This window comes from Phyllobates terribilis, unplaced genomic scaffold (assembly GCF_046119375.1).
Source record: "Phyllobates terribilis strain yellow unplaced genomic scaffold, ASM4611937v1 Scaffold_12__6_contigs__length_324123572, whole genome shotgun sequence".
Lineage (NCBI taxonomy): Eukaryota > Metazoa > Chordata > Amphibia > Anura > Dendrobatidae > Phyllobates > Phyllobates terribilis.
This window is the reverse complement of record NW_027362772.1, coordinates 37,986,255-38,207,119: the sequence shown is the minus strand read 5'-3', so window position 1 is coordinate 38,207,119 and position 220,865 is coordinate 37,986,255. Positions and strand designations below refer to the sequence as shown.

The 220,865-nt window shown below is 45.4% G+C and overlaps 1 protein-coding gene across 1 annotated transcript; it reads left to right on the top strand.

The window, feature by feature from the left end:
• The first annotated feature begins 15,770 nt into the window (after nucleotides 1-15,770).
• On the top strand, nucleotides 15,771-143,588 carry LOC141172003 (sialic acid-binding Ig-like lectin 13). Its single transcript, XM_073655765.1, has 10 exons — nucleotides 15,771-15,910; nucleotides 84,868-85,035; nucleotides 87,391-87,495; nucleotides 88,629-88,991; nucleotides 93,329-93,625; nucleotides 119,336-119,365; nucleotides 121,550-121,804; nucleotides 137,760-137,865; nucleotides 138,373-138,463; nucleotides 142,515-143,588. The coding sequence occupies exons 3-10, from the start codon at nucleotides 87,423-87,425 to the stop codon at nucleotides 142,695-142,697; spliced, it is 1,398 nt and encodes a 465-aa protein (XP_073511866.1). The 5' UTR covers nucleotides 15,771-15,910; nucleotides 84,868-85,035; nucleotides 87,391-87,422; the 3' UTR covers nucleotides 142,698-143,588.
• Nucleotides 143,589-220,865: the final 77,277 nt, after the last annotated feature.

Genomic DNA, 220,865 nt, shown 5'->3' with positions numbered 1-220,865 from the left:
CCGCCTGTCAAGAGACTGTCCCGGTCACTTGCTGTGATCCCTGCCCGTTTACCCAGAGACTGTCCCGGTCACTTGCCGTGACCACCTGCCCGTTTACCCAGAGACTGTCCCTGTCACTTGCTGTGACTACCTGCCCGTCTTCCCTGGGCACCACCCGCTTCCTTACAAGGACCGCCCCCTTGTATAGTTGCTCAGAGGTTCCGCCTCCAAGACCCGTTACAGTTTGCTCGGGCCATGGAACCTGGTGGCACCCAAGCTCCCTCGCTCTCGGACCTATGTCATGAACTGTCCCGTCAGAGGTCCCAACAGGAGTCCATCCTGGGTCACCTGCGCAATGTGAACTCTCGCCTGGACACTCTGACTGCTCCACCAGCAACCACCGCTAGTGTCATGACTCGCAACCCGGCAGCGCCGCTGCCTACCAATGCCATGGTATCCTGCCCCAGACCCCGGCTTTCTGCACCTCCTCGCTTCGGAGGCGACCCCGCTCAAGCTCGGGGCTTCATAAACCAGTGCACCCTGCACTTTGAACTCCTGTCCCACCAGTTTATCTCCGACCGGGCCAAAGTTGCCTTCATCATGTCCCATCTCACGGGGGAGGCACTGGCTTGGCTAAATCCTCTATGGGAGAGAGGTGACCCCCTGGTGTCCGACCTGCCAGCCTTTCTCACGGCTTTCCGGAAAGACTTCGATGAACCCGGACGGAAGACCTCATCCACATCGTCACTGCTACGCCTCCGCCAAGTTAATCTCACTGTGGGCCAATATGCCATACGGTTCTGTACCCTTGCTTCAGAGCTGGCCTGGGATAACGACGCTCTGGTGTCTGTCTTCTGGGTGGGTCTGTCCGACCGTATTAAAGATGAACTCGCCAGTCGGGACATTCCTACCACTCTCGATGACTTAATAACACTTGCCACCCGGATTGACATCCGTTTCCAGGAGCGCGCCAAAGAGGTCACCTGTGAGAGGAGGTTTCCACGTCTACCCCTACTTTCCAGAAACCCGTCACTCCCTCCGTTACTCCCCAGGCACACTCACCTGAGCCTATGCAGGTCGACCATACCAAGATGGTCAAAACCCGTCAAGACTCTCGCCGTGCCGAGGGGAGCTGCTTCTACTGTGGCAGTAAGGAGCACCGGATCCGTTCCTGCCCTGAGAGGTCGGGAAACGCCTGTGTCTAGGGTCGCTCAGGGAGGTCGCCCTAGACAAAAGTAAACCCTCTCCATCCCTGATGCTGTCAGTCTCTATCACCTGCGGAGAGAACCGCTATTTCGAACTGGCTCAACTTGACTCAGGAGCTGCTGGTAATCTCATCTCTCAATCCCTGGTAGAGAAGTTCCGCATTCCCACCAAACCTCTGGCCGTACCTTTATCTGTCGCCGCCGTGGATGGGGGCCTTTTACCACATCCCATTCAACTCATCACAGAATCCATAACTCTGCAGGTGGGAATGCTGCATTCTGAGAGCATCTCCTTTCATGTTCTGCCTGGACTCTCTCACGCACTCTTGCTGGGCCTACCTTGGCTACAGAAACATGCACCCGTGCTTGACTGGCAGACTGGAGAAGTCCTTCGCTAGGGACAGGACTGCCATAAGACTTGTCTAGTTCCCGTTCATCCTGCTCGTCCTTCTCCTACCCCAGTCAATCAACCCAGTATACCGGTTCCCTATTGGTCTTATGCGGATGTCTTCAATAAAAAAGAAGCAGAGATATTACCCCCTCATAGACCATACGACTGTCCAATCGACCTGATACCTGACTCTACTCCTCCCCGTGGGCGTATCTACCCTTTGTCCGCAGCAGAGACCCGGTCCATGTCTGAATATATTGAGGAGAATCTTGCCCGGGGATTTATCCGGAAATCTACCTCCCTGGCGGGAGCAGGCTTCTTCTTCGTCAAAAAGAAGGACGGCTCACTCCGTCCATGTATAGATTATAGAGGCCTTAACCAGATTACAGTGAAGAATAAATACCCCCTCCCGCTCATTCCTGAATTATTTGACCGCCTGAGGGGGGCTAGAATCTTCACCAAACTGGATCTCCGTGGGGCGTATAACCTGGTCCGTATCCGTCAGGGGGATGAGTGGAAGAAGGCATTCAACATCCGGGACGGCCACTATGAGTACCTTGTAATGCCCTTCGGTCTCTGTAACGCTCCTGCCATCTTTCAAGAGTTGGTCAATGACATCTTCCGTGACCTTCTCTACTCCTGCGTGGTGGTGTACCTGGACGACATCTTGGTCTTCTCTCCGGACCTTCCTACTCACCGGAGGGATGTTCGTCAGGTCCTGCTCAGGCTCAGGCAGAACCACCTCTACGCTAAATATGAGAAGTGCATCTTTGAGCAGACCTCTCTTCCATTTCTGGGCTACATAATCTCTCAGACCGGCCTACAAATGGATCCTGAGAAACTGTCTGCCATCCAGAAGTGGCCCCGACCAGAGGGGTTGAAGGCTATTCAGCGGTTCCTGGGCTTCGCCAACTATTACCGCCTCTTCATACCGCACTTCTCTTCCCGGACTGCCCCTATCTCTGCGCTCACCCGTAAGGGTACTAATCCCAGAAGATGGCCGCCCGAAGCTGAGGAGGCCTTTCTTTCCTTAAAACAGGCCTTCTCCTCCGCCCCGGTGCTGCATCGTCCGGACGGTAGCAAACAATTCTTCCTAGAGGTTGACGCTTCCTCCTCCGGAGCCGGGGCTGTACTTACCCAAAAGTCATCTTCCGGAAGAATGGTAACCTGCGGTTTTTTCTCCAAACTCTTCTCCTCTTCTGAGCGCAATTATTCTATTGGAGACCGAGAATTGTTAGCCATTAAGCTGGCACTGGAGGAGTGGCGTTACCTGCTCGAGGGGGCTCTTCACCCGGTAATAATTTACACGGACCACAAGAACTTGGCTTACCTTCAGAGCGCCCAGAGACTTAACCCGCGCCAAGCCCGGTGGTCCTTGTTTTTTGCCCGCTTTGATTTTGTTCTTCATTTTCGCCCGGCAGACAAAAACATCAAAGCTGACGCCTTGTCCCGATCGTTCCTGGTATCTGATCTAGAGGAGGAACCTAAGCACATCATTGATCCCGCCAGAGTAATGCAAGTGGCTCCCGTGAATCTAAATCGTCTCCCTCCCGGTAAGACGTTCGTAACAGTACCTGATCGGAAGAAGGTCCTACACTGGGGTCACTCATCTAAGCTAGCTGGCCATGCCGGTCAGAAAAAGACGCTCCAGCTCATTACCCGGCATTACTGGTGGCCTACCCTGCACAAGGATGTAATAGACTTTGTTTCTGCCTGTGTGTCCTGCGCTCGCAACAAAGTTCCGAGACACCTGCCAGCCGGTCGCCTTCTTCCTCTGCCAGTACCTGCTGCCCTGTGGCAGCATATTGCTATGGACTTTATAACGGATCTTCCTGTCTCTGCCGGTTGTACGGTCATTTGGGTGGTCGCTGATCGCTTTTCCAAGATGGCGCACTTCATTTCCCTGCCGGGTCTCCCGTCTGCACCCGAACTGGCTAAAGACTTTATCCGCCACATCTTCCATCTCCATGGCCTGCCCCTCCATATCGTGTCAGATCGTGGGTTTCAGTTCACCTCACGCTTCTGGAGATCCACATGTAAGTTGCTTGACGTCACTCTGGACTTCTCCTCCGCTTACCATCCACAGTCCAATGGTCAAGTGGAGCGGATCAATCAGAACCTGACCAGTTACCTCCGGCACTTCGTTAATGCCCACCATTCGGACTGGGTGGATCTCCTACCATGGTCCGAGTTCTCTTACAATAATCACGAGAGCGAATCTTCCTCCAAATCCCCGTTTTTTGTAGTCTTCGGTCAGCATCCTCAGATCCCATTTCCCGTCTCCACCTCGGTGGACAATCCGGCTGCGGAATCTCTCGTTAGCGAATTCTCCTCCATTTGGGAGAGAACCCGATCCGCACTCCTTCAGTCGTCCGAGCGAATGAAGAAACACGCTGACAAGAAACGCATGCATCCTCCACAATTCCATCCTGTAGATAAAGTCTGGCTCTCGTCCAAATATGTCCGGCTCAAGATTCCTTCCTACAAGTTAGGGCCTCGGTTCATCGGCCCACTGGAAGTTATCAAACAGATCAACCCGGTGGCCTATAAATTGAAACTTCCGGTCAACCTACGGATCCCTAACTCCTTCCATGTATCTCTCCTCAAACCCGTGGTACTTAACTCTTTTTCCAAGTCTACAGGTACGCCTCCTGCTCCGGTTTCCGCTGAGAACGAGTTTGAGGTAGAGAACATTCTGGCCACTAAAAGGGTAAGAGGAAAGACCTTTTTTCTGGTAGATTGGAAGGGGTTTGGTCCTGAGGAGAGAACGTGGGAGCCCCGGTAGAACATCCATGCCCCTCTCATCCTTGATAAATTTCTCTCTGGCCTAAAAAAGGGGGGCCTAAAGGGGGGGTACTGTAGCGTCGGCGTCCCTGCCTCCTGCTAGGCAGGGACGCTGTTCCCCTCACCTCTCCGCTCCGTGCCCGGCGTCTTCCTCCCGCTCTGCTGGCAGCGCGCTGTTTCCCAGCCACGGCGCTTAGGGCGCGCGCGCGCTCCCCCTCCCTTAAAGGGGCCGTGCGCGCCGTCCTAAAGAGTCCCCAGCCAATGGCCGGAGGACTTCACCATATTTAAGGCACCTCCTCCAAAATGGAGGTGCCCGAGCAATGTTGTAGCACAGTTCATCACTCTGCTTCAGCCCTCAGGTCGTTTCCAGTTACCTGCCAGTTATCTGCCAGTTTCCTGTCTGATACCTGCCTGACTCTTGTCTACCTGCTGCTATTCCTGTGGTCCGACAGTCTGCCTACCAGCCCTGCCAGTCTGTCTATGGATCCGTCTGCCCGCTCACCTGGGAGCGCACATCTGCTACCTGCCTGCTAGCCTACCTGGAGGCTCCGCCGTCACGTGCTGTGAGCACCTGCCTGTCCAGAGACTCTTGCCCGCTCACCTGGGAGCGCTCACCTGCTACCTGTCTGCTAGCCTACCTGGAGGCTCCGCCGTCACGTGCTGTGACCACCTGCCTGTCCAGAGACTCTTGCCCGCTCACCTGGGAGCGCTCACCTGCTACATGCCTGCTAGCCTACCTGGAGGCTCCGCCGTCATGTGCTGTGACCACCTGCCTGTCCAGAGACTCTTGCTCGCTCACCTGGGAGCGTCCACCTGCTACAAGCCTGCTAGCCTACCTGGAGGCTCTGCCGTCACTTGCTGTGACCACCCGCCTGTCAAGAGACTGTCCCGGTCACTTGCTGTGATCCCTGCCCATTTACCCAGAGACTGTCTCGGTCACTTGCCGAGACCACCTGCCCGTTTACCCAGAGACTGTTCCTGTCACTTGCTGTGACTACCTGCCCGTCTTCCCTGGGCGCCACCCACTTCCTTACAAGGACCGCCCCCTTGTATTGTTGCTCAGAGGTTCCGCCTCCCAGACCCGTTACACACACGTTCAGAGAGAATGTTGGCTGCGGGGCACGACAAGATCTCCAAGGCGTGAGTGGCGAGCTCAGGCCATTTTTCCATATTGGAAGTCCAAAATGAGCAAGGGTCCAGTGACACAGTCATAGCTTCGATTTTCACTTGGAGATACTCCTGTATCATCGTCTCTAGGCGTTGACTTTGTGTCAGACTTCTTGTCTCCTGTGGCCTTGCAAAGGATGGTCTAAAAATTGGTGAAGCGATTCCACAAAATTGCTGTTACCAGAGGATACGGTGTTACTATTATGGTTTGAGTGATGAAGACTCGACAGTCCCATGGTTGACAAGTTAGAACTATGAGAAGCACTACGTGCACCACTGGTGTTTTGTGGAAAAGCAGATGTAAGATTCTGTAACAGCCTCTGCTGATACTCCTGCATGTGTGAATCCCTTTCTATGGCAGAAATTATTTCGGCAAATTTACTTTCGTACCGGGGATCTAAGAGTGTGGCAACCCATTAGACGGGATAACTTAGAATTCTGACAATCCGAGGGTCATGTTGCAGGTAGTGCAGCAAGAAGGCACTCATGTGTCTTGCGCATCCAGAAGGACCAAGTCCTTGTTGTGTTGGTGGCAAGGTAAGAATCATGCTTCCTTCCTCTGCCCTCTCCCCCCAACCTCGCACAACAGAAATGTGATCAAGGTCTCCCTCATCTGATGAGTCTTCCATGCCCATCGCCAGTTCGTCCTCCACTTCTTCTTCTCCTGCACCTTCCTCAACAGTTTGGGTGCTACCTTGCGTCCTCGTTAATCCCTCTCCCCCCACCCTCCCATGCTTGCCGCCTTGGTTCCGCCGACCGTCTGGACCTTGGAGATGTTATCCTTTCCGCATACGACTCCTCCTCTACGTCCTCCCCCTCCTCTTGTCCCACCACCTGACTCCGAATTCTGTTTAACGTGTGCTCCAGCATGTACATCACCAGAATAGTCATGCTGATAATGGCATCGTCAGCACTAAACATCTTTGTCGCCATTTCAAAACTGTGAAGAAGGGTGCATAGGTCCCTCATCTGAGACCACTCCTCCAGCGTGATTTTCCCCACCTCTGGACCGTGCTGGCCCAGGCTAGATGTCAGAACGTATTGCACCAGTGCTCGTTGGTGCTGCCACAGTCGCTGCAACATGTGCAGAGTTGAATTCCACCGTGTCGGAACATCGCATTTCAGCCGGTGAACTGGAAGGCCCAACGACTTCTAGAGATGTAAGCCGTTGAGCTGCGGGATGCGAATGGCAGAAGTGAGCACACAGCGACCGTGCCCTCTGCAGAAGGCCATCTAGACCGGGATAGTGGGATAAAAATTTCAGGATAACCAGGTTCAACACGTGAGCCATACAAGGCACGTGTGTGACATTGCCTCTGCGAAGGGCCGCAACCAGGTTTGCAGCATTGTCGCACATGGCCTTCCCTGGCTGCAGGTCTAGTGGAGCCAACCATTCATGAAACTCGGTCTCCAGAGCTGACCACAACTCCTCAGCTGTGTGACTCACATTTCCCAGACATTTCAAAGTAAACACTGCCTGATGCCGTTGAGCCCTGCTGACAGCATAGTAAAGAGTTATGCAGGATTCCTTCTGTGCAATTAGAATGCGGGTGGCATTACCAGACAGGCTTTGGGTGCAGGTGGAGGACTGAGAGGAGGTTGATGAGGCAGAAGCAGTGGAGGAACTTCTAGATAAAGAGGATTGACGCACAACTCGTGGGGACGGCAAGACTTGGACAGCAGCCCCTTGTCCTGCTGTCACCATAGTTACCCAGTGCCCAGTCAGCGACATGTAATGCCCCTGTCCATGCCTACTCGTCCAAGTGTCTGTGGTGAAATGCACCCTGTCACACAGAGTTTTTCAAAGAAGCAATGATGTTGTGTGTGACATGCTGGTGGAGCGCAGGCACACCTTTCTTTGAGAAGTAGTGGCGACTGGGCATCTTGTACTGGGGCACTGCGACGGACATAAGGTTTCAAAAATCTTCTGTGTCTACCAGGCGGAAAGGCAGCATTTCTGTAGCCAACAGCTTTCAGATGGTGAAATTCAACCTCTTAGCCTTGTCATGGCTAGGAGGAAATGGTCTTTTACTTGTCCACATCTGAGGGACCAAGGGCTGGAAGATGCCGGCGGACATGTTAGGTTGCCTTGATCCAAAGGTGGTGCTCTCGATGTCGGAGAGGGCTCAACACCATCTGGTGTTTCCACTTCCAAATGAACTGATGACTTGCCAATCACACTGGCTGTTGCAGGTACAGAGGTGGCAGGTCTGCATCCAAAAACATGTGTGACTGCAGTCCCCCCAGTCACAGAGGTTGAAGAGGCCGTGGATACACAAGATGGGGCAGACGGTGGTTGGCCGCATTGTAGCACAGTGAGCTTCCCACTGCAACTTACGCTTCATGTCCATGTCACGGTTCATGCATGAAGTACTCAAACTATGGATTTTTTGGCCTCTACTTAGCTTTTGGTGACAAATGTTACAGATAACATGAGTTGGGTCATCCTTATCGATCTGAAAAAATGCCCAGGCTATGCAAGACTTAGAGCCCATGCGACCTGAAGAGACACCATGACTTGTGGTCAGAGGCAGGGTTGTGGTTGAGGATGTAGTTGTTGACGTGCTTCCAGTACTCCGTCTCTGTCCAGGAAGGCACGACCCAACCTCGTCGTCACTAGCATCCTCTTCCACCTCCTCTGCTGACCTCATCGACTGGCTGACTGTGGGTTGACAGTAAGTGAGATCTCCAACCTCATCATCATCTCCCTGTGTGTTCTCACACCCGTCATCCTCAGAGCCAAACTGTTCCTGCCCTGACCGAAAAGTCAAGTTGTCTCTCCAATCAGGTATCTGAGTCTCATCATCATCTTCCTGATTGTCTCCACCAACAGGAGTTACAGTTTGGGAACGAGGGTCTACATTATGCTCAGAACCTTCTTCATCTGGGCCTGGATCCGACTCATAAACATTCTGGGCATCAGTGCAGATCATTTCCTCGTCTGGATTCACAGAAGCTCTGGAGCTGACCTCTGATTCCTAGGCTATAGTATGAGTAAACAGCTCTGCAGACTCAACCATCTGTGTTACCCCATACTCAGACGGGCAGCAGTAGACTTGGGAGCTGTGAGGAAGCAAGTGCATTTGGGGTGACACCGCTGAGAACTGGAGTATTTGTGATGTTGAAGTTGAGGTGGAGGAGAGCCCACTTGAAGGAGCACTTGATATCCATTGAAGCACCTGCTGTTTTTGTGCATCATCTTGAATTTGTAGAGATGGGCGTGTCCATAAGAAAGGGATCGTATCACATTGTCCACAAAAAGAAGTAGACATCTTAGTTTGGCTGGAATATGGTCTGCCTTCTGCCAATTTTTACTGTTGCTTTAACACCTACCCCACGGACACAACCTTTTTTTCCCTTTCCAACACGCCTGTTCCCCTTTCCACCAGCAGCAGGCCTTTTGCCACTCATTTTGGTGGTTAACTAATTGGCTACTCTGTAGTTGTTTGCACAAAAATTGATAGATGGAAACCGAGCAGAGCTGAGTGTCCAAACTGTGGTACTAGCCCAAAAGGATTGGCTGGGTTAGATGCAGTAAAACAGTTTTATTAGATACACAGGCGGTGTAGCTTGCTTCACAGGTGGGCTACTCCACTGACTACGAGACACTGCTACTATGTCCAAAAGGATTTCCTAGGCTAGATGCAGTATAAAATTGTTATTTGATACACAGGTGGTGTAGCTTCGTTCAAATTGGCTACTCCAGTGACTAACAGACACTGCTACAGGCACAAATGGATTTACTGGGCTAGATGCAGTAAAAAATTGTTATTTGATACACAGGTGGTGTATCTTGTTTCAGATGGGCTACTCCAATGACTAACAGACTCTGCTACAGGCCCAAAAGGATTTATTGGACTAGATGCAGTAAAAAAATGTTATTTGATACACAGGTGGTGTAGCTTGGTTCAGATGGGCTACTCCAATGACTAACAGACACTGCTACAGGCCTAAAGGGATTTACTGGGCTAGATGCAGTGAAAAATTGTTATTTGATACACAGTGGTGTAGCTTGGTTCAGATGGGCTACTCCAATGACTAACAGACACTGCTACAGGCCCAAATGGATTGGTTTAGTTACATTCAGCCAAATGCTGGGAAAAACACTTGCACAGCACTGGCACAGACCTGCCTGGCAAAAAGTGCTAGGAACTGCTGTAACCTAGCCTTCAAAAGGGCTACAATTACAACTAGTCCCTACTCCCTAAACCTATCTCTCTTTTTAACAGCAAATTCGCTCCCAATTCACACAGATATACTGTATAGCGCCCACCGCAGCAGCGGTGCCGTCTAACACTCAGCTGCAGCAGTGAGAAAATGGTGGCGACGGGGAAAATGGCTGGGTCTTATAGGGCAAGGACATGTGACATACACAGCCAATGACACATGCCCTTGCTTTTGTGTAAAAAAAGCACTTTGCTGCGTGTGTGCGCTGCTGATAGGCTGACAGACTGCACCTCCCCACTGTAAATGCGGGAAAGAAAAAAAAAATGGAGATCTTCATTATTCCTGCAGAGATCCATCCCCTGCCCCTCCCCCCGCCCCGCTGTACAGTCAAACTGCGTATTAACATTGATTTTCAGCATTACTGAGAAAAAATCCAGTTATGATTTTGGTGCACGAACAGTTATCGAACATAACTTCGAACAGCCAAATTTTTTGCAGATCTTTTGGGTTCGTTGAACGGCTCGAACACCGCCTAAAACAGCTCGAATTTGAGATTGGCAAACAGTTAAAGTTGAACACCGCTCATCTCTATTGAAGCTGTTGTAAAGTATACCTGTGGTAAATGTTATTTATTATCTATTTTGTGTGGTATAACTCTCTGATTTAAGGGCATAAAATTAAAAGTTTGAAAATTGTGACATTTTCAAATTTTTTGTCAAATTTTTGATATTTTCATAAATAAACGCAAATCACATAAACCAAAATTTACCACTAACATAAAGTACAATGTGTCATGAAAAAAAACACCTGAGAGTCACTGGGAAGCTTTCTAGAGTTATTGCCTTATAAAGTGATGCTGGTCAGGTTTTAAAAATGAGGCTCGGTCATTAAAAGGAACCTGCCTGATGAATCCAAAGAGAAGCTGAATTCAATGATGTATCATTTAGTTTACTAGGTGCAGGTGTTCTCACATAGAGGTTTTAGGCTGTGTGCCCACGATGCATTTTTTAAGCGTTTCTGCAGCGGCATGGTAGAAGGTCTGCCATGTTCCCCAATGATGTGCTGTGCACATGCTGTGGAAATTTCCGCTGTGGATTATCATTGCGGAAAAATACGCAACATGTCCATTAATTTTGCGTAGCGTAGCGGACGGAGCGAAGCAAGACTCCGGGGGCCATCAGAAGGTAAGCATAGATTTATTTTTTTTATTTTTAAACATTCTTTACCGTCACACTATATAAATTCATGCCATTTGCATGGATTTATATAGTGTGACCAAGTTGTCAAGCACTTTCCAAGTGATGCTAAAATCGCTTGGAAAGCGCTTGTCAACCCGCATGCGGAAATGCATGTGAAGAACGCTTCACATCTGCATGTGTTTGGCAGGAAAAACGCATGTACAATCCTCATGTACAATCCCCATGTACAATCCACATGCTTTTTTTCTGTCTGGGAGATGCAGAAACGCTCAGGAAAAAATCCTGAGCATTTCTGCATCGTGGGCACATAGCCTTAGATTTAGCAACAAAGCAGAGCTACGAAAGCTAAACCCGCGCACACCAGGCTCTGTTTATACATTGGCTATAGACAGTAAGGTGCTCATCTCAGAACGGGGCATTGCAGGACCAGAAGGCTTTCCCTGCTCTGTCCAGTAATGATAAACTCCTGGTGCTAAAAAAATCCATGCAAGCAAATAAAACCACAAAGCTTAATAAGAGAGGCATTGCTGGAATCTGTGTTTTGACCCTTACTGCATGATGTCTTCAGATTACATAGTAAAAACCTATTGGCAGATTTCCTTTAAAGTACAAAGTGTTAGGTGTTAAAGTGTTAGGTGTTAAGTGAGTCACTAGGGCAGAGAATATAGATTTTCTCAGAGTGGGTTGTAACCATATCTATATTAGAGGCGGACTCTAAACATTATTTATAATCAGCCATACTACCTAAATAAAATAGAAGAACCCTTTTAACCCCTTCGCAACCCTGGGATTTTCTGTTTTTGCATTTTAATTTTTTGCTTCCCTTGTTCCCAGAGCCATAGCGTTTTTATTTTTGGTCAATATGGCCATGTGAGGGCTTATTTTTTGCGGGACGAGTTGTACTTTTGAACGACATGACCGGTTTTACCGTATAGTGTACGGGGAAAAAATTCCAAGTGCAGTGAAATTGCAAAAAAAGTGCAATACCACAGATGGTTTTTTAAATTTTTATTACCATGTTCACTTAATGCTAAAACTGATCTGCCATTATAATTCTCCCGGTCATTATGAGTTCGTAGACACCAAACATGTATAGGTTCTTTTTTATTTAAGCGGTGAAAAAAAATTCCAAAGTTTGCTAAAAAAAAAAAATGGTGCCATTTTCCAAGACCAGTAGCGTCTCCATTTTTCGGGATCTGGGGCTGGGTGAGGGCTTATTTTTTGTTTGCCAAGCTGAAGTTTTTATTGATACCATTTTGGGGTAGATCCGATGTTTTGATTCCCCGTTATTTCATTTTATTGCAATGTTGTGGCGACCAAAAAACTTAATTCTGGCGTTTAGAATTTTTTTATCGCTACGTCATTTACCGATTGGATTAATTCTTTTTTTATATTGATAGATTTGGCGATTCTGAATGTGGCGATACCAAATATGTGTATGTGGTTTTTTTTTTTTAGTATTTTATTTTGAATGGGGCGAAAGGGGGGTGATTTAAAGTTTTATATTTTTATATATTTTTTTAAATATTTTTAAAAACATTTTTTTTTCACTTTTTGCATGCTCCTATAGTCTCTATAGAAGACTAGAAGCAGCAACTGTCCGATCGCCTCTATTACATAGAGGTGATGAGCAGATCACCTCTATGTAGCAGAAATGCTCATGTGCTATGAGCGCCGACCACTAGGTGGCGCTCATAGCGATCAGCACATGACAACCACTGGGGTCTGCTGCAGACCCAGAGTTGTCATGCCCATGCATCGATGACCCGCGATCACGTGACGAGGTCACCAATGGGTGGAGTAAGTGATGTGCTTCCGGCGAGGCGACAGAGATTGACAGCGGCATTTAAAATGTTAACAGCCACGGATGGATCGCGATTCCACCTGCGGCTGTTGCAGGCACATGTCAGCTGTAATAATCAGTGTGGGCTCAGCGCAGGAGCCCGCGATGAACAGGGGGTGACAGCCTGGTGCATACTAATGCGCCACAGGCTGTAAAGTAGTTAAAGGTAATTTCACATATTTTAATTTAAAAAATAAAATATATATATATTTTTTATTAATAAAAATAATCTGGCACTGGGGGATATGGTGAAATCAGATGAAAAATGTATTATGCGGTCCAAACTGTGTGTACAATAACAGACCTTTATAAAGCATACACACTGATGATTCTGGGAGATCCTATTCAGGGTAAATTATAAGGCATCCTACAAATGGACCTGTTGGAGAGGATTCACCAGGAGCCGACCACTAAGGCATAGACAAGAGAGCAAAACAGAGCAACTAGATAATGCAATCTCCGTTGCTTTGGTGCAAGGTTCCTGAGACGATACAGCCTATAATCTTAATCAGCCAGATGATTCGATTTGTTAAGCCCAGAGAAATACACTATTGTTTTTATGTTAACTTGTGAATGTATGTGTATTTATGTGGCTGGTCAAGAAGGACAGACCAGTATTTGTAGAACCCTGAATGTTGTCTTCTCTTTGATCCTGAAACAATGATGTTTATTTACAAGAGCCTCTGCTGTACCAACCATGTAAATTGAATAGCTCAAATAATGAGACCTGAGTGAGCCCTGCACTTTAATCTCTGACCTGTGACTGATGACCTTAGCCACATATGTAAATATAAAAAATGTTTTTTCTATCTTTCTGAAAAGAGATTTGAAAATGAGATTGGAGATAGACTTTACAAGGAGAATCAAAGATCAGAGACTCTCTCACACCATCAGCTTGGAAGCATGGCTTTAACTAAAGAGACACAGATTTGGATTCTACATGATTCCAGCCTAAGGGTATATGGCCCTGCCTGGAAAGATACGGATCTGCTCCATTGACCATCAAATAGCCCATGGGTACATTTGGGGAGACCAGGTTGGGATAAAGAAGTCACTTGGCCCCATGGATATGTTTGGGGTTGCCAGGTGGGACCCTCCGTTTGCCTGGAACCCATGGAGACATTCAGAGAAGCCAGATTGGGACCGGCCGGTCATCTGGCCTCATGAAAACTCTTGGAGAGGTCTGGGTGGGACCCTTGGGTCTCCTGGCCTTGTACCTCGATGGACTGCTAGCTTTCTAAGCTTGCCACTACCTTCTCTCTGTGGGATCCAACCAGAAATGGGAGGGGGCACTGGTTGAGGTAGTTGGCCCTGGAAGTCCCAAAGTCACAGCTGTGCTATCCCAGGCAGGCCATTGGAAGATTAAGGACTGTGTAATGTTGTACCATCTTGGGCATTTGCTGGGATTGTTCTATGTGTTTATTATCCACTTTGTGGTACAATAAAGTATTGCCACACTGTTTCACCCTCATCCTGTGTTGTCTGAGAAGTATTACTCCCACGGAAGACCCCAGATTTTCACAGCGCCTTTTGTTTCTTTTTTATCTGGAGATGGGGGGCATTTTAGAGAATCTCTTTATGAACTGAGGTGGAAAGGTGCTGCTGAGAATGACTTCCATTATTGGGCTTCAAGTGACCACTTTAAATTGAACATCAACTGCCCGCAGCTTGAATCGTGAGTGCCATGATGGGTTACTCTTGAGAAGAGATTGTGTGTTTAGGGTACATCCACAGTAAATAACCATTTCTTAGGCATAAGTTTGATAATGCATGTTAGAATAGTGATGTCAGTCTCTCACCCACCTTGAAAATGGGAACTGTGAGCAAGCACAGTGGGATACAGTCGAGGGAGTTCTGACTGATAATGCAGGAACCCAGATTCTACCAAATATGTTTCAAGTTGGGTACCACAAGGCTCTGTCCTGGCCCCAGTGTTGTTCAACATTTTTATAAATGATCTAGATAAGGGAACTGAAGGTAAACTAATCAAATTTGCAGATGATGCAAAGCTAGACGGGATAGCTAACACTAAAGAAGACAGAGAAAGATTCAGAAGACCTAGATAAGCTTAAACAATGGGCAGCGACTAATAAAATAGTATTTAACAGGGAGAAATGCAAGATTCTACATCTTGGCAAGAAAAATGAAAATAACATCTTCAGAATGGGAGGAAAAGAACTAAGCAACAGCACGTGTGAAAAAGACTTGGGTATACTAATAGATCACAGACTGAGCATGAGTCAACAGTGTGATGCAGCAGCAAAAAAAACAAACACAGTTCTGGGATGCATTAAGAGAAGCATAGAGTCTAGATCTTGTGGAGTAATTATCCCCCTCTACTCCTCCTTGGTCAGGCCTCATCTGGAATACTTTGTCCAGTACTGGGCACCACATTTAAAAAAAGACATTGAAAAACTGGAGCAAGTTCAGAGAAGAGCTACAAGGATGGTGAGTGGACTGCAAATTATGTCCTACGAGGAATGGATAATGGATCTTTAATTTAATTAATAGCTGTCTACAAATACCTGAAGGGCTGTCACAGTGTAGAGGGATCATCCTTATTCTCATTTGCACATGGAAACATGAGACACAATGGATGAAAGTGAAAGGAAGAAGATACAGATTAGATATTAGAAACACTTTTTGACAGTGAGGGTGATCAATGAGTGGAACAGGTGGTGAGTTCTTCAAAGGAAGCCTGCAAACAGAGGTTGGACAGACATCTGTCTCTGATGGATGAATCCTGCATTGAGCAGGGGGTTGGACACAATGACCCTGGTTGTTTCTTCCAACTCTATTTTTCTATTATACTATGATTCAAACAAAATAAAACAGGTACGCTATCTGGGACAAACTCAATTTCAAAAGTACTTGAATTGAGAGTAGTTGCACCAAAAGACTGTAAGAAACTGTGACAACATAAGATGAAGTGAGATTTCCTTAATTCCTTGTGGTTATGAGCATTATGTGAATAACAGTTTTTAAAGGAAATTTCGTAAAATCATACAATTTACTTCTGCATTTTAGTTATAACTATCCAGTTCCTCTAAAGATTTAGTAGAGATCAGGCAAGGCTTGGATTTCCAAAAAGAAGGCGGGGAATGACAAACTCAATGGAAATTGAGTATTAAAAAAAAGAAATTATACGAGGATTTTCCACATAAGATCATTCAAGGTAAGAAAGCAATTTCCTCAAAAGCATAAGAAATTGAGGTTCTGTTTATAGGACAAGATCTAATGAGTTACTAAGACTTAATGAGTTACCATTATCAACATTTACAGCCTAAATAATGGTATAGAAGTTTGGTGGGGCATGTGCCTGTGTGTTGGGGGAAAAACCTGTAGGAATCCAGGGTAGTATCTAGAATAATAAGATAAAAGACTTGGGTGGCAAAATTGCTCCCATAGTAGATGGAAGATATTGACAAAGCAAAGTGAATATTTACCTACTCAGATATGATATATTACTAGATTTTAGGATGTATAAAAAAAAGATAAAATCCCGCGATCCCAATGTATTGCTGCCTCTTTATAAATCACTGGTGAGGCCACATCTGGAATACGGGATCCAGTTTTGGGCTCCACATTTTGAAAAGTATATTCAGAAGTTAGAGTCATTTGAAAGGCGGCAAATAGATTATTACAAGGGAAGGAGTCCTCCCATATGAGAGGTTGGAAAAATTGGGCTCGAGAGGAGAGGAGATTTAATTTATATGTATAAATATATGTGTGGTTAGTACAAAGGACTGGCTCAGGACTTATTCCTTCCAAAGACCATACTAAGGACCAGGGGGCACTCATTACGGGGGGGAAGAAAGGCAATTCCGACAGCTAAATAGGAAAGGGTTCTTTACAGTCAGAGCAGTCAGACTGTGGAATGCCGACCACAAGAGGTAGTGATGGCCGACAGTATAACAGCTTTTATACAAGGGCTGGATGATTTTCTCGATACACATAACATTGTGGGTTATAGTTAATTTAGCGATAAAATGTACAATTGGGGGAGGAAGGTTGGACTTGATTCAACCTATGTTACTATGTATTATTTTTCCATGTATCCATCCAATTGTATTATGCTCTGTTAGACTAAAGGCTCAATGGGGTACACAAATCCTGTCTTGCATGATTTACACCACATTATTGGTTATTTAGGCACTATGAAAAGTTTCTTTGACAAAGGGGCACCAGTTTAAGTAAAAGATAGTAAGATTTGTGGGAAAACATTGAGGACAAATGTAGCATTAATATCAACAATTAATATGTGTGGACAAAGTATATTTCCTGTTCATGATACAGTAAGTATCGAATGCCGTGAACCAATAAATGTGACATTTGGCAAAAATGTTTGGCACAAATTAAGCAATGCAATATGTAAGGTAATCTGAAGATGCACCAAATCTATCATCCAGCAAAAAAGTCATTGTGATTAATTTGGCACTCTAATTTATCCTTATTACTCAGTAAATTATTTAGTAAAATGAATGGTGTCTAACAAAACTACATCAGGCAAAAAACAAGCTAAGTCGATGGAAAGATAAAAAAAAGTTACGGCTCTTCGAGGAAAAGATGAAAAAATAATCAAAATAAAATAAAAGGAAATATTAAGGGATCACTACTGTTCAAAAATATATATTATGGCTTTGATTGATATTTTGAAACAGCCGGCAAATGGGGTGTGACCTGTCTTTAGCAAAACAATGTAGAACTTATAGCCCCTAAGCAAGCAATACTTTGTAAGTATTAGTCCTTCCAGACAGGGTTGCCAACATGACTTCTTAATTTTTCTGGACAGCTTATCAAAAAATGACAAAAATTTTTACTGACCCATTGGAAAACTAAAATAAATCATTCTGAGTATAAGTGATACATGTCTACACCCCATCATTCTGATGTGAAGACATCAGCTGCATTCACTGTAAAGTGTAAAATGATGATAATTACAGTCATAATAATCTGTAGAAGTTTCTTCAGCTTCAAAAAAATCTCTTATGCTTTACATTTTTTTTTTGCGGAGAGGGCAAAAAAGTGCCTCGGGAATTTGTCCTTAAATTTCCTCTGCCTTTTCAAGCTCTCTTTGTGCTGTCTCTCCATTGTTGCATTCTGAAGACACAATCAGCCAGGCAGCCACCTTGTCAGTGGAGGTGTCCAGTCTTCCCCCAGAATGGACCTCCTTCTATAAAGTATCCTCATCTCTGTGGTACACAATAAGTACTGACTATGTGCAGGCACAACATTTTTACAAAGAAAACAGAAACATCCAGGGGTTAATTTCTTCAAACATTTCCAGGTGGTATCATAACCACTAGAGTGGAAAAAATTACTATTATCTACGATCGGAGCCAGCATAGATGTCATGTTCTTCTGCATGGACAGTACAAAAGAACTTGTGAAGTTTAATAAAGCTATGGGCACATTATGTTTTTTGCCACAAATTTGTGACTCCGTCTGGGTATTTGGACAGAACCCCAAAGGGAGCCATTTACCACAACGAAGTAGATAGAGTCCATCTTTTTTAGGCATATACAAAAATCATTGTGTACTGAATCAGGCAGAAGCCCAATAGAGCCACAAACATGTGACCCAAATGTGCCTAAAAGGCAAGTACCTCTTAATAGATAAGGAGCCACTTACTCCTGCGTGCACCGAGAACAAAAATGAAATATAAATTCTCCCTTAGTGTTTACATAATGGTACAATTGTAGTCTTTTAGCCCAGGAAAGGCAGCCACCAGGACAAGCGGTGGATACCGCATCCCACGCCGAGTACCCTTATTTCTTCCACATGCCTGAACTTCACTTAACGACCGCTATCACGGTGTCCCAGCCTTCTGCCTCACAAGTGTCTCCTGTACGCAGTCTGAACAACCCGATGAAGGTCTAAATTGACCAAAATGTCTCTATTATTGTTCTAAGCTGCAATTAAAAACTTTTTTGCAATTGACTATACTTGAGTGCTGAGTTTTCATTCTCTGTATATCTTTAGCCCAGGAAAGGCATCATGTTAGGTTTAGGGTCCCAACGGAGTGGGTGAGCCTTGTTGATGGTTGTTGGGCTCACATATATAGGCCAAATTATACGCTAAGTATCTTCATTTTTAGTTATTTTCTACAGCAATAACACAGTTCTCATTTCATATATTCAATGTTTACGTACTTTAATGTTTCAGAGTGCAGCTTTAATTTGCTACTTAATTTTCCTTACATCTCCTATTCATTTAATCCCAGACCCTAGAAAATTCAAAAAAAGAACACAGAATATGCTGATTACTAGAGTTTGGATTTCCGTGTACTGTTTGCCATTGATTTTGATTGTATCTGAGCTATGGAGCAGTAAGTTTGAGCTTTGATCCTGATCATCTTTTAACTTGCCGAGTGACAGTCAATCCTACAAGACTGATCCCTATTGTCTGTACTGTATATTGGCAGAAGTCACTCTACACTAGTGCTACTGAGCATGTGTGACCGTTAATACTGGAGATAAGAGGTGGGCGTTATAAGATAGAATAAAAAACAATTAGAGAGCTCAATAAGAAGTATTTTGTTTAAATCTAGTTGTTTTTTGTAATGATGCAACAAAAAAGGGAAGGGGAAGACGTATGTATAGGCTAAGGATTTCTTCAAAAGTGTGAAGAAAGCACTACTGGTGCAACAGATCCTATTGTATCAGTCATCATTGTGAGAGATGTACTGATAGAACTTGTCCAAGGGTGAAATTTTTCAAAAGCGATCAGACATTAAGATATTTGGTGCTGCTTGCAGGTTCACCACAATGAATTGCTGCGTAAACTGTACTTAACCAGCAGAAATAACATGGAAGGGAGCAAGTATTGAGAGTTTATTATCCTGGCGTGCAAGATTGTGACATTTGCATTAACTCTTCTATATCTAAAATTGCCACTGAAATAGGCAATTCTAAGGTCTAATGGTAATTTATGGTTGCGCAATTGCTACCTCTCTAGCTGAGAAAATTGTTCTTTTCTACTTGTGTTGTTGAATCTATTGAGGGATCCATGGTGAAACAGAACTGGTGTATGACTCCAAGGTTCCCCATTTTTTTTCTCAAAGCTCTGAGGTTGTTTCAACAGCAATACCCACACAAAAGCTAGAAAACTTATGGCTCAGCATCTATATCCAAATATGGAGGAGAAGGACCACTTGATCCCTCTCACAATACTCCTATGGGCCAAAGGCTCTAACTTTAACCTCATATCATGTGACATACATACAGTTTAAATATACAGTACAGACCAAAAGTTTGGACACACCTTCTTATTTAAAGATTTTTCTGTATTTTCATGACTATGAAAATTGTACATTCACACTGGAGACATCAAAACTATGAATTAACACATGTGGAATTATATACTTAACAAAAAAGTGTGAAACAACTGAAAATATGTCTTATATTCTAGGTTCTTCAAAGTAGCCACCTTTTGCTTTGATAACTGCTTTGCACACTCTTGGCATTCTCTTGATGAGCTTCAAGAAGTAGTCACCGGAAATGGTCTTCCAACAATCTTGAAGGAGTTCCAAGAGAAGCTTAGCACTTGTTGGCCCTTTTGCCTTCACTCTGCGGTCCAGCTCACCGCAAACCATCTCGATTGAGTTCACATCTGGTGACTGTGGAGGCCAGGTCATTGTCCTGTTGAAAAATAAATGATGGTCCAACAAAACGCAAAACGGATGGAATAGAATGCCGCTGCAAGATGTTGTGGTAGCCATGCTGCTTCAGTATGCCTTCAATTTTAAATTAATCCCCAACAGTGTCACCAGCAAAGCACCCCCACACCATCACACCTCCTCCTCCATGCTTCACAGTGGGAACCAGGCATGTAGAGTCCATCCGTTCACCTTTTCTGAGTCGCACAAACACATGGTGGTTGGAACCAAAGATCTCAAATTTGGACTCATCAGACCAAAGCACAGATTTCCACTGGTCTAATGTCCATTCCTTGTGTTCTTTAGCCCAAGAAAGTCTCTTCTGCTTGTTGCCTGTCCTTAGCAGTGGTTTCCTAGCAGCTATTTTACCAAGAAGGCCTGCTGCACAAAGTCTCCTCTTAACAGTTGTTGTAGAGATGTGTCTTCTGCTAGAACTTTGTGTGGCATTGACCTGGTCTCTAATCTGAGCTGCTGTTAACCTGCGATTTCTGAGGCTGGTGACTCGGATAAACTTATCCTCAGAAGCAGAGGTGACTCTTGGTCTTCCTTTCCTGGGGCGGTCCTCATGTGAGCCAGTTTCTTTGTAGCGCTTGATGGTTTTTGCAACTGCACTTAGGGACACTTTCAAAGTTTTCCCAATTTTTCGGACTGACTGACCTTCATTTCTCAAAGATGGCCACTCGTTTTTCTTTACTTAACAGCTATTTTGTTGCCACAATACAAATTCTAACAGTCTATTCAGTAGGACTATCAGCTGTGTATCCACCTGACTACTGCACAACACAACTGATGGTCACAACCCGATTTATAATGCAAGAAATCTCACTTATTAAACCTGACAGGGCAAACCTGTGAAGTGAAAACCATGTCCGGTTACTACCTCTTGAAGCTCATCAAGAGAATGCCAAGAGTGTGCAAAGCAGTCATCAAAGCAAAAGGTGGCTACTTTGAAGAACCTAGAATATAAGACATATTTTCAGTTGTTTCACACTTTTTTATTAAGTATTAGTGTTGAGCGAGCATGCTCGACACTGCTCGGTACTCGCCCGGGCATCTCACTACTCTGGATGCTCGGCGAGCACCGAGCATATTTGGGTTACTCTGGTGGGAGCTCACGTCTCCGCCCTGCATGTTTGGCGCTCTTTACAGAGCCAAAGAACATGCAGGGATTGCAGCCAGTCACTGTAATTCCGCAGCCATGTTGGTTGTGGGCATTACAGTGATTGGCTGGCCGCACAGCGTCACCTCGAGTATTTAAAACTGGGCGCTGCCATCTTGGACACAGTCGCTCCAGAACAGACAGTGTAGGAAGAGTGCTGCTGAGCTAGGGAGAGATTTATACTGCAAAATAGGTAGTGTAGGGTCTCTAAAGCCTGCAAAATCAAACAAACAGTCCTTTTGAGGACTAATATCCATCCCAAATATCAGGCAGGCAGGCTGTATAGGAGATGCAGTGGTTTTATCAACAAACACTGCATTACAGTCCTGTGTGCTGAGCTGCTCAAATTGCGAGACTTAGCCTCAGGTCTCAGGGGCAAGGAAAAATCCTTTTTTTTTCATCAAAATCCTCTTTTTTTTTTTTCCCTCAGTCAGACAATACAAATACCTGTGTTCAGACACAAATATATCTGTTTAAAAGAGTCTGGTTTCGTCCAGATAACTATAACTGTGGTTTTCCTCTTCCACGGTTCAAATCTGTGTGTAATCCACCATTTTGACTTTTTTTCATAAAAAAAAAACAGTTTGAGTGTCTCGCTGACTGTTCAGACACAAATGCATCTATTTAAAAGGTTCTGGTGTAGGCCAGAGAACTAAAACTGTGGTTTTACTCTTCCATAGTTCAAATCTGGGTGTAATCCACCCTTTTGCCTTTTTTACATAAAACAAAACAGTTTGAGTGTCTCGCCGACTGTTCAGACACAAATATATTTGTTTAAAAGATTCTGTTGTAGGCCAGAGAACTAGAACTGTAGTTTTCCTCTTCCACGGTTCTAATCTTCCTTTTATTACCCTTTTGCCATTGATAGTGCGATGTAAGCTATTTTACTTCATTTACAATGGGCAAGGCGCATGGCAAGGGACATGGAACTGGACGTTCTGGTGATGGTGCCACAACCAACAGCCACATCTTCTCGCTCCCAGTTATTGACCGAATAACTAGGGAAGCACACAACACCACTATTGTGAACTGATCAGTGTGTACGGGTTATTAATTGGATAGCAGATAATACTTCCAGTCACCTGGGCACCACCACCTCCAGTCTGTCTTCCACACGGTCAAGTGTTAGTAGCCGTGAGTCTTGACTGCATACTCCTTCTCACCCTGATGTTCCTTCCTCACACCATGCCGAGTGTCATCAGACTGATCCCACAGTTGGACACTCTGAAGAGCTGTTCACTGGTCCATTTCCATATTTGTGCCCCTCACCTGCTCCGCTTGAAGTGGTGGAAGATGATATCCCATGTAGCGATGGCCAAATGTTTGAACAGCCATGGACACAGGAAGGCGATGCTGGCAAGTTGTCACAAGAGGTGGACGATGACGAGACACAATTGCCACGAAGTGAGGAGGAGGACAGTGGTTCAGAAGTGGAAAAGGAGGAGGTGGTGGATGATCTAGTAACTGACCCAACGTGGCAGGAGGACACGCAGAGCAAGGCCAGCAGCACACAGGGGGGAGGGAGGCAGAGTACCCCAACAGGCAGGAAGAAGCAGTGTGGTGGCCCAGACAGAAGGTGGGCAACCCTTTCCCGTAACACCAACACGAGGGACGTTGCCAGTACAACCGATAGGTCTTCCAGAGTCTGGAATTTTTTTAAAGACTCCGCTGATAACCCCAAAAAGGTCATTTGTACCACCTGCCAGGCCAGCATCAGCAGGGGTGACAAAACTACCAGCCTGACCACCGCCAGCATGATCAGGCACATGTCAGCAAAGCACCCGACTTTGTGGGGTGAACCCCAGGTCAACGACCAGTGTCAGCGGGTGTCACCACTACTTCTTCTGCTATTGTGCATGTAAGAGAACCCCCTGTTGTGCGTGCAAGGAAATTCCCTGTCCATACTGCATGCAAAGATGCCCCCTCCTCTCAGTCTTCACTTGTTATGGCAGTTTCTCAAGAAACAGCATCAACGTCCACGTCCACGTCCCACCGCAGCGTTCAATTGTCCATATACCAGACCTTTGAACGAAAGTGCAAATTTGCAGCCAATGCCCCACAGTCCACAGTCCTAAATTCGCACATTTCACGACTGCTTGTGTTGGAAATGCTGCCCTTTTAGGCTGGTGGAGGCGGAATCCTTCCGCAACCTTATGGTGGTGGCCGTCACTCGGTACTCGGTCCCCAGCCGACACTATTTTGCCTGGTGTGCCATTCCCGCACTACACAAGCACGTGTCCCAAAAATCTGCCGTGCCCTCAACAACGCAGTTACTGGGAGAGTCGACCTGACAACGGACACATGGACAAGTGCTTGTGGCCAGGGATGGTACATCTCCCTGACGGCACACTGGGTAAACATAGTGGAAGAAGGGATCCAGTCGGACCTTCGGATGGAACACATCCTCGCCACACCGAGGATTGCGGGCCCTATGTCAGTCAGAGTTGCCCCCACTGTGTACAGCTCCTGCGCATCATCCTTCTCCTCATGTTCAGCCTTCATCTCAGATATCACCACATCAGTTACAAACTGTAAGCACTGCAGTACTGCCTCAGCCAAGCTGCAACAGGCTGTGCTGAAACTCATAAGCTTAGGTGATAAACCTCACACTGCTTGTGAGTTGTTGGCAGCTGTGAAAGAGCAGGCAGATCTGTGGCTGAGACCGCTAAACATACATCCAGGCATGGTCGTGTGTGACAATGGCCGTAATCTGTTGGCAGCTCTGAGGCGAGGCGAGATCAAACACGTACCATGCCTGGCTCATGTGCTTAACCTCATGGTTCAGCGGTTTCTTAAATCGTACCCTGAGTTGCCAGATCTGCTCGTCAAAGTACGCCGACTGTCAGCTCATTTTCTGAAGTCGGCTACAGCTTCCGCCGCCCTCGCTGTGTTGCAGCAGCGCTTGCAGCTTGCGGCACGCTGACTGGTGTGTGATGTCCCCACACGTTGGAACTCTACCCTCCACATGTTGCAAAGTATTTGTGAGCAGAAGAGAGCAGTTGTGGAGTACCACCATCAACAAGGCCGTCGGTATTCTGTTCAGACTCCACACATAAGACGTAAGGAGTGGACCTGGATGTCTGACATATGTACCATCCTGACAAACTTTGAGGACTCCACCAAGATGTTGAGTGGACTCATTAGCGTCAGCATCCCACTTGTCTATCTTTTGCAGTGCTCTCTGCAGAGAATTAAAGAGGAGGTATTGCAGCCAGAGTATGACGAGATGGATCAAGAAGCCATTGCGGGCGATTACACACAGCCCAGCCTCATCTCATCCCAAGTTGCATAGGGGGACATTGAGTGAGAGGAGGAGGAGGAGAAGGAGGAAGAACAGGAGCTGGTTTCATGTGCTGTAGACGGTAGTACCTGTACAACTGTCAAACTGTCGGTTCAGCGTGGGTGGCCTGAGGACAGGGTGGAGGAGGAGAGCATGGTCAGTCATCATCTTGGTGAGGACACAGAAGTCTTGCCCGTTACCAGTCTGCAACGCATGGATGACTTTATGTTACGCTGTCTTAACCGTGACCCTTGCGCTGTCAAAACATTGGGTGACAGTCATTACTGGTTGGTGACACTTTTAGACCCCCGCTACAAGGAGAACTTTCACTCTCTTATTCCTCAGGTGGAGAGGTCTTCAAAAATGGGGCAATACCAGAAGGCCCTTGCTGCAGAACTGTTTAAAAAAAAATCCCATCTGAACACGCTAGCGGCAGAGGTCACAGTTCGTTGCCCAACCAAGGCATACAGGCGAGAGAGACGCAACTCCAATCCAGCAGAGGCAGGGCAACACTGTCAATGTTCTGGGACAGTTTTCTGTGACCCGCCCATCTTACAGGCCCTGAGGCGCGGGGTACTGTCACAAGGAGTGGAAAGTTTCTAAAGATGGTACCTTGCCGACCATACCAGCGTCCTCCGTGATTCCTCTGTGCCGTTTAATTATTGGGTATCCAAGCTGGACACTTGGAATGAACTCGCTCTGTATGCCTTGGAGGTCCTGGCCTGCCCTGCCGCTAGCGTGTTATCGGAGCGTGTTTTTAGTGCCGCTGGGGGAATTATAACTGTAAGCGCACTCGCCTGTCAACTGACAATGCTGACAAGCTGACCCTTATCAAAATGAACAAGTACTGGATTGGGGCAGGCTTCTCATCACCACCAAATGACAGCAGAGTAACATAAAGTCAAATCCACTGTGTTATTTCGGGAGGTGCATTCCCATGCACTGCTTCACACCCACACATGGGTATACGCTTCCTCATTTCGGCTGTTTTTTGCTCCTCTCCTTATCCTCAGCCTCCTCCACCACTATACCACCAGCGTGACCGTGGTCCGTGTTGCCAGCATTGCAAGTTCCTCCGTCCTAATTTTTGGCAGCTTTTGCTTGGAAGGCATAGTCAAAGTCTATGGGAGACCCACTCCCCAATAATGGTAATAATGTTTTTAATATGCTGTACTGCATGGCTCTTGTAAGGGGCATTAAAAAAGTCTTGTTAAGCTACTGTGACCTCCACTACTCTTCCAAGGGGCATTAAAACCATCTTGTTAAGCTACTGTGACCTCCACCACTCTTCCAAATGGCATTGATATTGTCTTTTTATTCCACTACGACCTCCACCACTCTTCCAAGGGGCATTAAAACTGTCTTGTTAAGCTACTGTGACCTCCACGTTTCTTCCAAGGGGCTTTAAAACCGTCTTGTTAAACCACTCTGAACTCCACAGCTCTTCCAAGGGGCATTGAAATGTTGTTTTTAATCACCTCTAACCTCCACGACTCTTCCAACGGGCATTGCATTTCCTCCTAATTTTAGTCAGCTTTTGCTTTTCAATGCATAGGCGAACACTAAGGGAGACACACTCCCCAATAAAGGGTAGAAGGTTTTTAGTATGCTGTAATCCACGTCTGTTTCAAGGGGCACTGCAGTTCCTCATAATTTTTGGAAAGCCTTCCATTCACTGCTTAGGCCAACAGTGTACAGGAGACCCAGTTGCTATAAATGGAAAAAATGGTTTAGTTAAGGCCCTCTGACCTCCATGTCACTTCCAAGGGGCATTGGAATGCCTCGAAATTTTTGGTAGGCATTGCACTCACTGTATCCCCTATAACTGTGTAGCTGAACCGCTCATTTTGGTACAGAAACATATCCTACAAGACATGTGTGGTTGACTGGCCTGATATTGATGTGAATGGTCCCTGTTCCTCCTGCTCTTTCTCCTTTGCCACCACCTCATCCATCATTCATCACCTGAAGCTTTGTTTTAATGGGAGTCATAGAACTGGGATAGTAGCAGGAAAACATCCAGCAATCCTCGGAGGAGGTAGGATATGCGCCAAAACGCTGACCACCTCAGGCCTAGCCGCTAGTACATACATGCGCTTGCATTCCAAGGAACAGAAAGCTAAGGAGATGGATGGCCTCATGATCATGAATAATTTACTCATTGTGTAGGAGGCCGACCACTGCTTCTGTCTACCTTCTGAACTTTCTGTTGAAGCCTGATTGACCCAGGACCCGCAATCCTCTATGTCTGGAAGATGTGTTGCATCCCAGTGTCCAACTGTGTCCCGGCTTCCACAATATTAACCCAGTGTGAAGGAGTCAGTGAGATGGACCATCCCTGGCCACATTCACTTGTCCAGTTGTTTGAGGTTAGGCTGTATTTCCCACTAAATGCACTGGGGAGGTCACAGGTAATGTTTTGGTATGCGCGCTTGTGTATAAGGTGCACTGGAACAAATAGGGGCGGCTGGGGACTGTTCATGGACACCCGGCCGCCGCCAGGCGACTGGGGACCGTGTGTGGGCACCCGGCCGCGGGGGGGCTGGGGACCGAGTACGGATACCAGGCCGCCGACGCAGCCATGAGGTGGTGGCTAGATTCTGCCTCCACATGCCTAAAATGCCCAATTTCAAGTGCAAGCAAGCAAGCAGTATGGTATTGCAGCCTCGGGGTGGGTGGGTGGCAGGCTGCATACTTGCTCTTGCATTGCAAGGAATGGGAGAGGTACAATTGAACACTGCCCTGGGACAAGGACTTGCACGGGGATAGTTGCAAGTCTGCATCTTCTGATGTGGCAAGGATCACTTCTGATGGGCACACTTTTAGGCAGTGACCTGGGTGTCAGAGATGCTTCCAGGGGTCTTCCCCATGTTGTTCCCATGTCTTTTCAGCACTATAAATCCAAAGGCGGTAAAGGTAGAGATATACGTCCGCGCCGCTGAAAAATCCTCAAATCAGGAACATATAATAAAATCCTTGTTTATTGGTAAATGCCTATGTAGCACCCCGAGGACTCGGCTGCTACAGGGGTATTGCAGCTCAAACCAGAGGTGTGGTATTCCACTCCCGGGTAAGGATGGAGTGTGGGACTGAGCTCAGTAGGCTGCATGCACTACATACATCCCATTTCCGGGGGACAGAACTACGGTACTCCCACCAGTTAAATGTGCAGGTACGACAGCGTCTGTCCCTGGCTGGAGTGGGAGGGGGGGTGGAACATCCCAGTAGTGTAGGGGCAGATAGGGGGAGTACTCTGGGTAAAGCTAGGAGCCCATTGGGTGCTGGTCACCTGGGCTCACACATAGAGGGAGTATATAAGGTGGGCACCATCTAGAGACAGGGTCTTTTTAGTCAAGTTCAGCCTGAGGAGAAGCAGAGCAGAGGAGCTCAGCCAGGAGGGCTGACTGGGAGCTGTGGCTCCGGCTGGGCCCAGCTCCAGGGCCAAGCATGAAGAAAGAGGAGGAAGAAGGACCCAGGGAGGCAGAGCGAGAGGGAACCCTAAGATCCCAGAATCAGACCAAAAAGGGTGAAGGGTTGGCAGAAAAGGGCACCGGATCCCAAGCTGGCGGAGGCAAAAGTAACCCTTAGCCAGGAACCGGAGGTCGTGGGCAAGCTTTGCCACGACCCTCACCACATCCACCAGGAAGGTACACCAAGAGTAGGGTCAGGAAAGCCAGAGAAGGTTTTGCCATCAGAAGGCCCAAGGGAACCGGACAAATGTGGATCCCTGGTGGGGACGGCCAGCAGAAAGAGAGAGAGAGAGGGGAGCTCAGGACCACGCTCCGGAACTGCCTGGGGGTTAGCCGAGCCCCGCACCTGGTGGACGCAGCACGGCTCGGGTGGTCACTCAAGGCCAGAGTGACTAAAGCAACATCAGTGAGTAAAAACCCTGAAACTGCATCCCACGTCTCTGTGCCTCCTTACCGCACCATCACAACCTCCATCATCTACTCCTGCTGCCCTGAGGCCATACCCCTCCCGTTGGGGGTTATACCGTCCCTGCTGCACCCATACCACCGGCCTCAGCGGACTGTTTTGCAGCGGCGGCCTTGTGACCGCAAATAAACGGGTGGCGTAGTCGACACACATTCTAACATCTACTGCTAATAGACTCGCCGCTTAGTTTGACTCCCTGGGCACGGACCGGGTCACCGCCACGAGACTACTACCCCCATCTGATCCGGCTCCGGGTAAGCCCCCGTGCGCGCGATGCCGCACGACACAGAAGGCCCAGGGGCGCGTCAACTTTGGCGTAGTCGGCAGGATCTCGTGCCCGCAACCACCGGGTACTGCGTGCCTGAAGAAAAGTTTATCTGTACCGTAAAAAGAAGTCTCCCGCCAATTCTGGAGGGTCCCCGCCATCGGACGTCGTCCGGAGTCGTTTCCCGCCGGTTGCCCGCCATCTGCAGTCTTTTCCCGCCATCCACAGAGTTTCCCGCCATTGGGAAGCGGTTCCCGCCATCTGAGACGATTTCCCGCCCTGGCAGAGCGGACGCCATTATGGGCGTGCCAGAGGGTGGCAAGACGCCACCTCCCATCGTGGGCCAGGACCAAGAATGGCGCCAAAAACGAAGACCGCCCCCACCAGCAGAGACTGCAATGATTGAGATGTCCGTCAGCGTGGGGGTCCGCCCCTGGAACTGACAATCACTAAGTTGCCCCAGGACCGCCCTCAAGGTAGGCGGATCAAGAACAAAAGAGAGAGGATGGGTGCAGCCTGGAGGAGTCTGGAGAAGCCGTACCCGGAGATGAAGGGAGAGTCAGGCAGCACCGACCCTGTGGTCAGGAGCCTGTTGCAAGCTACCACCCCACAAGACCTGGTGGAGATCCTGGCACAGCTCCCCCGAGACCGGGAGCATGCACAGACCGCGCTGGAGGGCCTCGCATGGAGGATGGCCCAGGTGCAGCAAGAAACGCTGACTGCGTGGAGCAGGGAGATGGCCCAGCAGGCTGGAACCCGCCAGCGGAGCACGCCACCCGAGACGAGGAGTCTGACCGCCTCTGAGGATGGTGCAGGAGGAATGAAGGCCGGAGACGACGCCGTGGAAGGAGCTGAAGAGACGGAGGCAGGTAAAGGGGACGTCACTACCCCAAGCCTAGAAACCGCGAGCCTGCCCCAGCTCCCCGTCGCAGAGCCCGAAATTTCCCCTACTGTGCCCGTCGCTGCACCGCCACCGCTCCAGACTAGGCCTCAAGCAGGAGCAGCGACCACGCCCCCTGTGACGTCACGCGCCTCGATCCCGAGCGCGGCCAAGCAGGAGACGCCACCGGCCTGGTCGCAGGGCCGAGTACCCCCGGGCTCCGCAGTTCCAACAGCGCCCTCTACCTCCACTAAGTCACTGGCCTGGTCGCAAGGTCAAGTACCCCCGGGCGCCGCCGTCTCAACAGTGCCTTTTCCTTCAGGGTGCCCCCAGCCTGGTCGCAAGGCCTGGTGAACCCGGGCGCCGCTGCCACCACCGCGCCCTCAACCCACAAAGTCCTACCCCTGGGTGAAGACTTGTTCGCCCAACATACTTGCCCGGATGGGCAGCCCTTTGAGTGGCCACCGGAGTACTACCATCCCCGACTCTGGAAGGAAAGGCCCCTGGATGAGCCCCTGATTCCGGCTCCGGCGCCTGTCAAGATCGTCCCGCTCCCGCTGGAGGAGGCCCAATTTGAATGGGACCCCACCGGGGAAAACCTCATCGACTTCACCCAAGAGACCCGGGCGGCCGCAGCCCAGCGAGCAGAGTGCTGCCGGCAACAGCTGGAGGTCTTCGACCGGGAGCGGCGAGAGAGGCGGGTCCGCAAGGAGCGGCTGCAAGTGCAGAGTGCAGAACAGAAGAGCCGGACCCGACGGAACCCCCGTGCAGCCCACGGTCCCCGTGCCACCGGGACTGTAATCAAATTCCAACTGCAGCACGGATGGGGCTTCATCCGGGATCACCGCACCCCCGGCGACGTCTTCGTGACCCGCAGAGATGTCGAGTCCCACCTGCCGGAGGGACACAGAGGACGAGATCTGTACCTGGGTGATGAGGTCACTTTCACCCGGCATCAATGTGCCAAAGGTCCATATGCTCTCCATGTACACCGACTGACCGAGAGAGAGCTACAGTGCGAGGAGGAACAAGAGAACCCGGACGGGTTTGAAGGTCACCCGCGAGAAGGAGCAGGAGGATGCCGTTACTGAAGTACGGTAAAGTGGAACTGTACATAGTTACCCGTAAGGGTACAAGAACTGTTACAAGTACTGCTGCTAAGTAAAGTATAGTCCCCGTTGGGACCAGCAAACTGTTACCCGTGTGTCCCTATCCCTTAACTGGCCGAGGACTGAGAGCGGCCATACCCCTTGTAAATAGTTGCGCTTCCTAAAGCGCCCCCTACTGGTTTTATATAAGAACTGTTTTTCTTCAAGTGACTGTTGCACTTTTACCTGGTCACAAGTGCACAGTGGCCAGAAGAACAAGAACATTTTATAAGAAGAGTTTTATATCAAAAAGTCTTATAATATAAGAAGTTACCCGTAATGTTATGTTGCTGATAATGTTTACAATGTTTTATATATTCGTGTATGTTTTGAAAAAAAATTTTGTATGTTTGCATGTTTTGCTCTTTTACAGCCCGAGGACGTGCTGTGATTTACCAGGGGGGAATGTAGCACCCCGAGGACTCGGCTGCTACAGGGGTATTGCACCTCAAACCAGAGGTGTGGTATTCCACTCCCGGGTAAGGATGGAGTGTGGGACTGAGCTCAGTAGGCTGCATGCACTACATACATCCCATTTCCGGGGGACAGAACTACGGTACTCCCACCAGTTAAATGTGCAGGTACGACAGCGTCTGTCCCTGGCTGGAGTGGGAGGGGGGGTGGAACATCCCAGTAGTGTAGGGGCAGATAGGGGGAGTACTCTGGGTAAAGCTAGGAGCCCATTGGGTGCTGGTCACCTGGGCTCACACATAGAGGGAGTATATAAGGTGGGCACCATCTAGAGACAGGGTCTTTTTAGTCAAGTTCAGCCTGAGGAGAAGCAGAGCAGAGGAGCTCAGCCAGGAGGGCTGACTGGGAGCTGTAGCTCCGGCTGGGCCCAGCTCCAGGGCCAAGCATGAAGAAAGAGGAGGAAGAAGGACCCAGGGAGGCAGAGCCAGAGGGAACCCTAAGATCCCAGAATCAGACCAAAAAGGGTGAAGGGTTGGCAGAAAAGGGCACCGGATCCCAAGCTGGCGGAGGCAAAAGTAACCCTTAGCCAGGAACCGGAGGTCGTGGGCAAGCTTTGCCACGACCCTCACCACATCCACCAGGAAGGTACACCAAGAGTAGGGTCAGGAAAGCCAGAGAAGGTTTTGCCATCAGAAGGCCCAAGGTAACCGGACAAAGGTGGATCCCTGGTGGGGACGGCCAGCAGAAAGAGAGAGAGAGAGGGGAGCTCAGGACCACGCTCCGGAACTGCCTGGGGGTTAGCCGAGCCCCACACCTGGTGGACGCAGCACGGCTCGGGTGGTCACTCAAGGCCAGAGTGACTAAAGCAACATCAGTGAGTAAAAACCCTGAAACTGCATCCCACGTCTCTGTGCCTCCTTACCGCACCATCACAACCTCCATCATCTACTCCTGCTGCCCTGAGGCCATACCCCTCCCGTTGGGGGTTATACCGTCCCTGCTGCACCCATACCACCGGCCTCAGCGGACTGTTTTGCAGCGGCGGCCTTGTGACCGCAAATCAACGGGTGGCGTAGTCGACACACATTCTAACATCTACTGCTAATAGACTCGCCGCTTAGTTTGACTCCCTGGGCACGGACCGGGTCACCGCCACGAGACTACTACCCCCATCTGATCCGGCTCCGGGTAAGCCCCCGTGCGCGCGATGCCGCACGACACAGAAGGCCCAGGGGCGCGTCACCTATGCGTTTCTGGGTGTTCCACACCCCTTCATCAGGGCAACAACAGATATATCTGGAGATATTTGGATATATCTGTTGGTGCCCTGATGAAGGGGTATGGAACACCCAGAAACTTGTAGGCATTTACCAATAAACAAGGATTTTATTATATGTTCCTGATTTGAGGATTTGTCAGCGGCACGGACATAAATCTCTACCTTCACCGCCTTTGGATTTATTCTGGTCCTGTGGGACACCTATTGGAGATCCGCTGCAGCTGCCTTTTATATGTTATGGTAGTTGTGTCCTCACACAACCTAACCAGGTGAGAACCACCTTTTTACTATTATTCCCTATGTCTACTGGTGTAACCCTATTGGGCTTTGCACTCTCTCTCTTTTTGTATTTTTTCAGCACTATATGCATGTGTCACACAGCACATGGCCAGATAAGGTTGTAAAATGTTAAAATTACATTTCCGGTGAATGCATTTGTCACGGTTGAAAGCAATGCAAAAGTGCAAAAACGCATAAAAAATGCTACTTGTGAACATAGCCCAAGGTGTGGAGGAGCATTTTTGTTTTTGGTTATTTATTTTACCTTATACACAAATCTTTACCCTGGAAAGGAAGTTCCTTCACATATTTCACTGGAAAACCGTTTCAGTTTCGTTTTTGAACCTTTTCTTGTGAGCCCGTAAAAGTGGCTTAATACCTCTGACCACATTGTTGACAGCAGGGACCTGGGGGTCAGAAATGCTTCCTGGGGCGATCCACATGCTGTCCCCATGTCATTTGAGCACTGTCACTATCGTTTTTGGCACCTTTTAGGCTTTCTGCAGAATGCCGGGGGTGCCGCCACAAAAATGCTCGGGTCTCCCATAGACTAACATTGGGCTCATTGCTCGGGTCGAGCACCCGAGTATCACGGTGAGCTCGGCCCGAGCTTCGAGCACCCGAGCATTTTAGCGCTCGCTCAACACTATTAATTATATAATTCCACATGTGTTAATTCATAGTTTTGATGCCTTCAGTGTGAATGTACAATTTTCATAGTCATGAAAATACACAAAAATCTTTAAATGAGAAGGTGTATCCAAACTTTTGGTCTGTACTGTATATATATATATATGTATATATATATATATATATATATATATGTATATATATATATATATATATATATGCATACATACATGTCTATGTCTTGTTTTTTGCTTCTTTTGTTTAATACAGATATAAACTGTCAAACACCTGGCTATGAAATACACCTAGAACCATACGTGCAAGTACAGAGAGGTCTATGTGCTCATGTTTCCTGCACATTCACTGTGCCCAGAGATATAAGCCTAAGTAGAAATACCAATGGATTCTGGCACAGATTACTTGGAGAAACAAGTCACCTTGCGGCTGCCCGAGGAGATTCTACATATTACACAAATGGACGTTTCTACCTGATTGGGAATGTGACCAGAGGAGACTGTTCATTGTACATACAAGAACCACTGAGTGCAGATGAGGGTGTGTATTATTTCAGAATCGAGATTCCTCAGACACGTTTCACCTATGGAAACATCCGCCCTTATATGAACGTAACAGGTGAGTCCAACGATAACATAAGTGATGATCATAGATGTTTTCTTCACCCTTTCACCAGTTCTCATCTTTTCAATCCATTTAAAAATTAAAGCTGTAGAAAAAAAATGTCATTTTTATTTTCAATAATTAAATATAAACCTTTATTGGTTTTAACTTGTATTAAAAGAACTAAGGAAAAACAGAAATATTGTTCACAGCTAAAAACACAATCCTGTACATTACAAACGAGCGTCAGTAATGTGGTATGTCCAAGTAGAAACTTCATTATTTGTTGATTTTTTTTCAATACCAAAGAGCTGGGATCTGGCCTATTCCTACACTAAACCTTTACTGTCAGCATAAGGTGAGTTCCCCAAGCTAATGGGGTCAGCCTCGAATGTGATTGGAACCTAATCCAAAAGTAACAGCAGAAAAATTCTGCTCACCCTTGGTGGAAATTTGCAAAAGTTTCAGATGTGGAGAAGTACAGAGTCTCATCTCTGCCAGACGTCAGTTATACTTGTGAAGCAACTGAATCCAGCTTCAATTCGTAAAGTCTAAATTCTTTATTTCATAATTAAAATAGACATGGCACCACTGTGATATGCCTTAGCATAGGCATAATTGGGGATAACGGGTGTGAGGAAGTGGATTCACTTTCTACACAAGTGGGACCTAATCTTTATTCCAGCTCCCTATTTGCAAACACATATGTTCCTCATATGTATTTCACCCCCTTAGTTGGTTCATCGAGGAGAGTTCGTAAAAAGCTTGTGTAAGTATCTCACTTGTGATATACACGGCAGATGATATCCCAACTTCAAAATGTCTCCCATAACTTGGGCACCATGGTTGAATTAATTACAAGAGATTGTTTTGATTTATTTTACTTTCAGGGTGGGCCATTTATATGGATACACCTAAATTAAATGGGAATGGTTGGTGATATCAACTTTCTATTTGTGGCACATTAGTATATGGGAGAAGGAAAACTTTTCCAGATTGGTGGTGACCATGGTGGCCATTTTGAAGTCAGCCATTTTGGATCCAACTTTATTGTTTTCAATGGGAAGAGGGTCATGTGACACATCATACTTATTGAGAATTTCATAAGTAAAACAATGGTGTGCTTGGTTTTAAAGTGCTTGGTTTTAAAGTGTGCTTAATGGTGTGCTTGGTTTTAAAGTAACTTTATTCTTTCATGAGTTTTTTGCAAGTTTATGACCACTTATAAAATGTGTTCAAAGTGCTGCCCATTGTGTTGGATTGTCAATGCAACCCTCTTCTCCCACTCTTGACACACTGATAGCAACACCGCAGAAGAAATGCTAGCACAGGCTTCCAGTATCCGTTGTTTCAGATGCTGCAAATCTAAGTTGCCACTTCACCTGAAGTTGTCCAAAAAAATTGATTTGTATTGAATATATTTGGTACAAATCCAATATGGTATGCTCTGGGGTCTCTTCAAACCCAAATAAAAAAATGAACATTGCCCCCTAATAGAATGAATAAAATGTGAATATGTGCCAGGTGATATCACAGCACTATGCATGAGCCAAAGACAGCAACAGCCACTGTGTGCCCCAAGATGTATGCAAACACTGAACATGTGCAATATAATCTGTATTACTGCCCTATAGACTATATTTGTACACTCCTCAACATTGAAATTGCAACAGCAAAAATGAAAAGTTGTGTAATTATATAAATCAGGATGGATAAACATGGTAATGATATGTAAATTATGAAAAAAATGAAACTTTTTTTTTTTAAATATCACAACTTATTCAGTATGGAGTATGAGCCACATGCAGAAATCCCCACACATTCAGCCTCATGTGTTAACAATACGGTTATTAATGGATGTTGTGGTAGATTGGCTCACTCGTCTGCACATAGAGGTAGACAAAGGAACACTCTCTCTTTAATTCTTCCCCTGGTTTATTAAGAGTACTGGAAAGCCAATGCAATGTCAGCAAAACAAACTCGGCCTTTCCGGCCTAACAGGAATAATAAAACATAATCTATGGCACAGTCCTTGTTGCTACAGGAATCCGCTCAATTCAGGAACAAATAACAAAAGGTTTAGCTTTCCTTCATGTGACAATAGAGCTACAGAGCTTTTACCTCCAGGCCCACCGCACACCAAATGCTCTAGAAAGCTGGGTATTTATCCTGTGAACTCCTCTTTCTCTGCCGATGTTTTATCACCCTAGCACTAAGCATGGCTGATGAACACCTCTCAGCACTTTGTGTGCTAGAGCAGAGGTCCCCAACCTTTTTTGCACCAGGGACCGGCTATAAGGAAGACCAGTTTTCCATGGCCCGGTGGGGGTGGGGGCGGGGCTTTGGTCATATGGGGGTGGGGTTATGGAGGGGTGGAGCTGTATGGGGAGGATGCTGGCGGGACCTCGGTGTACAGCGCTGCTAAGTAGCAGCATTGTACATTGAGCGTCAGTGTATACAGCGCTGCTGCTTAGCAGCGCTACACACTGAACACCGGTACCGGGAGCCGCGTCACTGAAGCCAGTCTGCTGCCCCAGCACGCCCCACATAACATGTTCTGCCGGGGGCGTGTCAGTGAGGAGAGCCTGCCGCCCCACCCCGTCAGGAACACACCATGCTGTGCTATGGAGGGCCGCGTCACTAAGACCCGCCCGATGCCCCACCCCGTCCTGCATAATGTTCTCTGCCAGGAGCTGCGAGCTGTCACGGCTATGGCAGAAAACATTATAAATCCACACAGAGCGAGCTCTGACCAGGCGCAGGGCCGCGGAGCTAGCTGTCAGCGGCGCCGCGGACCGGCTGAAAAACCCCAACGGCCCGGTCCTGGTCCGCGGACCGGCGGTTGGGGACCTCTGTGCTAGAGTATTTTCTATGTTTATATTACTGGAGCTAACAATATCAGTGTTACATATCTCCCCTCCAGTACTTTGCCAGTGACTTTATCTTAAAGTCTAAATAATGTTCTGCCCCTGGATGGACTTGAGCTAATCATCAAGATCCGCTGCTGGCAGCTTCCATTGAAATTGTCGACCATTGAACCAGTACTTGCATTATTTTGGATTTTTCTAGAGCTCAAAGATAAACCTTCAATCTCCTCTACAAGGCTGGTGGATGGGAACAAGGTGACTATGTCTTGCATAAGTCCTGGTAGATGCTGGAATATCACAACACCACATATTTCATGGGAAGAAGCCATGACTGATATAAGACAGAAGAACTATAAGATAACCTATAAAGGTGGCAACAGTACCTACAGTTCCAAAATCACATTCACACCGAGGAAATCACACAACAATTCCCCATTATTCTGTACAATGACTTTCAAGGAAGACTTATCCACGGTGGAGAATCAAACTCTGAATGTCGAATGTAAGTTATAATCATTACATATCTTCATATCATTCATAATGCCAAGGCAAAGGGGATAGTTGTGTGTTTTAAGTGACTACTACATCCACTGTGGCTTCCTTCTTCTGGTCTTAAAATTGTTGCCACTAAAATAATCTGTTCAATTGAGAGAATTCATGGTCCAGTTTACTTAATCATATCATCATCTTAAGATGGATACATTTTTACCTGAGACCTCTTAATATTAGGAAAAAGAATGATATAGCATCTAGAAGATAGCCAGGAATTAGAGATGGGAGAATTGAATTTATTTAGAACTTCCCAAAATTTTTCTATTCCGAAGAATCCAAATTTTGGGCGATTAGCTTTGCCTGGATCCATCAGTAATCTAAAATAATATAGCAGCAAAGCAAATGATACTCATCCAGGCCTTCTTGCTGCCCAGCCACTCTCCACTCTGCTCTCCGCTACAGTCTTCAAGCGTCTTCTCCTTCTATGTACTGGTACAGTTGACCCGCTGTGCTGACTATGCCTCAAAACATCATAACATCACCCCAAGACGTCATTACATATTTTGCCATGAAGTCGCAGGGTGACGTTATAAAATGTTGAAGTAAAGTTAGCATGGAGAAGCCAAAGATACCAGAACATGAATGTAACTGATGACAGAAGAGCATGCAATGAAGAAGAGAGGTATTGTTAGAACCTTGCTCTTAGGTCTTTTTTCCTTTGCTGGTCACATGACCTTGTTGGCCTATTTAATCCTGCTCCGCCCTTCTGGCTTTGCTGGACTTCATTGTATATCTACTTTCTAGCTAGCCTGTGCTCTGTGTCTTGCTCTGTTAGTTTGCTTGGTCTACTGACCTCTATGTTCTATATATTTTGTTTGTTCGTCTGTCTGCTACTATTTCTGTTAGGAGGTGTCCCATATTCCTCCCAGTCCTTAGTACTTGTAGGGATTCCTTCCCCACATCTATAGGTCTCCGTACAGACTAGCTTAGGACTTTAGCAGGTCTGATCGCAGGATCAGGTCCCCTGTTACATCGTAGGGATTAAGCTGAGTTCTATCATAGGGACAGATCTCCTCTCTTTCCTTAGCTCTGGTAGCAGAACATAACAGTAAGTCCAGCCAGCAAATTCTCTAAGGAAAGATTTTTCTGTTCCATCATGGTGTCGGTTCAGGATTTGGTTCATCGCCTGCAGGGACTCTCTCTGGAGGTGGCCGAGCTCCGTCAGCACGTGAGTAACTGTCCTGGAGCACATTTCTTGGAGCCTAAGATATGTTTGCCGGATTTATTTTTTGGTGAACACCGAGAATTTTTTTCATTTAAAAATGCTTGCTTATTGTATTTTCGTTTGAGACTTAAGTCCTCTGGGGATGAATCCCAGCGCGTAGGGTTCATAATGTCACTTTTGCGCAAAGAGCCTCAGGAGTGGGCCTTTTCTTTGCAACCTAGTGATTCATGCTTCAGATCAGTGGATAGTTTTTTTTTCTGCTTTGGGACTATTATATGATGATCCTGACCGTGTCGCATCAGCTGAGACTGAGTTGAGACGTTTAAAACAAGGATCAGGTAATGTAGAAAAATATTGTACTCATTTCCGTCATTGGTCTACTCAAACAGGGTGGAACGATTCTGCTCTGAAAAGTCTATTTCTTGCTGGGCTCAGTGAAAGGGTTAAAGACCTGCTAATTGCTTATCCTACACCTGAAGATTTGCAACAGGCTATGCAATTAGCTATACGGGTGGATAGAAGACTGCGTGCAAGGGTTAATGAGAGCAAATCCTCTGCTATGTCAGTTTCTGGTTATGAGAATGTGTGTACTAACAGTGGTGAACCGATGGAGATTGGATCGGTGGCACCTCGCTCTCAAGAAAAAGATCGTCGATTTTCTGAAGGCTTGTGTTTCTATTGCGGAAAATCTGGTCATTTGATTAAAGGCTGTGAGCTTCGTATGAAGAAAGAAAAAAAAATGGTCAGTCACGCCCGTATTGCCTGTTTAAATTCCAAGGGTATATATTTTTAGCTGCTTCCACGATTGCTCAGAAAAAATTAATGGAATTTCGGGTGTTTGTTGATTGCGGGTCTACTCTGAATGTAATTGATGGGGGATTTGTGGAAAGACTCAATTTAAAACCTGAACCTTTATCTTCCCCCATTGCTGTGGTTTCTGTGGATGGTTCCCCTTTGAAGAATATTACTCTCAAGGTCTCTGAATTTCCTCTCACTATTAATGGTGTTCACCATGAGAAATTGAATTTGGTAGTGTTGAATAACTTGCCTTCTCCAGTAATATTGGGATTGCCCTGGTTAAAATTTCACAATCCTGTACTGGATTGGTCTACCAGTGAAATTAAATCCTGGAGCCATAAATGTTATGACAAGTGTTGTAACGGGCGTATTGCAGCTTTGGATAGGGGAGAATTGCCTGTTCCTATTCAGGATTTTTGGAGAGTTTTTTCTGAGAAGGAATCGCAGGTTTTGCCTCCCCATAGAGACTATGATTGTTCTATTGAATTTGTCCCTGGAGCGACTCTTCCTAAAAGTCGTTTATTTAACCTTACTATTCCTGAGAGGAAGGCTTTGGAGGAATACATACAGACAAGCTTGGCCGCCGGTCACATTAGGCCCTCTAAGTCTCCTGTGGCGGTTGGATTTTTTTTTTGTAAAAAAAAAGGACGGCGGTTTACGTCCTTGTCTGGATTTTCGTGAGATTAACAAAATTACTGTACGCAATCCTTACCCACTGCCATTGATTCCTGATCTGTTTAACCAGTTAATGGGGGCCAAGTGGTTCTCTAAAATTGACCTTAAGGGGGCATACAATCTGTTGCGCATGAAGGAGGGTGATGAATGGAAGACTGCTTTTAACACTCCTGTGGGTCATTTTGAGAATCTGGTTATGCCTTTTGGTCTTACTAATACTCCTGCATTTTTTCAGAATCTGATTAATGACATCCTTAGACCTTTGATCGGTAAAAATGTGGTTGTGTATTTGGATGACATTTTGATTTATTCGCCAGATCTGGAGTCTCATTGGCGGAGCGTGCGTGAGGTATAGTGTTGAGCCACCCCGTAGTGTTCGGGTTCGGTTCGGTTCGTCGAACACCGGGATGTTCGAGGAACTGTTCGTCGAACTGTTCGTCGAACACCTTAGAACACCGTCGAACACCGTTAAAACCAATGGCAGGCAAACAAAAACACATAGAAACACATAGAAAACACCTGCAAAGGTGTCCAAAAGCTGACAAACTGCTCAGAAGACACTCTCTTTAAAAAAAACGGCCGGCAAATTCAGCAGCGGCATACACCGGTACCCGACAATTTAGACAAGAAGGAATAGAGCATCACACATAGATTAGATAGATAGAAACATGTCAGTCACACATATAAGAAGCACAGTGACAGTGTTGGTTACTGCACTTGTCATTTAGTGTAAAGGATTTATTAAAAAAAATATTAGTGTTTTCATGCACCGTCTCTTTAAAAAAGCCGGCCGGCAATTCAGCATCTGTACCCGACAATTTAGAACAGAAAGAATAGAGCTTCACACATAGATTAGATAGATAGAAACATGTCAGTCACATATATAATAAGTACAGTGATAGTGTTGCTTACTGTACTTGTCATTTAGTGTAAAGGATTTATTTAAAAAAATAATAGTGTTTTCATGCACTGTCTCTTTAAAAAAGCCGGCCGGCAATTCAGCAGCGGTACCCGACAATTTAGAACAGAAAGATAGAGCATCACACATAGATTAGATAGATAGAAACATGTCAGTCACATATATATGAAGTACAGTGATAGTGTTGGTTACTGTACTTGTCATTTAGTATTAAAATAAAGGATTTATTATTAAAAAAATTGGCGTGGGGTTCCCCTTAATTTTAGGCTCTAGCGGAGGTTAAGCAGACGGCTGGGGCAGATGTTTGAAGCCTGGGAAGGGGGTAATACCCACGGAGCTTCCCAGGCTACTAATATCAGCCCCCAGCTGAATACATAGCTTTTACTAGCTATTAAAATGGGGGACCCCCCAAAAAAAATGACGTGGGGTCCCCCCTAATTTAATAGCTAGCAAAGGCTAGGCAGACAGCTGGGGGCTGATATTAATAGCCCAGGAAGGGAGCCATGAATATTGGCCCCCTCCCAGGCTAGAAACACCAGCCGTCAGCCGCCCCAGAAATGGCGCATCCATAGGATGCGCCAATTCTGGCACTTAGCCTCGCTCTTCCACGCTGCCCTGGTGCGGTGGCAGGGGGTAATAGGGTTGGGGTTGATGTCAGCTTATAATGCCAGCTGACATCAAGCCCAGGTTAGTAATGGAGAGGCGTCTATAAGACACCCCCATTACTAACCCCATAGTCAAAGTAAAAAAAAACACAAACACCCAGAATAAAGTCCTTTAATTGAAATAAAGACACAATCCTTTATTGTTCTAAATTAAACCATACTTACCGTCACGCCCATTCCAGCTGAAGCCAACGATCTCCTGCAATAAAAGAAAAATAATAAAGCAACCTCATCCTTACCTTTCCATGGTTCCCACGACAGCTTCAGCTCTGCTACATCGAGATGACAGGCTGGACCGCAGCAGAACGCTGCCATCCAGCCTGTCATCCCGCAGACACTGAGAAGCGCAGGCTTGCTTGCGCTGCTCAGCGTCTCTCTGTGACGACATCCAGATGAGCCGAGTTCATGTCCAATGAACTCGGCTCACCTCATGCACGTCACTGACAGCGTGGGAAAATTCTCACGCTGAAGCGCTGATTGCAGGAGAATTTTCCCACGCTGTCAGTGACGTGCAGGAGGTGAGCTGAGTTCATTGGACATGAGCTCACCTCATGCACATCACTGACAGCGTGGGAGAATTCTCCTGCACTCAGCACTTCAGCGTGAGAATTTTCCCACGCTGTCAGTGACGTGCATGAGGTGAGCCGAGTTCATTGGACATGACCTCGGCTCATCTGGATGCCGTCACAGCGAGACAGTGAGGAGTAGTGTTGAGCCACCCCCGTAGTGTTCGGGTTCGGTTCGGTTCGTCGAACACCGGGATGTTCGAGGAACTGTTCGTCGAACTGTTCGTCGAACACCTTAGAACACCGTCGAACACCGTTAAAACCAATGGCAGGCAAACAAAAACACATAGAAACACATAGAAAACACCTGCAAAGGTGTCCAAAAGCTGACAAACTGCTCAGAAGACACTCTCTTTAAAAAAGCCGGCCGGCAAATTCAGCAGCGGCATACACCGGTACCCGACAATTTAGACAAGAAGGAATAGAGCATCACACATAGATTAGATAGATAGAAACATGTCAGTCACACATATAAGAAGCACAGTGACAGTGTTGGTTACTGCACTTGTCATTTAGTGTAAAGGATTTATTAAAAAAAATATTAGTGTTTTCATGCACCGTCTCTTTAAAAAAGCCGGCCGGCAATTCAGCATCTGTACCCGACAATTTAGAACAGAAAGAATAGAGCTTCACACATAGATTAGATAGATAGAAACATGTCAGTCACATATATAATAAGTACAGTGATAGTGTTGCTTACTGTACTTGTCATTTAGTGTAAAGGATTTATTTAAAAAAATAATAGTGTTTTCATGCACTGTCTCTTTAAAAAAGCCGGCCGGCAATTCAGCAGCGGTACCCGACAATTTAGAACAGAAAGATAGAGCATCACACATAGATTAGATAGATAGAAACATGTCAGTCACATATATATGAAGTACAGTGATAGTGTTGGTTACTGTACTTGTCATTTAGTATTAAAATAAAGGATTTATTATTAAAAAAATTGGCGTGGGGTTCCCCTTAATTTTAGGCTCTAGCGGAGGTTAAGCAGACGGCTGGGGCAGATGTTTGAAGCCTGGGAAGGGGGTAATACCCACGGAGCTTCCCAGGCTACTAATATCAGCCCCCAGCTGAATACATAGCCTTTACTAGCTATTAAAATGGGGGACCCCCCAAAAAAAATGACGTGGGGTCCCCCCTAATTTAATAGCTAGCAAAGGCTAGGCAGACAGCTGGGGGCTGATATTAATAGCCCAGGAAGGGAGCCATGAATATTGGCCCCCTCCCAGGCTAGAAACACCAGCCGTCAGCCGCCCCAGAAATGGCGCATCCATAGGATGCGCCAATTCTGGCACTTAGCCTCGCTCTTCCACGCTGCCCTGGTGCGGTGGCAGGGGGTAATAGGGTTGGGGTTGATGTCAGCTTATAATGCCAGCTGACATCAAGCCCAGGTTAGTAATGGAGAGGCGTCTATAAGACACCCCCATTACTAACTCCATAGTCAAAGTTAAAAAAAACACAAACACCCAGAATAAAGTCCTTTAATTGAAATAAAGACACAATCCTTTATTGTTCTAAATTAAACCATACTTACCATCACGCCCATTCCAGCTGAAGCCAACGATCTCCTGCAATAAAAGAAAAATAATAAAGCAACCTCATCCTTACCTTTCCATGGTTCCCACGACAGCTTCAGCTCTGCTACATCGAGATGACAGGCTGGACCGCAGCAGAACGCTGCCATCCAGCCTGTCATCCCGCAGACACTGAGAAGCGCAGGCTTGCTTGCGCTGCTCAGCGTCTCTCTGTGACGACATCCAGATGCGCCGAGTTCATGTCCAATGAACTCGGCTCACCTCATGCACGTCACTGACAGCGTGGGAAAATTCTCACGCTGAAGCGCTGATTGCAGGAGAATTTTCCCACGCTGTCAGTGACGTGCAGGAGGTGAGCTGAGTTCATTGGACATGAGCTCACCTCATGCACATCACTGACAGCGTGGGAGAATTCTCGTGCACTCAGCACTTCAGCGTGAGAATTTTCCCACGCTGTCAGTGACGTGCATGAGGTGAGCCGAGTTCATTGGACATGACCTCGGCTCATCTGGATGCCGTCACAGCGAGACAGTGAGGAGCGCAAGCATGCCTGCGCTTCTCAGTGTCTGCGGGATGACAGACTGGATGGCAGCGTTCTGCTGCGGTCCAGCCAGTCATCTCGATGTAGCAGAGCTGAAGCTGTCGTGGGAACCATGGAAAGGTAAGGATGAGGTTGGTTTATTATTTTTCTTTTATTGCAGGAGATCGTTGGCTTCAGCTGGAATGGGTGTGATGGTAAGTATGGTTTAATTTAGAACAATAAAGAATTGTGTCTTTATTTCAATTAAAGGACTTTATTCTGGGTGTTGTGTTTTTTTTAAATACTTTACTAGAAATTCATGGCGGTCATGTCTAATACTGGCGTGACCCCATGAATTTTGGGCTTGGGGCCAGCTGATAATACCAAGCTGGCCCTAACCCCTTTATTACCCAGTGAGCCACCGCACCAGGGCCCTGGATGAGTTGGGTACAGCGCCAGAAGATGGCGCTTCTATGAACGCGCCATTTTCCGGGGTGGCTGCGGACTGCAATTTGTAGCGGGGGGGGCCCAGAAAGCTTGGGCCTCCCTGCGCTGCAGATTCCAGCCCCCAGCTGCCTAGTTGTACCTGGCTGGACACAAAAATAGGGCGAAGCCCCACGTACTTTTTTTTTAGTTATTTCATGAAATTCATGAAATAATTAAGAAAAAAAGGGCTTCCCTATATTGTTGTGTCCGGCCAGGTACAAATAGGCAGCTGGTGGATGGGGGCAGCCCGTTCCTGCCTGCTGTACCTGGCTGGACACAAATATAGTGCGAAGCCCCACTTCAATTTTTTTAAATTATTTCAGGAAATTCATGAAATAATTTAAAAAAAATTGACGTGGGGCTTCGCACTATATTTGTGTCCAGCCAGGTACAGCAGGCAGGAACGGGCTGCCCCCAACCACCAGCTGCCTATTTGTACCTGGCCGGACACAACAATATAGGGAAGCCCTTTTTTTCTTAATTATTTCATGAAATAATTTAAAGAAAACTGACGTGGGGCTTCGCCCTGTTTTTGTGTCCAGCCAGGTACAACTAGGCAGCTGGGGGCTGGAATCCGCAGCGCAGGGAGGCCCAAGCTTTCTGGGCCACCCCCGCTGCAAATTGCAGTCCGCAGCCACCCCGGAAAATGGCGCGTTCATAGAAGCGCCATCTTCTGGCGCTGTACCCAACTCATCCAGGGCCCTGATGCGGTGGCTCACTGGGTAATAAAGGGGTTAGGGCCAGCTTGGCATTATCAGCTGGCCCTAAGCCCGAAATTCATGGGGTCACGCCAATATTAGACATGACCACCATGAATTTCTAGTAAAGTATTTAAAAAAAACACAACACCCAGAAAAAAGTCCTTTAATTGAAATAAACACACAATTCTTTATTGTTCTAAATTAAACCATACTTACCATCACGCCCATTCCAGCTGAAGCCAACGATCTCCTGAAATAAAAGAAAAATAATAAAGCAACATCATCCTTACCTTTCCATGGTTCCCATGACAGCTTCAGCTCTGCTACATCGAGATGACAGGCTGGACCGCAGCAGAACGCTGCCATCCAGCCTGTCATCCCGCAGACACTGAGAAGCGCAGGCTTGCTTGCGCTCCACAGTGTCTCTCTGTGAGGGCATCCAGATGAGCCGAGTTAATGTCCAATGAACTCGGCTCACCTCATGCACGTCACTGACAGCGTGGGAAAATTCTCCTGCACTCAGCGCTTCAGCGTGGGAGAATTCTCACACTGAAGCGCTGAGTGCAGGAGAATTCTCCCACGCTGTCAGTGACGTGCAGGAGGTGAGCTGAGTTCATTGGACATGAGCTCACCTTATGCACGTCATTGACAGCGTGGGAAAATTCTCCTGCACTCAGCGCTTCAGCGTGGGAGAATTCTCACGCTGAAGCGCTGAGTGCAGGAGAATTCTCCCACGCTGTCAGTGACGTGCAGGAGGTGAGCTAAGTTCATTGGACATGAGCTCACCTTATGCACGTCACTGACAGCGTGGGAGAATTCTCCTGCACTCACCGCTTCAGCGTGAGAATTTTCCCACGCTGTCAGTGACGTGCATGAGGTGAGCCGAGTTCATTGGACATGAACTCGGCTCATCTGGATGTCGTCACAGAGAGACGCTGAGCAGCGCAAGCAAGCCTGCGCTTCTCAGTGTCTGCGGGATGACAGGCTGGATGGCAGCGTTCTGCTGCGGTCCAGCCTGTCATCTAGATGTAGCAGAGCTGAAGCTGTCGTGGGAACCATGGAAAGGTAAGGATGAGGTTGCTTTATTATTTTTCTTTTATTGCAGGAGATCGTTGGCTTCAGCTGGAATGGGCGTGACGGTAAGTATGGTTTAATTTAGAACAATAAAGGATTGTGTCTTTATTTCAATTAAAGGACTTTATTCTGGGTGTTTGTGTTTTTTTTAACTTTGACTATGGGGTTAGTAATGGGGGTGTCTTATAGACGCCTCTCCATTACTAACCTGGGCTTGATGTCAGCTGGCATTATAAGCTGACATCAACCCCAACCCTATTACCCCCTGCCACCGCACCAGGGCAGCGTGGAAGAGCGAGGCTAAGTGCCAGAATTGGTGCATCCTATGAATGCTCCATTTCTGGGGCAGCTGACGGCTGGTGTTTCTAGCCTGGGAGGGGGCCAATATTCATGGCTCCCTTCCTGGGCTATTAATATCAGCCCCCAGCTGTCTGCCTAGCCTTTGCTAGCTATTAAATTAGGGGGGACCCCACGTCATTTTTTTGGGGGGGTCCCCCATTTTAATAGCTAGTAAAGGCTAGGTATTCAGCTGGGGGCTCATATTAGTAGTCTGGGAAGCTCCGTGGGTATTACCCCCTTCCCAGGCTTCAAACATCTGCCCCAGCCGTCTGCTTAACCTCCGCTAGAGCCTAAAATTAAGGGGAACCCCACGCCAATTTTTTTAATAATAAATCCTTTATTTTAATACTAAATGACAAGTACAGTAACCAACACTATCACTGTACTTCATATATATGTGACTGACATGTTTCTATCTATCTAATCTATGTGTGAAGCTCTATTCTGTCTGTTATAAATTGTCGGGTACCGCTGCTGAATTGCCGGCCGGCTTTTTTAAAGAGACAGTGCATGAAAACACTATTATTTTTTTTGATAAATCCTTTACGCTAAATGACAAGTACAGTAAGCAACACTGTCACTGTACTTCTTATATATGTGACTGACATGTTTCTATCTATCTAATCTATGTATGAAGCTCTATTCTGTCTGTTATAAATTGTCGGGTACCGCTGCTGAATTGCCGGCCGGCTTTTTTAAAGAGACGGTGCATGAAAACACTATTATTTTTTTTGATAAATCCTTTACGCTAAATGACAAGTACAGTAAGCAGCACTTTCACTGTACTTCGTATATATGTGGCTGACATGTTTATATCTATCTAATCTATGTGTGAAGCTCTATTCTTTCGGTTCTAAATTGTCGGGTACCGGTGTATGCCGCTGCTGAATTGCCGACTTTTCATGTTTCACTGTTGGCACTGTTCCCATCGATTTGGGCAATCACTGTAATGCCACAACCACCATGGCTGTGGCATTACAGTGAGTGGCAGACAATCCCTGCATGATTGGTGCTCTAAATAGCGCCAGACATGCAGGACACGCTTTTGGTGCACGAACAGTTATCGAACATAACCTCGAACAGCCGAATTTTTTGCAAATCGTTCGGGTTCGTCGAACAACTCGAACACCGCCCAAAACAGCTCGAATTTGAGATTGGCGAACAGTTCTAGTCGAACACCGCTCATCTCTAAGAACAAGTCCCACACACAGCTAGAAGCCCAAATATTTTTTCAGAGGTAGATGCGGATAAAAATTATTTTTAATTTGCAACCTGATGGAGGTCAGTATAGATGGACTAATAGAGAAAGTCCCACACACTGCTAGAAGGCCAAATATTTTTTCAGAGCTTGATGCAGATAAAAATTATATTCAATTTGCAACCTGATGGAGGTCAGTATAGATGGACTAATAGAGAAAGTCCCACACACTGCTAGAAGGCCAAATATTTTTTCAGAGCTAGATGCAGATAAAAATTATATTCAATTTGCAACCTGATGGAGGTCAGTATAGATGGACTAATAGAACAAGTCCCACACACAGCTAGAAGCCCAAATATTTTTTCAGAGGTACTGTAGATGCAGATAAAAATTATTTTTAATTTGCAACCTGATGGAGGTCAGTATAGATGGACTAATAGAGAAAGACCCACACACTGCTAGAAGGCCAAATATTTTTTCAGAGCTAGATGCAGAAAAAAATTATATTCAGTTTGCAACCTGATGGAGGTCTGTATAGATGGATTAATAGAACAAGTCCCACACACAGCTAGAAGCCCAATATTTTTTTAGAGGTAGATGCAGAAAAAAATATATTCAGTTTGCAACCTGATGGAGGTCTGTATAGATGGATTAATAGAACAAGTCCCACACACAGCTAGAAGCCCAATATTTTTTCAGAGGTAGATGCAGAAAAATATATATTCAGTTTGCAACCTGATGGAGGTCAGTATAGATGGACTAATACAACAAGTCCCACACACAGCTAGAAGCCCAATATTTTTTCAGTGGTAGATGCAGAAAAAAATATATTCAGTTTGCAACCTGATGGAGGTCTGTACAGATGGATTAATAGAACAAGTCCCACACACAGCTAGAAGCCCAATATTTTTTCAGAGGTAGATGCAGAAAAAAATATATTCAGTTTGCAACCTGATGGAGGTCAGTATAGATGGACTAATACAACAAGTCCCACACACAGCTAGAAGCCCAATATTTTTTCAGAGCTAGATGCAGAAAAAAATTATATTCAATTTGCAACCTGATGGAGGTCAGTATAGATGGACTAATAGAATGATGCTATGCCCAAAAGATTTTACTTCACTAGGCGCAGTAAAAAAAATTGGTATTCTATACACAGGTGGTATATCTTGCAACACAGATAGGCTACTCCACTGACTAACACACTCTGCAATAGGCCAAAAAGGATTAGCTTTGCTAGATTCAGCCAAATGCTGTGAAAAAAACTTGCACAGCACTGGCACAGACCTGCCTGGCAAAAACTGATAGGAACTGATGTAACCTAGTCCTGAAAAGGACTCCAAATACAATTAGTCTTTACTCCCACAATCTATCTATTTAAGAGCACAGACCTGCCTGATAAAAGTCGTAGGAAATGCTGTAACCTAGTCCTTAAAAGGGCTGCAATCACAACTATTCCCTACTCCCAAGCTATCTGTAGATTTGTGCAAAAATTGGCTTGAAATTAACAAGGTATAGCGCACACAGCAACAGCGGTGCCGTCTAACACGCAGCTGCAGCAGTGAGAAAATGGTGGCGACGGGGAAAATGGCTTGGTCTTATAGGGCAAGGACATGTGACATACACTGCCAATGACACATGCCCTTGCTTGTGTGAAAAAAAGCACTTCGCTCCGTGTGTGCGCTGCTGATAGGCTGACAGATTGCACCTCCCCACTGTAAATGCGGGAAAGAGAAAAAAAAAATGGAGATCTTCATTGTTCCTGCAGAGATCCATCCCCTGCCCCTCCCCCCACCCCGCTGTACACTCAAACTGCGTATTAACATTAATTTTCATCATTACTGAGAAAAAATCCAGTTATGATTTTGGTGCACGAACAGTTATCGAACATAACCTCGAACAGCCGAATTTTTCTCAAATTGTTCGTGTTCGCCGAACGGCTCGAACACCGCCCAAAACAGCTCGAATTTGAGATTGGCGAACAGTTCGAGTAGAACAACGCTCATCTCTATTTACGACATATTTGCTATGTGTAATATTTCTTGATATGTGCTACTTATTTATTTGGTCTTCTTCCCCCACCTTGCTTCCTCTTGACTTCATTTTGTTTTTTTGTTTTTTGTTCCTTCTCTTTCTCTACTTTGTTCCCTTTTTTATTCTTTGGTTACTATAGTGTACATATTGATATACTGAGCTTTATTTGCAAGCATGATGGCATTGTTCCCATAGAGATAAGGTCTTAGCCAGGATTGGCTGACCTTAGCATTTCCGTGCTTTGACCTGACCTCACCACTGCTGTTGTCATGTGACCATTGCTCTGGAGATGCTAGGAAGCTCTGGGCGCTCCCCGCTTTTGTGCACCGGTCCTGTGCATCAGCGGGATTGCGTTTACATGATTGCTTGTCTCGTGACACGTTGAATAGCGGTGACATGACTGGGCACTGCCTGCGCATGCGCTTTGAATCGCAACTTCCTGGATAACTATTTTTTCTTGTAAATATATGAGCTTGGCACTCACAAGGGTTGCAGTGAATTAAAAAATTTGCTTATTTAGGCAATCTTTATAGTTTAACGTTTTCAGTCCTGTAATTGGACCTTCATCAGAACAGTATAGGGTATACAGAAAACAAAAAATAAGTCACATAAAGATAAATTACAAGATATACAATAATATAATATTGTGAATTTATAGGTTGTTGATGCCGTAGTATCAACCTGAATATTACCAAAAAGGATATAAGTGATAACGTTTCTCCTTGCAGAGAGTGACAATTTTAAGCATGTCAAGGTGAGGAGACTTTTAGGACGCAATGCTCCTCTGGGAAATATGCAAATTGTCTCTTCAGAGAGGAACTGGACTAGAAGTCTTGTGCCATCTATAAGAAGTAGCGATCATAAAAGTCAATATCGACTCTCTAAGGAGCCTTGTCACATGACTACCCAGAAAAACCAGATCTCACACTTTGCACTGACAAGGGGCAGTACCCCAAAACACCCTGTCTGCAAATTGAGATTCTGGTTCTGGCTTTTATTCTAAGTCATGTGACAGGGCTCATTAGAGGGTTGATATTGACTTTTAGGATTGCTGCTTCCTATAGGTGGCCGTAGAGTTCTAGTCCTCTTCCTCTCTGAAGAGACAATTTACAAAAAGGATATAGGAAGATTTAGTTAGTGATATGTGATGATATTCTAAATGCTGTTACTAGATGGTGTTCTGTTCCATAAAGAGAGATAATGGTGCTAGTTCGCAGTGAAAGGTTCTCAATTCAGAATACGATAGATAAATATAAGTGATATTTATTGGAAGTGAAAGGAAGACCGGGCATGCTACCTAGGAAATGTGAATATATTGATAAAATATAGAGGAGTGGTTACATGGTGAAACCGAGAAAATGTAGGCTCTGGACAATGAGATGAAGAGAATGGATAAGCATAGCATTTATGTCACACTGGAAAGGTATGTGTAAAACAACATGGAATTGTACAGTAATGAACAAAGCTGTAAGAGAAATTCTATAATGTAATGTATAGGCTGTGGAGCACGCAGGTGAATCTGCATGTGTTCATTAAACAGATTCATAAATCTGCTTTAGAGGTAGCATCAAGTATGCTGCGATCAAAGCGCAGCCAATATCTAACGTGCAACCCTAAGGCCACTGATGTCACGTACGATGAGGCAGTTTTAAAGTCTTTTATTTGGAATAATTTTTTTTGTATCAAAAACTTCAAAGATAAGGGAGGTGTAGGATGGAAGGGCAGCTTGTAGAAACACACACAGGTTAAGTAATATAAGAAAATAAAAGAATAAATTAACCAAATTTACGTATTTATATGTCTGCATGTAGGGAGCTTCTTTTGTAAGAGGATTTAATCATGCAAGCTCCATGTGCTCAAACCGGTCATATATTGTGCAAAGCTGAACGAGAAAAATGACATGTACCATCCATTACCTAATTAAAATGTCAATGCGTAATGTAAAAGGATTGGGCCATTGTACAGTGTGCAAATATTCTTATGTTAACTGCTTAATGACAGCTTGACGTCTTTAGCTCTTGATCTGGTCCATGTGAATCAAAGTGGAGACATTCTTAATATCTCAGGAAATGGTGCAGCCACTAGACAAGTCAGAAACAATGAAACTCAAGGAAAGGCAAAGAATAGGAACTGAGTAAGAGTTGAGCTGCAGTTCTCACTAATGGCCACTACACGGTGAGCAGAGCTGTGCTTTTATGCTCCAGACACTGTTTACCATCCGGCCACTACTGGTTTTTATAATAGCTGATCGCAATAATAGCAGTTCTGATATACTCAAACAGCTCCTTTGTCTTCACCATTGTGACAAAGGAACAGGGCCTACCATGTGGCTTATCAAAACACTGAAGTCATCATTCATTGGCTAATTCATGTCACATGATTGTGCCGGATGTCAGAACCTCACTGATCTGATACTGATGACCTGTCCTAAATAAAGGTCATCAATTTCAAAGTAGTGGACAACACCTTTTGAGTTCTACACAAGCTGTAAGGTACCTGTCTCTAGCAGAGTTTCTCCCCCCATGGTTCTTTTTTTTGTTATAAGGAGACCAAGAATTTAAAGAATCCACACACTTGCCAAATACCAACATTTCAGTTGTTGGCTAGTGAAAAAGGGAAGGTAAGGAATTAGAAGGAAGAAAACAGAATTTTTGTTTCTAAAGCTTCAGAACATCTTGAAGATTAAGCCAGCATTACAGACAGTATTTTACAATGGATTTCTAAATGTTAGATGAACTGTTTCATTAATGTTTTTTAGACTATGACTATCTATTAGTGTTGAGCGAGCATGCTCGACACTGCTCGGTACGCGCCCGAGCATCTCACTACTCTGGATGTTCGGCGTGCACCGAGCATTTCCAGGTTACTCGGGCGGGAGCTCTGGTCTCCACCCTGCACATTTGGCGCTCTTTACAGAGACAATGAATACGCAGGGAATGCCAGCCAGTCACTGTAATGCCGCAGCTATGTTATTTGTGGGCATTGCAGTGATTGGCTGGCCGCACAGCGTCACCTCGAGTATTTAAAACCGGGCGCCGCCATCTTGGACACAGTCGCTCCGGATCAGCCAGTGTAGGGTCAGTGCTGCTGAGCTAGGGAGAGATTTATACTCCGAAATAGTTAGTGTAGGGTCTCTAAAGCCTGCCAAATCAAACAAAACAGTCCTTCTCAGGACTAATATCCATCCCAGATATCAGGCAGGCAGGCTGTATAGGAGACGCAATGGTTATACCAGCAAACACTGCATTACAGTCCTGTGTGCTGCTGTTGGTCAAACTGCTAGCCTTATCACCCCGGTCTCAGGGGCCAGGAAAAAATATTTTTTTTTTCATCTAAATCCTGTATTTTTTTTTTCCTCAATCAGACTGTCCAAATACGCGACTTATTAACCTTTTGGTATTCCCCCACCCCCACAAAAAAAAATTGAGTGTGTCTGTGACTGTTCAGACGCCAATATATCTGATTAAAAGAGTGTGGTGTAGGCCAGAAAAATAGAACTGTGGTTTTGCAGTTCCACGTTTCAAATTTCTGTATTATCCAGCTTTTGGTATTATTTGCCGTAAAAAAAAGAGTAATAGTGTCTCCCTGACTGGTCAGTCACCAATATATCTGTTTAAAAGAGTCTGGTGAATCACAGAAAAATATAACTGTGGCTTTGCAGTTCCACACTTCAAATCTCTGTATTATCCAGCTTTTGGTATTTTTTCCATAAATAAAAACAGTAATAGTGTCTCCCTGATTGTTCAGACACAAATATATCTGTTTGAAAGATTCTGGTGTAGGCCAGAAAAATATAACTGTGGTTTTGCAGTTCCATGGGTCAAATCTCTATATTATCTTGTTTTTGGAATTTTTTGCCATAAAAAAAACCTGTAATAGTGTCTCCCTGACTTGTCAGACACCAATATATCTGTTTAAAAGAGTCTGGTGTAGGCCAGAAAAAAATAACTGTGGTTTTGCAGTTCCACGGGTCAAATCTCTGTGTTATCCTGTTTTTGGCATTTTTTGCCGTATAAAAAAATGTAATAGTGTGTCCCTGACTGGTCAGACACCAATATATCTGTTTAAAAGAGTCTGGTGAAGGCCAGAAAAATATAACTGTGGTTTTGCAGTTCCACGGGTCATACCTCTGTATTGTCCTTTTTTTTGGCATTTTTTGCCATAAAAAAAAACTGTAATAGTGTCTCCCTGAATAGTCAGACTCCAATATATCTGTTTAAAAGATTCTGGTGTAGGCCACAAAAATATAACTGTGGTTTTGCAGTTCCAAGGGTCAAATCTCTGTATTATCCTTTTTTTGGCATTTTTTGCCTTAAAAAAACTATAATAGTGTCTCCCTGACTGGTCAGACACCAATATATCTGTTTAAAAGATTCTGGTGTAGGCCAGAAAAATATAACTGTGGTTTTGCAGTTCCACATTTCAAATCTCTGTATTATAAAGCCTTTAGTATTTTTTCCGTAAAGCAATATTGTAATAGTGTCTCCCTGATTGTCCAGACACAAATATATCTGTTTGAAAGAATCTGGTGTAGGCCTGAAAAATATAATTGTAGTTTTGCAGTTCCACGGGTAAAATCTCTGTATTATCCAGCTTTTGGTATTTTTTGCCATAAAAAAAAACAGTAATAGTGTCTCCCTGATTTTTCAGACACAAATATATCTGTTTGAAAGATTCTGGTGTAGGCCAGAAAAATATAACTGCGGTTTTGCAGTTCCACGGGTCAAATCCCTGTATTATCCAGCTTTTGGTATTTTTTCCGTAAAGAATAACAATAATATTGTCTCCCTGATTGTTCAGACACAAATATATCTGTTTGAAAGATTCTGGTGTAGGCCAGAAAAATATAACTGTGGTTTTGCAGTTCCACGGGTCATATCTCTGCTTTATCCTGTTTTTTGCATTTGTTGCCATAAAAAAAAACTGTAATAGTGTCTCCCTTACTGGTCAGACACCAATATATCTGTTTAAAAGAGTGTGGTGAAGGCCAGAAAAATAAAACTGTGGTTTTGCAGTTCCACAGGTCAAATCTCTGTATTATCCTGTTTTTGGCATTTTTTGCCTTAAAAAAACTGTAATAGTGTCTCCCTGACTTGTCAGACACTAATATATCTGTTTAAAAGAGTCTGGTGTAGGCCAGAAAAATATAACTGTGGTTTTGCAGTTCCACGGGTCAAATCTCTGTGTTATCCTGTCTTTGGCATTTTTTGTCGTATAAAAAAATGTAATAGTGTGTCTGTGACTGGTCCGACACCAATATATCTATTTAAAAGAGTCTGGAGAAGGCCAGAAAAATATAACTGTGGTTTTGCAGTTCCACGGGTCATATCTCTGTATTGTCCTTTTTTTGCCATTTTTTGACATAAAAAAAACTGTAATAGTGTCTCCCTGACTGGTCAGACTCCAATATATCTGTTTAAAAGATTCTGGTGTAGGCCAGAAAAATATAACTGTGGTTTTGCAGTTCCACGGGTCAAATCTCTGTATTATCCTTTTTTTGGCATTTTTGCTGTAAAAAAACTGTAATAGTGTCTCCCTGACTTGTCAGACACTAATAAATCTGTTTAAAAGAGTCTGGTGTAGGCCAGAAAAATATAACTGTGGTTTTGCAGTTCCACGGGTCAAATCTCTGTGTTATCCTGTCTTTGGCATTTTTTGTCGTATAAAAAAATGTAATAGTGTGTCTGTGACTGGTCCGACACCAATATATCTATTTAAAAGAGTCTGGAGAAGGCCAGAAAAATATAACTGTGGTTTTGCAGTTCCACATTTCAAATCTCTGTATTATCTAGCTCTTGGTATTTTTTCCGTAAAGAAAAACAGTAATAGTGTCTCCCTGATTGTTCAGACACAAATATATCTGTTTCAAAGAGTCTGGTGTAGGCCAGAAAAATATAACTGTGGTTTTGCAGTTCCACGGGTCAAATCTCTGTATTATCCTTTTTTTGGCATTTTTGCTATAAAAAAACTGTAATAGTGTCTACCTGACTGGTCAGACACCAATATATCTGTTTAAAAGAGCCAGGTGAAGGCCAGAAAAATATAACTGTGGTTTTGCAGTTCCACGTTTCAAATCTCTGTATTATCCAGCTTTTGGTATTTTTGCCGTAAAAAAACAGTAATAGTGTCTCCCTGACTGGTCAGTCACCAATATATCTGTTTAAAAGAGTCTGGTGAATACCAGAAAAATATAACTGTGGTTTTGCAGTTCCACGCTTCAAATCTCTGTATTATTCAGCTTTTGGTATTTTTTCCATAAAGAAAAACAGTAATAGTGTCTCCCTGATTGTTCATACACAAATATATCTGTTTGAAAGTTTCTGGTGTAGGCCAGAAAAATATAACTATGGTTTTGCAGTTCCACGGGTCAAATCTCTATTATCCAGCTTTTTGTATTTTTTCCGTAAAGAAAAACAGTAATAGTGTCTCCCTGATTGTTCAGACACAAATATATCTGTTTGAAAGATTCTGGTGTAGGCCAGAAAAATATAACTGTGGTTTTGCAGTTTCACGGGTCATATCTCTGTTTTATCCTGTTTTTTTGCATTTGTTGCCATAAAAAAAAACTGTAATAGTGTGTAATAGTGTCTCCCTGACTGGTCAGACACCAATATATCTGTTTAAAAGAGTCTGGCTTGGCCAGAATATTATAACTGTGGTTTTGCAGTTCCATGGGTCAAATCTCTGTATTATCCTGTTTTTGCCATTTTTTGCTGTAAAAAAAACCTGTAATAGTGTCTCCCTAACTGGTCATACACCAATATATCTGTTTAAAAGAGTCTGGTGTAGGCCAGAAAAATATAACTGTGGTTTTGCAGTTCCACGGTTCAAATCTCTGTGTAATACTGTTTTTGGCATTTTTTGCCGTAAAACAAACTGTAATAGTGTGTCCCTGACTGGTCAGACACCAATATATCTGTTTAAAAGAGTCTGATGAAGGCTAGAAAAATATAACTGTGGTTTTGCAGTTCCACGGGTCATATCTCTATATTGTCCTTTTTTGGCATTTTTTTGCCATAAAAAAAAAACCGTAATAGTGTCTCCCTGACTTGTCAGACTCCAATATATCTGTTTAAAAGATTCTGGTGTAGGCCAGAAAAATATAACTGTGGTTTTGCAGTTCCAATGGTCAAATCTCTGTATTATCCTTTTTTTGGCATTTTTTTGCTGTGAAAAAACTGTAATAGTGGCTCCCTGACTACACAGACACCAATATATCTGTTTGAAAGATTCTGGTGTAGGCCAGAAAAATATAATTGTGGTTTCGCAGTTCCATGGGTCAAATCTCTATTATCCATATTTTTGTATTTTTTCCATAAAGAAAAACAGTAATAGTGTCTCCCTGATTGTTCAGACACAAATATATCTGTTTGAAAGATTCTGGTGTAGGCCAGAAAAATATAACTGTGGTTTTGCAGTTTCACGGGTCATATCTCTGTTTTATCCTGTTTTTTGCATTTGTTGCCATAAAAAAAAACTGTAATAGTGTCTCCCTGACTGGTCAGACACCAATATATCTGTTTAAAAGAGTCTAGTTTGGCCAGAATATTATAACTGTGGTTTTGCAGTTCCATGGGTCAAATCTCTGTATTATCCTGTTTTTGGCATTTTTTGCTGTAAAAAAAACATGTAATAGTGTCCCCTGACTGGTCAGACACCAATATATCTGTTTAAAAGAGTCTGATGAAGGCTAGAAAAATATAACTGTGGTTTTGCAGTTCCACGGGGCATATCTCTGTATTGTCCTTTTTTTGGCATTTTTTGCCATAAAAAAAAACTGTAATAGTGTCTCCTTGACTTTTCAGACTCCAATATATCTGTTTAAAAGATTCTGGTGTAGGCCAGAAAAATATAACTGTGGTTTTGCAGTTCCAAGGGTCAAATCTCTGTATTATCCTTTTTTGGGCATTTTTTGCCGTGAAAAAACTGTAATAGTGGCTCCCTGACTACACAGACACCAATATATCTGTTTGAAAGATTCTGGTGTAGGCCAGAAAAATATAACTGTGGTTTCGCAGTTCCACGGGTCAAATCTCTATTATCCATCTTTTTGTATTTTTTCCGTAAAGAAAAAGAGTAATAGTGTCTCCCTGATTGTTCAGACACAAATATATCTGTTTGAAAGAATCTAGTGTAGGCCAGAAAAATATATCTGTGGTTTTGCAGTTCTACGGGTCATATCTCTGTTTTATCCTGTTTTTTGCATTTGTTGCCATAAAAAAAAAACTGTAATAGTGTCTCCCTGACAGGTCAGACACCAATATATCTGTTTAAAAGAGTCTGGTGTGGGCCAGAATAACATAATTGTGGTTTTGCAGTTCCACGGGTCAAATCTCTGTATTATCCTGTTTTTGGCATTTTTTGCCTTAAAAAAACTGTAATAGTGTCTCCCTGACTTGTCAGACACTAATATATCTGTTTAAAAGAGTCTGGTGTAGGCCAGAAAAATATAACTGTGGTTTTGCAGTTCCACGGGTCAAATCTCTGTGTTATCCTGTCTTTGGCATTTTTTGCCGTATAAAAAAATGTAATAGTGTCTCCGTGACTGGTCCGACACCAATATATCTATTTAAAAGAGTCTGGAGAAGGCCAGAAAAATATAACTGTGGTTTTGCAGTTCCACGGGTCATATCTCTGTATTGTCCTTTTTTTGCCATTTTTTGCCATAAAAAAAAACTGTAATAGTGTCTCCCTGACTGGTCAGACTCCAATATATCTGTTTAAAAGATTCTGGTGTAGGCCAGAAAAATATAACTGTGGTTTTGCAGTTCTAAGGGTCAAATCTCTGTATTATCCTTTTTTTTGGCATTTTTTACCGTAAAAAAACCGTAATAGTGTTTCCCTGACTGGTCAGACACCAATATATCTGTTTAAAAGATTCTGGTGTAGGCCAGAAAAATATAACTGTGGTTTTGCAGTTCCACATTTCAAATCCCTGTATTATCCAGCTTTTGGTATTTTTTCCGTAAAGAAAAACAATAATATTGTCTCCCTGATTGTTCAGACACAAATATATCTGTTTGAAAGATTCTGGTGTAGGCCAGAAAAATATAACTGTGGTTTGGCAGTTTCACGGGTCAAATATCTGTATTATCCTGTTTTGGGCATTTTTTGCCGTAAAAAAAAACAGTAATACTGTCTCCCTGACTGGTCAGGCACCAATATATCTGTTTAAAACAGTCTGGTGTAGGCCAGAAAAATATAACTGTGGTTTTGAAGTTCCACTGTTCAAATCTCTGTATTATCAAGCTTTTGGTATTTTTTCCGTAGGGAAAAACTGTAATAGTGTCTCCCTGATTGTTCAGACACAAATATATCTGTTTGAAAGATTCTGGTGTGGGCCAGAAAAATATACCTGTAATTTTGCAGTTCCACTTTTCAACTCTCTGTATTATCCAGCTTTTGGTATTTTTTGCCGTAAAAAAAAACAGTAATAGTGTCTCCCTGACTGGTCAGTCACCAATATATCTGTTTAAAAGAGTCTTGTGAATCCCAGAAAAATATAACTATGGTTTTGTAGTTCCACACTTCAAATCTCTGTGTTATCCAGCTTTTTATATTTTTTCTGTAAGGAAAAACAGTGATAGTGTCTCCCTGATTGTTCATACACAAATATATCTGTTTGAAAGATTCTGGTGTAGGCCAGAAAAATATAATTGTGGGTTTGCAGTTGCACGGGTCATATCTCTGTATTATCCTGTTTTTGGCATTTTTTGACATAAAAAAAACTGTAATAGAGTCTCCCTGACTGGTCAGACACCAATATATCTGATTAAAAGAGTATGGTGTAGGCCAGAAAAATAAAACTGTGGTTTTGCAGTTTCACGGGTCAAATCTCTGTATTATCCTTTTTTTGGCATTTTTTGCCGTAAAAAAAACAGTAATAGTGTCTCCCTGACTGGTCAGACACCAATATATCTGATTAAAAGAGTCTGGTGTAGGCCAGAAAAATATAACTGTGGTTTTGCAGTTCCACATTTCAAATCTCTGTATTATCCAGCTTTTGGTATTTTTTCCGTATAGAAAAACAGTAATAGTGTCTCCCTGATTGTTCAGACACAAATATATCTGTATGAAAGAGTCTGGTGTAGGCCAGAAAAATATTACTGTGGTTTTGCAGTTCCACGTGTCAAATCTCTGTATTATCCTTTTTTTGGCATTTTTTGCTGTAAAAAAACTGTAATAGTGTCTACCTGACTGGTCAGACACCAGTATATCTGTTTAAAAGAGCCAGGTGAAGGCCAGAAAAATATAACTGTGGTTTTGCAGTTCCACGTTTCAAATCTCTGTATTATCCAGCTTTTGGTATTTTTTGCCGTAAAAAAACAGTAATAGTGTCTCCCTGACTGGTCAGTCACCAATATATCTGTTTAAAAGAGTCTGGTAAATACCAGAAAAATATAACTGTGGTGTTGCAGTTCCACGCTTCAAATCTCTGTATTATCCAGCTTTTGGTATTTTTTCCATAAAGAAAAACAGTAATAGTGTCTCCCTGATTGTTCATACACAAATATATCTGTTTGAAAGTTTCTGGTGTAGGCCAGAAAAATATAACTATGGTTTAGCAGTTCCACGGGTCAAATCTCTATTATCCAGCTTTTTGTATTTTTTCCGTAAAGAAAAACAGTAATAGTGTCTCCCTGATTGTTCAGACACAAATATATCTGTTTGAAAGTTTCTGATGTAGGCCAGAAAAATATAACTATGGTTTAGCAGTTCCACGGGTCAAATCTCTATTATCCAGCTTTTTGTATTTTTTCCGTAAAGAAAAACAGTAATAGTGTCTCCCTGATTGTTCAGACACAAATATATCTGTTTGAAAGATTCTGGTGTAGGCCAGAAAAATATAACTGTGGTTTTGCAGTTTCACGGGTCATATCTCTGTTTTATCCTGTTTTTTGCATTTGTTGCCATAAAAAAAAACTTTAATAGTGTCTCCCTGACTGGTCAGACACCAATATATCTGTTTAAAAGAGTCTGGTGTGGCCAGAATATTGTAACTGTGGTTATGCAGTTCCATGGGTCAAATCTCTGTATTATCCTGTTTTTGGCATTTTTTGCCGTAAAAAAAAACCTGTAATAGTGTCTCCTGACTGGTCAGACACCAATATATCTGTTTAAAAGAGACTGGTGTAGGCCAGAAAAATATAACTGTGGTTTTGCAGTTCCACGGGTCAAATCTCTGTATTATCCTGTTTTTGGCATTTTTTGCCATAAAAAAAACTGTAATAGTGTGTCCCTGACTGGTCAGACACCAATATATCTGTTTAAAAGAGTCTGATGAAGGCTAGAAAAATATAACTGTGGTTTTGCAATTCCACGTGTCATATCTCTGTATTGTCCTTTTTTTGGCATTTTTTGCCATAAAAAAAAAACTGTAATAGTGTCTCCCTGACTTGTCAGACTCCAATATATCTGTTTAAAAGATTCTGGTGTAGGCCAGAAAAATATAACTGTGGTTTTGCAGTTCCAAGGGTCAAATCTCTGTATTATCCTTTTTTTGGCATTTTTTTGCCGTGAAAAAACTGTAATAGTGGCTCCCTGACTACACAGACACCAATATATCTGTTTGAAAGATTCTGGTGTAGGCCAGAAAAATATAACGGTGGTTTCGCAGTTCCACGGGTCAAATCTCTATTATCCATCTTTTTGTATTTTTTCCGTAAAGAAAAACAGTAATAGTGTCTCCCTGATTGTTCAGGCACAAATATATCACTTTGAAAGATTCTGGTGTAGGCCAGAAAAATATAACTGTGGTTTTGCAGTTCCACGGGTCATATCTCTGTTTTATCCTGTTTTTTGTATTTGTTGCCGTAAAAAAAAAAACTGTAATAGTGTCTCCCTGACAGGTCAGACACCAATATATCTGTTTAAAAGAGTCTGGTGTGGGCCAGAATAATATAACTGTGGTTTTGCAGTTCCACAGGTCAAATCTCTGTATTATCCTGTTTTTGGCATTTTTTGCCTTAAAAAAACTGTAATAGTGTCTCCCTGACTTGTCAGACACTAATATATCTGTTTAAAAGAGTCTGGTGTAGGCCAGAAAATATAACTGTGGTTTTGCAGTTCCACGGGTCAAATCTCTGTGTTATCCTGTCTTTGGCATTTTTTGCCGTATAAAAAAATGTAATAGTGTCTCCGTGACTGGTCAGACACCAATATATCTGTTTAAAAGAGTCTGGTGAAGCCCAGAAAAATATAACTGTGGTTTTGCAGTTCCATGGGTCATATCTCTGTATTGTCCCTTTTTTGGCATTTTTTACCATAAAAAAAAACTGTAATAGTGTCTCTCCCTGACTGGTCAGACACCAATATATCTGTTTAAAAGATTCTGGTGTAGGCCAGAAAAATATAACTGTGGTTTTGCAGTTCCACGGGTCAAATCTCTGTATTATCCTTTTTTTGGCATTTTTTGCCATAAAAAAAACTGTAATAGTGTCTCCCTGACTGGTGAGACACCAATATATCTGTTTAAAAGAGTCTGGTGTAGGTCTGAAAAAAATATCTGTGGTTTTGTAGTTCCACGTTTCAAATTTCTGTATTATCAAGCTTTTGGTATTTTTTCCGTAAAGAAAAACAGTAATAGTTTCTCCCTGATTGTTCAGACACAAATATGTCTGTTTGAAATATTCTGGTGTAGGCCAGAAAAATATAACTGTGGTTTTGCAGTTCCACGGGTCAAATCTCTGTATTATCCTTTTTTTGTCATTTTTTGCCGTAAAAAAAACTGTAATAGCGTCTACCTGACTGGTCAGACACCAATATATCTGTTTAAAAGAGTCTGGTGTAGGCCTGAAAAATATAACTGTGGTTTTGCAGCTCTACGGTGCAAATCTCTGTATTATCAAGCTTTTGGTATTTTTTCCATAAAGAAAAACTGTAATAGTGTCTCCCTGATTGTTCAGACACAAATATATCTGTTTGAAAGGTTCTGGTGTAGGCCAGAAAAATATAACTGTGGTTTTGCAGTTCCACGGTTAAAATCTCTGTATTATCCTGTTTTTGGCATTTTTAGCCATAAAAAAAACTGTAATAGTGTCTCCCTGACTGGTCAGACACAAATATATCTGTGTAAAATAGTCTGGTGTTGGCCAGAAAAATATAACTGTGGTTTTGCAGTTCCACGGGTCAAATCTCTGTATTATCCAGCTTTTTGTATTTTTTGCCGTAAAAAAAAACAGAAATAGTGTCTCCCTGACTGCTCAGACACCAATATATCTGTTTAAAAGAGTCTGGTGAAGGCCAGAAAAATGTAACTGTGGTTTTGCAGTTCCACTGGTTAAATCTCTGTATAGTCCTTTATTTGGCATTTTTTGCCATAAAAAAAAAAAACTGTAATAGTTTCTCCCTGACTGGTCAGACACCAATATATCTGTTTAAAAGAGTCTGGTGTAGGCCAGAAAAATATAACTGTGGTTTTGCAGTTCTACTGGTCAAATCTCTGTATTATCAAGCTTTTGGTTTTTTTTCCGTAAAGAAAAACAGTAATAGTGTCTCCCTGATTGTTCATACACAAATATATCTGTTTGAAAGATTCTGGTGTAGGCCAGAAAAATATAACTGTGGTTTTGCAGTTCTACGGGTCAAATCTCTGTATAATCCAGCTTTTGGTATTTTTTGCCGTAAAAAAAAACAGAAATAGTGTCTCCCTGACTGGTCATATACCAATATATTTGTTTAAAAGAGTCTGGTGAAGGCCAGAAAAATATAACTGTTGCTTTGCAGTTCTACTGGTCAAATCTCTGTATTATCCAGCTTTTGGTATTTTTTCCGTAAAAAAAAAAACAGTAATAGTGTCTCCCTGATTGTTCAGACACCAATATATCTGTTTGAAAGATTCTGGTGTAGGCCAGAAAAATATAGCTGTGGTTTTGAAGTTCCACGGTACAAATCTTTGTATTTTCCACTTTTTGGCATTTTTTACATAAAAAAAACAGTTTGAGTGTGTCGCTGACTGTTCAGTCCCAAATATACTGTATCTATTAAAAAAGTCTGGTATACGCCAATAAATTAGAACTGTGGTTTTGCAGTTCCACTGTTCAAATCTCTGTATTATCCAGCTTTTGGCCTGTTTTTCGTAAAAAAAAAAAAAAAATAGTGTCTCCCTGTCTGTTCAGTCACAAATATATCTGTTTTAAAGATTCTGGTGTAGGCCAGAGAAAAAGATCTGTGGTTTTCCTCTTCCACTGTTCTAATCTCCTTTTTATTACCCTTTTTCCATTGATAGTGCAAGTGTAAGCTATTTTACTTAATTTACAATTAGCAAGGCGGGTGGCAAGGGACGTGGAACTGGACGTTCTGGTGATGGTGCGTGTAGAGGATGGGGCCGTGGCCAAGGTGAAAATGTGCCACAACCAACAGCCACATCTTATCGCTCCCCCTTCTTGACCGAATTACTAGGGAACCACACTACAACACGAGTATTGCGAACTGATCAGTGTGAACAGGTTATTAATTGGATAGCAGATAATACTTCCAGTTACCTGGGCACCACCACCTCCGGTCTGTCTTCCACACGGTCAAGTTTTAGTAGCCGTGAGTCTCGACCGCATACTCCTCCTCACTCTGATGCTCCTTCCTCCCACCATGCCGAGTGTCGTCAGACAGCAACTGATCCCACACTTGGATACTCTGAAGAGCTGTTCACTGGTCCATTTCCCGATTTCTGCCCCTCGCCTGCTCTACTTGAAGTGGTGGAAGAGGAGATCCTATATAGCGATGCCCAAATATTTGAACAGCCACGACCACAAGAAGTCGACGCTGGCAATTTGTCACAAGAGGTGGACGATGGCGAGACACAATTGCCACGAAGTGAGGGGGAGGATCGTGGTGCGCAAATGGAAGAGGAGGAGGTGGTGGATGATCTAGTCACTGACCCAACGTGGCCGGAGGACATGCAGAGCGAGGCCAGCAGCACACAGGGGGAGGGAGGCAGAGTACCCCAACAGGCAGGAAGAAGCAGTGTGGTGGCCACACACAGAAGGCGGGCAACAGTTCCCCGTAACACCAACACGAGGGACGTTGCCAGTAAAAATTGGAAGGGCTTCCAGAATCTGGAATTTTTTTAAAGACTCTACTGATAACCCCAAAATGGCCATTTGTACCACCTGCCATGCAAGCATCAGCAGGGGTGACAAAACTACCAGCCTGACCACCACAAGTATGATCAGGCAGATGTCAGCAAAGCACCCGACTTTGTGGGGCAAACCCCAGGGTCCACGACCAGTGTCAGCGGGTGTCACCACTGCTTCTTCCGCTGTTGTGCGTGTAACCGAACCCCCTGTTGTACGTGCAAGGCAATCCCCTGTCCATACTGCATGCAAAGATGCCCCCTCCTCTCAGTCTTCACTTGTTAAGGCAGTTTCTCAAGAAACAGCATCAACGTCCACGTCCACGTCCCACCGCAGCGTTCAATTGTCCATATCCCAGACCTTTGAACTAAAGCGCAAATTCGCAGCCAACGCCCCACAGGCCACAGTCCTAAATTCACACATTTCATGACTGCTTGCATTGGAAATGCTGCCTTTTAGGCTGGTGGAGATGGAACCCTTCCGCAACCTTATGGCGGTGGCTGTCCCTCGGTACTCGGTCCCCAGCCGACACTATTTTGCCCGGTGTGCCATCCCATCACTACACAAGCACGTGTCCCAAAACATCTGCCGTGCACTCAACAGCGCAGTTACTGGGAGAGTCCACCTCTCAACGGACACGTGGACAAGTGCTTGTGGCCAGGGATGGTACATCTCCCTGACGGCACACTGGGTAAACATAGTGGAAGCTGGGACCCAGTCGGACCTTGGGACGGAACAAATCCTCCCCACACCGATGATTGCGGGCCCTATGTCAATCAGAGTTGCCCCCACAGTGTACAGCTCCTGCGCATCATCCTCCTCCTCATGTTCAGCCTTCATCTCAGATATCACATCAGTTACAAGCTGGAAGCACTGCAGTACTGCCTCAGCCAAGCGGCAACAGGCGGTGCTGAAACTCATAAGCTTAGGTGAGAAACCTCACACTGCTTGTGAGTTGTGGACAGCTGTGAAAGAGCAGGCATATCTGTGGCTGAGATCGCTGAACCTACATCCAGGCATGGTCGTGTGTGACAATGGCCGTAAACTGGTGGCGGCTCTGAGGCGAGGCGAGATCACACACGTACCATGCCTGGCTCATGTGCTTAACCTTGTGGTTCAGCGTTTTCTTAAGTCGTACCCCGAGTTGCCTGATCTGCTCGTCAAAGTATGTCACCTTTCAGCTCATCTTCGCAAGTCGGCTACAGCTTACGCCGCCCTTGATGAGTTGCAACAGCGTTTGCAGCTACCGGCACACAGACTGGTGTGTGATGTCCCCACACATTGGAACTCTACCCTCCACATGTTGCAAAGGATTTGAGAGCAGAAGAGAGCAGTTGTGGAGTACCAGCTGCAACAAGGCGGTCGATATTCAGGTCAGACTCCACACATAAGACCTCAGGAGTGGACCTGGATGGCAGACATATGTACCATCCTGACAAACTTTGAGGAGTCCACCAAGATGGTGAGTGGCGATGACGCCATCATTGGCATCAGCATCCCACTTGTCTGTCTTTTGCAACGTTCTTTGCAGAGAATTAAAGAGGAGGTATTGCAGCCAGAGTATGATGAGATGGATCAAGAAGACGTAGTGGGCGATTACACAGAGCCCAGCCTCATCTCATCCCAAGGTGCATTGGGGGACAATGAGGGAGAGGAGGAGGAGGAGTAGGAGGAGGAAGAACAGGAGCTGGTATCATGCACTGTAGATGGTAGTACCTGTACAACTGTCATACCGTCGGTTCAGCGTGGGTGGCCAGAGGACAGGGGGGAGGAGGAGGAGGAGAAGGAGGAGAGCATGGTCAGTCGTCATCTTGGTGAGGACACGGTAGTCTAGTCCGTTACCAGTCTGTCACGCATGGCTGGCTTTATGTTACACTGCCTTAACCGTGACCCTCGCATTGTAAAAATGTTGGGTGACAGTCATTACTGGTTGGTGACACTTTTAGACCCCCGCTACAAGGAGAACTTTCACTCTCTTATTCCTGAGGTGGAGAGGTCTACAAAAAGGGGGCAGTACCAGAAGGCCCTTGCTGCAGAACTGCTAAAAAATTCCCATCTGAACACGCTAGCGGCAGAGGTCACAGTTCGTTGCCCAGCCATGGCGTACAGGCGAGAGAGACACAACTCCAATCCAGCAGAGGGAGGGGAACACTGTCAACGTTCTGGGACATCAAAAGATGGTGAGGGAGTACCTTGCCTACCGTACCAGCGTCCTCCTTGGTTCCTCTGTGCCGTTTAATAATTGGGTATCCAAGCTGGACACTTGGAATGAACTCGCTCTGTATGCCTTGGAGGTCCTCTCCTGCCCTGCCGCTAGCGTGTTATCGGAGCTTGTTTTTAGTGCCGCTGTGGGAATTATAAAAGCAAAGCGCACTCGCCTGTCAACTGACAATGCTGACAAGCTGACCCTTATCAAAATGAACAAGGGCTGGATTGGGCCAGACTGCTCATCATCACCAAATGACAGCAGAGTAACATAAAGTTAAATCCACTGTGTTATTTCGAAGGTGTATTCCCATGCACAGCTTCACACCCACACATGGGTATACGGTTCCTCATTTCGGCTGTAATTTGCTCTTCTCCTTATCCTCAGCCTCCACCAGCACTATACCACCAGGGTGAACTTGGTCCGTGTTGCCAGCATTGCAAGTTCCTCCGTCCTAATTTTTGGCAGCTTTTGCTTGTAAGGCATAGGCAAAGACTATGTGAGACCCACTCCCCAATAATGGGAATAATGTTTTTAAGATGCTGTACTGCATGGCTCTTCCAAGGGGCATTTAAACCATCTTGTTAAGCTACTGCAAACTCCACCACTCTTCCAAGGGGCATTAAAACCGTCTTGTTAAGCTACTGCGACCCCCACCACTTTTCCCAGGGGCATTAATACCTTCTTGTTAAGCTACTGCGACCTTCACCACTCTTCCAAGGGGCATTGATTTTGTTTTTATATTACACTGTGACCTCCACGTCTTTTCCAAAGGGCATTTAAACTGTCTTTTTAAGCTACTGTGACCTCCACCACTCTTCCAAGCGGCATTAAAACCGTCTTGTTAAGCTACTGCGACGTCCACGTCTATTCCAAGGGGCATTAAAACCATCTTGTTAAGCTACTGCGACCTCCACCACTTTTCCAAGGGGCATTAAAACCATCATGTTAAGCTACTGCGACCTCCACCACTTTTCCAAGGGGCATTAAAACATTAAAACATTAAAACCGTCTTTTTAAGCTACTGTGACCTCCACCAGTCTTCCAAGGGGCATTAAAACAGTCTTGTTAAGCTACTGCGACCTCCACCACATTTTCAAGAGGCATTGATATTGTCTTTTCATTCCACTGCGACCTCCACATCTCTTCCAAGGGGCATTAAAACCATCTTGTTAAGCTACTGCGACCTCCACCACTTCTCCAAGGGGCATTAAAACTGTCTTGTTAAGCTACTGCGACCTCCACCACTTTTCCAAGGGGCATTAAGACCATCTTGTTAAGCTACTGCGTTCTCCACCACTTTTCCAAGGGGCATTAAAACCTTCTTGTTAAGCTACTGCAACCTCCACCACTTTTCCCAGGGGCATTAAAACCATCTTGTTATGCTACTGTGACCTCCACGTCTCTTCCAATGGGCATTTAACCCGTCTTTTTAAGCTACTGTGACCTCCACCACTCTTCCAAGGGGCATTAAAACCGTCTTGTTAAGCTACTGCGACCTCCACCACATTTTCAAGGGGCATTGATACTGTCTTTTTAAGCTACTGTGACCTCCACCAATCTTCCAAGCGGCATTAAAACCGTCCTGTTAAGCTACTGCGACGTCCACGTCTATTCCAAGGGGCATTAAAACCATCTTGTTAAGCTACTGCGACCTCCACCACTTTTTTAAGGGGCATTAAAACCATCTTGTTAAGCTACTGCGACCTCCACCACTTTTCCAAGGGGCATTAGAACCGTCTTTTTAAGCTACTGTGACCTCCACCAGTCTTCCAAGGGGCATTAAAACCGTCTTGTTAAGCTACTGCGACCTCCACCACATTTTCAAGAGTCATTGATATTGTCTTTTCATTCCACTGCGACCTCCACTTCTCTTCCAAGGGGCATTAAAACCATCTTGTTAAGCTACTTCGACCTCCACCACTTCTCCAAGCGGCATTAAAACTGTCTTGTTAAGCTGCTGCAACCTCCACCACTTTTCCCAGGGGCATTAAAACCGTCTTGTTAAGCTACTGCGACCTCCACCACTCTTCCAAGGGGCATTGATATTGTCTTTTTATTCCACTGTGACCTCCACGTCTCTTCCAAGGGGCATTTAAACCGTCTTTTTAAGCTACTGTGACCTCCACCACTCTTACAAGGGGCATTAAAACCGTCTTGTTAAGCTACTGCGACCTCCACCACATTTTCAAGGGGTATTGATATTGTCTTTTTATTCCACTGCGACCTCCATCGCTCTTCCAAGGGGCATTAAAACCGTCTTTTTAACCTACTGTGACCTCTACCACTCTTCCAAGGGGCATTAAAACCGTCTTGTTAAGCTACTCTGTCCTCCACCACTCTTCCAAGGGGCATTAAAACCGTCTTGTTAAGCTACTGCAACCTCCATCACTTTTCCAAGGGGCATAAAAACCGTCTTGTTAAGCTACTGTGACCTCCACCACTCTTCCAAGGGGCATTAAAACTGTATTTTTAAGCTACTGTGACTTCCATCAGTCTTCCAAGGGGCATTAAAACTGTCTTGTTAAGCTACTGCGACCTCCACCACATTTTCAAGGGGCATTGATATTGTCTTTTTATTCCACTGCGACCTCCACGTCTCTTCCAAGGGACATTAAAACTGTCTTGTTAAGGTACTGCGACCTCCACCACTTCTCCACGTGGCATTAAAACAGTCTTGTTAAGCTACTGCGACCTCCACCACTTTTTCAAGCGGCATTAAAACCGTCTTGTTAAGCTACTGCGACGTCCACGTCTATTCCAAGGGGCATTAAAACCATCTTGATAAGCTACTGCGACCTCCACCACTTTTCCAAGGGGCATTAAAACCATCTTGTTAAGCTACTGCGACCTCCACCACTTTTCCAAGGGGCATTAGAACCGTCTTTTTAAGCTACTGTGACCTCCACCAGTCTTCCAAGGGGCATTAAAACCGTCTTGTTAAGCTACTGCGACCTCCACGACATTTTCAAGAGGCATTGATATTGTCTTTTCATTCCACTGCGACCTCCACATCTCTTCCAAGGGGCATTAAAACCATCTTGTTAAGCTACTTCGACCTCCACCACTTCTCCAAGCGGCATTAAAACTGTCTTGTTAAGCCACTCTGACCTCCACCACTCTTCCAAGGGGCATTAAATCCGTCTTGTTAAGCTACTGCGTCCTCCACCACTTTTCCAAGGGGCATTATAACCTTCTTGTTAAGCTACTGCAACCTCCACCACTTTTCCCAGGGGCATTAAAACCGTCTTGTTAAGCTACTGCGACCTCCACCACTCTTCCAAGGGGCATTGATATTGTCTTTTTATTCCACTGTGACCTCCAAGTCTCTTCCAAGGGGCATTTAAACCGTCTTTTTAAGCTACTGTGACCTCCACCACTCTTCCAAGGTGCATTAAAACCGTCTTGTTAAGCTACTGCGACCTCCACCACATTTTCAAGGGGTATTGATATTGTCTTTTTATTCCACTGCGACCTCCACCGCTCTTCCAAGGGGCATTAAAACCGTCTTTTTAACCTACTGTGACCTCTACCACTCTTCCAAGGGGCATTAAAACCATCTTGTTAAGCTACTCTGACCTCCACCACTCTTCCAAGGGGCATTAAAACCGTCTTGTTAAGCTACTGTGACCTCCACCACTCTTCCAAGGGGCATTAAAACTGTATTTTTATGCTACTGTGACCTCCATCAGTCTTCCAAGGGGCATTAAAACTGTTTTGTTATGCTACTGCGACCTCCACCACATTTTCAAGGGGCATTGATATTGTCTTTTTATTCCACTGCGACCTCCACGTCTCTTCCAAGGGGCATTAAAACTGTCTTGTTAAGCTACTGCGACCTCCACCACTTCTCCACGTGGCATTAAAACAGTCTTGTTAAGCTACTGCGACCTCCACCACTTTTTCAAGGGGCATTAAAACTGTCTTGTTAAGCTACTGCGACCTCCACCACATTTTCAAGGGGCATTGATATTGTATTTTTATTCCACTGCGACCTCCACCGATCTTCCATGGGGCATTAAAACCATCTTTTTAAGCTGCTGTGACTTCCACCACTCCTCCAAGGGGCATTAAAACCATCTTATTAAGCTACTGTGACCTCCACCAATCTTCCAAAGGACGTTAAAACAGTCTTGTTTAGCTACTGCGACCTCCACCACTTTTCCAAGGGGCATTAAAACTGTCTTGTTAAGCTACTGCATCCTCCACCGCTCTACCAAGGGGCATTAAAACCGTCTTTTCAAGCTACTGTGACCTCCACCAATCTTCCAAGGGGCATTAAAATCGTCTTGTTAATCTAATGCGACCTACACCACATTTTCAAGGGGCATTGATATTGTCTTTTTATTCCACTGCAACCTCCACGTCTCTTCCAAGGGGCATTTAAAGAGTCTTTTTAAGTTACTGCGTATTCCACCACTCTTCCAATGGGCATTAAAACCGTCTTGTTAAGCTACTGCGACCTCCACCACATTTTCAAGAGGCATTGATATTGTCTTTTTATTCCACTGCAACCTCCACCGCTCTTCCAAGGGGCATTAAAACCGTCTTTTTAAGCTACTGTGACCTCCACCACTCTTCCAAGGGGCATTAAAACCGTCTTCTTAAGCTACTGTGACCTCCACCACTCTTCCAAGGGGCATTAAAACCATCTTGTTAAGCTATTGCGACCTCCACCACTTTTCCAAGGGGCATTAAAACCGTCTTGTTAAGCTACTGTGACCTCCACCTCTCTTCAAAGGGGCATTAAAACAGTCTTGTTAAGCTATTGCGACCTCCAACACTTTTTCAAGGGGCATTAAAACCGTCTTGTTAAGCCACTGCGACCTCCACCACTTTTCCAAGGGGCATTAAAACCATATTGTTAAGCTATTGCGACCTCCACGTCTCTTCCATGGGGCATTAAAACCATTTTGTTAAGCTACTGCGACCTCCACCACATTTTCAAGGGGCATTGATATTGTCTTTTTATTCCACTGCGGCCTCCACGTCTCTTCCAAGGGGCATTAAAACCATCTTGTTAAGCTACTGCGACCTCCACCACTTCTCCAAGGGGCATTAAAACTGTCTTGTTAAGCTACTTCTACCTCCACCACTTTTTCAAGGGGCATTAATACCGTCTTGTTAAGCTACTGTGACCTCCACCAGTCTTCCAAGTTGCATTAAAACCGTCTTGTTAGGCTACTGCGACCTCCACAACTACTCCAAGGGGCATTAAAATCGTCTTGTTAAGCTATTGCGACCTCCACCACTTTTCCAAGGGGAATTAAAATCGTCTTGTTAAGCTACTGCGACCTCCATGTCTCTTCCAAGGGGCATTAAAATCGTCTTGATAAGCTACTGCGACCTCTACCACTTCTCCAAGGGGCATTAAAACAGTCTTGTTAAGCTACTGTGACCTCCACCTCTCTTCCAAGGGGCATTAAAACATAGTGTTGAGCCACCCCCGTAGTGTTCGGGTTCGGTTCGGTTCGTCGAACACCGGGATGTTCGAGGAACTGTTCGTCGAACTGTTCGTCGAACACCTTAGAACACCGTCGAACACCGTTAAAACCAATGGCAGGCAAACAAAAACACATAGAAACACATAGAAAACACCTGCAAAGGTGTCCATAAGCTGACAAACTGCTCAGAAGACACTCTCTTTAAAAAAGCCGGCCGGCAAATTCAGCAGCGGCATACACCGGTACCCGACAATTTAGACAAGAAGGAATAGAGCATCACACATAGATTAGATAGATAGAAACATGTCAGTCACACATATAAGAAGCACAGTGACAGTGTTGGTTACTGCACTTGTCATTTGGTGTAAAGGATTTATTAAAAAAAATATTAGTGTTTTCATGCACCGTCTCTTTAAAAAAGCCGGCCGGCAATTCAGCAGCGGTACCCGACAATTTAGAACAGAAAGATAGAGCATCACACATAGATTAGATAGATAGAAACATGTCAGTCACATATATATGAAGTACAGTGATAGTGTTGGTTACTGTACTTGTCATTTAGTATTAAAATAAAGGATTTATTATTAAAAAAATTGGCGTGGGGTTCCCCTTAATTTTAGGCTCTAGCGGAGGTTAAGCAGACGGCTGGGGCAGATGTTTGAAGCCTGGGAAGGGGGTAATACCCACGGAGCTTCCCAGGCTACTAATATGAGCCCCCAGCTGAATACATAGCCTTTACTAGCTATTAAAATGGGGGACCCCCCCAAAAAAATGACGTGGGGTCCCCCCTAATTTAATAGCTAGCAAAGGCTAGGCAGACAGCTGGGGGCTGATATTAATAGCCCAGGAAGGGAGCCATGAATATTGGCCCCCTCCCAGGCTAGAAACACCAGCCGTCAGCCGCCCCAGAAATGGCGCATTCATAGGATGCGCCAATTCTGGCACTTAGCCTCGCTCTTTCACGCTGCCCTGGTGCGGTGGCAGTGGGGTAATAGGGTTGGGGTTGATGTCAGCTTATAATGCCAGCTGACATCAAGCCCAGGTTAGTAATGGAGAGGCGTCTATAAGACACCCCCATTACTAACCCCATAGTCAAAGTTAAAAAAAACACAAACACCCAGAATAAAGTCCTTTAATTGAAATAAAGACACAATTCTTTATTGTTCTAAATTAAACCATACTTACCATCACGCCCATTCCAGCTGAAGCCAACGATCTCCTGCAATAAAAGAAAAATAATAAAGCAACCTCATCCTTACCTTTCCATGGTTCCCACGACAGCTTCAGCTCTGCTACATCGAGATAACAGGCTGGACCGCAGCAGAACGCTGCCATCCAGCCTGTCATCCCGCAGACACTGAGAAGCGCAGGCTTGCTTGCGCTGCTCAGCGTCTCTCTGTGACGACATCCAGATGAGCCGAGTTCATGTCCAATGAACTCGGCTCACCTCATGCACGTCACTGACAGCGTGGGAAAATTCTCACGCTGAAGCGCTGATTGCAGGAGAATTTTCCCACGCTGTCAGTGACGTGCAGGAGGTGAGCTGAGTTCATTGGACATGAGCTCACCTTATGCACGTCACTGACAGCGTGGGAAAATTCTCCTGCACTCAGCGCTTCAGCGTGGGAGAATTCTCACGCTGAAGCGCTGAGTGCAGGAGAATTCTCCCACGCTGTCAGTGACGTGCAGGAGGTGAGCTGAGTTCATTGGACATGAGCTCACCTTATGCACGTCACTGACAGCGTGGGAGAATTCTCCTGCACTCACCGCTTCAGCGTGAGAATTTTCCCACGCTGTCAGTGACGTGCATGAGGTGAGCCGAGTTCATTGGACATGAACTCGGCTCATCTGGATGTCGTCACAGAGAGACGCTGAGCAGCGCAAGCAAGCCTGCGCTTCTCAGTGTCTGCGGGATGAGAGGCTGGATGGCAGCGTTCTGCTGCGGTCCAGCCTGTCATCTCGATGTAGCAGAGCTGAAGCTGTCGTGGGAACCATGGAAAGGTAAGGATGAGGTTGCTTTATTCAAGTGCAAGCAAGCTAGCAGTGTGGTATTGCAGCCTGGGGGTGGGTGGGTGTCAGGATGCATACTTGCGCTTGCATTGCAAGGAATGGGGGAGATACAATTGAACACTGCCCTGGGACAAGGACTTGCATGGGGATAGTTGCAAGTCTGCATCTTCTGATGCGGAAAGGATCACTTCTGATGGGCACACTATTAGGCAGCGACCTGGGTGTCAGAGATGCTTCCAGGGGTCTTCCCCATGCTGTTCCAATGTCTTTTCAGCACTGTATGCATGTGTTACACAGCACATGGCCAGATAAGATTGTAAAATGTTAAAACGACATTTCCCGGTGAATGCATTTGTCACGGTTTAAAGCAATACAAAATTGCAAAAACGCATAAAAAATTCTACTTGTGAACATAGCCCAAGGTGTGGAGGAGTATTTTTGTTTTTGGTTACTTATTTTACCTTATACACAAGTCTTTACCCTGGAATGGAAGTTCCTTAACATATTTCACAGGAAAACCGTTTCAGGTTCGTTTTTGAACGTTTTATTGTGAGCCCGTAAATGTGGCTTAATACCTCTGACCATGTTGTTGACAGCAGTGACCAGGGGGTCAGAAATGCTTCCTGGGGCGATGCCCATGCTGTCCCCATGTCTTTTGAGCACTGTCACTATCGTTTTGGGCACTTTATAGGCTTTCTACAGACTGCCGGGGGTGCCGCCGCAAAAATACTCGGGTCTCCCATAGACTAACATTGGGCTCGTTGCTCGGGTCGAGCACCCGAGTATCACAGCGAGCTCGGCCCGAGCTTCGAGCACCCGAGCATTTTAGTGCTCGCTCAACACTAGTATCTATAAATGAGTCACTGGGGTAAAGCTTGTAGACTTCTTCAGAGTGGTCTGTAACTAATTCAACATTAATTAGAGTCAGGACCTGCGCCCCACACAGAGTAAGTTCCTGGGACCCGACGCCGCCTGACAAGATCCGAGGTCTGGATACCCACACCCCAAATGTTAGAGACTACCATCAACGGTCAAGCCAAGAAGAGCTGAGAGATGACTACCACAGGAGAGACACGCCAGCAACAGCGGAGGAATCGAGGAAGTGAACAGGGCCGTCACTTCCAATTTCCACTCACGGTACCGGGGACAGTTGGAATTAGGATTTCAGGTTGGGAGGGGGCCATATGGTGCGTGGGAGGCTAAACGGGAGTTGATAGACTTTATCCGGAAGAGATTTGCGGCCTAGCGGGAATAACCGGTGACCCCCGCTAGGGCCATACCAAGAAAACTCACCTGGTGACTCCCACAACTGGGTGCATCACACTTATGCAGAGAACTTGACCCTTATTCACTGAAACTGTTTCTCATTGTTATTCCAAGTTGTTGTTTATTATCCTTGTTACTAACCCCCTTGCATAATACTTGTTCTACATATAAAGTGGTTTTAGCAATCCCTGACTGTTCCCGCCTTGTGTCTCTGTGCGTTGCATCCCGGCATCTGCTTTACATTTGGCATAGTCAGCAGGATGCAACATTCAGTTACAGAGATGACGGCCAAGTCCAGCAGGGGACATATACCCTTGGGGGCGATGCTCAGCCACCTTCCTAAGTTTACAGGGAGCAGCTTGTCACTGTGGGACTGGGTAGAAAGACTGAGAAGTATGCTACACATGTATGCCCTGGCCCCTCTCGCACAGGCTGAGCAGGCCCTCCTAACCCTTGATGGAGAGGCCCCGCAGACTATGATGTACTGCGCACCTGGGGACCGCGATACCGTGGTAAAAGTTTTAAAAATATTAGAGGATATGCACGGTGACACCACAGACCTGGGACACTTACGTCTGCGGCTGTTTCCGCGGGTCCAAGGGGAAAATGAGACAATAAACCAATATGTTATTGCATTACAGGAACTGACAGCCCATATCGTCAAGAAGGCTCGAGATGATAACCGAGGACTAGGGCAATTAGACAAAGTGTTACGGGACCAACTGATTGCTGGCCTGAAGGACCCCTCCCTGAGATTAATTCTAAAGGAGAGACCACATCTGAGTCCTGATCTTGGCTTCTTGGAGGTCGGGGCCGAAGCAAGGGTCCTGGAGAACGAGGTTCCTGTTCTCAAGGCCGCAGTCCAGAGCTCTGAAGTGACTACTCCTGAATTAACCCACAAAGAGCCCGACTGGGTACAGGAGATACGTCAAGAGATCCGGGATATCCGAGGTGAGCTGCAAGAAACTAAGGGGACCATCTCGGCCCTCTCCTGGACAGACCGCACAGCCCCAAGTGGATGGAGGTCAGAGCAAGAGAAGCGTTCCTACCGTACTCCACCACATCATATACCCAGCCCATCAGAGGAGAAAAGGCCAGAGTGTTGGACCTTTGGAGGTAAAGGACATATCTCCAAAGACTGCCTAAATTGAGAAAGGAGAAGATGGAGCAGCCGTTAAACTAAGGTGCCCCACTGTCGTGGAGCATACCGTGGGGTTCCAAGCCTCAGAGAGTGGAAGGGGGAGCTTTGAGGACATTGTCTCTGAGAGGCTCATTATCTGAGCTGAATTTAATGGGCGACGGATTCATTGTTTAATGGCCTCAGGGTCTCAGGTGACTACTATGCCTGAGGCATATTTCCAAAATCATTTCCCTGAAGTTGCTCGCTCCTGGAAAGAACCCACTATCTGGATGGTGGCTGCTAATCAATTATCAATTCCAGTCGTGGGAGTAGTATGCGGGTGTATAATAATCGAGTTCATGCGACTACTGGCTACACCCCTTACATGTTGCTATTTGGGAGGAATGGACGAAAAATCACCGAACTGGAGCTAGAATCAGAAGACCCCTGCCCGGGCAGCAGCCCAAGTACCTGTATTCGGGAGCACCAACGCCAACTTCACATTGTGAGAAGGTTGGTTGAACAGAAGTTCCGGGAAGTGGAACATTCAAGTCGGCCCCCGACCTCGGGTGGACCACTCCAGTCAGGAGACCATGTGCTAGTGAGAGCCAAGCGACTCGGAAGTAAACTGGATCACCTTTGGGAGGCGATACATTATTGAGTGGTGAAGAAGGTCCACTCAGATAACCCCGGTCTACTAGGTCCAACCCGAAAGGGATGACACTAAGGCATCTAGGGTGTTGCACTGTAACATGCCCCCTCAAGAGGGGCAGTGAATAAATCAGGAGGCGATTTGCAATCCCCAGAGATTGACTCTTCAGGAACTCCAGAATCACTTTTGCAGGAGGAGCTCCGCCGGACTGGGCTGCCTAATGCTGGAATCCCCCCTAACCGGTTTGCCCAAGAGGAGTTTATCTGGTCTCAGATTCAACAGAAAACAGAAGAATATGCTCAACGCTTGTATGAACATGTGCTGCCTGAAAGGAGACGTCAACCCCGCAAGTAGTCCACTCACTCGAGGACTGGTGAGTAGTCATGGGCGAGCACTAAAATGCTCGGGGCCTCATTGCTCGGGTCGAAAAAATTGGAATGCTCAGGTGCTCGACCCGAGCTATGAGCCCAATGTAAGTCTATGGGAAAATCGAGCATTTTTCAAGCAGCTCCCCCGGCGGTCTGCAGAGGCCTAAAAATTTACCAAATCGAAGGGAACAGTGATCAAATGACAAGGGAACAGCATGGGGATGACCCCTGGAAGAATTTCTGACTCCCAGATCACTGCTGTGAACAATGTTATCAGAGGTATTACTCTATTTTTATGGACTCACAATAAAACATACAAAAACGAAACCAAAATGGATTTTCCTGGGAAATATGTTAAGGATCATCCTTTCCAGGGTAATGACTTGTATATAAGGCAAAATAAATAACCAATATCAAAAATACGCCTCCACACCTAGGGCTATGTTCACGCATAGTGTTTTTGATGCATTTTTGCGCTTTTGCATTGCTTTCAACCGTGACAAATGCATACACCGGGAGATGTCATTTTAACATTTTACAACCTTATCTGGCCATGTGGTGTGTGAGACATGATCAGACACATCGTGTTTCATTTATGAAGGAGGGACTCTTAAAGTCACAAAGCCTATTTTTATAGGGCCATCAGGCGGCCTTTACTATTCTTAAAGGGCCAGCAGTCGGCCCTCACTATTCTTAGAGAGCCATCAGACAGCTATGCTTTGTTGTTTCCATTACTAAAGAGTGGATCTCCCATACTGTTATTGATTATGCAGTGAGTGGCAGGGCAGCCAAAAATTTGGATGCAACCAATACCCCTTTATAAATTTTGGATGCACCCCAATACCCCTTTGAAGAGATTTAGAGGAAGGCCTCCTGAAAGCAATGTTCCCATTATTAGGAAGTGGGTCTCCCATACTGTTTGCCTATGCAGTGAATGCAAGAGTTGCCAAAAATTGGGAGGCACTCCAATGCCCCTTGGAAGAGATGTGGAGGTCAGAGGGCCTCCTGAATACAATGTTCCCATTATTAGGAAGTGGGTCTCCCATTGCGTTTGCCTATGCAGTGAATGCAAGAGTTGCCAAAAATATGGAGGCACTCCAATGCCCCTTGGAAGAGATGTGGAGGTTAGAGGACCTCCTGAATACAATGTTCTCATTATTAGGAAGTGGGTCTCCCATTGCGTTTGACTATGCAGTGAATGTAACGGCTTCCAAAAAGTTGGACCTACTCTAATGCTCCTTAGAAAAGACGTAGAGGAGGGCCTCCAGAAAAAAAATATTCCCATTATTAGGAAGAGGGTCTCCCATTGTGGTTTCCTATTCAGTGAATGCAAGGATTGCCAAAAATTTGAAGGCACTCCAATACCCTTTGGAAGAGAAGTGGAGGTCAGAGGACCTCCTGAAAACAATGTTCGCATTATTAGGAAGTGTGTCTCCCATTGTGTTTGCCTATGCAGTGAATTCAATGGCTGCCAAAAATTGGGAGGCACTCCAATACACATTGGAAAGGATGTGGAGGAGGGCCTCATAACAAAATGTTCCCATTAGAATGGAGCGGGTCTCCTATACCGGTAATGCCTATGCACTAAGCGTATTGGCTGACAAAAATGTAATCATGGGGGGTATACATGAACATACTGTATAAAAAAAAAATTTACGGGCATCATAAACACCCTGTAAAAAAATTATGTGGGTGTTACATCACGGACCACGGACACCCTGGTGTAATGGTGGTGGAGGATGAGGATGAGGAGAAGGAGGAGGACAAGAGCAAATTACCAAAATCAGGAAGTGTATACCCATGTGTGGGTGTGAAAAGGTGCATGGGAATACACCTCCCAAAAAAAGACACTGGATTTGAGTTTATGTTATGCTGCTGCACTAAAAACCCGCTCTGTTAAAACGCTAGCGGCAGGGCAACCCAGAACCTCCAAGGCGTAGAGAGCCAGTTCATTCCACGTGTCCTGCTTCGATACCCAATAATTTTAAGGCACAGAGGAATCTAGGAGGACATTGATATGGTCGGCAACGTCTTCCTTCAGCATCTTCCCAAACTTTGCACTCCTTGTGAGAGTACCCCACGCCTCAGAGCCTGTGCGATGGGAGGGGCTGAGAAAACTCTCCCAGAACTTTGACAGTGTTCCCCTGCCTCTGCTGTATTAGAGTTGTGTCTCTCTCGGCTGTACTCCTTGGTTGTCCAACGAACTAAGTCCTCTGCCGCCAGCGTTTTCAGATGGGAATTTTTTTAATAGTACCGCAACAAGAACCTTCTGATACGGCCCCATTTTTGTAGACCTGTCCGCCTCAGGAATACGAAATATAAAGTTCTCCTTGCAGCGTGGGTCTAGAAGTGTCACCAACCAGTAATGACTGTCACACAAAGTTTGGAGAACGCGAGGGTCATGGGAAAGGGAGAGTAACATAAACTCAGCCATGCGTGCCAGACTGCTAACAGGCAAGACTTCCGTGTCCTCACCAAGAGGATGACTGACCATGCTCTCCTCCTTCTCCTCCTCCATCCCCTCCACTCTTTCTTCAGGCCATCCATGCTGAACAGACGGTATGACAGTTGTGCAGGTAGTACCGTTTATAGCGCATGAAACTAGCTCCTCCTCTTCCTTATTGTCATCCAATCCAAGGTGGGATGAGATGAGGCTGGGCTGTGAGTAATCACCCTGTATGGTTAGTTGCTCTATCTCATCGTGCTCAACCTGCAATGCATCCTCTTTAATTGTGAGCAGAGCACATTTCAGAAGACAGAGAAGCAGGATGGTGACGGTAATTATGGCGTCATCGCCGCTCACCATCTTGGTGGAGTCCTCAATGTTTTGGAGGATGGTATATATGTCTGACATCCGTGTCTACTCCTGAGGTCTTATGTTTGGAGTCTGAACTGAATACCGACGGCCTTGTTGATGCTGGTAGACAACAACTGCCCTCTTCTTCTCACAAATCCTTCCCAACATCTGGAGCGTAGAGTTCCAACGCTTGGGGACATCACACACGAGTCGGTGAGCCGGAAGCTGCAAACACTGCTGAAGCACGGCAAGGGCGGCGGAAGCTGTAGCTTACTTTCTAAAATGGGCACACAGGCGGCGTACTTTGACAAGCAGATTCGGCAGCTCCGGGTAGGTTTTGAAAAACCGCTGAACCACGAGGTTAAGTACATGGGCCAGGCATGGTACATGTGTGAGCTCACCTTGCCTCAGAGCCGCTACCAGGTTTCGGCCATTGTCACACACCACCATGCCTTGCTCTAGGTTCAGCGGTGTCCGCCACAGATCTGCCTGCTCTATCAGAGCTGTCCACAACTCTTCAGCATTGTGCGGTTTGTCACCTAAGCATATTAGCTTCAGCACAGCCTGTTGCCGCTTGACTGAGGCAATGTTACAGTGCTTCCAGCTTGTGATTGATGTGGTCATTTCGGAAATGAAGGTTGAGGAGGAGGAGGAGGCTGAGGAGGATGAGGTGCAGGACCTGTAGATTGTAGACTGTGGGGGCAACCCTGATTGATCTTGGGCCTTGGGATGATGTGTTCCGTCCCAAGGTCTGACTGGGTCCCGGCATCCACTATGTTAACCAAGTGTGCCGTCAGAAATATGTACCGTCCCTGCCCACAAGCACTTGTCCACGTGTCCATGGTTAGGTGGACTTACCTGTAACTGCATTGTTGAGGGCATGGCTAATGTTGTGGGACATGATGTGTTTGTGTAATGTGAGGACAGCACACCAGGAGAAATAGTGGTGGCTGGGGACCAAGTACCGAGGGACGGCCATCAGGTTGCGTAATGCTTCCATCTCCATGAGCCTAAAAGGCAACATTTCGAACGCAAGCAGTTGCGAAATGTGGGAATTTAGTAGTGAGGCCTGTGGGGCGTTGGCTGCATATTTGCGCTTTCGTTCCAAGGACTGGGGTATGGACAACTGAACGCTGCGCTGGGACAAGGACGTGCTTGCTGATGGTGCTAGTTGAGCGTGTGCAACGACAGGTGCAGGGCAGGAGGCATCTTTGCATGCACTATGGACAGGGGATTGGTTTGCACGCACAACAGTGAAAGAAGCCGTGGTGTCACCCGCAGACACTGTTTCTGGACCCTTTGATTCGGCCCACAAAGTTGGGTGCTTTGCAACCATGTGCCTGATCAGGCTGGTGGTGGTCTAAACGGGAGTTGATAGACTATCCAGAATAGACTTGCGGCCTAGCGGGAATTACCGGTGACCCCTACTAGGGCCATACATAGAGAACTCATATGGTGACTCCCACATCTGGGTGCATCACATTTATGCAGAGAACTTGACCCTTATTCACTGAAACTGTTTCTCATTGTTATTCCAAGTTGTTATTATCCCTGTTACTAACCCCCTTGCATAATAATTGTTCTACATATAAAGTGGTTTTAGCAATCCCTGACTGTTCCCGCCTTGTGTCTCTGTACGTTGCATTCTGGCACCTGCTCTACAGTGATCTGATCAGCTGGTTCCTCTCTTACCACTAAAGAGGGGACACAGTGACTGAGTTTTGATGGCAAATGCATGGCTCCCATGTTCTCCAAGGGTATGAGTAGTCCAGAAAGAGCCAAATAAGCTTTCTCAGACAAATTGCTTTAAACAGTACAAGCATGGATAGTAAAGTGTTGTTGCCTCTAGAGACTGTCAGCAAACAACTACACTGCTCAAAAAAATAAAGGGAACGCTCAAATAACACATCCTAGATCTGAATGAATGAAATATTCTCATTGAGTACTTTGTTCTGTACAAAGTTGAATGTGCTGACAACAAAATCACACAAATATCATCAATGGAAATCAAATTTATTAACCAATGGAGGCCTGGATTTGGAGTCACCCTCAAAATTAAAGTGGAAAAACACACTACAGGCTGATCCAACTTTGATGTAATGTTCTTAAAACAAGTCAAAATGAGGCTCAGTATTGTGTGTGGCCTCCACGTGCCTGTATGACCTCCCTACAATGCCTGGGCATGCTCCTGATGAGGTTGCGGATGATCTCCTGTGGGATCATCTCCCAGACCTGGACTAAAGCCTCCACCAACTACTGGACAGTCTGTGGTGCAACGTGACGTTGGTGGATGGAGCAAAACATGATGTCCCAGATGTGCTCAATCGGATTCAGGTCTGGGGAACGGGTGGGCCAGTCCATAGCTTCAATGCCTTCATCTTGCAGGAATTGCTGACACACTCCAGCCACATGAGGTCTGGCATTGTCCTGCATTAGGAGGAACCCAGGGCCAACCGCACCAGCATATGGTCTCACAAGGGGTCTGAGGATCTCATCTCGGTACCTAATGGCTATCAGGCTACCTCTGGCGAGCACATGGAGGGCTGTGCGGCCCTCCAAAGAAATGCCACGCCACAACATTACTGACCCACTGCCAAACCGGTCATGCTGAAGGATGTTGCAGGCAACAGATCGCTCTCCACGACGTCTCCAGACTCTGTTATGTCTGTCACATGTGCTCAGTGTGAACCTGCTTTCATCTGTGAAGAGCACAGGGCGCCAGTGGCGACTTTGCCAATCCTGGTGTTCTGTGGCAAATGCCAAGCGTCCTGCATGATGTTGGGCTGTAAGCACAAGCCCCATCTGTGGATGTCGGGCCCTCATACCACTGTCATAGAGTCGATTTCTAACCATTTGTGCAGACACATGCACATTTGTGGCCTGCTGGAGGTTATTTTGCAGGGCTTTGGCAGTGATCCTTCTATTCCACCTCGCACAAAGGCGGAGGTAGCGGTCCTGCTGCTGGATTGCTGCCCTCCTACGGCCCCCTCCATGTCTCCTGGTGTACTGGCCTGTCTCCTGGTAGCGCCTCCAGCCTCTGGACACTATGCTGACAGACCCAGCAAACCTTCTTGCCACAGCTCACATTGATTTGCCATCCTGGATGAGCTGCACTACCTGAGCAACTTCTGTGGGTTGTAGAGTCCGTCTCATGCTACCATGAGTGTAAAAGCACAACCAACATTCAAAAGTGACCAAAACATTAGCCAGAAAGCATTGGTACTGAGATGTGGTCTGTGGTCCCCTCCTGCAGAACCACTCCTTTATTGAGGGTGTCTTGATAATTGCCCATAATTTCCATCTATTGTCTATTCCATTTGCAGAACAGCATGTGAAATTGATTGTCAATCAGTGTTGCTTCTTAAGTGGACAAGTTTCACAGAAGTTTGATTTACTTGGATTTATATTCTCTTGTTTAAGTGTTCCCTTTATTTTTTTGAGCAGTGTACAATATAAGCGGAATAAGATTTGCATCATTCCTTGTGGTCATGAGCATTCGTTGAATAACAGAGTATGAAGGAAGTTTCGTAAATTCATGACATTTACTTCTGCATTTTAGGTACATGAACAGTCCGGTCCCTGAATAGATTCAGTAAAGATCAGGCACAAGCTAGATGTCCACAAGTTCCAAAAAGAAAACTAGGAATGGCTCATTGTATACAATAATGAAAGTGTGACATTAAAAATAGGAAATTTTAAGAAGATGTGCCACATAGGATAATTCAAGGTAAGAAAAAATTTCCTCAATAACATAGGATATCGAGGTACTGCTGATTAGACATGATATAATGAGTTACTAAGACTTAATGAGTTAAAAGTATAGACATTTATGGCTTACATATTGGTAATGGGGGTTTGGTAAGCATGTATCTGGGCGCAGGGTGTTAGTGAAAAGTCTACAAAGATTAAGGAAAGGATGTAGGATAATAAGACAAAGGGCCAAGGTGGCAATGTTGGTCTTTGCCTGGATTAAAAGATGTCATACATAAGTTGTGAATGTTACAAAGTTTTTGACAATGTTTGACCCCACTGGTGCCATGATTGTGTCTCATGTCCCTCATTCCTTGCAGAGGGGTGGTTGCACATATAGTATGTAGTCACTTTTTACATAATGAATGGGAGACATGAAGACAGAAAAATTAAAATATAGCTACCAAGGTATGATGAACTACTGATTATCACTCGAGGAGCTGTGTGATTCCAATAATTCAGAAAATTACTGTATTGAATAATGCGAAGTAGAGATGCACATTAACGGACTCCACTCCATTCATTGTCTATGGGACTGCGAATGGAAGGCTGCTAAGCTCTGTACTTAACTATTTCCATCAGTCCACACACCCACTTGTCCACACACACACTGTATACGCCGCACGTACCACCACACACACACTGTATACGCCGTCCGCACCACACATACACTCTATACGTTGTACGCACCACACACACACACACACACACACTGTATACGCTGTACGCACCACACACACACACGCTATAAGTTGTATGCACCACAAACACACACACACTGTATACGCTGTACGCACCACACACACACACTGTATACGTTGTACGCACCACACACACACACACTGTATACGCTGTACGCACCACACACACACACTCTATAAGTTGTATGCACCACACACACACTGTATACGCTGTACGCACCACACACACACACTCTGTATACGCCGTACGCACCACACACACACTGTATACGCTGTACGCACCACACACACACACACTCTGTATATGCCGTACGTACATTTTGTCCTCATGTGGATACAATGTAAACTAAAGAACCTTTGTCATCAATTTTTCTATGTTAATAAAATGTTACCTTTACTTACTTTGTTTTCATTTTAACACAGGGGGAGGGGTGAGTGCACATGGGAAAGAGGACACACAGGGGGGAGACCGCTCTAAGGAGAGAACACATGAGTAAAGAAGATAGCACAGGGGTGGAGAGAGAGAGCAGTCAAGGGGGAGAGCACATGGGGTACACAGGTCAAAGAAGAGATCACATGAGAGGAGAAGACAGCACAGGGGGGAGAGAGAAAGCGCACAGGGGGGAGAAAGCTCAAACGAGACAGCACATGAGGGGAGAACACATGGGGTACACAGGTCAAAGAAGAGATCACATGAGAGGAGTAGACAGCAGATGGGGGAGAGAGAAAGTGCACAGGGGGAGAGAGACAGAGCACAGGGGTGAGACCTCTCAAACGGGACAGCACATGAGGGGAGAACACAGCACAGGAAGGAGAGAGACAGCAGACAAGGGGGAGAGCACATGGGGTAGACAGGTCAAAGAAGAGATCACATGAGAGGAGAAGACAGCAGATGGGGGAGAGAGAAAGTGCACTGAGGGGAGAGAGACAGAGCACAGGAGGAGACCGCTCAAACGGGACAGCACAAGAGGGGAGAACACAGCACAGGAAGGACTGAGACAGCAGACAAGGGGGAGAGCACATGGGGTAGACAGGTCAAAGAAGAGAGCACAGATGGGACAAGTCAGCACATGGGGGAAAGAGAGAGTGGATAGGTGGGTGAGCACATGGGGGAGAGATTCTCAACGCTGCAAAGCCTGCCCCCATCGTGACATTACCGTCCTTCCGATGAGATAGCATTGGGCCTCCATCTAGTATCTATATAAAACGCATGATATTATTTACGTGACACAATCGTGGTCTACAGGGGCAGGAACGCAGCAGAACAGTCCACCACTCTTACAAAACATTTTTTGACACAAGTTACTGGCTCCATTGAGGCTTTCATCAGGAGATTTGGCAGAACCCCTGATGAAGCCATTCACCATAATTATGTAGACAGTCACTTTTGTGCCTCGTTTGGATTCTGTTTTGACGTTATCCATTTTTTAGGCAGGCACAAAAGCGTGGTAGACCACTTCAGATGGAAGCCCTGACAGAACCACATGGACCTTTCCTAAGAGACTTGAATCTTTTAAGAAATTTGGTGCATCTTATTTCTACGGGCTCTGAGTACAAGACCAAAATATGAAATGTGAACATTGCTGTGTTTTTGTTAGTTTTTCTTAAATACATTATGTATTTTGCTACAGGCCCTATAGAATACAAATAGAGAAAACAGAATATGCTGTGTATAAGAATTTGGATTTTCGTGGACTATTTGCTTTTAATTTTGATTGTATCTCAGCAATGGAACAGTAAGTATGAGCTTTCATCATGATGTCTCTTTTAAGAACCTGTCATTGAACCCCCACCTAATGTATCCAGTGTCAGCAAGAAGCCATTTCTAGTGCATGATTCCTATTGGCTGGCTTGTACATTAGCATGAATCTCTCTACTGCTTGAGTGCTACTGAGCATGTGCGACCACCAAGACACATGATGTGGGTGTTGTGAGAAGGAATAAAAGTAGCTCTGAATTATGCAAAAAAAAAAAAGTTTTGGGCATTAATATCTCATTAAATTGTATTACTTTATAATGTTTGGGTCTAGTGGGTGTCTCCCCAGAAATTAATTACAACAGTGAAAAAATGATGTGTTAAGTTCCTTTGTGAATGTCACGTCTCTAGATCTATAATATAATTCCTGTTTTCCGGTAACCAGTACCTTGATTGCATATTTATGTTTCACCAATCACTTAGTTGACTGCTAGATTTTATGAAGATGATAACACCTACATCTGGGTATGGGAGGAAATATGTACAGGCTAAGGGTTGCTTCATAAGTGTGTGCAAAACATGATTGATGTTGCAAAATAATGCAAATTGCCGGTTGTGTGAGATATACTTATTAAACTTGCCCAAGGATGAAATTTATCACAAGAGTCCAGACGATGAGATATCTGGTGCTGTTCGCAGGGTCACCACAATGGATAGTGGCTTAACCAGTGCTTGACTTGTAGAAGTAACGTGAAAGGGACCATACATGACGTTGACAATGCATTAGCTCACCTACATCTAAAGTAATCACCTACAGTACAGGTGATTTATGGTGGAGCTATGACTGCCAGCCTAGCTGGGAGACTGAGTCTGTCCCATGTTTGTACAACAGGTGTCTGACCACAAGGTTCCTTGTTGTTTTCCTCAAAGATCTGAGATAGTTAGTGTCATAGCAATTACCAACATAAAACTTGGAAAACATTTGGCCAGTAGTAACTAAATTTGTATTGTTAAGCTTATGGATCCCTATATGGGATATACGGGAGAAGGACATTTTGGACTCTCCTGATAACATTTCTGGTGGCTAAAACGATAATAGTTTTAAAATTAACTTCACATCTTCTAATAAAAAAAGTATTTTATTTAACACCATATCTGTTTTTTTTCACACAGATATAAACTGTCAAACACCTGGTTATGAAATACTCACAGATCAATATGTGAGAGTACAGAGAGGTCTATGTGCTCATGTTCCCTGCACATTCACCGTTCCCAGAAATATAAGACTAAGTAGAAATACCAATGGATTCTGGATCAGATCACTTGGACAAGCAAGTCATTATGTGGCTTACCGATCAAATTTTCGACTTTACACAAATGGACGTTTCAACCTGATTGGGGATGTGACCAGAGGAGACTGTTCATTGTACATAGAAGAACCACTGATTACAGATGAGGGTGTGTATGTTTTCAGAATGGAAGACCCTCCAACACTTTTCACCTACACAAACATCCGCCCTTATGTGGACGTAACAGGTGAGTGTAACGATAACATAAGTGATGATCGTAGACGTCCTTTTCACCAGTTCTTTACTTTTCAATCCATTTAGCATATTCTCTAAACACATAGAAAAAAATACATTATTTCCAATTTGTTAATAAAAACCCTTTATTGGTATAAACTTGAATAATATTAAATAATGAAAAACAGAAAATATTGTTTGCATGACCCCATCCATCCTCCCACCAGTTGTCCTGTCCCCTTTGCAAAAAAGCACCTCCAAAGTATTATGTTTGCACCACCATGCTTCACGGTTAGGACAGTGGTCTTCAGGCTGTACTCATTCTTCTTCTTTCTCGAAACACGGTGAGGTGGAGTTGATACCAAAAAGATATATTTTGGTCTCATCTGACCACATGACCTTCTCCCATGCCTCCTCTGGATCATGTAGATGGTCATTGGCGAACTTCAAATAAGCTTGGACATGTGCTCGTGTAAGTAGGGGGACCTTGTGTGCCCTGCAGGATTTTAATCCATAATGGCATAGTGTGTTACTAATGGAAATGTTTGAGTCTGTGGTCCCAGCTCTCTTCAGGTCATTGACCAAGTCCTTCCATGTAGTTCTGGACTGATTCCTGACTTTTCTCAGAATCATCCTTACCCCACGAGACGCGACCTTGCATGGAGCCCCAGACGAGGAAGATTGACAGTCATCTTGTGTTTCTTCCATTTTCTAATAATTGCACCAACAGTTGTCTTTTCACCAATCTGCTTGCCTATTGTCCTGTAGCCCATCCCAGCCCTGTGCAAAGCTACAATTTTGTCCCTGGTGTCCTTAGACAGCTCTTTGGTCGTGGCCATAGTGGAGAGGTTGGAGTGTGATTGATTGAGTGGGTGGATAGGTCTTTTATACAGGTAACGACTTAAAACGGGTGCAATTAAAACAGGTAATGAGCGCAGAGTAGGAAGGCTTCTTAAAGAAAAACACATCTGTGAGAGTCAGAATTATTGCTGGTTGGTAGGTGATCATATATTTATTTCATGCAATAAAATTTAAAAATAATACAATGTGATTCCCTGTTTTTTTATTTTAGATTCTGTCTCTCACAGGTGAAGTGTACCCATGATAAAAATTACATAACTCTCCAAGTGGGAAAACTTGCAAAATCGGCAGCGTATCACATACTTATTTTCCCCACTGTATAAATCAGACACTGCAATTTGTATCGACAGTGAATTTTTTGTTATTTCCATTTTTTATGATTACTTTTTATCTATTTAATATTTATTTGTCATTTTTTTTTCTGAGTGCATGGTGAGTTCAGGAGGCAGGATGAAAGGGTACAACTTACTGTAATAGCATTTCTCTTATAAGACATATTACTATCTTTCCTTTGTTTCCTTTATTCCATTAAACTGAACTTCTTGTGTTTCCCCCCTCTACTAACCTAACTCTACCTAACTTCGAAATTACCTTGGAGGGTTCAATCATAACTCCCAAGCAGCACGCCAGCTGCCTTGGGGTCATATTCGACACTAACCTTTCCTTTACTCCCTATATCCGATCACTCACTCGCTCTTGTCACCTGCACCTTAAAAAAATCTCCAGAATCCGATATTTTCTCACTTTTGAAACTTCTAAAACTCTTACTGTAGCTCTTATTCACTCTCGTCTGGACTACTGCAACTCTCTTCTGATCGGTCTCCCTCTTACCAAAATTTCCCCTCTCCAATCTGTCCTGATTGCGGCAGCCAGGATCGTATTTCTGTCCAGCCGCTTCACCGATGCCTCCACCTTGTGCCAGTCATTACACTGGTTACCCATTCACTACAGGGTCCAATATAAACTCATTGCTCTCACCCACAAAGCTCTCCACAGTTCTGCACCACCTTATATCTCCTCTTTCATCTCAGTCTATCATCCTACACGTGCCCTCCGTTCCACAAATGACCTGAGACTAACATCCCACTTAATCCGAACCTCGCACCTCTGTCTCAAAGACTTCTCTCGTGCTGCGCCAGTTCTCTGGAATGCTCTACCCTAGATGATCCGATTGATGCCTAGCCCCGATGTCTTCAAGCGCGCTTTAAAAACCCATCTCTTTAATCAAGCCTACCACCTCAAATACCCAGTAAACTAACTTTCCCCTGTTCCCTCCTAAATACTATTCAGAATCTGCTCCATACTGTTCATCTGTCTCTACACCCTCCATGCACACGATAACTGCACTCGATAATTGAGTATTGCACTTGAACATACAGGCTGATGACCGGATCATACAGCTTTATATGATAATCCCGACTTATTATAATTACCAGACCTGAAATAACAAGCACTTTCCACCAATTGAGTCCCCCCATTTCCTTGTAGAATGTAAGCTTGCGAGCTGGGACCTCACTCCTGAAAACATATTCATTCAAATACTCATATTTCAGTAATGAAGGAATTGACTGGACATTTAAAATAAATGTTTTTGAAAGAGCTACAGTGGCATGTAAAAGTTTGGGCACCCGTGGTCAAAATTACTGTTATTGTGAACAATTAAGCAAGTTGAATATGAAGTGATCTCTAAAAGGCCTAAAGTTAAAGATGACACATTTCATTTGTGTTTTTTGCAAAAAAAAAAAATCTTTATTTTCATCTTTTACATTTTAAATGTTTCAAAAAGGAAAATGGGTTGATGCAAAAGATTGGGTGCCCTGCATGGTTAGTAACTAGTAGGGCCCCCTTTTGAAAGTATCATAGCTTGTAAACGCTTTTTGCAGCCAGACAAGAGTCTTTCAATTCTTGTTTGAGTGATTTTTATCCATTCTTCCTGGGAAAATTCTTCCACTTCTGTGAGATTCCTGGGTCGTTTTGCATGTTCTGCTATCTTGAGGTCTAACCACAGATTTTCAATGATGTTCAGATCAAGGGACTGTGAGGGCCATTGTAAAACCTTCAGCTTGCACCTTTTGAGGTCGTCTATTGTGAATTGTGACGTGTGTTTAGGATCGTTATATATTTGTAGAAGCCATCCTTTTTTCAACTTCAACTTTTTTACAGATGGTGTTATGTTTGCATCAAGAATTTGTTGAAAATTCATTGAATCCATTCTTCCCTCTACCCGTGAAATGTTCCCCGTGCCATTTGCTGCAACACAATCCCAAAGCATGATTGATCCACCCCCATGCCTAATGGTTGGCAAGATGCTCTTTTGCTGAAATTCTGTGACCTTTTTTCTCCACACATACATTTGATCATTGTGGCCAAAGAGTTCTATTTTAACCTCATCGGTCCAAAGGCCTTGTTTCCAAAATGCATCATGCTTGTTTAGATGTTCTTTTGCATACCTCTAATGTTGAATTTTATGGTGAGCATGCAGAAAAAAATTTCTTCTGATGACTCTTCCTGGGCGCCATATTTGTGTAGGGGTCTCTGAACAGTAGAACAATTTGCCACAACTCTAGCAGTGGTTCTGATTTGCCTCTCTAGCAATCCTACGAGTTGCTCTGAAATTTTTCTTGGTCTTCCTGACCTTATCTTGACCTCCAGTATTCCTGGTAGCTGCCATTTCTTAATTACATTTCAAACTGAGGAAAGAGCAACTAGAAAACGCTCTGCTCTCTTCTTATAGCCTTCTCCTGCTTTGGTGGCCTCCACCATTTTCATTTTTAGAGTGCCAGACAGCTGCTTATTAGAAGCCATGGCTGCAGCTTATTGGCACAAGGTTAGTGGAGGCTGGGTTTTTATAAAGCTGATAAATTTGCATCACCCGGCCTTTTCTAACTGTGATAGTGAACAAGGCATAACCCTAACAGGCTAATTATGGTCTGAAACCTTGGTCAGAGTTATCTGATCACAGAGATCTCCAAGGGTGTCCAAACTTTTAACAGTAATTTTAATGAGGGGAGCCCAAACTTTTACATGCCACTGTATATGGTCATATAAATCGTTTTCTGCATGAAATACTGCTGACAAATTACCTTAAAAGTCAATAACATTTGTCAAAGTAGATTTGAGATGTATTTTATAGTCAATGATACATTAGTTATATGGAGGCACAGAAGAGGTGGAAATTACATGGAAAAAAGAAATATTTTTCATTAATAAGATATATTACGATGTTTATTATACTCAGTTGGACTATTGCTGAGTTTAATGAACTAACAGTCACCATTTCAACCCATGCCCTCCTTCTTCTTGTAACAGTCTTTTTTGATCTGAAGGAGTACACAGCCAAGACACATCATCTTTAAACTTGCAAACATAACATTATCTAAATAATCGATTTCCTATAGTAGAACTACCATTTTAAATTACAAGGAACCAAAAGCAAGAATTGAGAGTTAACTGTCCAACCTGTTCTCACATTAATTTGTATTTTTGCAGAGCTTACAGATAAACCTACAATCTCTTCTACAAGGCTGGTGGATGGGAAGGAAGTGACAATGACTTGCACAAGTCCTGGTAGATGTCGAAATATAACACCACATATTTCATGGGTAGTAGCCATGAATGGTACAAGACAGATGATATATAATATAACCTATGAAGGTGGCACCAGAACCTTCCACAGCAACATCTCATTCACACCGAGGAAATCACACAACAATTCCCCATTATTCTGTAGAGTGACTTTCAAACAAGACTTGTCCACGGCGGAGAAGCAAACTCTTAACGTTGAATGTAAGTCAAACTCATTATAATATTACATTTGAATTGCCCCTAAAAATATGTGTAACACCCTGGGGTCTCCTAGGACTGTAATAAATCCCTTTCAATCTGTTTAACACAAACATCACCTTAGTAATGTTCAAGTGACTACAACATTAATTCCTGTGTGTAAATAGCTGCCATTTGAGAAAACAGCTTGTTTAAGTACAGACTGGACTAATGACATTATATGCTATAATATAAATAAGGTCCAAAAATTATCCAACTTTTTGTATTCAGGCAAATTGTGCTGTTGCTGCCTCTTAGTCAAGGGTAGCATATAAAGTTTCTGTGCAGGGGTCTACCTGCAAAAAAGCATTTGCTCCACCCCAAACCTGGTTGAATCATGTAAAATTTAAATGATAATCCAAAGGAAGAAAACCGAACATATGGTCTAAATAAGATCAGAAAGGCAAATCTTAAAGGATAAAATATATTTATTTAAAAAACTATTTTATACGGTGGCACTAAAGAATAGTGCCTGCACTTACATAAAATTTAGACTATTAAAAGATGATCATACAAAGCATGATTAAATGGTCATGTTCATAAAAACATAATGACAATGCATCTAGGACCACACAGAAAGAGACACACAGAAGAGATCCATATATGAGAAATTGCCTAAAGATGGAAATACAGGATATGTTGGAAAAAGATACCCCAATATGAACTCCTATAGATGGAAAAGGACAATATATATATATATATATACAGTGCAGACCAAAAGTTTTGACACACCTACTCATTTAAAGATTTTTCTGTATTTTCATGACTATGAAATTGTACATTCACACTGAAGGCATCAAAACTATGAATTAACACATGTGGAATTATATACTTAACAAAAAAGTGTGAAACAACTGAAAATATGTCATATTCTAGGTTCAACAAAGTAGCCAACTTTTGCTTTGATGACTGCTTTGCACACTCTGGGCATTCTCTTGATGAGCTTCAAGTGGTTGTCACCGGAAATGGTCTTCCAACAATGTTGAAGGAGTTCCCAGAGATGCTTAGCACTTGTTGCCCCTTTTGCCTTCACTCTGCGGTCCAGCTCACCCCAAACCATCTCGATTGGGTTCAGGTCTGGTGACTGTGGAGGCCAGGTCATCTGGCGTAGCACCCCATCACTCTCCTTCTTGGTCAAATAGCCCTTACACAGCCTGGAGGTGTGTTTGGGGTCATTGTCCTGTTGAAAAACAAATGATGGTCCAACTAAACGCAAACCGGATGGAATAGCATGCCGCTGCTAGATGCTGTGGTAGCCATGCTTGTTCAGTATGCCTTCAATTTTGAATGAATCCCCAACAGTGTCAACAGCAAGGCACCCCCACACCATCACACCTCCTACTCCATGCTTCACTGAGGGAACCAGGCATGTAGAGTCCATCCGTTCCCCTTTTCTGCGTCGCACAAATACACGGTGGTTGGAACCAAATATCTCAAATTTGGACTCATCAGACCAAAGAACAGATTTCCACTGGTCTAATGTCCATTCCTTGTGTTCTTTAGCCCAAACAAGTCTCTTCTGCTTGTTGCCTGTCCTTAGCAGTGGTTTCCTAGCAGCTATTTTACCATGAAGGCCTGCTGCACAAAGTCTCCTCTTAACAGTTGTTGAAGAGCTGTGTCTGTTGTTAGAACTCTGTGTGACATTGACCTGGTCTCTACTCTGAGCTGCTGTTAACTAGTGTTGAGCCACCCCCGTAGTGTTCGAGTTCGGTTCGGTTCGTCGAACACCCGTGTGTTCGCTGAACTGTTCGTCGAACACCTTCGAACATCGTTAAAACCAATGGCAGGCAAACAAAAACACATAGAAACACATAGAAAACACCTTCAAAGGTGTCCAAAAGCTGACAAACTGCTCAGAAGACACAACTAACACATGGAAAAGTGACAAGTACATATAGTCATGCGAAAAGAAAAGAGGTGGAGGAGTAAAAGGAGGGGGAGACACAAATATAGGCATGTCATGCCCTTCTAAAATCCAAAAAGTGAGAAGCCGACACGTTCAGTCCGCTCCTGCCCGTGCCACCTCCGTGTCGCCGGGTTTGTGCCAGAGCCGCGGTGAACCCTGACGGCCAGCCCCCCTCTCCCAATACTGGTGCCTGTCCGCTGGTGGGTCGAGCGAGCCCCCCTGTGGTGGAGGCAGCTCTAAGCTTTTTAATTTAAATTGTCTCTCTAATTTGAATGAATACACTTTAAATCCATTTACAAGGATCTATTGGAGGGCAAGTCTCATGCCAGCAGCAACGTAATTCCAGCTCCAGTAGCGTCCACTAAAGCTGCTGCAGTTAAAAAGCTTTTATAAGGATCGAGCTCGGCTGTCCACCGCAAGGCATCCTACTGCCAGTCCCAGCCCCTATGCCTTGGGGTGCCTCCTGATGCTCTTCACTGAGTATCCCGTGGTCCCGAAGCATTTCCTTTGAAAAAATTAAGTGTCCAAACTACAGGTGGTGTAGCTTGCTTAACAGCCGGGATAATCCGCTGACTAGCAGACACTGCTACTAGGCACAAAGTATTTCCTGGGCTAGATGCAGTTAAAAATTTGTAATTAGATACTCTCGTTGGATGCTGAGAAAGCATTCCATAGAGTCTCCTGGCACGCCATATATGATTCTCTTAAAAAGCTTGGGGTAGGGGTCTAGGGGACCCTTTTATAGCCAAAATCACGGCCCTGTATCACAATACGTCACCTAGGCTGAAGATAAATGGAAATGTAGCACCCTGAGGGCTCGCTTGCTACAGAGGTATTGCACCTCACCCAGAGGTGTGATATCTCACTCTCAGGTAAGGATGGAGTGTGGATCAGGACCCGACACCTGCATGCATTACACCACATTGCCGTGGGGCAGGGCGACCAATATGCCTCTGAGATGGGCACGACAGTCCCTGTCCCTGGCTGGAGTGGGGGGAGGGAACACTGAGGAAGGGGAACCGTGTAGTGCAGGAGCAGGGAGGAAGCAGTTCCTGGGTGCATTGAGAAGGGAGTATAAAAGGTGGGCACCATCTTAGTTCAGTGCAGAGAAGTCTGAGCAGAAGTGGCAGGGAGCAGGGGCTCTGCATGAGCTCTGCTCCGGAGGCGGGCCTAGTAACAGAGGCCCAGGCCTGGAAGAGGGAGAAGGAAGGAAGAGGAGCAGAGAAGGCTCCAGGAACGAGGAATGAAGGGATCCCAGGGGTGCGGACGGGCGAGTCGCCACCGCACGCCCGAATCCACCTGCGTGGAGGGGTCAGGCCAAAGGGGGAGACCGGTCCCCGAAACTAGTGGAGGCAGGAAACGACATTCAGCTAGAAACTGGAGGCTCTAACATTTTATGTGGCGCAGCCCCTCGCTACACCCGCTAGGAAGGCACCACATAGGGTCAGGGAAACTGGCGCCAAGTTTACCAAGAGGAGGCCCGAGGCAGCCGGACAGAAGGGTTGGTAAGAAAGGCCAGACAAAGGACACACAAAGGGGGTCCTGTGAAGCGCTCCAAAGTTATCTGGGAGTTGTCTGAGCCCCTCACCTGGTGAGCACAGTACGAAGTGGGCAGCCGTTACCGGCAGACGTGGTCTGGATAATAAGAACTGTGAGTAAAGGCCCTGGACTGCATCACTGACTCCGTGTCGTTACTGCTGCTGCCCTGCACCATCACCCCCATCCTCCGCATACACTGCCCTGAGGCTATACTCCTCCCGTGGGGAGTTATGCTACGCTCTGCTGCACCCACAACACCAGCCTCAGCGGTCTGCCCTGCAGCGGCGGTTCACTCTGACCGCAATCCACGGGTGGTGTAGTCGGACATTTAAACATCAAAACCACATAAATAGTTCCGCCACTGGTTTGACCACCCTGAGCCACGGAACCGGGTCGCCGCCACGTAGACTACAACCACCAGCATCCACCAAAAAGGGTCCGGCTCCGGGTGTCCCAAGGCCCAGGGGGTGCATCAGAACATTTTCATCACCTTTCACAATAACCAGTGGGACAAGGCAGGGATGTCCTCTGTCCCCTCTCTTATACATCCTAGTGACGGAGCACCTGCTCTCATCAATTCGCCATAACCCCAATATTAGGTGGATTGAGGTGGGAGGCACCGAGTACAAGTGCTCTCTATTTGCTGATGATGTGCTAGTATATATCACTCAATCACATATATCCATCCATGCTGTTATGGCTGAAATAGATCACTTTGTTACATGGTCAAATTTTAAAATCAATGCAGCGAAGTCTGAGGCCCTCGATGTCTCCCTCCCCAAATCCATATAGGATTCCATCCAGTCCAACTTTCCCTTTGCCTGGCCCTCACAGGGTATCAAATACTTAGGAATTCCTATTCATAGAGACCTCTCCCATCTATGTTTTCTTAATTTTGGGCCCTTTATTGAACAACTCCATACAGACCACGGTTGGCAAGTTAGAACTGTAAGATTCACTACGTGAACCACTGGTGTTTTGTGGAAAAGCACATGTACACTGTGTTCCAAATTATTATGCAAAAAGTGTTTAGGAGTGATAAGGGAAGAATTTGTTTGTTTGTCAGTTAAACTCATTGATGGTGATGTGTGTCAGGGCTCTTTATATCACTGTAAGCAATTGCAGACACCTGTGCTAATTAGTTTGGCAGGTGTGTCCAATGAAAGGCAAGACTACTTAAGAAGGCTGTCTCACATTATTAAGCAGCCTACATTTTCTGCCAAAATGGGAAAGAAAAAGGATGTGTCGGCTGCTGAGAAGCAACAAATTGTGGAGTGTTTAGGTCAAGGCATGACTACAATCAACATTGTGCGATGATCAGGATGAAGTGTCTTGGCAATCAAGAAGTATGTAGCTGATTCACAGTACACACATGTGCGTGCTGATAAGGGCAAATTGAGGACTCTTTCCTACAGGCAATTACGTCAGGTTAAAAGAGCAGCGGCAAAAAAGCCTTGTCATAGCAGCAGACAAGTTTTTGAAGCTGCTGGTGCCTCCAACGTCCCCCGAACAACAAGATGCAGGTTCCTTCAGAGGTTTGCAGCTGTGCATACGCCATCCTGTCGACCTCCTCTATCCACTTCACACAAGCAGAAACGGCTCCAGTGGGCTAAACATTACATGAAGACTGATTTCAAAACTGTTTTGTTCACGGATGAGTGCCGTGCAGCGCTCGATGGTCCAGATGGATGGAGTGGAGGATGGCTGGTTGATTGACACCCCACGCAAACACGGCTACAGCGCCAACAAGGAGGAGGTGGAGTAATGTTTTGGGCTGGAATCATGTGGAGAGAGATTGTCGGCCCCTTTAGGATCCCTGAAGGCGCTAAAGATGAACTCCATAATGTATGTGGATTTTCTCAAACAGCACTTCCTGCCATGGTTTAAGAAGAAGAAACGTGTATTTCACAGCAAGATCATTTTTTTGCATGATAATGCACCATCTCATGCTGCACATAAAACATCTGCATCTCTGGCTGATATGGGCATAAAAGGGGACAAACTTATGGTGTGACCCCCTTGCTCCCCTGACCTCTACCCCATTCAGAACCTCTGGAGCATCATCAAAAGGAGTGTCTATGATGGCGGGAGGCAGTTCACATCTAAGCAACACCTCTGGGAGGGTATTCTGTCCTCATGCAAAACAATTGAAGCAGAAACCATCCAAAACCTGACAAATTCAATGGACGAGAGAGTTCAGAAGCTCCTTTCGAACAAGGGGTCCTATGTGAAAATGTAACATCACCTAGAATAAAGTTTTGAGTTGAAAACTGTTTGATTTCAGTTTCTAATAACCTGCTAATGCTTATAATTTCAAAAATGACCATTTTTTTGGTCTTTATTAAAATGAAAAGGTTGATCGAAAAGTTTGGGGGATCTAAGAGTGTGGCAACCCAGTAGTCATGATTACTACGAATTCTGACAATATGAGGGTCATGTTGCAGGTAGTGCAGCAAGAAGGCACTTATGTGTCTTGCGCATCTCGGAGCCCCAAAATTATTTTCCGGGCTAGATGCAGCTAAAAATTATTATTAATTTTAAATCTGGTGAAGCTTAGTATAGATGGCCTAATAGGATCAGTGCTGCACACTGCTACAAAGCCCAAATTATTTTCCAGCCAAGATACAGATAAACATGATTAGTAATTTTAAATCTGGTGGAGCTTATTATAGATGGCCTAATAGAATCAGTGCTGCACACTGCTACAAAGCCCAAATTATTTTCCAGCCAAGATACAGATAAACATGATTAGTAATTTGAAAGCTTAAAACGGTTGGTAGGGTGATTTTAACCAATCTTCAAGCTTTTACTCTCCCCAGGATGACACAGGGGTAGAAAAGTCGTTTCGGATCCATGATTTGTTCATCTTTATGAACGTGAGTCTGTCTACATTATCAGTGGAGAGCCGCGTGCACTTATCTGTCAGCACACCACCAGCAGCGCTGAACACACGTTCAGACAGAACGCTGGCTGCGGGGCATGACAAGATCTCCAAGGCGTAAGTGGCTAGCTCTGGCCATTTATCCAGATTGGAAGCCCAAAAAGAGCAAGGGTCCAGTGACACAGTCATGGCTTCAATGTTTACTTGGAGATACTTCTGTACCATCGTCTCTAGGCGTTGACTATGTGTCAGACTTCTTGTCTCCTGTGGCCTTGCAAAGGATGGGCTAAAAAAGTGGTGAAATGATTCCGCAAAATTGATCTTACCAGCAGATACTGTGGTTCTGTTACGGTTTGAGTGCTGAACACTTGACGGTCCCACGGTTGGCAAGTTGGAACTGTGAGATTCACTACGTGCACCACTGGTGTTTTGTGGAAAAGCACATGTAAGATTCTGCAACAGTCTCTGCTGATACTCCTGCATGCGTGCATCCCTTTCTATGGCAGGAATAATTTCGGCAAATTTACTTTTGTACCGGGGATCTAACAGTGTGGCAACCCAGTAGTCAGGGTTATTTCTAATTCTCACAATTCGAGGGTCATGTTGCAGGTAGTGCAGCAAGAAGGCACTCATGTGTGTTGCGCATCCAGGAGCAGCAAGTCCCTGTTGTGTTGGTGGCGAGGTAACAATCATGCTTCCTTCCTCTGTCCTCTCCCCCCAAACTCGCACAACATAAATGTGATCAAGGTCTCCCTCATCTGATGAGTCTTCCATCAGTTCGTCCTCCACTTCTTCCTGGGCTCCTGCACCTTCCTCACTAGTTTGGCTGCTACCATGCACCCTGGTAAAACCGTCTCCCCCACCCTCACATGCCTGCCGCCTTGGTGCTGCTGACCGTCTGGACCTTGCAGATGTTAGCCCTTCCGCATACAACTCCTCCTCCTCTACTTCCTCCACCTCCTCTTGTGCCACCACCTGACTCCGAATTCTGTTTAACATGTGCTCCAGCATGTAAATCACCGGAATAGTCATGCTGATAATGGCATCGTCAGCACTAAACATCTTCGTCGCCATTTCAAAACTGTGTAGAAAGGTGCATAGGTCCCTGATCTGAGACCACTCCTCCAGCGTGATTTGCCCCACCTCTGGATCTCGTTGGCCCAGGCTATACGTCAGAACGTATTGCACCAGGGCTTGTCGGTGCTGCCACAGTCGCTGCAACATGTGCAGAGTTGAATTCAACCGGGTAGGCACATCGCATTTTAGCCGGTGAAGTGGCAGGCCCAACGACTTCTGTAGAGATGTAAGTCGCTGAGCTGCGGGATGCGAATGGCGGAAGTGAGCACACAGCGACCGTGCCCTCTGCAGAAGGCCATCTAGTCTGGGATAGTGGGCTAAAAATTGCTGGACAACCAGGTTCAACACGTGAGCCATACAAGGCAAGTGTGTGACATTGCCCCGGTGAAGGGCCGCACCCAGGTTTGCAGCATTGTCGCACACAGCCTTCCCTGGTTTCAGGTCCAGTGGAGACAACCATTCATGAAATTGGTTCTCCAGAGCTGACCACAACTCCTCAGCTGTGTGACTCACATTTCCCAGACATTTCAAAGTAAAAACCGCCTGATGACGTTGAGCCCTACTGCCAGCATAGTAAGGAGGTGTGCAGGATCCCTTCTGCACAGTTAGAAAGCTTGTGGCATGACCAGACAGGCTTTGGGTGCAGGTGGAAGACCGAGAGGAGGTTGAGGAGGCAGAAGCAGTGGAGGAACTTTGACATAAAGAGGATTGACGCACAACTCGTGGGGACGGCAAGACTTGGACAGCAGCCCCTTGTCCTGCTGTCACCATAGTTACCCAGTGCCCAGTCAGCGACATGTAACGCCCCTGTCCATGCCTACTCGTCCAAGTGTCTGTGGTGAAATGCACCCTGTCACACACAGTGTTTCTCAAAGAAGCGGTGATGTTGTGTGCGACATGCTGGTGGAGCGCAGGCACACCTTTCTTTGAGAAGTAGTGCCGACTGGGCATCTGGTACTGGGGCACTGCGACGGACATAAGGTCTCGAAAATCCTCTGTGTCCACCAGGCGGAAAGGCAGCATTTCTGTAGCCAAGAGCTTGCAGATGGTGAAATTCAACCTCTTAGCTTTCTCATGGCTAGGAGGAAATGGTCTTTTACTTGTCCGCATCTGAGGGACCGAGGGCTGGCTATTGTGCTTAGACGGGGTTGATAAGGGTGTCCCCGGCAAACTGCCGGTCTGTGAGGAAGATGCAGGCGGACATGTTAGGTTGCCTTGATCCAAAGGTGGTGCTATCGATGTCGGACAGCGCTCAACACCAGCTGGTGTTACCATCTCCAAAGAAAATGATGACCTGCCAATCACGCTGGCTGTTGCGGGTAAAGAGGTGGCAGGTCTGCGCCCCAAAACAGGTGTGACTTCTGTCCCCCCGGTCACAGAGGATGAAGAGGCCGCGGATGCACAAGAGATGGCAGACGGTGGTTGGCCCGGCCGGCTAGGCCGCATTGTAGCACACTGAGCTTCCCACTGCAACTTATGCTTCATGTCCATGTGCCGGTTCATGCATGAAGTACTCAAACTATGTATTTTTTAGCCTCTACTTAGCTTTTGCTGACAAATGTTACCGATAACACGAGTTGGGTCATCTTTATCGATCTGAAAAAATGCCCAGGCTATGCAAGGCTTAGCACCCATGCGACCTGAAGAGCCACCACGACTTGTGGTGAGAGGCAGAGTTGTGTTTGAGGATGCAGTTGTTGATGTGCTTCCAGTACTACGTCTCTGTCCAGGAAGGCGCAACCTGACCTCGTCGTCACTAGCATCTTCCTCCACCTCCTCTGCTGACCTCATCTCTTGGCTGACTGTGGGTTGACAGTAAGTGGGATCTCCAACCTCATCATCATCACCCTGTGCGTTTTCACATCCGTCGTCCTCAGAGCCAACCTGTTCCTGCCCTGACAAAAAACTAAAGTTGTCGCTCCAATCAGGTATTTGAGTCTCATCATCGTCTTCCTCATTGTCTCCACCAACAGGAGTTACAGTTTGGGAATGAGGGTCTACATTATGGTCAGAACCTTCTGCGTCTGGTCCTGGATCCGACTCATAAAGATTCTGGGCATCAGTGCAGATCATTTCCTCGTCTGGATTCACAGAAGCGCTGGAGTCGACCTCTGATTCCCAGGCTATAGTATGAGTAAACAGCTCTGCAGACTCAACCATCTGTTCTACCTCATACTCAGACGGGCAGCTGGAGATTTGGGAGCTGTGAGGAAGCAAGTGCGATTGGGGTGACACCTTTGAGGACTGGAGTATTTGTGATGTTGAAGTTGATGTGGAGGAGAGCCCACTTAAAGGAGCACTTGATATCCGTTGAAGCACCTGCTGTTTTTGTGCCTCATCTGGAATTTGTAGCGATTGGCGTGGCCGTGAGAAAGGGATCTTATCACATTGTCCGCTAAAAGAAGTAGACATTTTAGTTTGGCTGGAAGATGGTCTTTCTTCTGCAGATGTTACTGTTGCTTTAACTCCTACCCCACGGACACAACCTTTTTTCCCCTTCCCAACACACCTATTCCCCTTTCCACCAGCAGCAGGCCTTTTTCCACTCATTTTGGTGGTTAACTAATTCACAACTCTGGAGTTGTTTGCACAAAAAAACAATGGATGGGAACCGAGCAGAGATGAGTGGCCAAACTGTGGTATTAGGCCAAAACTATTGGCTGGGTTAGATGGAGAAAAAAATTATATTCGATTTGCAACCTGATGGAGGTCAGTATAGATGGACTAATAGAACAAGTCCCACACACAGCTAGAAGCCCAAATATTTTTTCAGAGGTAGATGCAGAAAAAAAATATATTCAGTTGGCAACCTGATGGAGGTCAGTATAGATGGACTAATAGAGAAAGTCCCACACACTGCTAGAAGGCCAAATATTTTTTCAGAGCTAGATGCAGACAAAAAATTATTTTGAATTTACAACCTGATGGAGGTCAGTATAGATGGACTAATAGAGAAAGTCCCACACACTGCTAGAAGGCCAAATATTTTTTCAGAGCTAGATGCAGATAAAAATTATTTTTAATTTGCAACCTGATGGAGGTCAGTATAGATGGACTAATAGAGAAAGTCCCACACACTGCTAGAAGGCCAAATATTTTTTCAGAGCTAGATGCAGAAAAAAATTATATTCAGTTTGCAACCTGATGGAGGTCAGTATAGATGGACTAATAGAACAAGTCCCACACACAGCTAGAAGCCCAAATATTTTTTCAGAGGTAGATGCAGATAAAAATTATTTTTAATTTGCAACCTGATGGAGGTCAGTATAGATGGACTAATAGAGAAAGTCCCACACACTGCTAGAAGGCCAAATATTTTTTCAGATCTAGATGCAGATAAAAATTATTTTTAATTTGCAACCTGATGGAGGTCAGTATAGATGGACTAATAGAGAAAGTCCCACACACTGCTAGAAGGCCAAATATTTTTTCAGAGCTAGATGCAGAAAAAAATTATATTCAGTTTGCAACCTGATGGAGGTCAGTATAGATGGACTAATAGAACAAGTCCCACACACTGCTAGAAGCCCAAATATTTTTTCAGAGCTAGATGCAGAAAAAAATTATATTCAATTTGCAACCTGATGGAGGTCAGTATAGATGGACTAATAGAATGATGCTATGCCCATAAGATTTTACTTCACTAGGTGCAGTAAAAAAATTGGTATTCTATACACAGGTGGTATATCTTGCAACACAGATAGGCTACTCCACTGACTAACACACTCTGCAATAGGCCAAAAAGGATTAGCTTTGCTAGATTCAGCCAAATGCTGTGAAAAAAACTTGCACAGCACTGGCACAGACCTGCCTGGCAAAAACTGATAGGAACTGATGTAACCTAGTCCTGAAAAGGACTGCAATTACAATTAGTCTTTACTCCCACAATCTATCTATTTAAGATCACAGACCTGCCTGATAAAAGTCGTAGGAAATGCTGTAACCTAGTCCTTAAAAGGACTGCAATCACAACTTTCCCTACTCCCAAGCTATCTGTAGATTTGTGCGAAAATTGGCTTGAAATTAACAAGGTGTAGCGCACACAGCAACAGCGGTGCCGTCTAACACGCAGCTGCAGCAGTGAGAAAATGGTGGCGACGGGGAAAATGGCTTGGTCTTATAGGGCAAGGACATGTGACATACACTGCCAATGACACATGCCCTTGCTTGTGTGAAAAAAAGCACTTCGCTCCGTGTGTGCGCTGCTGATAGGCTGACAGACTGCACCTCCCCACTGCAAATGCGGGAAAGAGAAAAAAAAATGGAGATCTTCATTATTCCTGCAGAGATCCATCCCCTGCCCCTCCCCCCACCCCGCTGTACACTCAAACTGCGTATTAACATTAATTTTCATCATTACTGAGAAAAAATCCAGTTATGATTTTGGTGCACGAACAGTTATCGAACATAACCTCGAACAGCCGAATTTTTCTCAAATCGTTCGTGTTCGCCGAACGGCTCGAACACCGCCCAAAACAGCTCGAATTTGAGATTGGCGAACAGTTCGAGTAGAACAACGCTCATCTCTACTGTTAACCTGCGATTTCTGAGGCTGGTGACTTGGATAAACTTATCCTCAGAAGCAGAGGTGAGCCAGTTTCTTTGTAGCGCTTGATGGTTTTTGTACTTGGGGACACTTTCAAAGTTTTTCCAATTTTTCAGACTGATCGACCTTCATTTCTTAAAGTAATGATGGCCACTCGTTTTTCTTTACTTAGCTGCTTTTTTCTTGCCATAATACAAATTCTAACAGTCTATTCAGTAGGACTATCAGCTGTGTATCCACCAGACTTCTGCACAACACAACTGATGGTCCCAACCCCATTTATAAGGCAAGAAATCCCACTTATTAAACCTGACAGGGCACACCTGTGAAGTGAAAACCATTTCCGGTGACTACCTCTTGAAGCTCATCAAGAGAATGCCAAGAGTGTGCAAAGCGGTCATCAAAGCAAAAGGTGGCTACTTTGAAGAACCTAGAATATAAGACATATTTTCAGTTGTTTCACACTTTTTTCTTAAGTATATAATTCCACATGTGTTAATTTATAGTTTTGATGTCTTCAGTGTGAATGAACTATTTTCATAGTCATGAAAATACTGAAAAATCTTTAAATGAGAAGGTGTGTCCAAACTTTTGGTCTGTACTGTATATATACAGGGTTGTCCATAAGTAGGTGGACAGAAAGTGCAATAAGGTTATGAAAGGGGAGATTTATCAAAAATGGTGTAAAGTGAAACTGGCTCAGTTGCCCTTAGCAACCAATCAGATTCCACTTTTCATTTCTCACAGACTCTTTGGAAAATGAAAAGTGGAATCTGATTGGTTGCTAAGGGCAACTGAGCCAGTTTCACAGATCTAGTTTTCACAGATAGATCTCCCCCAAATCTGTTTTCTTTTCTGATAATTCAGATAACACATAATGGCAAATAATTTAAATACTGATCAAAGAAAATGGATTTTAACAGAGTATTGGAAATCTCAAAATGCTGAAACCGTTAGAGCAAATTGGGTTGAAACATTTGGTACTCAAGCCCCAAAGAGACAAAATATTTACCGCATTCGTGACAAATTCAATGCCACTGGTTCAATCCTTAATGCTCCAAAAACTGGTCGACCCAAAACAGTCTGTACAGAAGATAATAAACAACTTGTTGCTGAAACATTTGTTCAGAGTCCAAAAAAGTCTACCAGAAGAGCCTCTTTGGAATTGGGAATTTCACAAGCTTCTATCATGCGAATCCTGAAATCTATTGGGTGGAAAGCTTATCGTCCACGTCTAATTCATGGTTTATTGGAGGATGATCCACACAGGCGGCTGCAATTTAGTGAGATTATGCTTAACGAAATTGAACCAGGGGAGGAGTCCTGAGGAGACAATGTGCATATTCTCACTGCATTTTGGGATAAGAGAAGAGTCTCCGCGAGCTCAAAGAATGCTGGATTTTTGCCGTTGGAGCTGAAAGGAAGACATTGGTGAACCAGGGGTGGAGTCCTGAGGAGACAATTTGCATATTCTCACTGCATTTTGGGATAAGTGAAGAGTCTCCATGAGCTCAAAGAACACTGGATTTTGGCCGTTGGAGCTGAAAGGAGGACATCGGTGAACGGTGCGCCAGTTGGTGTTTTTCACTGTTTTCATAACATATCAACAATAAAAACAAGGAAGAGTCCAGGAGCCATTTGGTGAGCTGCATATCCAGCTACATGTTCACAGACTTGCCAGTGGAAAAGCCAAACTTCACATGCCAGAAATGCAAGCTTGTGTCCCTGTTGGAGGAAAAGTTGTGAAATCTAGAAGAGAGGTTAATTACCTTGAAAATCATTAAGGAAGGTGAAGAGTTCTTAGACAGAGCAGAATTATCTCTTCATGATACAGAAAGAGAAGAAATTCGAATTGCACCTGACGAAACAGAGGAATGGAAGCATGTGACCCAGGGAAGCAGGAGGATCAAGAGGCAGTCAGCACCTACAGTATACTGCTCAGGAACCAGTACCAGGCTCTCAGGCAGGAGAACCATGAAGAAATACAGCAAGATAAGACTTTGCCCACAATGAATAACCTTGCAAGCCCTCAGAATCCTCCTTGATGGAGAAAGAAAGTAGTTTTGAAGACAAAACGGAGAGTGGTGGTCATGGGGGATTCCCTGTTGAAAAGAACAGAGGCCGCTATCTGCAGACCAGACATAACCTCAAGAGAAATGTGCTGTCTTCCAGGAGCAAAAACTAAAGATGTGTCTGACAGGATATCAAGACTCTTCAGACCTACAGATCACTACCCATTCCTGCTAATATATGTGGGGACAAATGACACGGCAAGAATGGACCTGGAAACCATCTGCAGTGACTTTGAAGACTTAGGCAAGAAAGTGAAAGAATTGGGAGAGCCAGTGGAAGGCCATGGAACAATGAGGTGGAATAAGATTCTACAGGTGAACAACTGGCTACGTCGATGGTGCCATCAACAAGGATTTGGATTTCTGGATCACGGAATGAATTACCTTTATGATGGACTACTTGCTAGAGATGGGGTGCACCTTACGAATAGTGTTGAGCCACCCCCGTAGTGTTCGAGTTCGGTTCGGTTCGTCGAACACCGGGATGTTCGAGGAACTGTTCGTCGAACTGTTCGTCGAACACCTTAGAACACCGTCGAACACTGTTAAAACCAATGGCAGGCAAACACAAACACATAGAAACACATAGAAAACACCTGCAAAGGTGTCCAAAAGCTGACAAACTGCTCAGAAGACACTCTCTTTAAAAAAGCCGGCCGGCAAATTCAGCAGCGGCATACACCGGTACCCGACAATTTAGACAAGAAGGAATAGAGCATCACACATAGATTAGATAGATAGAAACATGTCAGTCACACATATAAGAAGCACAGTGACAGTGTTGCTTACTGTACTTGTCATTTAGTGTAAAGGATTTATTTAAAAAAATAATAGTGTTTTCATGCACTGTCTCTTTAAAAAAGCCGGCCGGCAATTCAGCAGCGGTACCCGACAATTTAGAACAGAAAGATAGAGCATCACACATAGATTAGATAGATAGAAACATGTCAGTCACATATATATGAAGTACAGTGATAGTGTTGGTTACTGTACTTGTCATTTAGTATTAAAATAAAGGATTTATTATTAAAAAAATTGGCGTGGGGTTCCCCTTAATTTTAGGCTCTAGCGGAGGTTAAGCAGACGGCTGGGGCAGATGTTTGAAGCCTGGGAAGGGGGTAATACCCACGGAGCTTCCCAGGCTACTAATATCAGCCCCCAGCTGAATACATAGCCTTTACTAGCTATTAAAATGGGGGACCCCCCCCAAAAAATGACGTGGGGTCCCCCCTAATTTAATAGCTAGCAAAGGCTAGGCAGACAGCTGGGGGCTGATATTAATAGCCCAGGAAGGGAGCCATGAATATTGGCCCCCTCCCAGGCTAGAAACACCAGCCGTCAGCCGCCCCAGAAATGGCGCATTCATAGGATGCGGCAATTCTGGCACTTAGCCTCGCTCTTCCACGCTGCCCTGGTGCGGTGGCAGGGGGTAATAGGGTTGGGGTTGATGTCAGCTTATAATGCCAGCTGACATCAAGCCCAGGTTAGTAATGGAGAGGCGTCTATAAGACACCCCCATTACTAACCCCATAGTCAAAGTTAAAAAAAACACAAACACCCAGAATAAAGTCCTTTAATTGAAATAAAGACACAATTCTTTATTGTTCTAAATTAAACCATACTTACCATCACACCCATTCCAGCTGAAGCCAACGATCTCCTGCAATAAAAGAAAAATAATAAACCAACCTCATCCTTACCTTTCCATGGTTCCCACGACAGCTTCAGCTCTGCTACATCGAGATGACAGGCTGGACCGCAGCAGAACGCTGCCATCCAGCCTGTCATCCCGCAGACACTGAGAAGCGCAGGCTTGCTTGCGCTGCTCAGCGTCTCTCTGTGACGACATCCAGATGAGCCGAGTTCATGTCCAATGAACTCGGCTCACCTCATGCACGTCACTGACAGCGTGGGAAAATTCTCACGCTGAAGCGCTGAAAGCAGGAGAATTTTCCCACGCTGTCAGTGACGTGCAGGAGGTGAGCTGAGTTCATTGGACATGAGCTCACCTCATGCACATCACTGACAGCGTGGGAGAATTCTCCTGCACTCAGCACTTCAGCGTGAGAATTTTCCCACGCTGTCAGTGACGTGCATGAGGTAAGCCGAGTTCATTGGACATGACCTCGGCTCATCTGGATGCCGTCACAGCGAGACAGTGAGGAGCGCAAGCATGCCTGCGCTTCTCAGTGTCTGCGGGATGACAGACTGGATGGCAGCGTTCTGCTGCGGTCCAGCCAGTCATCTCGATGTAGCAGAGCTGAAGCTGTCGTGGGAACCATGGAAAGGTAAGGATGAGGTTGGTTTATTATTTTTCTTTTATTGCAGGAGATCGTTGGCTTCAGCTGGAATGGGTGTGATGGTAAGTATGGTTTAATTTAGAACAATAAAGAATTGTGTCTTTATTTCAATTAAAGGACTTTATTCTGGGTGTTGTGTTTTATTTAAATACTTTACTAGAAATTCATGGCGGTCATGTCTAATACTGGCGTGACCCCATGAATTTTGGGCTTGGGGCCAGCTGATAATACCAAGCTGGCCCTAACCCCTTTATTACCCAGTGAGCCACCGCACCAGGGCCCTGGATGAGTTGGGTACAGCGCCAGAAGATGGCGCTTCTATGAACGCGCCATTTTCCGGGGTGGCTGCGGACTGCAATTTGTAGCGGGGGGGGGGCCCAGAAAGCTTGGGCCTCCCTGCGCTGCAGATTCCAGCCCCCAGCTGCCTAGTTGTACCTGGCTGGACACAAAAATAGGGCGAAGCCCCACGTCCTTTTTTTTAAATTATTTCATGAAATTCATGAAATAATTAAGAAAAAAAGGCCTTCCCTATATTGTTGTGTCCGGCCAGGTACAAATAGGCAGCTGGTGGTTGGGGGCAGCCCGTTCCTGCCTGCTGTACCTGGCTGGACACAAATATAGTGCGAAGCCCCACTTCAATTTTTTTAAATTATTTCAGGAAATTCATGAAATAATTTAAAAAAAATTGACGTGGGGCTTCGCACTATATTTGTGTCCAGCCAGGTACAGCAGGCAGGAACGGGCTGCCCCCAACCACCAGCTGCCTATTTGTACCTGGCCGGACACAACAATATAGGGAAGCCCTTTTCTTCTTAATTATTTCATGAAATAATTTAAAGAAAATTGACGTGGGGCTTCGCCCTGTTTTTGTGTCCAGCCAGGTACAACTAGGCAGCTGGGGGCTGGAATCCGCAGCGCAGGGAGGCCCAAGCTTTCTGGGCCACCCCCGCTGCAAATTGCAGTCCGCAGCCACCCCGGAAAATGGCGCTTTCATAGAAGCGCCATCTTCTGGCGCTGTACCCAACTCATCCAGGGCCCTGATGCGGTGGCTCACTGGGTAATAAAGGGGTTAGGGCCAGCTTGGCATTATCAGCTGGCCCTAAGCCCGAAATTCATGGGGTCACGCCAATATTAGACATGACCACCATGAATTTCTAGTAAAGTATTTAAAAAAAACACAACACCCAGAAAAAAGTCCTTTAATTGAAATAAACACACAATTCTTTATTGTTCTAAATTAAACCATACTTACCATCACGCCCATTCCAGCTGAAGCCAACGATCTCCTGAAATAAAAGAAAAATAATAAAGCAACATCATCCTTACCTTTCCATGGTTCCCATGACAGCTTCAGCTCTGCTACATCGAGATGACAGGCTGGACCGCAGCAGAACGCTGCCATCCAGCCTGTCATCCCGCAGACACTGAGAAGCGCAGGCTTGCTTGCGCTCCACAGTGTCTCTCTGTGAGGGCATCCAGATGAGCCGAGTTCATGTCCAATGAACTCGGCTCACCTCATGCACGTCACTGACAGCGTGGGAAAATTCTCACACTGAAGCGCTGAGTGCAGGAGAATTCTCCCACGCTGTCAGTGACGTGCAGGAGGTGAGCTGAGTTCATTGGACATGAGCTCACCTTATGCACGTCACTGACAGCGTGGGAAAATTCTCCTGCACTCAGCCCTTCAGCGTGGGAGAATTCTCACGCTGAAGCGCTGAGTGCAGGAGAATTCTCCCACGCTGTCAGTGACGTGCAGGAGGTGAGCTGAGTTCATTGGACATGAGCTCACCTTATGCACGTCACTGACAGCGTGGGAGAATTCTCCTGCACTCAGCGCTTCAGCGTGAGAATTTTCCCACGCTGTCAGTGACGTGCATGAGGTGAGCCGAGTTCATTGGACATGAACTCGGCTCATCTGGATGTCGTCACAGAGAGACGCTGAGCAGCGCAAGCAAGCCTGCGCTTCTCAGTGTCTGCGGGATGAGAGGCTGGATGGCAGCGTTCTGCTGCGGTCCAGCCTGTCATCTCGATGTAGCAGAGCTGAAGCTGTCGTGGGAACCATGGAAAGGTAAGGATGAGGTTGCTTTATTATTTTTCTTTTATTGCAGGAGATCGTTGGCTTCAGCTGGAATGGGCGTGACGGTAAGTATGGTTTAATTTAGAACAATAAAGGATTGTGTCTTTATTTCAATTAAAGGACTTTATTCTGGGTGTTTGTGTTTTTTTTAACTTTCACTATGGGGTTAGTAATGGGGGTGTCTTATAGACGCCTCTCCATTACTAACCTGGGCTTGATGTCAGCTGGCATTATAAGCTGACATCAACCCCAACCCTATTACCCCCTGCCACCGCACCAGGGCAGCGTGGAAGAGCGAGGCTAAGTGCCAGAATTGGCGCATCCTATGAATGCGCCATTTCTGGGGCGGCTGACGGCTGGTGTTTCTAGCCTGGGAGGGGGCCAATATTCATGGCTCCCTTCCTGGGCTATTAATATCAGCCCCCAGCTGTCTGCCTAGCCTTTGCTAGCTATTAAATTAGGGGGGACCCCACGTCATTTTTTTGGGGGGGTCCCCCATTTTAATAGCTAGTAAAGGCTATGTATTCAGCTGGGGGCTGATATTAGTAGCCTGGGAAGCTCCGTGGGTATTACCCCCTTCCCAGGCTTCAAACATCTGCCCCAGCCGTCTGCTTAACCTCCGCTAGAGCCTAAAATTAAGGGGAACCCCACGCCAATTTTTTTAATAATAAATCCTTTATTTTAATACTAAATGACAAGTACAGTAACCAACACTATCACTGTACTTCATATATATGTGACTGACATGTTTCTATCTATCTAATCTATGTGTGAAGCTCTATTCTGTCTGTTATAAATTGTCGGGTACCGCTGCTGAATTGCCGGCCGGCTTTTTTAAAGAGACGGTGCATGAAAACACTATTATTTTTTTTGATAAATCCTTTACGCTAAATGACAAGTACAGTAAGCAGCACTGTCACTGTACTTCATATATATGTGACTGACATGTTTCTATCTATCTAATCTATGTGTGATTCTCTATTCTTTCTATTCTAAATTGTCGGGTACCGCTGCTGAATTGCCGGCCGGCTTTTTTAAAGAGACGGTGCATGAAAACACTATTATTTTTTTTGATAAATCCTTTACGCTAAATGACAAGTGCAGTAAGCAGCACTTTCACTGTACTTCGTATATATGTGGCTGACATGTTTCTATCTATCTAATCTATGTGTGATGCTCTATTCTTTCGGTTCTAAATTGTCGGGTACAGGTGTATACCGCTGCTGAATTGCCGGCTTTTCATGTTTCACTGTTGGCACTGTTCCCATCGATTTGGGCAATCACTGTAATGCCACAACCACCATGGCTGTGGCATTACAGTGAGTGGCAGACAATCCCTGCATGATTGGTGCTCTAAATAGCGCCAGACATGCAGGACACGCTTTTGGTGCACGAACAGTTATCGAACATAACCTCGAACAGCCGAATTTTTTGCAAATCGTTCGGGTTCGTCGAACAACTCGAACACCGCCCAAAACAGCTCGAATTTGAGATTGGCGAACAGTTCTAGTCGAACACCGCTCATCTCTACTTACGAAGACTGGAAAACATGTATTTGGAAGTCGCCTTGCTACACTCATCAGGAGAGCTTTAAACAAGAACAATGTGGGAAGGGAAGCAAAAGGCCAGAAAAAGAAATACAGCTGACAAATACTATTGAGATCTCTGCTACTGGAAGGGGAAAGGAAGAACAAAGACAAAAAAATGTAAATAATAAAAATATGGGAGCAAGAGAAACTAATCACAAACTAAAATGTTTTTATACAAAAGCATGGGCAACAAACAAGGAGAATTGTAACTACTAACGCTGGAAAAGGAATATGATGTCATTGGAATCACTGAAACTTGGTGGGACGATAAACATGATTGGAATACGAGGCTAAAAGGATACAACTTATTTGCAAGAAACAGACTTGATAAACGAAAGGCATATTTTAAGCGACTCAGAAAGAGAATAGGAGGGATCCAATGGCTGGATGTCCTTAAGGACAAAAATGTCCAGGAAGGATGGGAAATTTTTAAAAATGAGATTCTCAAAGCACAATCGTTAACAATCCCGAAAAGTAGGAAGAATGGGAAGCATTTAAGGAAACCAGGATGGATGAACACAGAACTTAAACACATGCTAAAAAGAAAGAAAGAAATGTTTATCAAATGGAAAGAGGGAGGCATATCTAAAGAAGATTATAATGCAATCTGCAGATCCTGTAGGGCACGTATCAGGTTAGCTAAAGCTGAAAATGAATTAAGGCTTGCAAGAGATGACAAAAGCAATAAAAAAGGATTTTGGGAGTATGTCAAAAGTAAAAGAAAAGTCAAAGATGATATAGGATTTTTACAGGATGAAAATGGTGAAATGGTAAGAAAGGATGTTGAGAAGGCCGAACTTTTTAATTCCTATTTTGCATCTGTTTTCTCTCAGAAAGAAAATGTAACATCAACTGATCTTCACTGTCCTATTAAAGGAATAGAAGAATCCAAGTTATCTGTAAACAGAGAGATTGTGAGGTAATATTTAGCTAACATAAATGAGTTCAAGTCTCCAGGTCCAGATGAATTACACCCCAGAGTACTGAAGGAGATCGTAGAAGAAATTTTAGAACCACTCTCCATAATCTTTGAAAATTCTTGGAGAACAGGAGAAGTCCCAGAAGACAGGAGAAGAGCAAATGTTGTTCCTATCTTCAAAAAGGGGAAGAAGGTGGACCCAGGGAACTATAGGCCGGTGAGTCTGACTTCTATACCAGGAAAGATCTTTGAACAAATTATTAAACAACATGTATGTAAGTACCTGGATAAGAATGAAGTGATTAACCAGAGTCAGCATGGGTTTGTAACTAACAAGTCATGTCAGACTAACTTAATTTTCCTTCTATGACAGAACCACTGACTGGGTGGATCAGGGAAATGCTGTAGATATAGTATATCTTGACTTCAGCAAAGCATTTGACAAAGTATCTCACACCATCCTTATTGAAAAAATTACCAAGTATAGAATGGACAAGGCAACTGTTAGGTGGATTCATAACTGGCTTAGTGATCGGACTCAAAGAGTGGTCGTAAATGGCTTCACATCCAGTTGGATGAATGTCTCAAGTGGGGTACCACAGGGCTCTGTCCTGGGACCTGTATTGTTCAACATCTTTATCAATGATTTAGATAAAGGAATTGAGGGTAAACTGATTACATTTGCTGATGACACAAAGCTAGGAGGGATAGCTAATACTAGAGAAGAGAGAGAGAGGATTCAAAAAGACCTAAATAAACTGGAGCAGTGGGCAGCAACTAACACCATGGTTTTTAACAGGGAAAAATGCAAAGTATTACATCTGGGCAATAAAAATGATAAAAGCATTTACAAAATGGGAGGAATAGAGCTAAGCAACAGTACATGTGAAAAAGACTTAGGTATACTAATAGATCATAGACTGAACATGAGTCAACAGTGTGATGCAGCAGCAAAAAATGCAAATCCAATTCTGGGATGTATTAACAGAAGCATACAGTCTAGATCACGTGAAGTCATTATCGGACTTTACTCCTCTTTGGTCAGACCTCATCTGGAATGCTGCTTCCAGTTTTGGGCACCACATTTTAAAAAAGACATCGACAAACTGAAGCAAGTTCAGAGAAGAGCGACCAGAATGGTGACCGGTCTGCAAACCATGTCCTATGAGGAACGGTTACAGGATTTGGGAATGTTTAGCTTGCAAAAAAGAAGACTGAGAGGAAACTTAATAGCTGTCTACAAATATCTCAAGGGCTGTCACATTGTAGAAGGATCATCTTTATCCTGATTTGCACAGGGAAAGACTAGAAGCAATGGGATGAAACTGAATGGGAGGAGACACAGATTAGATATTAGAAAAAACTTTTTGACAGTTAGGGTGATCAATGAGTTGAACAGGCTGCCACGAGAGGTGGTGAGTTCCCCTTCAATGGACGTCTTCAAACAGAGGCTGGACAGATATCTGTCTGAGATGATTTAGTGAATCCTGCTTTGAGCAAGGGGTTGGACCAGATGACCCAGGAGGTCCCCTCCAACTCTACCATTCTATGATTCTATGATTCTATGAAGAAAATCCAGTAATTTCAGGCTATGTGCCCACGTTGCAGAAATAAAGCAGAAACGCGTGCGGGATTCCGCACGCGTTTATCGTGCATTTATTGCGCGTTTTCCACATGCGGAATTGCCTTGCGTTTTTTATTGCATTGCAAAGGCAATTCCGCTGGCGGAAATGCAAAATGAATTGACATGCTGCGGATTTTTGCGCGCATCAAAAACGCTGCAGAAAAATCTGCAGCATGTGCATAGAACTTGCGAATTCCCCTTGGGGACCATGGGGGGCGGATTACCTAGCATTTCACAAGCATTTATGCTGCGGAAATTCCGCAGCATATACGCTTGAAAAACGCTACGTGGGCACATACCCTTAGATAACATTATGTGGAGTAATGAAGCTTCTTTCAAATTATCCGGCCATATTAACAGACATAATTATGTTTACTGGTATAATGAGAACATGCATTTAACATTAGAGCAACAACTAAATGAGTCTGGTGTAAATGTTTGGGGTGGTATTTCAAGTTGATGGAACAGTCACAGGAGATAAGTATCTCGAAATTCTAATGAATCAAGTTGTTCCCCAGTTACTGCAACAGCCTAATTCAAATGAACTTTATATCCAACAAGATGGGACCCCCCCACATTATTTAAGAGTAGTCCGCAAGTATCTTAATGAAACATTTCCTAATAAATGGATTTGCCAAAGAGGCCCACTTGATTGGCCGGCACGTTCACCAGACTTGACCCCAATGGTTTTTTCTTTTGGGAAGTACTCAAAGACAAAGTTTATAGTCAAAAACCAAAAAGTGTCAGTGATTTGAAAAATTACATAAGAGATGCATTTCAAGAAATTAATACCCAAAGAGACTTGTGCAAAAAAGTTTGTTGAAGCGTAAGAGGCGACTTCAAAGCTGTGCAAATTGTAATGGAAAACAGTTTGAGCACCTGCGTTGATAAAATTTAAGGGCTTTTGTATTATTGTTCAGAATAAAATTTAATTGTCAATGTTATGCTTGCGTTAGTATATATAATTTTATATATAAATCAAAATAAATGTTATTATTTTCTGCCCACCTACTTTTGGACCACCCTGTATATATATATATATATATATATATATATATATATATATATATATCTATGCCAGAGAAATAAAGTGAATACATGCATATAAGAATAATAATAATGACAATCTTTATTTTTTTATATAGCGCTAACATATTCCATAGCACTTCACATACATTATCATCACTGTCCCCATTGGGGCTCACAATCTAAATTCCTTATCAGTATGTCTTCGGGGTGTGGGAGGAAACCGGAAAATCCGGGGAAACCCACGCAAACACAATACAAAAGTGTATCCAGTAGTCACAGCAAAGAAGGATGAGCAATGAGGAGCCCAAATCATTTAACATGCCTATACTCAGAATAATGAATTGTTGTCAGTGCATTAAATTAGTCAAAGACGCACAAAGCGCAGAGGGAATCACCAAATCGTAAAGAAGTGTGGAAGAAATGCATGGTAGATAGTAGATATGTTAGATAGATTGCCTAAGCAATGATAAGACTAGTACAAGCAAAGCATTACCTGTGTGGTCCACTAGTTAAGTGCAGCACACACCTTGACGCGCGTTTTGGAACAACGTCCTTCATCAGGGTAGTATATTATAAATTATGAAATGAAAGCGGGGGCTTTGACTTCCATCCATTCGGGTGTCACTGTGTGCCCTTTCAACATTGTATGTTGCTTTCTGTGACTACTACGGTGATTAAATAACAGGAACTAAATACTTATTATCAGGAAATAACTATAAATATATACAGACTCTGCTGCATAATATTATCAGTCACTGGTTATGTTGCTCATACAGATGCTCCAACATATACAGTGTAGAATTCCACCATGTTGTAATGCTGGAAATAAGGCAGCTAGGAATCACACTGCTCTGTGTCTGTAATCCTTGAGCCTGTTCTTTGCCATATAAGAACAGCTGAACTGCCCACATTTTCCTGGTCATGAGAACCACCTTTTTAGAATAGATTTTGACTGCTGAACCCACGTATTAGTCTGTTTTGAAAATGTAGAAAAGAATTCCCACACCTGAGAGTCCCGTGTATAGTTAACACCACTAGTGATGAGTGAGTATGTTTTGTTAACCCTTTCGCCGAGTATGCTCGGGCGAGCACCGAGTAGTTACAGCTGCTCGGTGATGCTCGCTCATTACTACTAGGTATTTAATTCATGTCCTCCATCTCCTCTCCTCCAAGTGCAAACACTGACTGATCTCATCCAACACAACACAGCTAAAAGAAGTTGTTGCGAAATATCTTCAGTAGCACCAAAAATCCTGTGGCTTAACAGACTAGGGGACAAATAATAAAGACATGTCATTGGCAAAATTGAAAGTTCATACTGTAAAAATTAGCTCTTACAACAGCAGAGGAGGAGGAATATGCAGAACATTGACTCAAAATGATTGCGTCACAGTCAGTGGTAACATCGCCCTGCTGTGACCTAGACTAGTGAAATGCCATAAAGTCCATATCGTCCCCCATTTTTTCCCTAATAAAACAAAAGGAAAATTGTCACCTGCATTTGATAGTACTACTTGTCTACTTAACGACTTGTGTCAGGGGCGCTGGTGCTGCTGCTACTTGCAGTTCCCACATTGTTATTACCAGATAACCCGGGAAATGTTGTCAAGACATGAAGAGGAAACACAATGGCAGCTCTCGTAGAGCAACGCTTGCTCGAACAACATGACAAAATGTATGTTGAAGTCTAGGCAACAAACAATGAAGAAGAGACCCATGCCGGAGCAGAGCGGGCGGCTCGGATGTCAGAGGAGAAATGGTGGGAAGCTCTAATGGGGTATGTGAGGGACTAAGATAGTATTATTTTTATTATTGCTTCTTATTCCCTTGCCGGCCCATCCATTTAATATGTTTTGGAGTCGGGAAACTTCAAAGCAAAATAAAAAGCATTTTTTTGTGGCAATCTAGTCCGCTTTGTTTCATGCTAGGTAAATGCTAAAACATATAACAGTGGCGACAGGCTTCAAGAAGCAGTATTCATGTGGTGTGCATGTACAGGCTAATAAAATGTGTGCAAAATCAGTACTGTGTGGGACACACCAACTTTACATTAATCTATTGTAACATGCCGTTAATAAAGTTTACAAACATATTTTTGTTTATTTTTTTTTTTAGATTCTCCATCAATAATTATTTCCACCGAAGGTAAATGGAAGTTGACATATCCTATAAAGTCTAGAATTATCTGTCTAGATAAGTAAGGATATAGAGAGATAGATAATAGATAGATAGATAGATAGAGAGAGAGAGAGAGAGATAGATAGATAGATACATAGATAGATAGATAGATAGATAGATAGATGGATGGATGGATGGATGGATGGATAGATAGATAGATAGATAGATAGATAGATAGATAATAGAAAGATAAATAGATAGATAGATAATAGATAGATAGATAATAGATAGATCGATAATAGATAATAAATAGATAATAGATAAAAGATAATATATACAGTACAGACCAAAAGTTTGGACACACCTTCTCATTTAAAGATTTTTCTGTATTTTCATGACTATGAAAATTGTACATTCAAACTGAAGGCATCAAAACTATGAATTAACACATGTGTAATTATATACTTAACAAAAAAGTGTGAAACAACTGAAAATATGTCTTATATTCTAGGTTCTTCAAAGTAGCCACCTTCTGCTTTGATGACTGCTTTGCACACTCTTGGCATTCTCTTGATGAGCTTCAAGAGATAGTCACCAGAAATGGTCTTCCAACAATCTTGAAGGAGTTCCCAGAGATGCTTTGCACTTGTTGGCCCTTTTGCCTTCACTCTGCGGTCCAGCTCACCCCAAACCATCTCGATTGGGTTCAGGTCTGGTGACTGTGGAGGCCAGGTCATCTGGCGTAGCACCCCATCACTCTCCTTCTTGGACAAATAGCCCTTAAACAGCCTGGAGGTGTGTTTGGGGTCATTGTCCCGTTGAAAAATAAATGATGGTCAAACTAAACGCAAACTGGATGGAACAGCATGCTGCTGCAAGATGCTGTGGTAGCCATGCTGTTTCAGTATGCCTTAAATTTTGAATAAATCCCCAACAGTGTCACCAGCAAAGCACCCCCACACCATCACACCTCCTCCTCCATGCTTCACGGTGGGAACCAGGCATGTAGAGTCCATCCGTTCACCTTTTCTGCATCACACAAAGACACTGTGGTTGGAACCAAAGATCTCAAATTTGGACTCATCAGACCAAAGAACAGATTTCCACTGGTCTAATATCCATTCCTTGTGTTCTTTAGCCCAAACAAGTCTCTTCTGCTTGTTGCCTGTCCTTAGCAGTGGTTTCCTAGCAGCTATTTTACCATGAAGGCCTGCTGCACAAAGTCTCCTCTTATCAGTTGTTGTAGAGATGTGTCTGCTGCTAGAACTCTGTGTGGCATTGACCAGGTCTCTAATCTGAGCTGCTGTTAACCTGCGATTTCTGAGGCAGGTGACTCGGATAAACTTATCCTCAGAAGCAGAGGTTATTCTTGGTCTTCCTTTCCTAGGGTGGTCCTCATGTGAGCCAGTTTCTTTGTAGCGCTTGATGGTTTTTGTAACTGCACTTGGGGACACTTTCAAAGTTTGCCCAATTTTCCGCACTGACTGACCTTCATTTCTTAAAGTAATGATAGCCACTCGTTTTTCTTTGCTTAGCTGCTTTTTTCTTGCCATAATACAAATTCTAAAAGTCTATTCAGTAGGACTATCAGCTGTGTATCCACCTGACTTCTGCACAACACAACTGATGGTCCCAACCCCATTAAGGCAAGAAATCCCACTTATTAAACCTGACAGGGCACACCTGTGAAGTGAAAACCATTTCCGGTGACTACCTCTTGAAGCTTATCAAGAGAATGCCAAGAGTGTGCAGAGCAGTCATCAAAGCAAAAGGTGGCTACTTTGAAGAACCTAGAATATAAGACATATTTTCAGTTGTTTCACACTTTTTTGTTAAGTATATAATTCCACATGTGTTATCTCATAGTTTTGATGCCTTCAGTGTGAATGTACAATTTTCATAGTCATGAAAATACAGAAAAATCATTAAATGAGGTGTGTCCAAACTTTTGGTCGGTACTGTAGATAATAGATAGATAATAGATAACAGATAATAGATAGACAATAGATAATAGCTAGATAATATAAAGATAATAAAAATAGATAGATAATAGATGGACAATAGAAAATAGATTGATAATAGATAGATAATAAATAATAAATAGATAATAGATAGATAATATATAGATAGATAATAGATAGATAATAGATATTAGATAGATAATAGATAAACTTCTTACAATTCATCTTTTCATATGTATCTCTCTCTTAGGTGTTGATACCAATGATACGACTGCTGTGATTGTGGAGGACGGAGATTCTGTAACTCTTCAGTGCATAGTGGACAGTAATCCGAAAGCCTCCATCACTTGGTATAAAGAAGACATGGTGGTTCATCAGAACATAAGTTACCAGACTGTCACCCTTCAACTCATCAACATTACCGAAAGGGATGCCGGGAAATATCAGTGTTCTGCAATTAATGAACATGGGGTCACAAATAGGAGCATTCAAATCATTTATCAATGTAAGTAGAAGAGATCCTTATTGTGTTACAAGTAGTGATGAGCTAGCATGCTCGCTACTGCTCTGTACTGACCCGAGCATCTCACTGCTCGAGATGCTCGGCGATCACCAAGTATTTCTGGGGTTGCTCGGCGGGAGCTCGAGTCTCCTCCCTGCATGTTTGGTGCTCTTTAGAAAGCCAATGAACATGCAGGGATTGTGTGCCACACACTGTAATGCCGCAGCCATGTTGGTTATGGCATTACAGTGATTGGCTGGCAGCACAGCGTCATCAGGTGTATATCAGACCTAGCACCGCCATACTCGTCACAGTCACTCCGGAAACAGGCAGAGTAGGGAGAGGTGCTGGTGAGCTATGGAGAGATTTGCTTGTTTCTTAGTTAGTGTAGGTATACCACAACATATTCTACACATATCCATCTCAACTAAATGTCCTTCTGAGGACTAATCCAGCTGCAGAGATATCAGTGCTAGGCAGGCAGGCAGTGTATGAGGCAGTCCGCAGTGCATATATCAAGAGGGTCCATTTCAGTTCTGTCTGCTGCTGGTGATTTTACATATATTTCTAGACAACGGCCCAGGAATCAGGGGCCAGGAATAATTTTTTTTTCTGGATCTTAATCCTGATTATTTGCTAAAAAGAAATCAAGAGAACACTGTTTTTATGCTCCATTTGCATGCTAGCACTGCAGAATACAGCCAAGTCGTTTCCATATTACAGCACTAAAAATCCAGCTATTTAAAATTGTGGTTTGTCCGTCACACAGATCACATACAACTGCGCTCAAAACTCTGCCATTTCTGGCCTCCATTTAAATTTTTTTGCAGTGTGTTAGCGAAGTTATTGACACCAGTTCACTGTTAAAAATAGTAACCTACAGGCCAGCTATTGGTTTGTCCGTCAAACGGATCACATATCACTGCGGTTAAAGTCCAGCCATTTGTAGTGAACGTGGAAAATATTGTCCTACATTTAAAATGGGCAAGGAGCGTGGCAAGGGACGGGGAAGTGGACGTGATGGTGATGATGGTGCATGCAGAGGGCAAAGCCGAGGCCGTGGGCTAGCTGAAATTATTCCACAACAAACACCCACATCTTCTCACTCCCAATTAATAGGAGACCACAGAACACCACTATTGGAAACAGAGCAGTGTGAAAAGGTTATTGGTTGGATAGCAGATAATGCTTCCAGTCACTTAGCCATCACTACCACCACCACCCTGTCTTCCACATGGTCAAGTCTCAGTAGCCGTGAGTCTGGACCGCATATTCCTCACCCTGACCATCTTTCCTCCCACCATGCCGCGTGCCCGGAGATAAATTATCCCACTCTTGAACACTCTGAAGAGCTGTTCACTTTTCCATTTATATATTCGGGCCTATCGCCCAGTCCACTTAAAGAAGGGAAAGAGGTAATCACATGTAGCAATGCCCAAATATTTGAGCAGCCACGGTCACACGAAGGTGACGGTGGGAAACTGTCACAAGAGGTGGATGATGATGAGACACAATTGCCAGAAAGTCAGGAGGAGGACCAGGGAGCGGAAGTGGAAGACGAGGTGGTGGATGATATAGTAACTGACCGAACCTGGCAGGGTGACATACAGAGCGAGGACAGCAGCACACAGGAGGAGGGAGGCATAGCACCACAACAGGCAGGAAGAAGCAGTGTGGTGGCCGCAGACATAAGGCGAGCAACCATTCCGCGTAACACCAACATGACGGAAGTTGCCAGTACAACTGTTAGGTCTTCCCGAGTCTGGTTGTTTTTTAAAGACTCTGCCGATAACCCCAAAAAGGCCATTTGATCCACCTGCCAGGCCAGTATCAGCAGGAATGGCAAAACTAACAGCCTGAACACCACCAGCATGACCAGGCACATGGCAGCAAAGCACCCGACTTTGTGGGCCGAACCCCAGGGTCCAAGAATAGTGTCTTCAGGTGGCACCACTGCTTCTTCAGCTGTTGTGCAAGCAAATCCCATTTCCATGGTGCATGCGAAGATGCCTCCTGCCCTGCACCTGTCGTTGCACACTCTCAACTAGCACCATCAGCAAGCACGTCCACATCATTGTCCCAGTGCAGCGTCCCTACCCCAGTCCTTGGAACGCAAGCAGAAATACGGAGCCAATGCACCACAGGCCACACTATTAAATTCACATATTTCGGGAGTGCTTGCGCTCGAAATGTTGTCTTTTAGGCTCATGGAGATGGAAGCTTTCAGCAACCTGATGGCAGTGGCCGTCCCTCGGTACTCAGTCCCCAGTCGCCACTATTTCTCCCTATGTGCCGTCCCGGCATTACACAAGCATGTGTCCCACAATAATAGCCATGCCCTCAACAATGCAGTAACTGAGAAACTCCACTCAACCATGGACATGTGGACAAGTGCTTGTGGGCAGGAACAGTACATCTCACTGACGACACACTGGGTTAACATAGTGGAAGCCAGGACCTTCGGACAGAACATGTCCTCCCAATGCCGAGTATTGTGGGCCATTGGAAAATCAGGGTTGTCACCACAGTCTACAGCTCCTGCACCTCATCCTCCTCTTCAACCTCCATCTCTGAAATGACCACATCAGTCACAAGCTGGAAGCACTGTATCACTGCCTCAGCCAAGCGACAACAGGCTGTGCTGAAGCCAATATGCTTAGGTGACAAACCGCACAATGCTGAAGAGATGTAGACAGCTCTGAAAGAGCAGGCAGATCTGTGGCTCACATCGCTGAACCTACAGCCAAGCATGGTCGTGTGTGACAATGGCCGGAACCTGGTGGCAGCTTTGAGGCAAGGCGAGCTCACACACGTACCATGCCTGGCCTATGTGTTTAACCTTGTGGTTCAGCAGTTTCTCAAAAGTTACCCGGAGCTGCCGGATCTGCTTGTCAAAGTAAGTTTCCTGCATGCCCATTTTAGAAAGACACTCACAGCTTCCGCCGCCCATGCCATGTTTCATCAGAGTTTACAGCTGTCGGGTAACCGACTGGTGTGTGATGTCCCCACACGTTGGAACTCTACATTGCAGATGTTGGGAAGGATTTGTGAGGATTAGAGGGCAGTTGTTGACTACCAGCATCAACAAGGCCATTGGTATTCAGTTCAGACTCCACACATAAGATCTCAGGAGTGGACATGGATGTCAGACATATGTACCATCCTCCAAATCTTTGAGGACTCCACCAAGATGGTGAGCGACGATGACGCCATAATTAGCGTCACCATCCCGCTTCTCTGTCTTCTGAAACGTTCTCTGCTCACAATCAAAGAGGATGCATTGCAGGCGGAGCACGATGAGATGGAGTAAGGAACCATACAGAGTGATTAAACACAGCCCAGCCTCATCTCATTCCAATGTGGATTGGGTGACAATGAAAAAGAGGAGGAGGAGGAGGAGGAGGAAGAATAGGAGCTAGTTTCATGCGCTATAGACAGAACTATCTGCACAACTGTCTTACCGTCTGTTCAGAATGGATGGCCTGAGGACAGGGATGAGGAGGAGGGGGAGGAGAGCATGGTCAGTCATCCTCTTGGTGAGGACACGGAAGTCCTTCCTATTAACAGTCAGGCACGCATGGCTGAGTTTATGTAACGCTGCCTTTCCCATGACTCTCGCATTCTCAAAATTTTAGGTGACAGTCATTACTGGTTAGTGACACTTCTAGACCCACACTACAAGGAGAACTTTCTATCTCTTATTTGTGAGGCGGACAGGTCTACTAAAATGGGACAGTACCAGAAGTCCCTTGTTGCGGTACTATTAAAAAAATTCCCATCTGAAAACGCTGGCAGCAGAAGTTACAACCAAGGCGTAAAGGTGAGAGAGATACAAGTCCAATCTAGCAGAGGCAGGGGAACACTGTCAAGGTTTTGGGACAGTTTTCTCAGACCCTCCCATCGCACAGGCCCTGAGGCATGAGGTACTCTCACAAGTAGTGCAAAGTTTGGGAAGATGCTGAAGGAGTAACTTGCCGACCGTACCAATGTCCTCCGTGATTCCTTTGTGCCTTATAATTATTGGGTATCCAAGCTGGACATGTGGCATGAACTTGCTCTCTACGTCTTGGAGGTCCTGGCCTGCCCTGCCGCTAGCGTTTTGTCAGAGCGGGTTTTTAGTGCCGCTGGTGGAATTATAACTGATAAGCGCATGTACCTGTCAACTGAAAATGCTGACAGGCTGACTCTTATAAAAATGAACCAGGGCTGGATTGGGCCAGAATTCTCAACACCACCGAATGATAGCAGCATAACAAACTTAAATCCAGTGTCTTTTTTCAGGAGGTCTATTGCCATGCACCTCTTCAAACCCACACATGGGTATACGCTTCCTGATTTTGGCTATTTGCTCTCGTCCTCCTCCTTCTCCTCATCCTCCATCACCATATCATTCACCACCATATCTACCATATCACCTCCTCTACGTGTCTTGCAAGGGGCATTGGAGTTCCTCCAAATTTTTTTCAACTTTTGCATTGACAGCATAGGCAAACACTATGGAAGACCCACTTCCTAATAATGGGAACATTTTTTCATGAGGCCCTCTTTGTCTCTTCCAAGGGGCATTGGAGTGCCTTCAAATTTTTGGCAGCTTTTGCATTCACTGAATAGGCAAACACTATGGGAGACCCACTTCCTAATAATGGGAACATTTTTTCAGGATGCCCTCCTCTATGTCTCTTCCAAGGGGCATTGGAGTGCCTCCAAATTTTTGGCAGCCGTTGTACTCACTGCATACCCTACAACTGTATAGCAGAACTGCTCCTTTTGTAATGGGAACATGTCATTAACGAAACCCTCCTCTGTGTGTCTTTAAATTGGTATTGGGGTTTTCCCAGATTTAGTCAGCCGTTGGACTCACTGCATAACCTCTAACTGTATAGTAGACCCGCTCCTTTGTAATGGGAAAATGTCATTACTGAAGCCCTCCTCCATTTGTGTTTAAATTGATATTGGGTTTTTTCCCTTATTTAGGCAGCCGTTGCACTCACTGCATACCCTCTAACTGTATAGCAGACCAGCTCCTTTGTAATGGGAACATCTCGTTACTGAGGCCCTCCTCTATTTGTCTTTAATTTGGTATTGGGGTTTTTCCCTAATTTAGGCAGCCGTTGGACTCACTACAAACCCTATAACTGTATAGCAGACCCACTCCTTTGTAATGGGAACATGTCGTTACTGAGGCCCACCTCTGTGTGTCTTTAAATTGGTATTGGGGTTTTTCCCAGATTTAGGCAGCACTTGCAGTCACAGCATCGGCATTACCACTATAGGAGATCCGCTTCATTAGAATGGGAACATTTTTTTACTGAGACCATCCTCTATGTCTCTTTAAAGGGGTATTGGTTTACTTGCGTCCAAATTTTTGGCAGCCCTTGCAGTCACTGCATACACAATAACAATATAGGAGACCCACTCATTAATAATGGGAACAACAATCCACTTGCGGTCACTGCATAGGCAAACACTATGGGAGACCAACTTCCTAATAATGGGAACATTGTTTATAGGAGGCTCTCCGACCTCTATTTGTCTTGCATGGGGCATTGGATTTCCTCCAAATTTTTGGCAGCCGTTTCTTCACTGCATAGGAAAACACTATCGGAGACCCACTTCCTAATAATGGGAACATTGTTTTTAGGAGACCCTCTGACCTCTGTCTCTAGCAGGGGGTATTGGAGTGCCTCCAAAATTTTGGCAGCCCTTGCAGTCACTGCATAGGCAATAACAGTAAAGGAGACCCACTCGATAATGGGAACAACAAAGCATAGCTGGCTGATCGCTCTTGAACAATATCAAGGGCCGACTGCTGGCCCTTTAAGAATAATAAGGGCCGCCTGATGACCCTATAAAATAGGCTTTGTGACTTTCAGAGTCCCTCCATCATAAATTAAACAGGATGTGTCTGATGATGTGTCACACACCACATGGCCAGATAAGGTTGTAAAATGTTAACATTACATTTCCCAGTGAATGCATTTGTCATAAAAAAATAAAGTAAAAAAAAAACAGTAGGATCTTTCTTTAGTATAAAAACCAGAGTCGCCAATGTAACCTCAATGTAATCACATTGCTCAGTTCCTGCACCTCCTCTTCATCCAGTATGGCCTTCCTCTCCGAAATGTCCACATCAGTCACAAGCTGAAAGCACTGCAGCACTGCCTTGGCCAAGCGGCAACAGGCTGTGCTGAAGATAACATGCTTAATGCTGCACTTAGGTGACAAACTGCCCACTGCTGCAGAGTTGTTGAAAGCTGTAAAACAGCAGCTTAATCTGTGGCTCTCACCGCTGAACATACAGCCAGGCTTGGTTATGTGTGACAATGGGTGGAACCTCGTGACGAAGAAATGACAGCCAGAGTAGATACGGTTTCCCTCTATGCCAGTCCTTCCACCGAGCTAAAGAATATGGCTGTGGTGAAATGCAACTCCCATTAAGAATCAGTTTGATACTGAAAAACATTGGGCCTACCAGAGCATTTGATTCTGAGGGCCCACCTTACTCCCCCACTCAAGAGCCCCATATAAGCTGCAAAGTTTTCGCTATCATCATGAACTCTCCTGATGGAGAAGCAAAGGCCCACCCGATGATTCTCTGGTGGAACCGTCAAACCCTGCCGAGAAGCAGCCCTGGCTAAGAAAAGTATGTGGGAAGGTTCCCGGACACTATATGGCTGCTTTTTTACTGTGGATTGGACGCACTTATGAATGTTATTTCTCAAACCACATTGCAGATCAGGCAATTGCCAAACTCTGTCGTCATGAAATTAAAGGTGCAAAGAAAGATGTTTGTGTGTCGAAGCACCACCAAGAAGTGTGAGCTGATGTTCAATGGGCTGCCATTGCTTATGCAAGAAGATGCATTAAAGGACTTGCTGGGAGAAATAACAGCTAGAGTAGATACGGTTTCCCAAGTCCTTTCACCGAGCTAAAGAATATGGCTGTGGTGAAATACAACTCTGAATGACGAGCTGTGAACTGGATCCGTACCATCCCTGGCCACATTCACTTGTCCACGTGTTTGTGGTTAGGCTTTCCTTCCCAGTAAGTGCACTGGGGAGGGCACAGGTAATGTTGCGGGACCCTTGCTTGAGGAAGGTGGAGACGACACCGGGACAAATAGTGGTGGCTGGGGACCGAGTATGGACACCAGGCCACCGCCGGCATGAGGTTGTGAAAAGCTTTCGCCTCCATGAGCCTAAAAGCCACATTTCAAGTGCAAGCAGCTGTCAAAAATTTGGCAGTATAGTATTGCAGCCTGTGGGTGGGTGTCTGGCAGGCTCCATACTTGCGCTTGCATTCCAGGGAATGGAGTAGGGATAATTGAACACTGCAGTGGGACAAGGACATGGACGGTGACTGTTGCAAGTCTGCAACGACAGGTGTATGGCGGGTTGCATCTTCGCATGTGCCAAGGTTCACTTATAATGGGCACACTTTTAGACAGTGACGTGGAAGTCAGAAATGCTTCCAGTGGTCTTCCCCATGCTGTTCCCATGTCTTTTAAGCACTGTATGCATGTGTCTGATGATGTGTCACACACCACATGGCCAGATAAGGTTGTAAAATGTTAAAATGACATTTCCCAGTGAATGCATTTGTCTTGGTTGAAAGCCATGCAAAAGTGCAAAAACCCATCAAAAATTCTATGTGTGAACATAGCCCAAGGTGTGGAGGAGCATTTTTGTTTTTGGTTATTTATTTTGCCTTATATGCAAGTCATTACCCTGAAAAGGATGTTCCTTAACATTTTTGACAGGAAAATCCATTTTGGTTTCGTTTTTGTATTTTTATTGTGAGTCCGTAAGCTTAATACTCTGACAACGTTGTTGACAGCAGTGACCTGGGAATCAGAAATGCTTCCAGGGGTCTTCCCCATGCTGTTCCGATGTCAATTGAGCACTGTTCCCATCGATTTGGGCAATTTTTAGGCCCTCTGCAGACCTCCGGGGGAAGTCGCCTGAAAAATGCTCGAGTTTCCCATAGACTTTCATTGGGCTCATTGCTCGGGTCGACCATCCGAGTATTCCAATTTCCTCGACCCAAGCAACGAGTACCTGAACATTTTAGTGCTCGCTCATCACTAGCGTCTACCAACCCATAATGACCTGGAGAATAATAAAGGTAGGTCAGTTTTAGCATTCAGTGAACATGTTAAAAAAAAAAACAACAACTGGTATTGCACTTGTTTTGCAATTTTACCCCGGTTGGAATTTTTTTTCCAGTTTTCCAGTACATTATATGGTAAAACCAGTGATGTCATTCAAAAGTACATCTCGTCCCGCAAAAAATAAGCTCTCACATGTCCATATTGACTGAAAAATAAAAAGTTCTATCTCTGGGAACAAAGGGAGCAAAAAACAAAAACATAGAAACAAAAAATGCTCCTGTCATGAAGGAGTTAATAATCGCTCACAGCTGTTTGGCTAGATTACAGGGGACCCAAGAAAAAAAGTCTAACTAGAAAAGGTTAAACAGACAGCTGTGGGCTGATATTAATAGCCAGGGAAGGGCCATGGATCCTGGCCCCCTCTGAGGCCGATAACAATTTCTAGTCCCTCTGCACCCGAGCATTTTAGTCCTCGCCATCATTACGAGCAATCTCTTCTTGTTTTATAGATATAGGAACAGCAAAGCTGAGTAATTCATTGACCTTTTCATGTTTTCATTATGTGAAGTGCAATAAACCTCAGTGACGCTTGAAAGTTTGCGAAACATTCAGAATTTTTCAAATTTCTACATAAATTTGTCCGAAAATGCATCAGATTTTTACACAAACACTAAAAAAAGATTGAAGAGAAGAAAGTCAAATAAATGAGTCAAAAATATTAGAGTTTGTTATTTTTTATATTAGGAATGTTGATCCAATATCACATGTCTATGAGTGGCAAAAGTATCTGAACCTTTGCTCCTAGAGTCCCTTGTGGGCTTGTGTAGCAATAATAAGTGTTCCTAGTGATTGTTGATTAATTCTGCACATCGGCTTGGAGGAATTTTAGGCAATTACTTCCTATAATAAAAATCTTCAACACTATGATGTTATTGATTTCTTCCATTAAATTCTTGCTTCATGTCCCAAAATATTTCTATAGAATTAGGGTTGAAACTGTGACTTGGCCATTGCAGAACTTCAACTTTATCCTTCTGTGTGTAACCGTTCTTTTGTAGAATATTCTTTTGAGATTCAGGCATTGGACAGATGTTCTGCCATTTTCTTTTAAAATTTATTGTTCCATCAATGATGGCAGCTGCCTGACCAAGGTGTAGTAAAACAAACGCAAATCAGGATACTGCCAACACCGTGTGTCACAGATGTATGAGGTGCTTATGCTGTAATGCCGTGTTTTTCTTTTTCCAAACCTAATGCATCTCATTTCAACTAAAAAGATATAATTTGGTCTAATTCGTTCTTGAAGCCTAAGGGCTTTTCTAGGTGACCCTTAGAAAACTACAGATGATCAGCAATGATCTTATTGGAGAACAGTATCTTTCCCCTTGAAATCCTGCCTTATGCACAATTGTTTTTCAATGTCCTCCTGATGGTGGTGTAAGGCGGCGTTGTTCTCACCGTGCTGTAACTGAGGCAGTGACCCAAGCAAGTCCCACATAAACAGCTTTTATTTCAGCAACTAATGGGCTAACAGAAAGTCCTCCGGTTCGCAGCCGGGTTAACAGAAAGTCCATACACAATGATTGCCGGGCCGCTCAGAGGCTGACGGGTGCAGAGCCTTCCCAGGCGTGGGTTCAGCTATACACAGCCCTGCCGAGTTTTACTGCTATCCTCGTAGCAGGTCCCAACACTGAACAACACTAATCCTTAGTGCAGAGTTTTTAAAGGACCTGTGGCAAGAGCCACTGGAAAACCCAGGTTGGAGGGAGGAGGCCGCCCCACTGCCTTCCTATAGCCTCCCCAAAGAAATGAAGACCCTGCTGGGTTTTACTAATCTGCCTTATCAGATAGCCTGACCAGGTCAATGCTCACCTTCATTCCTGCATTGCAGCCGCAGCTGTGTCTGTGACTGCAATGCATTCCAATGGATTTAATAGGTCTCTGTACACATTCTGGGGATATATAACGTCCCTCGTGTACGATCCCGGTCACTGCCTCACAGTGGACTCATGAACATTAGCTAACTAGCATGAGAGAGGCCTTTATTTCCTTAGAGGTTTTCTTTGAGTTCCTTTGTGACCTCAAGTACTTTTATTTGCCTAGCTCTCGGAGTGATCTTTATGCGTCAACCACTCTGGTGGAGGATAATACAGTTGTGGAATTTCCTCTATTTGTATGAAACCTATCTGACTAAAATTGACTATATTATGAGTTAAAAAATTTTAGAGAAGATTTTGTAACTTTTTTCAGCCTGATGAGCATGAACAGTTGCATCAATGTAAGTTCTCAGAAATCCACTTTGTTTATACCAAGATTCACTTCCACAAAACATGTATTGTGAAAGTCAGACTTTATGAGATCCACATTCTTTAGATAAAACAGGTCACCCACTAAGATCTTATTGTCATCACATTGATCAAAATCTTCAACCTATAATTTCACCTTCAAATTAAAGAAGCACTCCTCCCATGGAAGTTTTCATCATCATAATATATTGCAGTCATATTATACAGCACTGTGTACTTACAATTGCTCATTTTGCTTTTCTACCCAGTAAATTCTTCTCTTATACCTGCTCTATGTAGAAACAGAAGGTCTCTTATTCCTGCATTAATCATCGATCTCTTCAACTCCTGACCAAGCCGTGACCCTCCCCACCTGCCAGAGACTTTTGCAGTGACTCATGAGTTGTGCAGAGAAAATTGACTTCATGTTTCTCCAAAGATCTTAGAAAGATTCAGATAGTCAGTTTTTATTCACGTGATGTCATAGACCTAATGGGAAAGAGAATAATTAGCTGGGTAGAAAGACAAAATGTGCAATTGTAAGTACACAGTGCTATATAATATGATGTTTGCAATATATTAAGAGGAAAAAAACCTTGATGGGAGGAGTGCTTCTTTAACTGTGACTCAAAGGTTCAGATACTTTTGTCATTCAAACATGTATAAAATCATCTTCCTAATTTAGAAATGACATAATCTAATATTTTAACTAATTTCTTTGATTACGATAAGTGATGAGCGAGCATGCTCGCTACTGCTCTGTACTCACCCGAGCATTTCACTGCTCGAGATGCTCAGTGCTCGCATGTGGCGCCCCTGATTGTTCAGTCACCACAGGGGTACTGCTCCTCAGATTGAGGTGTGGTATCTGCTCTTCCAGGTAAGGATGGATCATCTCTCAGGACCCCACTTCACCACTCAACACTACACCACTCCTGTCCTGTAGGGGGCCTAAATGCACCAGGGTGCTGCCCCGGTCCGGGATAGAGGAGATGGGGGGAACCAAAGATAGGGGGAACCATGTAGTGGGTGAGGGTGGAGGACACACTTTTAGGAAACACTTATTGATTCATATTTAATCTACGGCCATCTTAGGTTCAATGTCTTTGATTCAGGGTCTTCTGTCAGGGTCCAGCAAGAGGCTGTAGCTGGCAGAAGGTTCACGGTCCTCGTACTCTGGCCTTGAGACGAGGAGCGGGTCAGAGTTAACCACTGTCTCTACCCGGTCAAGGTCCTGACCTAAGAAGTCCCTGGAGGGGAGCAGAGGAGATAGGCTCCACAGGCAAAAGGATCCCAGGGGGATACGGACGGAGCGGAGTCGCCACCTGTATTCTTTATTCTGGCCTAGTCAGAGGGATTCCTGCTGCAAGAGGGGTAACCGGCCCCCGATATCTTACTTTATTACTTCACGTCTCAGTCAGAAAAGCCCAGAGGCTTAGTGGATCTCAAGGGGATACGGACGGAGCGGAGTCACCACCTGTATCTCTTAAACTGCGTTTATCCAGTGGGACCCAGCCTTAAAACACGTTTGAACCACACACAGTCAAGAGAAGACTTAGTGGGAGAACTTATCAAGGAGAGGAACACACACCAGAGGGGTCTCGACAGGTGCTCCTGATCTACCTGGGAAGTGCTGGACCCCCTTCCCAGTGGCCGCAGTATGCCGTGTGTAGCAGAAAGAAGCTTTGCGACTGAAAGTTCATCTAAAGTGAGTAAAGACCCGGATGACTTCACACACCGCCTCAGCCTGTTATTTCCTTTTGTGGCACTGCACCCACCATTCCTTCTCACACTGCACTGAGGCCTGCTCCGCCTGTGGGGAGCCGTCCCATCTTAGCTGCCCGTAACACCAGCCTCAGTGGACTGTTGCAGCGCTGGTGTCCATCACCAGAGACCGCAGGTGGCGTAGTCGAAATGCCACTCATCTTTGAAAGCCCATTATTTTTATGTGACAGCACTGTGCACGGAACGGGTCCAGGCCACGACTGCATCCCCCGCTACCCCCTACACTGACCCGGCTCCAAGTACCCCAAAATCCCAGGGTGGGCGAGTGTGTCACACTATATAATATGATGTTTGCAAAATATTAAGAGAAAAAAAACCTTGATGGGAGGAGTGCTTCTTTAACTGTGACTCAAAGGTTCAGATACTTTTGTCATTCACAAACATGTATGAAATCATCTTCCTAATTTAGAAATGACAAAATCTAATATTTTAACTAATTTCTTTGATTACGATTAGTGATGAGCGAGCATGCTTGCTACTGCTCTGTACTCACCCGAGCATTTCACTGCTCAAGATGCTCGGTGCTCGCCGATTATTTCCGGGCTTGCTCGGCGGGAGCTCGGGTCCCCTCCCTGCATGTTTGGCGCTCTCTACATAGCCAATGAACATGCAGAGATTGCCTGCCACTCACTGTAATGCCGCAGCCATGGTGGTTGTGACATTACAGTGATTGGCTGGCCACACAGCATCATCAGGTATATATCAGACCAGGCGCCGCCATGCTCATCACAGTCACTCCGGAATCAGATAGTGTAGGGAGAGCTGCTGCTGAGCTAGGGAGAGACTTGCTTGTTTCTAGTTAGTGAAGGTGTACCAAACTATATTAGAGACACATATCCATGTCAACAATCAGTCGTTCTGAGGACTAATCCATCTGCACAGATATCAGGCAGGCAGTGTATATAGGGAGGCAGGCAGGGTATATAGCAGACTGCAGTGCACATAGCACAAGAGGCTCCATTCCAGTTTTGTCTGCTGCTGCTGCTGTTAGATATTTCTAGACAGGCCCAGGAGGATGAGGAGTAGAGCTTGGTCAGTCGTCCTCTTGATGAGGACACGGAAGTGTTGCCTGTTTGGAGTCTGGCATGCGTGGCTGAGTTTATGTTCCGCTTCCTTTCCCGTGACCCTTGCATTGTCCAAATTTTGGGTGACAGTCATTAGTGGTTGGTGACACTTATAGACCAACGCTACAAGGAGAACTTTCTATCTCCTACTCCCGTAGGGACAGGTCTACTAAAATGGGGCAGTACCAGAAGGCCCTTGTTGTGAAATTATTAAAAAAATTTCCATCTGAAAACGCTGGCGGCTGAGGTCACAGTTTGCAGGTCAACCAAGGAGTGCAGGTGAGAGAGACACAAATCCAATCCAGCAGATGCAGGGGAACACTGTCAAAGTTCTGAGACAGTTTTCTCAGACCCTCCCATCGCACAGGCCCTGAGGCACGGGGTACTTTCCCAAGGAGTGAAAAATTTGCGGAGATGCTGAGGGAGTACCTTGCCAACCGTACCAAAGTCCTTCGTGATTCCTCTGTGCCTTATAATTATTGGGTATCCTAGCTGGACATGTGGCATGAACTTGCTCTCTACGCCCTGGAGGTCCTGGACTGCCCTGCTGCTAGCGTTTTGTCAGAGCAGGTGTTTAATGGAATTATAACTGATAAGCGCATCCACCTGTCAACTGAAAATTCTGACAGGCTGACTCTGATAAATATGAACCAGGGCTGGATTGGGCCAGACTTCTCAACACCACCGAATGATAGTAGCGTAACATAAACTCAAATCCAGTGTCTTTTTTCGGGAGGTCTATTCCCATGCACCTCTTCACACCCACACATGGATATACTCTTCCTGGTTTTATCTATTTGCTCTTGTCCTCCTCCTTCTTCTCATGATCATATCATTCATCACCATATCTACCATATCACATCCTCTACGTCTTTTCCAAGGGGCATTGGTGTCCCTCCAAATTTTTGGTAGCTCTTGCATTCACTGCATAGGCAAATAGTATGGGCGACCCACTTCCTAATAATGGGAACATTTTTTCATGAGGCCCTCCTCTACATCTCTTGCAAGTGGCATTGGAGTGCCTCCAAATTTTTGGCAGCCGTTGTATTCACTGCATACCCTATAACTGTATTGCAGAACTGCTCCTTTTGTAATGGGAACATGTCATTAACGAAACCCTCCTCTGTGTGTCTTTAAATTGGTATTGTTTTTTTTTCCAGATTTTGTCAGCCGTTGGACTCACTGCATAACCTCGAACTGTATAGTAGACCCGCTCCTTTGTAATGGGAACATGTCATTAATGAAGCCCTCCTCCATTTGCGTTTAAATTGATATTGGGTTTTTTCCCTTATTTAGTCAGCCGTTGCACTCACTGCGTACCATCTAACTGTATAGCAGACCAGCTCCTTTGCAATGGGAACATCTCGCTACTGAGGCCCTCTTCTATTTGTCTTTAATTTGGTATTGGGGTTTTTCCCAAATTTAGTCAGCCGTTGGACTCACTGCATACCCTCTAACTGTATAACAGACCCGCTCCTTTGTAATGGAAATGTGTCGTTACTGAGGTCCACCTCTGTGTGTCTTTAAATTGGTATTGGGGTTTTTCCCAGATTTAGGCAGCCATTTGAATCACTGCATACCCTATAACTGTATAGCAGAACTGCTCCTTTGTAATGGGAACATGTCGTTACTGAGGTTCTCCTCTTTGTCTCTTCAAAGGGGTATTGGGGTATTGGGGTGCATCCAAATTTGGGGCAGCCCTGCTACTCACTGCATACACAATAACAGTATAGGAGACCCACTCTGTAATAATGGGAAGTACGAAGCATAGCCGGCTGATGGTTCTCTAAGAATAGTGATGGCCGACTGCTGGCCCTTTAAGAATAGTAACAGCCGCCTGATGGCCTTATAAAAATAGGCTTTGTGACTTTCAGAGTCCCTCTTTCATAAATGAAACAGGATGGGTCTGATCATGCCTCACACACCACATGGCCAGATAAGGTTGTAAAATGGTATAATAAATGACATTTACTGGTGAATGCATTTTTCACCATTGAAAGCAATGCAAAAGTGTAAAAACACATCAAAAATGCTACGTGTGAACATAGCCGAAGGTGTGGAGGAGCATTTTTGTTTTTGGTTATTTATTTTGCCTTATATACAAGTCATTATCATGGAAAGGATGTTCCTTAATATATTTCCCTGGAAAATTCATTTTGGTTTCGTTTTTGTATGTTTTATTGTCAAAAATTTGGCAGTATAGTATTGTAGCCTGTGGGTGCGTGGGTGGGTGGCTGGCTGGATACTTGCGCTTGCATTGCAAGGAATGGAGTATGGATAACTGAACGCTGCGGTGGGACAAGGATGTGGACAGGTGCATGGCGGGAAGCATCTTTGCATCCGCCAAGCATCACTTATGATGGGCATACTTTTAGGTAGTGACCTGGGAGTCAGAGATGCTTCCAGCAGTCTTCCCCATGCAGTTCCCATGTCAATTGAGCAATGTTCCCATTGATTTCCGAAATTTCTATGCCCCCTGCAGACCACTGGGAGGAGCCGCCTGAAAAATGCTCGAGTTTCCCTTAGACTTACATTGGGCTCGTTGCTCGGGTCGAGCACTCGAGTATTCCAATTTGCTCGACCCGAGCAACGGGTACCCGAGCATTTTAGTGCTCGCTCATCAATAAATAAATGTTAAACAATTATTGTCTGTAACAGATAGCTGTTCAAAGGAAAACTTAATATGAAAAACAGTATTTTTTTTTTCTTTTTAGGTACAAAGTCACAAATTGGGTCAGTGATTGTGGGAGCAGTAAGCGGAGTAATTTTGTTTGTGCTGATATTATTAATAGGAGTTTTACTGTATATGTACTTCAGAAAGTAAGTATAATGCCAAAGTTTCCATCCAAACTCAAAATAAAACATGTACATTGGGTTCTGGTTTCTGGTTGAAAGTGTTAAAAAAATCTGTTGGATTAACCTAAAAAAATATAAAAATTAAACTTAGAAGTGCAGCTTTTTCAGCTAAAAAGGAACTCACTGGTGGTCACAGAGGTTCCCTTCACGTCACAGGCAGCAAAAGGGCAACAAAATTTGCTCTTCATTTTGAGGACCACCAGCAATTTTGCTAATTTCCTTTATTACATTACAGTTGCTGAAATCTGTGTCATTTTGTACAAAATCTTGTTGTCTCAGCCCTTACTTTGAGTAGATGTTTTATCTATAAGAAAAGTCTATGAAAAACACCAAACGTTAAGCAATAAAATGACATCAAAAGAACATATTAAGTTAATATGTTTATATTATTCTTAAAAAATAAATGTTAATGTATTTGCTTTCAATGTTATATGTTTATATAATTACCTATATACAGTATTTCACTTCTAGGAAAAGGAAACAAAATGCTGATGAGAACCGGAGAAACACAAGTGCAAATTATACAAACGATATATACAGCGATCCAGAAATGACTAAACCAGTAAGTAACTGAGAAAAACCAAAGTGAGAGAAGGGATGAGCCACATAACTCAAGCTCAGAACAGTATGTGCAACTGGTTCACACTGCGTCTTATATACAGGAGTAAAACTGACAGAATGAAAAGTATTATATACTAGAAAGCTGCTACCTACAGATCCTGAAAGAAAATAGCTGTTATAAATACTGTCCCCTAAATACAAGACTATAACACTATTACTATTTAAAAGAATATACAGTAACAACTATAATAATGCTCCTATGTGCAAGAATATAACTACTATAATACTGTCCCCATGTACAAGAATATAACTACTATAATACTGCCCCTATGTACAGGAATATAACTACTATAATACTGCCCCTATGTACAAGAATAGAACTACTATAATACTGCTATGTACAAGAATATAACTACTATAATACTGCCCCTATGTACAAAATATAACTACTATAATACTGCTCCTATGTACAAGAATATAACTACTATAATACTGCTCCTATGTACAAGAATATAAATACTATAATACTGCCCCTATGTACAAGAATAGAACTACTATAATACTGCTATGTACAAGAATATAACTACTATAATACTGCCCCCTATGTACAAGAATATAACTACTATAATACTGCCACTATGTATAAGAATATAACTACTATAATACTGCCCCTATGTACAAGAATATAAATACTATAATACTGCCCCTATGTACAAGAATATAACTACTATAATACTGCCCCCTATGTACAAGAATATAAATACTATAATACTGCCCCTATGTACAAGAATAGAACTACTATAATACTGCTATGTACAAGAATATAACTACTATAATACTGCCACCTATGTACAAGAATATAACTACTATAATACTGCCACTATGTATAAGAATATAACTACTATAATACTGCCCTCTATGTACAAGAATATAACTACTATAATACTGCACCTATGTACAAGAATATAACTACTATAATACTGCCCCTTATGTACAAGAATATAACTACTATAATACTGCTCCCTATGAACAAGAATATAACTACTATAATACTGCCCCTTATGTACAAGAATATAACTACTATAATACTGCTCCCTATGTACAAGAATATAACTACTATAATACTGCCCTCTATGTACAAGAATATAACTACTATAATACTGCCCCTATGAACAAGAATATAACTACTATAATACTCTCCCTATGTACAAGAATATAACTACTATAATACTGCACCTATGTACAAGAATATAACTACTATAATACTGCCCCTATGAACAAGAATATAACTACTATAATACTGTCCCTATGTACAAGAATATAACTACTATAATACTGCACCTATGTACAAGAATATAACTACTATAATACTGCCCCTATGTACAAGAATATAAATACTATAATACTTCCACTATGTATAAGAATATCACTACTATAATACTGCCCCTATGTACAAGAATATTAATACTATAATACTGCCCCTATGTACAAGAATATAAATACTATAATACTGCCCCTATGTACAAGAATATAACTACTATAATACTGCCCCTATGTACAAGAATATAACTACTATAATACTGTCCCTATGTACAAGAATATAACTGCTATAATTCTGCTCCTATGTACAAGAATATAGCTACTATAATACTGCTACTATGTACAAGAATATAACTACTATAACACTGCCCCTATGTACAAGAATATAACTACTATAATTCTGCCCCTATGTACAAGAACATAACTACTATAATACTGCCCCTATATACAAGTATGTAACTACTATAATACTGCTCCTATGTACAAGAATATAACTACAATAATAATGCCACCTTTGTACAAGAATATAATTACTATAATACTGCTCCCTATGTACAAGAATATAACTACTATAATACTGCTCCTATGTTCAAGAATATAACTACTATAATAACGCTCCTTTGTACAAGAATATAAATACTATAATACTGTCCCTATGTACAAGAATATAATTGCTATAATAATGCCCCCTTTGTACAAGAATATAACTACTATAATACTGCCCCCTATGTGCAAGAATATAGCCACTAAATTCCTGCTTTTATGTTCAAGAATATAACTACTATAATACTGCCTCCTGTGTACAAGAATATAACTAATATAATACTGCCCCCTATGTACAAGAATATAACTACTATAATACTGCTCCTATGTACTAGAATATAAGTACTATAATACTGCTCCTATGTACAAGAATATCATTACTATAATACTTCTACTATGTACAAGAATATAACTACTATAAAAATGCTACTATGTACAAGAATATAGCTGCTATAATACTGCTACTATGTACAAGTATATAACTACTATAATACTGCTACTATGTACAAGAATATAACTACCATAATACTGCTCCTATGTACAAGAATATAACTACTATAATACTGCCTCCTATGTACAAGAATATAACTCCTATAGTAATGCCCCTATTAACAAGAATATAACTACTATAATACAGCCCTTATGTACAAGTATATAACTACTATAATACTGCCCCTATGTACAAGATTATAACTACTATATTACTGCTCCTATGTACAAGAATATAACTACTATAATAATGGCCTGTATGTACAAGAATATAACCACTATAATACTGCCCCTATGTGCAAGAATATAACTACTATAATACTGCTCCTATGTACAAGACTATAACTACTATAATACTGCCCCCTATGCACAAGAATAAAACTATCATAATACTGCCCCCTATGTGCAAGAATATAACTACTATAATACTGCTACTATTGACAAGAATATAGCTGCTATAATACTGCCTCTATCTACAAGAATATAACTACTATAATTCTGCTTCTATGTACAAGAATATAACTACTATAATTCTGCTTCTATGTACAAGAATATAGCTACTATAATACTGCTCCTGTGTACAAGAATATAACTACTATAATACTGCCCCTATGTACAAGAATATAACTACTATAATACTGCTCCCATGTACAAGAATATAACTACTATAATAATGCCTCCTATGTTCAACAATTTAACTACTTAATACTGCCTCCTGTGTACAAGAATATAACTACTATAATACTGCCCCCTATGTACAAGAATATAACTACTATAATACTGCCCCCTATGTACAAGAATATAACTATTATAATACTGCCCCTATGTACAAGAATATAACTACTGTAATACTGCTTCTATGTACAAGAATATAGCTACTATAATACTGGCCCTATGTACAAGATATAACTACTATAATACTGCTTCTATGTACAAGAATATAACTATTATAATACTGCCACTATGTACAAGAATAAAGCTACTATAATACTGATCCTATGTGTAAGAATATAACTACTATAATACTGCCCCCTATGTACAAGAATATAACTACTATAACACTGCTCCTATGTACAAGAATATAACTACTATAATACTGCTCCCATGTACAAGAATATACCCACTTTAATACTGCCCCCTATATACAAGAATATAACTACTATAATAATGCTGCTGTGTACAAGAATATAACTACTATAATACTGCCTCTATGTACAAGAATATAACTACTATAATACTGCTCCCTATGTACAAGAATGTAACTACTATAATACCTCTCCTATGTACAAGAATATAGCTACTATAATACTGCTCCTATGTACAAGAATATATCTACTATAATACTGCCCCCTATGTGCAAGAATATAACTACTATAATACTGCCGCTATGTACATGAATATAACTACTATAATACTGCCCCTAAGTACAAGAATATAACTACTATAATACTGCCCCTAAGTACAAGAATATAACTACTATAATACTTCTCCTATGTACAAGAATATAACTACTATAATACTGCACCTATGTACAAGAATCTAACTACTATAATACTGCTCCTATCTACAAGAATATAACTACTATAATACTGCCTCTATGTACAAGAATATAACTACTATAATACTGCCCCATGTACAAGAATGTAACTACTATATTACTGAGAAAACTATTATTAGTTCAATCTTTTGTCTTCATCTAGGATGTTTTGCCACAAAAAGCTTTACAAAAAGGATTGAGTGAAGTAGATGATTCCATATATGTGAATACGGGTGACGTGCAGTATTCTAGCGTTGTGTTCTCCAAACTGAAACAAAAGGTTATTCAAAGCCAAGAAGATGTTGAGATGGAATACTCTGTAATAAAAAAAGCTCCACGTAAATAAAATAAACAGCCCTATTTTACATGCAGTGTACCCCAAAATGTTTGCTGCCTTGCAATGTATCCAACTTCTGGGATGGACATTTATAATGATATATTTTCGCATTACAAAAGATCTAAAAGACATTATTGTTTAAAAACAAATTAAAAAATAATGAAATATGTAGACACTAACTAGAAAGAAATAAACTGAGTGTTGGAAACTGCTTTCTGGATATATCAAGGCACACTCTGTCTATATATTTATTTGGATCAATATTTATAATTATTTTCTATAAAAAAATATTCTTTGTTTGTAGAGTTACAATATCAATTTTTTTACAAAGTTTAAAAATGGGATTTTTTTTTATAATTCGAATAAATGCATTCCCAAATTGTTAAATAAAGTTTATTATACTGTAAATAGATAATGGTGTATGAGAACTGTTTGTATAAAAATTCTTACAATGTAAAGTCATGTACATGTATATTGTATGCTATGACAGAGGCACTCACTCACTCACCTTGGAGGTCCTGGCCTGCCCTGCCGCTAGTGTGTTATCGGAGCGTGTTTTTAGTGCCGCTGGAGGAATTATAACTGATAAGCGCACTCGCCTGTCAACTGACAATGCTGACAAGCTGACCCTTATAAAAATGAACAAGGGCTAGATTGGGCCAGACTTCTCATCACCACCAAATGACAGCAGAGTAACATAAACTCCAATCCACTGTGTTATTTCGGCAGGTGAATGCCCATGCACCGCTTCACACCCACACATGGGAATACGCTTCCTCATTTCGGCTGTTTTCTGCTCTTCTCCTTATCCTCAGCCTCCACCACCACTATACCACCAGCGTGACCATGGTCCATGTTGCTAGCATTGCAAGTTCCTCCGTCCTAATTTTTGGCAGCTTTGGCTTGGAAGGCATAAGCAAAGACTATGGGAGACCCACACCCCAATAATGGGAATAATGTTTTTAATATGCTGTACTGCATGGCTCTTGTATGCCAGCATAGTAAGTTCCTCTGTCCTAGTTTTTGGCAGCTTTTGCTTGAAAGGCATAGGCAAAGACTATGGGAGACCCACTCCCCAATAATGGAAATAATGTTTTTAATATGCTGTACTGCATGGCTCTTGTAAGGGGCATTGCAAGTTCCTCCGTCCTAATTTTTGGCAGCTTTTCCTTGGAAGGCATAGGCAAAGACTATGGGAGACCCACTCCCCAATAATGGGAATAATGTTTTTAATATGCTGTACTGCATGGCTCTTGTAAGGGCCATTAAAATCGTCTTGTTAAGCTACTGTGACCTCCATGTCTCTTCCATGGGGCATTGATATTTGTCTTTTTATTCCACTGTAACCTCCACCACTCTTCCAAGGGGCATTGATATTTGTCTTTTTATTCCACTGTAACCTCCACCACTCTTCCAAGGGGCATTAAAACTGTCTTGTTAAGCTACTGTGACCTCCACTTCGCTTCCATGGGGCATTGATATTGTCTTTTTATTCCACTGTAACCTCCACCACTCTTCCAAGGAGCATTAAAACTGTCTTGTTAAGCTACTGTAACCTCCACGTCTCTTCCAAGGGGCATTAAAACCATCTTGTTAAACCACTCTGAACTCCACCGCTCTCCCAAGGGGCAATGAAATGTTGTTTTTAATTACCTCTAACTTCCACGACTCTTCCAACGGACATTGCATTTCCTCCTAATTTTAGTCAGGTTTTGCTTTTCAATGCATAGGCGAACACTAAGGGAGACCCACTCCCCAATAATGGGTTAAAGTTTTTTAGTATGCTGTAATCCACGTCTGTTTCAAGGGCCATTGCAGTTCCTCATAATTTTTGGAAAGCCCTCCATTCAATGCTTAGGCCAACAGTGCACAGGAGACCCAGTTGCTATAAATGGAAAAAACTGTTTAGTTAAGGCCCTCTGACCCCCATGTCACTTCCAAGGGGCATTGGAGTGCCTCTAAATTTTTTGCACTCACTGTATGCCCTATAACTGTGTAGCCAAACTGCTCCTTTTGGTACAGAAACATATCCTACAAGACATGTGTGGTTGACTGGCCTGATATTGATGTGACTGGTCACTGTTCCTCCTGCACTTTCTCCTTTGCCACCACCTCATCCATCACTCATCACCTGAAGCTTTGTTTTAACGGGAGTCATAGAACTGGGATAGTAGCAGGAAAACATCCAGCAATCCTTGGAGGAGGTAGGATATGCGCCAAAATGCTGACCAACTTAGGCCTAGCCGCTACTACATACATGCGCTTGCATTCCAAGGAACAGAAAGCTAAGGAGATGAATGGCTTCATGATCACATGATCATGAATAATTTACTCGTTGTGTAAGGGGCCGACCACTGCTGCTGTCTGCCTTCTGAACTTTGTGTTGAAGCCTGATTGACCCAGGACCCGCAATCCTCTATGTCTGGAGGACATGTTGCATCCCAATATCCAACTGTGTCCCGGCTTCCACAATATTAACCCAGTGTGAAGGCGTCAGTGAGATGGACCATGCCTGGCCACATTCACTTGTTCACGTGTTTGTGGTTTGGCTGCCCTTCCCACTAAATGCACTGGGGAGGGCACAGGTATTGTGTTGGTATGCGCGCTTGTGTTTAAGGCACACCGGGACCAATAGGGGTGGCTGGGGACCGTTTGTGGACACCCGGCCGCCCCCAGGCATCTGGGTACCTTGTGTGGGCACCCAGCCGCCGGGCGGCTGGGGACTGAGTATGGATACCTGGCCTCCGATGCAGCCATGACATGGTGGCCGGCATCTGCCTCCACAAGCCTAAAAGGCCTTATTTCAAGTGCAAGCAAGCTAACAGTATGGTTTTATAGCCTGGGGGTGGGTGGGTGGCAGGTTGCACACTTACGCTTGCATTCCAAGAAAACAAAGCAGATGCTAACTTCTATCATCATCATCATGCTCCTCACCTTGGCACTCTCAACTTCCCTGATGGAGAAGCCAGGGCCCACCGGAGGAGTCTGGTTGTCTGGTGGGCTCGTCCAATGCTGCCCTAAAGCAGGCCAGTAGTGATGAGCGAGCACTAAAATGCTCGGGTGCTCGAAGCTCGGGTTGAGCACATTGGAATACTCGGGTGCTCGACCCGAGCATCGAGCCCAGTGTAAGACTATGGGAAACTCGAGCATTTCTGGCGGTCCTCCCCGGCGGCTGCAGAAGGTCAAAGATTACCAAAATCGATGGGAACAGTGCTCAATTAAACGTCAGGCAGGCAGAATATATAGGCAGACAGCCAGGCAGGGTATATAGGAGGGTACATGAAAAACATTGCAGGGTACTTGGAACACACTAGTGCCCTCCGATTTTCATGCACCCATCACTTTAAAAAAGAAGGCCGGCAATTCATCAGCGGCATACACCGGTACCTGACTATTTAGAACAGAAAGAATTGAGCATCACACATAGATTAGATAAATAGAAACATGTCAGTCACATATATAATAAGTACAGTGACAGTGTTGGTTACTGTACTTGTTATTTAGTGTTAAAATAAAGGATTTATTAAAAAAAAAAATTGGTGTGGGGTTCCCCGTAATTTTAGTCTCTAGCGGAGGTTAAGCAGACGGCTGGGGAAGATGTTTAAAGCCTCGGAAGGGGGTAATACCCACGGAGCTTCCCAGGTTACTAATATCAGCCCCTAGCTGAATACCTAGCCTTTACTAGCTATTAAAATGGGGGACCCAAAAAAATTACGTGGGGTCCCCCCTATTTTATTAGCTAGCAAAGGCTAGGCAGACAGCTGGGGGCTGATATTAATAGCCCAGGAAGGGTGCTATGAATATTGGCCCCCTCTTCAGGCTAGAAACACCAGTCCTCAGTAGAGATGAGCGTTGTTCTACTCGAACTGTTCGCCAATCTCAAATTCGAGCTGTTTTGGGCGGTGTTCGAGCCGTTCGGCGAACACGAACGATTTGAGAAAAATTCGGCTGTTCGAGGTTATGTTCGATAACTGTTCGTGCACCAAAATCATAACTGGATATTTTCTCAGTAATGATGAAAATTAATGTTAATACGCAGTTTGAGTGTACAGCGGGGTGGGGGGAGGGGCAGGGGATGGATCTCTGCAGGAATAATGAAGATCTCCATTTTTTTTTCTCTTTACCGCATTTACAGTGGGGAGCTGCAATCTGTCAGCCTATCAGCAGCGCACACACGGAGCGAAGTGCTATTTTTCACACAAGCAATGGCATGTGTCATTGGCAGTGTATGTCACATGTCCTTGCCCTATAAGACCCAGCCATTTTCCCCGTCGCCACCATTTTCTCACTGCTGCAGCTGCGTGTTAGACGGCACCGCTGTTGCTGTGTGCGCTATACCTTGTTAATTTCAAGCCAATTTTCGCACAAATCTACAGATAGCTTGGGAGTAGGGAATAGTTGTGATTGCAGTCCTTTTAAGGACTAGGTTACAGCATTTCCTACGACTTTTATCAGGCAGGTCTGTGCTCTTAAATAGATAGGTTGTGGGAGTAAAGACTAATTGTAATTGGAGTCCTTTTCAGGACTAGGTTACATCAGTTCCTATCAGTTTTTGCCAGGCAGGTCTGTGCCAGTGCTGTGCAAGTTTTTTTCACAGCATTTGGCTGAATCTAGCAAAGCTAATCCTTTTTGGCCTATTGCAGAGTGTGTTAGTCAGTGGAGTAGCCTATCTGTGTTGCAAGATATACCACCTGTGTATAGAATACCAATTTTTTACTGCACCTAGTGAAGTAAAATCTTTTGGGCATAGCATCATTCTATTAGTCCATCTATACTGACCTCCATCAGGTTGCAAATTGAATATAATTTTTTTCTGCATCTAGCTCTGAAAAAATATTTGGCTTCTAGCAGTGTGTGGGACTTTCTCTATTAGTCCATCTATACTGACCTCCATCAGGTTGCAAACTGAATATATTTTTTTCTGCATCTACCTCTGAAAAAATATTGGGCTTGTAGCTGTGTGTGGGACTTGTTCTATTAATCCATATATACAGACCTCCATCAGGTTGCAAACTGAATATAATTTTTTTCTGCATCTAGCTCTGAAAAAATATTGGGCTTCTAGCTGTGTGTGGGACTTGTTGTATTAGTCCATCTATACTGACCTCCATCAGGTTGCAAATTCAAAATAATTTTTTGTCTGCATCTAGCTCTGAAAAAATATTTGGCCTTCTAGCAGTGTGTGGGACTTTCTCTATTAGTCCATCTATACTGACCTCCATCAGGTTGCAAACTGAATATAATTTTTTTCTGCATCTAGCTCTGAAAAAATATTTGGCCTTCTAGCAGTGTGTGGGACTTTCTCTATTAGTCCATCTATACTGACCTCCATCAGGTTGCAAACTGAATATTTTTTTTTCTGCATCTACCTCTGAAAAAATATTTGGGCTTCTAGCTGTGTGTGGGACTTGTTCTATTAATCCATCTATACTGACCTCCATCAGGTTGCAAATTGAATATAATTTTTTTCTGCATCTAACCCAGCCAATAGTTTTGGCCTAATACCACAGTTTGGCCACTCAGCTCTGCTCGGTTCCCATCCATTGTTTTTTTGTGCAAACAACTCCAGAGTTGTGAATTAGTTAACCACCAAAATGAGTGGAAAAAGGCCTGCTGCTGGTGGAAAGGGGAATAGGCATGTTGGGAAGGGGAAAAAAGGTTGTGTCCGTGGGGTAGGTGTTAAAGCAACAGTAACATCTGCAGAAGAAAGACCATCTTCCAGCCAAACTAAAATGTCTACTTCTTTTAGCGGACAATGTGATAAGATCCCTTTCTTACGGCCACGCCAATCGCTGCAAATTCCAGATGAGGCACAAAAACAGCAGGTGCTTCAACGGATATCAAGTGCTCCTTTAAGTGGGCTCTCCTCCACATCAACTTCAACATCACAAATACTCCAGTCCTCAAAGGTGTCACCCCAATCGCACTTGCTTCCTCACAGCTCCCAAATCTCTAGCTGCCCGTCTGAGTATGAGGTAGAACAGATGGTTGAGTCTGCAGAGCTGTTTACTCATACTATAGCCTGGGAATCAGAGGTCGACTCCAGCGCTTCTGTGAATCCAGACGAGGAAATGATCTGCACTGATGCCCAGAATCTTTATGAGTCGGATCCAGGACCAGACGCAGAAGGTTCTGACCATAATGTAGACCCTCATTCCCAAACTGTAACTCCTGTTGGTGGAGACAATGAGGAAGACGATGATGAGACTCAAATACCTAATTGGAGCGACAACTTTAGTTTTTTGTCAGGGCAGGAACAGGTTGGCTCTGAGGACGACGGGTGTGATAACGCACAGGGTGATGATGATGAGGTTGGAGATCCCACTTACTGTCAACCCACAGTCAGCCAAGAGATGAGGTCAGCAGAAGAGGTGGAGGAAGATGCTAGTGACGACGAGGTCAGGTTGCGCCTTCCTGGACAGAGACGTAGTACTGGAAGCACGTCAACAACTGCATCCTCAAACACAACTCTGCCTCTCACCACAAGTCGTGGTGGCTCTTCAGGTCGCATGGGTGCTAAGCCTTGCATAGCCTGGGCATTTTTTCAGATCGATAAAGATGACCCAACTCGTGTTATCTGTAACATTTGTCAGCAAAAGCTAAGTAGAGGCCAAAAAATACATAGTTTGAGTACTTCATGCATGAACCGGCACATGGACATGAAGCATAAGTTGCAGTGGGAAGCTCAGTGTGCTACAATGCGGCCTAGCCGGCCGGGCCAACCACCGTCTGCCATATCTTGTGCATCCGCCACCTCTTCATCCTCTGTGACTGGGGGGACAGCAGTCACACCTGTTTTGGGGCGCAGACCTGCCACCTCTTTACCCGCAACAGCCAGCGTGATTGGCAGGTCATCATTAGTGTTGAGCCACCCCCGTAGTGTTCGACTTCGGTTCGGTTCGTCGAACACCCGTGTTTTCGCCGAACTGTTCGTCGAACTGTTCGTCGAACACCTTCGAACACCGTTAAAACCAATGGCAGGCAAACAAAAACACATAGAAACACATAGAAAACACCTTCAAAGGTGTCCAAAAGCTGACAAACTGCTCAGAAGACATAACTAACACATGGAAAAGTGACAAGTACATATAGTCATGCGAAAATAAAAGAGGTGGAGGAGTAAAAGGAGGGGGAGACACAGATATAGGCATGTCATGCCCTTCTAAAATCCAAAAAGTGAGAAGCCGACACGGCCAGTCCGCTCCTGCCCGTGCCACCTCCGTGTCGCCGGGTTTGTGCCAGAGCCGCGGTGAACCCTGACGGCCAGCCCCCCTCTCCCAATACTGGTGCCTGTCCGCTGGTGGGTCGAGCGAGCCCCCCTGTGGTGGAGGCAGCTCTAAGCTTTTTAATTTAAATTGTCTCTCTAATTTGAATGAATACACTTTAAATCCATTTACAAGGATCTATTGGAGGGCAAGTCTCATGCCAGCAGCCGCGGTAATTCCAGCTCCAGTAGCGTCCACTAAAGCTGCTGCAGTTAAAAAGCTTTTATAAGGATCGAGCTCGGCTGTCCACCGCAAGGCATCCTACTGCCAGTCCCAGCCCCTATGCCTTGGGGTGCCTCCTGATGCTCTTCACTAAGTATCCCATGGTCCCGAAGCATTTCCTTTGAAAAAATTAAGTGTCTAAACTACAGGTGGTGTAGCTTGCATAACAGCCGGGATAATCCGCTGACTAGCAGACACTGCTACTAGGCACAAAGTATTTCCTGGGCTAGATGCAGTTAAAAATTTGTAATTAGATACTCTCGTTGGATGCTGAGAAAGCATTCCATAGAGTCTCCTGGCACGCCATATATGATTCTCTTAAAGAGCTTGGGGTAGGGGTCTAGGGGACCCTTTTATAGCCAAAATCACGGCCCTGTATCGCAATATGTCACCTAGGCTGAAGATAAATGGAACTGTAGCACCCTGAGGGCTCGGTTGCTACAGACGTATTGCACCTCACCCAGAGGTGTGATATCTCACTCTCAGGTAAGGATGGAGTGTGGATCAGGACCCGACACCTGCATGCATTACACCACATTGCCGTGGGGCAGGGCGACCAATATGCCCCTGAGATGGGCACGACAGTCCCTGTCCCTGGCTGGAGTGGGGGGAGGGAACACTGAGGAAGGGGAACCCTGTAGTGCAGGAGCAGGGAGGAAGCAGTTCCTGGGTGCATTGAGAAGGGAGTATAAAAGGTGGGCACCATCTTAGTTCAGTGCAGAGAAGTCTGAGCAGAAGTGGCAGGGAGCAGGGGCTCTGCATGAGCTCTGCTCCGGAGGCGGGCCTAGTAACAGAGGCCCAGGCCTGCAAGAGGGAGAAGGAAGGAAGAGGAGCGGAGAAGGCTCCAGGAACGAGGAATGAAGGGATCCCAGGGGTGCGGACGGGCGAGTCGCCACCGCACGCCCGAATCCACCTGCGTGGAGGGGTCAGGCCAAAGGGGGAGACCGGTCCCCGAACTAGTGGAGGCAGGAAACGACCCTCAGCTAGAAACCGGAGGCTCTGACATTTTATGTGGCGCAGCCCCTTGCTCCACCCGCTAGGAAGGCACCACATAGGGTCAGGGAAACTGGCGCCAAGTTTACCAAGAGGAGGCCCGAGGCAGCCGGATAGAAGTGTTGGTAAGAAAGGCCAGACAAAGGACACACAAAGGGGGTCCTGTGAAGCGCTCCAAAGTTATCTGGGAGTTGTCTGAGCCCCTCACCTGGTGAGCACAGTACGACGTGGGCAGCCGTTACCTGCAGACGTGGTCTGGATAATAAGAACTGTGAGTAAAGGCCCTGAACTGCATCACTGACTCCGTGTCGTTACTGCTGCTGCCCTGCACCATCACCCCCATCCTCCGCATACACTGCCCTGAGGCTATACTCCTCCCGTGGGGAGTTATGCTACGCTCTGCTGCACCCACAACACCAGCCTTAGCGGTCTGCCCTGTAGCGGCGGTTCACTCTGACCGCAATCCACGGGTGGCGTAGTCGGACATTTAAACATCAAAACCACATAAATAGTTCCGCCACTGGTTTGACCGCCCTGAGCCACGGAACCGGATCGCCGCCACGAAGACTACAACCACCAGCATCCACCAAAAAGGGTCCGGCTCCGGGTGTCCCAAGGCCCAGGGGTGCGTCAGAACATTTTCATCACCTTTCACAATCACCAATGGGACAAGGCAGGGATGTCCTCTGTCCCCTCTCTTATACATCCTAGTGACGGAGCACCTGCTCTCATCAATTCGCCATAACCCCAATATTAGGTGGATTGAGGTGGGAGGCACCGAGTACAAGTGCTCTCTATTTGCTGATGATGTCCTAGTATATATCACTCAATCACATATATCCATCCCTGCTGTTATGGCTGAAATAGATCACTTTGTTACATGGTAAAATTTTAAAATCAATGCAGCGAAGTCTGAGGCCCTCGATGTCTCCCTCCCTAAATCCATATAGGATTCCATCCAGTCCAACTTTCCCTTTGCCTGGCCCTCACAGGGTATCAAATACTTAGGAATTCCTATTCATAGAGACCTCTCCCATCTATGTTATCTTAATTTTGGGCCCTTTATTGAACAATTCCATACAGACCACGGTTGACAAGTTAGAACTGTAAGATTCACTACGTGAACCACTGGTGTTTTGTGGAAAAGCACATGTACACCGCGTTCCAAATTATTATGCAAAAAGTGTTTAGGAGTGATAAGGGAAGAATTTGTTTGTTTGTCAGTTAAACTCATTGATGGTGATGTGTGTCAGGGCTCTTTATATCACTGTAAGCAATTGCAGACACCTGTGCTAATTAGTTTGGCAGGTGTGTCCAATGAAAGGCAAGACTACTTAAGAAGGCTCTCTCACATTATTAAGCAGCCTACATTTTCTGCCAAAATGGGAAAGAAAAAGGATGTGTCGGCTGCTGAGAAGCAACAAATTGTGGAGTGTTTAGGTCAAGGCATGACTACAATCAACATTGTGCAATGATCAGGATGAAGTGTCTTGGCAATCAAGAAGTATGTAGCTGATTCACAGTACACACGTGTGTGTGCTGATAAGGGCAAATTGAGGACTCTTTCCTACAGGCAATTACGTCAGGTTGAAAGAGCAGCGGCAAAAAAGCCTTGTCATAGCAGCAGACAAGTTTTTGAAGCTGCTTGTGCCTCCAACGTCCCCCGAACAACAAGATGCAGGGTCCTTCAGAGGTTTGCAGCTGTGCATACGCCATCCTGTCGACCTCCTCTATCCACTTCACACAAGCAGAAACGGCTCCAGTGGGCCAAACATTACATGAAGACTGATTTCAAAACTGTTTTGTTCACGGATGAGTGCCGTGCAGCGCTCGATGGTTCAGATGAATGGAGTGGAGGATGGCTGGTTAATGGACACCCCACGCAAACACGGCTACAGCGCCAACAAGGAGGAGGTGGAGTAATGTTTTGGGCTGGAATCATGGGGAGAGAGATTGTCGGCCCCTTTAGGATCCCTGAAGGCGCTAAAGATGAACTCCATAATGTATGTGGATTTTCTCAAACAGCACTTCCTGCCATGGTTCAAGAAGAAGAACCGTGTATTTCACAGCAAGATCATTTTTCTGCATGATAATGCACCATCTCATGCTGCACATAAAACATCTGCATCTCTGGCTGATATGGGCATAAAAGGGGACAAACTTATGGTGTGACCCCCATGCTCCCCTGACCTCTACCCCATTCAGAACCTTTGGAGCATCATTAAAAGGAGTGTCTATGATGGCAGGAGGCAGTTCACATCTAAGCAACAGCTCTGGGAGGGTATTCTGTCCTCATGCAAAACAATTGAAGCAGAAACCATCCAAAACCTGACAAATTCAATGGACGAGAGAGTTCAGAAGCTCCTTTCGAACAAGGGGTCCTATGTGAAAATGTAACATCACCTAGAATAAAGTTTTGAGTTGAAAACTGTTTGATTTCAGTTTCTAACAACCTGCTAATGCTTATAATTTCAAAAATGACCATTTTTTTGGTCTTTATTAAAATGAAAAGGTTGATCGAAAAGTTTGGGGGATCTAAGAGTGTGGCAACCCAGTAGTCATGATTACTTCGAATTCTGACAATATGAGGGTCATGCTGCAGGTAGTGCAGCAAGAAGGCACTTATGTGTCTTGCGCATCTCGGAGCCCCAAAATTATTTTCCGGGCTAGATGCAGCTAAAAATTATTTTTAATTTTAAATCTGGTGAAGCTTATTATAGATGGCCTAATAGGATCAGTGCTGCACACTGCTACAAAGCCCAAATTATTTTCCAGTCAAGATACAGATAAACATGATTAGTAATTTGAAAGCTTAAAACGGTTGGTAGGGTGATTTTAACCAATCATCAAGCTTTTACTCTCCCCAGGATGACACAGGGGTAGAAAAGTCGTTTCGGATCCATGATTTGTTCATCTTTATGAACGTGAGTCTGTCTACATTATCAGTGGAGAGCCGCGTGCGCTTATCTGTCAGCACACCACCAGCAGCGCTGAACACACGTTCAGACAGAACGCTGGCTGCGGGGCATGACAAGATCTCCAAGGCGTAAGTGGCTAGCTCCGGCCATTTATCCAGATTGGAAGCCCAAAAAGAGCAAGGGTCCAGTGACACAGTCGTGGCTTCAATGTTTACTTGGAGATACTCCTGTACCATCGTCTCTAGGCGTTGACTATGTGTCAGACTTCTTGTCTCCTGTGGCCTTGCAAAGGATGGGCTAAAAAAGTGGTGAAATGATTCCGCAAAATTGATGTTACCAGCAGATACTGTGGTTCTGTTACGGTTTGAGTGCTGAACACTTGACGGTCCCACGGTTGGCAAGTTGGAACTGTGAGATTCACTACGTGCACCACTGGTATTTTGTGGAAAAGCACATGTAAGATTCTGCAACAGTCTCTGCTGATACTCCTGCATGCGTGCATCCCTTTCTATGGCAGGAATAATTTCTGCAAATTTACTTTTGTACCGGGGATCTAACAGTGTGGCAACCCAGTAGTCAGGATTATTTCTAATTCTCACAATTCGAGGGTCATGTTGCAGGTAGTGCAGCAAGAAGGCACTCATGTGTGTTGCGCATCCAGGAGCACCAAGTCCCTGTTGTGTTGGTGGCGAGGTAACAATCATGCTTCCTTCCTCTGTCCTCTCCCCCCAACCTCGCACAACAGAAATGTGATCAAGGTCTCCCTCATCTGATGAGTCTTCCATCAGTTCGTCCTCCACTTCTTCCTGGGCTCCTGCACCTTCCTCACTAGTTTGGCTGCTACCATGCGCCCTGGTAAAATCATCTCCCCCACCCTCACATGCCTGCCGCCTTGGTGCTGCCGACCGTCTGGACCTTGCAGATGTTAGCCCTTCCGCATACAACTCCTCCTCCTCTACTTCCTCCACCTCCTCTTGTGCCACCACCTGACTCCGAATTCTGTTTAACATGTGCTCCAGCATGTAAATCACCGGAATAGTCATGCTGATAATGGCATCGTCAGCACTAAACATCTTCGTCGCCATTTCAAAACTGTGCAGAAGGGTGCATAGGTCCCTGATCTGAGACCACTCCTCCAGCGTGATTTTCCCCACCTCTGAATCTCGTTGGCCCAGGCTATACGTCAGAACGTATTGCACCAGGGCTTGTCGGTGCTGCCACAGTCGCTGCAACATGTGCAGAGTTGAATTCCACCGGGTAGGCACATCGCATTTTAGCCGGTGAAGTGGCAGGCCCAACGATTTCTGTAGAGATGTAAGTCGCTGAGCTGCGGGATGCGAACGGCGGAAGTGAGCACACAGCGACCGTGCCCTCTGCAGAAGGCCATCTAGTCTGGGATAGTGGGCTAAAAATTGCTGGACAACCAGGTTCAACACGTGAGCCATACAAGGCACGTGTGTGACATTGCCCCGGCGAAGGGCCGCACCCAGGTTTGCAGCATTGTCGCACACGGCCTTCCCTGGTTTCAGGTCCAGTGGAGACAACCATTCATGAAATTGGTTCTCCAGAGCTGACCACAACTCCTCAGCTGTGTGACTCACATTTCCCAGACATTTCAATGTAAAAACCGCCTGATGACGTTGAGCCCTACTGCCAGCATAGTAAGGAGGTGTTCAGGATCCCTTCTGCACAGTTAGAAAGCTTGTGGCATGACCAGACAGGCTTTGGGTGCAGGTGGAAGACCGAGAGGAGGTTGAGGAGGCAGAAGCAGTGGAGGAACTTTGACATAAAGAGGATTGACGCACAACTCGTGGGGACGGCAAGACTTGGACAGCAGCCCCTTGTCCTGCTGTCACCATAGTTACCCAGTGCCCAGTCAGCGACATGTAACGCCCCTGTCCATGCCTACTCGTCCAAGTGTCTGTGGTGAAATGCACCCTGTCACACACAGAGTTTCTCAAAGAAGCGGTGATGTTGTGTGCGACATGCTGGTGGAGCGCAGGCACACCTTTCTTTGAGAAGTAGTGCCGACTGGGCATCTGGTACTGGGGCACTGCGACGGACATAAGGTCTCGAAAATCCTCTGTGTCCACCAGGCGGAAAGGCAGCATTTCTGTAGCCAAGAGCTTGCAGATGGTGAAATTCAACCTCTTAGCTTTCTCATGGCTAGGAGGAAATGGTCTTTTACTTGTCCACATCTGAGGGACCGAGGGCTGGCTATTGTACTTAGACGGGGTTGATAAGGGTGTCCCCGGCAAACTGCCGGTCTGTGAGGAAGATGCAGGCGGACATGTTAGGTTGCCTTGATCCAAAGGTGGTGCTATCGATGTCGGACAGCGCTCAAGACCAGCTGGTGTTACCACCTCCAAAGAAAATGATGACCTGCCAATCACGCTGGCTGTTGCGGGTAAAGAGGTGGCAGGTCTGCGCCCCAAAACAGGTGTGACTGCTGTCCCCCCAGTCACAGAGGATGAAGAGGCCGCGGATGCACAAGATATGGCAGACGGTGGTTGGCCCGGCCGGCTAGGCCGCATTGTAGCACACTGAGCTTCCCACTGCAACTTATGCTTCATGTCCATGTGCCGGTTCAGGCATGAAGTACTCAAACTATGTATTTTTTGGCCTCTACTTAGCTTTTGCTGACAAATGTTACAGATAACACGAGTTGGGTCATCTTTATCGATCTGAAAAAATGCCCAGGCTATGCAAGGCTTAGCACCCATGCGACCTGAAGAGCCACCACGACTTGTGGTGAGAGGCAGAGTTGTGTTTGAGGATGCAGTTGTTGACGTGCTTCCAGTACTATGTCTCTGTCCAGGAAGGCGCAACCTGACCTCGTCGTCACTAGCATCTTCCTCCACCTCCTCTGCTGACCTCATCTCTTGGCTGACTGTGGGTTGACAGTAAGTGGGATCTCCGACCTCATCATCATCACCCTGTGCGTTATCACACCCGTCGTCCTCAGAGCCAACCTGTTCCTGCCCTGACAAAAAACTAAAGTTGTCGCTCCAATCAGGTATTTGAGTCTTATCATCGTCTTCCTCATTGTCTCCACCAACAGGAGTTACAGTTTGGGAATGAGGGTCTACATTATGGTCAGAACCTTCTGCGTCTGGTCCTGGATCCGACTCATAAAGATTCTGGGCATCAGTGCAGATCATTTCCTCGTCTGGATTCACAGAAGCGCTGGAGTCGACCTCTGATTCCCAGGCTATAGTATGAGTAAACAGCTCTGCAGACTCAACCATCTGTTCTACCTCATACTCAGACGGGCAGCTGGAGATTTGGGAGCTGTGAGGAAGCAAGTGTGATTTGGGTGACACCTTTGAGGACTGGAGTATTTGTGATGTTGAAGTTGATGTGGAGGAGAGCCCACTTAAAGGAGCACTTGATATCCGTTGAAGCACCTGCTGTTTTTGTGCCTCATCTGGAATTTGTAGCGATTGGCGTGGCCGTAAGAAAGGGATCTTATCACATTGTCCGCTAAAAGAAGTAGACATTTTAGTTTGGCTGGAAGATGGTCTTTCTTCTGCACCTACCCCACGGACACAACCTTTTTTCCCCTTCCCAACACGCCTATTCCCCTTTCCACCAGCAGCAGGCCTTTTTCCACTCATTTTGGTGGTTAACTAATTCACAACTCTGGAGTTGTTTGCACAAAAAAACAATGGATGGTAACCGAGCAGAGCTGAGTGGCCAAACTGTGGTATTAGGCCAAAACTATTGGCTGGGTTAGATGCAGAAAAAAATTATTTTTAATTTGCAACCTGATGGAGGTCAGTATAGATGGACTAATAGACCAAGTCCCACACACCGCTAGAAGCCCAAATATTTTTTCAGAGCTAGATGCAAAAAATTTTTTTATTCAATTTGCAACCTGATGGAGGTCAGTATAGATGGACTAATAGACCAAGTCCCACACACTGCTAGAAGCCCAAATATTTTTTCAGAGCTAGATGCAGAAAAAAATTATTTTTAATTTGCAACCTGATGGAGGTCAGTATAGATGGACTAATAGACCAAGTCCCACACACTGCTAGAAGCCCAAATATTTTTTCAGAGCTAGATGCAGAAAAAAATTATTTTTAATTTGCAACCTGATGGAGGTCAGTATAGATGGACTAATAGACCAAGTCCCACACACCGCTAGAAGCCCAAATATTTTTTCAGAGCTAGATGCAGAAAAAAATTATATTCAATTTGCAACCTGCTGGAGGTCAGTATAGAAGGACTAATAGAACATGTCCCACACACTGCTAGAAGCCCAAATATTTTTTCAGAGCTAAATCAAGAAAAAAATTATTTTTAATTTGCAACCTGATGGAGGTCAGTATAGATGGACTAATAGACCAAGTCCCACACACTGCTAGAAGCCCAAATATTTTTTCAGAGCTAGATGCAGAAAAAAATTATTTTTAATTTGCAACCTGATGGAGGTCAGTATAGATGGACTAATAGACCAAGTCCCACACACCGCTAGAAGCCCAAATATTTTTTCAGAGCTAGATGCAGAAAATTTATTTATTCAATTTGCAACCTGATGGAGGTCAGTATAGATGGACTAATAGACCAAGTCCCACAAACTGCTAGAAGCCCAAATATTTTTTCAGAGCTAGATGCAGAAAAAAATTATTTTTAATTTGCAACCTGATGGAGGTCAGTATAGATGGACTAATAGACCAAGTCCCACACACTGCTAGAAGCCCAAATATTTTTTCAAAGCTAGATGCAGAAAAAAATTATTTTTAATTTGCAACCTGATGGAGGTCAGTATAGATGGACTAATAGACCAAGTCCCACACACCGCTAGAAGCCCAAATATTTTTTCAGAGCTAGATGCAGAAAAAAATTATATTCAATTTGCAACCTGCTGGAGGTCAGTATAGAAGGACTAATAGAACAAGTCCCACACACTGCTAGTAGCCCAAATATTTTTTCAGAGCTAAATGAAGAAAAAAATTATTTTTAATTTGCAACCTGATGGAGGTCAGTATAGATGGACTAATAGACCAAGTCCCACACACTGCTAGAAGCCCAAATATTTTTTCAGAGCTAGATGCAGAAAAAAATTATTTTTAATTTGCAACCTGATGGAGGTCAGTATAGATGGACTAATAGACCAAGTCCCACACACCGCTAGAAGCCCAAATATTTTTTCAGAGCTAGATGCAGAAAATTTTTTTATTCAATTTGCAACCTGATGGAGGTCAGTATAGATGGACTAATAGACCAAGTCCCACACACTGCTAGAAGCCCAAATATTTTTTCAGAGCTAGATGCAGAAAAAAATTATTTTTAATTTGCAACCTGATGGAGGTCAGTATAGATGGACTAATAGACCAAGTCCCACACACTGCTAGAAGCCCAAATATTTTTTCAGAGCTAGATGCAGAAAAAAATTATTTTTAATTTGCAACCTGATGGAGGTCAGTATAGATGGACTAATAGACCAAGTCCCACACACTGCTAGAAGCCCAAATATTTTTTCAGAGCTAGATGCAGAAAAAAATTATTTTTAATTTGCAACCTGATGGAGGTCAGTATAGATGGACTAATAGAACAAGTCCCACACGCTGCTAGAAGCCCAAATATTTTTTCAGAGCTAAATGAAGAAAAAAATTATTTTTAATTTGCAACCTGATGGAGGTCAGTATAGATGGACTAATAGACCAAGTCCCACACACTGCTAGAAGCCCAAATATTTTTTCAGAGCTAGATGCAGAAAAAAATTATTTTTAATTTGCAACCTGATGGAGGTCAGTATAGATGGACTAATAGACCAAGTCCCACACACCGCTAGAAGCCCAAATATTTTTTCAGAGCTAGATGCAGAAAATTTTTTTATTCAATTTGCAACCTGATGGAGGTCAGTATAGATGGACTAATAGACCAAGTCCCACACACTGCTAGAAGCCCAAATATTTTTTCAGAGCTAGATGCAGAAAAAAATTATTTTTAATTTGCAACCTGATGGAGGTCAGTATAGATGGACTAATAGACCAAGTCCCACACACTGCTAGAAGCCCAAATATTTTTTCAGAGCTAGATGCAGAAAAAAATTATTTTTAATTTGCAACCTGATGGAGGTCAGTATAGATGGACTAATAGACCAAGTCCCACACACTGCTAGAAGCCCAAATATTTTTTCAGAGCTAGATGCAGAAAAAAATTATTTTTAATTTGCAACCTGATGGAGGTCAGTATAGATGGACTAATAGAACAAGTCCCACACGCTGCTAGAAGCCCAAATATTTTTTCAGAGATAAATGAAGAAAAAAATTATTTTTAATTTGCAACCTGATGGAGGTCAGTATAGATGGACTAATAGACCAAGTCCCACACACTGCTAGAAGCCCAAATATTTTTTCAGAGCTAGATGCAGAAAAAAATAATTTTTAATTTGCAACCTGATGGAGGTCAGTATAGATGGACTAATAGACCAAGTCCCACACACCGCTAGAAGCCCAAATATTTTTTCAGAGCTAGATGCAGAAAAAAATTATATTCAATTTGCAACCTGCTGGAGGTCAGTATAGAAGGACTAATAGAACAAGTCCCACACACTGCTAGAAGCCCAAATATTTTTTCAGAGCTAAATGAAGAAAAAAATTATTTTTAATTTGCAACCTGATGGAGGTCAGTATAGATGGACTAATAGACCAAGTCCCACACACTGCTAGAAGCCCAAAAATTTTTTCAGAGCTAGATGCAGAAAAAAATTATATTCAGTTTGCAACCTGATGGAGGTCAGTATAGATGGACTAATAGAATGATGCTATGCCCAAAAGATTTTACTTCACTAGGTGCAGTAAAAAAATTGGTATTCTATACACAGGTGGTATATCTTGCAACACAGATAGGCTACTCCACTGACTAACACACTCTGCAATAGGCCAAAAAGGATTAGCTTTGCTAGATTCAGCCAAATGCTGTGAAAAAAACATGCACAGCACTGGCACAGACCTGCCTGGCAAAAACTGATAGGAACTGATGTAACCTAGTCCTGAAAAGGACTCCAATTACAATTAGTCTTTACTCCCACAATCTATCTATTTAAGAGCACAGACCTGCTTGATAAAAGTCGTAGGAAATGCTGTAACCTAGTCCTTAAAAGGACTGCAATCACAACTATTCCCTACTCCCAAGCTATCTGTATATTTGTGCGAAAATTGGCTTGAAATTAACAAGGTATAGCGCACACAGCAACAGCGGTGCCGTCTAACACGCAGCTGCAGCAGTGAGAAAATGGTGGCGACGGGGAAAATGGCTTGGTCTTATAGGGCAAGGACATGTGACATACACTGCCAATCACACATGCCCTTGCTTGTGTGAAAAAAAGCACTTCGCTCCGTGTGTGCGCTGCTGATAGGCTGACAGATTGCACCTCCCCACTGCAAATGCGGGAAAGAGAAAAAAAAATGGAGATCTTCATTGTTCCTGCAGAGATCCATCCCCTGCCCCTCCCCCCGCCCCGCTGTACACTCAAACTGCGTATTAACATTAATTTTCATCATTACTGAGAAAAAATCCAGTTATGATTTTGGTGCACGAACAGTTATCGAACATAACCTCGAACAGCCGAATTTTTCTCAAATTGTTCATGTTCGCCGACCGGCTCGAACACCGCCCAAAACAGCTCGAATTTGAGATTGGCGAACAGTTCGAGTAGAACAACGCTCATCTCTAGTCATCATTTTCTTTGGAGGTGGTAACACCAGCTGGTGTTGAGCGCTGTCCGACATCGATAGCACCACCTTTGGATCAAGGCAACCTAACATGTCCGCCTGCATCATTCTCACAGATCGGCAGTTTGCCGGGGACACCCTTATCAACCCCGTCTAAGCACAATAGCCAGCCCTCGGTCCCTCAGATGTGGACAAGTAAAAGACCATTTCCTCCTAGCCATGAGAAAGCTAAGAGGTTGAATTTCACCATCTGCAAGCTCTTGGCTACAGAAATGCTGCCTTTCCGCCTGGTGGACACAGAGGATTTTCGAGACCTTATGTCCGTCGCAGTGCCCCAGTACCAGATGCCCAGTCGGCACTACTTCTCAAAGAAAGGTGTGCCTGCGCTCCACCAGCATGTCGCACACAACATCACCGCTTCTTTGAGAAACTCTGTGTGTGACAGGGTGCATTTCACCACAGACACTTTGACGAGTATGCATGGACAGGGGCGTTACATGTCGCTGACTGGGCACTGGGTAACTATGGTGACAGCAGGACAAGGGGCTGCTGTCCAAGTCTTGCCGTCCCCACGAGTTGTGCGTCAATCCTCTTTATGTCAAAGTTCCTCCACTGCTTCTGCCTCCTCAACCTCCTCTCAGTCTTCCACCTGCACCCAAAGCCTGTCTGGTCATGCCACAAGCTTTCTAACTGCGCAGAAGGGATCCTGCACACCTCCTTACTATGCTGGCAGTAGGGCTCAACGTCATCAGGCGGTTTTTACTTTGAAATGTCTGGGAAATGTGAGTCACACAGCTGAGGAGTTGTGGTCAGCTCTAGAGAACAAATTTCATGAATGGTTGTCTCCACTGGACCTGAAACCAGGGAAGGCCGTGTGCGACAATGCTGCAAACTTGGTGCGGCCCTTCGCCGGGGCAATGTCACACACGTGCCTTGTATGGCTCACGTGTTGAACCTGGTTGTCCAGCAATTTTTAGCCCACTATCCCAGACTAGATGGCCTTCTGCAGAGGGCACGGTCGCTGTGTGCTCACTTCCGCCGTTCGCATCCCGCAGCTCAGCGACTTACATCTCTACAGAAGTCGTTGGGCCTGCCACTTCACCGGCTAAAATGCGATGTGCCTACCCGGTGGAATTCAACTCTGCACATGTTGCAGCGACTGTGGCAGCACCGACAAGCCCTGGTGCAATACGTTCTGACGTATAGCCTGGGCCAACGAGATCCAGACGTGGGGCAAATCACGCTGGAGGAGTGGTCTCAGATCAGGGACCTATGCACCCTTCTGCACAGTTTTGAAATGGCGACGAAGATGTTTAGTGCTGACTATGCCATTATCAGCATGACTATTCCGGTGATTTACATGCTGGAGCACATGTTAAACAGAATTCGGAGTCAGGTGGTGGCACAAGAGGAGGTAGAGGAAGTAGAGGAGGAGGAGTTGTATGCGGAAGGACTAACATCTGCAAGGTCCAGACGGTCGGCAGCACCAAGGCGGCAGGCATGTGAGGGTGGGGGAGATGGATTTACCAGGGCGCATGGTAGCAGCCAAACTAGTGAGGAAGGTGCAGGAGCCCAGGAAGAAGTGGAGGACGAACTGATGGAAGACTCATCAGATGAGGGAGACCTTGATCACATTTCTGTTGTGCGAGGTTGGGGGGAGAGGACAGAGGAAGGAAGCATGATTGTTACCTCGCCACCAACACAACAGGGACTTGGTGTTCCTGGATGCGCAACACACATGAGTGCCTTCTTGCTGCACTACCTGCAACATGACCCTCGAATTGTGAGAATTAGAAATAATCCTGACTACTGGGTTGCCACACTGTTAGATCCCCGGTACAAAAGTAAATTTGCAGAAATTATTCCTGCCATAGAAAGGGATGCACGCATGCAGGAGTATCAGCAGAGACTGTTGCAGAATCTTACATGTGCTTTTCCACAAAACACCAGTGGTGCACGTAGTGAATCTCACAGTTCCAACTTGCCAACCGTGGGACCGTCAAGTGTTCAGCACTCAAACCATAACAGAACCACAGTATCTGCTGGTAACATCAATTTTGCGCAATCATTTCACCATTTTTTTAGCCCATCCTTTGCAAGGCCACAGGAGACAAGAAGTCTGACACATAGTCAACGCCTAGAGACGATGGTACAGGAGTATCTCCAAGTAAACATTGAAGCCATGACTGTGTCACTGGACCCTTGCTCTTTTTGGGCTTCCAATCTGGATAAATGGCCAGAGCTAGCCACTTACGCCTTGGAGATCTTGTCATGCCCCGCAGCCAGCGTTCTGTCTGAACGTGTGATCAACGCTGCTGGTGGTGTGCTGACAGATAAGCACACGCGGCTCTCCACTGATAATGTAGACAGACTCACGTTCATAAAGATGAGCAAATCATGGATCCAAAACGACTTTTCTACCCCTGTGTCATCCTGGGGAGAGTAAAAGATAGATGATTGGTTAAAATCACCCTACCAACCGTTTTAAGCTTTTAAGTTACTAATCATGTTTATCTGTATCTTGGCTGGAAAATAATTTGGGCTTTGTAGCAGTGTGCAGCACTGATACTATTAGGCCATCTATACTAAGCTCCACCAGATTTAAAATTAATAATGATTTTTAGCTGCATCTAGCCCGGAAAATAATTTTGGGGCTCCGAGATGCGCAAGACACATAAGTGCCTTCTTGCTGCACTACCTGCAACATGACCCTCATATTGTCAGAATTCGAAGTAATCATGACTACTGGGTTGCCACACTCTTAGATCCCCCAAACTTTTCGATCAACCTTTTCATTTTAATAAAGACCAAAAAAATGGTCATTTTTGAAATTATAAGCATTAGCAGGTTATTAGAAACTGAAATCAAACAGTTTTCAACTCAAAACTTTATTCTAGGTGATGTTACATTTTCACATAGGACCCCTTGATCGAAAGGAGCTTCTGAACTCTCTCATCCATTGAATTTGTCAGGTTTTGGATGGTTTCTGCTTCAATTGTTTTGCATGAGGACAGAATACCCTCCCAGAGGTGTTGCTTAGATGTGAACTGCCTCCCGCCATCATAGACACTCCTTTTGATGATGCTCCAGAGGTTCTGAATGGGGTAGAGGTCAGGGGAGCATGGGGGTCACACCATAAGTTTGTCCCCTTTTATGCCCATATCAGCCAGAGATGCAGATGTTTTATGTGCAGCATGAGATGGTGCATTATCATGCAAAAAAATGATCTTGCTGTGAAATACACGGTTCTTCTTCTTGAACCATGGCAGGAAGTGCTGTTTGAGAAAATCCACATACATTATGGAGTTCATCTTTAGCGCCTTCAGGGATCCTAAAGGGGCCGACAATCTCTCTCCCCATGATTCCAGCCCAAAACATTACTCCACCTCCTCCTTGTTGGCGCTGTAGCCGTGTTTGCGTGGGGTGTCCATCAACCAGCCATCCTCCACTCCATCCATCTGGACCATCGAGCGCTGCACGGCACTCATCCGTGAACAAAACATTTTTGAAATCAGTCTTCATGTAATGTTTGGCCTACTGGAGCCGTTTCTGCTTGTGTGAAGTGGATAGAGGAGGTCGACAGGATGGCGTATGCACAGCTGCAAACCTCTGAAGGACCCTGCATCTTGTTGTTCGGGGGACGTTGGAGGCACCAGCAGCTTCAAAAACTTGTCTGCTGCTATGACAAGGCTTTTTTGCCGCTGCTCTTTTAACCTGACGTAATTGCCTGTAGGAAAGAGTCCTCAATTTGCCCTTATCAGCACGCACACGTGTGTACTGTGAATCAGCTACATACTTCTTGATTGCCAAGACACTTCATCCTGATCATCGCACAATGTTGATTGTAGTCATGCCTTGACCTAAACACTCCACAATTTGTTGCTTCTCAGCAGCCGACGCATCCTTTTTCTTTCCCATTTTGGCAGAAAATGTAGGCTGCTTAATAATGTGAGACAGCCTTATTAAGTAGTCTTGCCTTTCATTGGACACACCTGCCAAACTAATTAGCACAGGTGTCTGCAATTGCTTACAGTGATATAAAGAGCCCTGACACACATCACCATCAATGAGTTTAACTGACAAACAAACAAATTCTTCCCTTATCACTCCTAAACACTTTTTTCATAATAATTTGGAACGCAGTGTACATGTGCTTTTCCACAAAACACCAGTGGTTCATGTAGTGAATCTTACAGTTCTAACTTGCCAACCGTGGTCTGTATGGAGTTGTTCAATAAAGGGCCCAAAATTAAGATAACATAGATGGGAGAGGTCTCTATGAATAGGAATTCCTAAGTATTTGATACCCTGTGAGGGCCAGGCAAAGGGAAAGTTGGACTGGATGGAATCCTATATGGATTTGGGGAGGGAGACATCGAGGGCCTCAGACTTCGCTGCATTGATTTTAAAATTTGACCATGTAACAAATAGAGATGAGCGTTGTTCTACTCGAACTGTTCGCCAATCTCAAATTCGAGCTGTTTTGGGCGGTGTTCGAGCCGGTCGGCGAACACGAACAATTTGAGAAAAATTCGGCTGTTCGAGGTTATGTTCGATAACTGTTCGTGCACCAAAATCATAACTGGATTTTTTCTCAGTAATGATGAAAATTAATGTTAATACGCAGTTTGAGTGTACAGCGGGGCGGGGGGAGGGGCAGGGGATGGATCCCTGCAGGTACAATGAAGATCTCCATTTTTTTTTCTCTTTCCCGCATTTGCAGTGGGGAGGTGCAATCTGTCAGCCTATCAGCAGCGCACACACGGAGCGAAGTGCTTTTTTTCACACAAGCAAGGGCATGTGTGATTGGCAGTGTATGTCACATGTCCTTGCCCTATAAGACCAAGCCATTTTCCCCGTCGCCACCATTTTCTCACTGCTGCAGCTGCGTGTTAGACGGCACCGCTGTTGCTGTGTGCGCTATACCTTGTTAATTTCAAGCCAATTTTCGCACAAATCTACAGATAGCTTGGGAGTAGGGAATAGTTGTGATTGCAGTCCTTTTAAGGACTAGGTTACAGCATTTCCTACGACTTTTATCAAGCAGGTCTGTGCTCTTAAATAGATAGATTGTGGGAGTAAAGACTAATTGTAATTGGAGTCCTTTTCAGGACTAGGTTACATCAGTTCCTATCAGTTTTTGCCAGGCAGGTCTGTGCCAGTGCTGTGCAAGTTTTTTTCACAGCATTTGGCTGAATCTAGCAAAGCTAATCCTTTTTGGCCTATTGCAGAGTGTGTTAGTCAGTGGAGTAGCCTATCTGTGTTGCAAGATATACCACCTGTGTATAGAATACCAATTTTTTTACTGCACCTAGTGAAGTAAAATCTTTTGGGCATAGCATCATTCTATTAGTCCATCTATACTGACCTCCATCAGGTTGCAAACTGAATATAATTTTTTTCTGCATCTAGCTCTGAAAAAATATTTGGGCTTCTAGCAGTGTGTGGGACTTGGTCTATTAGTCCATCTATACTGACCTCCATCAGGTTGCAAATTAAAAATAATTTTTTTCTGCATCTAGCTCTGAAAAAATATTTGGGCTTCTAGCAGTGTGTGGGACTTGGTCTATTAGTCCATCTATACTGACCTCCATCAGGTTGCAAATTAAAAATTATTTTTTTCTTCATTTATCTCTGAAAAAATATTTGGGCTTCTAGCAGCGTGTGGGACTTGTTCTATTAGTCCATCTATACTGACCTCCATCAGGTTGCAAATTAAAAATAATTTTTTTCTGCATCTAGCTCTGAAAAAATATTTGGGCTTCTAGCAGTGTGTGGGACTTGGTCTATTAGTCCATCTATACTGACCTCCATCAGGTTGCAAATTAAAAATAATTTTTTTCTGCATCTAGCTCTGAAAAAATATTTGGGCTTCTAGCAGTGTGTGGGACTTGGTCTATTAGTCCATCTATACTGACCTCCATCAGGTTGCAAATTGAATAAAAAAATGTTCTGCATCTAGCTCTGAAAAAATATTTGGGCTTCTAGCGGTGTGTGGGACTTGGTCTATTAGTCCATCTATACTGACCTCCATCAGGTTGCAAATTAAAAATAATTTTTTTCTGCATCTAGCTCTGAAAAAATATTTGGGCTTCTAGCAGTGTGTGGGACTTGGTCTATTAGTCCATCTATACTGACCTCCATCAGGTTGCAAATTGAATAAAAAAAATTTCTGCATCTAGCTCTGAAAAAATATTTGGGCTTCTAGCGGTGTGTGGGACTTGGTCTATTAGTCCATCTATACTGACCTCCATCAGGTTGCAAATTAAAAATAATTTTTTTCTGCATCTAACCCAGCCAATAGTTTTGGCCTAATACCACAGTTTGGCCACTCAGCTCTGCTCGGTTACCATACATTGTTTTTTTGTGCAAACAACTCCAGAGTTGTGAATTAGTTAACCACCAAAATGAGTGGAAAAAGGCCTGCTGCTGGTGGAAAGGGGAATAGGCGTGTTGGGAAGGGGAAAAAAGGTTGTGTCCGTGATGTAGGTGCAGAAGAAAGACCATCTTCCAGCCAAACTAAAATGTCTACTTCTTTTAGCGGACAATGTGATAAGATCCCTTTCTTACGGCCACGCCAATCGCTACAAATTCCAGATGAGGCACAAAAACAGCAGGTGCTTCAACGGATATCAAGTGCTCCTTTAAGTGGGCTCTCCTCCACATCAACTTCAACATCACAAATACTCCAGTCCTCAAAGGTGTCACCCAAATCGCACTTGCTTCCTCACAGCTCCCAAATCTCCAGCTGCCCGTCTGAGTATGAGGTAGAACAGATGGTTGAGTCTGCAGAGCTGTTTACTCATACTATAACCTGGGAATCAGAGGTCGACTCCAGCGCTTCTGTGAATCCAGACGAGGAAATGATCTGCACTGATGCCCAGAATCTTTATGAGTCGGATCCAGGACCAGACGCAGAAGGTTCTGACCATAATGTAGACCCTCATTCCCAAACTGTAACTCCTGTTGGTGGAGACAATGAGGAAGACGATGATAAGACTCAAATACCTGATTGGAGCGACAACTTTAGTTTTTTGTCAGGGCAGGAACAGGTTGGCTCTGAGGACGACGGGTGTGATAACGCACAAGGTGATGATGATGAGGTCGGAGATCCCACTTACTGTCAACCCACAGTCAGCCAAGAGATGAGGTCAGCAGAGGAGGTGGAGGAAGATGCTAGTGACGACGAGGTCAGGTTGCGCCTTCCTGGACAGAGACGTAGTACTGGAAGCACGTCAACAACTGCATCCTCAAACACAACTCTGCCTCTCACCACAAGTCGTGGTGGCTCTTCAGGTCGCATGGGTGCTAAGCCTTGCATAGCCTGGGCATTTTTTCAGATCGATAAAGATGACCCAACTCGTGTTATCTGTAACATTTGTCAGCAAAAGCTAAGTAGAGGCCAAAAAATACATAGTTTGAGTAATTCATGCATGAACCGGCACATGGACATGAAGCATAAGTTGCAGTGGGAAGCTCAGTGTGCTCCAATGCGGCCTAGCCGGCCGGGCCAACCACCGTCTGCCATATCTTGTGCATCCGCGGCCTCTTCATCCTCTGTGACTGGGGGGACAGCAGTCACACCTGTTTTGGGGCGCAGACCTGCCACCTCTTTACCCGCAACAGCCAGCGTGATTGGCAGGTCATCATTTTCTTTGGAGGTGGTAACACCAGCTGGTCTTGAGCGCTGTCCGACATCGATAGCACCACCTTTGGATCAAGGCAACCTAACATGTCCGCCTGCATCTTCCTCACAGACCGGCAGTTTGCCGGGGACACCCTTATCAACCCCGTCTAAGCACAATAGCCAGCCCTCGGTCCCTCAGATGTGGACATGTAAAAGACCATTTCCTCCTAGCCATGAGAAAGCTAAGAGGTTGAATTTCACCATCTGCAAGCTCTTGGCTACAGAAATGCTGCCTTTCCGCCTGGTGGACACAGAGGATTTTCGAGACCTTATGTCCGTCGCAGTGCCCCAGTACCAGATGCCCAGTCGGCACTACTTCTCAAAGAAAGGTGTGCCTGCGCTCCACCAGCATGTCGCACACAACATCACCGCTTCTTTGAGAAACTCTGTGTGTGACAGGGTGCATTTCACCACAGACACTTGGACGAGTAGGCATGGACAGGGGCGTTACATGTCGCTGACTGGGCACTGGGTAACTATGGTGACAGCAGGACAAGGGGCTGCTGTCCAAGTCTTGCCGTCCCCACGAGTTGTGCGTCAATCCTCTTTATGTCAAAGTTCCTCCACTGCTTCTGCCTCCTCAACCTCCTCTCGGTCTTCCACCTGCACCCAAAGCCTGTCTGGTCATGCCACAAGCTTTCTAACTGCGCAGAAGGGATCCTGCACACCTCCTTACTATGCTGGCAGTAGGGCTCAACGTCATCAGGCGGTTTTTACATTGAAATGTCTGGGAAATGTGAGTCACACAGCTGAGGAGTTGTGGTCAGCTCTGGAGAACCAATTTCATGAATGGTTGTCTCCACTGGACCTGAAACCAGGGAAGGCCGTGTGCGACAATGCTGCAAACCTGGGTGCGGCCCTTCGCCGGGGCAATGTCACACACGTGCCTTGTATGGCTCACGTGTTGAACCTGGTTGTCCAGCAATTTTTAGCCCACTATCCCAGACTAGATGGCCTTCTGCAGAGGGCACGGTCGCTGTGTGCTCACTTCCGCCGTTCGCATCCCGCAGCTCAGCGACTTACATCTCTACAGAAGTCGTTGGGCCTGCCACTTCACCGGCTAAAATGCGATGTGCCTACCCGGTGGAATTCAACTCTGCACATGTTGCAGTGACTGTGGCAGCACCGACAAGCCCTGGTGCAATACGTTCTGACGTATAGCCTGGGCCAACGAGATTCAGAGGTGGGGCAAATCACGCTGGAGGAGTGGTCTCAGATCAGGGACCTATGCACCCTTCTGCACAGTTTTGAAATGGCGACGAAGATGTTTAGTGCTGACGATGCCATTATCAGCATGACTATTCCGGTGATTTACATGCTGGAGCACATGTTAAACAGAATTCGGAGTCAGGTGGTGGCACAAGAGGAGGTGGAGGAAGTAGAGGAGGAGGAGTTGTATGCGGAAGGGCTAACATCTGCAAGGTCCAGACGGTCGGCAGCACCAAGGCGGCAGGCATGTGAGGGTGGGGGAGATGATTTTACCAGGGCGCATGGTAGCAGCCAAACTAGTGAGGAAGGTGCAGGAGCCCAGGAAGAAGTGGAGGACGAACTGATGGAAGACTCATCAGATGAGGGAGACCTTGATCACATTTCTGTTGTGCGAGGTTGGGGGGAGAGGACAGAGGAAGGAAGCATGATTGTTACCTCGCCACCAACACAACAGGGACTTGGTGCTCCTGGATGCGCAACACACATGAGTGCCTTCTTGCTGCACTACCTGCAACATGACCCTCGAATTGTGAGAATTAGAAATAATCCTGACTACTGGGTTGCCACACTGTTAGATCCCCGGTACAAAAGTAAATTTGCAGAAATTATTCCTGCCATAGAAAGGGATGCACGCATGCAGGAGTATCAGCAGAGACTGTTGCAGAATCTTACATGTGCTTTTCCACAAAATACCAGTGGTGCACGTAGTGAATCTCACAGTTCCAACTTGCCAACCGTGGGACCGTCAAGTGTTCAGCACTCAAACCGTAACAGAACCACAGTATCTGCTGGTAACATCAATTTTGCGGAATCATTTCACCACTTTTTTAGCCCATCCTTTGCAAGGCCACAGGAGACAAGAAGTCTGACACATAGTCAACGCCTAGAGACGATGGTACAGGAGTATCTCCAAGTAAACATTGAAGCCACGACTGTGTCACTGGACCCTTGCTCTTTTTGGGCTTCCAATCTGGATAAATGGCCGGAGCTAGCCACTTACGCCTTGGAGATCTTGTCATGCCCCGCAGCCAGCGTTCTGTCTGAACGTGTGTTCAGCGCTGCTGGTGGTGTGCTGACAGATAAGCGCACGCGGCTCTCCACTGATAATGTAGACAGACTCACGTTCATAAAGATGAACAAATCATGGATCCGAAACGACTTTTCTACCCCTGTGTCATCCTGGGGAGAGTAAAAGCTTGATGATTGGTTAAAATCACTCTACCAACCGTTTTAAGCTTTCAAATTACTAATCATGTTTATCTGTATCTTGACTGGAAAATAATTTGGGCTTTGTAGCAGTGTGCAGCACTGATCCTATTAGGCCATCTATAATAAGCTTCACCAGATTTAAAATTAAAAATAATTTTTAGCTGCATCTAGCCCGGAAAATAATTTTGGGGCTCCGAGATGCGCAAGACACATAAGTGCCTTCTTGCTGCACTACCTGCAGCATGACCCTTATATTGTCAGAATTCGAAGTAATCATGACTACTGGGTTGCCACACTCTTAGATCCCCCAAACTTTTCGATCAACCTTTTCATTTTAATAAAGACCAAAAAAATGGTCATTTTTGAAATTATAAGCATTAGCAGGTTGTTAGAAACTGAAATCAAACAGTTTTCAACTCAAAACTTTATTCTAGGTGATGTTACATTTTCACATAGGACCCCTTGTTCGAAAGGAGCTTCTGAACTCTCTCGTCCATTGAATTTGTCAGGTTTTGGATGGTTTCTGCTTCAATTGTTTTGCATGAGGACAGAATACCCTCCCAGAGCTGTTGCTTAGATGTGACCTGCCTCCCGCCATCATAGACACTCCTTTTAATGATGCTCCAAAGGTTCTGAATGGGGTAGAGGTCAGGGGAGCATGGGGGTCACACCATAAGTTTGTCCCCTTTTATGCCCATATCAGCCAGAGATGCAGATGTTTTATGTGCAGCATGAGATGGTGCAAAATTATCTTGCTGTGAAATACACGGTTCTTCTTCTTGAACCATGGCAGGAAGTGCTGTTTGAGAAAATCCACATACATTATGGAGTTCATCTTTAGCGCCTTCAGGGATCCTAAAGGGGCCGACAATCTCTCTCCCCATGATTCCAGCCCAAAACATTACTCCACCTCCTCCTTGTTGGCGCTGTAGCCGTGTTTGCGTGGGGTGTCCATCAACCAGCCATCCTCCACTCCATTCATCTGGACCATCGAGCGCTGCACGGCACTCATCCGTGAACAAAACAGTTTTGAAATCAGTCTTCATGTAATGTTTGGCCCACTGGAGCCGTTTCTGCTTGTGTGAAGTGGATAGAGGAGGTCGACAGGATGGCGTATGCACAGCTGCAAACCTCTGAAGGACCCTGCATCTTGTTGTTCGGGGGACGTTGGAGGCACAAGCAGCTTCAAAAACTTGTCTGCTGCTATGACAAGGCTTTTTTGCCGCTGCTCTTTCAACCTGACATAATTGCCTGTAGGAAAGAGTCCTCAATTTGCCCTTATCAGCACGCACACGTGTGTACTGTGAATCAGCTACATACTTCTTGATTGCCAAGACACTTCATCCTGATCATCGCACAATGTTGATTGTAGTCATGCCTTGACCTAAACACTCCACAATTTGTTGCTTCTCAGCAGCCGACACATCCTTTTTCTTTCCCATTTTGGCAGAAAATGTAGGCTGCTTAATAATGTGAGAGAGCCTTCTTAAGTAGTCTTGCCTTTCATTGGACACACCTGCCAAACTAATTAGCACAGGTGTCTGCAATTGCTTACAGTGATATAAAGAGCCCTGACACACATCACCATCAATGAGTTTAACTGACAAACAAACAAATTCTTCCCTTATCACTCCTAAACACTTTTTTCATAATAATTTGGAACGCGGTGTACATGTGCTTTTCCACAAAACACCAGTGGTTCACGTAGTGAATCTTACAGTTCTAACTTGCCAACCGTGGTCTGTATGGAATTGTTCAATAAAGGGCCCAAAATTAAGATAACATAGATGGGAGAGGTCTCTATGAATAGGAATTCCTAAGTATTTGATACCCTGTGAGGGCCAGGCAAAGGGAAAGTTGGACTGGATGGAATCCTATATGGATTTAGGGAGGGAGACATCGAGGGCCTCAGACTTCGCTGCATTGATTTTAAAATTTTACCATGTAACAAAGTGATCTATTTCAGCCATAACAGCAGGGATGGATATATGTGATTGAGTGATATATACTAGGACATCATCAGCAAATAGAGAGTACTTGTACTCGGTGCCTCCCACCTCAATCCACCTAATATTGGGGTTATGGCGAATTGATGAGAGCAGGTGCTCCGTCACTAGGATGTATAAGAGAGGGGACAGAGGACATCCCTGCCTTGTCCCATTGGTGATTGTGAAAGGTGATGAAAATGTTCTGACGCACCCCCTGGGCCTTGGGACACCCGGAGCCGGACCCTTTTTGGTGGATGCTGGTGGTTGTAGTCTTCGTGGCGGCGATCCGGTTCCGTGGCTCAGGGCGGTCAAACCAGTGGCGGAACTATTTATGTGGTTTTGATGTTTAAATGTCCGACTACGCCACCCGTGGATTGCGGTCAGAGTGAACCGCCGCTACAGGGCAGACCGCTAAGGCTGGTGTTGTGGGTGCAGCAGAGCGTAGCATAACTCCCCACGGGAGGAGTATAGCCTCAGGGCAGTGTATGCGGAGGATGGGGGTGATGGTGCAGGGCAGCAGCAGTAACGACACGGAGTCAGTGATGCAGTTCAGGGCCTTTACTCACAGTTCTTATTATCCAGACCACGTCTGCAGGTAACGGCTGCCCACGTCGTACTGTGCTCACCAGGTGAGGGGCTCAGACAACTCCCAGATAACTTTGGAGCGCTTCACAGGACCCCCTTTGTGTGTCCTTTGTCTGGCCTTTCTTACCAACACTTCTGTCCGGCTGCCTCGGGCCTCCTCTTGGTAAACTTGGCGCCAGTTTCCCTGACCCTATGTGGTGCATTCCTAGCGGGTGGAGCAAGGGGCTGCGCCACATAAAATGTCAGAGCCTCCGGTTTCTAGCTGAGGGTTGTTTCCTGCCTCCACTAGTTCGGGGACCGGTCTCCCCCTTTGGCCTGACCCCTCCACGCAGGTGGATTCGGGCGTGCGGTGGCGACTCGCCCGTCCGCACCCCTGGGATCCCTTCATTCCTCGTTCCTGGAGCCTTCTCCGCTCCTCTTCCTTCCTTCTCCCTCTTGTAGGCCTGGGCCTCTGTTACTAGGCCCGCCTCCGGAGCAGAGCTCATGCAGAGCCCCTGCTCCCTGCCACTTCTGCTCAGACTTCTCTGCACTGAACTAAGATGGTGCCCACCTTTTATACTCCCTTCTCAATGCACCCAGGAACTGCTTCCTCCCTGCTCCTGCACTGCAGGGTTCCCCGTCCTCAGTGTTCCCTCCCCCCACTCCAGCCAGGGACAGGGACTGTCGTGCCCATCTCAGGGGCATATTGGTCGCCCTGCCCCACGGCAATGTGGTGTAATGCATGCAGGTGTCGGGTCCTGATCCACACTCCATCCTTATCTGAGAGTGAGATATCACACCTCTGGGTGAGGTGCAATACGTCTGTAGCAACCGAGCCCTCGGTGCTACAGTTCCATTTATCTTCAGCCTAGGTGACGTATTGTGATACAGGGCCGTGATTTTGGCTATAAAAGGGTCCCCTAGACCCCTACCCCAAGCTTTTTAAGAGAATCATATATGGCGTGCCAGGAGACTCTATGGAATGCTTTCTCAGCATCCAACGAGAGTATCTACTTACAAATTTTTAACTGCATCTAGCCCAGGAAATACGTTGTGCCTAGTAGCAGTGTCTGCTAGTCAGCGGATTATCCCAGCTGTTAAGCAAGCTACACCACCTGTAGTTTGGACACTTAATTTTTTCAAAGGAAATGCTTCGGGACCACGGGATACTCAGTGAAGAGCATCAGGAGGCACCCCAAGGCATAGGGGCTGGGACTGGCACTAGGATGCCTTGCGGTGGACAGCCGAGCTCGATCCTTATAAAAGCTTTTTAACTGCAGCAGCTTTAGTGGACGCTACTGGAGCTGGAATTACGCGGCTGCTGGCATGAGACTTGCCCTCCAATAGATCCTTGTAAATGGATTTAAAGTGTATTCATTCAAATTAGAGGGACAATTTAAATTAAAAAGCTTAGAGCTGCCTCCACCACAGGGGGGCTCTCTCGACCCACCAGCGGACAGGCACCAGTATTGGGAGAGGGGGGCTGGCCGTCAGGGTTCACCGCGGCTCTGGCACAAACCCGGCGACACGGAGGTGGCACGGGCAGGAGCGGACTGGCCGTCTCGGCTTCTCACTTTTTGGATTTTAGAAGCGCATGACATGCCTATATCTGTGTCTCCCCCTCCTTTTACTCCTCCACCTCTTTTCTTTTCGCATGACTATATGTACTTGTAACTTTTCCATGTGTTAGTTGTGTCTTCTGAGCAGTTTGTCAGCTTTTGGACACCTTTGAAGGTGTTTTCTATGTGTTTCTATGTGTTTTTGTTTGCCTGCCATTGGTTTTAACGGTGTTCGAAGGTGTTCGACGAACAGTTCGACGAACAGTTCGGCGAACACACGGGTGTTCGACGAACCGAACCGAACTCGAACACTACGGGGGTGGCTCAACACTAGTAACAAAGTGATCTATTTCAGCCATAACAGCATTGATGGATATATGTGATTGAGTGATATATACTAGGACATCATCAGCAAATAGAGAGCACTTGTACTCGGTGCCTCCCACCTCAATCCACCTAATATTGGGGTTATGGCAAATTGATGAGAGCAGGTGCTCCGTCACTAGGATGTATAAGAGAGGGGACAGAGGACATCCCTGCCTTGTCCCATTGGTGATTGTGAAAGGTGATGAAAATGTTCTGACGCACCCCCTGGGCCTTGGGACACCCGGAGCCGGACCCTTTTTGGTGGATGCTGGTGGTTGTAGTCTCCGTGGCGGCGACCTGGTTCCGTGGCTCAGGGCGGTCAAACCAGTGGTGGAACTATTTATGTGGTTTTGATGTTTAAATGTCCGACTACGCCACCCGTGGATTGCGGTCAGAGTGAACCGCCGCTCCAGGGCAGACCGCTGAGGCTGGTGTTGTGGGTGCAGCAGAGCGTAGCATAACTCCCCACGGGAGGAGTATAGCCTCAGGGCAGTGTATGCGGAGGATGGGGGTGATGGTGCAGGGCAGCGGCAGTAAAGACACGGAGTCAGTGATGCAGTCCAGGGCCTTTACTCACAGTTCTTACTATCCAGACCACGTCTGCAGGTAACGGCTGCCCACGTCGTACTGTGCTCACCAGGTGAGGGGCTCAGACAACTCCCAGATAACTTTGGAGCGCTTCACAGGACCCCCTTTGTGTGTCCTTTGTCTGGCCTTTCTTACCAACCCTTCTGTCCGGCTGCCTCGGGCCTCCTCTTGGTAAACTTGGCGCCAGTTTCCCTGACCCTATGTGGTGCCTTCCTAGCGGGTGTAGCGAGGGGCTGCGCCACATAAAATGTCACAGCCTCCTGTTTCTAGCTGAGGGTCGTTTCCTGCCTCCACTAGTTTCGGGGACCGGTCTCCCCCTTTGGCCTGACCCCTCCACGCAGGTGGATTTGGGCGTGCGGTGGCGACTCGCCCGTCCGTACCCCTGGGAGCCCTTCTTTCCTCGTTCCTGGAGCCTTCTCCGCTCCTCTTCCTTCCTTCTCCCTCTTCCAGGCCTGGGCCTCTGTTACTAGGCCCGCTTCCGGAGCATAGCTCATGCAGAGCCCCTGCTCCCTGCCACTTCTGCTCAGACTTCTCTGCACTGAACTAAGATGGTGCCCACCTTTTATACTCCCTTCTCAATGCACCCAGGAACTGCTTCCTCCCTCCTCCTGCACTACAGGGTTCCCCTTCCTCAGTGTTCCCTCCCCCCACTCCAGCCAGGGACAGGGACTGTCGTGCCCATCTCAGGGGCATATTGGTCGCCCTGCCCCACGGCAATGTGGTGTAATGCATGCAGGTGTCGGGTCCTGATCCACACTACATCCTTACCTGAGAGTGAGATATCACACCTCTGGGTGAGGTGCAATACCTCTGTAGCAACCGAGCCCTCAGGGTGCTACAGTTCCATTTATCTTCAGCCTAGGTGACGTATTGCGATACAGGGCCGTGATTTTGGCTATAAAAGGGTCCCCTAGACCCCTACCCCAAGCTTTTTAAGAGAATCATATATGGCGTGCCAGAAGACTCTATGGAATGCTTTCTCAGCATCCAACGAGAGTATCTAATTACAAATTTTTAACTGCATCTAGCCCAGGAAATACTTTGTGCCTAGTAGCAGTGTCTGCTAGTCAGCGGATTATCCCGGCTGTTAAGCAAGCTACACCACCTGTAGTTTTGACACTTAATTTTTTCAAAGGAAATGCTTCGGGACCACGGGATACTCAGTGAAGAGCATCAGGAGGCACCCCAAGGCATAGGGGCTGGGACTGGCAGTAGGATGCCTTGCGGTGGACAGCCGAGCTCGATCCTTATAAAAGCTTTTTAACTGCAGCAGCTTTAGTGGACGCTACTGGAGCTGGAATTACGCGGCTGCTGGCATGAGACTTGCCCTCCAATAGATCCTTGTAAATGGATTTAAAGTGTATTCATTCAAATTAGAGAGACAATTTAAATTAAAAAGCTTAGAGCTGCCTCCACCACAGGGGGGCTCGCTCGACCCACCAGCGGACAGGCACCAGTATTGGGAGAGGGGGGCTGGCCGTCAGGGTTCACCGTGGCTCTGGCACAAACCCGGCGACACGGAGGTGGCACGGGCAGCAGCGGACTGGCCGTCTCGGCTTCTCACTTTTTGGATTTTAGAAGGGCATGACATGCCTATATCTGTGTCTCCCCCTCCTTTTACTCCTCCACCTCTTTTCTTTTCGCATGACTATATGTACTTGTCACTTTTCCATGTGTTAGTTGTGTCTTCTGAGCAGTTTGTCAGCTTTTGGACACCTTTGAAGGTGTTTTCTATGTGTTTCTATGTGTTTTTGTTTGCCTGCCATTGGTTTTAACGGTGTTCGAAGGTGTTCGACGAACAGTTCGACGAACAGTTCGGCGAACACACGGGTGTTCGACGAACCGAACCGAACTCGAACACTACGGGGGTGGCTCAACACTAGTAACAAAGTGATCTATTTCAGCCATAACAGCATTGATGGATATATGTGATTGAGTGATATATACTAGGACATCATCAGCAAATAGAGAGCACTTGTACTCGGTGCCTCCCACCTCAATCCACCTAATATTGGGGTTATGGCAAATTGATGAGAGCAGGTGCTCCGTCACTAGGATGTATAAGAGAGGGGACAGAGGACATCCCTGCCTTGTCCCATTGGTGATTGTGAAAGGTGATGAAAATGTTCTGACGCACCCCCTGGGCCTTGGGACACCCGGAGCCGGACCCTTTTTGGTGGATGCTGGTGGTTGTAGTCTCCGTGGCGGCGACCCGGTTCCGTGGCTCAGGGCGGTCAAACCAGTGGCGGAACTATTTAAGTGGTTTTGATGTTTAAATGTCCGACTACGCCACCCGTGGATTGCGGTCAGAGTGAACCGCCGCTCCAGGGCAGACCGCTGAGGCTGGTGTTGTGGGTGCAGCAGAGCGTAGCATAACTCCCCACGGGAGGAGTATAGCCTCAGGGCAGTGTATGCGGAGGATGGGGGTGATGGTGTAGGGCAGCAGCAGTAACGACACGGAGTCAGTGATGCAGTCCAGGGCCTTTACTCACAGTTCTTACTATCCAGACCACGTCTGCAGGTAACGGCTGCCCACGTCGTACTGTGCTCACCAGGTGAGGGGCTCAGACAACTCCCAGATAACTTTGGAGCGCTTCACAGGACCCCCTTTGTGTGTCCTTTGTCTGGCCTTTCTTACCAACCCTTCTGTCCGGCTGCCTCGGGCCTCCTCTTGGTAAACTTGGCGCCAGTTTCCCTGACCCTATGTGGTGCCTTCCTAGCGGGTGTAGCGAGGGGCTGCGCCACATAAAATGTCACAGCCTCCTGTTTCTAGCTGAGGGTCGTTTCCTGCCTCCACTAGTTTCGGGGACCGGTCTCCCCCTTTGGCCTGACCCCTCCACGCAGGTGGATTTGGGCGTGCGGTGGCGACTCGCCCGTCCGTACCCCTGGGATCCCTTCGTTCCTCGTTCCTGGAGCCTTCTCCGCTCCTCTTCCTTCCTTCTCCCTCTTCCAGGCCTGGGCCTCTGTTACTAGACCCGCTTCCGGAGCATAGCTCATGCAGAGCCCCTGCTCCCTGCCACTTCTGCTCAGACTTCTCTGCACTGAACTAAGATGGTGCCCACCTTTTATACTCCCTTCTCAATGCACCCAGGAACTGCTTCCTCCCTCTTCCTGCACTACAGGGTTCCCCTTCCTCAGTGTTCCCTCCCCCCACTCCAGCCAGGGACAGGGACTGTCGTGCCCATCTCAGGGGCATATTGGTCGCCCTGCCCCACGGCAATGTGGTGTAATGCATGCAGGTGTCGGGTCCTGATCCACACTACATCCTTACCTGAGAGTGAGATATCACACCTCTGGGTGAGGTGCAATACCTCTGTAGCAACCGAGCCCTCAGGGTGCTACAGTTCCATTTATCTTCAGCCTAGGTGACGTATTGCGATACAGGGCCGTGATTTTGGCTATAAAAGGGTCCCCTAGACCCCTACCCCAAGCTTTTTAAGAGAATCATATATGGCGTGCCAGAAGACTCTATGGAATGCTTTCTCAGCATCCAACGAGAGTATCTAATTACAAATTTTTAACTGCATCTAGCCCAGGAAATACTTTGTGCCTAGTAGCAGTGTCTGCTAGTCAGCGGATTATCCCGGCTGTTAAGCAAGCTACACCACCTGTAGTTTTGACACTTAATTTTTTCAAAGGAAATGCTTCGGGACCACGGGATACTCAGTGAAGAGCATCAGGAGGCACCCCAAGGCATAGGGGCTGGGACTGGCAGTAGGATGCCTTGCGGTGGACAGCCGAGCTCGATCCTTATAAAAGCTTTTTAACTGCAGCAGCTTTAGTGGACGCTACTGGAGCTGGAATTACGCGGCTGCTGGCATGAGACTTGCCCTCCAATAGATCCTTGTAAATGGATTTAAAGTGTATTCATTCAAATTAGAGAGACAATTTAAATTAAAAAGCTTAGAGCTGCCTCCACCACAGGGGGGCTCGCTCGACCCACCAGCGGACAGGCACCAGTATTGGGAGAGGGGGGCTGGCCGTCAGGGTTCACCGCGGCTCTGGCACAAACCCGGCGACACGGAGGTGGCACGGGCAGGAGCGGACTGAACATGTCGGCTTCTCACTTTTTGGATTTTAGAAGGGCATGACATGCCTATATCTGTGTCTCCCCCTCCTTTTACTACTCCACCTCTTTTCTTTTTGCATGACTATATGTACTTGTCACTTTTCCATGTGTTAGCTGTGTCTTCAGAGCAGTTTGTCAGCTTTTGGACACCTTTGAAGGTGTTTTCTATGTGTTTCTATGTGTTTTTGTTTGCCTGCCATTGGTTTTAACGGTGTTCGAAGGTGTTCGACGAACAGTTCGACGAGCAGTTCGGCGAACACACGGGTGTTCGACGAACCGAACCGAACTCGAACACTACGGGGGTGGCTCAACACTAGTCCTCAGCCACCCCAGAAATGGCACATCCATAGGATGTGCCCATTCTGGCACTTAGCCTCGCTCTTCCCACTGCCCTGTAGTGGTGGCAGTGGGGTAATAGGGCTGGGGTTGATGTCAGCTTATAATGCCAGCTGACTTCAAGCCCAGGTTAGTAATTGTGAGGCGTCTATAAGACACCCCCACTACTAACCCCATAGTGAAAGTGAAATGTGAAATAAAAACACCAACACCCAGAATAAAATCCTTTAGTTGAAATAAACACACATTCCTTTAATGTTCTAAATTAAACTCTACTTACCGTATCGCCCATTCCAGCTGAAGCCAATGTCTTCTGCAATAAAAGTAAAATAATAAACCAACCTCATCCTTACCTTTTCATGGTTCCCAGGACGGCTCCAGCACTGCTACATTGACATGATAGGCTGGACCGCAGCAGAACGCTGCCATCCAGCTTGCCATGCCACAGAGACACTGAGGAGCACAGGCATGCTTGCGCTCCTCAGTGTCTGGCTGTGACGGCATCCAGTTGAACTCGGCTCACCTCATTCTCGTCACTGGCAGCGTGGGAGAATTCTCCTGCGCATGTGGTGACGTCATTTGCCGGCACCGCATGCGCACCTTTACAGAGCCAATGAACATGCAGGGATTGCCAGCCAGTCACTGTAATGCCGCAGCCATGTTGGTTGCGGGCATTACAGTGATTGGCTGGCTGCACAGCGTCACCTCAAGTATTTAAAACCGGGCGCTGCCATCTTGAACACAGACGCTTCACATCAGACAGTGTAGGGAGAGTGCTGCTGAGCTAGGGAGAGATTTATACTGCAAAACAGGTAGTGTAGAGACTCTAAAGCCTGAAAAATCAAACAAACAGTCCTTCTGAGGATTAATATCCATCCCAGATATCAGGCAGGCAGGCAAGCAGGCTGTATAGAAGACGCAGTGGTTATACCAACAAACACTGCATTACAGTCCTGTGTGCTGATGCTCAAATTGCTATACTTAGCCCCAGGTCTCAGGCGCCAGGAAAAATCATTTTTTTTCATCTAAATCCTCTTCTTTTTTTTTTTTTTACTCAGTCAGACTGTACAAATACCCATCTTATTAACCTTTTGGTATTCCCCCCCCCCCAAAAAAAATTGAGTGTGTCTGTGAGTGTTCAGACACAAATATATCTGCTTAAAAGAGTCTGGTTTCTGCCAGATAAATAGAACTGTGGTTTTGTAGTTCCACAGTTCAAATCTCTGTATTATCCACTTTTTTGCCTTTTTTACATAAGAAAAACTGTTTGAGTGTTTCGCTTACTGTACAGACCAAAATATATCTGTTTAAAATACTCTGGTATACTCCAGGAAATTAGAACTGTGGTTTTCCTCTTCCACGGTTCAAATCTGGGTGTTATCCACCTTTTTGCCTTTTTTACATAAAAAAAAAAAACAGTTTGAGTGTCTCGCTGACTGTTCAGACACCTATATATATTTTTAAAAGATTCTGGTGTAGGCCAGAGAAATAGAACTGTGGTTTTCCTCTTTCACGGTTCAAATCTGGGTGTTATCCACCTTTTTGCCTTGTTTCCATAAAAAAAAAACAGTTTGAGTGTCTCGCTGACTGTTCAGACACAAATATATCTGTTTAAAAGATTCTGGTGTAGGCCAGAGAAATAGAACAGTGGTTTTCCTCTTCCACGGATCAAATCTGGGTGTATTACATCTTTTTTCCTTTTTACATAAAAAAAAACTGTTTGAGTGTCTCGCTGACTGTTCAGACACAAATATATCTGTTTAAAAGATTCTGGTGTAGGCCAGAGAACTAGAACTGTGGTTTTCCTCTTCCACAGTTCAAATCTGGGTGTAATCCACCTTTTTGCCTTTTTTACATAAAAAAAAACAGTTTGAGTGTCTCACTGACTGTTCAGACACAAATATATCTTTTTAAAAGATTCTGGTGTAGGCCAGAAAAATAGAACTGTGGTTTTCCTCTTCCACGGTTCAAATCTTGGTGTAATCCACCTTTTTGCCTTGTTTCTATTAAAAAAAACAGTTTGAGTGTCTCGCTGACTGTTCAGACTCAAATATATCTTTTTAAAAGATTCTGGTGTAGGCCAGAGAAATAGAACTGTGGTTTTCCTCTTCCACGGTTCAAATCTTGGTGTAATCCACCTTTTTGCCTTTTTTACAATAAAAAAAAAACTGTTTGAGTATCTCGCTGACTGTTCAGACACAAATATATCTGTTTAAAAGATTCTGGTGTAGGCCAGAGAACTAAAACTGTGGTTTTCCTCTTCCACGGTTCAAATCTGGGTGTAATCCACCTTTTTGCCTTTTTTACATTAAAAAAAACAGTTTGAGTGTGTCGCTGGCTGTTCAGACACAAATATATCTGTTTAAGAGATTCTGGTGTAGGCCAGAGAACTAGAACTGTGGTTTTCCTCTTCAACGGTTCAAATCTGGGTGTAATACACCTTTTTGCCTTTTTTACATAAAAAAAAAAACAGTTTGAGTGTCTCGCTGACTGTTCAGACACAAATATATCTGTTTAAAAGATTCTGGTGCAGGCCAGAGAACTAGAACTGTGGTTCTCCTATTCCACGGTTCAAATCTGAGTGTTATCCACCTTTTTGCCTTTTTTACATAAAAAGAAAAACAGTTTGAGTGCCTCGGTGACTGTTCAGACACAAATATATCTATTTAAAAAAGTCTGGTATACGCCAGGAAATTAGAACTGTGGTTTTCCTCTTCCACGGTTCAAATCTGGGTGTAATCCACCTTTTTGCCTTTTTTCCATTAAAAAAAAACTATTTGAGTGTCTCGCTGACTGTTCAGACACAAATATATCTGTTTAAAAGATTCTGGTGTAGGCCAGAGAACTAGAACTGTGGTTTTCCTCTTCTACGGTTCAAATCTGGGTGTAATCCACCTTTTTACCTTTTTTACATAAAAAAAAAACAGTTTGAGTGTCTCGCTGACCGTTCAGACACAAATATATCTGTTTAAAAGATTCTGGTGTAGGCCAGAGAAATAGAGCTGTGGTTTTCCTCTTCCACGGTTCTAATTTCCTTTATATTACCCTTTTGCCATTGATAGTGCGAGTGTAAGCTATTTTACTTCATTTACAATGGGCAAGGCGCGTGGCAAGGGACGTGGAACTGGATGTTCTGGTGATGGTGCGTGCAGAGGACGGGGCTGTGGCCAAGGTGAAAATGTGCCACAACCAAGAGCCACATCTTCTCTCTCCCATTTCTTGACCGAATTACTAGGGAAGCACACAACAACACCACTATTGCGAACTGATCAGTGTGAACAGGTTATTAATTGGATAGCAGATAATACTTCCAGTCACCTGGGCACTACCACCTCCGGTCTGTCTTCCACACGGTCAAGTCTTAGTAGCCGTGAGTCTCGACCGCATACTCCTCTCTCTGATGCTCCTTCCTCCCACTATGCCGAGTGTCGTCAGACAGCAACTGATCCCACAGTTGGACACACTGTAGAGCTGTTCACTGGTCCATTTCCATATTTGGGCCCCTCGCATGCTCCGCTTGAAGTGGTGGAAGAGGAGATCCCATGTAGCGATGGCCAAATATTTGAAAAGCCACAGCCACAGGAAGGCGACGCTGGCAATTTGTCACAAGAGGTGGACGAGACACAATTGTGAGGAGGAGGACCGTGGTGCGGAAGTGGAAGAGGAGGAGATGGTGGATGATCTAGTAACTGACCCAATGTGGCAAGAGGACGCGCAGATCGAGGCCAGCAGCACACAAGGGGAGGGAGGGGTGATAAAACTACCAGCCTGACCACCACCAGCATGAACAAACACATGTCAGCAAAGCACCCGACTTTGTGGGGCGAAACCCAGGGTCCACGACCAGTGTCAGCGGGAGTCACCACTGCTTCTTCCGCTGTTGTGCATGTAAGAGAACCCCCTGTTGTGCGTGCAAGGCAGTCCCCTGTCCATACTGCATGCAAAGAAGCCCCCTCCTCTCAGTCTTCACTTGTTATGGCAGTTTCTCAAGAAACAGCATCAATGTCCACGTCCCACCAATTGTCCATATCCCAGACCTTTGAACGAAAGCGCAAATTCGCAGCCAAAACCCCACAGACCACAGTCCTAAATTCGCACATTTCACGACTGCTTGCATTGGAAATGCTGCCTTTTAGGCTGGTGGAGATGGAATCCTTCCGCAACCTTATGGCGGTGGCCGTCCCTCGGAACTCGGTCCCCAGCCGACACTATTTTGCCCTGTGTGCAATCCCCGCACTACACAAGCACGGGTCCCAAAACATCTGCCGTGCCCTCAACAACGCAGTTACTGGGAGAGTCCACCTGACAACGGACACGTGGACAAGTGCTTGTGGCCAGGGATGGTACATCTCCCTGACGGCACTCTGGGTAAACATAATGGAAGCCGGGACCCAGTCAGACCTTGGAACGGAACACATCCTCCCCACACCGAGGATTGCGGGCCCTATGTCAGTCAGAGTTGCCTCCACAGTCTACAGCTCCTGCGCATCATCCTCCTCCTCCTCCCCATGTTCAGCCTCCATCTCAGATATCACCGCATCTGTTACAAGTAGTGTTGAGCCACCCCCGTAGTGTTCGAGTTCGGTTCGGTTCGTCGAACACCCGTGTGTTCGCCGATCTGTTCGTCGAACTGTTCGTCGAACACCTTCGAACACCGTTAAAACCAATGGCAGGCAAACAAAAACACATAGAAACACATAGAAAACACCTTCAAAGGTGTCCAAAAGCTGACAAACTGCTCAGAAGACACAACTAACACATGGAAAAGTGACAAGTACATATAGTCATGAGAAAAGAAAAGAGGTGGAGGAGTAAAAGGAGGGGGAGACACAGATATAGGCATGTCATGCCCTTCTAAAATCCAAAAAGTGAGAAGCCGACACGTTCAGTCCGCTCCTGCCCGTGCCACCTCCGTGTCGCCGGGTTTGTGCCAGAGCCGCGGTGAACCCTGACGGCCAGCCCCCCTCTCCCAATACTGGTGCCTGTCCGCTGGTGGGTCGAGCGAGCCCCCCTGTGGTGGAGGCAGCTCTAAGTTTTTTAATTTAAATTGTCTCTCTAATTTGAATGAATACACTTTAAATAAATTTACAAGGATCTATTGGAGGGCAAGTCTCATGCCAGCAGCCGCGTAATTCCAGCTCCAGTAGCGTCCACTAAAGCTGCTGCAGTTAAAAAGCTTTTATAAGGATCGAGCTCGGCTGTCCACTGCAAGGCATCCTACTGCCAGTCCCAGCCCCTATGCCTTGGGGTGCCTCCTGATGCTCTTCACTGAGTATCCCGTGGTCCCGAAGCATTTCCTTTGAAAAAATTAAGTGTCCAAACTACAGGTGGTGTAGCTTGCTTAACAGCCGGGATAATCCGCTGACTAGCAGACACTGCTACTAGGCACAAAGTATTTCCTGGGCTAGATGCAGTTAAAAATTTGTAAGTAGATACTCTCGTTGGATGCTGAGAAAGCATTCCATAGAGTCTCCTGGCACGCCATATATGATTCTCTTAAAAAGCTTGGGGTAGGGGTCTAGGGGACCCTTTTATAGCCAAAATCACGGCCCTGTATCACAATACGTCACCTAGGCTGAAGATAAATGGAACTGTAGCACCCTGAGGGCTCGGTTGCTACAGACGTATTGCACCTCACCCAGAGGTGTGATATCTCACTCTCAGGTAAGGATGGAGTGTGGATCAGGACCCGACACCTGCATGCATTACACCACATTGCCGTGGGGCAGGGCGATCAATATGCCCCTGAGATGGGCACGACAGTCCCTGTCCCTGGCTGGAGTGGGGGGAGGGAACACTGAGGAAGGGGAACCCTGTAGTGCAGGAGCAGGGAGGAAGCAGTTCCTGGGTGCATTGAGAAGGGAGTATAAAAGGTGGGCACCATCTTAGTTCAGTGCAGAGAAGTCTGAGCAGAAGTGGCAGGGAGCAGGGGCTCTGCATGAGCTCTGCTCCGGAGGCGGGCCTAGTAACAGAGGCCCAGGCCTGCAAGAGGGAGAAGGAAGGAAGAGGAGCGGAGAAGGCTCCAGGAACGAGGAATGAAGGGATCCCAGGGGTGCGGACGGGTGAGTCGCCACCGCACGCCCGAATCCACCTGCGTGGAGGGGTCAGGCCAAAGGGGGAGACCGGTCCCCGAACTAGTGGAGGCAGGAAACGACCCTCAGCTAGAAACCGGAGGCTCTGACATTTTATGTGGCGCAGCCCCTCGCTACACCCGCTAGGAAGGCACCACATAGGGTCAGGGAAACTGGCGCCAAGTTTACCAAGAGGAGCCCCGAAGCAGCCGGACAGAAGTGTTGGTAAGAAAGGCCAGACAAAGCACACACAAAGGGGGTCCTGTGAAGCGCTCCAAAGTTATCTGGGAGTTGTCTGAGCCCCTCACCTGGTGAGCACAGTACGACGTGGGCAGCCGTTACCTGCAGACGTGGTCTGGATAATAAGAACTGTGAGTAAAGGCCCTGAACTGCATCACTGACTCCGTGTCGTTACTGCTGATGCCTTGCACCATCACCCCCATCCTCCGCATACACTGCCCTGAGGCTATACTCCTCCCGTGGGGAGTTATGCTACGCTCTGCTGCACCCACAACACCAGCCTCAGCGGTCTGCCCTGTAGCGGCGGTTCACTCTGACCGCAATCCACGGGTGGCGTAGTCGGACATTTAAACATCAAAACCACATAAATAGTTCCGCCACTGGTTTGACCACCCTGAGCCACGGAACCGGGTCGCCGCCACGAAGACTACAACCACCAGCATCCACCAAAAAGGGTCCGGCTCCGGGTGTCCCAAGGCCCAGGGGGTGCGTCAGAACATTTTCATCACCTTTCACAATCACCAATGGGACAAGGCAGGGATGTCCTCTGTCCCCTCTCTTATACATCCTAGTGACGGAGCACCTGCTCTCATCAATTTGCCATAACCCCAATATTAGGTGGATTGAGGTGGGAGGCACCGAGTACAAGTGCTCTCTATTTGCTGATGATGTCCTAGTATATATCACGCAATCACATATATCCATCCATGCTGTTATGGCTGAAATAGATCACTTTGTTACATGGTCAAATTTTAAAATCAATGCAGCGAAGTCTGAGGCCCTCGATGTCTCCCTCCCCAAATCCATATAGGATTCCATCCAGTCCAACTTTCCCTTTGCCTGGCCCTCACAGGGTATCAAATACTTAGGAATTCCTATTCATAGAGACCTCTCCCATCTATGTTATCTTAATTTTGGGCCCTTTATTGAACAACTCCATACAGACCACGGTTGGCAAGTTAGAACTGTAAGATTCACTACGTGAACCACTGGTGTTTTGTGGAAAAGCACATGTACACTGCGTTCCAAATTATTATGCAAAAAGTGTTTAGGAGTGATAAGGGAAGAATTTGTTTGTTTGTCAGTTAAACTCATTGATGGTGATGTGTGTCAGGGCTCTTTATATCACTGTAAGCAATTGCAGACACCTGTGCTAATTAGTTTGGCAGGTGTGTCCAATGAAAGGCAAGACTACTTAAGAAGGCTGTCTCACATTATTAAGCAGCCTACATTTTCTGCCAAAATGGGAAAGAAAAAGGATGTGTCGGCTGCTGAGAAGCAACAAATTGTGGAGTGTTTAGGTCAAGGCATGACTACAATCAACATTGTGCGATGATCAGGATGAAGTGTCTTGGCAATCAAGAAGTATGTAGCTGATTCACAGTACACACGTGTGCGTGCTGATAAGGGCAAATTGAGGACTCTTTCCTACAGGCAATTACGTCAGGTTGAAAGAGCAGCGGCAAAAAAGCCTTGTCATAGCAGCAGACAAGTTTTTGAAGCTGCTTGTGCCTCCAACGTCCCCCGAACAACAAGATGCAGGGTCCTTCAGAGGTTTGCAGCTGTGCATACGCCATCCTGTCGACCTCCTCTATCCACTTCACACAAGCAGAAACGGCTCCAGTGGGCCAAACATTACATAAAGACTGATTTCAAAAATGTTTTGTTCACGGATGAGTGCCGTGCAGCGCTCGATGATCCAGATGGATGGAGTGGAGGATGCCTGGTTGATGGACACCCCACGCAAACACGGCTACAGCGCCAACAAGGAGGAGGTGGAGTAATGTTTTGGGCTGGAATCATGGGGAGAGAGATTGTCGGCCCCTTTAGGATCCCTGAAGGCGCTAAAGATGAACTCCATAATGTATGTGGATTTTCTCAAACAGCACTTTTCTGCCATGGTTCAAGAAGAAGAACCGTGTATTTCACAGCAAGATCATTTTTCTGCATGATAATGCACCATCTCATGCTGCACATAAAACATCTGCATCTCTGGCTGATATGGACATAAAAGGGGACAAACTTATGGTTTGACCCCCATGCTCCCCTGACCTCTACCCCATTCAGAACCTTTGGAGCATCATTAAAAGGAGTGTCTATGATGGCGGGAGGCAGTTCACATCTAAGCAACAGCTCTGGGAGGGTATTCTGTCCTCATGCAAAACAATTGAAGCAGAAACCATCCAAAACCTGACAAATTCAATGGACGAGAGAGTTCAGAAGCTCCTTTCGAACAAGGAGTCCTATGTGAAAATGTAACATCACCTAGAATAAAGTTTTGAGTTGAAAACTGTTTGATTTCAGTTTCTAACAACCTGCTAATGCTTATAATTTCAAAAATGACCATTTTTTTGGTCTTTATTAAACTGAAAAGGTTGATCGAAAAGTTTGGGGGATCTAAGAGTGTGGCAACCCAGTAGTCATGATTACTTCGAATTCTGACAATATGAGGGTCATGCTGCAGGTAGTGCAGCAAGAAGGCACTTATGTGTCTTGCGCATCTCGGAGCCCCAAAATTATTTTCCGGGCTAGATGCAGCTAAAAATTATTATTAATTTTAAATCTGGTGAAGCTTTAGTATAGATGGCCTAATAGGATCAGTGCTGCACACTGCTACAAAGCCCAAATTATTTTCCAGTCAAGATACAGATAAACATGATTAGTAATTTTAAATCTGGTGGAGCTTATTATAGATGGCCTAATAGAATCAGTGCTGCACACTGCTACAAAGCCCAAATTATTTTCCAGCCAAGATACAGATAAACAAGATTAGTAATTTGAAAGCTTAAAACGGTTGGTAGGGTGATTTTAACCAATCATCAAGCTTTTACTCTCCCCAGGATGACACAGGGGTAGAAAAGTGGTTTCGGATCCATGATTTGTTCATCTTTATGAACGCGAGTCTGTCTACATTATCAGTGGAGAGCTGCGTGCGCTTATCTGTCAGCACACCACCAGCAGCGCTGAACACACGTTCAGACAGAACGCTGGCTGCGGGGCATGACAAGATCTCCAAGGCGTAAGTGGCTAGCTCCGGCCATTTATCCAGATTGGAAGCCCAAAAAGAGCAAGGGTCCAGTGACACAGTCGTGGCTTCAATGTTTACTTGGAGATACTCCTGTACCATCGTCTCTAGGCGTTGACTATGTGTCAGACTTCTTGTCTCCAGTGGCCTTGCAAAGGATGGGCTAAAAAAGTGGTGAAATGATTCCGCAAAATTGATGTTACCAGCAGATACTGTTACGGTTTGAGTGCTGAACACTTGACGGTCCCACGGTTGGCAAGTTGGAACTGTGAGATTCACTACGTGCACCACTGGTATTTTGTGGAAAAGCACATGTAAGATTCTGCAACAGTCTCTGCTGATACTCCTGCATGCGTGCATCCCTTTCTATGGCAGGAATGATTTCTGCAAATTTACTTTTGTACCGGGGATCTAACAGTGTGGCAACCCAGTAGTCAGGATTATTTCTAATTCTCACAATTCGAGGGTCATGTTGCAGGTAGTGCAGCAAGAAGGCACTCATGTGTGTTGCGCATCCAGGAGCACCAAGTCCCTGTTGTGTTGGTGGCGAGGTAACAATCATGCTTCCTTCCTCTGTCCTCTCCCCCCAACCTCGCACAACAGAAATGTGATCAAGGTCTCCATCATCTGATGAGTCTTCCATCAGTTCGTCCTCCACTTCTTCCTGGGCTCCTGCACCTTCCTCACTAGTTTGGCTGCTACCATGCGCCCTGGTAAAACCATCTCCCCCACCCTCACATGCCTGCCGCCTTGGTGCTGCCGACCGTCTGGACCTTGCAGATGTTAGCCCTTCCGCATACAACTCCTCCTCCTCTACTTCCTCCACCTCCTCTTGTGCCACCACCTGACTCCGAATTCTGTTTAACATGTGCTCCAGCATGTAAATCACCGGAATAGTCATGCTGATAATGGCATCGTCAGCACTAAACATCTTCGTCGCCATTTCAAAACTGTGCAGAAGGGTGCATAGGTCCCTGATCTGAGACCACTCCTCCAGCGTGATTTGCCCCACCTCTGAATCTCGTTGGCCCAGGCTATACGTCAGAACGTATTGCACCAGGGCTTGTCGGTGCTGCCACAGTCGCTGCAACATATGCAGAGTTAAATTCCACCGGGTAGGCACATCGCATTTTAGCCGGTGAAGTGGCAGGCCCAACGACTTCTGTAGAGATGTAAGTCGCTGAGCTGCGGGATGCGAACGGCGGAAGTGAGCACACAGCGACCGTGCCCTCTGCAGAAGGCCATCTAGTCTGGGATAGTGGGCTAAAAATTGCTGGACAACCAGGTTCAACACGTGAGCCATACAAGGCACGTGTGTGACATTGCCCCGGCGAAGGGCCGCACCCAGGTTTGCAGCATTGTCGCACACGGCCTTCCCTGGTTTCAGGTCCAGTGGAGACAACCATTCATGAAATTGGTTCTCCAGAGCTGACCACAACTCCTCAGCTGTGTGACTCACATTTCCCAGACATTTCAATGTAAAAACCGCCTGATGACGTTGAGCCCTACTGCCAGCATAGTAAGGAGGTGTGCAGGATCCCTTCTGCGCAGTTAGAAAGATTGTGGCATGACCAGACAGGCTTTGGGTGCAGGTGGAGGACCGAGAGGAGGTTGAGGAGGCAGAAGCAGTGGAGGAACTTTGACATAAAGAGGATTGACGCACAACTCGTGGGGACGGCAAGACTTGGACAGCAGCCCCTTGTCCTGCTGTCACCATAGTTACCCAGTGCCCAGTCAGCGACATGTAACGCCCCTGTCCATGCCTACTCGTCCAAGTGTCTGTGGTGAAATGCACCCTGTCACACACAGAGTTTCTCAAAGAAGCGGTGATGTTGTGTGCGACATGCTGGTGGAGCGCAGGCACACCTTTCTTTGAGAAGTAGTGCCGACTGGGCATCTGGTACTGGGGTACTGCGACGGACATAAGGTCTCGAAAATCCTCTGTGTCCACCAGGCAGAAAGGCAGCATTTCTGTAGCCAAGAGCTTGCAGATGGTGAAATTCAACCTCTTAGCTTTCTCATGGCTAGGAGGAAATGGTCTTTTACTTGTCCACATCTGAGGGACCGAGGGCTGGCTATTGTGCTTAGACGGGGTTGATAAGGGTGTCCCCGGCAAACTGCCGGTCTGTGAGGAAGATGCAGGCGGACATGTTAGGTTGCCTTGATCCAAAGGTGGTGCTATCGATGTCGGACAGCGCTCAACACCAGCTGGTGTTACCACCTCCAAAGAAAATGATGACCTGCCAATCACGCTGGCTGTTGCGGGTAAAGAGGTGGCAGGTCTGCGCCCCAAAACAGGTGTGACTGCTGTCCCCTCAGTCACAGAGGATGAAGAGGCCGCGGATGCACAAGATATGGCAGACGGTGGTTGGCCCGGCCGGCTAGGCCGCATTGTAGCACACTGAGCTTCCCACTGCAACTTATGCTTCATGTCCATGTGCCGGTTCATGCATGAAGTACTCAAACTATGTATTTTTTGGCCTCTACTTAGCTTTTGCTGACAAATGTTACAGATAACACGAGTTGGGTCATCTTTATCGATCTGAAAAAATGCCCAGGCTATGCAAGGCTTAGCACCCATGCGACCTGAAGAGCCACCACGACTTGTGGTGAGAGGCAGAGTTGTGTTTGAGGATGCAGTTGTTGACGTGCTTCCAGTACTACGTCTCTGTCCAGGAAGGCGCAACCTGACCTCGTCGTCACTAGCATCTTCCTCCACCTCCTCTGCTGACCTCATCTCTTGGCTGACTGTGGGTTGACAGTAAGTGGGATCTCCAACCTCATCATCATCACCCTATGCGTTATCACACCCATCGTCCTCAAAGCCAACCTGTTCCTGCCCTGACAAAAAACTAAAGTTGTCGCTCCAATCAGGTATTTGAGTCTTATCATCGTCTTCCTCATTGTCTCCACCAACAGGAGTTACAGTTTGGGAATGAGGGTCTACATTATGGTCAGAACCTTCTGCGTCTGGTCCTGGATCCGACTCATAAAGATTCTGGGCATCAGTGCAGATCATTTCCTCGTCTGGCTTCACAGAAGAGCTGGAGTCGACCTCTGATTCCCAGGCTATAGTATGAGTAAACAGCTCTGCAGACTCAACCATCTGTTCTACCTCATACTCAGACGGGCAGCTGGAGATTTGGGAGCTGTGAGGAAGCAAGTGCGATTGGGGTGACACCTTTGAGGACTGGAGTATTTGTGATGTTGAAGTTGATGTGGAGGAGAGCCCACTTAAAGGAGCACTTGATATCCATTGAAGCACCTGCTGTTTTTGTGCCTCATCTGGAATTTGTAGCGATTGGCGTGGCCGTAAGAAAGGGATCTTATCACACTGTCCGCTAAAAGAAGTAGACATTTTAGTTGGGCTGGAAGATGGTCTTTCTTCTGCAGATGTTACTGTTGCTTTAACACCTACCCCACGGACACAACCTTTTTTCCCCTTCCCAACACGCCTATTCCCCTTTCCACCAGCAGCAGGCCTTTTTCCACTCATTTTGGTGGTTAACTAATTCACAACTCTGGAGTTGTTTGCACAAAAAAACAATGGATGGGAACCGAGCAGAGCTGAGTGGCCAAACTGTGGTATTAGGCCAAAACTATTGGCTGGGTTAGATGCAGAAAAAAATTATATTCAATTTGCAACCTGATGGAGGTCTGTATAGATGGACTAATACAACAAGTCCCACACACAGCTAGAAGCCCAATATTTTTTCAGAGGTAGATGCAGAAAAAAATATATTCAGTTTGCAACCTGATGGAGGTCTGTATAGATGGATTAATAGAACAAGTCCCACACACAGCTAGAAGCCCAATATTTTTTCAGAGGTAGATGCAGAAAAAAATTATATTCAGTTTGCAACCTTATGGAGGTCAGTATAGATGGACTAATAGAACAAGTCCCACACACAGCTAGAAGGCCAAATATTTTTTCAGAGGTAGATGCAGAAAAAAATTATATTCAGTTTGCAACCTTATGGAGGTCAGTATAGATGGACTAATAGAACAAGTCCCACACACAGCTAGAAGGCCAAATATTTTTTCAGAGGTAGATGCAGAAAAAAATTATATTCAGTTTGCAACCTTATGGAGGTCAGTATAGATGGACTAATAGAACAAGTCCCACACACAGCTAGAAGGCCAAATATTTTGTCAGAGGTAGATGCAGAAAAAAATTATATTCAGTTTGCAACCTTATGGAGGTCAGTATAGATGGACTAATACAACAAGTCAAACACACAGCTAGAAGCCCAATATTTTTTCAGAGGTAGATGAAGAAAAAAATATATGCAGTTTGCAACCTGATGGAGGTCTGTATAGATGGATTAATAGAACAAATCCCACACACAGCTAGAAACCCAATATTTTTTCAGTGGTAGATGCAGAAAAAAATATATTCAGTTTGCAACCTGATGGAGGTCTGTATAGATGGATTAATAGAACAAGTCCCAAACACAGCTAGAAGCCCAATATTTTTTCAGAGGTAGATGAAGAAAAAAATATATGCAGTTTGCAACCTTATGGAGGTCAGTATAGATGGACTAATACAACAAGTCCCACACACAGCTAGAAGCCCAATATTTTTTCAGAGGTAGATGCAGAAAAAAATATATTCAGTTTGCAACCTGATGGAGGTCTGTATAGATGGATGAATAGAACAAGTCCCACACACAGCTAGAAGCCCAATATTTTTTCAGAGGTAGATGCAGAAAAAAATATATTCAGTTTGCAACCTGATGGAGGTCTGTATAGATGGATTAATAGAACAAGTCCCAAACACAGCTAGAAGCCCAATATTTTTTCAGAGGTAGATGAAGAAAAAAACATATGCAGTTTGCAACCTGATTTAGGTCAGTATAGATGGACTAGTACAACAAGTCCCACACACAGCTAGAAGCCCAATATTTTTTCAGAGCTAGATGCAGAAAAAAATTATATTCAATTTGCAACCTGATGGAGGTCAGTATAGATGGACTAATAGAACAAGTCCCACACACAGCTAGAAGGCCAAATATTTTTTCAGAGGTAGATGCAGAAAAAAATTATATTCAGTTTGCAACCTTATGGAGGTCAGTATAGATGGACTAATAGAACAAGTCCCACACACAGCTAGAAGGCCAAATATTTTTTCAGAGGTAGATGCAGAAAAAAATTATATTCAGTTTGCAACCTTATGGAGGTCAGTATAGATGTACTAATAGAACAAGTCCCACACACAGCTAGAAGGCCAAATATTTTTTCAGAGGTAGATGCAGAAAAAAATTATATTCAGTTTGCAACCTTATGGAGGTCAGTATAGATGGACTAATAGAACAAGTCCCACACACAGCTAGAAGGCCAAATATTTTTTCAGAGGTAGATGCAGAAAAAAATATATTCAGTTTGCAACCTGATGGAGGTCTATATAGATGGAGTAATAGAACAAGTCCCACACACAGCTAGAAGCCCAATATTTTTTCAGAGGTAGATGAAGAAAAAAATATATGCAGTTTGCAACCTGATGGAGGTCAGTATAGATGGACTAGTACAACAAGTCCCACACACAGCTAGAAGCCCAATATTTTTTCAGAGCTAGATGCAGAAAAAAATTATATTCAATTTGCAACCTGATGGAGGTCAGTATAGATGGACTAATAGAACAAGTCCCACACACAGCTAGAAGGCCAAATATTTTTTCAGAGGTAGATGCAGAAAAAAATTATATTCAGTTTGCAACCTTATGGAGGTCAGTATAGATGGACTAATAGAACAAGTCCCACACACAGCTAGAAGGCCAAATATTTTTTCAGAGGTAGATGCAGAAAAAAATTATATTCACTTTGCAACCTTATGGAGGTCAGTATAGATGGACTAAAAGAACAAGTCCCACACACAGCTAGAAGGCCAAATATTTTTTCAGAGGTAGATGCAGAAAAAAATTATATTAAATTTGCAACCTGATGGAGGTCAGTATAGATTGACTAATAGAATGATGCTATGCCCAAAAGATTTTACTTCACTAGGTGCAGTAAAAAAAATGGTATTCTATACACAGGTGGTATATCTTGCAACACAGATAGGCTACTCCACTGACTAACACACTCTGCAATAGGCCAAAAAGGATTAGCTTTGCTAGATTCAGCCAAATACTGTGAAAAAAACTTGCACAGCACTGGCACAGACCTGCCTGGCAAAAACTGATAGGAACTGATGTAACCTAGTCCTGAAAAGGACTCCAATTACAATTAGTCTTTAATCCCACAATCTATCTATTTAAGAGCACAGACCTGCCTGATAAAAGTCGTAGGAAATGCTGTAACCTAGTCCTTAAAAGGACTGCAATCACAACTATTCCCTACTCCCAAGCTATCTGTAGATTTGTGCGAAAATTGGCTTGAAATTAACAAGGTATAGCGCACACAGCAACAGCGGTGCCGTCTAACACGCAGCTGCAGCAGTGAGAAAATGGTGGCGACGGGGAAAATGGCTTGGTCTTATAGGGCAAGGACATGTGACATACACTGCCAATGACACATGCCCTTGCTTGTGTGAAAAAAAGCACTTCGCTCCGTGTGTGCGCTGCTGATAGGCTGACAGATTGCACCTCCCCACTGCAAATGCGGGAAAGAGAAAAAAAAATGGAGATCTTCATTGTTCCTGCAGAGATCCATCCCCTGCCCCTCCCCCCACCTCGCTGTACACTCAAACTGCATATTAACATTAATTTTCATCATTACTGAGAAAAAATTCAGTTATGATTTTGGTGCACGAACAGTTATTGAACATAACCTCGAACAGCCGAATTTTTCTCAAATTGTTCGTGTTCGCCGAACGGCTCGAACACCGCCCAAAACAGCTCGAATTTGAGATTGGCGAACAGTTCGAGTAGAACAACGCTCATCTCTAGTTACAAGCTGGAAGCACTGCAGTACTGCCTCAGCCAAGCTGCAACAGGCTGTGCTGAAACTCATAAGCTTAGGAGATAAACCTCACACTGCTTGTCAGTTGTGGACAGCTGTGAAAGAGCAGGCAGATCTGTGGCTGAGACCGCTGAACCTACATCCCGGCATGGTCCTGTGTGACTATGGCCGTTACCTGGTGGTGGCTCTGAGGCGAGATCACACATGTACCATGCCTGGCTCATGTGCTTATACTCCTAGTTCAGCAGTTTCTTAAATCGTACCCTGAGTTTCCAGATCTGCTCGTCAAAGTACGCCGCCTGTCAGCTCATTTTCGCAAGTCGGCTACAGCTTCCACCGCCCTTGCTGTGTTGCAGCAGCGTTTGCAGCTTCCAGCACACCGACTGGTGTGTGATGTCCCCACATGTTGGAACTCTACCCTCCACATGTTGCAAAGGATTTGTGAGCAGAAGAGAGCAGTTGTGGAGTACCAGCTGCAACAAGGCCGTCACTATTCAGGTCAGACTCCACACATAAGACCTCAGGAGTGGACCTGGATGTCTGACATCTGTACCATCCTGACAATCTTTGAGGAGTCCACCAAGATGGTCAGTGGCGATGACGCCATCGTTAGCGTCAGCATCCCTCTTGTCTGTCTTTTGTAACGCTCTCTGCAGAGAATTAAAGAGGAGGCATTGCAGCCAAAGTATGATGGATCAATAACCCGTAGTGGGCAATTACACACAGCCCAGCCTCATCTCATCCCAACGTGCATTGGGGGACAATGAGGGAGAGGAGGAGGAGGAGGAAGAAGAACAGGAGCTGGTATCATGCGCTTTAGATGGTAGTACCTGTACAACTGTCATACCATTGGTTCAGCGTGGGTGGCCTGAGGACAGGGGGGAGTAGGAGGAGGAGAAGAGCATGGTCCGTCGTCATCTTGGTGAGGACACGGAAGTCTTGCCTGTTAGCAGTCTGGTACGCATGGCTGAATTTGTGTTACGCTGCCTTAACCGTGACCCTCGCAAAATGTTGGGTGACAGTCATTACTGGTTGGTGACACTTTTAGACCCCCGCTACAAGGAGAACTTTCACTCTCTTATTCCTGAGGTGGAAAGGTCTACAAAAATGGGGCAGTACCAGAAGGCCCTTGCTGCAGAACTGTTAAAAATTTTTCCATCTGAACACGCTAGCGGCAGAGGTCACAGTTCGTTGCCCAACCAAGGTGTACAGGTGATAGAGACACAACTCCAATCCATCAGAGGCACGGAAACACTGTAAACGTTCTGGGACAGTTTTTTGAGACCAGCCCATCTTACAGGCCCTGAGGTGCGGGGTACTCTCACAAGGAGTGGAAAGTTTCAAAAGATGGTGAGGGAGTACCTTGCCGACCGTATAAGCATCCTCCGTGATTCCTCTGTGCCTTTTAATTATTGGGTATCCAAGCTGGACACTTGGAATGATCTCACTCTGTACGCCTTGGAGGTCCTGGCCTGCCCTGCCGCTAGCGTGAAATCGGAGCGTATTTTTACTGCCGCTGGGGGGTATTATAACTGATAAGAGCACTCGCCTGTCAACTGACAATGCTGACCTTAGCAGAATATCATCGTGTAAAGCGCATACCGAGGAGACTACGAGTTAACCTACATCCAACTCTCTTCTTGCAGGACTCTGAATATTGCAATAAATTTGAGAGCATCCTTAATAAATGCTCTATGAACCTTATTGTACTAACTATTGAATTTATACAAAAAGAAATTACTAATCTTCAGGGTAAAATTATCTCTCTTGAGGACCAATTAGCCAATACCTCCTCAACAGAACAGTTTGAAAGTCTTAAAAAAATAACAACAGATATTCTTGTATCATATAAAAAAAAACACTACAAGATCGCAAAATAGCGAAATTCAGGAGGGATCAAGAAGACTATTTATCAGGACAGGTATATAGATGGCGAGCTGGTTACAAAACGCAAAATCCTCGTCTCTATTCCTCTTTAGGGAGCGAGGGCGAATATGTAGCCCCACGCCCAAGGCGTTTTTTTGGGGCTCGTCAACCCCGAAGCGGAAAACGCGACGGGGTCATGGCAGAAATAGGGGGGCACGCTACAGATTCCAGCAAGAATTTAACCCTACCGCCTTCTCTTCCCTCAGAGGTGCAGACAGACAGAATGACACTACGGTCACAGGTAGGCCCGACACCCTCATTTATAACATCTCTTCACAGGCCCTTACCCCAACTGAGACAGGATTACTACAGAAGGGACTGTCCTTTTGTCCAACCCCTTCACCCTCGACTTAGAACTAAGACGTTTTTTTCGCAACCTCAGACTTAAAGTACATTTTTCAACAAATCAGGATAGCCCTGGCCATGCTCCCCTAGAACCTCAGACTGAACGTTTGTCCTTAAATACACTAGGACTCAGGACACCATCTAAATTTAATCCTCCTAAGAATCACCATCCAGTGGAAACGTATATCACACTAGTAAAGAGGGATATTGAAGCACTCAAGACTAAAATTTCCAGTGGTGTCTTTCCCCTTCGCATGAATCTTAATAGGGAAGAGAAACAGGCCTTACAGGCACTGATCACAAATGAACAAATCATTATCAAACCTGCCGATAAAGGGGGTGCGATTGTGGTCATGGACCGCCTATACTATATCACAGAAATTGAGGGGCAACTCAATGATCCTGATGTATACACCAGAGTTTCTACTAATCCCACATCCCGGATTAGCCAACTTATCCAGAATAAGATTGAATCATTACTCCTTTCACAGGCCATAGACCAAAAATTGGCAGACTATTTAATCAACAAACACCCCATCACTCTCGTGTTTTACACGCTACCAAAGATTCACAAAAACTTACAACACCCACCTGGACGACCGATCGTGGCATCAACTGATTCCCTACTTTCACCACTGGCCAAAACTGTAGAAAAACTCCTTACACCACTTTTACCAGTTATCCCTTCATATATCAAAGATTCATCGGACTTCCTATCACAGTTACATTCACTAGGCACAATACCACCTACATCCATCTTGGTCACATTAGATGTAAACAGCCTCTATACATCTATCAATCATAATCTTGGTCTAGAGGCCCTTACCTGGTTCCTAGAAAAACATAGCAGTTATCCTCAGTCACATAAAAAGCTTTGCAGAGACCTGACCGATATCATTCTACACAATAATTTTTTTCTTTTTGGAGATCATTTCTATATACAGAAACGGGGGACAGCCATGGGATCCAATATGGCACCCCCTTATTCCAACATTTTTATGGCATACTTCGAGGAAAAGTTTGTGACTCCAGAAAGTGGTATTCATCCTGGCATCATACGCTGGAAATGATACATAGATGACGTATTACGGGTTCCCCATAATTTTATTCTCTAGCGGAGGTTAAGCAGACGGCTGGGGCAGATGTTTGAAGCCTGGGAAGGGGGTAATACCTGCGGAGCTTCCCAGGCTACTAATATCAGACCCCAGCTGAATACCTAGCCTTTACTAGCTATTAAAATGGGGGACTGTGAGGCAGTGACCCGGATTGTATACGAGGTACATTATATGTCCCCCAGAATGTGTACAGAGACCTATTAAATCCATTGGAGTGCATTACAGTCACAGACACAGCTGCGGCTGCAATGTAGGAATGAAGGTGAGCAATGACCTGGTCAGACTACCTGGCTAAGTCAGATTAAGTAAAACCTGGCAGGGCCTTCATTTCTTGGAGGAGGTCACAAGAGGCAGTGGGGCGGCCACCTTCCTCCAACCCGGGTTTTCCAGTGGCTCTTGCCACAGGCCCTTTAGAATCCCTGCACTAAGGATTAGTGGTGTTCTATGTTGGAACCTGCTAGGAGCATAGCATTAAAGCTCAGCAGGATTGAGGGTGGCTTAACCCATGCCTGGGAAGCCTCTGCACCTGTCAGGCTCTGAGCGGTCCGGGGCCGTTGCCCACGGCAACCGTTGTATAAACACTTGTGCTAACCCGGCTGCGAACCGGAGGACTGTCCTTTTTACCCGTGAGTTGCTGAATAATGCTGTTTATGTTGGACTTGCTTGGGTCACTGCCTCAGTTACTGCATGGTGTGAACACCGCCACCTTATAGCTTGGTGGAGAATGCGGGCATTGTGACTGAGGCATACCCCACCCGCAGCTGCATGACCACAATCCGGCCTGCCACCTTTCAGTTCCACCCCGTGGACAAAATGGACGAACTATTAAACCAGCTGACGCTCGCCCAGCAGCAGCTGCTGCAGTCTCAGCGGCAACAGCAGGAGGAGCAACAGAGCCTCCAGCGGCAACATCAGGAGCGGGAGCGGCAGCGTAATCAGCAGCAACAGCTATTGTACCAGCAGCAGCAAAAAACAAACGAACTGCTGCTGCAACAGATTGCTGCCCTGCGAGAGACACCGACAGCATCAGCCCGGGAATGTTGAGAGGCCCGGGAGAAGGTTCGCTCAGCGTTGAGGAATATGGGACCGGAGGACGACGTGGAAGCCTTCCTGACCATTTATGAGCGCACAGCGGAGCGAGAAAACCTACCGACCGGCCAGGGTGCAGAAGTGGTGGCTCCGTTTCTGGTCGGTGATGCACAAAAGGCCTACTTCGACCTAAGTCGAGAGGACGCCCAGGACTACCAGAGGCTCAAAGGTGAGATCCTTGCCTGGCTGGGGGTCAATACATACGTGAGGGCTCAGCATGTGTTTTTGTGGGCCTATGTGGAGACCCGACTCACCCGGTCTCAGGCTTATGACCTCCTGCAGCTAGTAAAGTGGTGGCTCCAGCCTGAGACTTTGTCTCCAGCCCAGATGGTGGAGAGGGTGGAGGTTGACCGGCTGGTGAGGACTCTACCAGCCCACATTGGGTGGGGCAAGGGGACCCCGGCACACTCGACCAGGTGACCAGCCTGATCGAGCGCTACTCGGCCACTCAGGACCTTATCCGGGACTCTGCCCACTCGCGGCTGTCACGCCGATCCCTGCCAACCCAGGAGTCGGGAAATCGGTTGCATCCCTCTGCTGGGGACAGTCAGCACCGTACCCATTCTGAAGGGGAACCTCGGAGTGAGAGTGGCAGGAGACCGATTCCCTCCAAAACTGTCATAAGACCTAACAGTACCTCCACCCTTAGGTGCTGACTACGGAACCCATGGACTGAGGATAAAGCCGCCGGGTCTCAATGTATGCCAAGACCGTCTGCACAGCGAGCGCCGACTGCCGGGACAGTGAGCTCCAACTATGCCAAGTACTGGTTAATGGGTACCCAACGGAGGCCCTCCTGGACTCAGGGAGCCTCGTGACTCTGGTACATGGGTCGCTGGTGGCAGGAGACAACCTCAGTGGACGGCCAGTCGGGGTTGTGTGTATCCATGGGGACCTCCGAGAGTACCCAACTGCGGAGGTAGTTTTGTCCACGCCATGTGGAGACATAAAACATGTGGTGGGAGTGGTAAAAACTCTACCCTACGGGACTGTGTTGGGAAGAGACTTGCCCCTGTTCTGGACTCTGTGGAAAAACAAAATCCACTCTCCCTCGGTAAAATGTATTACAGACGCTGTACCCGATGAACCTGCCGTAGGGGTTTCCAACCTAGGGACAGAGTGTGACCCCGATAGGTTTCCCTTAGAGGTGCTAGCAGGAGAGGTCGAGGAGACCCCATCAATCCCCGAGCTGGAAGTGTCCCGGGACATGTTTGGGATGGCTCAGCTACAGGAACCCACCCTGACTCAGGCGCGGGAAAGGGTGGTAGAGGTAAACGGCGTAGCCCAACAGCCCAATGCAGATACAGTATTTCCACGCATGGTAGTCAACGGTGAGTTGCTCTATAGGATAGATAAGATCAGGGACGAGGTCGTGGAACAGTTGGTAGTACCTCAGTCGTACCGTCGGGTGGTTCTAGATTTGGCACACACAAACTTGCTGGGTGGACACTTAGGGGAAAAAAAAATGCAAGAACGTATCTTGCAGCGGTTCTTTTGGCCTGGGGTTTATGCGGAGGTCAAAAGGTACGGCAAATCCTGCCCCGAATGTCAGTTGACCTCACCCACTGCAAGTTTCCGTAGCCCATTGGTACCCCTGCCAGTGATAGAGGTACCTTTTGAAAGGATTGCAATGGATTTGGTAGGGACCATTGTAAAATCCACCCGTGGTCACCAACATATACTGGTGGTCGTCGACTATGCCACCCGGTACCCAGAGGCTATACCACTACGCCACACCTCGGCAAAACTGATTGCACGGGAGCTGTTTGCCATGGTCTGTCGCCTTGGACTACCTAAGGAGATCCTGACGGATCAGGGGACCCCTTTTATGTCCAAAGTAACAAGGGAACTGTGCAAATTGCTAAAAATTAAACAATTGCGCACCTCGGTGTACCACCCTCAAACCGACAGGCTAGTAGAACGGTTCAATAAAACCCTCAAGTCCATGTTAAAAAATGTGGTTTCTAAGGACGGAAGGGATTGGGACATGTTGCTACCCTATTTGATGTTTGCCGTCCACGAGGTACCCCAGGCTTTCACAGGGTTCTCTCCCTTTGAGTTATTGTACGGGAGACACCCTAGGGGTCTGTTGGTCGTAGCCAAAGATACATGGGAACAAGAGCCGACTCCACATAGGAGTATAATTCAACACGTGGCTAGTATGCAGGACCGGATTGCGGCAGTCATGCCCATCGTGAAAGAACATCTGTTAGATGCCCAGGCAGCCCAGAGGCACACATATAATAAAAGAGAGAGAGTCAGGTCTTTTAACAAGGGCGATCGGGTGTTAGTACTGGTACCCACAGCCGAGAGTAAGCTCATGGCCAAGTGGCAAGAGCCATATGAGATTCGAGAAAAAGTGGGGGAGGTAAATTACCGGGTGTATCAGCCCGGAAGGAGGAAACCTGAGCAGCCTTACCATGTACACCTGCTAAAGCCTTGGAAAGATCGAGAGGGTTTAGTTACAGACGTCACCCTGGGCATATCACCAGATAGTTCTCTACCTTCAGCCAGGGAAGCGTCCGAGGGTGAGGTCAGGATAAGTGATGCCCTCACTAAACAGCAGCGACGGGAGGCTCGCTCGCTGGTGCAGCACAATACCGACGTGTTCTCAGAACTACCAGGTAGGACTACGGTTATCCAACATGACATTGTCACTGAACCTGGGGTAAGGGTGCGAATAAGACCGTACCGGGTACCCGAAGCCCGGAGGCAAGCCATCACGGCAGAGGTAAAACAAATGCTTCAGTTAGGCGTCATAGAGGAATCACGGAGTGAGTGAGCTAGCCCCATCGTACTGATTCCAAAATCAGATGGATCGTTACGCTTCTGTAACGACTTCCGGAAATTGAATGAAGTGTCAAAGTTTGACCTTTATCCAATGCCCAGGGTGGACGAGCTGATTGAGAGACTGGGGCAGGCCCAGTACTTTACCATGCTCGATCTCACCAAGAGTTACTGGCAGGTACCTCTCACAGATTCGGCAAAGGAAAATACCGCCTTCGTAACTCCGGAGGGTCTATACCACTATGTGGTCTTACCTTTTGGGTTACATGGAGCCCCGGCTTCATTCCAGAGGTTGATGGACATAGTGCTCAAGCCTCATCAGGAGTACGCATCCGCGTATCTAGATGATATTATCATCTTTAGCACCGACTGGCATGCGCACCTATCACAGGTACAAGCGGTGCTGGATTCTCTCAGAGCCTAGGGGTTAATGGCAAACCCCAAAAAATGTGCGATAGGGCTAGAGGAAGCCCGATATTTGGGGTATGTGATAGGCCGAGGAGCTATCAAGCCCCAAATCAATAAAGTTGAGGCCATAAAAAACTGGCCTAAACCGTCAAGACAAAACAGGAGACGGCGTTCCTTGGCATCCTTGGGTATTACCGCCGGTTTATACCTAATTTTGCTGGGCGAACGGCGGCCCTGACCGATCTCTTGAAAGGAAAAAAATCGGTAATGGTTCGGTAGAACCCTCAGGCAGAAGAAGCTTTTCAGTCCATGAAGTTGGCTCTGTGTGGACAGTCGCTCCTCATCAGCCCCAACTTCAAGGAAACCTTCATTGTATAGACAGATGCCTCGGAGGTAGGCCTAGGGGCGGTATTGTCACAAAAAGTGAATGGTGAAGAGCACCCGGTCACCTACTTGAGTAGAAATCTTGTCCCGGCAGAGAAAAGCTATAGCTTGGTAAAGAAGGAGTGTTTGGCTATTAAGTGGGCTTTGGAATCACTACGTTTTTATTTACTCGGGCGTCAGTTCCGCTTGGTGACGGACCACTCACCCTTGGTATGGATGAGGAATGCCAAGGAGAGTAAAGCGCGAGTCACCAGGTGGTTCCTGTCACTGCAAAATTTCAGTTTCTCTGTAGAACATCGCCCTGGGAAGTTGCAAGCAAACGCGGATGCCCAGTCCTGGGCACCGTTTATGGTGGCAAAAGTTCAACCCCACAAGTTTGAACTGAGGGGGTGGATATGTGAGGCAGTGACCGGGATCGTATACGAGGGACGTTATATATCCCCAGAATGTGTACAGAGACCTATTAAATCCATTGGAGTGCATTGCAGTCACAGACACAGCTGCGGCTGCAATGCAGGAATGAAGGTGAGCAATGACCTCGTCAGACTACCTGGCTAAGGCAGATTAAGTAAAGCCTGGCAGGGCCTTCATGTCTTGGAGGAGGTCACAGGAGGCAGTCAGGCGGCCTCCTCCCTCCAACCCGGGTTTTCCAGTGACTCTTGCCACAGGTCATTTAAAATCCCTGCACTAAGGATTAGTGGTGTTCTATGTTGGAACCTGCAAGGAGCATAGCAGGAAAGCTCAGCAGGATTGAGGGTGGCTGAACCCACGCCTGGGAAGCCTCTGCACCTGTCAGGCTCTAAGCGGCCCGGCGTGGCCATTGCCCACGGCAACCGTTGTTTAAAGACTTGTGCTAACCCGGCTGCGAACCGGAGGACTGTCCTGTTTACCCGTGAGTTGCTGAATAAAGCTGTTTATGTTGGACTTGCTTGGGTCACTGCCTCAGTTAATGCACGGTGTGAACACCGCCGCCTTACAGGGACTCAAAAAAAAATGACGTGGTGTCCCCCCTATTTTAATAACTAGCAAAGGCTAGGCAGACAGCTGGGGGCTGATATTAATAGCCCAGGAAGGGTGCCATGAATATTGGCCCCCTCCCAGGCTAGAAACACCAGCCCTCCGCTGCCCCAGAAATGGCAAATCCATAGGACGTGCCAATTCTGGAACTTAGCCTCGTTCTTCCCACTGCCCTGTAGCAGTGGCAGTGGGGTAATAGGGCTGGGGTTGATGTCAGCTTATAATGCCAGCTGACATCAAGCCCAGGTTAGTAATGGAGAGGCGTCTATATGACACCCCCATTACTAACCCCATAGTGAAAGTGAAATGTGAAATAAAAACACCAACACCCAGAATAAAATCCTTTAATTGAAATAAACACACATTCCTTTAATGTTCTAAATTAAACTCTACTTACCATATCGCCCATTCCAGCTGAAGCCAATGTCTTCCGCAATAAAAGTAATATAATAAACCAACCTCATCCTTACCTTTCCATTGTTCCTAGGATGGCTCCAGCACTGCTACATTGACATGATATGCTGGACCGCAGCAGAATGCTGCCATCCAGCTTGCCATGCCACAGACACTGAGAAGCTTCTCAGTGAAGCTTCTCAGTGTCTGGCTGTGATGGTATCCAGATGAGCCGAGTTCATGTCCAATGAACTCAGCTCACCTCATGCACGTCACTGACAGCGTGCAAGAATTCTATTCTACTGCGCATGCGGTTCCGGAAAATGACGTCACCGCATGCGCAGGAGAATTCTCCCACACTGTCAGTGACGTGCATGAGTTGAGCCAAGTTCATCTGGATGCCGTCACAGCCTGACACTGAGGAGCGCAAGCATGCCTGCGCACCTCATTGTCTCTGCGGCATGGCAAGCTGGATGGCACCGTTCTGCTGCGGTCCAGCCTGTCATGTCAATGTAGCAGAGCTGAAGCTGTCCTGGGTACCATGGAAAGGTTTCAATTTCGTTTTTGAACGTTTTATTGTGAGCCCGTAAAAGTGGCTTAATACCTCTGACCACGTTGTTGACAGCAGTGACCTGGGGATCAGAAATGCTTCCTGTGGTGATCCCCATGCTGTCCCCATGTCATTTGCATTTGAGCACTGTCACTATCGTTTTGGGCACTTTTTAGGCTTTCTACAGACTGCCGGGGGTGCCGCCGCAAAAATGCTCGGGTTTCCCATAGACTAACATTGGGCTCGTTGCTCGGGTCGAGCACCTGAGTATCATGGTGAGCTCGGCCCAAGCTTCGAGAACCCGAGCATTTTAGTGCTCGCTCAACACTAATCTTTATCTCTCAACCGGAAGAAAAGGCAGATAGTTTTCTCTCTACAAGAAATGGGGATGGGTGTTTATCTCTTTAGAGGTGTGTGTGTGGGGGGATCTTTATCTCTCTACAGGAAGTGTGAGTAAGTCTTTATCTCTCTAGATGAAGTGTGGGTGGATCTTTATCTCTCTACAGGAAGTGTGGGTGAATCTTTATCTCTCGACAGGAAGTGTGGATGAATCTTTATCTCTCTAGATGAAGTGTGGGTGAATCTTAATCGCTCAACAGGAAGTGGGGGTGGATCTTTATTTCTCTATAGGAAGTGTGGGTGGATCTTTATCTCTCTACAGGAAGTGTGGGTGGATCTTTATCTCTCTACAGGAAGTGTGGGTGGATCTTTATCTCTCTACAAGAAGTGGGGACAGATCTTTATCTCTCAACATGAAGTGAAGGCAGATCTTTATCTCTCTACAAGAAGTGGGAATGGGTGTTTATCTCTCTAGAGGTGTGTGTGTGGTGGGATCTTTATCTATCTACAGGAAGTGTGGGTGGATCTTTATCTCTCTAGGTGAAGTGTGGGTGGATCTTTATCTCTCTTCAGGAATTGTGGGTAAATCTTTATCTCTCAACAGGAAGTGTGGGTGGATCTTTATCTCTCTACTTGAAGTTTGGGTGAATCTTTATATCTCTACAGAAAGGGTGGATGAATCTTTATCTCTCAACAGGAAGTGTGGGTGGATCTTTATATCTCTACAGGAAGTGTGGATGAATCTTTATCTCTCAACAAGAAGTATGGATGGATCTTTATCTCTCATCTCTCTACAGGAAGTGGGGACAGATCTTTATCTCTCAACAGGAAGTAGGGATGGATCTTTATCTCTCAACCGGAAGTGGAGGCAGATCTTTTTCTCTCTACAAGAAGTGGGGATGGGTGTTTATCTCCTTAGAGGTGTGTGTGGGTGGGTCTTTATCTCTCTAAAGGAAGTGTGAGTGGATCTTTATCTCTCTACAGGAAGTGGAGGCAGATCTTTATCTCTCTACAAAAAGTGGGGATGGGTGTTTATTAGTGTTGAGCGAACATGCTCGACACTGCTCGGTACTCGCCTGAGCATCACGCTACTCGGGATGTTCGGCGAGCACCGAGCATTTCCGGGTTACTCGGGCGGGAGCTCGGGTCTCCGCCCTGCATGTTTGGCGCTCTTTACAGAGCCAATGAACATGCAGGGATTGCCAGCCAGTCACTGTAATGCCGCAGCCATGTTGTTTGTGGGCATTACAGTGATTGGCTGGCCGCACAGCGTCACCTCGAGTATTTAAAACCGGGCGCCGCCATCTTGGACACAGTCGCTCCGGATCAGACAGTGTAGGGACAGCGCTGCTGATTTAGGGAGAGATATATCCTGCAAAATAGTTAGTGTAGGGTCTGTAAAGGCTGCCAGATCAAACAAACAGTCCTTCTCAGGACTAATATCCATCCCAGGTATATCAGGCAGGCAGGCAGGCTGTATAGGAAACGCAGTGGTTATACCAGCAAACGCTGCATTACAGTCCTGTGTGCTGCTCCTGTTGCTGAAATTGCTGGACTTAGCTCCAGGTCCCGGGGGCCAGGAAAAATCCTATTTTTTTTATCTAAATCCTCTTTTTTTTTTCCTCCTTCACAATGTACAAATACCTATCTTATTAACCTTTTGGTGTCCCCCCCCCCCAAAAAAAAAAGTGTGCCTCTGATTTTTCAGACACAAATATATCTGTTGAAAATAGTCTGGTGTAGGCCAGAGAAATAGAAGTGTGGTTTTGCAGTTCTATGGGCCATTTGTATCTAAAAAAAACAGTTTAAGTGTGTCGCTCACTGTTCAGCCGCAAATATATATATATTTTAAAAAGCCTGGTATACACCAGTAAATTATTACTGTGGTTTTGATGTTCCACGGTAAAACATCTCTATTATCCTGTTTTTGGCATTTTTTGCTGTATAAAAATAATAATAGTGTCTCCCTGATTTTTCAGACACAAATATATCTGTTGAAAATAGTCTGGTGTAGGCCAGAGAGACAGAAGTGTTCTTTTGCTGTTCCACGGTAAAAAATCTCTATTATCCTGCTTTTTGCATTTTTTGCTGTAAAAAAATAAATAAATAGTGTCTCCCTGATTTTTCAGACACAAATATATCTGTTGAAAATAGTCTGGTGTAGGCCCGAGAAATACAATTGTGGTTTTGCAGTTCCACGGTACAAACCTCTGTATTATCCACTTTTGGGCCATTTGTATTTAAAAAAAACAGTTTGCGTGTTTCGCTCACTGTTCAGCCGCAAATATATATATATTTTAAAAAGCCTGGTATACACCAGTAAATTATTACTGTGGTTTTGATGTTCCACGGTAAAACATCTCTATTATCCTGTTTTTGGCATTTTTTGCTGTATAAAAATAATAATAGTGTCTCCCTGATTTTTCAGACACAAATATATCTGTTGAAAATAGTCTGGTGTAGGCCAGAGAGACAGACGTGTGCTTTTGCTGTTCTACGGTAAAAAATCTCTATTATCCTGCTTTTTGCATTTTTTGCTGTAAAAAAAAAAATAGTGTCTCCCTGATTTTTCAGACACAAATATATCTGTTGAAAATAGTCTGGTGTAGGCCCGAGAAATACAAGTGTGGTTTTGCAGTTCCACGGTACAAACCTCTGTATTATCCACTTTTGGGCCATTTGTATCTAAAAAAAACAGTTTGAGTGTGTCGCTCACTGTTCAGCAGCAAATATATATATATTTTAAAAATCCTGGTATACACCAGTAAATTATTACTGTGGTTTTGATGTTCCACGGTAAAACATCTCTATTATCCTGTTTTTGGCATTTTTTGCTGTATAAAAATAATAATAGTGTCTCCCTGATTTTTCAGACACAAATATATCTGTTGAAAATAGTCTGGTGTAGGCCAGAGAGACAGAAGTGTGCTTTTCCTGTTCCACGGTAAAAAATCTCTATTATCCTGCTTTTTGTATTTTTTGCTGTAAAAAAAAATAAAAAATAGTGTCTCCCTGATTTTTCAGACACAAATATATCTGTTGAAAATAGTCTGGTGTAGGCCCAAGAAATACAAGTGTGGTTTTGCAGTTCCACGGTACAAACCTCTGTATTATCCACTTTTGGGCCATTTGTATCTAAAAAAAACAGTTTGAGTGTGTCGCTCACTGTTCAGCCGCAAATATATATATATTTTAAAAAGCCTGGTATACACCAGTAAATTATTACTGTGGTTTTGATGTTCCACGGTAAAACATTTCTATTATCCTGTTTTTGGCATTTTTTGCTGTATAAAAATAATAATAGTGTCTCCCTGATTTTTCAGACACAAATATATCTGTTGAAAATAGTCTGGTGTAGGCCAGAGAGACAGAAGTGTGCTTTTGCTGTTCCACGGTAAAAAATCTCTATTATCCTGCTTTTTGTATTTTTTGCTCTAAAAAAAAAAAAAAATAGTGTCTCCCTGATTTTTCAGACACAAATATATCTGTTGAAAATAGTCTGGTGTAGGCCCGAGAAATACAAGTGTGGTTTTGCAGTTCCACGGTACAAACCTCTGTATTATCCACTTTTGGGCCATTTGTATCTAAGAAAAACAGTTTGAGTGTGTCGCTCACTGTTCAGCCGCAAATATATATATATTTTAAAAAGCCTGGTATACACCAGTAAATTATAACTGTGGTTTTGCTGTTCCACGGTAAAAAATCTCTATTATTCAGGTTTTGGTAGTTTTTTCCGTAAAGAAAAACAGTAGTGTCTCCTGACTGTTGTGACACAAAAATATATCTGTTGAAAATAGTCTTGTGTAGGCCCGACATCCCAGTGTGGTTTCGCAGTTCCACGGGTCAAATCGCTGTACTATCCAGTTTTGGGCCTTTGGTATCTAAAAAAAAAGCAGTTTGAGTGTGTCGCTCACTGTTCAGCCGCAAATATCTCTATTTAAAAAAGTGTGGTATACCCCAGTAAACAATAACTGTGGTTTTCCTCTTCCACGGTTCTAATCTACTCTTTATTACCCTTTTTCCATTGATAGTGCAAGTGTAAGATATTTTACTTCATTTACAATGGGCAAGGCGCGTGGCAAGGGACATGGAAGTGGACGTTCTGGTGATGGTTCGTGCAGAGGACGGGGCCGTGGCCAAGGTGAAAATGTGCCACAACCAACAGCCACATCTTCTCGCTCCCACTTCTTGACCGAATTACTAGGGAAGCACAGAACAACACCAGTATTGAGAACTGATCAGTGTGAACAGGTTATTAATTGGATAGCAGACAATACTTCCAGCTACCTGGGCACCACCACCTCCGGTCTGTCTTCCACACGGTCAACTCTTAGTAGCCGTGAGTCTCGACCGCATACTCCTCCTCACCCTGATGCTCCTTCCTCCCACCATGCCGAGTGTCGTCAGACAGCAAGTGATCCCACACTTGGACACTCTGAAGAGCTGTTCACTGGTCCATTTCCATATTTGGGCCCCTCGCCTGATACGCTTGAAGTGGTGGAAGAGGAGATCCCATGTTGCGATGCCCAAATATTTGAACAGCCACGGCCACAGGAAGTCGACGTTGGCAATTTGTCACAAGAGGTGGACGATGACGAGACACAATTGCCAGGAAGTGAGGAGGAGGATCGTGGTGCGCAAGTGGAAGAGGAGGAGGTGGTGGATGATCTAGTAACTGACCCAACGTGGAAGGAGGACATGCAGAGTGAGGCCAGCAGCACACAGGGGGAGGGAGGCAGAGTACCCCAACAGGCAGGAAGAAGCAGTGTGGTGGCCGCAGACAGAAGGCAGGCAACCGTTCCCCGTAACACCAACACGAGGGACGTTGCCAGTACAAGCGGTAGGTCTTCCAGAGTCTGGAATTTTTTTAAAGACTCTGCTGATAACCCCAAAAAGGCCATATGTTCCACCTGCCATGCCAGCATCAGCAGGGGTGACAAAACTACCAGCCTGACCACCACCAGCATGATCAGGCACATGGCAGCAAAGCACCCGACTTTGTGGGGCGAAACCCAGGGTCCACGACCAGTGTCAGCGGGTGTCACCACTGCTTCTTCCACTGTTGTGCGTGCAATAGAACCCCCTGTTGTGTGTGCAAGGCAATCCCCTGTCCATACTGCATGTAAAGATGCCCCCTCCTCTCAGTCTTCACTTGTTATGGCAGTTTCTCAAGAAACAGCATCAACGTCCACGTCAACGTCCCACCGCAGCGTCCAATTGTCCATATCCCAGACCTTTGAACGAAAGCGGAAATTCGCAGCTAACGCCCCACAGGCCACAGTCCTAAATTCGCATATTTCACGACTGCTTGCATTGGAAATGCTGCCTTTTAGGCTGGTGGAGACGGAATCCTTCCGCAATCTTATGGCGGTGGCCGTCCCTCGGTACTCGGTCCCCAGCCGACACTATTTTGCCCGGTGTGCCATCCCCGCACTACACAAGCACGTGTCCCAAAGCATCTGCCATGCCCTCAACAACGCAGTTACTGGGAGAGTCCACCTGACAACGGACACGTGGACAAGTGCTTGTGGCCATGGTCGGTACATCTCTCTGACGGCACACTGGGTAAACATAGTGGAAGCCGGGACCCAGTCAGACCTTGGGACGGAACACATCCTCCCCACACCGAGGATTGTGGGCCCTAAGTCAGTCAGAGTTGCCCCCACAGTGTACAGCTCCTGCGCATCCTCTTCCTCCTCCTCATGTTCAGCCTCCATCTCAGATATCACCACATCAGTTACAAGCTGGAAGCATTGCAGTACTGCCTCCGCCAAGCGGCAACAGGCTGTGCTGAAACTCATAAGCTTAGGTGATAAACCTCACACTGCTTGTGAGTTTTGGACAGCTGTGAAAGAGCAGGCAGATCTGTGGCTGAGACCGCTGAACCTACATCCCGGCATGGTCGTGTGTGACAATGGCCGTAACCTGGTGGCGGCTCTGAGGCGAGGTGAGATCACACACGTACCATGCCTGGCTCATGTGCTTAACCTCGTGGTTCAGCGGTTTCTTAAATCGTACCCCGAGTTGCCAGATCTGCTCGTGAAAGTACGCCGCCTGTCAGCTCATTTTCGCAAATCGGCTACAGCTTCCGCCGCCCTTGCTGTGTTGCAGCAGCGTTTGCAGCTTCCGGCACACCGACTGGTGTGTGATGTCCCCACACGTTGGAACTCTACCCTCCACATGTTGCAAAGGATTTGTGAGCAGAAGAGAGCAGTTGTGGAGTACCAGCTGCAACAAGGCCGTCGATATTCAGGTCAGACTCCACACATAAGACCTCAGGAGTGGACCTGGATGGCTGATATATGTACCATCCTGACAAACTTTGAGGAGGCCACCAAGATGGTATGTGGCGATGACGCCATCATTAGTGTCAGCATCCCACTTGTCTGTCTTTTGCAACGCTCTCTGCAGAGAATTAAAGAGGAGGCATTGCAGCCAGAGTATGATGAGATGGATCAAGAAGCCGTAGCGGGCGATTACACACAGCCCAGCCTCATCTCATCCCAACGTGCATTGGGGGACAATGAGGGAGAGGAGGAGGAGGAGGAGGAAGAACAGGAGCTGCTATCATGCGTTGTGGACGGTAGTACCTGTACAAGTGTCATACCGTCGGTTCAGTGTGGGTGGCCTGAGGACAGGGGGGAGGAGGAAGAGGAGGAGGAGAGCATGGTCAGTTGTCATCTTGGTGAGGACACGGAAATCTTGCCCGTTACCAGTCTGGCACGCATGGCTGACTTTATATTACGCTGCCTTAACCGTGACCCTCGCGTTGTCAAAATGTTGGGTGACAGTCAATACTGGTTGGTGACACTTGTAGACCCCCGCTACAAGGAGAACTTTCACTCTCTTATTCCTGAGGTGGAGAGGTCTACAAAAATGGGGCAATACCAGAAGGCCCTTGCTGCAGAACTCTTAAAAAAATTCCCATCTGAACACGCTAGCGGCAGAGGTCACAGTTCGTTGCCCAACCAAGGCGTACAGGCGAGAGAGATGCAACTCCAAGCCAGCAGAGGCAGGGGAACACTGTCAACGTTCTGGGACAGATTTCTGACACCCGCCCAGCTTACAGGCCCTGAGGCGCGGGGTACTCTCACAAGGAGTGGAAAGTTTCAAAAGATGGTGAGGGAGTACCTTGCCGATCGTACCAGCATCCTCCGTGATTCCTCTGTGCCTTTTAATTATTGGGTATCCAAGCTGGACACTTGGAATGAACTCGCTCTGTACACCTTGGAGGTCCTGGCCTGCCCTGCTGCTAGCGTGTTATCGGAGCGTGTTTTTAGTGCCGCTGGGGGAATTATAACTGATAAGCGCACTCGCCTGTCAACTGACAATGCTGACAAGCTTACCCTTATCAAAATGAACAAGGGCTGGATTGGGCCAGACTTCTCATCACCACCAAATGACAGCAGAGTAACATAAAGTCAAATCCACTGTGTTATTTCGGGAGGTGTATTTACATGCACCGCTTCACACCCACACATGGGTATACGCTTCCTCGTTTCGGCTGTTTAATCTTCTTCTCCTTATCCTCAGCCTCCACCACCACTATACCACCAGGGTGCCAGCATTGCAAGTTCCTCCGTCCTAATTTTTGGCAGCTTTTGCTGGGAAAGCATAAGCAGATACCATGGGACACCCACTCCCCAATAATGGGACTTATGTTTGTAATATGCTGTACTGCATGGCTCTTGTAAGGGGCATTGCAATTTGCTCCGTCCTAATTTTTGGCAGCTTTTGCTGGGAAAGCATAAGCAAATACTATGGGAGACCCACTCCCCAATAATGGGACTTATGTTTGTAATATGCTGTACTGCATGGCTCTTGTAAGGGGCATTGCAAGTTGCTCCATCCTAATTTTTGGCAGCTTTTGCTTGCAAGGCATAAGCAAATACTATGGGACACCCACTCCTCAATAATGGGACTTATGTTTGTAATATGCTGTACTGCATGTGACGCGCCCCCTGGGCCGTGTGTACATGTGTGTGGGATACCCGGAGCTGGGTCTCTGGGGTCTGTAGTCTCCATGGCGGTGACCCGGTCCCGTGGCTCAGGCTAGTCAAACCAGTGTCAATCTTTCTTAGGTTTTGAGGTTAATTGTCCGACTGCGCCACCCGTGGATTGCGGTCAGGGAGTACCACCGCTGCGAGGCAGACCGCTGAGGCTGGTGTTGTGTGCGCAGCATAGAATGGGATAACTCCCCTTGGGAGGAGTATAGCCTCAGGACAGTGAGTGTGGATGATGGGGGTGATGGTGCACGAGTGCCTCAGGAATGACTCAGAGTCTTTGCAGTGCAGTTCAGGGTCTTTACTGATGATTATAAGGTAGACCCTCCCGGGAGTACTGGCTAGCATAAGAGGCCTGGTCAGTCTGTGAGCAAGCAGGAGTTCCCCTGGCCAGGTGGAGTTGTAGGCCTCCCCGTCTGTCTGCACTCTTCCTGGCTACCTTGCTGTAAGCGGGTAGAAGTAGCCCACGTCCCTGAGTGTACCGTGTAGTGCTCACCCATATGGCTGGTGACTTGGGGCCTTCTGTTAGCCTCCACTCCACGACGGCGGTGCTGGTCCCTTGCTTGTGACTGAGCCTCCGGGCTTCTATGGCCAAAGGACCTGAAATCCCCTGCCGGCTGGTTTCTGCTGCTGGATATATAAGTCCTCACAGCTTCGGACTCCTGTGTCCGGTTCCTATTGTCTTCTGCCAGGGCGAGCTCTGCTCAGCTTCCAGCCCCTCGTCTTTAGCTCCTAGCTCCTACAGAGCTCCTTGCAGTTACTTTCCCTTGCTCTCACTCTGACTCTGACTGTTCTCTGTTCTCTGACTCACTCAACCCCACCCCAGATCCAGTTTATAAGGGCAGAGTTCTCCCCTCCCAGGACTGGGGCAGGAGGATGTTGCATGTTTAAGGGATCCTGACCAGGAAACCTCCCACTTGCTCTCCGACGTAATCTCTATTACTGTGGTGACCAGACCCCTGGGGTGCCACACATGGCTCTTGTAAGGGGCATTGCAGTACCTCATAATTTTTGGAAAGCCTTCCATTCACTGCTTAGGCCAACAGTGCACAGGAGACCCAGTTGCTATAAATGGAAAAAAAGGTTTAGTTAACGCCCTCTGACCTCCATGTCATTTCCAAGGGGCATTGAAGTGCCTCGAAATATTTGGTAGGCATTGCACTCACTGTATGCCCTATAACTGTGTAGCCGAACCGCTCCTTTTGTTACAGAAACATATCCTACAAGACATATCTGGTTGACTGGCCTGATATTGATGTGAATGGTCCCTGTTCCTCCTGTTCTTTCTCCTTTGCCACTACCTCATCCATCATTTATCACCTGAAGCTTTGTTTTAACGGGAGTCATAGAACTTGGATAGTAGCAGGAAAACATCCAGCAATCCTCGGAGGAGGTAGGATATGCGCCAAAACGCTGACCTCCTCAGGCCTAGCCGCTACTACATACATGTGCTTGCATTACAACAAAACAAAGCAGATGCTAACTTCTATCATCCTCATCATGCTCCTCACCTTGGCACTCTCAACTCCCCTGATGGAGAAGCAAGGGCCCACCGAAGGAGTCTGATAGTCCGGTGGGCTCGGCCAATGCTGCCCTAAAGCAGGCCAGGCTAAGAAAAGTGTGGGAAAGGTTACCGGTACAAATAGGGGTGGCTGGGGACCGAGTATGGACACCTGGCCACCCCCTGGAGGCTGGGGAGCAAGCGGGGACACCCGGCCACCAGGCGGCTGGGGACTGAGTATGGATACCAAGCCGCCGACACAGCCATGGCGTGGTGGCCAGATTCCGCCTCCACATGCCTAAAAGGCCCAATTTAAAGTGCAAGCAAGCAAGCAGTGTGGTATTGCAGCCTGGGGGTGGGTGGGTGGCAGGCTGCATACTTGCGCTTGCATTGCAAGGAATGGGAGAGGTACAATTGAACACTGCCCTGGGACAAGGACTTGAATGGGGATAGTTGCAAGTCTGCAACGACAGGTGCAAGGTGGGAGGCATCTTCGCATGTACCATGAACAGGGGTTTGGCATGCACACACTACAGCGGAATAGGCTCTCCTTCCCACTAAATGCACTGGGGAGGGCACAGGTAATGTTTTGGTATACACGCTTAATCTTATGTATACACACCAGGACAAATAGGGGCAGCTGGGGACTGAGTATGGATACCTCACTGCCGAAGCAGCCATGAGGTAGTGGCCAGCTTCGGCCTCCTCTAAACTAAAAGGCCCCATTTCAAGTGCAAGCTAGCATTATGGAATTGCAGTCTGGGGGTGGGTGGGTGGCAGTCTGCACACTTACACTTGCATTAAAAGAATACATAGCAGATGCTAACTTCTGTCATCATCATCATGCTCCTCACCTTGGCACTCTCAACTCCACCGATGGAGAAGTCAGGGCCCACCGGAGGATTCTGGTTCTCTGGTGGGCTCGTCCAATGCTGCCTAAAGCAGGCCGGGCTAAGAAAAGTGTGTGGGGGGATGTTCCAAGGAGAAATGGGGGTGGCTGGGGACCGTTTATGGACACCCGACTGCCCCCAGGCGGCTGGGGACCGTGTGGACACTCGGCCGCGGGGTGGCTGGGGACTGAGTATGGACACCCAGCCGCCGGGCGGCTGGGGACTGAGTATGGATTCCAGGCCGCCAACACAGCCATGACGTGGTGGCCAGATTCCGCCTCCACATGCCTAAAAGGCCCAATTTCAAGTTCAAGCAAGCAGTATGGTATTGCAGCCTGGGGGTGGGTGGGTGGCAGGCTACATACTTGCGCTTGTATTGCAAGGAATGGGGGAGGTACAATTGAACACTGCCCTGGGACTAGAACTTGCATGGGGATAGTTGCAAGTCTTCATCTTCTGATGCGGCAAGGATCACTTATGATGGGCACACTTTTAGACAGTGACCTGGGAGTCAGAGATGCTTCCAGGGGTCTACCCCATGCTGTTCCCATGTCTTTTCAGCACTTTATGCATGTGTCACACAGCACATGGCCAGATAAGGTTGTAAAATGTTAAAATGACATTTCCCGGTGAATGCATTTGTCATAGTTGAAAGCAATACAAAAGTGCAAAAACGCATAAAAAATGCTACTTGTGAACATAGCTGTGGAGGAGTATTTTTGTTTTTGGTCATTTATTTTAACTTATACACAAGTCTTTTCCCTGGAAAGGATGTTCCTTAACATATTTCACAGGAAAAAAGTTTCACTTTCGTTTTATTGTGAGCCTGTAAAAGTGGCTTAATACCTCTGACCACGTTGTTGACAGCAGTGACCTGGGGGTCAGAAATGCTTCCTGGGGTGATCCCCATGCTGTCCCCATGTCATTTGAGCACTGTCACTATCGTTTTGGGCACTTGTTAGGCTTTTAAAAGACTGCTGGGGGTGCCACCGCAAAAATGCTCGAGTCTCCCATAGACTAACATTGGGCTCGTTGCTCGGGTCGAGCACCCGAGTATCACGGCGAGCTCGGCCCGAGCTTCGAGCACCCAAGCATTTTAGTGCTCGCTCAACACTAGTGTTTATGTCTCTACAGGAAGTGTGAGTGGATCTTTATCTCTCTAGATGAAGTGTGGGTGGATCTTTATTTCTCTACAGGAAGTGTGGGTGAATCTTTATCTCTCAACAGGAAGTGTGGGTGGATTTTTATCTCTCTACAGGAAGTGTGGGTGAATCTTAATCTCTCAACAGGAAGTGGGGATGGATCTTTATTTCTCTATAGGAAGTGTGGGTGAATCTTTATCTCTCTACAGGAAGTGGGGACGGGTCTTTATCTCTCAACAGGAAGTGGAGGCAGATCTTTATCTTTCTACAGGAAGTGTGGGTGAATCTTAATCTCTCAACAGGAAGTGGGGGTGGATCTTTATCTCTCTATAGGAAGTGTGGGTGGATCTTTATCTCTTTACAGGAAGTGTGGGTGGATCTTTATCTCTCTACAGGAAGTGTGGATGGATATTTATCTCACAACAGGAAGTGGAGGCAGATCTTTATCTCTCTACAAAAAGTGGGGATGGGTGTTTATCTCCCTAGAGGTGTGTGTGTGTGTGTCTGTGGGGGTGGGGGTATTTATCTCTCTACAGGAAGTGTGGGTGGATCTTTATCTCTCAACAGGAAGTGTGGGAGGATCTTTATCCCTCTACAGGAAGTGTGGGCAGATCTTTAGCTCTCTACTTGAAGAGTGGGTGGACCTTTATATCTCTACAGGAAGTGTGGATGAATCTTTATCCCTCAACAGGAAGTGGGGATGGATCTTTATCTCTCAACAGGAAGTGGGAATGGGTCTTCATCTCTCAACAGAAAGTATGGGTGGATATTTATCTCTCATCTCTCTACAGGAAGTTGGGACAGATCTTTATCTCTCAACAGGAAGTAGGGATGGATCTTTTTCTCTCAACTGGAAGTGGAGGCAGATCTTTTTCTGTCTACAAGAAGTGGGGGTGGATCTTTATCTCTCTGCAGGAAGTGAGGGTGGATCTTTATCTCTCTACATTCGGTGAGTACGGATCTTTATCTCTACATGAAGTGTGGGCGGAACTTTATCTCCCTGCAGGAACTGTGGGTGAATTTTTATCTCTTAACAGGAAGTGTGAGTGGATCTTTATCTCTCAACAGGAAATGGGGACAGATCTTTATCTCTGTGCAGGAAGTGTGGGTGGATCTTTACCTCTCCACAGGAAGTGGGGTCGAATCTTTATCTCTCTACAGAAAGTGGGGTCGGATCTTGATCTCTCTACAGGAAGTCTGGTTGAATCTTTATCTCTCTACAGGAAGTGTGGGTGGATCTTTATCTCTCAATAGGAAGTGGGGATGGATCTTTATCGCTCTACAGGAAGTGGGGTCGGATCTTTATCTTTCTACAGGAAGAAGGAGCAGACTTTTATCTTACTTCAGTTATGGGGTGGATCTTTATCTCTTTACCAGACGTAGGGGCGGTCTCTA

Excerpts from the sequence above, each read along its gene's own strand:
- LOC141172003 (XM_073655765.1), top strand. The coding sequence starts at position 87,423 with ATGCTGTGTATAAGAATTTGGATTTTCGTGGACTATTTGCTTTTAATT. Across the intron at positions 87,496-88,628 it reads TGTATCTCAGCAATGGAACA|ATATAAACTGTCAAACACCT; the intron begins GTAAGTATGAGC and ends TTTTTCACACAG. Across the intron at positions 121,805-137,759 it reads CATTCAAATCATTTATCAAT|GTACAAAGTCACAAATTGGG; the intron begins GTAAGTAGAAGA and ends TTTTCTTTTTAG.